At 48.3% G+C, this 239,551-nt stretch overlaps 1 protein-coding gene across 1 annotated transcript; it reads right to left on the bottom strand.

Annotated features, from left to right (window-relative positions):
• Positions 1-30,505: 30,505 nt before the first annotated feature.
• On the bottom strand, positions 30,506-216,913 carry asah2 (N-acylsphingosine amidohydrolase 2). Its single transcript, XM_038773535.1, has 21 exons — positions 216,831-216,913; positions 201,233-201,367; positions 182,616-182,716; positions 174,478-174,627; positions 173,079-173,255; positions 162,316-162,443; positions 159,779-159,856; positions 144,740-144,860; positions 142,567-142,692; positions 141,469-141,555; positions 135,565-135,669; positions 131,449-131,530; positions 131,034-131,149; positions 129,274-129,368; positions 127,487-127,526; positions 124,457-124,555; positions 115,632-115,727; positions 109,067-109,219; positions 92,370-92,429; positions 86,389-86,477; positions 30,506-32,232 (listed from the first exon to the last, which is right to left on the bottom strand). The coding sequence occupies exons 2-21, from the start codon at positions 201,351-201,353 to the stop codon at positions 32,049-32,051; spliced, it is 2,208 nt and encodes a 735-aa protein (XP_038629463.1). The 5' UTR covers positions 201,354-201,367; positions 216,831-216,913; the 3' UTR covers positions 30,506-32,048.
• Between the last annotated feature and the right edge of the window lie 22,638 nt (positions 216,914-239,551).

Here is a 239,551-nt window from a genome sequence, read left to right as displayed (position 1 = left end):
AAGTGGGGACAGGACGGAGGGACACTGACAGTCAGGGACCTATACACGGACAGCAGGATCGCAACACTGAACAAACAGACAGAGAAATTCCAGCTAGCCAGGGGGAACGAGCTAAGGTACCTGCAACTCAAAAACTTCCTACGAAAGGAGACAAGGATGTACCCACAACCGCCATGACAGACTTTACTGGAAGAGTTACTGGACGCAAGCATACTAGATAAAGGAAACTGAGGGGCTGGTTTAGCACACTGGACTAAATAGCTGGCTTTTAAAGCAGACCAAGGCAGGCCAGCAGCACAGCTCAATTCTCGTACCAACAAGGGAATGATAGCCGGAAGGAGGGCACGGGAAATGATTACAAACTTGGCATCTACAGGAACAGAGAGCAAGGAGAATCCAGGCTAAAGACGAGACGAAGGGCTGAAGCAGAGGTGAGCGCGAGACGACAATGGCAGCGAAATACGTCCAGGAGAAGCAAGTGACAACACCAACACTAGACCCATTTGAGTATTGCCCTCTGCAATTGTATCTCCAACTCCCAAATGTATATCTACCTCCCCAGTCTCCACCTCCCCCAACCCCCACAAACAGATGCCTACTTATATGTTGTAAATAATATTGCTAATTATACAGAGTTGCTGCTGTTGAGCTGGTGCATAATGCCGTACCAGTTGCTTTATTTTATTTTTTATTTATTTTGTGTTGTTATTTTCTTTTGTTATGTTTATGTGTGCCCTTCTCTTCTGATTTCATAGAATTTACAGTGCAGAAGGGGGTCAATCGGCCCATCGAGTCTGCACCGGCTCTTGGAAAGAGCACCCTACCCAAGCCCACACCTCCACCCTATCCCCATAACCCAGTACCCCACCCAACACTAAGGGCAATTTTGGGCACTAAGGGCAATTTATCATGGCCAATCTACCTAACCTGCACATCTTTGGACTGTGGGAGGAAACTGGAGCACCCGGAAGAAACCCACGCACACACTGGGAGAATATGCAGATTCCGCACAGACAGTGACCCAAGCCAGGAATCGAACCTGGGATCCTGGAGCTGTGAAGCAATTGTGCTAACCACAATGCTACCGCGCTGCCCCTATATATATATATCTTATTCTGTGTACATACCGGTAAATATACCTTGTTCAAAAACCCAATAAAAAGCATTTATTAAAAAAATGGCAGAGCCTTCAGCTATCTTGACACTGCCGTCCCTAAACCCTTCCATCATGATACCTCCTCCCCTTCCCCACTTTCAAATGCCACCTCAAGGCCTTCCACTTTGATGATGTCGATTGACCAATATTTATCTTGCTACTGCAGCAGTCATTTCCCTCTGCAAAACAACATGAAATAATAAAGGCCTAGGATAGTGCTCCTTGTTATTCCACTCTCTAGGTCTCTGCCTGAGATGGACAAAACAAATAACCCTGTCATCCTTGGACGATGACCGCTATCAATTGGTGCAAATTGCAGTGGAAAATGGAAGGAATAAATGTAAAAAATATATATTTTTAAAGCTCACAAGCTATCTTTATCCGATATACATGTTCAGCCAGTTAAACAAATTAAACATTTTTGAACACATCAGCTGATAGTAAATTTTTGAAGTCAAGTCGAAAATCCTGGATCTTGTCAAATCTATGATACCTCTCTGTGAGCTACATCACTGAATAGACTCATGGGCTATAACAATCCAACGTGGCAGGGAACTAACATACTTGATTGTCTAGGTTCGAAATAAGCCAAAATTTTGCATTTACGAAAAAAAGGGAAGATCTTTTTAGATGAAGTATTTTCTTGTCTTTGTTTCTCCTTCAATCCTACAACTTCATGAGAAAAAGGGTGGACAAAATGGAAACATGAATCCCAAAAAGAAGGTGGCATTTTCTCCTTGCAATTAGCTAAGGTAACCAAATTATCTTCAAGAGTGGAAGCACCCTCTTTTCATCCTGCTCCAATTGTTTCTACTGTGGTTAGTACCACCTACTCCTTTGCACAAAGGATGAGGGGTCAGGTCCTGTCTATTATTGCAGGATAGTTTATTTGGTCTTAGACTTCAAAGGGAGAATATACTTCCCCACCTTCTCCTGTTACATGTGACGTACAGTTTGTTTTATTCCTTATATTTCTGCTCGATTCCTACTGTAGACATTTGAAACATAGCCTTGTCGGCCCTGTAGATAATTCACACACAGGAACATTTTACATTCACAAGTCAAGCTGTCTTGCCAAAAGATTTTCATTGTTTTTGTTTAATAGTGACCAGTTCACTCTCTTAACTGTGGGTGGAATTTTGAGCCAGCAGAATTGCGTTTCCCGATCCCCCCCCCCCCCCCCCCCCCCCCCCCCCCCCCCCCACCCCCGATGATGTAACGAGGTTCCCACCCAGGAAGGTTGAGAACCTCATTTAAATACATTCTAATATCATTAGCGAGTCCTCCCGTCGGGATCTCCGCCTCCTCTTTAAATATTCATTGGGTACGTCAGCACAATCTGCCACAGCTGTATAAAAGTGAAAGCCTGGTGACCTCAACTCCAAAAAATTTCAGGGTATAAATGGGAGAGGAGGCACCGAAGAGGGATGTGTTGAACTTGAACATGGCCGGTGGGGAGGGGTGGAGAGAGAGGTTGTCTCTCAACGTTTTGGGGGATTGGGTTGCCTACAGGCCTTAGTGGGCCTTCAGGTCTCAAGGGGTCTCACAGTCACCCCCTGTGTTGATCCTGTGATTTCATCTGTTCCCACCCACCTCCAGCTGCCACTCTGGGAGCTGGTCTTCATGGTTTTGTGTGTGTCTCGGGTCCTCCTTGCTGGACTTTCGGCCATTTCTGCACCGAGGGATTGCCCTTGGAGCTGGAGGTGGGTGGAACAGATGAAATCACAGGGTCAGCAAAGGGGGTGACTGTGAGATCTCTGGTTGGGGTCCCGTGAAATGCCACGTTACATGAATTGATGGGGGCCTCTGACAAGGGATGTCAAGCAACTATATGAAGGCAGAAGACCCTTGCACAAGAGGAAACGGAGTGCAGTCAGAAAGAACCCCCAATCCTCAGGGTGCAAAGTGCATCCTCAGGGCATGAGTTGTCTGGAAAAGCCACTGGTTTTGGAGGTCAGGCTATCAGAGAATAGCATCTCCATGCTGGCTCCGTGGCCAAGGTGGCAGGTTCATTTAATTTGCAGCCCAAGACATCTGGGGAAATGAGGGTGCCATCTGAGGATGATGGTGAATGCAAGTTGCTGCCCTAACATGAATCAGGCTTGCCTCGCCCGTCAATTGAGGAAGCCAGTTGGCTGATCAGCTCTCTGCCCCTTCCTTGATGAGTCAGTTGTGCAGCAGCAGCGGCGATGTTGACGTGCGGCTGCACGTGGCCAGGACCAATGCCCTGCAGATGAGGGGGAGGCAGGGCCCACTGATACACCGGGTGCAGGGCCACAGATTACAGAGCTTCAGCAAAGACACTACCGCCACAAGCGTACTGCCGTAGAACTTCCTACCTCCAAATGTCAGTTGTCCAGTGCCAGAGAAGACTGCACCTGTCCCGGGGGACAATGGACCACCTGTGTCAGGTGATGCAAGAGTTGGCAGCACATGGACTGTGAGGTCACCCATTGCCTGTGGCCCTGAAAGTTACTGTCGCTCTGAACTCCTGTCAGTGGCTTGTTTGAGGGCTGCATGCGTGACCTATGTGGCATCTCGCAGGCAGCAGCACACAAGTGCACATGGGAGGTCATAGATGTGCTATTTGTGAGGGCTCATCTGTACATCAACTTTGACAGGGACCAGGCAAGTAGGACTCCAGGGTCAAAGGCTTTGCACGCATAGCTGGCCTGCCCCAGCTGCTGGGTGTCATCAATTAGACCCACATGGCTCTGCATCCCCATGGCAGCATGGGATGCCATTTATGGACAGCAAGGGATTCCACTCCTTCAATGTTCAGATCGTTTGTGACCATGCATGCGCATTATGCAGGTCTGTGCCCATTTCCTGGGGAGCATCCATGGCAGCTACATCATGGGACATTCACAGATATCAGTCGTTTTCGAGGGAGAACAGCAGTTAGAGGGATGTATCCTTGGGGACAAAGGGTGCCCATTCAGGAGTTGGTTGATGACAACAATAAGGAGGTCCCAAACACTCACTGAGACTTGCTATGAGTCTCATACATCAACCCGTATGCTGGCCGATCGGGTGTTGGATTGCTCAAGATGCTGTTCTGGTGCCTATACCGGTCTGGAGGAGTCCTCTAATACAGTCCCAGAGGGCGTCCCGCACCCGGTATATCATAGAACATAGAACATAGAACAGTACAGCACAGAACAGGCCCTTCGGCCCTCGATGTTGTGCCGAACAATGATCACCCCACTTAAACCCACGTAACCCGTATACCCGTAACCCAACAATCCCCCCATTAACCTTACACTACGGGCAATTTAGCATGGCCAATCCACCTAACCCGCACATCTTTGGACTGTGGGAGGAAACCGGAGCACCCGGAGGAAACCCACGCGCACACGGGGAGGACGTGCAGACTCCACACAGACAGTGACCCAGCCGGGAATCGAACCTGGGACCCTGGAGCTGTGAAGCATTGATGCTAACCACCATGCTCAGTGGGCCCTGCCTCTCCCTCATCTGCAGGGAGCTGGTCCTGGCCACATGCAGCCGCACGTCAACATCGCCGCTGCTGCTGCACAACTGACTCATCAAGGAAGGCGCAGAGAGCTGATCAGCCAACTGAAGGAGTGCCGCATCTCTTCAAATGAGGAGGCCGAGGAAGGTTGCGATGGGCATTCCACGGAGGAGCCGTAGGAAGGAGCTTCTGCGATGACCAGGGCCTAAATGGGGCACAGGGTTTGGGCACTTTCCTTTCCTCTCAGTTTGGGGACAACCAGGACTCGGGTGTAAAGGCCTCCTCCACCATAGGGTCTGACATCTTCTCACTACTACGGTGCCTGCAGGAGGTCATCGTGATGGTCGCACTATTCATGGGCAGGGTGCTGAAATGATTGGTCAGGCGCTGGAGGGGAATGATGACTTGCAGTGAGGACAGAGCGATGCTGTTCTAACCTTTGCAAAGTGCCTGATTCCTGCCTGACAGAGAGCTGAACACAATCTTCCACTGGACGGAGTGACCTCGGGGCTCAGAAAGGCTGAAGGATACATCTCAGCTGCTACTGCCTCCTTCGTGGTCAGGGGTCCCACTGTGTAACCCCACCCAGACTCTCACATGTTTTCAGCCGATGGCATCTTCACAATTAGAGAATGTTGGAAGACAAGAGAGGTCTGATTGGTGTTGTGCAGGGGTGCACCCACCATGGATGGAGGGGTTTTGAGGGGGAGTCTGTGATAAGAGCAGTGTAGTATTACTGTGACATCAGTGTGGGAGGTTGGAGAGATATAGTGCTACCATTCTCTCACAGCAAAGGGAGAAAGTGCTGAGTTTGCTCAGGGTCTTTGCGGAGCATGACTCCACAACATGACATTGTGGAGGACCTGTATGGGTGAACAAAGTGACTTATAATACAAGTAGTTCTTAAAATAGTGAATTTTCATTACTAGTACCTGTCATAATATATATCCAGGTATATGATGGTGCACAGACAGGCAGTGATGGACACACAGGATGACCAGTGAACACACAGAACACAGCAGCCAATCACCAGACAGGACACAACCACTATAAAGCCGGAGGGCACTAGTTTTCCTGCTCTCTTGGGATCCAGCCTCTGAGACAGTCAGAGCCCGTGAGCAGCAACTAGAACATACACCATGTGGTAGTAAGATAGTCTGGTCAGGTTAGCCTCAGGTCTCCAGTCAAGTCAGCATAGTGTCAACCCACAGTTAAAGTATGTATTATAGTTAAGAGTTCAATAAAATCGAGTTGCATTTCTTCAAGTGTTGGAAGCCTGTCTCTCGCACTACTGCAGTAAATGCAGTCCTCGCAGATCCAGCTTACCCAACACATCAGACCTGTATGGGTGAACAAAGTGACTTATAATACAAGTAGTTCTTAAAATAGTGTCATTTCATTACTAGTACCTAGGGTCACACATGCCCAGTAGGTGCCTATCGTTTCTTGCTCTTCCTCACCCTCCCACTACATCTAAGTGTAACCCAAGAGCCACAGCTGAGGTTGAGGCAGCCTGCTGACTTCCACATCCTATTGCCTGAGATGATAGAATCCCTACAGTGCAGAAGGAGGCCATTCGGCCTGTGCTCCGCACCCTACCTAGGCCCAATCCCCCTCTCCTAGTGCCGTAACCCCACTTAACCTTTGGACAATTTAGCATGGCCAATTCACCTAACCTGCACATCTTTGGACTGTAGGAGGAAACCCGGGCACCCGGAGGAAACCCACGCAGTCACAGGCAGAAAGTACAAACTCCACACACAAGTCACCCAAGGTCAGAATCGAACCTGGGATCCTGGTGCTGTGAGGCAACAGTGCTAACCATTGTGCCACCATACCACCCTAGACCTTGGCAGGCATCCGCCGGATGACTGGAACCTTGAGAGTTGGGGCCTACTTTCAGACAGCACGGGTATTGCAGTGCTACCTTCCTTGGTATGCGGGGCTAGAGGTGTGCCTCTCACTGGGAGGGGGTATCTGATGGGCAGGACACCCCCAGGGTCTCCTGGCTGGAAGGCCCAAAGCTGCGCTACTGCCAATTCTCTTCTCTTTGGGTGCTATGGGATAGAGGGGTAGCTTGAGTAAGATCTCAAAGCCACACCATCCTCTGGTGCTGTCACTCGTGGAATCCCATCATTGCTGCAGCCACAGAGATCAAGGACATCACCCACCGCACATGTGTTGCACATCCTGCACCAACGTCTCCACTGTGGACGCCACATTGCAGTGTTGATCTCGTTGCATTGGAGTGATGGCATGATCACATCGCCAGAGTGTGATGGGACTCTTCTAGTCGACCTTGTGGTCTGAGGAGGGATGCCTTCCTGAAGCTCACCATTCTTCCTTTGTGACTCCAACAGCTCTAGAATGACCGTACTCAGGGGCATGTTATTGGCCTATGGCTCAGAAGTGTCCTGGGCTCCAGCATCGTTCCAAGTGCTGAATCCCTGGGTTGTCCGTGCATGCTGTGATTCATCAGGTAGGAGGTGCTCATTAGTGTGTGGCCCACTGAGGTACATGCATCTGTGCTGGTGGAGGGTGGGGGTGACAGTTGTCTTCGATGCTCGTCTTTGAGATCCCTCTCCCGGAGCTGCTCAGGTCTGTGGTGTCCAGGGGCCATGAGAATGGTACAGGTCGGTTTGCTGATTGATCTGCAACAAAAGAAAGATGGCATTAGTGCAGGACGTGGGAACCTTGATAGGAGAAAGATCACTCAGGTGAAGCTTGCGCCATTTCTGGATGTGTTGAGTGTTCTCACTTTTGTCTTTGGCCCCCACCTCGTCCTCAGCACAGGTGTGGTCCTGTTCCTCGCCAGCAAGCTCAAGGGCTCATTCCTCGAATGGGGTTAGGATTTTGAGCTCTGGCATCACTCCGGCCGGCTGTGCCCACTCATGGCTGTTGTGCTCGAGTTTGTCCTGCAGACAGATGGGGAGAGTTTAGGTGGGAATCATGCCAGGTCAGATGGTAATGTAGTCTGTCATGTGAGAGGGGTGAGTGGGAGAGAGGGTGTGTGGAGGAGAGGAGATACTGGGGAGGGGCGTTCAGCATGGAAAGTGTTGGGTGGGAGTGAGAACACCGCGGAGGTGTGAGGAATGTGTTAAGGGATACTGCCGGACAGTGAGGAGGCAGACATACCCGAGCTGTACAAAGAAGGTCATTCATCTTCTTATGACACTGCAGCAATAAAACCATAGAACCATCAAATACCTTTAGTGCAGAAGGAGGCCATTCACCCCATCATCTGGACTGACCCTCTGAAAAAGCAACCTTCCTAGGCCCACTTCCCCGACCTATCCCTGTATATGCATAACCCCACCTAACCTGACATCTTTGGACACAAAGGGGCAATTTAGCATGGTCAATCTACCTAACTTGCACATCTTTGGATTGTGGGGGGAAACCGGAGCACCCAGAGGGAGCCCATGCAGACATGGGGAGAATATGCAGACCCTGGGTCCCTGGCGCTTTGAGCCAGCAGTGCTAACCACCGAACCACCGTGCTGCCCTGGCCTTTTATCGACTGAACTGGTACTCAACCATAGCCACAGCCTCCAGGCAGGATTGGTGCATTTATGGTGGAAGTCTGCCCAATCGAGGGTAGAGGGTCTCCCGCCTCTGCTGGACCCCATCCAGAAGCTTGCTGAAGGCTCCCTCAGTAAAGCCGGGTGCAGTCTTTCTGGCAACTATCCCTGCACAACAAGCTGGGGAGGCATTTAAATGGTGTGCCTCACTGATTTTTTAAAAATATTTTTATTCAGAAAATTTTCAATTTATAACATCTAAAAAGATCAAACAGATTGATACAATTTTTATTAAATGATCCCGACAACCCAGTCCCCCATTTCCCATATTTACCCAGAAACCCCATGCCCCTCTCCCCCACACCCCCTCCAAGCCCCCCTTCTCACCCCCTCCCACTCCTGCAATGGCTGACGACAACCAGCTCCTTGAAAAAGATAATGAACGGCAGCCACCTAGAGTAAAACCCCTCCTTTGATCCCTTTATTGCATACTTTATCTTTTCCAATTGCAGGAATTCCAACAAATCGCCCAAACATACCGAAGCCTTAGACAGTGCTGATGCCCTTCATGTGAACAAAACTCGCCTGTGGGCTGTAGAGAGGTGAAGGCCAAGACATCAACCCGTTTCCTTTCCTGCAGCCCCAGCAAGTCCAAAGATGTGCAGTGAAGGGAACCAGCTATTTCTGATAGGTAAAAGGGTCAATGCTTTAGCCATTTTGATGTAAATACTAAAGCCCAGTTTGAAATCCATTTTAAAATGGATTTCATCATAAGACTTCAAGCATAGCCTTAGATTACAAAACACACAGCTTGCAGTAACAAAATGCACAGAATTTGAAACATCCACAGGCTAGCTAGAAAGAAATGCAACATTTCTACTGAAAAGTTAAATTGACATTCTAAACTGTCCATTGTTCTAATGAACAGAATTGCAGAAGTTCAAATTAGTTTCATTAAAAGTATTAAACAGTACCACAATCTGATCAAGGTCAAAATAAGCACCATGACAACATGAATCCACCATTGTTCAGAATATGAATAGTATAGCAGTCAGCAGAAAAAACAGTAGAAACCCAGCTGATTAAAAGTGTAGATCACATTCCAATACACGACAATCATCTAAAAATGCAACATAGCCACAGCTATGTTGCATATTGATAATTGACAACTAACCATCCAACCAAATGCATTTGAGACTCATCCAAGCCAATCAGCACATTACAAGGATAGGGACAGATGGAGTCAGACTGATGACATTTTCCTTAAAGATAGAAGTCCGGGCAGCCATTTTTCATCCAGGATCACTCTATACGTTTTACCTAACTACTCGCTATCCTTATTTCGTACTTTCATATTTCCACTCTAACTCTTAAAGTCTGTGCAAGCTGTTTTTGCTTTGAGCAAGAAACCATTACTGTATTTTGAAAGTTAAATCTGTTTGTAAACTACTAAGTCAATTATATCTCTTAAAGTCTTCTGCTGGCAAGGGCTTTATTGAGAACATTTGATTTGTAACAAGAAGATCTCAAACTCTCAATTATAATCAATAGACACAATAAAAGATTTCATTTCACACCCGAGACGTGTAACTTAAATTTCTACTGAGTTCAAAGTGTATACGAGACTACACTTAAACCATATGGTAGATTTCAACATGCAAGTTAGGTGTATTGACCATGCTAAATTTCCCCTTAGTGTCCAAAGATGTGTAGGTTAGGTAGTTACGGGGATAAGGAGGGGAGTAGGCCTGGGTGCAGAGCTCTTTCAAAAAAAAGGGTTTCTGCAGACTTGCTGGGCTAAATGGCCTCCTTCTGCACTGTCGGGATTCTATTCTGTGGTTAATCATCTGATTCCTTCCTGCCAAGGAGAACGGGAGAGCATCCCATCTCTTCAAATCCACCATCACCCATTCTACCAGAGTGATCAGGTTTAACTTATGTAACGAGGCCCAATTGTGAGCCACCCAAATTCCAAGGTACCTAAAACTAGTCCTGGCCAGGGGAAATGGTAGTCTCTCCAGATCAGCTCCCTTCTCCAAAGGGTTCATTGGATAAACCTCATTCTTGCCAATGTTCAATCTATATCCTGAGAAGGAAACAAACTTACGAATCACATCCATTATCTTCCCCACAGTTAGAGAGAGGGTCTGTGATATACAACAATAAATCGTCCGTATAGAGGGACACTATGCTCCTTACCACCCCTCCCTATACCCGTCCACCCGGCCGACGACCTAAGAGTGATGGCCAATGACTCAATTGCAAAGCAAACAGTAATGGGGAAAGTGGACATCCTGGCCTTGTACCCTTATACAACCAAAAGTATCCCAAATTTAATGCATTGGTACGAACGCTCGCAGTGGAGGCCCTGTAAAAAAGACTAATCCACAAAATGAATTTAGGCCCAAAGCCAAACTACCCCAGTACCTCAAGAAGGACCCCACTCAACCCAGTCAAACGCTTTTTCCAGTCCATATAACTGTGAAAAAGGTTGAGAAGATTGATGCCTGCACCAGTGTGACTGGTAACATCCCCGAGAAAGAGAATCATTAAACATGTCCAACAGGTATTGGCCAAGCACAGTTGCAAACTGTTTATAAAATTCCACAGGGAATCCATCCGAGCCCGACGCCTTCCCCGACTCCATTGAACAGACACAATTTATAATTTCCTCCAGCCCAAGCAGCGCCACCAGCTCCTGCTCTCTTTTCCTCTCCATACAAGAAAACCACATCTGCCTTCAAACTCTTTAGATGGGCAAACACCCGGGATCTTTTAACAGGCCCATTTAATCCCCTCACGTTCCCACGTTCCATGTAACCAGCCTAAATGGGGGCCTCTGGGCCCACCATCCACTAGGATCAGCCATATCCTACCCACAAAGAAGTCTGACAGGGCCCTTCGTTGATTTGGCTCCAGGCAGACCCAAGATGGACGCTGCCACCCTCTCAAATCAGTACATTAACAAAGAAACCTTTATTGTCAGCAATCTGTCCCTCCTCACTCCAAACTCCTCCCCCTCACCCTCTCCCTGCCGCCCCACCTCCTGACCGCCAAACACCCCACCCCATTCCCAACAACCCCCCTCCCCCACACTTCCCCTCCCCCATCATAAACAATGAAAACCCAACCACCCTGGGCTTGTTACCTTAACGAACAAAAGAAACAACCCCTCCCCCAGAACGTTAATCAGCCATGGTTCCTCCCCCCTCCTTCACTCCCGTTAACTAGTGTATCTGTCAGGAGGGTGACCCCCACCTGGGGAAAATTCCAAGTTATACACACAATAAATCAGCAAACAGCCTCCCTACCTGAACCCAAATTTAATAAAGAACATTTTACAAAATCATCCCCACGCCCACACCCTCACACCCCCCAATATTTCCAGCAGTTTCCGACAATACTACAATAAACATAAAATCATTAACCCAGATATAAGACAAGGAAATAACAAAGACATTAGAAAAAACGCAGAAACAAAAAAAACAACTGATGCACTGTCAATTACCACAAAGACAAGAATAGTGGAATAATCAAGGCTTTATTGAGCAAAGATGTTGTGCCTCCTGTAGCTGGAAGCAGAATGGCTGCAGCACTGACGAGCACACACATTTATACGCCGCCTAGTGGGCGGAGTCAGCAGGCAGGGATTTACCCATGTACCTCTACTATACGGGCAGTGCAGTAGTACATGTAATATACTACTAGTGGTGACGACCACAACAACATACAAGGTGTAACCAACAACTTCCATTCAGTCTCCGAACCCGTCCCCCCTTACCCCCGGCCCCCCGGAGTCGCCTCCTCCAGTGTGTCGAAGTAACAGTCCCTGTCTCTGACTGTGACCAGCAGATGAGCCACGTACACCACTCCAAACCGCAATTTACTCGTATAAGGAGGCACAATGGCTTTATTGAAACTCGCACGCATATTTGCCAGTTCTGCCCTGACGTCCTGATGAATTCTGATGGGGTGGCCCTCCCATTTACATTTTCGAGTGTCCTTCGCCCACCTCAGAATCTTTTCTTCTTCCAAATACCTGTGGAGACGGTCTATGGTCACCCATGACGGCTCCCCCAGATCTGGGCCTCTGTCACAATGATAGGTGGGCCTGGTCTATTTCAGGAGGGTTTGCAAAGACCTTCTCTCCTGCCAGCTTCCCAAACATCTTCTCCACATAGTCTATGGCAGTCACACTTTCTATGCCCACTGGCATCCCAATGTCCTCAAAATCTAACATCTGGAGCGATTCTCCAGGTCGTCAACCTTGACTTTCAATGTCCACAGCCAACATCGTCACCTCTACCTCCAAAGAAAGGATTCAGTCACTATAATCCATGACAGCCCCCTCCACCTTCCGAATCGTCGAGCCCTGTACCCCAGGTCATTGTTCCACCCTGTCCAGAGCCTGACAAATAGGCGCAGTCACCTTTGACAGATCGTCTGTGGCCGACTGCCTCTGCTTCTTGAACTCCTCCACCAGGAATTGCACCAGCCTCTCAGTGTCCACTGAGATGGCAGTGACGACACAGAGGCCTCTGCCATTTTCTTCCCTCCTGCTACACGAGGGCCTGAGTTAGACGAGGAGCCCTTACTCGATGTTCCTCGTGTTATAACCTCCAGACATCCCACGCCGGAGGAGGAACCCAAACTCTCCAACGACACCACTTTGCGACCTGAACAGCACCCATTAGACAGGCAAAAAGGGCCAAAAACCGAATCCCCAAGCCACCTTGACTGCCCCGGTTCGATTCCCGGCTTGGGTCACTGTCATTATGGAGTCCGCACGTTCTCCTCGTGTCAGTGTGGGTTTCCTCCGGCTGCTCCAGTTCCCTCCCTCAAGTCCCGAAAGATGTGCTGTTAGGTGAATTGGACATTCTGAATACTCCCTCAGTGTACCCGAACAGGCGCCGGAATGTAGCGATTAAGGGAGTTTCACAGTGACTTCATTGCAGTGTTAATGTAAGCCTACTTGTGATAATAATAAAGATTAATATTATTATTCACCTCATGGCCTCCACCGGATGTCCTGCGCCGCACTGATTGCTGCGATTAACTTGTAGCGGGGAGAGCAAATCAAAGGCAGGCAGCAATGGGCATAACATGATACTCGTGGACAAAATGGTTTTTTTTGTAAAAATGGCTGAATATACAGTGACTTTTTCCGCCATCAGTACTCACGGGATTCTCTCCGGGTTTCTCACAGGCACTTTCAAAAAATATCGGGAAACTCCGCCCCATGTTTCTGACAAATGTTTCATATTTGCATATAAGGTACACAGGTATTTTCAAGCAGCTTCCTTCATTGTAATCTGACTATTCTCAAGCATCAGCAGCATGAGTTTTAAGATTTATAGAGTCTCATTTCAAATGAAATGAAATGATATGAAAATCGCTTATTGTCACAAGTAGGCATCAAATGAAGTTACTGTGAAAAGCCCCTAGACGCCACACTCCGGCGCCTGTTCGAGGAGACTGGTATGGGAATTGAACCTCGCGTTGCTGGCCTTGTTCTGCTTTACAAGCCAGCTTTTTAGCCCACTGTGCTAAACCAGCCACAAACTTACTGATAGTTTTATTAAAGGATTAATTTATTCCCCATAAAATGATTCTTGATCTCTATGTAGGGGCTGGGAGAAAATGATAAAAAAGTACAGCCTCAACCACCCCCTCCCCCCCCCCCCCCTTCTCCCTCTTTCCCTTGACCCCCACCCGCGGCTGCTGATATGTTGGGTAAGCTGGGTCTACGTGGACTGCATTTGATGCAGTGTAGAGAGAGACAGGCTTCCAACACTTGAAGAAACGCAACACGATTTTATTGATCAACTAACTATATTACATGCTTAACTGTGGGTTGACACTATGCTGACTTGACTGGAGACCTGAGGCTAACCTGACCAGAGTATCTGACAACCACATGGTGTTTGTTCTAGTTGCTGCTCACGAGCTCCGACTGTCTCAGAGGCTGGATCCCGAGAGAGTGGGAAAACTGGGAGCCCTCTGGCTTTATAGTGATCGTGTCCTGTCTGGTGATTGGCTGCTGTGTTCTGTGTGCTCACTGGTCATCCTGTGTGTCAATCACTGCCTGTCTGCACTCCATCATATACCTAGATGTATATTATGACATCTCCCCCTTTTTAAAAAAAAATGTGTTCAGGTCAATAAATAGTGAGTATGTGTACAGGAACCTGACTATATACAGAATGTGGTAACCTATTTACATGGGAAGGTGTCTAGTGCAGATAGAGGACAGATAAAACATGAGAAAAAAAACCATATGTACAGATGTATAAACAATGAGATAACAAGGTAATGCAACATTCAGTCTATAAATTCAGGGCGCGATTCTCCGCTGCCCACGACGGGTCGGAGAATAGCGGGAGGGCCTTCACGACAATTTTCACGGCCTCCCGCTATTCTCCCCCCCCTCCGGCCACCCCCCGATACGAATCGCTGCTCGCTTTTTTTTTATGGCGAACAGCGATTCTCCGCAGGCCGATGGGCCGAATACCGCGGATATATATTATGACAGCTGCCACCTCTGGGCAAACCCTGGCATCGATCCCCTCAGGGTGAACTTGATCTTCTCAAGCCTGTGAAACCCGGCCATGTCACTGACCCGTACCCCCAATTCTGGGGGTTGTGAGTCCCTCCACGGTAGTCTCCGGGCTACCAGGGAGGCAAAGGCCTACACATCAGCTTCTCTCGCCCCCTGGACTCCTTGGTCTTCCGCACACCAAACATCGCCACCTCTGGACCCGGAACCACCCGGAACTTTAATACCATGGACATGACATCGGCAAATCCTTGCCAGAATCCCCTAAGCTTCAGACAAAATATGTGAACATGATTCTCATCAAGTTCAATTCTGGGGGTTGTGAGTCCCTCCACGGTAGTCTCCGGGCTACCAGGGAGGCAAAGGCCTACACATCAGCTTCTCTCGCCCCCTGGACTCCTTGGTCTTCCGCACACCAAACATCGCCACCTCTGGACCCGGAACCACCCGGAACTTTAATACCATGGACATGACATCGGCAAATCCTTGCCAGAATCCCCTAAGCTTCAGACAAAATATGTGAACATGATTCTCGGGCCCTCCCGCACACCACCCACACCTATCCTCCACTCTCTTCAAAGAACCTACTCATCCGGGCCACAGTCATATGCACCCTGTGGACCACCTTGATATGTATCAGGCTAAGCCTGGCACACGAGGACACATTAACCTTAATCAAGACCTCCTTCCACAATCCCGCCTCTAATTCCTTGCCCAACTCTTCCTCCCATTTTCGCTTTACCTCCCCTATCGAGGCTCCCTCCCATTCTATGAGCTCTTTATACATTTCTGAGACCTTCCCCTCCCCCACTCGTGTTTTTGACACGACCTTGTCCTGTATGCCCTGGGGTGGTAGGTGCAGAAAGGTCGAAACCTGCCTCTGTGCAAAGTCCTCACCTGCCGGTAGCGGAACCCATTCCCACCTGGCAACTCTAACTCCTCCTCCAAGTCCTCCAAGCACGGAAGGCTGCCGTCAATAAACAGGCCCCCTAACTGTTCAATCCCAGCTCACTGCCACCTCGAAACCCCCATCTAGCCCCCCCAGCACAAACCGGGGATTGCCACAAATCGGTGCCTATAGCGACGTTCCCTCCACTCCCATGTGCCACTGTCCCCACACCCTCAAAGCCGCCACTACCACCGGGCTTGTGGAGTACCGAGCCAGCGAGAACAGCAGAGGTGCCGTTACCAGCGCCCCTAAACTTGTGCCCCTACATGATGCCGCCTCTACCCACTCCCACGCCGACTTCTTCCCCACTACCAACTTCCTGATCATTGCTGTGTTCTCCACCCAATAATAGTTCCCAAAATTCTGTTCACCCCCTTAAAAAAAGCCTTTGGGATAAAATAGGCAGGCACTGAAATACAAACAAAAACCTCGGGAGAACCGTCATCTTTACCGTCTGCACCCTCCCCGCCAGTGACAACGGGAGCATATCCCACCTTCTAAAGTCTTTCTTCATCTGCTCCACTAATGGAGCCAGATTTGGCTTGTGCTGCTGCGCCCACTTCCGTGCCACCTGGATACCCAGATACCGAAAGCTCCCTCCCACCACCTTCAACGGCATCTTCTCCACTCTCCTCTCCTATCCCCTCGCCTGAATCGCAAAGACTTCGCTTTTGCCCATATTCAATTTGTATCCAGAAAACCGGCCGGATTTCCCTAGGATCCCCATAATCTCTCCAATCCCCTCCAGCTGTCAGAAATGTACAAAAATAGGTCGTCCGCATATAATGGGACCCTGTGCTCCACCCCCTGCGCACTATCCCCTGCCAGTCCTTTGACGCTCTCAGCACCAGGAAAGCTCCTTTCCAACTTGCAGAAGTCCAATATCCTGTAAGACTGGCAACCACCGAGTAGATCAATGAATGTACGGTTTATAAACATAACTGCAGATATAAAGGCTACCATATGTCACAATTCCAGATTCCAAACTGGCAAGGAAAATTGGCAAGAAAAAGGCTCTCAGCCTCAGGATTTGTGTGCTCAACCCCAATTGGCCGACCAGGCCACATGACCCTCCGAGCACTCGCCTCTTAAAGGGGCACACTACCATGGCAATGTTGCCTATTTTATTGAGATAGCTCCTTGTTAGTTTTCACGGCACGATCTATCTCCCTTCTTAAGGTTTGGTACAATTATCACATTCCTGAAATGGCGGGGAAGAGGTTAGTTCTCTATCCCTCCAAATCCATAGAATAGGCACATGGAGTCGTGATGTGAGCAAATGTGCACCAGCATTGAAGACCTCAGCTGGAATGCCATCAGGCTGCAGGTCTTGTTGTCTTCCAGTCATTTGGTTGCTCATTGCAGCTCTCCCTCTAATGGTCATAATCCCATCGCATCTGCCACAGAGTGCTGAGGGAATAGCCTGGAGCATAGCAGCTGCCACTGTGGATTCACAATTGAGGACGTGTTCAAAGTGTTCTTGCCAGTTTTGACAGAAGTACTAATAATACAGAAAATATGACAGGACCAATTACCCTGACCGTTACTATCACTGAAACAATAGGAACAACCCAATTTGTCTGGGAAAAATGAGGAGTTGAACAAGGTCAAAGGACAACCATGAGCAACACAAATACACCCCAAAAAGGAAAATTCAATTCCTGATGCTATTCTCCTCATAAACAAACATTAAAATTGGCTTCTGGCGGCACAGTGGTGCAGTGGTTAGCACTGCTGCCTCATGGCGCTGATGACCCTGGTTCGATACTGCTGTGGTTTCCAGGATCAGTTCAATTTGGAGGACTTGGGTAATCAAAATGGCAGATTGTTGCTGCAGGATATAAATTCCTGAAGCAGCTTCAAGGGCTGAACATCATCAAGAATGTTTCTTGCTCCAAACCAGTAAGTTGGCTGGCAGAAATGATCAGGCAGCCCTACGGTAGGAGAACAGCCTCCGAACACCACAGCCCCCGCCTCGCACTTCACATTTGTGACTGTTGAAGTGACGTAGCAGGGCTTTGGTGGAGGGGTACTCTCAGGTTGAGGCAACCAAGGGGAATTGCTCAAGGGAAATGGAGGGAGGTTGCCGGAACAATAGTCATAGTGGTCTACAGCACAGTAAAGGCCCTTTGGCCCATTGGGTCTGCAGTAGTGAAAAACATCCACCTATGTATACTAATCCAATTTTCCAGCACTTGGCCCACAGCATTGTATGCCTTGACATCATAAATGCATATCGAAATACTCCTTAAATGTTATGAGGGACTCTGCCTCCACCACCCTTTCAGGCAGTGAGATCCAGACTCCCATTCACCCTCTGGGTGAAAATGTTTTGCCGGGCAGCACAGTGCTTCAATGGCTAGCACTGCTGCCTCACTGCGTCGAAGTCCCAGTTTCAATCCCGGCCCGAGGTCACTGTCCGTGTGATGCTTGCACATTCTTCCCGTGTTTCTGTGGGATCCGCCCCCACAGGTCACAGATCTGCAGTGTCGGTGAATTGGCCATGATAAATTGCCCCTTAATTGGAAAAAAATGAATTGGGTACTCTAAATTTATATTTAAAAAAATGTTTTTCCTTACATTCCTTCTGAAACTTCTGCCCCTTACCTTAAATATATGAAATGAAACGAAAATCACTAATTGTCACGAGTAGGCTTCAATGAAGTTACTGTGAAAAGCCCCTAGTCGCCACATTCTGGCACCTGTTCGGGGAGGCTGGTACAGGAATTGAACCGTGCTGCTGGCCAGCCTTGGTCTGCTGTAAAATATATGCCCCCTGGTGATCGATCTCTCCACCAAGGGTAAAAGATCCCCCCCCCCCGCTCTTAAACTCTATGCCTCGGCTAATCATAGAATTTACAGTGCAGAAGGGAGGCATTCGGCCCATTGAGTCTGCACCAGCTCTTGGAAAGAGCACCCCACCCAAATCCACACTTCCACTCTATCCCCATAACCCAGTAACCCCACCCAACACTAAGGGCAATTTTGGACACTAAAGGCAATTTAGCATGGCCATGCCACCTAACCTGCACATCTTTAGACTGTGGGAGGAAACCGGAGCACCCGGAGGAAACCCACGCAGACACGGGAAGATCGTGCAGACTCCTCACAGACAGTGATCGAAGCCGGGAATTGAACCTGGGATCCTGGAGCTGTGCAGCAATTGTGCTAACCACTATGCTACCATGCTGCGCCTAAAAAAGGCAAAGATGTGCGGGTTAGGTGGATTAGCCATGCTAAGTTGCCCTTAGTGTCCAAAAAGGTTCATTGGGGTTACTGGGTTAAGGGGATAGGGTGGAGGAGGTGTGTGCTTGAGTGGGACGCTCTTTCCAAGGGCCGGTGCAGACTCGATGGGCCGAATGGTCTCCTTCTGCACTGTAAATTCTATGATTCTATGATACCATATGCCTTCTAACCACTTTATCCACATGCCCTATTAACTTAATGGACTAGTGTACATGCACACCAAGATCCCTCTGATCCTTGGTGCTTCGCAGGATCCTGTCACTTATAGAACAAAGAACAAAGTAAAGTACAGCACAGCAACAGGCCCTTCGGCCCTCCAAGTCTGTGCTGACCATGCTGCCTGACTAAACTACAATCTTCTACACTTCCTGGTTCTGTATCCCCCTATTCCCATTCTATTCATGTATTTGTCAAGATGCCCCTTAAATGTCACTATCGTACCTGCTTCCACCACCTCCTCCGGCAGCGGGTTCCCAGCTCCCACTACCCTTTGTATAAAAAACTTGCCTCGTACATCTACTCTAAACCTTGCCCCTCGCACATTAAACCTATGCCCCCTAGTAACTGACCCCTCAACCCTGGGGAAAAGCCTCTGACTATCCACTTTGTCTATGCCCCTCATAATTCTGTAGACCTCTATCAGGTCGCCTCTCAACCTCCGTCGTTCCAGTGAGAACAAACCAAGTTTATTCAACCGCTCCTCATAGCTAATGCCCTCCATACCAGGCAAAATCCTGGTAAATCTCTTCTGCACCGTTTCTAAAGCCTCCACATCCTTCTGGTAATATGGCGACCAGAATTGAACACTATACTCCAAGTGTGGCCTAACTAAGGTTCTATACAGCTGCAACATGACTTGCCAATTCTTATACTCAATGCCCCGGTCAATTACGGCAAGCATGCCGTATGCCTTCTTGACTACCTTCTCCACCTGTTTTGCCCCTTTCAGTGACCTGTGGACCCGTACACCTAGATCTCTCTGACTTTCAATACTCTTTCGGGTTCTGCGATTCACTGTATATTCCCTACCTGCATTAGACCTTCCAAAATGCATTACCTCACATTTGTCCGGATTAAACTCCAGCTGCCATCTCTCTGGCCATGTCTCCAAACGATCTAAATCCTGGTGTATCCTCTGACAGTCCTCATCACTATCCGCAATTCCACCAACCTTTGTGTCATCTCCAAACTTACTAATCAGACCAGTTACATTTTCCTCCAAATCATTTATATATACTACGAACAGCAAAGGTCCCAGCACTGATCCCTGCGGAACACCACTAGTCACAGCCCTCCAATTAGAAAAGCACCCTTCCATTGCAACTCTCTGCCTTCTATGACCTAGCCAGTTCTGTATCCACCTTACCAGCTCACCCCTGATCCCGTGTGACTTCACCTTTTGTACGTGTCTACCATGAGAGACCTTGTCAAAGGTCTTACTGAAATCCATATAGACAACATCCACTGCCCTACCTGTATCAATCATCTTTGAGGCCTCTTCGAAAAACTCTATCAAGTTAGTGAGACACGACCTCCCCTTCACAAAACCATGCTGCCTCTCACTAATACGTCCATTTGCTTCCAAATGGGAGTAGATCCTGTCTCGAAGAATTCTCTCCAGTAATTTCCCTACCACTGACATAAGGCTCACCGGCCTGTAGTTCCCTGGATTATCCTTGCTACCCTTCTTAAACAAAGGAACAACATTGGCTATTCTCCAGTCCTCCGGGACATCACCTGAAGACAGTGAGGATCCAATGATTTTTGTCAAGGCCTCAGCAATTTCCTCTCTAGCCTCCTTCAGTATTCTGGGGTAGATCCCATCAGGCCCTTGGGGCTTATCTACCTTAATATTTTTCAAGACGCCCAACACCTCGTATTTTTGGATCTCAATGTGACCCAGGCTATCTATACACCCTTCTTCAGACTCAGCATCCACCAATTCCTTCTCTTTGGTGAATACTGATGCAAAGTATTCATTTAGTACCTCGCCCATTTCCTCTGGCTCCACACATAGATTCCCTTGCCTATCCATCAGTGGGCCAACCCTTTCCCTGGCTACCTTCTTACTTTTTATGTACGTGTAAAAAGCTTTGAAATTTTCCTTAACCCTATTTGCCAATGACTTTTCGTGACTCCCTTCTAGTCCTCCTGACTCATTTCTTAAGTTCCTTCCTACTTTCCTTATATTCCACACAGGCTTCATCTGTTCCCAGCCTTCTAGCCCTGACAAATGCTCCTTTTTCTTTTTGACGAGGCCTACAATATCTCTCGTTATCCAAGGTTCCTGAAATTTACCATATTCATCCTTCTTCCTCACAGGAACATGCCAGTCCTGAATTCCTTTCAACTGACACTTGAAAGCCTCCCACATGTCAGATGTTGATTTACCCTCAAACATCCGCCCCCAATCTAGGTTCGTGAGTTCCTGCCTAATATTGTTATAATTAGCCTTCCCCCAATTTAGCACATTCACCCTAGGGCCACTCTTATCCTTGTCCACCAGCACTTTAAAACTTACTGAATTGTGGTCACTGTTCCCGAAATGCTCCCCGACTGAAACTTAGCTGGGGGAAGGGATATTATGATGCCATTAGACATGACTTAGGATGTGTAGGTTGGAGAAGTAGGCTGCAAGGGTTGGACACACTGGATATGTGGAGCTTGTTCAAGGAACAGCTATTGCGTGTTCTTGATCAGTACGTACCAGTCAGACAGGGAGGAAAGGGTAGAGCGAGGGAACCGTGGTTTACCAAAGAAGTGGAATCTTTTGTTAAGAGGAAAAAGGAGGCCTATGTGAAGATGAGGTGTGAAGTCTCAGTTGGGGCGCTTGATAGTTACAGGGAAGCGAGGAAGGATCTAAAGAGAGAGCTAAGACGAGCAAGGAGGGGACATGAGAAGTCTTTGGCAGGTAGGATCAAGGAAAACCCAAAAGCTTTCTATAGGTATGTCAGGAATAAAAGAATGACGAGGGTAAGAGTAGGGCCAGTCAAGGACAGTGGTGGGAAGTTGTGTGTGGAGGCTGAGGAGATAAGCGAGATACTAAATGAATACTTTTCGTCAGTATTCACTCAGGAAAAAGATAATATTGTGGAGGAGAATGCTGAGACCCAGGCTATTAGAATAGATGGCATTGAGGTGTGAAGGGAAGAAGTGTTGGCAATTCTGGACAAGGTGAAAATAGATAAGTCCCCGGGGCCTGATGGGATGGGATTTATCCTAGGATTCTCTGGGAAGCCAGGGAAGAGATTGCTGAGCCTTTGGCTTTGATTTTTAGGTCATCATTGGCTACAGGAATAGTGCCAGAGGACTGGAGGATAGCAAATGTGGTCCCTTGGTTCAAGAAGGGGAGTAGAAATAACCCCGGTAACTATAGGCCGGTGAGCCTAACATCTGTGGTGGGTAAAGTCTTGGAGAGGATTATAAAAGATACGATTTATAATCATCTAGATAGGAATAATATGATTAGGGATAGTCAGCATGGTTTTGTGAAGAGTAGGTCATGCCTCACAAACCTTATCGAGTTCTTTGAGAAGGTGACTGAACAGGTGGACGAAGGTAAAGCAGTTTATGTGGTGTATATGGATTTCAGTAAAGCGTTTGATAAGGTTCCCCACGGTCGGCTATTGCAGAAAATACGGAGGCTGGGGATTGAGGGTGATTTAGAGATGTGGATCAGAAATTGGCTAGTTGAAAGAAGACAGAGAGTTGTGGTAGATGGGAAATGTTCAGAATGGAGTTCAGTTACGAGTGGTGTACCACAAGGATCTGTTCTGGGGCCGTTGCTGTTTGTCATTTTTATAAATGATCTAGAGGAGGGCGCAGAAGGATGGGTAAGTAAATTTGCAGACGACACTAAAGTCGGTGGAGTTGTAGACAGTGCGGAAGGATGTTGCAGGTTACAGAGGGACATAGATAAGCTGCAGAGCTGGGCTGAGAGGTGGCAAATGGAGTTTAATGTGGAGAAGTGTGAGGTGATTCACTTTGGAAAGAATAACAGGAATAAGGAATATTTGGCTAATGGTAAAATTCTTGGTAGTGTGGATGAGCAGAGGGATCTCGGTGTCCATGTACATAGATCCCTGAAAGTTGCCACCCAAGTTGATAGGGTTGTGAAGAAGGCCTATGGTGTGATGGCCTTTATTGGTAGAGGGATTGAGTTCCGGAGCCATGAGGTCATGTTGCAGTTGTACAAAACTCTAGTACGGCCGCATTTGGAGTATTGCGTACAGTTCTGGTCGCCTCATTATAGGAAGGACGTGGAAGCTTTGGAACGGGTGCAGAGGAGATTTACCAGGATGTTGCCTGGTATGGAGGGAAAATCTTATGAGGAAAGGCTGATGGACTTGAGGTTGTTTTCGTTAGAGAGAAGAAGGTTAAGAGGTGACCTAATAGAGGCATACAAAATGATCAGAGGGTTAGATAGGGTGGACAGCGAGAGCCTTCTCCCGCGGATGGAGGTGGCTAGCACGAGGGGACATAGCCTTAAATTGAGGGGTAATAGATATAGGACAGAGGTCAGAGGTGGGTTTTTTACGCAAAGAGTGGTGAGGCCGTGGAATGCCCTACCTGCAACAGTAGTGAACTCGCCAACATTGAGGGCATTTAAAAGTTTATTGGATAAGCATATGGATGATAAGGGCATAGTGTAGGTTAGATGGCCTTTAGTTTTTTCCATGTCGGTGCAACATTGAGGGCCGAAGGGCCTGTACTGCGCTGTATCGTTCTATGTTCTATGCCCTATTTGCTCTCTAAATTTCCTGTTTAAGTTCCCTCTTACACATTCTATATGCCTCTAGGGCTTCCCTGGATATCTGCCATAAGCCTCCCTTTTCTTCTTTATCCAGAGCTGTGTATCCCTCAATATCCAGGGTTCAGTGGATTTGTTGGTCCCACCCTTTTTCTTTTTTGGAACATGTTGGCCCCATACTCTCCCTATTTCCTTCATGAATGTGTCTTACTGTTCTGTCACAGATTTACCTAAAAGTGTCTGCTCCCAGTCCACTCTGGCCAAATCATATCTGGGGCGGGATTCTCCCATACCCGGCGGGCTGGGGGGTCCGGACGGGATGGAGTGGCGTGAACCACTCCAGTGTCGGCCTGCCCCAAAGGTGCGGAATCCTCCGCACCTTCATGGGCTTGGCCGGCGCCGGAGTGGTTTGCGCCCTGCCGGCCAGCATGGAAGGAATTTGGCGCCACGCCAGCCGGGGCCGAAGGGACTCCGCCGGTCGGCGCAGGCCCGCGCATGCGCAGGGGGTGCATTCACCTATGTGTCGGCCATCTCAGAGGCTGACACAGCCGGCGCGTAGGAAAAAAGTGCCCCCAGGGCACAGTCCCGCCCTCAGATCAGTGGGCCCCGATCGCGGGCCAGGCCACCGTGGGGGCACCCCCTGGGGCCAGATCGCCCCGCGCCCCCACCCCCAGGACCCCGGAGCCCGCCCGCGCCACCAGGTCCCACCGGTAAGGGGCCTAGTCTAATTTACACCGGCGGGAGTGGCAAAGAACCAGCGGGACTTCAGCCCATCGCGGGCCAGAGAATCGCCGGGGGCAGCCGCTGCGAGTGACCACCAACCGGCGCAGCGCGATTCCCGCTCCCGCCGAATCTCCGGTGCTGGAGAATTTGGCGGGCGGCGGGGGGTCGGAGAATCCCGCCCCTGATCTTATTAAAAATGGCATTCCCCTGTTTAGATCTTTGACTTCAGGCCAATCTTTGTCCTTTTCTGTAACAATCTTTATTTCTAACGGAGTTATGATCACTGCCTACAAAATGTTCCCCCACTGATGTATCAACCACTTGGCCGGCTTTGTTAACTAAAATTAAGACCAGGACAGCCCCCCTCTTGTAGGGCCTTCTACAGACTGACTTAAAAAGTTCTCCTGGATGCATTTTAAGAATTCCGCTTTCTCGAAACCTTTCACACTATGACTACCACAGTTAATGTTAGGACGTTGAAATCACCACTATCACTACCCTATTACTTCTACACCTCTCTGAAATTTGCCTACATATCAGTTCTATGATTGCTCCATTTTGGTTTTTAAGATTTACCCATATGGCTTCATTTGAAAAACCTTCTGAGATGCTGTCCCTCCTTACTGCTGTAAGTGATTCCCTGATCAAAATTGCGACACTCTCTCCTCTTTTACCTCTTTCCCTGTCTCACCTGGAATATTGAGCTGCCAATCCTGCCCCCTCTCAACCATGTCTCAGTGGCAACAATGGCATCATATCTCCATGTTTTAATTTGTGCCCTCAACTCATCTGTCCTGTTCATCAGACTCCTTGCATTAAAATAAATACCATCCAATCTTGCCAAACTCCCTTGTGACTTCACTGGCTTAGAAATTCTATACCCTTCTGACTCACTTACTGTCTCTTCTAATTTTGGCTGTGCATCGCTCCCTGCTGAACCTTCTCTTCTACCCCACCTACCAAGTTAGTTGAAACCCTCCCTAACAGCACTAGGAAACCACCCTGCAAGGACACTGTTAATGGAAGTGTTTGTGAAAACAACCAACATACTGTTTCTCGAAGTAACACCCTCACAGTCCCATCTCAATATTATTGACTTCTATCTTTATTAATAACGACAATATGCGAGTGTGTTCCGTGTATTGGAAACATGACCGTACAACCAGTATTTTAGTACAATCACAGTTTATTATTAAACACAGGATTAGTTCTATACTTAATAAATTACACACTACTACGCATTAGACTTTCTTCCCACGTACTGAATGATCTGTTGAGCTGCTTGCAGAAAAATACTTTTCACTGTACCTCGGTTCACGTGACAATAAACAAATCCAATCCAATCCAATCTAGCAGTTTAAACGACCTTTACTTAACTTCCAAGTGACTGGCTCTGTGCAGGTTAGATAAGGCCTTTATCTGGTTCCCCACGTGTGGCGGCTGGAGATTGTCTAGTTCGTCTAGGCTGAGCATCATCTTTCAGGTGGAGATCACAGGTCCTTGAACTTGGCTGGTCGAATTGCTGAAGTACACAGAAGCCGGTCCCCCAAAAGAGACAGAATGTTGGTCGCACAGTTCTTCTTATCCTCCGATCTTTCGCTCTCTTTTGGGTGGTCCCAGATGGGATCCAATGGATCAATAGGATTTCAATCACTCTGATCAATTCTGGCCAATTAGGGGCGAATACCTTGATAGCTGGGCGGGTACTAGTTGCTATTGTCCAAGGCACACAGGCACTCCCAAATAAGGCCTCCCCGAACAGGCGCCGGAATGTGGTGACTAGGGGCTTTTCACAGTAACTTCATTGAAGCCTACTTGTGACAATAAGCGATTATTATTATTAAATAGGTGCCCCTGAGCCTGCTACTAATGTTAATTTTCAATCTGAAGCCCATTGCCCTGGGGAGACCTGTGAGTGGCCTCTAGCAGGTGCAAGTTTCTGCAAAAGTCTGCGTTGTTTGGAATATACACAAGCTGTGTCCTGTCTGTGTCCCAACCTGACCACAATTCCCATCATCCTTTGTGATTTTAGATGGCTACAATATATTTGAATGGATGTATTGCGTGAGAATATCTGATAAAAATCCACCAGGTAAGGGAATTATCCACACTGGAATTTGTGTGGAAGGAATCCACACAAATTCTTACAATACCAAAACATAATAGAACATGACTCAGAAGCAAGGACCTATAGAATGTGTATGTGATGCCTTTAAACAGTGTGTACGTGCATTCACTCTCCTCACTCTCTTCATCTTATCTGCAGTCTTCAATATGATGGCCATGCCATTCTCCATCACAGTGGGCCTTTACCAACGCACTAGTATCATAGAACATAGAACATAGAGTGCAGAAGGAGGCCATTCGGCCCATCGAGTCTGCATCGACCCACTTAAGCCCTCACTTCCGCCCTATCCCCATAACCCAATAACCCCTCCTAACCTTTTTTTTGGACACTAAGGGCAATTTAGCATGGCCAATCCACCTAGCCTGCACGTTTTTGGACTGTGGGAGGAAACCGGAGCACCTGGAGGAAACCCACGCAGGCACAGGGAGAGCGTGCAGACTCCACACAGACAGTGACCCAGCGGGGAATCAAACCTGGGACCCTGGTGCTGTGAAGCCACAGCGCTAATCACTTGTGCTACCGTGCTGCCCACATTTTCTTCCCTTGTCAAGGACATTGCTTTTCTTGCTTTGTCATCTCTCCACTTAATAATTCTCATGCTTCCCTCCTCCATGTTGTGCAAATTTCTGCTGCTCATATCCTAACCTGTGCAATGTCCCAATAATGCAACACTTCAGTGTTTGCTGAGATACATTGGCACCTGGTCTCTCAATGCTTACAGTTTAAAATTTGCCTCCACATGTTTAAATTGATCCAAGCTTTGGTCCCACCCAACCCCTGTAACCTTCTCAGACCAGCCCCAGCTTCAGAACTCTCAACTCAGCAGACTCTGACCCCATGCTCCAGTATTCCTTTCCTTAAACCCCCGCAGCTCCATATATTGCCTAAGTGTCATTGAGTTTTTAGAACATGGTAAGAAGCCCTTTGGCCTAACGTGTCTGTACCAGCCATCAAGCACCTATTTACTCTCATCCCATTTTCTAGTACTTGGTCCGTAGCCTTGTATATTATGGCAATTCTACTGCTCATCTCGATGTTTCTTAAATGTTGTGAGGGTTTCTGCCTCTTTCACCCTTTCAGGCAGTGAGTGCCAGACTCCCAGCACCCTATGGGTGAAAATATTTTTCCTCACATCCCCTCTAAATCTCCTGGCCCTTACCTTAATTCTATGCCCCCTGGTTATTGACCCCTCTGCTAAGGGAAAAGTTCCTTCTTATCCATATATAGATATATGCCCCTCATAATTTTATACACTTCAGTCAGGTTTCCCCCCCTCAGCCTTCAGTGCTCTCAGGAAAAAAACCCTAGTCTATCCAGCCTCTCTTCAAAGCTGAAATGCTCCAGCCCAGGCAACATCCTGGTGAATCTCCTCTGCATCCTCTGTAGTGCAATCACATCCTTCCTATAATGTGGTGACCAGAACTGCTCACAGTACTTCAAATGTGGTTTAACCAGCGTTCTATATAGCTCCTTCATAACTTCCCTGCTCTTATATTCTATGTCTCAATTAATAAAGGCAAGTATCCTATACACCTTCTTAACCACCCTATCTACCTGTCCTGATGTCTTCAGGGATCTATGGACATGCACACACCTTCTTTCTTTTATTAAGACCTTCCATAAAACCCGCCTCTTCAATTAACATTTAGCTCACCTTACGAAAAATTTTACTACTCTGGCTCAATGTCTGTTTCTGTCTGAGCACACAAATTCTAAAGTGCCTTACTTGGGACGTTTTACTTTTTTAGAAGGTAAATGAAAATGAATGTTGCTGTAGAGTCAACATACTCTTTATTAGAGGGATACCAAACACAAATCAGTAAACGGTTAGCTTATGAAGCTGAAAACTATTTGAAAAAATGTAGGCGCAGTCAATTGTTTAGAAGTAGAATGTGCAGCCAGTGTAGATATTAGATATTAGAACAGTACAGCACAGAACAGGCCCTTCAGCCCTCGATGTTGTGCCGAGCAATGATCACCCTACTTAAACCCACGTAACCCGTATACCCGTAACCCAACAATCCCCCCATTAACCTTACACTACGGGCAATTTAGCATGGCCAATCCACCTAACCCGCACATCTTTGGACTGTGGGAGGAAACCGGAGCACCCGGAGGAAACCCACGCACACACGGGGAGGACGTGCAGACTCCACACAGACAGTGACCCAGCCGGGAATCGAACCTGGGACCCTGGAGCTGTGAAGCATTGATGCTAACCACCATGCTACCCTGCTGCCCCTATTTACTCTCATCCCATTTTCCAGTACTTGGTCCGTAGCCTTGTATATTATGGCAATTCTACTGCTCATCTCGATGTTTCTTAAATGTTTTGAGGGTTTCTGCCTCTTTCACCCTTTCAGGCAGTGAGTGCCAGACTCCCAGCACCCTATGGGTGAAAATATTTTTCCTCACATCCCCTCTAAATCTCCTGGCCCTTACCTTAATTCTATGCCCCCTGGTTATTGACCCCTCTGCTAAGGGAAAAGTTCCTTCTTATCCATATATAGATATATGCCCCTCATAATTTTATACACTTCAGTCAGGTTTCCCCCCCTCAGCCTTCAGTGCTCTCAGGAAAAAAACCCTAGTCTATCCAGCCTCTCTTCAAAGCTGAAATGCTCCAGCCCAGGCAACATCCTGGTGAATCTCCTCTGCATCCTCTGTAGTGCAATCACATCCTTCCTATAATGTGGTGACCAGAACTGCTCACAGTACTTCAAATGTGGTTTAACCAGCGTTCTATATAGCTCCTTCATAACTTCCCTGCTCTTATATTCTATGTCTCAATTAATAAAGGCAAGTATCCTATACACCTTCTTAACCACCCTATCTACCTGTCCTGATGTCTTCAGGGATCTATGGACATGCACACACCTTCTTTCTTTTATTAAGACCTTCCATAAAACCCGCCTCTTCAATTAACATTTAGCTCACCTTACGAAAAATTTTACTACTCTGGCTCAATGTCTGTTTCTGTCTGAGCACACAAATTCTAAAGTGCCTTACTTGGGACGTTTTACTTTTTTAGAAGGTAAATGAAAATGAATGTTGCTGTAGAGTCAACATACTCTTTATTAGAGGGATACCAAACACAAATCAGTAAACGGTTAGCTTATGAAGCTGAAAACTATTTGAAAAAATGTAGGCGCAGTCAATTGTTTAGAAGTAGAATGTGCAGCCAGTGTAGATATTAGATATTAGAACAGTACAGCACAGAACAGGCCCTTCAGCCCTCGATGTTGTGCCGAGCAATGATCACCCTACTTAAACCCACGTAACCCGTATACCCGTAACCCAACAATCCCCCCATTAACCTTACACTACGGGCAATTTAGCATGGCCAATCCACCTAACCCGCACATCTTTGGACTGTGGGAGGAAACCGGAGCACCCGGAGGAAACCCACGCACACACGGGGAGGACGTGCAGACTCCACACAGACAGTGACCCAGCCGGGAATCGAACCTGGGACCCTGGAGCTGTGAAGCATTGATGCTAACCACCATGCTACCGTGAGGCCCCCAAAGTGTGGGTTTGGGTGGGGTGCTCTTTCCAAGAGCCGGTGCAGACTCGTCGGGCCCAATGGCCTCCTTTTGCACTGTAAATTCTTAATTCTATGATTGTGACAGATAGGAATATTTATAGTATCTGTTCACTAGAGTTTTTTTTTTTTAATTTAGATTACCCAATTATTTTTTCCAGTTAAGGGGCAATTTAGCGTGGCCAATCCACCTACTCTGCACATTTTTGGGTTTGTGGGGGCGAAACCCACGTAGACACGTGGAGAATGTGCAAACTCCACACGGACAGTGACCCAGAGCCGGGATCGAACCTGGGACCTCAGCGCCGTGAGGCGGTTGTGCTAACCACTGCGCCACCGTGCTGCCCCTGTATATTAATACAATGTTAACATCTGTGTTAAAACAGCGGATATTCCAAACCAGTGTGGTGAGCATATACCTACTAAAATCTATCTTTTGACTGCAGTCTTTATTTTCTTATGATTTAATATCAAAATTGCTTATTCATTCAAATCACATTTTGCACATGGATTTTACCAATCAAGGTAATATCGTTTCATGTTATACTTCTAACTTTCTTACCAGATTTGTACATTTACTGACAATTCACAACAAATCTTAATGCAAACAGATCGACCTGCCTTTCAAAATTATCTATTTTTTTCACAACCAAAGCTTTATTTGTTGTATTGGGGTCTTTGGACATGGTTTCTCAACTGGAGACAATAGTTTATTTTCCAGTTTTTGCAAGATAAAGCATACAAATCAATTCTGCATGTGAATCTAAACAATGTCAAGATGATAACTGAATTTAAACTCATTGCAAAAGTGGTGAAGGAACTATGCCATGAACATCACAATCATTAAAATACTTAAATCAGGATAAACCTTGGCATGATTACTGATTGGTGGAACATACAGCAATAAATCCAAAATGGCTGCCACAGAGTTGTTTTGGCAGAATATTGGCAAGGTGGTGATGTCATGATTTCATTATACTGGCAAAATCCACCTCAAAGAAGTGAAGGTTGACACAATATCTGTTCGCTAAGAATTAGCATTCCTCTTAATGTACTATTCTTCAAGTTAAAGCAGTTCAATTGTACATCTGTGAGTAGACACCCCATTAAGATAATGGGTACTTGATGAATTTATATTTAAAAATGTTGTTTAAACACTTGAGCATTTCCCACTTTTTAATGTCAATAATCATAAATGTCTTTTAATCTGCAAATCAGAAGTCATAAAGTTTTTTGTTGGGGGCTAATGTCTGCAATTTTAATCCTAACAGCAGTTTAATATAAGTGAATGAAGACTACTGAATATGAGTGCGCTAATGCAAGGTTTAGAAAGCTAAGCTATACTTGCTTTGTTAATATTGGTTTTTATTTAATTAAATAGCAAAGTAACTGTGTAAATGTTTAATGATTCTGTGCTTTCAATTAGAAAAGGCAAATCAAATACAACTAATTGAATCTAATTTTCTTTTACTAATTGACACTCTTGCTTCGGGAATACTTATTATTTAGGGCTTAAACCAACTATTCCATTGCCACCAAAGACAATTCCAGATAGTGCTCTGTTGTGGTGGATACAATTTCAGGAATTTTAAATGTGTTCGGTTCTCTGTTTCATATCAATGCACAAGATATATTGAAAAATATTCCCAATCTAAACCAAGGCCATTTGTCATGAGATAAAAAAATAAGCTTTGTCAATATTATTATTTCATTTATTTTACTGACTAATTATTAACTACACATTCAGTGTGGAAAAGTTACGCAATCTTGCAGATGTTACTACAATTTATCGATGTTTTTGCATCGTTCAAAAATTCTCGTCTTATTTCTGTCCCTGAAATGTGCTTTGTGACAATCAATAATGAATCATTCAGCCAGACTGTGAGTATGATACCCATTTTTATCTTTTAAATTCAGTACACCAGAGTAAACAGAATTTTTAAGAAATCAATTTGAATTTAAATTGCAAAATGTGAACGTGATGTTATAGTTTATGAGTTTCACTTTCTCACTTCAAAAGTGGAAGACGAGCCCTCATAAGGAGTGAAGACTGGTTTCAGAAACTGGAGTGTCTTAAAATGGCCAAAATGACGGATTTTGTATGTTCCAATCTCTGCAGTGTAAGGGATGTGCCAGGCCACTGTGACATTGCTATAACCTTTGGGTGCTTTGTTCCAGTACAATCTAAAAACAAAAACAAACCACAGTTAGATAATGCAAACTCTCAAGTCAAGCTGCAGGGAGCTTGCTGATCAATGTGCACAAGGAAAGGGTCACTGGTACTCATCAGAGTAGTAATTCACCTTGGGTGATGGCCCTTGAGAAGGCCATCAAGGGAGTAGTGAGCTGCCTTCTTGCGCCACTGCAGTCCAGTGATGAAGAACTTTGAAGATAGTGCTGCTGAGAATGTCTCTTCTGCTTCTTTTGGCAATAATCTTAAATAGTGTTCTTGATTCTTCCACCAATGGGAACAATTTTTCCCTATCCACTTTGTCCAGGCCAATCATGATTTGAATAGCTCTATCAAACCACCTCTATAGCTTCTCGAAGAGAAATAGTCACAATCGCTCCAATCTATCTACACGACTGAATTTCCACATACCTCGAGCCGTTTTTCTGAATCTTTTCTACACTTTCACTACTTCCTTCACATCATTCCGAAAATTGGCACCTAGAACTGGACACAATACTTCAGTTGAGGACAAACCAGTGTTCTATATAGGTTTAACATAATCCCCTGACTTTTATACTCCATGGCATTGTTCATAGAATCATAGAATTTACAGTGCAGAAGGAGGCCATTTGGCCCATCAAGTCTGCACCGGCTCTTGGAAAGAGCACCCTACCTAAGCCCACACCTCCACCCTATCCCCGTTACCCAGCAGCCCCATCTGACCTAAGGACAATTTAGCATGGCCAATCCACCTAACTTGCACATCTTTGGACTGTGGGAGGAAACCGGAGCACCCGGAGGAAATCCACGCAGTCACGGGGAGAACGTGCAGACTTCGCACAGACAATGACTCAAGCGGGAACCGAATCTGGGAACCTGGCGCTGTGAAGCCATAGTGTTCACCACTATGCTACCATGCTGTTAGGGAGGGAGTTCCAGGATTTTGCCTCGCTTGGGTCACTGTCTGTGTGGAGTTTGCAAGTTCTCCCCGTGACTGCGTGGGTTTCGTCCCACAGTTCTTCATGGTATATGACCTAGACCTTGATGCACAGGGCTCAATTTCAAAATGTGTGGATGATACAAAACTTCTTAAAAATAAATTTAGAGTACCCAATTATTATTTTTTTCCAATTAAGGGACAATTTAGCATGGCCAATCCACCTAACCTGCACATAGTCCCAACACTAACCTACAGACAGCTGCACTACAAACCTTCCTCCAGTCCAAAAAACAACTGTCATATTACCACTACTGGTAACATATTATATTTTTTGCCTTTTCATGCAAGATAGCTTTTCTTAAAGATAAATCTTTCATATGTTTCATTAATTTTTGTCTTGCAGTGCAGATCAAATTTTTCTCTGACATCATATTTAGTTTTATCTTCATCCGTTGCGAATTGAAAGGAGTTATACAGTTCTATGGCTTGTGGACCAGCCATCGTTAGGACTAATGCTAGTTTCTGATTATCACTCGCATTGTCTAAATCGCATGCAGACAGATATGGCTGAAACTGTTGTTTGAAAACTTTCCAGTTAACATCTAGTTTACCAGATATCTTGAGCTGTCGTCGAGATTGGACTTTCTCCACGAGTTTGGGATTCTTTGGTGTTTTGCAGTAACAGGTCTGTAAGCTGTCTATTCTTTGAAGTCTGAGTCACATGTGAGTTTCTGTTAGCTAGATTCTAACTAATCTATCTAAATAACTTCAGTCGTAACCTGGTACCATGTTATATTACCACTACTGGTAACATATTATATTCTTTGCCTTTTCCTCCAAGATAGCCAGATATGTAGTGTTGACAAAGAATATACAAATAAGAAGATTGAATCAAAACTCATTTATTTAACACTACTAACTAAAATGAAGTCCACGCACTCTACTGAGTTATAGATAATAAATAAATGATATTGAATCTGTACTACCATATTCAATATTCTATCTAACTACTAAACTACACTACAACTTGACCTTGTGCTATATATCTCTATTCAACTTTCACTCCGCTCTCTTCATGTTCTCTTCAGCTTCTCCCAGAATTCCTAGAGAGGCTTTCTTATATATAGTGAATTAGTAACACCCTCTAGTGTTTGATTTACATATAGATTCAATTATTAACCCTTCACTATACTGACAATATACATATCCTTACAATAACCTTTAATCATAACTCTGTCTCCTGTCACTCAGTCAGTTTAGTATTCATATCGCTACTGTCCCATTTTTAAAATTCATTTTACAGGATGTGGGCATCGCTGGTTAGGCCAGCATTTATTGCCCATCCCTTGTTACCCTTCAGAAGGTGGTGGTGAGTTGCCTTCTTGAATTGCTGCAATCCCTGAGGTGTAGGTACACCCACTGTGCTGTTAGGGAGGCAGTTCCAGGATTTTGCCCCAGAGATAGTGAAGGAACAGCAATATATTTCCAAGTCAGGGTGGTGAGTGACTTGGAGGGGAATCTCCAGGTAGTGGGATTCCCAGGTATCTGCTGCTCTTGTACTTCTAGATGGAAATGGTCATGGGTTTAGAAGGTGCTGTCTAAGAAACCTTGGCGAGTTACAGCGGTGCATTTTTAATTCCATGAGGTTTGCCCACAATCTGTCATGCAACACTTTATCGAATGTCTTTTGGTAATCAACTTACGTCACATCAACAGTATTACCCTCATCCACCCACTCTGTTACCTCTTCAAAAAGAAATTCCAAGTTAATTTAACACAATTTGCCCTTAACAAATCCAGATCGGTTCTCTTTAATTAACCCTCAGATGCCCAAGAGACTATTAATTTTGCCCTGAATTATCATTTCTAGAACATTCCCCACCATTGAAGTTAAACTAAATCTTCTGTCATTGCTGGGCTTTTATATGCAGCCTTTTTTGAACAAGGATTTTAACTTATACAAATGTCCAGGCCTTTGGCACCATCCTTAAGACTAATGAAGATTTGAAAATTATGGCCAGTGCCTCTGCAATATCCGCCCTCTTCCTTCACTATGCTTGAGTGCATCTCATTCGGTGCCGTATCAACTTTAAGCGCAGATGGCCTATCCAATACTGCCTCCTTATTAAATGCAAACCCTTCAAGTGTTTGAGTTATCGTCCCTTTCACCATGAGCTGCATGGCGGTAAAGACAGATGCAAAGTATTAATTTAATACCTCAGTTGTGCCCCCTGCCTCTATGTGCAAATTTCCATTCTGGACCCAAATCGAACCGCTCCTCCTTTTACAACCTTTTTAATATAACAGTCTTCAATATGTTGGGCTACAGCAAGTACTGGAAAACTGTGGTTGAACATATTTCTGGAGGTCTCATCAGGCTCCTGATCAAACAATTTGATGATGTCGAACTGTTACATAAACAGCATTTTAATCACCTCCCCAATAAGTTTAAAACTAAAATATGGAAAATGAAAGAAAAATAATTTTTTAAACTTCCTATAAGTTTTCTCCTGGTTTGCTCATGGTAATGCTCCAGAGATTAATCCTCAATTCCTGGAGCTACCAGGACAATCCTGAACGGTTGGAAACCTTAACCAACATACTTAGTAACTTTATTCTACCTCTTCCTGCAGACAAGTATTGTTGGTTTTGAAGTAGTAACCAATTAAAGCATGAACACTTTCTATTTATCTGCATAATCTTTTAAATCCATCAACTCGTACACCTTCAGTTGACTAAGCTACAAATACACACGTCCTCATTGTTCATTTAATACATTTAAACTGAAACCTTTAAGATCCTGAAGGGTATTCACAAGGTGGATGTGGAGAGAATGTTTCCTCTTGTCAGAGAATCTAGCTCTAGGGATCACTGTTTAAAAATAAGGGGTGCTTATTTAAAACAGAGTTGAGAATTTTTTTTTCTCAGAGGGTCGTGAGTCTCTGGATCTCTTGCTCAAAAGGCAGTGGAAGCAGAGTCTTTAAATGTTTTTAAGGCAGAGGTAGACAGGGGTTAGGCAGGAATGTGGGATTGAGGTTACAAACAGATCAGCCATGATCTTATTGAATGAGGGAGCAGGCTCGAAGGGCCGAGTGGCCTATTCCTGCTTGTACGTACTCTGTTTCAGTCACAGATTAGCCTGCACAGTAAATGCACTTTCAAACACATTTATTTCAGATCTTAAATAATTTCTAGCTTTGCAACATACGTCCCGTATACCTATCTCCTTGCAGAGTATGGTTTGAACCGTGATAATCTCCTGACATCTGCACAAATTCATAGTGCTGATGAAAGTCTCTTACAGACCCCTGAGCCAATCAGCGAACGATTGTCAGAGGTCACTGAATCAGCTTGAGCAGACAAGGTTCCTTGCGGCAAATGGGCTACAGTTTCTTAACATCAGTTCTACCTTTTAGATAGTGCTCGTAAACATCAGAATCATAGAGTCTCGACAGTGCAGAATGAGGCCATTTGGCCCATTGAGTCTGCACCAACACTTTGAAGGAAAGAGTTCCACTTGCCTGCCCTATCCTCGTAAACCCACCTAACCTCTACATCCCTTGACATTAAGGGGTAATTTTATCATGGCCAATCCACCTAACCTGCACATCTTAATAATCATGAACATCTTTTATTCTCACAAGTATGAAGTTACTGTGAAAAGCCCCGAGTCACCACATTCCGGCGCCTGTTCGGGTAATCTGGTACGGGAATTGAACCCGCGCCGCTGGCCTTGTTCTGCATTACAAACCAGCTGTCTAGCCTACTGAGCTAAACCAGCCCTCTTTTGGACTGTGGGGGTAAATTGGAGCACCCGGAGGAATCTCACGCAGAAACAGGGCGAAAGTGCAAACTCCGCACAGACAGTAACCCAAGGCCGGAATTGAACCTGGGTCCCCGGCGCTGTGAGGCAGCAGTGCTAACCACTGTGCCACTGTGCGACCCCGACATTTTATTGGGACAATTTAAATAGGCCAAAGACAATATTCCTATTTTTAACATATGCCTGGTGTAAATGAGATAATTTTGCTTCAGGTACATACAGCCAATAATATGCAATGCTCACAGCAAAGAAAAACGCAGACAGCAACAGGACGTTTTAAGTTCTCATTTGAAACTGATGGACATATATTTACAAAGACACTTTGCTCCTAAATCACCAAGATAACCACAAAGGGAAACAAGAATTTAGGATCATGTGTTACATTGCAAATGCATTTAAACTGGCCTGTGGCCAATTGTGGGTGAAATTAGTTTTAAGCGTACAAACCCCACCCCCCCTCACCCCACCAAGGTGTTGGATTTATACCTACAATTTTATTGTAGTTTAAATCACTGCAGTTACTCATTGGGTCAGAAATATTAAGCTATGGCGCAAATTATCTGATCCTTCCCTTCGTATTCTCAACACTAAACCAGCAGCTCACATTTATTTTTAGAATTCCTTTGAATCGGGAGGCGGCATGGTAGCAAAGTGGTTAGCACAGTTGCTTCACAGCTCCAGGGTCCCACGTTCAATTCCCGGCTTGGTTCACTGCCTGTGCGGAGTCTGCACCTTCTCCCCGTGTCTGCGTGGGTTTCCTCCGGGTGCTCCAGTTTCCTCCCACAGTCCACAGATGTGCAGGTTAGGTGGATTGGCCATGCTAAATTGCCCTTAGTGTCCAAAAAAGATTAGGTGGGGTTACTGGGTTACGGGGATGGGGTGGGCATAAGTGGGGTGCTCTTTCCAAGGGCCGTTGCAGACTCGATGGGCCAAATGGCCTCCTTCTGCACTGTAAAGTCTATATAAAAGAAAGAATCCTCACAGGCACTTCTGCACAATTTTAAGTGATGTCTGTGTGCCCTTCGCTCCCTGGTAAACAAATTCAAGTTCTGCCCTTACGTTATGGGTAAAATGGATGGGGTGGTTGACATTGCTCCAGTCCTGGTATCCCCCGCAAATATTTTGTCCTGTCAACTAGGGATATTAATTTCATGATTTAGTCAGAAAGGAGCTTCACCACTGTGGCGCTAACAATTGCACACAAAGACTCGAGACATGTACAATCGAGGCTTTATTGCTGTGTGATGCTATTCCTCCAGCAGCGGCAGCTGTAGAATAGGATCTCAGTGACTCACACGCATATTTATACACAAGCTCCCTGTGGGCGGAGCTAGCCAGCAGGGGCTTACCGGAGGAACCTGTATTACAGGTACAGCCATACATCCCCCTACTGCAAGTACACATATCTACAGTGGTTATATCACCACATTCACCCCCTGTAAAAAATGAGTCCGGCAGGGGTGACGTGTAAATATAATACAAAGGATGATCTATTTGCAAAAGGGTTCAAACAAAGAAAACCAAGAGTCCATCCGGTTAGCAGGTTACAGGTTGAGCCGAATGGGCGGTCGAACGTTCCGCTGTGATCGGCGTAGCTGTGGTGGCGACGTCGGCACAGACGGTGATGTCAACGATGGTGCAGGTGCTGGCGGTGTTGGTGCTGGCCGCTGGCGGGATGACTCCGAGAGTGAGCCGAAATCTTCCGTGTACTTCAGTGTGGGCAGGGGGAGGACGGATGGACCTGGTGGGGACGAATATGGGGGCACCGGGGAAAAGGAGGGTGGCGCGGAGGGGAAAAGGGGCGTGGACATGGGATCGGCACCTGAGGGAGCCAGGTCCCGGAGCGAGACAGTGTCCTGGCGGCCATCAGGGAACTCCACATAGGCATACTGAGGGTTGGCGTGGAGAAGGCGTACTTTGTCCATCAGGGGTTCCGCCTTGTGGTACCGGACATGCCTACGGAGAAGGACTGGGCCCGGAGTCGTGAGCCAAGTCGGGAGCGACACCCCGGATGTAGACTTCCGAGGAAAGGCAAAAACACGTTCATGGGGTGTACTGTTAGTTGCAGTGCACAGTAGTGACCGAATGGAATGGAGCGCGTCAGGGAGGACCTGCTGCCAGCGAGCAGCTGGAAGGTTCCTGGACCGTAGGGCCAGCTGGACGGCCCTCCATACAGTCCCGTTCTCCCTCTCTACCTGCCCGTTTCCCCGGGGGTTGTAGCTGGTCGTCCTGCTGGAGGCGATACCCCTGCTGAGCAGGAACTGGCGCAGCTCATCACTCATGAACGAGGATCCCCTGTCACTGTGGATGTAGTCGCCGAAACCAAACAGAGTCAAAATGGAATCCAGGGCCTTGATGACGGTGGCAGACGTCATATCCGGGCATGGGATTGCAAAGGGGAACCTAGAAAATTCATTGACCACACTAAGGATGTAGGTGTTGCATAGGTGTCAGTAGAGGGGAGGGGCACTTTGAAATCCACACTGAGGCGTTAAAAGGGGCGGCACGCTTTCACCAGGTGCGCGCTATCTGGCCGGTAGAAGTGCGGCTTGCACTCGGCACAGACCTGGCAGTCTCTGGTGACTGTCCGTACTTCCTCGGCGGAGTAGGGCAGATTGCGGGCTTTGATTAGATGGTACAAGCGAGTGACCCCCAGATGGCAAAGGCTCTCGTGCAAGGCACGGAGCTGGTTCACTTGTGCGCTGGCACATGTACCTCGGGAGAGGGCGTCTGGGGGCTTGTTGAGCTTGCCGGGGTGATACAAGATCTCGTAGTTAAAGGTGGAGAGCTCAATTCTCCACCGCAAGATTTTGTCATTCTTGATCTTGCCCAGCTGCGTGTTGTTGAACATGAAGGCTACCGACCGTTGGTCAGTGAGGAGAGTGAATTTCCTCCCGGCCAGGTAATGCCTCCAGTGCTGCACAGCTTCAACGATTGCCTGGGCCTCCTTTGCAACAGAGGAATGTCGAATTTCGGAGGCGTGGAGGGTGCGTGAAAAGAATGCCACGGGTCTGCCTGCCTGATTCAGCGTGGCGGCAAGAGCGACATCTAAAGCGTCGCTTTCTACTTGAAAAGGCAGTGTCTCATCTACTGCGTGCATCCCGGCCTTGGCTATGTCAGATCGAATGCGGGCAAAGGCCTGTTGTGCGTCAGCCGTGAGGGGAAAATGTGTGGACTGGATAAGTGGGCAGGCCTTGTCCGCGTATTGTGGGACCCACTGGCCGTAATAAGAACAGAACCCCAGGCAGCGTTTGAGGGCCTTGGGGCAGTGGAGGAGTGGAAGCTCCATGAGGGGGCGCATGCGGTCGGGGTCGGGCCCCAGTAGTCCGTTTTGGACAACATAGCCGAGGATGGCTAAGCGGTCTGTGCTGAACACGCACTTCTCCTTGTTGTACGTGAGATTAAGGAGAGATGCGGTGTGGAGGAATTTAGATAGGTTGGTGTCATGGTCCTGCTGGTCATGGCCGCAGATGGTGACATTGTCGAGGTACGGGAAGGTGGCCTGCAGTCCGTACCGGTCAACCATTCGGTCCATTTCTAGTTGAAATACCGAGACTCCATTTGTGACGCCGAAGGGAACCCTAAGAAATTGGTACAGACGACTGTCTGCCTCGAAGGCAGTGTAGGGGCGGTCCGATTTACGGATGGGGAGCTGGTGGTAGGCGAATTTCAGGTCAATAGTAGAGAAGACCCAGTACTGTGCAATCTGATTGACCATATCAGATATGCAGGGGAGAGGGTACACGTCGAGCTGCGTGTACCGGTTGATGGTCTGGCTGTAGTCCACGACCATCCTGTGCTTCTCCCCGGTCTTAACCACTACCACCTGGGCTCTCCAAGGGCTGTTGCAGGCCTCGATGATACCCTCCCGAAGCAGCCGCTGGACTTCGGACTGATGAAGGCCTTGTCCTGGGTGCTGTACCGTCTGCTCCTGGTGGCGACGGGCTTGCAATCTGCAAGAGGGAGGGAGGCTCGACCTTGAGGGTCACGAGGCCGCAAACGGTGAGGGGAGGTAGGGGTCTGCCAAATTTGAGGGTGAGGCTCTGGAGATTGCATTGGAAATCCAGGCCTAGTAAGAGTGACGCGCAGAGGTTGGGGAGAATGTACAGACGGAAACGGTCGAATTCCACCCCCTGTACAGTATGTTTAACCAGGCAGAAACCCCGGATCGGGACAGAGTGGGAACCGGAGGCGAGAGAGATCTGCCGGTTGGCGGGATGGACCGCAAGGGAATAGCGCCTTACCGTGTCCGGGTGGACGAAGATCTCGGTGCTCCCGGAGTCGATGAGGCAGGAGGTCACGTGGCCGTTGACCAGCACCGTTGTGGAAAGGGTGCCAGGTTGCGAGGACGCGACTGGTCGGGCGTAACGGAGGCGAGTAACGGGCGATTGGCAGTCGAGTCTGATGAGTCCGACAAGTAGCGGTAGTGACCCGTGTCCCGTGGCCCTGTCCCGGGGGAGGGCAAAATGGCACCGTCTGGAGTACCTGTGTGGGAAAGATGGCGGCGCCCATGGAACACACGTTGTGGGGTCGGGACAAGATGGCGGTGCCCATGGAACGCACATGGCGGTGGGGGATGAAGATGGCGGCGCCCATGGAGTGCACGTGGCGGGGGCAGCCAAAGAAGCCAGTGCCCACTGATCGCACGTGGGGTCGGGGGAAGCGGTCGGCAGGGCCCATTGTGCGATCGGCTGAGGCGAGGGGGGGAACGGGGGCGCGATAGCGGCAACCTTCCGGGACTGACACACCGCTGCAAAGTGGCCTTTCTTGCCAAAAGCTTTGCAGGTCACGGTGCGGGCCGGGCAGCGTTGGCGGGGGTGCTTCTGCTGACCGCAGAAGTAACAGCGGGGACCCCCAGGGAGCACGGTGCGGCGAGCAGCGCAGGTGTAGTGCGCGGGGGCAGTTGCTGGGGTGGCCGGTTGCGGGGTCCACGAGGGGTAGGACGGGTGGGCCGAGTGGCTAGCGGAGTAAGATCGTGCACTACGGGAGGCGGCCGTCATTGAAAGCGCCGGAGTCTTTGTGGCCGCGAGGTCGAGGGCGGCCCCTTTCAGCAGTCGTTGCCGGATGGGGTCCGATGCAATGCCTGTAACAAAGGCATCGCTCATGAGTAAATCAGAATGTTCTGTGGCTGTGAGGGCCCGGCAGTCGCAGTCTCGTACCAGAGGTATAAGGGCCCTCCAGAAGTCCTCAATCGACTCACCCGGATGCTGGACACGAGTAGAGAGTAGATGTCCCGCAAACAGGGTGTTCGCCGGTTGTGCATAGTTCTCCTTGAGCAGTTCCATAGCTCTGGCGTAGTCAGGCGCATCTCGAATTAGCGGCAAGATACTGGAGCTAAGTCTTGAGTACAGGAGTTGTCTTTTTTCAGCCTCCATCGGGGGAGGGTCCGCTGAAGAGATGTAGGCCTCGAAGACTGCAAGCCAGTGAACAAAGTCTTTCCTGGCGTGAGGCGACTGCAGATCCAGCTGCAGACGGTCAGGCTTGATCCTGATGTCCATGGTGTAAGGAAAATCACACAGCAATAAATTGTGGCGCTAACAATTGTACACAAAGACTCGAGACATAATCGAGGCTTTATTGCTGTGTGATGCTATTCCTCTGGCGGCGGCTGTAGAATAGGATCTCAGTGACTCACACGCATATTTATACATAAGCTCCCTGTGGGCAGAGCTAGCCGGCAGGGGCTTACCGGAGGAACCTGTATTACAGGTACAGGCATACATCCCCCCACTGCAAGTATACATATCTACAGTGGTTATATCACCACAACCACAGAGGGTGCTTTTAAACATAAAGCGGGGTGGGGCGGTGCATTTGCTAAGGTTTATCACTGCAGGAATTTAAAATAAATCAGGAAAAATCCATGCAAGTAAAATTCATCATGTTGGCTTCATGGTTCCGAAAATGCGAGGGGAGGGAGGTGGGGATAAAGAGCCTGAATAAATCTCCTGTGTGATTTCGATTTATTGTCACATGTACCGAGGTACAGTGAAAAGTATTGTTCTGTGTACAGTCCAGGCAGATCGTTCCATACATGAGAAGCATAGGACATATGATGAATACAAAGACAAGACACCGGGTGAAGCATATGGGGTACAGTGCTACACAGTAGAGAAGATGTGTGGAGAGATCAGTTCAACCCATAAGAGGGTCATTCAGGAGTCTAGTAACAGCGGAAAAGAAGCTGTGTTTGAATCCATTAGTACGTGTTCTCAGAAGTTTATGTCTCCTGCCCGATGGAAGAGGTTGGGAGAAAGAATAACCCGGGTGGGGGGGGGGGGGGGGTCTTTGATTATGCTAACGCTTTCCCAAGGCAGCAAGAGGTGTAGACAGAGTCAAATGATGGGAGGCGGGTTCACGTGATGTTCTGGGCTGTGTTCATGACTCTCTGTAGTGTCTTACATGCGCATACTGTAACAGAGGGAAGTAATAGTTAGCAGATAATCCATTTGGGAGGGCATGCATTTCTTTTCTGCCTGCATCACCTACAGGGTCGGTGTGCTGAAGTTTATTCTTTGAAGTAACAAGTAGTCTCAGTCCCAAGAGTTTGTCACGTCCATCGGAATCAGCAGCAACCGGCCAGCACAAACTGAATTTGAATATATGATGATGATGTGAGTTTACCTTAAAAGATCTGAATTGCAGGCAGAGAAACAATGCCACAACATTGGGCCCTAAATTGGTGGAAATCTGACACATAGTAATGGGTAAATGCAATGAACATTTGTATCTGTTAACAGCACAGAAAATAAGAGCAGGATTAGGTCATTTGGCCCTTTGAGCCTGCCCCGCAATTTAATATGATCATTGCCGATCCTCTATCTCAACACCATACTCTCATGCTCTCCCCATACCCCTTGATACCTTTAGAGTCTAGAAATCTATCTATTTCCTTTTAAATATACTCAGTGACTTGGCCTCCACAGCCTTCTGTGGTAGGGAATTCCACAGGTTCACCACCCTCTGAGTAAAGAGGTTTCTGCTCATGTCAATCCAAAATGGCTCGTAAACATAATCCTGAGACTGTGATCCTTTGTTCTCAACCTCTCAAACCAAAGGAAACGACTTCCCTGCATCTAGCCTGTCCAGACCTGCCAGAATTATATACATTTTTATCAGATCCCCACCCATTCTTCTAAATTCCATTGAATACAGGCCCATTCAACTCAATCGCTCCTCACATAACAATCTTGCCATCTCAGGAATCATGCTGGTGAACACTTGCTCTACTCCCTCTAAGGCAAGTATATCCTTTCTTACTGGTCACAGGAGTCCGTTTTGTGAGTGTGAAGAATAACTATTTACTGTTTAAGCACACTATATACACAAAACATTCAGGTTCCAGCTGGGCCTATCCTCGCTCGACTCCTATCTGGACCAGCTTTTATGTTAGAGTCCAATTATCTCAGCGGAGAAGTTGGTATTCCACGAGGCTCATGGGGAGGATAATCGGCCCATCCCCACAGGTCTTGTGCAGGTTATAACACTTAGGTCAGGATTAGCCTTCAAGTAAGGAGCCTTTCAAGCTCACCCATTGTTTCTGTGAGAAAACACAGACAAACCCAAAACAAAAGACGCCCTCCCTGCAATCTACCCCGATATGGCCCACCATGGATGTCCACCATAGAGATTTCATCTATTGGTGGCAGCACGGTAGCACAGTGGTTAGCACTGTTGCTTCACAGCTCCAGGGTCCCAAGTCTGATTCCCAGCTTGGGTCACTGTCTATGCAGAGTCTGCATGTTCTCCCCGTGTCTGCGTGGGTTTCCTCCAGGTGTTCCGGTTTCCTTCCACAGTCCAAATATGTGTAGGTTAGGTGGATTGCCCTTAGTGTCCAAAAAGGTTAGGTGGGGTTATTGCGTTACGGGGATTGGATGACGGTGTGGGCTTAAGTGGGGTGCTCTTTCCAAGGGCTGATGCAGACTTGATGGGCTGAATGGCCTCCTACTGCACTGTAAATTCTATGATTCTATGATTAGCTTCTATTCCTAAACTTATCCTTTGATCTGAAAATTATATGGATAGTTTAATATAGTCACTGTTTTACCCTTTGCTTTCAATAGGGAACCATCTGAACACTTTAAACTCCTTCTCTAAGGGCACTTTTTATGCAAGCATCTCAGTTCCATCAAGAGCTTAATCCAATTTTTCCCATTTCAAACTCTGACCTCATTGAGTAAATGTTGACTATCCTTTGAATTTGGGGTGTTTACCATATTCAAACCCAGCTTTTCTCCCACTTGCCCCACATTTAAAAATTAAATTTCCCCAAAGCTAAAAGTTCCTTCATCATGAAATTAGATGTTTTCATCACACCAGACAGGTGTGATTCATCTGAAGGACAATTATTAGACCCATAATGTTTTCACTAATTGGACATCCTTTTATCTGCTCTGCTTGCCGCTTTGCAGTCATGCTTTCTGATTTTCATGAGCCATATTCGGTCTTCTGTTTAAATCAGTTCTAACACAATAACTACACAAATAAGGATTCATTGTGATTTAAATGGCTACATAGAAAGTGCTCCAGGCAGAGAGGTCTGGGCTTGGGGAATAACATGCTCAAGGAAACCAATATGTCTCGGACTTCACTATGTAGCATGGTAAGTACCACTTGGAGACATTTGGTCAGTATAATACAGAAACTGTTGTGATGAATGCCTCAGAGTAAGCTGATTTGCCCACTGTAATTTAAGTTGAGGTAAAACAATGTTTATCCTGAGAAAGGTGGAAGATGTTTAATTGATGGCTGGACTACACCAAAACAAATCAACTTTAATGTGTTGCTATGGCAATAGTTTTGAAAGCTGCACAACTTAGAATTCACAGTATGCAGCTCGCATTACAATAGTGATTTTCATTGGGAGTTTTTAACTTCAAATATATTAGTTACATTGTTAATATGCCAATAATATGCACAAACAATATGTGCAGGGTATCATGGGATTATATTAAAAGTAAAAATAAAGTCTATTTTGAAGTACTCACTTGTGGGTTTATCCTAGTGGTCTTATCAACTAATATGATACTATCGATAACATGCACAGGGAAATTGCAAAGGGTAGTGCTGTAGAGTGTTATTATGATATTCTTATTTAAATCTATTGCTGATGTCATCAGTACGTGCTGTGATGTCATTAGTTCCTGTGTAAATACTGCTATTAGTTCCAATTCTATTCTGCTACTGTTATTTCGATGTTTAACTAGCTGTTCCCCATTTTTGAGTCCATACTGTATTTTAAACTTCATTATTTTTATATATTAAAGAAAATTAGCGTTAAGTTTAAGATTAACACGTTTCGACTACCTTTTTCTGGTCAAGTTACCACATCTTTTTGGCGATCAGAATTTAAAAAATTCAAGTTTCAGCACATTCAACACAAAGTGTTGCTAAATTTACTGTCGGAAGACAAGTTAGCAGCACCAGGCTACGTTTGGGTCGATCAGTAAGTTCGAAGAAGAGAACAAGAACTGGACTGACTATGTGGAAAGGTTGGAACACTTCCTTGTCAAATGGGATTGCAGACGAGGGTAGAAAATGTTCAATTCTCCTGAGTGTGTGTGGGACGAAGACTTATAAGCTAGTGAGAAATCTAGCTATATCATGGAAACCAGGGGGCATTTCATTTGTAGATTTAGTTACACTCGTTCAGAATCACCACAATCCTAAGCCCTCAGTTGAATGTTTCAAATTCCATAGTCATTTTCAGAAGATGGGATAGTGTGTAGCTGACTTTGTTGCTGAATTGCGGCAGCTATCTGAACATTGTGAATTTGGGGCAGTTTTGGGAGATATGCTTTGGGACAGATTAGTTTGTGGCATTCAGTGGTGTTTGCCGGGAGAAGCCACACTTACTTTTAAGGAGGCTCTAGAAATTTCTCAGAGCATGGAAATGGCTGCTAATAACGCAAAGAATTTCAGAAATGCACTGCATTAAGTAGAAAAAGAAGTTGCAAGTAAAAAGGTGAAGACAGTGGAGTATTTTAGGTGTAAAGGGTCCTACTATGTGAATCATTGTAAGTTTATGGATGCTGTTTGTCACAAGTGCAACAAGAAGGAGCATTTTGTTAAGATGTGCCGGGGTGCTAAGAGAAAGAAGAAGGCTGAGAAGGGAACTTCAAATGCAAGGGAGCCTCAGTCGATAGTGCCTTCCCTGGAAAGCTCAGACCAGGCAGAGGAGCACTATTCTGGCATGTAATAATAATAATAATCACTTGTCACAAGTAGGCTTCAATGAAGTTACTGTGAAAAGCCCCTAGTTGCTACATTCCGGCACCTTTTCAGGGAGGCTGGTACGGGAATTGAACCCGCACTGCTGGCTTGTTCTGCATTACAAGCCAACTGTTTAGCCCACTGTGCTAAACCAGCCCCATTGTGTTTCATTTGAGTGAGGGGCTTGCAGAGCCTATTAATGCTACAGTAGAGGTCGATGGAAACAAAATCAAGACGGAGGTCGACACAGGAGCCTCTGCATTGGTGCGTTGAGGCAGACTTTGCATATAACAGCGAAGAAGCAAGCGCATGGCTCCCGGTGGCAAAAAAGGCATTGGCCCAGTCTACTCACGCATGACTGGCCCAGGAAAATTCAGTTGAACTGGGGTGAGATAAAGTACACAAAAGGGACAGGGGAGGTCATTCAGAAATATCCTGAGGTTTGCAAAGATGAACAGAGTACATTTTGGGGAGTATAATTAAATTGTTCATAGGTCATCAGGAGGAGGCATTGATGGAGTCACCAATGTAACTGCACAGATCACAGTGTAGCCACAAAACTCCTGAAGACTGATGTTTAATTAAGGCATTAGTTGAATTGTACTTCTGTCTTTTAAGGGATTTAAAATTTAAGGGGGGAGAAGTGTTATAGAGTGTTATGATTATGCATCAGTAAGTGCTGTGACATCGGGAGTGATCCTCCGGCCGCACTGCACCGGAAAAACAGCTCATCGCAGCGCAGCCATTGAAAACCAGGAAACCGCATTCCCAAGGTCTACCTAGCTCACAACGCTTCACGAGATTCAATGCAATCTCGCGAAACGTTGCAAGGTGAATTCTGCCCACAATGGACGGGATCACTTTAGTAAATCTGCATATTAGAGCGAGGCAGTAAGCCTTACGCTAATGTGCAGATTTACGAGGTACCTGAGGCTTTGAGATTCAATCCCTCCGCCTTGAGGATCTCGGGTGAGCGCCGTTTCGTACTGGTCCCCACAAACGGGGTCTCTAAAGGGATTGGAGGCCCCTAGCTGATGCACTTTGGGCAGAGTGGTGTGCTGGTACTACTGGTGCCACCTAGCTACCCTGGCAGTGCCAGCCTAATATCCTGGTAGCCTGGCATTGCCAAAGTGCCAAGATGGCTCTGCCAGCTGGCATGGGCACAACCAAGTTGGCATTGTGTGTGCTTGGGGGTTAGGGAGTGTGGGGAGAGGGCTGGGGGATCCTTCAGTATTGCGTTTCGGGGATTCTTTTGGGATCGTCGGAGATTGGGACACCATTTTAAAATGGCGCCCCTATCTCTCGCTATAATGGGGCGTTCCAGTGAGTGGAGCTCCTGATTATAAAATAAAGGGGCTACGTACGGCCGAGGCCCCATGTTCCCTATTCATGCCCCTTATTCAACACAAGTCGCATTGAATAGCCTTGCGTTTCTGGGCACTCAGAAGATCATGCCATCATTAGTTGTTACTTGTAGATATTTATATTTAATTGCCATTAGTTCAAATTCTATTTTGTTATTGTTATTTTGATGTTTAAATAGCTGATCCTGCTTTTGAGTCCATACTGTATTTTAAACTTGGTTATTTTTATATATTAAAGAATTAACCATTAATGGTTAACTCTAACTTCAAAATTAACGTGTTTTGACTAACTTTTTGTGGTCAAGTTACCACAGGTAGAATGTCTTTGATGTCTACCCATTACTCATTGCTTTCACTGGACTATATATCAAGTCAGTCCATAAATCTAGCAAAAGAACCTGTAAACAGAAGAGCTATAAATAATACAGGTTTTGACAAATTTCTTCTAGCAGGAATATCTCCTTGCCCTTCTCATTGTGATACATTTATATTTTAAGTTTTAATTGCTATTTTCACACACCAACAAGAATTGGCTCACGGCTCACGGGAGCCTGGGCTTTATAAATAAAATCATGATGGACCTTTACAAAACAGTGGTTCAGCCTCGACTGAAATGGCATGTCCAATTCTGGGCATTGCATTTTGGGAAGAATTTGAAGGCTTGAAAGAGGGTACAGAAAATATTCATGAGAAAAATTCGAGGATGGTGAGCTTGAGTTACAAGGATAGATTGGAGAAGCTGTGGTTGCTCTCAGAGAAAGTTGAGAGGAGATTTAATGGAGCCATCCAAGATCATGAGGGGTCTAGACAGAGAGAAATTGTTTCCATTGGCGAAATGTTTGAGAACTAGATGATGCAGACATAAGATAATTGGCAAGGAAACCAAAGCTGCCTTAAATAAAAGCTCTTTTACTAGGTGAATGACGAGGATCTGTAATGCACTGTCTGAAAGAATGGAGGCAGATTAAGTTGTGGCTTTTAAAAGGGAATTGGACAATCAGCTGAAGGTAAAGAAATGGCAGGGCTATGGGGAACGTGCTGGGAAAGGAGTCCAGCTCCATTGTTCTTGTAGAGTGGCAGAATGGCCTCCTTCTGTCCGGTAACCATTCTAAGTCCCAATTCATTCCTGTTTCACTATCACAACAATCAAAAGTGAATTTGTGTGTGAGACCATTGTCTGGATCTGCACTGTTAACATGTTAAATAAGCTCAGTCTCAGCTTCATTAGCTGGATTTTGCTGCCTACATTGTTTAAGTTTTCCCAGTGCTGAACTGAAGGAGAAAAAGGCTTTGAACTCGGGAATGACTCGCTCAGGTTAACAACTTCAGGACTGCACTATCACGACTTCATACGCTGTACAACTGGGAGGGTATCAGTTTGTTAATTAATCACAATGACTGTCAGTGGCAGTCATGCAAAATCTGTGTTTGGATGTAATTATTGTCCGAGCAATAGGCAGTTCAGTTACACTGGTTACTGGCAGACATGAGAATCACTGAATAGCTTATAAGTTTAAGATTGATCAAATTTCCAGCCAGTATTAGAATCAGGACAGGATTCTCCGTTCCTCAAGCTCTCGATGGCATGCTGTTCACTGGCGGCGGAATTCTCTCTTCCCACCGCTTGTCAAAGGGATTCATCATTGCAGCCACCCTATGCCGCCAGGAAACCCGTGGGCGGGGGTGCGCTGCCGGGGGCAGGGGAGGGGGGGGGGGGGGGGGGGGGGGTCAGAAAATCCCAAAGGCTAGAGAATTCTGGCCTTGAATTCTGAATCCCATTAAAACCATTGTTGCACAAGCGGGCCTACCATTTATTTCTCTTTCTGAAATATTCCATCTGTTTTTACATTGGAATCATGTAAGCACCGAAGAAGCCATTTTGGTCATTATACCTATACTGGCTTGTTCAAAGAACTATCTAATTAGTCCCACTCCCCAGCCCCTTTCCTGTAACCCAGCATTTCTTTTCTCTTCAAGTACTTCCCAACTATAATTCCCTTTTGAAAGCCATGATTGAATTTGCTTCCACGACACTCTCAGGTATTGTGGCGCGATTCTCCCAGAGAGGGAGAAATCGTAAGGCTGACGTCAAATCCGGGCGGGTTTGACGCCAGCCTCCCCCTCCCCGACCGGGAACCGATTCTGGTCCCCGGTCGGGGCTAGCATGCCGCCGCCGTAAACTCCGGCATCGCGGGCTTAATTAATTTCGTTAAGCCCGCTTGCCAGAGTTTGCGCCGGCTGACGCGTCACATGACGTCAGCCACGCATGCGCGGATTGGAAGACTCCAATGCGCGGATGACGTCATCGCGCATTTGCGCGAAACCCGCGCATGCACGGGCCGGGATGCCCCTCAGCCGCCCCGCGAAGTGATACAGCGGGGCGGCGGAAGGACAAAGAGTGCGCGGGTATCGGACCCGCTGCCCGCGATCGGTGGGCACCGTGGTACTGCCGTGCCAATCGGTGCCATGGTTTTAAAAATCGGGACTTTACAGCCGTTTTTACGAACGGCCAGACCAGGTGTGTTTGCCGTTCGTAAAAACAGCCGTAAAGGGCTTGGAACTCGGCCCATTGGCCAGCTGAGAATCGCTGCTGGCCGTAAAAAAACGGCGGCAGCGATTCGTATCGGGAGTCCGGCATGGGGGGGGGGAGAGAATAGCGGGAGGGCGTCAGACTAGCATGGCCGTAAAATTTTACGAACCCCGCTATTCTCCGCACCGTCGTGAGTGCGGAGAATTGAGCCCATGTCAGATCCTAACCACTTGCTATGTAAAAAACATTCTTCCTCGTGTAATGATGCCTGTCAATCTATTTAAATCTGTGCCCTCCAGTGCTGGACACTTCCACCAATGGAAACAATTTCCCCTTGTCTACACCCCTCATTCATTTAAAGAGGTCTATCAAATCCCTTCCCAGTCTCTCTATTCTAAGACCAGCCCCAACTCTTCCAATTGATCAAGTAGTTGAAGTTCCCCAAACTTGAAGGTGGCAGCGGGGGCGGAGCCAAGCGGAGGCCGAAGCGGCAGGCCCGAAGCCAGGGCGCGATGTTGGTGAGATTTAGAATTAGAATTAGAACAGTACAGCACAGAACAGGCCCTTCAGCCCTCAATGTTGTGCCGAGCAATGATCACCCTACTCAAGCCCACGTATCCACCCTATACCAGTAACCTAAAAACTCCCATTAACATTATTTTTTAGGACACTAAGGGCAATTTAGCCTGGCCAATCCACCTAACCCGCACATCTTTGGACTGTGGGAGGAAACCGGAGCACCCGGAGGAAACCCACGCACACACGGGGAGGACGTGCAGACTCCGCACAGACAGTGACCCAGCCGGGAATCGAACCTGGGACCCTGGAGCTGTGAAGCATTTATGCTAACCACCATGCTACCCTGCTGCCCCTAATGAGATGTCCCACATCGGATGACTCCCACCTAGAATGTGGTAAGAAGATCGAAGCCCGGTCCCAAGGAAATTCTGGAGGTATACAAAAAAAAGAAGAGAAAGAAGTTTTAAAGAAATTTGAGATTGAAGAAGAAAGGAAGAGTGACAAAAATGAAAAATAATAAGCCGTTAAAGGATGCGAAAAGCAGCGTCGAGGAAAGGAAGAAACGTGAGCTCGCCGTTGAATGAGAAGACGAGCCAAAGCGCTGACAAGGTGACGGAGGCCGGACCGCATGGTGGGGCCGCACTACCTACAGTGGAGAAGATGACCAAGGTGGCGGCGGTGGAGCTAGAAAAGCAGTTTGCGAGGCACATGGAGACTTTGAGGAAGGAGACGACGGCCACACTGAAATCATTGGTGAAGGAGGCAATCACCCCAGTGAGAGTAGCTGTGGCAAAGACATCGACCGAGGTGAGAGAGCTGGGCGAGAAGATGAAGGAAGTGGAGGAGGCCGTGTCAAGACACAGTGACCAGCTCACCTCGATGGGGGACGAGCTGCGGAGGGCGGTGGAGTTCAACAGAGGGCTCCAAGCAAAGCTTGAGGACTCGGAGAACCGTTTGAAACGGCACAATCTAAGAATTGTGGGCTTTCCCAAAGGAATAGAGGGTCCAAGGCCAACAGCGTACTTCGCTAAGAAGTTGGCGGAGCTGATGGGGGAGGGTGACAACCCCTCTCAGTACAAACTGGACCAAGCTCATCGGTCGTTAAGGCCGAAGCCCAAAGTTAATGAGCCGCCAAGAGCAGTAATCATCTGTGTCCATAAGTACTGCATGAAGGAGAAGGTGTTAAGCAGGGCGAAGCAGAAGCGCGAGGTGCAATGGGATGGTGCTGTAGTTCGGATCTACCAGGACTTGATAGTGGAGTTGGCAAAAAGACGAGCGACGTTCGGCCAAGTGAAGGTGGCACTGTACAAGAAGGCGGTGCGATTTGGTATGGTAGATGCGGCTGTGGTGAATGTATTCACCATAATGCATGCATGATACTATAACCTGTGACCTATGACCTGGAAGTGGTGATATGAATTGTTTCCAGGTACTGTACTGTAACCCTGGTATGGCTCCGCCTCTGGCTTCGCCCACACCGGGGCATATATAAGCCGGCCTCTTGTAGGCGGCATCCATTCTGTACTACTGACTAGGCAAGTTCATGACCAATAAAGCTTACTGTTCACTTGCTCTCTCTGCCTTATGGTGAATTGAAGGTATATCAGTGGCGAATCTGAGGGTGACGTATGGTGCCAAAGACTTTTATTTCGAGACAGCGGAGGCGGCTGAGGCGTTCGTGAGGGCAGAAGGCTTGGGACAGACGTGAGGAGCGGAGCTGGAAGAGAGACTGTCGACTGTGATTGGGGAGCTGGAAAACGTATAAATGTTATAACTTTCTTTCTACTGACGTGTATTGTAATTTACTTCTCTTCACATTGTTACAGAGTTTAAGTTATTAGTTGGGTTGATTGGCATTCTGTGTTGCGACGGTTATATCTTAGTTTAGTGAATTGTGCAAATTGGATTGTTGTTTTTGTTTTTTCTTTCTCTGGGACTGGGTGGGAGGGGGGGAGCCACCTGCACTAGCTAACTAAAGTCTGCTAGTGACGGAATAGTTGCACTTAAAGCTGTCCACTCAGATGTATAATTGCAATGTGTAGATCTCATTTGAGAATGAGAGATTTTACCGTGTGAATTATTCATTCAGCTTGGCAGTTAGATCCGGAACAATGGGAAGAAGTATTGTGATCAATATTCCACTTGTTACACATATCCTGGAATGGTTTACCAATCAACTGTGGACTGTTATCCATAATGATCTCTCTGGGCACATCAAATAAACTGAAAATAGCTCTTATAATATGCAAAATTGTTGTGCTTTGCTTGCTGTGCAATTGTCGAATATTGGGGTACTCTGGAAAATGGTTAATGATCATTATAAAGTCAGTGCCATAGACATGAAAGTGGTCACTTGCCATTTCACCTCAAGGATGCATGGGAACCTCATGTAGAATCAGTCGTGCTTTGTGCTAATTGGGCATATGCTCTCGTCATGCTTCACACTTCTTGATGATGACTTCACTATCGCTGTTCATACCCAACTAATAGAGTGTCTCTCTTGCGGGTCTTCTCTTTCATGTATGGGTGATTAAGTTGTTGAAGCACATTATATTGCAACGATTCCGGTACAAGGACCAGCCTGTGCCTTTAAAAATGCCTGGTTCAGCCCAATAAGGCCAAAATGGTCGCTCATGTTCGTTGACATGTTGAATTGAATCAGATGATCCTTTGATGATGGTTTTCTGCAGTTTCCGAAGTGCAACGTCTTTCTCCATTTCGCCTTGTAACTGTTGGCATTTGGGTTGCACACAATGTACCAAGGAAAGGACAGTCGGGTCCTGGACGGTCAGAGAAGGAGCTGTGAGTGTCTATCTTTCTCCAGAAAAGCTGCACAGCTGCTGTATCTCTGAACCTACAGAGAACCTGGATCAATCTATAGTGAAAACCATTAGACTGAGAGGAGAAACCTCGAGCTGAAAGCTTAAACTGAAGGAAGGTGTGCTCGAAGACAACATCTGAAACAAAGGCACATCCTTTTTACTTTCATCATTGTTTTTACCCCCTCTTTTCCCCCTCTGTGTTTGTTTGTCTACCGTGTGTGTGTGCAGAGGGTGGGGTAAGTTAAAGTTGGGGGGGGGGGTTAGGAATTAGATAATAATTAATCAGTAGTATTTGCTGCATATTTAATTATAGTTATTGTTATTAATAAAATAATTGTGTTACAAACCTGGTGACTATACTTATTGGGCAGCCAAGGGCCAAAGACGTTCGGTGTTTTTCTAAGAATCCCTTGTTAATTTCAATTGTGTTGCGACTCTGAGTCAAGTGGGGCTGGTTTCCTCCCACAAGTTCTGTTAGGTGAATTGGACATTCTGAATTTTCCCTCCGTGTACCCGAACAGGCGTCGAAATGTGGTGACTAGGGGATTTTCACAGTAACTTTATTGCAGTGTTAATGTAAGCCTACTTGTGACATTATTAATTGACCATGTTCTAGTCCAGGGGGCCGTACCACAGTTTCTATCATTTATTGATTCACTCGGAAACTTAACATACAGTGTCCAACATCAAAGAATAACCATAAGCTGTCAAGCAAATACTAGTGGACCTTCCAGAGCATTTTCCAAGGTCAAAATAAAACAAATTTTGCACAGAGTGCAATACTGCTTTCTTTAGGTAAATATAAATAAATGTATGGGAATGTGCCGTCCCTGGCGCCTATTAAGCCCCATCGAATAGTGGAAATACGCAGCTGCAGAAATTAATATGTCACAGAATTATTTTTATTTGTAAGGCCATAAGCTATAGGAGCAGACGTAGATCATTCAGCCCATCGAGCCTGCTCCACCATTCAATTAGATCATGACCAATCTGATGTGATAATCCTCAACTCCACTTTCCCACCTTATTCCGAGAACCCCTGATTCCCTTATTGATTAAAAATCAGTCTATTGCAGCCTTGAACATACTAAACAACCAGGGCCGGCCCAAAGTACCGGCAACTCGGGCAGTCGCCCGGGGCGCCATGTGCTAGGGGGCGCCAGAGACCCGGGTCCGCGCATGCGCAGTTGGGCCGGTGCCAACCAGCGCATGCGCGGTGGCCGCCCTCCCCCAGGGCGGCCCCCCCCATCCGTCCGCCCTCCCCTCCGTCCGCCCCCCTCCCCCTCGGCTCTCCCCCCCTCGGCCCCCTCCCTCACCCCCCCCTCGGCCCCGCCCCCTCGGCCCCGCCCCCCTCAGCTCCGCCCCCAAGGGCGCCGAAGTTCAGCTTGCCCGGGGCGCCAGCAATCCTAGGGCCGGCGCTGTAAACAACCCAGCTTCTACAGAATTCTGCAGTAAATAATTCCACAGACCCTACCCCCTGAGTGAAGAAATTCCTCCTCATCGGTTTAAATGGGCAAACCCTTACTCTGGGATTTTGCCCTCTGGTCCTAGACTCACCCACAACGGGAAACAACCTCTCTGCATCTACCCTGTCAAGCCCCCTGAGAACCCTATAAGTCTCAATAAGGTTGCCTCTCATTCATCTAAACGAGTACCGACCCAACATACTCAACCTCTCATAAGAAAGGATCAACCTTGGATCAACCTAGTGAACCTTCTCTGGACAGCCTCCAATGCAAATATATCTTTCCCAAAACTGTTCACAGTATTCAAGGTGTGTTCGAACTAGCGCCTTGTATAGTTTCAGCAAGACTTCCCTCTTTTTATACTCCATTCCCATTGAAATAAAGGTCAACATTTATGCATAAGTGTAGGGATGGGGGTTTAGTCTTGGTATGTTTAGTCTTGGGATGTGGGTGTTTTTGGAAATGCAAGCAGCTATTGCCCACCCTTTATTTCCCTGAGATGATGTCGGTGGTTTTGTATAACTGCCTCAACTTGCTAGGTCAACTAAATGGGACTGGAGTCATGTATTAACCATTAGATGGCAAATTCCTTTCCTAATGACATCGAGTCAACATCGGCCCCTGAAAGAGCACCCTACATTGCCCACACATCCACCCTATCCCCGTAACCCAACAACCCCACCTCACCTTTGGACACTATGGAACAATTTAGCGTAACCAATCCAGCTAATGGACTGTGGGAGGAAACAGGAGCACCCGAAGGAAACCTACGCAGACACGTGGAGAACGTGCAGATTCCGCGCAGACTGTGACCCAAGCTGTGAAGCAACAGTGCTAACCACTGTGCTACCGTGCCGCCCAAATATGTTTAACAAATTAATTTCTCATTCTCGATCTACCACTGTGGGATTTCAATTCACATTATCTGGATTTTTAGTCCAGGCGTCTGTTGTGTTATGCTTCTTCACATAGCATAAGCTGCTTCCTTGATGTATACTCTGACAAAGGAAGGTTCAGACTTGGAGATAGGTTTAACACATTTATTGAACAGTTAACAATTCTCCTACTTGGGTTTGACTCTCCTGCTAATCTAACTATAGTAACTCAATCTAACTAACCAGTCTGGTCTAATCCATGCGTTGGGTGTGATGCTTCCTGATCTGCCCCTGTGTCTCTGAGTGTTGCCAATGGAAAGAGAAAGAGCATGTGTGCCCTGTCCTTTTATATGGGTAGCCCCCTTGTGGTAGTGTCACCTCTGGGTGTGTCTTGACTGCCCATTGGTCGTGTCCTATCTTACTGACCTATTGGTTGAATGTCTGTGTGTCATGATGTCTCTGGTGCTCCTTCCAGTGTTTACCTAGTTGCAGTGTACCTACATTAACCCCTAGTGTATTTACAGTGATGCATATCACCACAGCATCTAGTTTTCAAATTAATTTGCGAATTGAACAGCAGGTCCAAAAAGCTTCTCGAACTTAGTTAACATGACTGGTGTCATAATATACACACAAGTATATGATGGTGCACAGACAGACATTGATTGACACATGGGATAACCAATGAACACACAGAACGCAGCAGCCTATCACCAGACAAGACACGGCCACTATAAAGCCAGAGGGCACTAGTTTTCCCGCTCTCTTGGGATGCAGCCTCTGAGACAGTCAGAGCCTGTGAGCAACAACTGGAACATCCACCATGTGGTAGTAAGATAGTCTGGTCAGGTTAGCCTCAGGTCTCCAGTCAAGTCAGCATAGTGTCAACCCACAGTTAAAGTATGTTTAATAGTTAAGAGTTCAATAAAATCGTGTTGTATTTCTTCAAGTGTTGGAAGCCTGTCTCTCTCACTGCTGCATCAAACGCAGCCCTCGCAGACCCAGCATATCCAACACATCAACTAATTCATTGGGGAACTTCAAATATGTCAAGATTAGTAAATAGATTTACAGACAGAAGAATCTAACAAAATCAGTAATAATCCTTTCCCAGGAAGTTTGATCCCTGTGACATTATATTTTAGTCCCACACAAGCCAAAGGTTACACGTAGAAAGACCAGCTGTTCCATTGAAATACCAGCATGACCGCCTTAGTCTATGGGCATAGTGAGTCATGGGATTAACCTGACAACAAAGCAGTCACAAGAACAAAGTTGATTTAGAGCCAGTCCGTTAAGTAGTTCACAGATTAACAATCTTGAACAACCTGATATGAACTGGAATCTCGCCAAACTTGGCATGGATGGAAATGCAAATGACATTTTGGTATAAAGGATCATATAACCTTACAGCATATGTTCCAATCTAATCTACGCTTACATCCCCGCGCAGTACTGAGGAAATGCTGAACTGTTGGTGTGTTACGGACTTTCATATGAAATATTAAACCAAGGCCCTATCTACCATCTCAGGAGGGGTGAAAGGTCACCGGCACTATCTCAAGAAGGGGACATTTATCCCTGCTGTTGTGGCCAGTGTTAATCCCTCAATCAAAATAAGTAAGACGATTTATCCAGTTACCATCCCATTGCTGTTTGTGGGAGTTTATGCACAAATTGACTGCTGCGTTTCTTAAAGTACAACAATGAAAACCCTTCAAAACTATTTGATTGGCTGTAATGTACTTTGGAACATCATGAGGTTGTGAAAGGTGCTATAGAAATGGAAGGTTTTTTTACTTTAACTATGGAATTCTGTCCCTGAGTTGAAAGTTATAAATTCACATTTGCATCTAAACAAATTAGATTTCGAATATAAACATGATAGAATGGAATACTTTCTATAAGGAAATGGAAAGGTCATTGCTCCAATTACATTTTTGTAGTTATTTGCTGCAGGACAAAGTCTTCAGATTTGAAAATAACAAAGGTCACTTTGTAAATCTCAGTAATACGTGAGAAGCCCAAGACTGCTGCCTTGTTTAGTTCAGCAGAAAATGTAGTCACATATAAAGCCTTGGGATGTTTTACTATATTAAAGATGCTATATAAATACAAATTCTTGTCATTTAAGTGATCATCAGAAGGCACTGATCAATCTCTAAGTATTTCTTATCTTCCAGTGGTTAGCACTGCTGCCTTACAGCACCAGGGACACGGGATTAATTCCTGCCAGGGGTGATTTTCTGTGTGGATTTGTACGTTTGGACTTTCTCCCCATGTCTGCATGGTTTCTTCCAGGTGCTCCGGTTTCGTCCCACAGTTTTAAAATGTGCAGGTTAGGTGGATTTGCCATGCTAAATTGCCCCTTAGTGTCCAGGGATGTGAAGGTTAGGTTACAGGATCACAAAGATAGGGTGGGGTGGGCGGGGACGTGAACCTGAGTAAAATTTTCTTTTGAAGGGTCGGTACAGACTTGATGGACTGAATGGCCTCCTTCTGCACTGTAAGGATTCTATGATTCTGTGAAAACAGGGCATGAACAAAAACAAACATTTTAACTCATTAAGGCCTTGTTAATAATTGGATTGTCAGCCTGGATTATCGTAATAATTCTGTGTCTTTGGAACCAAGGTACATCTGCTTTCCGCTAGGAAAGTCAGGAAGTCTGCTCTCCCACACCCTGGAATTTCAGGCCAATACTTTTACTGCAGCGTCCAAACAGAAAAAAAACGCACTGAGTTTTCGATCTTTTTCTGCATAGAGTCATACAGCACAGAAAAGGCCCTTCGGCCTATCGAGTCTGCACTGGTCAAAAACAACACCTAACTATTCTAATCCCATTTCCCAGCACTTGGCTTTGTATGCCTCGGCATCGCAAGTGCACATCTAAATATTTCTTAAATGTTATGAGGGTCTCTGCCTCCATCACCCTTTCAGGCAGTGAGTTCCAGACTCCCACTCTAAATCACCTCCCCATTACCACAAATCTATGCCCCCTAGTATTTGATTCCTCCACCAAATGGAAAAGATTCTTCCTAGCTACTCTATCTATGCCCTTCATAATTTTATACATCTCAATCATGTCTCCCTCTCAGTCTCCTCTGCTCCAAGGAAAACAATCCAAGTCCATCCAATCTGCCTTCATAACAAACACTCTCCAGCCCAGGCAACATCCTGGTAAATCTCCACTGCACCCTTTCAAGTGCTATCAGATCACTCCTGCAATGTGGATTTCAGAGCTGCACACAATACTCTAGCTGTGACCTAACCAAAGTTTTCTACAGTTCCAGCATAATCATCCTGCACTTAAACTCTGTGCAAGCTCTGTAAAGGCAAGTATACCATAAAATAAACGCAAATTACTGCAGGTGCTGGAATCAAAAACCAAAAGAGAATAAATGCTGGAAAATCTCAGCAGGTCTGGCCGCATCGTAGGGAGAGAAAAGAGCTAACGTTTCGAGTCCAGGTGACCCTTTGTCAAAGCTAAAAGGCATAGTAAATGGGAGATATTCATACTGTAGGGTGAGGGGATGAAAGATAAGTCATAGCCATAGAAACTAAGGGGAAAGAGTGCTAATATACCATGTGCCATCTTAACCATTGTATCCACCTATTCTGCCACCTGAAGGTCCCTCTAATCCTTGGTACTTCCCAGAGCCCTGCCGTTTATCATGTATTCCCTTGCCTTATTATTCCTGCCCAAGTGCATCACCTCACACGTATCCAGATTGAATTCCATTTGCCACTGATCAGCCCATCTGACCAGCCCATCTATATCCTCCTGTAATCGAAGGCTATCCTCCTCACTATTTACCACTCCACCAATTTTTGTATCAACGCAAACTTGCTGACCAACCCTCCTACATTCATATCTAAATCATTTATATAAACCACAAACAGCAAAGGGCCCCAACACTGATCCCTGCGGGATCCAACTGGACCCAGGCTTCCTGTCATGGGGACTACCGTGCTTAAACACGATTCTTATCCCACTTTAATAAAAGAGAAGATTACAACATTCCCACAGCAAAGGATTGTGATTTTTGAGAATCTTTTTAGCATGGTGCAGAGTGTGGGAAGGAATTGTAGGCTGAAAAATTACCAGCTCAATAATATTGTGAACACTCCTTCTGTGGGAGTTGAACCCAGGGCCTACCCTCTCAGGGGCAGGAGTGCTACCAACTGAGTCACAAGACCACCACAGAAAAAAGTTCTGCTCATGGGCAATGGTGAAACAGCCACAAAGGGACCCCAGGAACCTAGGAAAAGCAGGATGCTCAGGGTAGGATTACACAAAGGCATTGGAATGAATCTTCTGCTCTCTCCGGTGACGAGCTTAGAGGCGGAACGGACGAGGTGGTAGTGTACCTGAACCCGGCCGTCCTTTCCCTTCACCAGAATTAACTTCTGGCTGGAAGATCCAAGGGTCAAACTTCCAATTAAAGACCACGAGGGCCTCGTCCCTCAGCCACTGGTATTCACCCAGTTGCAAGTGGGCCTGTCCATGGTGTGTGCACAACAGGTGAAACTATGTGAGCTGCTTGGGGGAGGTGGAGGGGTCCCTCGATCAAAGGCAACCGGTGCGTGATGATGAATTGAAGGAATGGACATCAGGAAGTGGAGGGGGGGCATAGAATTTATTTACAGTGCAGAAAGAGGCCACTCGGCCCATCGAGTCTGCACCGGCCTTTGGAAAGAGCAACCTACTTAACCCACACCTTCCCCCTATCCCTGTAACCCCGGCCTTTGGAAAGAGCAACCTACTTAACCCACACCTTCCCCCTATCCCTGTAACCCAGTCACTGAAAACCATCCCCTATGTGCCCCTGAACCTCCTGCGCCCTCTCCCCATAATACCCACTCTTCCCACATTATGGACCTGCAGCCTGGGTTGTGCCTGATCCTGGGAATACCCAGAGGTGACCTCTCATTGTCTGGCAGCACTTTCCAGGTGGTATTTCTGCCCTGGGGTCTTGATTCCAGAGGATGGCCTTGCAGGGGCCCTTGCCATTGCCTGATTGGCTTGTAGCTCGGTGGGCCTATCACCCACTCTGCAACCGGCAAACATGTCCCTCAATACCACAGCACCATTCTGCCATTGTGTTTGACTGCAACAGAATCAATAACTTTGACATGACAAGAGGGTAGATGAGAGATTCATGATCACAGTGAACATCTCAGGGGTTGGCCAGGTTGTCAGATACCAGTCAGTGAAGAGGTAACTGCAACCCACCATAAAGAACCTTGCAACAGTTTGAGCAGGTGCAGAAAAATAGATAGTGGCCATTCTTCAAATGAATGATTCCCAGAAGGAAAAAACAGTAAAACGGGGAAATAGGAATACTGGTCCAAAGGTTTTTTTCCTTCTGGGTTCCCAAAACATAGAGCACTGTGGTCCGTATGCATTAAGGCCTTTGTACATCCAACAATTCTTTGACATGCTCAAAATAAACAGGTATCTTCCATCAGATTTCCAATGGTAAGAACCCTCCTTCATAAAATTATGCGGCAACCCTCAGAAATACCAATAAAGCTTTAATTCTGAGGGGATCCTTGAAGGGGAAACAAAGACAATTGCTTGTTCAGATATAGAGGATTGCTGAAACCGAACCTTAATGGGCATTTGAGGGCTCTCAGTGAGCAGGCACCTGAGGCGCTGAAACAACACTGAAATTCTTGAATCAATCATGGAGACCTTTGCTGTACCTGATCTCCATTTTAAATATCTCAATTGCTTCTGCACCTACGGGGCGGATTCTCCATTTCAGAGAAGGCGGCACGGTGGCACCGTGGTTAGCACTACTGCCTCAGCACCAAGGACCCGGGTTCAATTCCAACGTTGGGTGACTGTGAGAACATAGAACATAGAACATTACAGTGCAGTACAGGCCCTTCGGCCCTCGATGTTGCGCCGACCTGTGAAACCACTCTAAAGCCCATCTACACTATTCCCTTATCATCAATATGTTTATCCAATGACCATTTAAATGCCCTTAATGTTGGCGAGTCCACTACTGTTGCAGGCAGGCCATTCCACGCCCTTACTACTCTCTGAGTAAAGAACCTACCTCTGACATCTGTCCTATATCTATCTCCCCTCAATTTAAAGCTATGTCCCCTCGTGCTAGCTATCACCATCTGAGGAAAAAGGCTCTCACTGTCGACCCTATCTAATCCTCTGATCATCTTGTATGCCTCAATTAAGTCACCTCCACCTTCTCTCTAACGAAAACAGCCTTAAGTCCCTCAGCCTTTCCTCATAAGATCTTCCCTCCATACCAGGCAACATCCTGGTAAATCTCCTCTGCATCCTTTCCAATGCTTCCACATCCTTCCTATTAGGCTATTACGCCCTCCTCCAGGTCATTTATAAAATCCTTCCTATTTGCACGTTTTCCCCATGTCTGCATATGTTTCCTCCCACAGTCCAAAGATGTGCAGATTAGGTGGATTGGACATACTAAATTGCCCCTTAGTCTAGGCATGTGCAGGTTAGATGGGGTTATGGGGATTTGGCGGGGGTGTGGCCTAGGTAGGGTGCTCTTTCAGAGAGTCGGTACAGACTTGAAAGGCTGTATGGCCTCCTTCTGCATTGTAGGGAATCTATTTATTTTTAATAAATTTAGAGTAGCCAATTATTTTTCTTTTTCTAATTAAGGGGCAATTTAGCGTGGCCAATCCACCTAACCTGCACATCTTTGGGTTGTGGGGATGAAACCCACGCAGACATGGGGAGAATGTGTAAACTCCACACGGACAGTGACCCAGGGCTGGGATTCGAACCCGGGTCCTCAGCGTCGCAGTCCCAGTGCTAATCACTGTGCCACATGCCGCCCAATTGTAGGGAATCTATGATATGATTTTATGTTCTACCAATGGAGAAGCAAAACATTTTCGAGCTGCCACTAAGAGTGCCGGGAAGGCGTAATTCCATCTATGCAAATGGGTAGCATGCTGCCCACATGCATTCTGCCCAAATCCCGGTTCCCCAGGCATGTGATTCACTGGGGTCAGGATTCCCATTGTGAGCCTGACAAGCTGGAACAGCCTTTAAGCGCTCCACTCATCCCAGACTCTAAAAGTTCCAGCTGCTAAAAGACCTGCACCCCGCACACCTGATGCCGACTTCCACAGGATGTTGGACATGGTTGAGGAGGGGAGGGACCCACCTCTCCCCCGGGTGGGGCGGAGAATCAAGACTGGGATGAGGTGGCAGATGCAGTGAGTGCTGGCAGCCTTACCAAGCGAATCAGCATGCAATGCAGGCGGAAGATGACTGAACTCCTTCGAGCAGCTGGGATCAGTGACCACCTTTGGGACGCGGGCATCACTCCCGCCTTGACAGCTGACACCTGCCCTCAACCATTTTTTTGCCAGCAACACTCCATCCACAGCATTTCCTCAGAACCCACCCTCCAGGAACCCCCAACACACGCCCTGCCCTCTTTGGCCAGGTGCCTTGCCCACATATGCCACCAGCTAGAAACCCCCACCATAAAACCGTGATGCCGGTGTCTCACTATGCCCTGTCTGTGGCCCCAAGGACAAAGCGGGCCATAATCGACGGGAGCATCAGAATATAGGCAGGACATGCCCGAAATTCGGGTCCACTCTCCCTTTGAAGAACGGGCCATGGAACTCGCGGAGGAGGCCAATGAGCGAGCTGTGGCTGATATGGAGTTGGCATGTGCCGAAGAAGTGACAGTCCAATGCAACTTTATCCAGATGTCCTATCTCAACTGAGTCTTTCTTTCTCTCCACAGCCCTGTCCTTCCCTAGGGCTGACCCCATCTCCTTTCTCTTCCAATATTCCTGTCAAACAAGCCCAGTCCGTCCAGAGTTAGAGCCCCCCCCCCCCCCCCCCCCCCCCCCCCCTCCAGACTCTCAGAACACCCTGGAACAGAGATCTGGGAAGACACCGACTTCTTGGAACTGTTTTCACCAGCATCATCCACCATCGCTGAGACTATCATCTTGGTGGGACATGTTAGCGGTCAGGGCCCTGGGTCACACTCTGGTGAGCACCACACACATGCTGTAGCACATAAGGTGGAGGCAGCGGCTCCCAAGAGAGCGGCCAATCGGAGGGCTGTCCGGTCACAAGGAACAGCTGCTTGAAAGATAGATGTTGCGCCTCTGGAAAAGGTTACCCCATCACTGATGCAGATGCAGATTCAGAGCCAGAATCTACTGGAGGAGGCGTCAGCTACATTCCAGTGCCTGCAGTATAACTGGATAATCCAATCACCTTCAGGTGCAGGAGATGGTGCCAACAATGCGTGGCACCCACGCCAACACTGAAAGGCCTGGGGAAAGAAGTCCGAGCCATGTGTCAGGACGTCCAAGGCTTGGATTATACTGTATTGTCCATGGCGGATAGGTTGCAGGATAGGTTGGCCCAGCCAAGGTGGACATGTCCCGGATGCACATGGATATTACTGCGGCGCTCCAATACCTGGCCCAGTCATGAAGGATTATGTTGAGGACAGGCGCTGAGTGACCTTAAGCAGTCACAGAGGGGCATTGCACAGTTACACAGGAAACATGGCTGAGGCAATGAGGGACATGAGGCAATGGGCTAAGAGACATGCCCCAGTCACAGAGCACCATGGCTGAGGGTGTCGGCACTGGTTCAGATGAGGGACGGCTTCCAGGACTGGCAGCTGTAGGTGACATTGAGGCCTCTGGAGCCCATATCAGCCCAGGGACCATCCAGCACCCCGTTTGGAGCCCCCATCGCATAACCAGTGCTCATCTGGGTGGACAGCGCTATGCTAGCTAAAAGAGAGGAGTCAGGCTTTGTCAAACAATGAGGAGCAGCAGAGCTCACCTCACAGCCAGTCGTCATCATTCACTCTCCCACAGACATGACGCACTGATACTCCAACCCAGGCCCAACACCCTGTGTGATGCTGGAATACCCTTCGGTAGGGAAGGGAGTGGGGGAAAGGGCAATGGGACAGAAAGGACTGAGGACAAGGCGGATGGGCATGGCGATGGAACTGCCAGTCATTTGGCCTCCTAGTTGGTGAATCTGGAGCTGATCAGCTTCTTGGTTCGAAGGCCCTGAATGACTCATTCCCCGACCTGTTGAATCAGTTCTGGTTGTTGCCTGGCTTATTCTGCAGACTGTCCTCATCCTTGTCGTCTGGCGGGACCTTACGATCTTCTCCCTCCTCCAGCATGTCACCTCTCTGCTGCACGATACTGTGTAGGACACTGCAGTAACTCTCTGAGGGCTGTATTGGAGAGCCCCACCAAGCAACCCACATAGCGGAAGCGCATCATTAGGATGCCGATGCACCGCTCGATGATGCACCTGGTTGCTGAGTGAGCATCATTATTACGCACCTCCACCTTGGTCTGGGGCCTCTGCACAGGGGACATCAGTGGAGAGGCCTTGTCACCCACTGTTTCCCAACAGAACGGCTCAAAGATGCCGGGTTCCTCCGAGTACTTGAACAGGTGCCAGTGTGGCGACTAAGGGCTTTTCACAGTAACCTCTTCCTGTGTTAATGTAAGCCTACTTGTGACAATAAAAAAGATTATTATGAGATTATTATTAGAATTTGCCTGATCCTTAGGAGTGGGTTGACTCTCACTAATAAGACTGTTACTTTGCGAGGGGCTTTGTGCTAGGGAGAGTTCCAGCAGCCACTGGTGCATGAGTCCTTTGTGCAGGGTTTGCTCTCTTAATCCCCTGTTTCTTCCGGTGCGCATCTAAGGGGTGGAATTCTCCCTTCAGGGGACTTAGTCCCCATGCCTACCAGAAAACGGGCGAGAATCACTCAGGACTTTTTCCTCAAAGGTCCAGGGTGATTCTCTGTTTTCAAGGGGGCTAGCAGGGCCCCGGCGTGCGTCCCACAGCTCTAGCTGCTGGTGGGGCCCTGCAGTTACGCCTGTGCGGACGTGCATGTGCACGGAAGCCGGCCGCAGGTCCGTACATGGGTGCGGCGGCTGTCTTTCCGCCGGCCTCCGCGCAACATGGCAGAGCCCTACAGGGGCCCGACGCAGAGGAACATAGCCACCCCCCGAATGGACGTACCCACCGATCGGTATTCCCCGATTGCAGGCCTGGCCACAATGAAGGCCCCCCCCCCAGAGTTAGGTCCCCCCCGCTCCCCCACCAGGACGGCCCCCACAGCCAGAACGGTGAGGTCTCGCCGGGTGGGACCACATGTGAAACACGCAACGATTGCAAACAGAAATTAGCCCAAACTATTCGTGTCACTATTAGGGAGTGTAGCAAGGCTTTTAGAAAATACACTGAGGTGAAAATAGGCTTGAAAGACACTGGGCACAATTCAGCGCTCGACGAGAGCTTTACAAGGCTGGTAAATAGCGGGAGGGGCCAAAAACGACTGCCGCACTGGGTACCAAAATGTTCCCGATGCGACCGGCCCGCTCCCATAGGTGAAATCGGGATCCTGCTATAGTGTTGCGAGAAAAAAATAACCACCACTTAAGACCGATTTCCATACATTTAACGGGAGCCGCCCTATATCTAAACAGCCTCCCATGATCCAACCGCCTCCCCAGAAGGTGGTCACACTGGCGCTGATTAGTACTCCTTTTTGAAACCGTGAACTTGGCAGATGGGCTGCTGCGGGGACCCGAGGAGGTGAGTAGCCATCTTCGCTCACAGGCAAAGAGCCTGGGGCACAGGGCTTGATCGGAAGGGGGTGGGGTGGGCAATCGGGGAGGTCCAGCCTTGGTTGGGGATGGTCGCCATGGGGAGTGGGGGTATTGGAAAGGGGGAGGGGGGGTCTCTGCTGGGGGAGCAACCGCTCCCATCATGCCAACCCCTGAATTGTGTGTACCCATTTCGGGGGCAACCCTAGTCCCTGCCTAACTGCTCTACCGACTCCAAATGGGGGAATAGAGGGTCTCAGGGTTGAAGACCTCATTGTTTGTCAGTCTCATGCTCTCTCCCAATGCCTCACAGATATGAACGATATTTGGACTCCACGGAACTTGCCCTAGTGTTTCTGCTGGCAGGCCGGACGGCAAGCCGCCAGAGAAGATGGCAGCAGCAGCAGTGTTGACACAGAACCAAGGTGGTCTGTGCGGGGCCCTGCCCACACCCTGAGGACCCGGATGCCCACTAGGCCAGGGAGAGACCCAGAGGGAGAGTCTTGGGATGGCCCAGGCTGTGCAAGCTGTGCAAGCTGTGGTGATATGATTTGCATAGCTGTCTGCCATTGGGGCAGAACACCGGCTTACCATTGGCCCTGGTCGGTCATGTGCCTCTCGACCAGTTGGTTGAGACCAGTCAGGTGACAGCTCTCCGATTGGTCGAGAGGCTGAGTTAACCACGCCTCCTTGCCGAGGTATAAATAGTCGAAACGCTCTGCGGTCGTCCATTTTATTGTAGACAACCGCAGGGCTAAGTTCTAGTTTATTAAAGCCTAACTTTTGTAAAGCAACTCGTCTCTCGTGCAATTGATGGCTCATCACAAGCATCGCTGCTCTTTTGAGCAAATGATGGACACGCATACCACAGGAGGCTCCGCCTCAACAAGTAGATGGTGCGGCACATGTTCCATATCCTTGCGGACGTAGCACCACGTGGAGAAGGAGGAGGCCCACTCCCGGTGGCCGTCAAGGTCATTGCAGCCCTAAACGTCTATGCCTCTGCATCACTGGGCTACTGGGGCTGGTTTAGCATACTGGGCTAAATCGCTCGCTTTTAAAGCAGACCAAGGCAGGCCAGCAGCACGGTTCAATGCCCGTACCAACCTCCCCGAACAGGCGCCGGAATGTGGCGACTAGGTGCTTTTCACAGTAACTTCATTGAAGCCTACTCGTGACAATAAGCGATTTTCATTTCATTCATTTCATTTCATTCATTCATTCTAAGGCTTGAGTGGACATTGTAGCATCTCACAAGCTTAAGCCCACATGTGCTTCCGACAGGTCATAGACGTCCTGATTGCCTGAGCAGAAAACGATATAAACTTGTCACGGACCAAGCCCAACATGATGCCCGGGCAGCAGGATTCTTTGCCATCGCGGGATGCCCCGGTGCAGAGACTGGTAGATTTCACGCATGCCACCTCACGCTCACCGGGCCATCTGGGAGTGCCCTACGTCAACAGGAAGGGGTTCCACTCACTGAACATCCAGCTCAAAATGGGCAAGTCTAGTTGCTGCTGGTCATGCTGCTCAGGCCATTTTGCAGAGATAGCCCGGATACAACACAATAAAGCACAGATTCTAACATGGAGTGGAGCTGTTTGCCACCGGCAGCTGACGTCCTGAAACAAAATGATTGATTACTTTAGACAGGAGTCTGATCCTTTCATCATGAATGTATTGTTTTGTCAGTCAATCTAAGTTACAATACCCAGTCTTCTGCCCCGACTAATTCTTAGGTTCAAAGCATTAATTACTGACTTATATCGAAGATTGCTTCCAATTAACGTAAATACATTAGTGATCTTACAAGCAAAGCTAAAAATAACAGAGGTTACAGATGATCTGTTTTGGTGTCTGACATGAGCTACAGTTTGGCCGGATTCTCCGTTCCTGAGACTAAGCACTCGCTGAAGCGAAACGAGGCCAGTGAATAGCAGAGAGGCCGAAAGTGAGAACCATGCCAGGCACCAAACAGTTTGCGATGCAACCGGCCCACTCCCTTGGCAAAATCGGAATCTCACCGTAGCGTGACAAGAAACCAATTATCACCACTTAAGGCTTACTTCCATACAATTGACGAGAGCCACCCCATATCCAACGGCCTCCCATGATTCATTGGCCTCCCCGGCAAATGCTCACGCTGGCGCAGATTAGTACTCCTTTCAAAAAACGCGAACCTGGCGGAAGGGCTTCTGTGGGGATCCGAGGAGGTGAGTAGCCATCTTTGCTCACAGGCAATGAGCCCGGGGCACTGAGCATGCCACCCTAGTGCTCGGCGGGCGTGCGGGATCCTCGGCTGGGGGGGGGGGGGGGGGAGTGGAGGAGATCCTCCACAGTGGTGAGCCGCCTGGGAGGGGGAGGAGCTGGGGGGGTAGGCAGGCAGGGAAAAGGATTGCCCCTGGAACGGATCACATCATCCAGGGGTTGGCAAACAGGTGCCATGTGTGGTGTGCCAGGTGCCAGCGCTTCCCCCCACCGAGTGCTGAGGCCTCTGTCCAGGCGGCTGAAGGCTATCGCTAATAAGGGATTGGCTATTGTGGTTAAGGGAGCACTTCACACATCCCAAGTGGATTCCTGTGGCTGGGCGAGCTAAGTGGCATGTGGGAGTCATTCCCTCGCATCCCAATCACACCCTGACGCCTAGACATTGTGCCACCACATACACAGCAGTCAACCTCCGAACACCCAGGCGATGGGACACAGCTCTGGGGACATGTCCACGGCCAGTGGGTGGGTGAGTGCTGTGGGGAGAGGGAGATGCCTGGAGAGATGGGCTAAGGGTTCAGAGGTTGGGCCGCATTGCGGAAGAAAGTGACTGAGGCGTCATACTGGTTGTGTTCAAGCATATTTATTGTGTTTTACAATTCCCCACTCTCCTGATCGTGCCTCCCCCTCCCCCCCCCCCCCCCACCCCTTTCCCACCCCCTTCCCCTGGTGCCCTCAGTGATCCTCGATGTACTTTGCCTTCCGAGCTAAGTCGAGGTGTGTCTCCAAGATGCCCATCAGAGGTGGAGGCAGCCAGCTACTTACCTCGTCCCGTGGTTTTCGAATCCCCTGGTGGGTGTCCTTTGGGGGCTCTGAGGCCGAAAGGCCCCGGCACACTTGTCAGCAGCACATGCACAGATGTGCCACCCTGTCCTGTGTGCTAGCTGTAAAATGTGGCCTCATCAGAGGGGTGGAACTTGGGGGAGCTGCTGGCCATAGTCGCCACTCCATGGGACAGGTCCAGTTTGGCACTCAGCGCCCCCTCCTCCCGGTCAGTGTCCTGGGATTCACCCTTGGGCCTGGCTCTGCCAGCCCTGGCAGTTCCCCATGGTCTGCACCATTGTGTCGACGCTCTTGGTGATGCTCCACAGTGACTGGGACATGCCCTACAGCGCCTCGGCAGCTCCCACCTGTGACTGGGACAAGCTCTGCTGGGAATCGGCCATTCCCATCTGAGTGCGGGACATATCCCGCAGAACCTCAATAAGGTCAGCTGGGTACTGGGTTACATCCCCCAGCGAGGGGGACATTCTGCTGAGACCTTCAGCTCCGGCCGTCACTAACTGTGCAACACCTTGGAGCGACTGCTGTCTCGCCTGGGGCTTCCTGCCTCCACCAGATGTGCATCAGCAGCTGTGTGGTTCTCAGCAGATTGTGCCCCGGATGCCAGACCATGAACGTTTCCCACTGAGGTGTGTGTATCTGTGCTGGTGGAGGGTGGGGATGACAGCTGTGATACCTCGATCGTATCTTCCTCGGAGCTCCCCTCCTGGCTGGTCTCATGCGAGGTTAGAGAGAGTGCGCCACCCCGGATGGGCCGACGCCATCGGCTGGAGGACCTGTAGGAGAATGGATATGTGCGAGGGATGGGCCAATTAGCAAGCAATAACAACACACGTTTGACAGGTTCTCCGGATGGAGCCAATGGCTCCTCACTTCTGCGGCATCTGCCAACCTCTGCATGTGTGACCGCTCTGTCCTCAGCCACCCCCGTCACCTCCAGGGAATGCTCCTCGAAAGAGGTGAGGATTCTTACGTCCTGCACCCCGCCACCATCCTGGGCCCTCTCCCGGAAATTGTGGGAGAGCTTTTCCTGAGGAGACACAGAGGCATCGCCAGTCACATGCGTGGTCAGAGTGGTGGGAGGGGGTGTGTGAAGGAAGAGTTGGGGGGGTGGCTGAGGGGAGAAGGAGTGAAGGGAGGGTGATGGAACCATCAGTTCAGCAAACACGTGTAGTTGGATCTGAAGAGGCTTTAATACACTTACAACAGAGCCAGCCTATTCGTCGTTGAACTCCAGATGACTGCCGGCTGGCTCTAAGGCACTGATCTTATACATCGGTCCCAGAGGGAGGAGTCCTGGGCGGAGCCAAGGGAGGAGCCCAGTACAAACTCTCGCGTACTCCCAGAGCGACTCCCCCTGGTGGTCGGATAGTGCAACTGCACTTACAATGGTGGATAGTGAACATATATACACGGAGTTATATTGGCAACTATATACAGCATTGATCTTACAACGGGTAGATAACGAACATATATACATGGAGTGATATTGGCAACTATATATAGTGTGAATCACATTCACCACAGAGGGCTGAGTTGGGATCACATGGGGAGTTGTGAGGAGGATGCGCACATGGGGCGAAAAGGTCATTTGGGCGGGGGGTGGGCTGGGGGGGTGTTGATGTCAACTCACTCGTGCTGTCCGGTGGTGTAGGTCATTGACCTTTTTTCGGCAATAGAGGTCAGTCCACCTGGTCACACTCACAGAGTTTTCAGCCACCGCCAACCCGTCCCAAGCTGCATTGGCTGCCCTATGGCTGACACTCCTGGACCCTCGGCGGAATAGGATGTGTCTCCTGGCCTCCAGTGCATCTAGGAGCCTCCCCAGGTTTGCATCCTCAAATCTTGTTGCGAGCTGGCTGGGGTTGGCTGAGCAAGTGCTGCTCGACCTTGTTAGCAGGGGGCTGCTGAGTGTGGTGCCGGCGAATCAGCCGACAAGCCCTCATTTGTGGCGAGAAGCCTTGGGGCCTTGTTAAATGGACCAATTAACTTTGAATAACTTTTCCGGCCTCGCTGGGTCATGCGCCGGGAAACTTGCAGCAGTTCCCTTTTGCTACCACACTTAGAAATCTTTCCGGAGAATCGCGCCCATAGTCATTTTTTGGGAGAATCACGCCCCTCGTTTTGAAAGTTATTGTGGTAGTCACCACTGTTGTATTGTGTATACTGCATATGAGGGTATTACGGTAAGGCCCTGTACTACAGGTACGGGGGTAGATCCCTGCCTGCTGGCTCCGCCCAGTAGGCGGAAGTATAAATGTGTGGCTCTCCGAGCTGCAGCCATTTCGGCAGCAGCTGCGGGAGGCTACACATCTCTGCGTAATAAAGCCTTCGATTACACTCTACTCTCGTCTTGTCATACTTGATAGTGCATCAATTTATTACGCAGAGATTTCAAAACGCTGGATCTCCGCATCAAGCCTGATCGCCTGCAGCTGCACCCTCAAGCAGACAATGCCAAGTCGGCCTTCGCACGTTGGCTAGCCTGCTTCAAGGCATACATCGGATCTGCGACTGAACCACCCTCAGAGGCACAGAAGCTCCATATCCTTCACACGGGGCTGAGCTCAGACATCTTTCCCCTCATCTGGGACGCGCCGACCTACGCTGAGGCCATGGCGCTACTGAAGGAGAACTACACTCAGCAGACCAACAAAATCTACACCAGGCATCTCCTCTCCACGCGGCATCAACTCCCCGGTGAGTCTGTGGAAGATTTCTGGCGTGCCCTGCAACCTAGTGAGAGACTGTGATTGCCAGGCCATTTCGGCCGCTGAACATTCTGACCTGCTACTTAGAGACGTGTTCATTACAGGCATAGGGTCGGCCTACATCCGCCAGCGACTCTTAGAAGGGGCTACCCTCGACCTCGCGGCAACCAAGAAACTAGAGCTGTTGTTCACGGTCGCCTCACGCAATACACAGGCGTATGCCCCCGACCGCACGGCCCACCCCTCCTGGGCATTGTGGACCTCACCAGCGATCACCCCACCGTGCACCCCACTAGCGACCTCTCCCAACCAACCCAAGGCCTGCGCCGCATGGCAGCCAAACAACCCCGGGGGACCCAAGTGCTACTTCTGCGGAAAGTCAAAACACCCGACAACGCTGCCTGGCACGGAGCGCACTCTGCAAGGCCTGCGGTAAGAAAGGACATTTTGCTGCTGTATGCCAGGCCCGCTCGGTCACCGCTATTGCCCCGGCAGCCCCCATGTGCGACCCACGAGCGACGCCATCTTCCTCGCCTCAGACCTCGTGTGGCCCGTGGGCGCCGCCATCTTTCTCGTCTCAGACCACGTGCGGCCCGTGGGCACCGCCATCTTGCTCCCCTCACAACACGTGCGGCCCGTGGGTGCCGCCATCTTGCTCGCCTCACACGTACGGCCCGTGGGCGCCGCCATCTTGCTCCCCTCACAACACGTGCGGCCCGTGGGTGCCGCCATCTTGCTCGCCTCACACGTACGGCCCGTGGGCGCCGCCACCTTGCCTGCCTCAGGACACGTGCGGCCCATGGCCGCCGCCATCTTCCCCGCCTCAGGACCTCTGCACGTTGGGCACCTCATCGGGCCGCTCATCCCCTGCAACCGCCGCCGACCAGCCACGTCTGGCCTCCATCACGATCGACCAGTCCCGACTGCACAACCTTGCAACCGCATCGCGACAGTAAAGGTCGACGGACACAAGATATCCTGCCTTCTGCACTCTGGGAGCATTGAGAGCTTCATCCACCCCAATACGGTAAGGTGCTGCTCCTTCACGGTACACCCCACCAACCAGAGAATCTCCCTGGCCTCCGGATCCCACTCCATGGTGATCCGGGGGTACTGCACGGCCACCCTCACCATCCAGGGCGTAGAGTTCAGCGGCTTCTGGCTCTATGTCCTCCCCAACCTCTGGGCTGCCTTGCTACTCGGCCTGGACTTCCAGTGCAACCTCCAGAGCCTAACCCTGAAATTTGGCAGGCCCTACCGCCCCTTACTCTATGTGGCCTCACGACCCTTAAGGTCGACCCACCTTCCCTGTTTGCGAACCTCACCCCGGATTGCAAACCCATCGCCACCAGGAGCAGACGGTACAGTAACCAGGACAGGACCTTCATCAGGTCTGAGGTCCAGCGGCTGCTGCGGGAAGGTATTATCGAGGCCAGAAACAGCCCCTGGAGAGCCCAAGTGGTAGTGGTGAAAACTGGGGAGAAACAGTCAGACCATCAATCGGTACACGCAACTCGACGCATACACCCTCCCTCGCATATCTGATATGGTCAATCAGATTGCACAGTACTGGGTTTTCTCGACAGTGACCTGAAATCTGCCTACCACCAGCTCCCCATTCGCAAGGCGGACCGCCAGTACGCCGCATTTGAGGCGGACGGCCGCCTTGACCATTTCGGCAGCAGCTGCGGGAGGCTCCACATCTCTGCATAATAAATTGATGCACTATCAATTATGACGAGACGAGAGTTGAGTGTAATTGAGGCTTTATTACGCAGAGATGTGCAGCCTCCCGCAGCTGCTGCCGAAATGGCTGCAGCTCGGAGAGCCCACACATTTACACTCCGCCTACTGGGCAGAGCCAGCAGGGAGGGATCTACCCCCGTACCTGTACTACAGGGGCCTTACCGTAATACCCTCGTATGCAGTATACACAATACAACGGCGAGACGCTACCCTTCCAAGTCGAGAGCGATGCATCAAACATCGCTCTGGCCACCACCCTCAACCGGGCAGGCAAGCCCATGGCATTCTTTTCCCGCACCCTCCATGCCTCAGAAATCCAGCACTCTTCTGCTAAAAAGGAGGCCCCTCGTTTTGAAAACAGTTTCCACCACTCCCGCTGGACTCCTTTTAACAGGGGGTGAATGTGGTGGTCACCACTGTTGTATTGTGTATACTGCATACGAGGGTATTACGGTAAGGCCCCTGTACTACAGGTACGGGGGTAGATTCCTGCCTGCTGGCTCCGCCCAGTTAGCGGAGTATAAATGTGTGGGCTCTCCGAGCTGCAGCCATTTCGGCAGCAGGTGCGGGAGTCTCCACATCTCTGCGTAATAAAGCCTCGATTACTCTCTACTCTCGTCTCATCGGGATTGATAGTGCATCAATTATCAACAATTTTTATTAGAGTTTTAATCTCTAGGTTTTGTTCATTGAAATCCTTGTGGAAAGTTTTCACAAAATGGAACAAGAAATAATTCTTCATTTAAATCTTCTACCTAATTGTGCTAGCATTCTAAAAAATATCTTGTGGGCACAGCTCAGCAACAATATGAAAAGCAGCTCAGGTTTGAGTGAAAGATATTGAACGCATGGAGATTTTGCAAAAGGATCTCTTTATATTCTCAGGTAAGATCATAACCCTATTGTGTCATTAACCTGCATATTACGCAGTGTTACTTCCCTAATTATTGCACATTCACTCATGCAGCCTACTAATTTAAACACAGACTAGTAGTGAGCCAGCTATTCAAACATCCAAATTAACTCAATATTCAGACCTGGCATGATCAAACTCTCCTATCTTCAGCCATACAAAGACAGGCCTGTCTACTCTGGGGTCACTGGAGTTCAATCACTTCCCCCATAATATTACGTAGACTACATACAGACACCACCTCAAGTCCCTGGAGAGGTACCATCAATGCTTCGAGCGCACCCAACAGCAAGAGGAGGTCCAGAAAAGGAGCCTGAGAAAGGAATACCAGTGATCTAAAGTCCAAGGACAGATCCAATCTCCCGGAAACACCTGCCTTGTGTGCGGTCGAAGATCCAGCTCCAGGATCGTGCTCATCAGTCACGCAAGGGGCCACAGAACCCATGACCAGTAACACGGACTTTCTTAGGTGGAGAATCATACTTGTTAGCGAGTAACCGCCGATGAAGAGAAGAATATTACGTGATCTATTGCATTACAGCGCAAGTCTTCCTTAAACTAGAAAATTAATTTCCTGGCATTAGCCAAATGGAATGAATCATTTCTCACCCCAGCAGCTCGGTTACGTTGAACAGAAACACAAACTAACAATTTGTGTTTGACAATGACAGGAAGCTTGGAATTGTCCTTGAAAGTTCAAAGTCCAGTAACTTCAGATGCTGACTTCTAGTCAGTCCATGAACCTCTATCTCAAAGGTGCTCGACACTTGCTCTCCCTGACAATTGGCAAACTAATTTTTATAGTTTTTTTATAATTTTATCTTGTAATGAAGCATACTAATTATATTAGATTGGAAAGGCCCTGTGCTTCATCATAAGAAAACCTACAAGGACCTGACTTGAGCCATTTAAACCGCATCCTCAACTGGTGACAGGCAGCAATTGCAGGCAAGCCTATAATCGATATTGCCTTCTGAGTTTCTACATAACAGGAAGTGCATGGGAAAAAGCAGGGCAAAGTGGCAATGAGAGAACATTCAATATTTGTAAAGGTGCATTTCCATTTTTATTGGCCCTTATCAGTTCAAGATATTCCAAGTGACTGACCATGATTCACAGGTTGATGCCATTTATGGAGATTGTGGGTTGAATTTTCATATTTGTTTTGCTGATGGTGCAGGCTTACTACAAACTTTAATAAATTAACAACTAACACCTCCCTGTTGTAGTGCATCAAAATGGACAGGAAAATCAATCTGTGTTTAAAATAAAAATAATCTTGGTGCTCAGTATGCATTTTGAACTTTTAGAAAATAAAACCTGCCTGCTCCAAAGGAACTGTCCATCTTATTAATTCCCTAATCTTCTTATTAATACAAATTTCCTTCAATTCCTCATTCTCCCCAGTCCCTTGGATCTCTATTTCTGAGGGGATTTCTTGTATCTTCTTCAGTCTTTTGCAGTCTTTTTTTTATTGTTTTTTGCTACTATTCCTAATCCCTTTCTTTATCAGTATATGATGTCAATGCAATTATCAACAATAAGTTCACGGATGGCAACAGCCTTATCCAGTGTTCTTCAAAGTCGGGGGCATGGGTCGTGGGCGGCCCTCCCCCTTCAGAATGTCCTGCAAATGTTCCGAGACATCCTTGACCCTAGCATCAGGGAGGCAACACACCATCATGGAGTCTCTTTTGTGGACAAAGAAATGTTTATCTATTCCCCTCACAATTGAATCCTATCACTGTTGCACTTTTACACCTTTTGCCCCTCCCCTGTGCAGCAGAGCCAACTGTGCTGCAATGAATGACCCCCTGAGAGGTCATTCCCCTGAACAGTATCCAAAATGGTATATCTGGCTGGAAGAATAGCCACAGGAGATTTCTGCACTGCCTACCTAGTCCACTCGCTGTCCCTGGTTCTCACCCATTCTCTTCCTGCCTGTGGAGTCTGCACCTGTGGTATGACCACCTCTCCATATGTGCTATCCACAATAGGCCACACCTCATGGATGCTCCACAGCATCACCAGATGCTGCAGCAGCTCCAAAACCCGGGCTTCCAGGACCTGCAACTGGAGGCACTTCCTGCACAAATGCTGGTCTGGGAACTGGAAATGTTCCTGGTCTCCCACATGGAGCAAGAAGAGCAGACCATGGCTCCGAACTCTCTTGACCTGTCTTACCCCTTTAATTTAAATTAATCCTTTTAATATCAAAGGATATTTTAATACTAACTAGGGCCCGTCTTCTCGACACTTTGTTACAAACAATGATGCCCAGAATGATATCTTAACAATTATAACCAATAGTAGTAATGAGTACCAACCCAACTGCATTCACTCAAACTGTTGTTTAAATTTCCTCAGGAGATGTAAACTTGCACTCCACTCTTTCTTACAGTCTTTTAGCCACAGGGTTCTGCTCTTGTTACTCCTTTATCCTCCCAGCTTGGATCCTTGTTATCTTATTTAATTATTTAAGTTTCAGTTATTTAAAGACAGTCCCTAAGATCAGTTACTTATCAACCAATCAGTTTCCTGTGACATTACTTGAGGAATTTTCAAACTCAGCGCACTGTCTGGACAGTGACTGTAGGTCCAATGTTCTCCACTGCCCGAAGTTGAGTAAAGGCCCCAAGCCTCAAGCACTTTTTATTCTCTGCTCCCAGAAGAGTGTCCCTCTTATTTCTGGTGCTCGCCACTGCGCTAAGGTTAGGGTGGACTCTGAGACTCGCCCACCTTTATCATCCGATCCTGAGAGTTTTCCTCACAGGTCCGGTGCTCTCCGTTACCTGAAGGTGAGTGAGGGCCCTGAGCCCCGTGCTTCCTTTATCCTCTGCTCCCAGAAGAGTATCCATCGCAGGTTTATTTTCCAAGTAATGTATGACCTCGTTATTTTTCTTATCAACGGGTTGTACTTCATACTTTTCTACATTGAAATTCATTTCCTAATTATCTACCCATTCTTCAAGTTTATTCATGTCTTCTTGTAATTTGTGCAGCCTTCCTCCAGATTGACTATTCCTCCCAACTTGATGTCATTCGCAAATATAGAAATTGCATTTCTGATTTAAACATCTAAATTATTGACCCCAGCCCTGATATTTATGCAACACCATTCCTACCTTGTGCCATTTTGAATAACTCCCCTTTACCCCTACTCTAGCTATGTGTGCATTCTGTGACTTGTCTCCGTCTTCACATGCTTTGGTCTGAGTCATGTGCCCATAAAGTGGTACCATTCAAAGCCCACTTGGAAACTTAGATATATTACATCTACTAGATTGGCCTTGCCAACTCTGTTACGTCTTCAAAGAATTCAATAAGGTGATTTCCGTTTTGACATCTACGTTGACTATTCGTTATTTTTTTTTTGGCTTGCTGGGGAGAGGGATTTTCCGACCTCGTTTTTTGACAGGCAAGATAGGCGGAGGGAGTGGAGATTCGAGAGGGAGTCACAAAATGGATTTTACACCGGCAGGTTTTCCCTGCTTGACATTCCAGTCCCCAGCAGTGTTTGTAACGGGATTCCCATTACCCAATGATGGGAACCCCATTTGAATTTATTTAAATATAGTTAGCTGGCCTCCCCACTGGGAACCCCCCATCCGTCCACTATGAAAGTTCCTGATAGATCTTTACAAACAGGGAACTGGTGAACAGAACACACTGCAGGTTGGCGCATAGATAAGTGCAGCCCCCAAGCGGAAGAGGGTCACGCCCGGGTAGTCCTCCAAAACTGACACCTGGCACAGGCAGTGCTGGGGGTGGAAGAGGTTCAGGGTGGGGTGGGCGGGGGGGGGTTCCATGTCCGTGTGGGTGGAGCTTCCCTGCATGGAGGGTTCCATGTCCGCTGGGGTAGGGGTGGGGGTTGAAGGAGGCGGTTTTGGTGTCAATGGGCGGTGGGGCAGGGGTCCTTTTTTATTTTAACATTGGGGCGTCCTATTTTCCGGCAGGAGGTGAGTACTCATTCAGAGCCTGCCCCGCCAACGTGACATGGTGGGAGCCCCCTCCAGGATTTACTTTTCCAAAATGTTTTAAAATTTGGCAGGAATAGCTGGCAGCACAGCCAATGGGCGAGTTGACAGTCTGGGGAATAAAACGAGAACATTCTGGTCTGGATGTTTTTCAATTTCCTCCTTCAGTAGGAATTTTCTCCTACTATCAACATTAAGCCAACTATAGTTCCCAATTATGCTCCCGTCTGCCTTCTTACAGATGGCTAGAATACTCAGAATCTGGCAATTCTCATGTCCCATACCTTTTCCAAAAAAAAGAATTAAGTACGTGTAGCATAATATTTTTGCTATTTTATCCCGAGATTGTTTTAAAATAAAATCCGTTCACGCCAAGGATTTTATCCTCTGATTTGGCAGCCTATTTAATATTTCTCCTCTTTTTATTTTAAATGTGTTTATATCAACACCATTTTCACATTTGAATGTTGTGCCGAATATTCCCTCCAATTTAAATTTTATGTGTGCAGCCTGCTTATTGTGCTGGATTGTGCTTGTATTCAAAGTTATCATTCAGTCCATTTGAACACATCCTAACTTATTCCTTTGTTCTTATTCCTTCCTGGCACAGCACAATTCCTGCCAATCATGCATTTTCACAGCTTATTGGGAATACTGGCAAAGTCCGCCTGATCCTGCTCCTTGTTAAGTACCAAAGCTAGCTCATAATTTAATATTTCTGCCATTTCACCCTAATAATAATAATTTTTATTGTCACAAGTAGGCTGACATTGCAATGAGGTTACTGTGAAAAGCCCCCAGTCGCTACAGAGAGGGAGAATTAAGAATGTCCAAATTACCTAACAGCACATCTTTTGGGACTTGTGGGAGAAAACCGGAGCACCCAGAGGAAACCTGCGCAGACACGGGGCGAAAGTGTAGACTCCGCACAGACAGTGACCCAAGCCGGGAATTGAACCCGGGTCCCTGGCGCTGTGAATCAACAGTGCTGACCACTGTGCTACCATGCCACCCTCTCTTTCCTTACCTCCAGATTTTCCTTTTTTCCTTTATATTTTAGTTAATCCATACGATCTCATTATTGTTTAGAACATATTTTGTGAACTTCATTTAAATGTTTCCCATTTCTGTTCTACATCATTGTTTGCCAGTATGGTCATTAATGTTAGTCCTATTCACAGCCTCTCAAAATCAGCTTTTCTCCCATTACTTCTTGACCTTTTTCACATTCATATCTTTCTCAATTAGTTAATTTTTCATGGAGAGATGGTGGCATAAATGGTAATGTCACTTAACTAGTAATCCAGAGGGCCAGATAGGGGCACAGGGACGCAGGACAAATCTCACCAGGGCAGTGGGTGGGATTTGAATTCACTTCATAAATCTGAAACATAACACAACCTCAGTTTTGTTGATCATGAAACCATTCCTAATTGGTGTTAAAAACCCATTTGGTTCACTAACGTATTCGGGAAGGAAATCTGCCATCTCTATCTGGTCTGGCCTATATGTGATGCCCCCAAGCCTACAACAATGTGGTTGACTCTTAACTTCCCTCTAAAAAGGCCTAGCAAAAGACTCAGTTCAAGAGCAATTAGGGATGGGCAACAAATGACTACCCAAGTATCATGAAATAATTTTTTTAAGTATTAAGTCATCTCATGTTATGATCATTATTGCCTAGACAAGTTCCCTACTTTTACTCCTCTTACCCATTCAAATTCACTCCCCATTAATGAATCCAGTAGTGATTCCTCCTTTCATAGAATCCCTATGGTGCAGAAGGAGGACATTTGACCGATCGAGTCTGCACCAACCATCTTAAAGAACACTCTGGCCGGGATTCTCCGAGCCCCCGCGCCGCAATCCCACCCGGCGTGGGGGCGGAGAATGGGGCGTTGGACCCACGACCGGAGAATCGGCGGCACCCACAAGCGCGTGGCCGACATGGCGCCAGTCGGGGCCCATTGAAAGAGGCCCCCGCAGTGATTCTCCGCAGTCGACCGGCCGAGTTCCCGTCGGTGTGCTTCTCATATGGTTCCACCTGGCGGGAGCTCGGTGTCGCAGCTGCGGTGGCCGTCTTGGTGAGGGAGGAGGGGGGGGGGGGGGGAATCAGTCTCCGGGGGGCCTCCATGACGGCCAGGCCCATGATCGGGGGGGCACCGATCAGCCGCCGTGCGCAATCTGGGGGGGAGGGGGAGCCTATCTTCTTCTGCGTCGGCCCGCTATGTGGGTCCGCCATGTTGCACGGGGTCGGCGCCTCAGGCGGCTGCCACGCGCAAGCGCAGACCCGCGGCCGGAAGTGCAGAGCCCCGTATCAGCAGCAGGAGCTGCGTGGCGCACGCCAGGGCCCTGCAAGCCCCCTTAAAGTAGGAGAATCACTCCGGCCTTTTTAGAAAAAAGTCCTGAGTGATTCGCGTCCATTTTCTGGCGGGCGTGGGGACATAGCCCCATTATTGGAGAATCCCAGCCCCTATCTAGCTCCACGCCCCCACCCGGTCACAGGGTGCTTCCTTCATCCAGTAACTCACTTTAACATTTTGGAAACTAAGGTGCAATTTATCACGGACAATTCACCTAACCTGTACATCTTGGGACTGTGCGACAAAACCGGAGTACCCAGAGGAACCCACACAGATACAGGGAGAAAGTACAAACTCCACAGTCACCCAAGGCTGGAAATGAGCCCTGGTCCCTGGCACTGTGAAGCAGCAGTGCCACCATGCCACCCCCTGGGCTTCTTACATACAGAGTGAGAAAAATCTGTTATACACCTCTAATTTTTCCAGTTGTAATGAAAGGCCAACCACCTGAAATATTGTCACTATCAATATCCCACTCTTCACAGATGCTGTTAGATCTTCTGAGCATTTCCAGTTTTTATTTATTTGTCCATCATCTACAAGGAATAAGTCAGGAGTATGGTGGACAACTCGCCACTTGCCAGGATGAGTGCAGCTCCAACAACACTCAAGAAGGTTGACACCAACCAGGACAAAGCAGCCCACTCGATTGACACCCCATCCACAAACATTTACTCACTCCACCACCGACACACAGTGACAGCAGTGTCTACCATCTACAAGATTCAGATGGCATGGTGGCACAGTGGCTAGCACTGCCTCACAGTGCCAGGGGCCTGGGTTCAATTCCGGCCTTGGGTGATTGTGTGGAGTTTGCACGTTCTCCCCGTGTCTGCATGGGTTTCCTGCAGGTGCTCCGGTTTCCTCCCATGGTCCAAACATGTGCAGGTTAGGTGGATTGACCATGCTAAATTGCCCCTTAGTGTTCAAACATTAGATGGGTTACAGGGATAGGGTGGAGAAGTGAGCCTAGGTAGGATGCTTTTTCAGAGGGCTAGTGTAGATTCAATGGGCCGAATGGCTTCCTTCTGCGCTGGAGGGATCTATGGATCCCTCCAGCAGAACCTTCCAAACCCATGACTTCTACCATCTGCAAACAGAGATGGGACCTTTTCCTTATCAAAGGTCACTCACACATGGACAAAATCGGTCGTGGACCGCACACACATCAAACCAACTTAATTAATTATATTAAAGAGAGAATTAGGAAGCATTGAACTCACCCACTGCTTGAAAGAGATGGCTGAGGTTGCATTTCTTTAATGAGTTGCATAGCTTCTGTGACCCAATAAGAGTACTCCAGAAGTTCAGCTCAATGTTTTATATACTTTTCTTTCCCATTCTCTCTCTTTGACTCCCTCTCTCTCCTTTCTCACTGTCTCCTTCTCTCTCCTTTCTCATTCTGTCCGTCTCTCTCTCTCCCTTCCCAGTCTTTCTCTATTTCTTCTTTCCCACTCTGTCTGTCCCTCTCTCTTTTCTTTCCCACTATCTGTCTCTTTCTCTCTTCTTTCGCACTGTCTCTCTATTTCTCCTTTCCAACTCTGTATGTCTCTCTCTCTCCTTTCCCACTCTGTCTCACTCTCTCTCTCTCTTCTTTCCCTCTCTCTCTCTCTCTTTTCTTTTCCATTGTGTGTCTTTATTTCTCCCTTCCCACTCTGTCTATCTCGACTGACTCACTGGGCGTGATTCTCCACTCCCCACGCCGGGTGGGAGAATCGTGGGAGGGCCGGGCGACTCATTTCACGACCCCCTGGCGCCCCCCGCGATTCTCCCACCCCCCGCTCGGAAGAATCTCCGCTCGCCGTTTTTCACAGCAACCGGCGATTCTCCGACCCGGATGGGCCGAGCGGCCTGCCGTTCGCGACCGTTTCATGACGGTGCAAACCACACCTGTGGGGGGCAGATAGGGGAGTGAGCACCACGGCCGTGCTCGGGAGGGGACTGGCCCGCGATCGGTGCCCACCGATCATCGGGCCAGCGTCTCAAAGCGACGCACTCTTTCCCCTCCGCCGCCCCGCAAGATCAAGCCGCCATGTCTTGCGGGGTAGCGGAGGGGAAGATGGCCACCGCGCATGCGCGGGTTTGAGCCGTCAGCCGTCATGACGTCAGCCGCGCATGCGCGGGTTGGCCAACCTACGCATGCGCGGCTGACGTCACATAGGCGCCGCCGTCGCGTCATTCTCGGCGCGCCGCCTTGACGCAAGCGTCAAGGTCCGGCGGCCGAGAATAACGGAGCACCGCTCCTAGCCCCCCCCCGGGTGGGGGTGAATACGGTGAGAGGAGCGGCCTCCGAGGCAATCGTGAAACTCGGCCAAGTTCAAGACGGCCTTCCCGATTTTTCCCGGGAGCGGAGAATTCCGCCCACTGTCTCTTGCTCACTCCTTTCCCACCCTGTATGTCTTTCTCCTTCATCTTTCTGTGGTAAACCACTGTTACACCTTTATTAGGTGATGTATGGTAAGACCTGTACTATAGGTTCGCCGGTAGTCCCTGCCTGCTGGCTACGCCCAGTAGGCAGAGTATAAATAATGTGTGTCCTCCATGCAGCAGCCATTTCGCCAGCTGCTGTGGGAGGGCACACATCTTAGAGCAATAAAGCCTCAGTTGTATCCAACTCTCGTCTTTGTTCAATTGATCATGCATCACTTTCCCACTGTCTATCTCTATTTCTCTTTTCCCACTCTGCCTCTCTGTATTCCTCACTGCCTCTCCTTTTCCCTCTCTCTTCTCCTTTCTCACTTTGTCTGTTTCTCTCTCTCTCTCTCTCCTTTCCACTCCATCCATCTTTCTCTTTCTCTCCTTCCCACTGTCTATCTAGTTCTCTCTCCTTTCTCTCTCTCTCCTTTCCACTCTGTCTGTCTTTCTCTCTCTCTCCTTCCCACTGTCTATCCGGCTCTCTCTCCTTTCCCACTCTTTATGTCTCTATCTCTTTTCCCACTCCTTCTCTCTCTCTATCTCTCTCCTTACCATTGTCTATCACTCTCCATCTCTTTTCCCAACCTATCTGTCTGTCTCTCTCTCTCGCTCGCACCTTTCCCACTCTGTCTTTCTCTCTCTTTTATAATGTGTTGGGCAGGCTGGGTCGATGTGGACTGCACTTGATGCAGTGTAGCGAGAGACAGACCTCTAACACTCAATAAGATACAACACGATTTTATTTAACGTCTTAACTCCTATACATGTTCAACTGTTGGTTGACACTATACTGACTTGACTGGATACCTAGTACTAGCCTGACCAGACTTACTAGCTACGGCATGGTGTTTGCACTGGCTAGCTCATGGACTCTGACTGTCTCAGTGGCTGGGTCCAGAGAAAGCGGGAAACCAAGTGCCCTCTGGCTTTATAGTGGTAGTATCCTGTCTGGTGATTGGCTTCTCTGTTCTGTGTGCTTACTGGTCATCCTGTATGTCAATCACTGCCTCTCTGCACTCCATTATATACATAGATGTATATTATGACACTTCCCATTGTTTGTCTCGCTCCATTTCCTTCCTACCCTATCTGTCTCTCTGTATCCTTTCCATCTCTCTCTCTCTCTCTCCCACTCCTTCCCCATTCTGTCTGTCTCTCTCTCTCCTTCCCTCTCGTTTCCCACTCTGTCGCAACCTACTGGCCCAGGCCAGTGACTCAACAACCTAAGTCTCTAGTCAACTCCCAGTCCGAGGCTGCACCCAGGCCTGGAGCCTGGGCCTCTTCATCATTTTACAGTGGCTGAGCCCCTGTCTTCGGACACCAGTGGAGGTGGGAGGGGGTGGGGATTGAGTCACTGATGGAGCCGGGTGTGCAGTTCCCTTTCTCTCCTACCCTGGCTTATTCACACTTCACCACCCAAACGGCAGCCAGCAGCTTCCCATCCCTTCACTCACCATCTTAATTGGAAATATATCGCCATTCCTTCACTCTTGCTGGGTCGAAGTCTTGGAACTCCCTCCCTAACAGTGAGGTGGTTGCACCTACACCACATGGACTGCAGCAGTTCAAGAGATTCAAGCTCACCACCACCTTCTCAAGGATAATTAAGGATGGGCAATAAATGCTGGCCTAGTCAGCAATGCCCCCTCCCACCCCATGAATGAATAAAATAAAGATTAACTTGGTTTAGAGTGCATTGATTTGATGGTAATATTTTGATAACAGAATAATCCATATGGTCCAGATTTAATTATAATGACAATCTGACTGTAGGCAACATCAAAATGATGAAGGAGAATTACCTGGTGTCCCAAGAAGCATCATTATACATGACAATCCAATTGCCAGTGACATTCTCAAATCTTTCTACCGTCAGAAATGTTCCACCAGCCTGAAACAGATACAATATTGTACAAGTATGAAAAATAGTCAGGCTAAATTATCAATGTCCTTACATGATTGAATAATTGTGGCAGGGAACCAGTTTAAGAGCTAAACGCAATGACAGTGGAATCCCAATTATCCACATTCCCATTCCTGATTATCTGCAGGAATCTGTCTCCCGATGGCAAGGTTTCATTTGCTCCACAATATCTGGTCAACCACATCTGGCAGATCACATCTTTGCCCCTGTCCAACCATCTGGAATCCAGGCCCCAAACCTGCAACCGGACAGAGCACACTGGGTCAAAACTGCACCCCCAGCAATAACACCAGCCATGGATTTCCCATTGCAAGGATGAATGCTACAGGTAAATACATACTGATCTCCAGACGTTCTGACCTGCAGCCTCGACCTCACCAATCACATTGGGATCACTGAATCAATACCAAGGCTGCCTGGAATGCAGAGGTTTTAAGAGGTGATCTATTTGACGTGTTGAAGATGTTGAAAGCATTTAATTGCTTAGGTCGAGAGAAACTATTTCCACCAGTGATGGGAGTACGGCTTGGAAATTCTAACTCAGCCATTCAGGGCTGATGTTAGGAAGGACCTTCCCACAGAAAGGGAACTGGAAAACTTGAACCCTCTCTTCCCAAAATGCTATTGAGGCGACACCAACGGAAAATCCCAAGCTTAAAATTGATAGATTGTTATTGCGCACGGGCATTAAGGGCTGTGAAAACCATGCAGGTAGATGGAGCTAAGATTCGGATCAGCCATGACCTACATTCGAAATGGCCTATCCCTTTTCCTCTTTTCTCCCATGTGCTCCTCAGCAACTGTTTGCCAGCTGGTTGGAATGTGGGCATATGCTGAGAGGGCTTTGCTGACTTCGAAAGTTGCTCAGCTGGATGTAGAGGTTCGCATCGAGCACTGCTGCTTGTCTAACTCGCTCAGCAAGGTAGTCTGCTGAAAGGGGTTACCTCAGAAAAATCAGAGGTTAGATTCCCCTTCCCTTCACCAGTGAGGTTGCAGCCAATATATGAGTGAGCACAGCCCCAGTTCAAAATTCAGAATTTATACTATTACTGGTTGGTGAATGTCATCCATCGTACTGCACGCATATATCGCATAGTGTTTTGTTGAAACTTGCAACCCGTTTCTCCTTAAAGGCTATACACACTGGCTAAAACTGACCGGCATGGACTTCCAGTGGCAACATGTCGGTGAAGGTCACACATTGGGTGGCTCCTGCTACAGTCTTCAATTTTTGCCCGGACTCGGGGTACTTTTTGGATGATCTGCTGTGGGAAGATCTAAGGAGTCGGTGGAACATCGAAGTTCCAGAAGGAAGGTGAGGGAAGGAAGGGGGAGTGCTGCGCTGAGTCCAGCCAGACAGAAGATGGCGGGTGCTGGTTCGTGGGGTGGCGATTGCACCAACAAAGGCGGCTCTGATGAAGACATCGATGGAGGTGCGGCAGCAAGGAGAGAAGATGAAGGGGGCGGAGGAGGCATTAACGCAGCATGGCGACCAGTTGACCTCGATGAGTGAGGAGCTGGGGAGGGTGATGGAGAACAATAAAGGGCTAAGTGTCAAATTGGAAAACTTGGAGAACAGGTTGCGGAGGCAGAATTTGAGGATCATGGGCTTACCCGAGGGGGTGGAGGGCCAGTGGCTGACTGAGTACATTGTGGACATGATCGGCAAGTTGATGAAGGAGACGGAAGAGCCCTCCCTCTACGAGTTGAACAGGGCCCATCGGTGCTCCAGCCGAAGCCTAGAACAAATGAGTCATTGAGGGCTGCGACTGTCTGATTCTGCAGCTACCAGGTGAAGGAGAAGGTTTTGAGTTGGGCGAAGCAAAAGCCAGAGGTGAAGTGGAAGGCGTTGGTATACGTATACCAAGATCCAACGGCCGAATTGGCGAGAAGGCAGGCGGCCTTTGGTCAGGTGAAGGAGGCGCTGTACAGCAGCAAGATGAGGTTTGGAGTGGTTTACTCGACGAAGCTGAGAGTGACTCACAATTCGAATGACTTTTATTTTGAGACGGCAGAGGCATTTGTAAAGGCTGAAGGACTGGTACTTGGTACTGAGATGAGTTTGGATTTGAACTTTGATGGTGTAGACTGGGATTTTTTCTTTGATTTTCTTATTCACTGGTTTTTGATAATTTTTTCCTGTTTTGGTTTTCTGCTATTGTATTCACCCCACTCTGGTTGTATCGCTAGGGGGTAGATAGTCACTTTTGGTGGGAGTGTGGGGTGGGATGTTTGGAGGATTTTGGCATGGGGGGTTGGGTTGTTGTTTGTGTTTTTGGGAGGAGGAGGCGGGTTCTGGCATGTGTGACCTCACTGGCAAATTAAGGTTCGCTACTGAACAGGAATGTGGTGGGGGGAGGGGCCACAGTCATTGGAGCCTTTCTGGGCAGGTTTCAATTGGCCTGGCAGGTTTGAATAGTGGGCAGAGGGGATCGATACTGGGTGAGGTGTTTGCAAGAGGAAGTGGTTGGGGGAATTCTGGGAAGGGGAGTAGGGGTTGACGGTGATGAGAGGATGGTGTGTGTCCCGCCGGATGGTAAAGGTGGATAGAAGGAACGGGCCAGGGGTTGAGAGGCCCGGTCAGAATGGTGGCGTAGAACGTGCGAGGGGTGGGGGGAACCAGTGAAGAGAGTGAGTGTTTCACGCATTGAAGAGTTTTAAAGCTGATATGGTGATGCTACAGAACATCCATCTGAGGGTGAAGGATGAGATGAGGCTCAGGAAGGGGTGGGTGAGCCAGGTGTTTCACTCCAGTTTTGATAGTAGGGCCTGGGTGCCAATTCTAGTATGCGGGCGTGTGAGGTTGCAGGTGGAGAAGGTGGTGGCGAATCGGAAGGGTAGGTACACTATTGTAATGGGTGGGCTGGAAGGGAGGTTGTTGGTGTTGATTAGCGTGTATGCCTTCAATTGGGATGAGGCATGGTTCGTGAAGAAAACGCTGGCTGCCATTCCGAATCTAGATACCCACGAGTTGATTTTGGTGGTTGGAATACAGTGTCGGAACCATGGGTGGACAGATCTGTCCTAGCGGTGCTTGCTGACCCCATGGGGGTGGGGGGGGGAGAGTTTTGTACCCGAGGGATCAGGAGTATTCACTTTTTTTGCCGGTGTACAGGTATTCTCTAGGATTGACTTCTTTGTGAAGGAAAAGGCATGGTTAGCTGGATTAAGAAGGCAGAATATGGGAAGCGCAGTGGTTAGCACTGCAGTCTCACGATGCCGAGGTCCCAGGTTTGATCCCGGCTCTGGGTCACTGTCCATGTGCAGTTTGCACATTCTCCCCGTGTTTGAGTGGGTTTCGCCCACACAACCCTGATGTGTTAGGCAGGCTGGTTCGATTGGACTGCACTCGATGCAGGGAAGCTAGAAGCAGATGTCTAACACTGGAGAAAATCCAACACTGTTTTATTCAACGATAGAACTGATGTACATGTTCAGCTGTGGGTCGACACTACACTGAACTAACTGGAGACCTTGTATTATCCTGACCAGACTTACTAGCTACCGCATGGTGTTTGCACTGGCTAGCTCGTGGACTCTGACTGTCTCAGTGGCTGTGTCCAGAGAGCGGGAAACCTAGTGCCCTCTGGCTTTATAGTGGTAGTGTCCTGACTGGTGATTGGCTGCACTGTGTTGTGTGCTTACTGGTTGTCCTGTATGTCAATCACTGCCTCATCTCATTATATACATGAGTGGATATTATGACAAACCCAAAGATGTGCTGGCTAGATGAATTGTCCACGCTAAATTGTCTCTTAATCAACAAAAATGAATTGGGTACTCTAAATTTATGAAGTAAAAAAAGGTTTGTGGCATAGATGAAATTGCTGCACATGGAGCTGATGGTGTGTGTGCGCATGAATAACATGAACTCAGGGTATTTTTCATTGCATCGGGGAACGAGGCAGGGATGTTCCATGTCCCCCCTTTAGTTTGCATTGGTGATAGAGCCCTTGACCATTGTGCTGCGGAGCTCGGAGTTGTGGAAGGGAAAGGTGAGGGGGAGGTGAAATATAGGGTGGCCCTTGTACACGGATGCTTTGTTGTTTTACATTTCAGAGCCTGGCTCCTCGGCGGGGGACATAATTGGCTTGCTTAAAAGATTTGGGGCATTTTCGGGGTATAAGCTGAATTTGGGAAAAAGTGAGTATTTTGTGGTGTCTGCTCCAGGGGCGGGGTTTGGGGCTGAAAGGTTGCCATTCCTTGTGGCAGCTTCTCATTTTAGGTATCGGGGGGTGCAGATACCCGGGATTGGGCAGGTCTTCTGAAATTGAATTTTTAGAGCTTGGTGGAGAGGGTGAAAGCGGATTTATTGAGGTGGGATAATCTTCCCCTATAGTTGGGAGGTCAGGTGCAGACGGTTAAGATGAACATTTTGCCACGCTTTTTGTTTTAAATTCAGTGCCTGCTGGTTTGTTTTACCAGGGCGTTTTTCAAGGGGGTAGAAAGGCTGGTTTCTTTGTTCATTTGGACTGGGAAGGTGGCCAGGATAAATGGGCGGTGAATGCAGGGAAGATACGGGGTTGGAATAGGGAGGCAGAGTTTGTAGGTTAGATGGAGGCGGGCCCATGTCAGGGACAGGATTGTGGGCGCTGGCAATGGCACCATTCCCAGTGGTTCCAAGGAAGTATTCGGGAAGTCTTGTGGTGGTGGTCACGCTTAAGATTTGTAGGCAATTCCGTCAACACTTTAGAGTGGGAGCAAGATCTAGGGTGATGCCGATTAGGGGGAATCACGGATTTGAGCTGGGGAGAATGGATACGAGGTCCTGGGGATGGGAAAGGGAGATGAAGGATCTGTTTCTGGGAGGGCGGTTTGCGAGCTTGGAGGAATTGAATGAGAAGTTTTGACTGGGGTGGGAGGAGAGCTTTCGGTATATGCAGGTGCGGGACTTTGCGAGGGTCTTTCCGACCTTTCCGATAGCGCCTGCCTCCTCGTTGTTGGTGGAGGTGCTGTCAGTGGGGGCCTGGAAGGGGGGGTCATCTCGGCGATTTATGGGAGGATTCTGGAGGAGGATAAGGTGTCCATAGAGGAGATTAAAGCCAAGTGGGAAGAGGAGTTGGGGACGGCATTAGAGGAGGGAGTGGGTGTTCTGGAGGGTGAATGCCTCATCCCCGTGTGCGAGGCTGGGGCTCATACAGCTGAAGGTGGTGCACAGGGCAGACCTGATGAAGTCAAGGATCAGCCAGTTGTTTGAGGAGGTAGGGAATGTCTGCGAGCAGTGTGGGAGGGGCCCTGCTAACCATGTATATATGTTCTGATCTTGTCTAAAGTTGGAAAGGTTTTGGAGGCCATTTTCTGGCACCATGTCAGTGGTCTTCCATGTGGGCATGGAGTCCGGTCCCCTGGGAGCTATGTTTGGGGTATCAAACCTGCCGGAGTTGCAGACGGGTGAGGGGTCAGATGTGTTAACCTTGCTGATTGCTCATAGGCGGGTTCTGTTGGGTGTAGATTTGCTTCTCCGCCCTGTGCCTTGGAGTTCATATCACTGGACAAGGTGAAATTTGCTCTATGGGAGGGGGGGGGGGGGGGATGATTGATGGGTTCAACAAGAGTTGGGGTTTGTTCATTCTGCATTATTGGTTACCGTCGATTGTTATGGGGGGGGGGAGAATGGGAGAGAGGGGGGTCTTCTTGTGGTGGGGGTTTAATATGTTGGGAAAGTTTTTTGTTATTGTAAAATGTAAAATGTTGAAAATTGGAATAAAAATACTTTAACACAGAAACTAAGCGCGCTAAAAGAGTTTGAAGAAGTCTTTGAGAAATGTAGCACACCTTCAGAAGGTATCGTGGTATTTTCAGGAAATTGTAACAGTTTCAGCTGATCCCTCTTTCCGAATATCTGAATAAATGACATACCATTGAAGCAACTGAGTTCCTGGGATTCCCACTCACAAACGTCACTTCTGCAACATGTCCCTACAACAAATACAAACAGGAGACCAGATGGGATTTGTATCGATCCAGGTTAACAATTCACAGTATCAAACCCAATGAAATGACATTAGTTCTCAAATTAAACGGATTAAATAGAGTGCAAAATAAGCATATTTTCCACTGCTCACCAAGTGTTGTAACCATACAAATCACAAAAACATTGTCCTGCTGTTTGCTGGTATAATTTTATTCATTCCATGGTCAGCGCTCAGGTCGCACCAGGGCCCTGTTCCAAAACAAGAGACCTGCCTCACCAACCGAGAAACACCTCCTCCCCATTGTGTTCAGAGGTCTCTGGGTCCCAGGCACTCAGGGGAGGGTGTCTAACACAGTTCATTCCCTTAGGTTGTAAACTCAAAGAAATAAATACTGAGGCAGCAACACTAACACGAAGTCAGCTTTTTAGTGTCAGCTTTCAGCAGGTTCAGGAGCGTGCAGGAGGGCAGATGGGAGTATTCTGTTTTTAGTTAGGCAAAATGATCATCTGATATGATGACTTGTAATATATTTAGTATTTTCCCTGGAACCAAGTTCTTGCTGATTGAATTCAGTTAGCTCGACCATAAATGTTTTTCTGTGGGTTTGTTCGCTGTGGAAAAAAGGTAGCTTAAAGGTAGGTACATTGCATCTGACCCCACCTTACCAGATTGGCCACAAAAAGATCGGAGGGATTTGAGCCACATGCGAGATACATGAGCATCCAGTTCAGAATACAAAGTGATACAATTTCCCCCCAATTTATGCTCCTATACAGCAAGATATTGGAAAAATATAGAAATGTCCCTCAGGATAAGTCAGCCGAGCCATCTACAAAAGTAAGGAACATCGCCGAGTCTGAGAGAACATCTAAACTTGTGATAATCGCCTAAAGCCAACTCTCATCCCAAATAGTGAAATCAGGCCCTAGTCACACGCTACCATATAGAAAGGGAAAATTAGATTCTTGGGAAACACAAATAGCTTCTATGGTCCTTGTAACAAGACTGGCATTAGCTCAGGCCTGGGAACAGGCCCATTGTCTTGCTTTGGGTCACCATAGTGGGATTTAATCATTCTAATCTTACAGCCATTGATCATCGCAATCTCTATTGAACTTTAGACACCAGTTCACATAGAACAATGGAAAGAGAAAAGAACGACAGAAGGAGAAAAATAAAAGTAGAAAATGAAAAGTACCCAACCTACGTGATACCAACCGCGCCCCAAACTCCGCCAAATTTTTAAAAATTGTATTTGTGTTGAAATATCACAATTATATTCACAAGACAATACTTAAAAAGTATTTTCTAGTTAAAATATATGTAACAGTATAAAGTCTCAACCGAAACAGTTTAATGCAGCATGCTTCTGTATACTGCTAAAGTACCCCCTGAGTTGTAAGAATTTGAAGTTTTAACAAATTTTGAATTTCATAATGTTCAAATTAATCATTCTGCAATAAATCAGTCCACAGTTAGTACACAAAGCTCAGATTTAATCTATTGTTTTGTGTGTGACCCACTGCTGCCAGAAGCTGGTGAGGAAGAATGTCACTGAGAGCACGCGAGACAAAATGAGCTTAGTTTACAGCACGGCCACAATTTTGCAAATGTTTAAAAACAACATTTTGGCAGCCCTCAGATTGTGTGATGGGTAAACACAGTGCCAGCATGTCAATGAGATTGGTAAATGCACTGCCTGGCATGTTGCTGTGATGGGTACATGCACTGCCTGGCATGTTGCTGTGATGGGTAAATGCACTGCCTGGTGTGTTGCTGTGATGGGTAAATGTGCACTGCCTGCTGTGTTGCTGTGATGGCTAAATGCACTGCCTGGCATGTTGCTGTGATTGATAAATGCACTGCCTGGTGTGTTGCTGTGATTGATAAATGCACTGCCTGGCATGTTGCTGTGATTGATAAATGCACTGCCTGGCGTGTTGCTGTGATTGATAAATGCACTGCCTGGCATGTAGCTGTGATTGATAAATGTGCACTGCCTGGCATGTTGCTGTGATTGATAAATGCACTGCCTGGTGTGTTGCTGTGATGGGTAAATGCCCTGCCTGGCATGTTGCTGTGATGGGTAAATGCACTGCCTGGCATGTTGCTGTGATGGGTAAATGCACTGCCTGGCATGTTGCTGTGATGGGTAAATGCACTGCCTGGCATGTTGCTGTGATTGATAAATGTGCACTGCCTGGTGTGTTTGCTGTGGACTGATAAATGCACTGCCTGGCTGTTGCTGTGATTGATAAATGCACTGCCTGGCGTGTTGCTGTGATTGATAAATGCACTGCCTGGCATGTTGCTGTGATTGATAAATTGCACTGCCTGGCATGTTTGCTGTGATTGATAAATGCACTGCCTGGTGTGTTGCTGTGATGGGTAAATGCCCTGCCTGGTGTGTTGCTGTGATTGATAAATGCACTGCCTGGCGTGTTGCTGTGATTGATAATGTGCACTGCCTGGTGTGTTGCTGTGATTGATAAATTGCACTGCCTGGTGTGTTGCTGTGATGGGTAAATGCCCTGCCTGGTGTGTTGCTGTGATTGATAAATGCACTGCCTGGCGTGTTGCTGTGATTGATAAATGTGCACTGCCTGGTGTGTTGCTGTGATTGATAAATGCACTGCCTGGTGTGTTGCTGTGATTGATAAATGCACTGCCTGGTGTGTTGCTGTGATGGGTAAATGCACTACCTGCTGTGTTGCTGTGATTGATCAATGTGCACTGCCTGGCATGTTGCTGTGATGGGTAAATGCACTGCCTGTTGTGTTGCTGTGATGGGTAAATGCACTGCCTGGTGTGTTGCTGTGATTGATAAATGCACTGCCTGGTGTGTTGCTGTGATTGATAAATGCACTGCCTGGTGTGTTGCTGAGATTGATAAATGCACTGCCTGGTGTGTTGCTGTGATGGGTAAATGCACTGCCTGCTGTGTTGCTGTGATTGATAAATGTGCACTGCCTGGTGTGTTGCTGTGATGGGTAAATGCGCTGCCTGGCATGTTGCTGTGATTGATAAATGTGCACTGCCTGGTGTGTTGCTGTGATTGATAAATGTGCACTGCCTGGCATGTTGCTGTGATTGATAAATGCACTGCCTGGTGTGTTGCTGTGATGGGTAAATGCCCTGCCTGGTGTGTTGCTGTGATTGATAAATGCACTGCCTGGCGTGTTGCTGTGATTGATAAATGTGCACTGCCTGGTGTGTTGCTGTGATTGATAAATGCACTGCCTGGTGTGTTGCTGTGATGGGTAAATGCCCTGCCTGGTGTGTTGCTGTGATTGATAAATGCACTGCCTGGCGTGTTGCTGTGATTGATAAATGTGCACTGCCTGGTGTGTTGCTGTGATTGATAAATGCACTGCCTGGTGTGTTGCTGTGATTGATAAATGCACTGCCTGGTGTGTTGCTGTGATGGGTAAATGCACTACCTGCTGTGTTGCTGTGATTGATAAATGTGCACTGCCTGGCATGTTGCTGTGATGGGTAAATGCACTGCCTGTTGTGTTGCTGTGATGGGTAAATGCACTGCCTGGTGTGTTGCTGTGATTGATAAATGCACTGCCTGGTGTGTTGCTGTGATTGATAAATGCACTGCCTGGTGTGTTGCTGAGATTGATAAATGCACTGCCTGGTGTGTTGCTGTGATGGGTAAATGCACTGCCTGCTGTGTTGCTGTGATTGATAAATGTGCACTGCCTGGTGTGTTGCTGTGATGGGTAAATGCACTGCCTGGCATGTTGCTGTGATTGATAAATGTGCACTGCCTGGTGTGTTGCTGTGATGGATAAATGTGCACTGCCTGGCATGTTGCTGTGATGGGTAAATGCACTGCCTGGTGTGTTGCTGTGATGGGTAAATGCACTGCCTGGTGTGTTGCTGTGATTGATAAATGCACTGCCTGGTGTGTTGCTGTGATTGATAAATGCACTGCCTGGTGTGTTGCTGTGATTGATAAATGCACTGCCTGGTGTGTTGCTGTGATGGGTAAATGCACTGCCTGGCATGTTGCTGTGATTGATAAATGTGCACTGCCTGGTGTGTTGCTGTGATGGGTAAATGCACTGCCTGGTGTGTTGCTGTGATTGATAAATGCACTGCCTGGTGTGTTGCTGTGATGGGTAAATGCACTGCCTGATGTGTTGCTGTGATTGATAAATGCACTGCCTGGCATGTTGCTGTGATGGGTAAATGCACTGCCTGGCGTGTTGCTGTGATTGATAAATGTGCACTGCCTGGTGTGTTGCTGTGATGGGTAAATGCACTGCCTGGCATGTTGCTGTGATTGATAAATGCACTGCCTGGCATGTTGCTGTGATGGGTAAATGCACTGCCTGGCGTGTTGCTGTGATTGATAAATGTGCACTGCCTGGTGTGTTGCTGTGATGGGTAAATGCACTGCCTGGTGTGTTGCTGTGATTGATAAATGTGCACTGCCTGGCATGTTGCTGTGATTGATAAATGTGCACTGCCTGGTGTGTTGCTGTGATTGATAAATGCACTGCCTGGTGTGTTGCTGTGATTGATAAATGCACTGCCTGGTGTGTTGCTGTGATTGATAAATGTGCACTGCCTGGTGTGTTGCTGTGATTGATAAATGCACTGCCTGGTGTGTTGCTGTGATGGGTAAATGCACTGCCTGGCATGTTGCTGTGATTGATAAATGTGCGCTGCCTGGTGTGTTGCTGTGATTGATAAATGTGCACTGCCTGGTGTGTTGCTGTGATTGATAAATGTGCACTGCCTGGCGTGTTGCTGTGATGGGTAAATGCACTGCCTGGTGTGTTGCTGTGATGAGTAAATGCACTGCCTGGTGTGTTGCTGTGATTGATAAATGTGCACTGCCTGGTGTGTTGCTGTGATTGATAAATGCACTGCCTGGCATGTTGCTGTGATGGGTAAATGCACTGCCTGGCATGTTGCTGTGATTGATAAATGTGCACTGCCTGGTGTGTTGCTGTGATTGATAAATGTGCACTGCCTGGTGTGTTGCTGTGATTGATAAATGCACTGCCTGGTGTGTTGCTGTGATTGATAAATGCACTGCCTGGTGTGTTGCTGTGATGGGTAAATGCACTGCCTGGTGTGTTGCTGTGATTGATAAATGCACTGCCTGGTGTGTTGCTGTGATGGGTAAATGCACTGCCTGGTGTGTTGCTGTGATTGATAAATGTGCACTGCCTGGTGTGTTGCTGTGATTGATAAATGTGCACTGCCTGGCATGTTGCTGTGATGGGTAAATGCACTGCCTGGTGTGTTGCTGTGATGGGTAAATGCACTGCCTGGTGTGTTGCTGTGATTGATAAATGCACTGCCTGGTGTGTTGCTGTGATTGATAAATGCACTGCCTGGTGTGTTGCTGTGATTGATAAATGCACTGCCTGGTGTGTTGCTGTGATGGGTAAATGCACTGCCTGCTGTGTTGCTGTGATTGATAAATGTGCACTGCCTGGTGTGTTGCTGTGATGGGTAAATGCACTGCCTGGCATGTTGCTGTGATTGATAAATGTGCACTGCCTGGTGTGTTGCTGTGATGGGTAAATGCACTGCCTGGTGTGTTGCTGTGATTGATAAATGCACTGCCTGGTGTGTTGCTGATTGATAAATGCACTGCCTGGCATGTTGCTGTGATTGATAAATGCACTGCCTGGCATGTTGCTGTGATGGGTAAATGCACTGCCTGGCGTGTTGCTGTGATTGATAAATGTGCACTGCCTGGTGTGTTGCTGTGATGGGTAAATGCACTGCCTGGCATTTTGCTGTGATTGATAAATGCACTGCCTGGCATGTTGCTGTGATGGGTAATTGCACTGCCTGGCGTGTTGCTGTGATTGATAAATGTGCACTGCCTGGTGTGTTGCTGTGATGGATAAATGCACTGCCTGGCATGTTGCTGTGATGGGTAATTGCACTGCCTGGTGTGTTGCTGTGATTGATAAATGCACTGCCTGGCGTGTTGCTGTGATTGATAAATGTGCACTGCCTGGTGTGTTGCTGTGATTGATAAATGCACTGCCTGGTGTGTTGCTGTGATGGGTAAATGCCCTGCCTGGTGTGTTGCTGTGATTGATAAATGCACTGCCTGGCGTGTTGCTGTGATTGATAAATGTGCACTGCCTGGTGTGTTGCTGTGATTGATAAATGCACTGCCTGGTGTGTTGCTGTGATTGATAAATGCACTGCCTGGTGTGTTGCTGTGATGGGTAAATGCACTACCTGCTGTGTTGCTGTGATTGATAAATGTGCACTGCCTGGCATGTTGCTGTGATGGGTAAATGCACTGCCTGTTGTGTTGCTGTGATTGATAAATGCACTGCCTGGTGTGTTGCTGTGATTGATAAATGCACTGCCTGGTGTGTTGCTGAGATTGATAAATGCACTGCCTGGTGTGTTGCTGTGATGGGTAAATGCACTGCCTGCTGTGTTGCTGTGATTGATAAATGTGCACTGCCTGGTGTGTTGCTGTGATGGGTAAATGCACTGCCTGGCATGTTGCTGTGATTGATAAATGTGCACTGCCTGGTGTATTGCTGTGATTGATAAATGTGCACTGCCTGGCATGTTGCTGTGATGGGTAAATGCACTGCCTGGTGTGTTGCTCTGATGGGTAAATGCACTGCCTGGTGTGTTGCTGTGATTGATAAATGCACTGCCTGGTGTGTTGCTGTGATTGATAAATGCACTGCCTGGTGTGTTGCTGTGATTGATAAATGCACTGCCTGGTGTGTTGCTGTGATGGGTAAATGCACTGCCTGGCATGTTGCTGTGATTGATAAATGTGCACTGCCTGGTGTGTTGCTGTGATGGGTAAATGCACTGCCTGGTGTGTTGCTGTGATTGATAAATGCACTGCCTGGTGTGTTGCTGTGATGGGTAAATGCACTGCCTGATGTGTTGCTGTGATTGATAAATGCACTGCCTGGCATGTTGCTGTGATGGGTAAATGCACTGCCTGGCGTGTTGCTGTGATTGATAAATGTGCACTGCCTGGTGTGTTGCTGTGATGGGTAAATGCACTGCCTGGCATGTTGCTGTGATTGATAAATGCACTGCCTGGCATGTTGCTGTGATGGGTAAATGCACTGCCTGGCGTGTTGCTGTGATTGATAATGTGCACTGCCTGGTGTGTTGCTGTGATGGGTAAATGCACTGCCTGGTGTGTTGCTGTGATTGATAAATGTGCACTGCCTGGCATGTTGCTGTGATTGATAAATGTGCACTGCCTGGTGTGTTGCTGTGATTGATAAATGCACTGCCTGGTGTGTTGCTGTGATTGATAAATGCACTGCCTGGTGTGTTGCTGTGATTGATAAATTTGCACTGCCTGGTGTGTTGCTGTGATTGATAAATGCACTGCCTGGTGTGTTGCTGTGATGGGTAAATGCACTGCCTGGCATGTTGCTGTGATTGATAAATGTGCGCTGCCTGGTGTGTTGCTGTGATTGATAAATGTGCACTGCCTGGTGTGTTGCTGTGATTGATAAATGTGCACTGCCTGGCGTGTTGCTGTGATGGGTAAATGCACTGCCTGGTGTGTTGCTGTGATGAGTAATGCACTGCCTGGTGTGTTGCTGTGATTGATAAATGTGCACTGCCTGGTGTGTTGCTGTGATTGATAAATGCACTGCCTGGCATGTTGCTGTGATTGATAAATGCACTGCCTGGCATGTTGCTGTGATTGATAAATGTGCACTGCCTGGTGTGTTGCTGTGATTGATAAATGTGCACTGCCTGGTGTGTTGCTGTGATTGATAAATGCACTGCCTGGTGTGTTGCTGTGATTGATAAATGCACTGCCTGGTGTGTTGCTGTGATGGGTAAATGCACTGCCTGGTGTGTTGCTGTGATTGATAAATGCACTGCCTGGTGTGTTGCTGTGATGGTAAATGCACTGCCTGGTGTGTTGCTGTGATTGATAAATGTGCACTGCCTGGTGTGTTGCTGTGATTGATAAATGTGCACTGCCTGGCATGTTGCTGTGATGGGTAAATGCACTGCCTGGTGTGTTGCTGTGATGGGTAAATGCACTGGTGGTGTGTTTCTGTGATTGATAAATGCACTGCCTGGTGTGTTGCTGTGATTGATAAATGCACTGCCTGGTGTGTTGCTGTGATTGATAAATGCACTGCCTGGTGTGTTGCTGTGATGGGTAAATGCACTGCCTGCTGTGTTGCTGTGATTGATAAATGTGCACTGCCTGGTGTGTTGCTGTGATGGGTAAATGCACTGCCTGGCATGTTGCTGTGATTGATAAATGTGCACTGCCTGGTGTGTTGCTGTGATGGGTAAATGCACTGCCTGGTGTGTTGCTGTGATTGATAAATGCACTGCCTGGTGTGTTGCTGATTGCTAAATGCACTGCCTGGCATGTTGCTGTGATTGATAAATGCACTGCCTGGCATGTTGCTGTGATGGGTAAATGCACTGCCTGGCGTGTTGCTGTGATTGATAAATGTGCACTGCCTGGTGTGTTGCTGTGATGGGTAAATGCACTGCCTGGCATTTTGCTGTGATTGATAAATGCACTGCCTGGCATGTTGCTGTGATGGGTAATTGCACTGCCTGGCGTGTTGCTGTGATTGATAAATGTGCACTGCCTGGTGTGTTGCTGTGATGGATAAATGCACTGCCTGGCATGTTGCTGTGATGGGTAATTGCACTGCCTGGTGTGTTGGTGTGATTGATAAATGTGCACTGCTTGGCATGTTGCTGTGATTGATAAATGTGCACTGCCTGGTGTGTTGCTGTGATTGATAAATGCACTGCCTGGTGTGTTGCTGTGATTGATAAATGTGCACTGCCTGGTGTGTTGCTGTGATTGATAAATGCACTGCCTGGTGTGTTGCTGTGATGGGTAAATGCACTGCCTGGTGTGTTGCTGTGATTGATAAATGTGCACTGCCTGGTGTGTTGCTGTGATTGATAAATGTGCACTGCCTGGCATGTTGCTGTGATGGGTAAATGCACTGCCTGGCGTGTTGCTGTGATTGATAAATGCACTGCCTGGCATGTTGCTGTGATTGATAAATGCACTGCCTGGCATGTTGCTGTGATTGATAAATGTGCACTGCCTGGTGTGTTGCTGTGATTGATAAATGCACTGCCTGGTGTGTTGCTGTGATTGATAAATGCACTGCCTGGTGTGTTGCTGTGATTGATAAATGCACTGCCTGGTGTGTTGCTGTGATGGGTAAATGCACTGCCTGGTGTGTTGCTGTGATTGATAAATGTGCACTGCCTGGTGTGTTGCTGTGATTGATAAATGCACTGCCTGGCATGTTGCTGTGATTGATAAATGTGCACTGCCTGGTGTGTTGCTGTGATGGGTAAATGCACTGCCTGGTGTGTTGCTGTGATGGGTAAATGCACTGCCTGGCATGTTGCTGTGATGGGTAAATGCACTGCCTGGTGTGTTGCTGTGATGGGAAAATGCACTGCCTGGTGTGTTGCTGTGATGGGTAAATGCACTGCATGATGTGTTGCTGTGATTGATAAATGCACTGCCTGGCATGTTGCTGTGATGGGTAAATGCACTGCCTGCTGTGTTGCTGTGATTGATAAATGCACTGCCTGGCATGTTGCTGTGATGGGTAAATGCATTGCCTGGCATGTTGCTGTGATGGGTAAATGCACTGCCTGGCATGTTGCTGTGATTGATAAATGCACTGCCTGGCATGTTGCTGTGATTGATAAATGTGCACTGCCTGGTGTGTTGCTGTGATTGATAAATGCACTGCCTGGTGTGTTGCTGTGATGGGTAAATGCACTGCCTGGTGTGTTGCTGTGCTTGATAAATGTGCACTGCCTGGTGTGTTGCTGTGATTGATAAATGCACTGCCTGGCATGTTGCTGTGATTGATAAATGTGCACTGCCTGGTGTGTTGCTGTGATGGGTAAATGTGCACTGCCTGGTGTGTTGCTGTGATTGATAAATGCACTGCCTGGCATGTTGCTGTGATGGGTAAATGCACTGCCTGGTGTGTTGCTGTGATGGGTAAATGCACTGCCTGGTGTGTTGCTGTGATGGGTAAATGCACTGCCTGATGTGTTGCTGTGATTGATAAATGCACTGCCTGGCATGTTGCTGTGATGGGTAAATGCACTGCCTGGTGTGTTGCTGTGATTGATAAATGTGCACTGCCTGGTGTGTTGCTGTGATGGGTAAATGCACTGCCTGGCATGTTGCTGTGATTGATAAATGCACTGCCTGGTGTGTTGCTGTGATGGGTAAATGCACTGCCTGGCATGTTGCTGTGATTGATAAATGTGCACTGCCTGGTGTGTTGCTGTGATTGATAAATGCACTGCCTGGCATGTTGCTGTGATTGATAAATGCACTGCCTGGCATGTTGCTGTGATGGGTAAATGCACTGCCTGGCGTGTTGCTGTGATTGATAAATGTGCACTGCCTGGTGTGTTGCTGTGATGGGTAAATGCACTGCCTGGCATGTTGCTGTGATTGATAAATGCACTGCCTGGCATGTTGCTGTGATGGGTAAATGCACTGCCTGGCGTGTTGCTGTGATTGATAAATGTGCACTGCCTGGTGTGTTGCTGTGATGGGTAAATGCACTGCCTGGTGTGTTGCTGAGATTGATAAATGTGCACTGCCTGGCATGTTGCTGTGATGGGTAAATGCACTGCCTGGTGTGTTGCTGTGATGGGTTAAATGCACTGCCTGATGTGTTGCTGCTGATTGATAAATGCACTGCCTGCATGTTGCTGTGATGGGTAAATGCACTGCCTGCTGTGTTGCTGTGATTGATAATGCACTGCCGGCATGTTGCTGTGATGGGTAAAGCATTGCCTGGCCTGTTGCTGTGATGGGTAAATGCACTGCCTGGCATGTTGCTGTGATTGATAAATGCACTGCCTGGCATGTTGCTGTGATTGATAAATGTGCACTGCCTGGTGTGTTGCTGTGATGGGTAAATGCACTGCCTGGTGTGTTGCTGTGACTGATAAATGTGCACTGCCTGGTGTGTTGCTGTGATTGATAAATGCACTGCCTGGCATGTTGCTGTGATTGATAAATGTGCACTGCCTGGTGTTTTGCTGTGATGGGTAAATGTGCACTGCCTGGTGTGTTGCTGTGATTGATAAATGAACTGCCTGGCATGTTGCTGTGATGGGTAAATGCACTGCCTGGTGTGTTGCTGTGATGGGTAAATGTACTGCCTGGTGTGTTGCTGTGATGGGTAAATGCACTGCCTGGTGTGTTGCTGTGATTGATAAATGCACTGCCTGGCATGTTGCTGTGATGGGTAAATGCACTGCCTGGTGTGTTGCTGTGATTGATAAATGTGCACTGCCTGGTGTGTTGCTGTGATGGGTAAATGCACTGCCTGGCATGTTGCTGTGATTGATAAATGCACTGCCTGGTGTGTTGCTGTGATGGGTAAATGCACTGCCTGGCATGTTGCTGTGATTGATAAATGTGCACTGCCTGGTGTGTTGCTGTGATTGATAAATGCACTGCCTGGCATGTTGCTGTGATTGATAAATGCACTGCCTGGCATGTTGCTGTGATGGGTAAATGCACTGCCTGGCGTGTTGCTGTGATTGATAAATGTGCACTGCCTGGTGTGTTGCTGTGATGGGTAAATGCACTGCCTGGCATGTTGCTGTGAATTGATAAATGCACTGCCTGGCATGTTGCTGTGATGGGTAAATGCACTGCCTGGCGTGTTGCTGTGATTGATAAATGTGCACTGCCTGGTGTGTTGCTGTGATGGGTAAATGCACTGCCTGGTGTGTTGCTGAGATTGATAAATGTGCACTGCCTGGCATGTTGCTGTGATGGGTAAATGCACTGCCTGGTGTGTTGCTGTGATGGGTAAATGCACTGCCTGATGTGTTGCTGTGATTGATAAATGCACTGCCTGGCATGTTGCTGTGATGGGTAAATGCACTGCCTGGTGTGTTGCTGTGATTGATAAATGCACTGCCTGGCATGTTGCTGTGATGGTAAATGCATTGCCTGGCATGTTGCTGTGATGGGTAAATGCACTGCCTGGCATGTTGCTGTGATTGATAAATGCACTGCCTGGCATGTTGCTGTGATTGATAAATGTGCACTGCCTGGTGTGTTGCTGTGATGGGTAAATGCACTGCCTGGTGTGTTGCTGTGACTGATAAATGTGCACTGCCTGGTGTGTTGCTGTGATTGATAAATGCACTGCCTGGCATGTTGCTGTGATTGATAAATGTGCACTGCCTGGTGTTTTGCTGTGATGGGTAAATGTGCACTGCCTGGTGTGTTGCTGTGATTGATAAATGAACTGCCTGGCATGTTGCTGTGATGGGTAAATGCACTGCCTGGTGTGTTGCTGTGATGGGTAAATGCACTGCCTGGTGTGTTGCTGTGATGGGTAAATGCACTGCCTGGTGTGTTGCTGTGATTGATAAATGCACTGCCTGGCATGTTGCTGTGATGGGTAAATGCACTGCCTGGTGTGTTGCTGTGATTGATAAATGTGCACTGCCTGGTGTGTTGCTGTGATGGGTAAATGCACTGCCTGGCATGTTGCTGTGATTGATAAATGCACTGCCTGGTGTGTTGCTGTGATGGGTAAATGCACTGCCTGGCATGTTGCTGTGATTGATAAATGTGCACTGCCTGGTGTGTTGCTGTGATTGATAAATGCACTGCCTGGCATGTTGCTGTGATTGATAAATGCACTGCCTGGCATGTTGCTGTGATGGGTAAATGCACTGCCTGGCGTGTTGCTGTGATTGATAAATGTGCACTGCCTGGTGTGTTGCTGTGATGGGTAAATGCACTGCCTGGCATGTTGCTGTGATTGATAAATGCACTGCCTGGCATGTTGCTGTGATGGGTAAATGCACTGCCTGGCGTGTTGCTGTGATTGATAAATGTGCACTGCCTGGTGTGTTGCTGTGATGGGTAAATGCACTGCCTGGTGTGTTGCTGAGATTGATAAATGTGCACTGCCTGGCATGTTGCTGTGATGGGTAAATGCACTGCCTGGTGTGTTGCTGTGATGGGTAAATGCACTGCCTGGTGTGTTGCTGTGATGGGTAAATGCACTGCCTGGTGTGTTGCTGTGATTGATAAATGCACTGCCTGGTGTGTTGCTGTGATTGATAAATGCACTGCCTGGTGTGTTGCTGTGATTGATAAATGCACTGCCTGGTGTGTTGCTGTGATGGGTAAATGCACTGCCTGGCATGTTGCTGTGATTGATAAATGTGCACTGCCTGGTGTGTTGCTGTGATGGGTAAATGCACTGCCTGGTGTGTTGCTGTGATTGATTAATGCACTGCCTGGTGTGTTGCTGATTGATAAATGCACTGCCTGGCATGTTGCTGTGATTGATAAATGCACTGCCTGGCATGTTGCTGTGATGGGTAAATGCACTGCCTGGCGTGTTGCTGTGATTAATAAATGTGCATTGCCTGGTGTGTTGCTGTGATGGGTAAATGCACTGCCTGGCATGTTGCTGTGATTGATAAATGCACTGCCTGGCATGTTGCTGTGATGGGTAAATGCACTGCCTGGCGTGTTGCTGTGATTGATAAATGTGCACTGCCTGGCGTGTTGCTGTGATTGATAAATGTGCACTGCCTGGTGTGTTGCTGTGATGGATAAATGCACTGCCTGGCATGTTGCTGTGATGGGTAATTGCACTGCCTGGTGTGTTGCTGTGATTGATAAATGTGCACTGCCTGGCATGTTGCTGTGATTGATAAATGTGCACTGCCTGGTGTGTTGCTGTGATTGATAAATGCACTGCCTGGTGTGTTGCTGTGATTGATAAATGTGCACTGCCTGGCATGTTGCTGTGATTGATAAATGTGCACTGCCTGGTGTGTTGCTGTGATTGATAAATGCACTGCCTGGTGTGTTGCTGTGATTGATAAATGCACTGCCTGGTGTGTTGCTGTGATTGATAAATCTGCACTGCCTGGTGTGTTGCTGTGATTGATAAATGCACTGCCTGGTGTGTTGCTGTGATGGGTAAATGCACTGCCTGGCATGTTGCTGTGATTGATAAATGTGCGCTGCCTGGTGTGTTGCTGTGATTGATAAATGTGCACTGCCTGGTGTATTGCTGTGATTGATAAATGTGCACTGCCTGGCGTGTTGCTGTGATGGGTAAATGCACTGCCTGGTGTGTTGCTGTGATGAGTAAATGCACTGCCTGGTGTGTTGCTGTGATTGATAAATGTGCACTGCCTGGTGTGTTGCTGTGATTGATAAATGCACTGCCTGGCATGTTGCTGTGATGGGTAAATGCACTGCCTGGCATGTTGCTGTGATTGATAAATGTGCACTGCCTGGTGTGTTGCTGTGATTGATAAATGTGCACTGCCTGGTGTGTTGCTGTGATTGATAAATGTGCACTGCCTGGTGTGTTGCTGTGATTGATAAATGCACTGCCTGGTGTGTTGCTGTGATTGATAAATGCACTGCCTGGTGTGTTGCTGTGATGGGTAAATGCACTGCCTGGTGTGTTGCTGTGATTGATAAATGCACTGCCTGGTGTGTTGCTGTGATGGGTAAATGCACTGCCTGGTGTGTTGCTGTGATTGATAAATGTGCACTGCCTGGTGTGTTGCTGTGATTGATAAATGTGCACTGCCTGGCATGTTGCTGTGATGGGTAAATGCACTGCCTGGTGTGTTGCTGTGATGGGTAAATGCACTGCCTGGTGTGTTGCTGTGATTGATAAATGCACTGCCTGGTGTGTTGCTGTGATTGATAAATGCAATGCCTGGTGTGTTGCTGTGATTGATAAATGCACTGCCTGGTGTGTTGCTGTGATGGGTAAATGCACTGCCTGCTGTGTTGCTGTGATTGATAAATGTGCACTGCCTGGTGTGTTGCTGTGATGGGTAAATGCACTGCCTGGCATGTTGCTGTGATTGATAAATGTGCACTGCCTGGTGTGCTGCTGTGATGGGTAAATGCACTGCCTGGTGTGTTGCTGTGATTGATAAATGCACTGCCTGGTGTGTTGCTGATTGCTAAATGCACTGCCTGGCATGTTGCTGTGATTGATAAATGCACTGCCTGGCATGTTGCTGTGATGGGTAAATGCACGGCCTGGCGTGTTGCTGTGATTGATAAATGTGCACTGCCTGGTGTGTTGCTGTGATGGGTAAATGCACTGCCTGGCATGTTGCTGTGATGGATAAATGCACCTGCCTGGCATGTTGCTGTATTGGTAAATGCACTGCCTGGCATGTTGTTGTGATTGATAAATGGCACTGCCTGGCATGTTGCTGTATGGGTAAATGCACTGCCTGGCATGTTGTTGTGATTGTAAATGCACTGCCTGGCATTTGCTGTTATGGGTAAATGCACTGCCTGGCATGTATGTGAAGTGGTAAATGCCACTGCCTTGGAACAGGTTTATGGTGATGGGTAAATGTCACTGCCTAGCACTGTTGCTGTTATGGGTAAAGTGCACTGCCTGGCAGGTTGCTGTGATTGATAAATGCACTGCCTGGCATGTATGTGAAAGTGGTAAATGCACTGCCTGGCATGTTATGGTGATTGGTAAAATGTACTTGCCTAGCAGCGTTGCTGTGATGGGTAAATGCACTGCCTGGCATCTTGCTGTGATGGGTAACAGTGCTGCTTGGCAATGTTGCTGTGATTGGCTAAATGCCCTGTCGGTCATGTTACTGCGATGGGTAAATGCACTGCCTGGCATGTTGCTGTGATGTGTAAATGTGCTGCCTGGCATGTTGCTGTGATTGGTAAATGTGCTGAAATGGTATCATGTATCTGAAATTGGTAAATGCACTACCTGGCATGTTGCTGTGGCAGGCCAATGCACAACCTGGCATGTTAATAGGATTGGTCAATACACTGTCTGGTATGTTACTATGATAGGTGAATGCATTGTCTAACGTGTTGCTGTGATGGGTGAATGCATTGCCTGGCAAGTTGCTTTAATGGGTAAATGGCATCTTTACTGAGATGTACTGAGTTTTGTTTGCTAATTTCATGGGTAGAAAGGTGCAAAACCAGAGTTACTCTTCGGTGACTCCTGTTGGATTTACACAAGCCTAATTAGTCAGTGGACAGAGGGTCAAGTTCAACTGTGGGTTTTTCTTCATAGTGAAATAGCCCAACTCCACTGACATATACTTCAGGAAGGCATGAGATACCAGAGGTGTTGTTCTTCAGCATGATCCACTGGCTTCAGTAAAGGCAGTGAACAAATAAAAGCATGTGGGAAATTGGAAAGGCAAAACAACCAGGTCCTGAATATAAATCAATGAAATCTCTTTCTTTAAAATAAATTTTAGAGTACCCAATTCTTTTTTTCTAATTAAGGGTCAATTTAGTGTGGGCAATTCGCCTACCCTGCACGTCTTCTTGGGTTGTGGTGGTGAGACCCACGCAGACACGGGGAGAATATGCAAACTCCATACAGACGGTGAACTGGGCTGGAATTGAACCCGGGTCCTTGGCACCATGAGGTAGCAGTGCTAACCACTGCACCACCATCCTGCCCCTTAAATCAATGAAATCTCTAGCACTAAATTCAAGGATGGATTAATTTATAGCTCCTTCTGTTTTTGTGCAAAAATCACATTTTTAAAGCCAGCATATATATATAAAACAGGGAACATGGATAAACGTGTTTTATTTACCAGTTTGTATGATCCTTGTACATCCAGAACGATATCACCAAATGATGTATTGGATGGAGCTTTATCAACTGGATTAGGGAACAGCAGAGAGACCAGTTTTTGGTCGGGGAAGTTGGGTGGCTCAGGACCTTTCGGCAACTGGTCAACAGAACTCTAGATAAGACATTGAAAAATAATTACAGATTATAATAAACTTTCTAGTGGCTTAAAGGTCAACCAGCAGGACGTAGGAAGTAGAGGATTCTGAAACCAACTTAGAAGATTGGATAACGTCTTGTTTTCATAAAGCCGAATGAAAGTTCCATTTATGAGGTTGAAACCTGGATCAGGATAAAGAACCAAAAGCAAATTCACTTCTCAATGCGAAAGCAACTTTGCCTAAAACTAGAGATGACAACTGGAAAACAGTGTCGGGATTCTCTGAAAACCCGGCCAAGTGTCAAAACTGGCGCGAGCGACTCCGGTGTCAACAGGCCTCCAAGCCCAGGCATTCATCCCTTCCTAGGGGGCTAGTATGGCATGGAGTGGTGTCCCCTGCTCCTGTGCTCGAAAGCCGGCGTGCACGGCCGGCGAGGGTCCGCGCATGCACACCACGGCTGGCCCGAGTCTATGCATGCGCACCATGGCCCCCAGGCAATATGGCGGACCCCGACAGGGGCCCTGAGCAGAGGAACATAGGCGTCCCCTCCGGAATTAGCCGGCCCGTCGATCGGTAGGCCCTGATCGCAGGCATGGCCACCATGGAGGCCCCGTCCGGAGTCGGATCCCCCCGCCCCCCCACCTGGACGGCCCCCGCAGCCAGAACTCCGAGGTCCCACAGGGTAGGACCATACATAACCTCGGAACTGGACCACGGGACCCGGGTCGCTGCCGCTACTCATCGGACTCGTCGGACACTTCGGTCGATCGCCCACTACTCGCTTCCATGACGCTCGACCAATCCCGTCCTCGCAACCTGGCCACCGCTTCTACGACGGTGCTTATCAATGGCCACATGATCCTCCTGCCTCATCGTCTCCGGGAGCACGGACAGTTTCATCCATCTGGACACGGTAAGGCGCTGGTCCCTCGCGGTCCATCGCGCCAACAAGCGGATCGCCCTGGCCTCCAGATCCCACTCTGCCCCGATCCGGGGCTTCTGTCTGGTCAAACTCACCGTATAGGGTGTTGAATTCAACTGTTTCCGCCTGTACGTTCTCCCCAACCTCTGTGCGAAAGTTTTGCTGGGCCTGGACTTCCAATGTAACCTCCAGAGCCTCACCCTCAAATTCGGCGGACCCATACCTCCCCTCACCGTTTGCGGCCTCACAACCCTCAAGGTCGAGCCTCCCTCCCTCTTTGCCAATCTGACTGCAGATTGCAAGCCCGTCGCCACCAGGAGCAGATAGTATAGCACCCAGGACAAGACCTTCATCAGGTCCGAGGTCCAGCGGTTGCTTCAGGAGGGTATTATCGAGGCCAGCAACAGCCCCTGGAGAGCCCAAGTGGTGGTAGTTAAAACTGGGGAGAAACACAGGATGGCCGTGGACTGCAGCCAGACCATCAACCGGTACACGCAGCTCGACGCGTACCCCCTCCCTCGCATATCTGATATGGTCAATCAGATTGCACAGTACCGGGTCTTCTCTACTATTGACCTGAAATCAGCCTACCACCAGCTCCCCATCCGTAAATCGGACCGTCCCTCCACTGCCTTAGAGGCGGACGGTCGACTGTATCAATTTCTGAGGGTTCCCTTCGGCGTCACTAACGGGGTCTCGGTATTTCACCGAGAAATGGACCGAATGGTTGACCGGTACGGACTGCGAGCCACGTTTCCATACTTAGACAATGTCACCATCTGCGGCCACGACCAGCAGGACCATGACGCCAACCTTGCAAAATGTCTCCACACCGCATCTCTCCTCAACCTCACTTATAACAAGGAGAAGTGCGTGTTCAGCACAGACCGCTTAGCCATCCTCGGCTACGTAGTCCAAAACGGACTCCTGGGGCCTGATCCCGACCGCATGCACCCCCTCATGGAGCTCCCCCTCCCCCACTGCCCCAAGGCACTCAAACGATGCCTGGGGTTCTTTTCTTACTACGCCCAGTGGGCCACACAATACGCGGACAAGGCCCGCCCACTGATCCAGTCCACACAATTTCCCCTCACGACCAAGGCACAACAGGCCTTCGCTTGTATTCGCTCAGACATAGCCAAGGCCGGGATACACGCAGTAGACGAGACACTGCCCTTCCAAGTAGAGAGCGACACCTCAGATGTCGCCCTTGCTGCCACTCTAAACCAGGCTGGCAGACCCGTGGCATTCTTTTCCCGCACCCTCCACGCCTCCGAAATCCGACATTCCTCTGTTGAAAAGGAGGCCCAGGCAATCGTTGAAGCGGTGCGGCACTGGAGGCATTACCTGGCCGGCAGGAGATTCACTCTCCTCACTGACCAACGGTCGGTAGCCTTCATGTTCAACAACACGCAGCGGGGCAAGATCAAAAACGACAAAAGCTTGCGGTGGAGAATCGAGCTCTCCACCTATAATTACGAGATCTTGTATCGCCCCAGCAAGCTCAACGAGCCCCCAGACGCCCTCTCCCGAGGTGCATGTGCCAGTAGAAGTGAACCAGCTCCGTGCCTTGCACGAGAGCCTTTGCCATCCGGGGGTCACTCGGTTGTACCATCTGGTCAAAGCCCGCAATCTGCCCTACTCCGCCGAGGCAGTATGGACAGTCACCAGAGACTGCCAGGTCTGTGCGGAGTGCAGGCCGCACTTCTACCGGCCAGTCCGCGCGCGCCTGGTGAACGCATCCCGCCCCTTTGAATGCCTCAGCGTGGATTTCAAAGGGCCCCTCCCCTCCACCGACTTAGTGTGGTCGATGTAGCACTAACAATTATACTCAAAGCCGAGAGACTGGTACAATAGAGGCTTTATTGTTGTACGATGTTGTCCCTCCATCTGCAACTGTAGACTAAAGGTCTGAGTGGCTCACATGCATATTTATACACAAGCTCCCTGTGGGCGGAGCTAGCCGGCAGGGGCTCACCGGAGGAACCTGTATTACAGGTACAGGCATACATCCCCCTACTGCAGTACGCATAACTACAGTGGTTATCTCACCACAGTCGATGAATTCTCGAGGTTCCCCTTCGCCATCCCATGCCCGGATATGACGTCTGCCACCGTCATCAAGGCCCTTGATTCGATATTCGCTCTGTTCGGTTTGCCCGACTATATTCACAGTGACAGGGGATCCTCGTTCATGATTGATGAGCTGCGTCAGTTCCTGCTCAGCAGGAGTATCGCCTCCAGCAGGACGACCAGCTACAACCCCCGGGGAAACGGGCAGGTAGAGAGGGAGAACGGGACGGTATGGAGGGCCGTCCAGCTGGCCCTACGGTCCAGGAACCTCCCAGCCGCTCGCTGGCAGCAGGTCCTCCCTGACGCGCTCCATTCCATTCGGTCACTGCTGCGCACCGCAACTAACAACACACCACATGAACGTGTTTTTGCCTTCCCTAGGAAGTCTACATCCAGGGTGTCGCTCCCAACTTGGCTCGCAGCTCCAGGGCCGGTCCTTCTTCTTAGGCATGTCAGGCTCCACAAGGCAGACCCTCTGGTGGACAAGGTTCGCCTGCTCCACGCGAACCCCCAATATGCTTACGTGGAGTTCTCCGATGGCCGCCAGGATACAGTCTCGCTCAGGTACCTGGCTCCCTCGGATGCCGATCCCATGCCCACACTCCTCCCTACCCACGCGCCACCCTCCTTTACCCCGGCGCCCCCGACTTCAGCCCCACTAGGTCCATCCCTCGTTCCCCTGCCCACACTAGAGGACATGGAAGGTTTCGGCTCACTCCCAGAGTCATCCAGCCACTGGCCAGCACCAACACCGCCAGCACCAATACCGTCAGCACCTACGCCATCGACGCCGACACCGCCTGTGCAGACGTCGCCACCACAGCTGCGTCGCTCACAACAGAACGTCCGACCGCCGGTCCGACTCTGTGACAGGCACCGGGTTGCCCGATGGACACTTGGTTCTCTTTTCCCCCCCCTCTGTAAATAGATCACGTTTATGTATTATAGTTTCACGTCACCCCCGCCAGACTCATTTTTACAGGGGGTGAATGTGGTGATCTACCACTATATATATGTGTGTGCTTGCATTAGCGGATGTACGACAGTACCTGTATTACAGGTTTTCCAGTAAGCCCCGGCACGCTAGCTCCGCCCACAGGAAGCAGTATAAATATTCATAAGTTTCCCTGAGATGCCATTCTACAGCTGCAGCCGAAGGAATAGCATCTCACTGTAATAAAGCCTCTCTTGTACCAATTTGAGTCTTTGTGTGCAATTGTTAGCGCCACACCCTGTATGCTGGTGACCTGGGTTGTCATGTCGTCTCTGGACTGGGCCGGAGGGCTGTTGTTGGAGCTGCCCTCCCCATCGCTGCTAGAGTCCCTGTGGGCTGGCTGCCCAGGCGCTGGCCGGGGACAGTGTAAGCCTGATGCAACCGGTTTATCTGTGTCGGCTGGCCATCAAGGCGCTGGATGCTGGCGGTGTCTGCCAGGTACTCTGGGTAGGTCACCGCGTGGCCCTGCAACACACAATACACCATCATAGTTAGGCAGGTGGAGCGGGGTGTGGGTCGCGGTACGGGGTGAAGGGGGAGTGCTGAGGGGAGTGCGCTGAGGGAATCAGCTGAGGGGAAAGGGGCCAGGCGGGGGGAGAGGGATCTCACTTGATGGCGCACCCCGATCTTGGCATGGGCAATGTCCCGGTCCTCGGGTGCACCAGCTATGTCCAGTGCCCTCTGCTCGTGCATGGTGAGGGGCCGCAAGTCAGGTTCACCCTCTCTGGTTCGGGCACGCTCTCCTGGGGGGGGGGAGGGGGGTTGACAGCGGTCCGATGCATGCGGTTGGATCAATGTTGGCATGGGTGCACAGGGCACACGGCCAACGGGGCTTGCATGGGTGGCTGCAGCCATGCAGATCAAGGCTGTGGCTGTGCCATCCCCTGGGGAGGGTGTGGGTGTCACACATATGGGGGTAGGGGGTTTGGTGCCATGGGCACATTGCTGGGTATTCACCCTGGCTGCCCTCAGTAGGTCGTTGAGCTTTTTGCGTCACTGCTCACCAGTCCTGGGTGTCAACGCGATGGCACTGACGGCCGCGCCCACCTCCCTCCACACCGCCAGACCACGTTGGGTGGGACCCTCTTGCCGGGTACAGGATACAGACTCCTCTCCTCGAGGACATCCAGGAGCATCTCCAGGTCATGGTCGGGGAACCGGGGCGCTGCTCTTCATGGCGCCATGTTGGTCCATCGGCGATCTGTGCGCTCGCGTCGCCTTATGTGCGATGTGGTGCCACGTCGATTATGTGGCGCCACCTCTCCGACGCTGCTCTGATGCCGCATCTCCCGCCACGCCCCTGCTAGCCCCCTTGTACGGCGCAGAATGGGGTCCCAGAACGGGCACCAACCGCGGAGTGAAACACTCCCATTTTGACGCCGGCGCCGACACTGTGCCGTCGGAGCAGAGAATCACGCCCTATATTTTTAAAAAAGCATGCCATTTTGTTTCCTTCAAGTTAATGCACATGTTGCATTTCACCCAGTTCATATTAAATATTCTGGGCACTGGAATGCAAATTTAATTGTGAAACTTCTTTTTGTCTTTTTCATATTATTACACAAAGCTTGAAACTGCATAGCGCAAAGTGACTAGGATGTAACTCTCGGCCGCGGGGGCGTCGCGGCAAGAATGATGAGGCCGGCGCGCCTAATGACGTCAGCCGCGCATGCGCAGGTTGGCCGGCTCCCACCCACGCATGCGCGGCTGACGTCATGATGCTGACGGCACGAACCCGCGCATGCGCGGTGGCCGTCTTTCCCCTCAGCCACCCCGCAAGACGTGGCGGCTTGATCTGGTGGGGCGACGGAGGGGAAATAATGCGTCCGATTTGGACGTCGGCCCGGAGAACGGTGGGCACCGATCGCGGGCCTGTCCCCTACCGAGCACAGTCATGGTGCTCTTTCACTTCTAGGCCACCTACAAGCCCCAAACAGGCTTCTCACTCCCGTTTCACGACGGCAGCGACAGGTGTGTTTGCCGCCGTCGTGAAACGGCCGCGAGCGGCAGGCCGCTCGGCCCATCTGGGTCGGAGAATCGCCGGTCACCATGAAAAACAGCGAGCTGCGATTCTTCCAAGCCGGGGGGGGGGGGGGGGGGGGGAATCGCGGGGGGCGCGAGGGGGGCGTGAATTTTGTCGGGTGGCCCTCCCGCTATTCTCCCACGCCGCGTGAGGAGCGGAGAATCGCGCCCCATATGTTTAGACAAAAGCAATTTTTCAGCAGCTACTAGCTAATGGCGGAATAATAATAAATACATACTAACTAAATTGACAAGAGATTTATATCTGTATGATAATTTCAATTATATAAATAAAGTAAAATTATTGAAAGAGGTTGACCTGTGTTTGCTTCAACCACTGACTAGCAGCTTTTGATCATCAGGTGTTTAAGCCAAACAGCTTTTGAAATGAAAAATAATAAGCACCCATTCTGACCTCTGCTATGGCCTTAGCCAGACCTTTGAACAGTTGGATGTAGGCAGAGAGAGTGTGAGGACCATATATCGTTGATGCAGCTTCATAGCGTTGAACCTGTTTGACGAATGAATATCAATTAATAACCAGATTGGGTGCAACTTCAAAATAATTTGCAGCTCTCTTTGTTACTAAGTTCAATGCTGGTAGTTGGGTTCGCCCATCACCTTTCCAGTATGAAACTTTGGGTCTCATTTATTGAAGGACAGTGGGTTTCAGCCACCTGCTGGTCATCCCCAGGCAGCTTTCACAGCAACACCAGCTTTAATCGCGACAATCCAGTTTTCTAAAAGGGGCCTCAAAGAGGCTATAGGATCCCGATTGGCATTTTCAAAGAAATGACCCCGTTTCAGGTCCTGGCCCTGGGTTGATATTTTCCTGCCTTTACTGAACAGTGAGCGGCGGCACATACATGGCATATCATAGAATCATAAAATTTACAGTGCAGAAGGAGGCCATTCGGCCCACCGAGTCTGCACCGGCCCTTGGAAAGAGCACCCTACCTAAGCCCATATCTCCACCCTATCCCCGCAACCCCACCCAACCCTTTTTGGACACTAAGGACAATTTAGCATAGCCAATCAACCTAAAATGCACATCTTTAGACTGTGGGAGGAAACCGGAGAACCCGGAGGAAACCCCCGCAAACACGGGGAGAATGTGCACTCTGCACAGACAGTGATCCAAGCCGGGAATCGAACCTGGGATCCTGGAGCTGTGAAGCAACTGTGATAACCACTATGCTACCGTGCGGCCATATGAGTGTCCGTGCCCCTTCGCCATGTTGGATGCTTCGTCGCCCATTTTGAACCTGAAAAGCGGGTTGAGAACCATTGAATTTATTGCCCAGAATCTCAACTGCACAGGAGAACAAAATCTATTTTAATATCTACCAAAAAATGAGTTGCCACTATCTTTAATTACATCACATACAACTCCATTGGTGAAGTGATCTCTGAGATCTTTGCATCGGCTGGAGAAACATGACTTGAGCAATAAAAATTGAAGCCAGAGTGAGGATATTGAACATTGAGTTTTAATAAGGGACGCAATTGGGCCATTTAGCTAGGTCAGTGATTTGTGCTGCACAGATTGAGCAGTTAAACAAGCCGGTTGCAGAATAGTTATTTAAATAAATCATATTCAACATTTTAGTCACCCACAACTGCTTTAACAGCAAGAAAAGTGAGGTCAAATCAAATAAAGGCATCATTCTAAAACCTCTAGGAATTCAGGGCTGGGCCTACACGATAGTGTCCAGCCTCCATGCGCACTCTGCAAAAGCTGTCAGCTTCTGGCTGGACCACTAGATGGAGCACCATGCTAAAGCAAATCTTTTCAGCCTCCCAGCTTGGAGGTGAACAAAAGGGGTGAAATTACTGACCCAGTACAAGCAGACCTATGCTGAGGAACCTCAGGCCCATTAAGTTTAACTTGATGATGGCATTTAAATGATTTAGCAAAAGTAACATTTAAGTTTTTAATGGCGGCAGCCACATTAAAATCACAATAGCTTTTAGCTGAAGTGACAATGATTTTTGCACCAGTTTCACTCGAAAAGCAAACAAAACCCATACTCTAAGGGATTTTCTGTTAGAATCAAACGTATCATAAACCTCAATCCATTTTCTCCAGTGTTGACAATTCTGAAAATCCACAGCCTTGGATTCACAGTAAAATCCACAGCCTTAGCTACCCCTTCCTCTCTTTGAAGGAAACGCAAGCTCCAAGGAATTGGTTTGGAAACCAAACAGGAAGAAGATCCATTTAGAAAATCCAGTTTTGCGAGGATTCTGGTCATAAGTTAATAGCCCCATTTTTACAGTTTTTCACTGCTTAATGCTCCTAATCACCTGTTCACAGAGAGTTTATTGAAGCCACTAAATGCTAGTGGCCCAAGTATTTGGCAGGATATCGTATAATAAATACATCAACATTTATTCATCAACTCTATCAACAATAACAAACAGGGTAGCTGCTTTGAACTAGTCAACGGGAGCGAGGTGGGGAGTATGTATACAGCCAGTATATGGCAGGGGTTAGGTTACAAGGGGTTGTTGCTGGGGGGGAGGTGATCTGCTGACGAGGGAGGGAACTGAACCAGGTAACAGGGAAGAGGTCGGGATGGGACTATCAAGAGCAGACCAGGGGATAGCTGATCCGCGTGGGGGGGGGGGGGGGGGGGGGGTGGCAGGGCGCCCTCTAACCAGGCTGATCACCTGGAATGTTAGAGGATTAAACGGGCCGATTAAGAGGTCACCTGTGTTCGCGCACTTACGGGCTCTGAAGGCGGATGTAATGTTGCTGCAGGAGACACATTTGAAAGTGGCGGACCAGATTAGATTACGGGAGGGCTGGGTTAGCCAGGTCTTCCACTCGGGGCTTGACGCTAAGACCAAAGGGGTCACGACCATGATTAACAAACGGGTTAAATTTGAGGCGGACAGCACAGTTGCGGATGGGGGTGATAGATTTCTCATGGTCCGGGGCAAGCTTGAGGGGGTGAGGGTGGTCTAGTGAATGTTTACGCTCCAAACTGGGATGATGTAGATTTCATCAAAAGGCTGCTGGGGAAAATCCTCGACTTGGATTCGCACAAGTTGATTATGGGTGGGGACTTTAATACAGTCCTCGATCCCAATCTCGACCGGTCGTGCTCCAGAACGAGCAGGGTCCCGGTAATGGCAAGGGAACCGAGAGGGTTCATGGAACAAATGGGAGGGTAGACCCCTGGAGAATCAGCCGGCCGACGGGGAAGGAGTTCTCGTTCTATTCACATGTTTACAAGGTTTATTCTCGTATTGACTTCTTTATTATGAGTAGGGACTTTTTGGAGGGGGTGAGGGATATAGAATACTCAGTGATCACTATTTCAGACCATGCTCCACATTGTGTCGACCTGCAGATCTGCAAAGAAAGTTACCAGCGCCCACAATGGAGGTTAGAGGTGGGATTGTTGGCAGATGAGGGGGTCTGTGAGAGAGTGGGGAAATGCATGCAGGACTACCTGCAGGTCAACGATACAGGGGACATCTCAGCAGCGGTGCTCTGGGAGGCGCTGAAGGCGGTGGTGAGAGGGGAACTGATCTCAATCCGAGCCCATAGGGACACAACGGATAGGACAGAGATGGACAGACTGGTGCAGGAGATGATATGGACTGATAGGGAACATATGGAGTCCCCGAGGGCAGAGCTACTTAGGGAACGACGGAGACTGCAGGCGGAGCTGGGGGCGCTATCCACTGGGAAGGCCGCAGAGCAGCTCAGAAAGGCCAGGGGCGCGGTGTATGAGTATGGGGAGAAAGCCAGCAGAATGCTTGCATAGCAACGTAGGAAGAGGGAAGCGGCCAGGAAGATAGGGACGGTAGTGGATGGGGCAGGGAACCGGGTTGGAGACCCGGCAGGACTGAACAGGGTATTCAGGGACTTTTACAGTAAGCTGTATACCTCGGAACCCCCCACGGGGTTGGAGGGGATGAGGCGCTTCTTAGATGGGCTGACCTTCCCAAAGGTGGGCAGGGGGATGGTAGAGGGGCTGGGGGCCCCGATTAGAGCTGAAGAAGTAATGGGGTGCCTGAAGGCCATGCAGTCGGGTAAAGCCCCGGGGCCGGACGGGTATCCAGTGGAGTTCTACAAAACGTTCTCGGGGATAGTGGGGCCGGTGCTGGTTAGGGTGTTTAACGAGGCGAGGGACAATGGGGTGCTACCCCCGACGATCTCGCAAGCCACCATCTCGCTGATATTAAAACGGGGTAAGGATCCGGAGGTCTGTGGGTCCTATAGGCCAATCTCCCTGATTAATGTGGACGCTAAACTGCTGGCCAAGATCTTGGCATCCAGAATCGAACACTGCGTACCGGACGTGATTGTGGAGGACCAAACGGGGTTTGTTAAGGGCAGGCAGCTGGTAGCCAATCTAAGAAGGTTACTCAATGTGATTATGATGCCCACGGAGGGCAGAGAGGTGGAGGTAGTGGTGGCAATGGATGCCGAAAAAGCTTTTGACCAGGTGGAGTGGGACTATTTATGGTTCGGAGAAGGTTTTATGGACTGGGTTAGACTGCTATATCAGGCCCTGAAGGCTAGTGTAAGGACGAACAGGACGACATCTGAGTATTTTAGACTGCACCGCGGGACAAGACAGGGATGCCCCCGCTCTCCACTGCTGTTTGCGTTGGCCATAGAACCGCTGGCAATTGCTCTGAGAGCGGCAAGGGGATGGAAGGGGATGGTCGGGGGGGATAGAACACAAGGTCTCGCTCTATGCGGATGGCCTGCTTTTGTATGTGTCGGATCCAGAGGCAGGGATGGACGGGATTATGGAAATCCTAGGGGAGTTTGGCCAGTTTTCGGGCTACAAGTTGAACATGGCAAAAAGCGAGATGTTTGTGGTGCAGGCGAGGGTCAGGAGAATAGACTGAGGGAGCTACCATTTAGGCTGGTTGGGGAAAGTTTTAGGTATTTAGGGATACAAGTGGCGCGTGACTGGGGCAAGATGCATAAGTTGAACTTGTCTAGGCTGGTGGAGCAAATGAGGTGCGAGTTTCGGAGGTGGGATGCGCTCCCGCTGTCACTAGCGGGGAGAGTACAGACGATGAAGATGACGATCCTCCCGAGATCCCTGTTTATTTTTCAGTGTCTCCCTATTTTCATTCCGTGGTCCTTCTTTAAAAGAATCAATGAAATCATCCTGGGATTTGTTTGGGCGGGGAAGTCCCCACGGGTAAAGAGGGGGATGCTGGAACGGAACCGTAGCGAGGAGGGGCTGGTGTTGCCGAACCTCAGCAACTACTACTGGCCGACTAACATAGCCATGATAAGGAAATGGATGGTGTGTACGGGGTCGGGTTGGGAGTGGGTGGAGGCTGTTTCATGCAGGGGCACCAGCTTGGCAGCCCTGGTCACGGCTCCCCTGCCCTTCCCGCTGGCCAGGTACTCCACCAGCCCTATAGTGGTGGTGGCTCTGCGGATTTGGGGCCAATGGAGGAAGCATGCGGGGGAAGTGGGAGGGTCGGGCTGGTCCCCAATATGTGACAACCACCGATTTGTCCCGGGGATGATGGATGGCGGGTTTCGAGCGTGGCGGAGGGCGGGGGTGGGAAGGATGGGCGACTTGTTCGCAGAAGAGAGCTTCGCGAACATGAGGGCGCTGGAGAAGAAGTTCGGGCTGGTGAGGGGGAATGACTTTCGGTACTTGCAGGTGCGGGATTTCGTACGTAGAAATCCTTTCCATGCCTTCCACCAAGGGGGATCCAGGAAGGGTAGTTTCCAGGGGTGAGATAGGAGAGGGGAGAGTCTTGGATATTTATAAGGAGCTTATGGTAGCGGAGGACGTAGGGACCGAGGAACTGAAACAAGTGGGAGGAGGAGCTTGATGGGGAGTTGGAGGGAGGCGTATGGGCAGACACTCTGAGGAGGGTAAATGCAACCGCAACATGTGCCAGGCTCGGCCTGATTCAGTTCAAGGTGGTTCACTGGGCCCACATGACGGTGGCCCGGATGAGCAAATTCTTTGGGCTGGAGGACAAGTGTGCTAGATGTGGGGGAGGACCAGCGAACCATGTCCACATGTTCTGGGCGTGTCCAAAACTCAGGGGATACTGGCAGGGATTTGCAGACGTTATATCCCGGGTACTGAAAACAAGGGTGTCGATGAGTCCAGAGGTGGCGATTTTTGGAGTGTCGGAAGACCCGGGAGTCCAGGAGGGGATAGAGGCCGACGTTGTGGCCTTTGCTTCCCTGATAGCCCGGCGACGAATACTGTTGGCCTGGAGGGACTCAAAGCCCCCAAAGACCGAATTATGGTTGTCGGACATGGCAAGCTTTCTCGGCTTGGAAAAAATCAAGTTCACCTTACGAGGATCACTATCGGGGTTCGCTCGGAGGTGGCAACCATTCATCGACTTCTTTACGGGGAACAAATTGTCAGCGGCAAAGGGGGGGGGGGTTAGAATAGTATAGAGTAGGGGGGAAGAATAGGCAGGTCTATTTACAAGACAGGTACTGTTATTTGCACTATGTTTTTTGTAATTGGTATCTGCACACTAATGTATATTGTTACTGTTTACAATGCCAAAAAATACCTCAATAAAATTGTCTGTTAAAAAAAACAATAACAAACAGGGAAACAACCAGCACCAAAACCAAGCAACTGAAGCTGAACATTAGAAATAAAGTCATTTCCAAAGAATAAGATCAAGTCCAGTTGCTCATAGACTAATCACTTAGTTACGTAATGTCATTGCATCTTAATTATATAGTTAGATATACAAGTGAAGGATATTGTTTGATTAAGAATTTAAGAGCACTTATAAAGAGGAACTGCTAGGTCACTGGGTTAGCGGATAGGAAGCAGGCATTTGTAATGCTGCATTCTGGAAGCAAAGGAACGTCAAGAAAAGGATTTTTGTCTAATTCCATACTTCATCTGCTTTGGAATCTGTGGTCACGAGATCATAAAGTAGGTAGTCAAATGCATTGTTTAGAAGAAGGAACTTCTTTCCATAAGTAAATAACAAAGTTTAACAATAACAGGAACTCAGCAGAACAGTAGTAACATTAATAACTGTGAAAACACTCCAGTAAAACGGGAGTTGTTTACAGGTTACCTCTTGAAAAAGCCCTCCCAAAGCTCTCACATGCTCAGAGCCCGCAACAAATGCCAATAAAACAATTACATAGGCAAAACGCTCATGGGAACACTCTGTACTCAAAATGATATTCTGTAACAGAATCCATTTATTATTGCATCCCCTCCATCTGCTGCTAGACCGTTTCATCTTTTGGTTTTTTTTAGAACATGTAATATCAGTGTGTAACCACAGTATTGACAGATTTATGCTGGGATATGTCCTCATGTAAGTATGACATATTCATATACAATGTGAATCATATCTCTTCAGGCTTTTAAAAGTTAAGCTTAAGATCACCTACTTGCTCCATCTTAATTTGTCAAGTCTTCTTTTAGTCATGCCTTGCACTATGAGTACAAGACCTCGTCTTGCGCTTTCCTCTCTCAACCTCTGAAATCTCCTCTAGTCCTACAGCCCTCTGAAAACTCTGCATTCCTCGGACTATCTTTGTGCAGTCTACTGTCGGCGGATGTGCCTTCAGCCATCTTAGCCCTGTGCTCTGCAATTTCCTCCAAATAACTCCATTACCCTCTCATCCTTTAAACCCCTCAATAAAATCCAGCTCTTTGAACAAGCTGGTTGACATGCCATCTATTCTATTTGCTGGACCATAAATATCATCTTCATTCCTCGGAACAAGTCACCTAAATGATCGGTCAACTTATGGTCCGAATATTATAACAAAATATTTCTGAAATATTACCTTTTAAAATCCATATTTTCTGGTGCACGTTACTGTCCACCAAATATGGTAATTTCTTGATTTGGCCTCAAACCTTGCCTGATTGGACTACTATGGAGCACCTTGGGACATTTTTCTATGCTAAAGGTACTATTAATAAAAGTTGTTGCAGTTCTTAATTTTTAAAATATCTATTTGCATAATTGAGCATAATAATTTAAGAACAATCTATTTGCATCATTGGGTATAGGAATTAAGTGGTAGATGCCTGTCTCTGATATCGCACAAATGACAAATAGAAGATAGCTCTTCAATCCAGTGCTCGATCTTCAACTTTTTAGAAGTATATTAGAATTAGAACAGTACAGCACAGAACAGGCCCTTCGGCCCTCGATGTTGTGCCGAGCAATGATCACCCTATTCAAGCCCACGTATACCTATCCCAGTAACCCAACAACCCCCATTAACCTTATTTTTTTTCGGACACTAAGGGCAATTTAGCCTGGCCAATCCACCTAACCCGCACATCTTTGGACTGTGGGAGGAAACCGGAGCACCCAGAGGAAACCCACGCACACACGGGGAGGATGTGCAGACTCCGCACAGACAGTGACCCAGCCGGGAATCGAACCTGGGACCCTGGAGCTGTGAAGCATTTATTCTAACCACCATGCTACCGCGCTGCCCCCAAACTGATGAGTCCATTCTAATCCCGTGTCCCAAGCCTTTCCCTTTTGAAGTCTTTCTTTGCAAATTACTTCACTGAACCCCATTTAAATAATATTATAGGCCTCAAATCAAACCGAGGACAAAACATACAGTGGACATCTAAACAAAGGGAATAAGTGGGACAAAGAGGAAGTATGAGAATATATTAGTGGCTACAATAAAATGGAACGCCAAGGTCGTTGAATCTCGCGAGAGGCCGCTTGTAAATTTTGCGACGCTCAAAATGCCTTGTGGGATTTAACAAAATCTCGCAAGGCGTCGCAATCTGGATCTTGCCCTCAGTGGGAAAGTTCCAGATTAACATATTTAAATGAGCCATAACTCTAACTTTCTAAGTTTAGATGTCAAGCCAGAATGAGGAACAATGCCCCTTTCTGCTCAACAGCACACCCAAAGGCCCTGGCCAACCATTTGCAGCTCCCGCTATTGAGTTCCCATTCCCAAATAGACACTATAGCCCAGAATGCAATCCTGTGACAGATGAACTTCCTGTGGAACCTTGGGCCTATTAGTCAGTGTGGACATTGGGTCCAAATTGTTGCTTTCCCTTCCAAAATCTGAAGCCACCAACACATTTTAACCCTGCCTTTAATAGTAAATGGTGGTAATTTTAGGAAAATCATGCAAGGAAAAGGAATCAGTAAAGAACTACTGGGAAACTTCTCCAATATGAATTAAATTTCCACACGGGTCAGATTATGTTCTATAAACACCCTCTAAGAAGACATGAAGGGGTTCACTACCTGGTATTCTTCATATGTGGTGATATAATGTGTATAAACATTACATAGACCCGAAACAACAACATCAACATCTTTCAAAGACCCAGTGGATTCAAGTTCCTGCAAGGGAAAAAGTAAGGCATCTATAATGGCTGCTGCTCTAATTAGTGCAATTGTTATTATAACAATATACAATAATATTAACAATTCCAAATAATTCATTCTCTTCATGATCATTCACCGGTGTCTTTAAAACTTCTGGGCAACTTCCATTGTCAAACATTATTAAATAATATCTGGCAATGCATAAAACAAAGCCTGAGAGATTCATGTTTTCGGGAGTTTATCGAAGGAAGGTTGAGCTTTAGTCAGGGAGTTTATTGAAGGAAGGTTGAGCTTTAGTCAGGGAGTTTATTGAAGGAAGGTTGAGTTTTAGTCAGAGAAAGTGTGCTCCTTGACCATTTTTCTGATTCATTGGGCCATATTTTCACACAGCCACAAAAGCGGGATTCAAGATGGTTGGGCAGAGAAATCACAGCGGGAGAGCAGCACGCTGGTTAGCCATCAGCTTCCCACTTCCAGGCCATTTTCAAGGAAGCCAGGTTGAAGAGGCAACATCTTCAGTCTCCTGGTCGCAGATTGAGCAAGCCAGTGGTCAGAATGGGCTTTCAACCATTCTCGCACCCCTACCGATGCAAAAACATGGCCACAGCTGTGGCCAGAGATTGACCTGTGGTGTCTTCCTCCTCTATAAAGGCAGTCTGGTAGCTGTGACCATTTTAATTTTCAAAGAGTTTAAAAGTGCTGAGAGGGCAGCTGCATCTTGAGGGAGTATGGTGGGAGGCTGTCCGTTATCTTTAATTGGACAGCAAACATGCCCTCTGTCCATCAATTAGACAATCCTTTCAAAATCATGTTAGGTGTGTCACACTGGCCCCACATGGGGTCGAGATCCAGAAATATTTGGACTAAATTACAAATGCAATCCCCCCTTGTTATTGGGAGTGTGGATGGCTCAGGGTTTGAGGAGGAGAGCTGATGGTTGAAGGCGTTAGATATTGATTAGATTTGTGAGGGATGTAGCAACAAGGAACAGTAATTTTGAGACAGGATTGAATCTCAGATTAGAATAATCTACAATCCGGTTAAATTAGAATCACTAATTTAGCCAAAGAAATATATAACCATACCCAGAGAAGTTCCCAAATGAGTAACTGAGAGTCTGGGACTATGCCACATACAAAATCAGCATTAAAGAAATGAAAGCAAGACTTGAATTTATATAGCACCCTTCACAATCCAGGAGGTTCCCAAAGTGGTTTATAGCCAAGTAACTACTTGTAACTTTTCAAGTGTAGCCGATATTTTAAAATTGATATTTTATTTTATCTCCTGCTGCTGCAGATTGCCTGCATTTGTCATCTAAAAATTTCAATTATGTTGAATCACGTGCTCACTCTGGGAGAATGGGACAGACCTGCTGAAAGAGGGAGTGGAAATTAAAGGACTAAAAATGATAACGTGTAACTTCACATCCGTGACTTTTTCAGTGCAGTTATATCTATAAGGGCAGCAGTGGCAGGTGTTTGAGTGCTCTAATGGATGCCTGGGCTCTCAACCATGAAGACATAAGGCAGCTTGGCGGAGAGCCAAGAAATCTATTAGCCTGTTGAAGCACCTGAATCCCAGAGAAAACATTGCTTGAGTGAGAACTCTTGTCAACAATTCCTAATGACACTTAACTTCGGTGTCAGCTATTGCTCAGTGAGTGGCACCTTCACCTCTATGCCTAAAGGTTTGTGATTTCAGTCTCACTCCAGAGACCTGAGCGTAAAATCTGGTCTAACACTCCAGTTCAGCACCAAAGGAGTGGTTCACCTTCCAAAGCATTATCCTTTGAATGAGACATTAAACCAAATCCATGCTGTCTGCCCACTAGGGTGGAAGTAACAGTTTCTATAGCACTATTTCAAAGAGTGATGTTCTCCCAAGTGTCGTGGCGAGTATCTATTTCTCAACCAAACACCATGAAAACATATTTGTGCATTGTAGTTTGTGCAAGGCTGCGCGTAAAGTGGCTATATTCCAACAGTGACTTCACTTGTAAAGTACAAGTAAGATGCTCTGGGGCTTCTGGAGGCCATGATACAGGCTAGAGCAATAACAATGTTTCTTCTCCTTATCAATCGATTTTTAACATTTTGAAGGTTTTATAGGGACTTCAGCACTTAAAGGGCTTTATAGTGCTGTTTATGTTAGCAAGGAAAATAAGCTGGAGTGTAGGATGTAGTGATGGAAAGCACAGTAGTTGAGTTGCAATGAACAGTGACAGCATATGAAAGTATTGTGTAGCAAGTTCAGGATTGCAGGCACCATGTGGAGGCATTTATGAGGTGGGGAATATCAGAGATGTAGAGTCGCTCCAGGGCATTTTTGCAAACCTTTTACTGAATTGAACAGAAATGCAGTACGGGGCTTGGAGTCTGCCTGCTGTTTCGGGGGAAGGACGTGCCTTTTCGATAAAAAAGTGCGAGGGAAAGATTAAAGAACATATAAATACAATAGTATTTTAAATGCAAGAGTAGAGTGCAATTCATAAGGAATTGATGTGCACCTCAATTTGATTTGTATACGCAGTATAAGTATGTTTAGTTTAAGTCTGGACAGTAAGTGTCAGCAAGCTATTCAAACACAGAGGGCATCACAGCTGTGCCTGATCCAGTTCCCATCCCACATTCACACTGGACATTTTCTGGCACGTACTGCTGGATGGAAATTTGGAGGAAAATTGAGCCAATTGTTTCTTTAACCGCCACTCTGCATAAACGCCTTAAATGTTCCCCTGGCTACGATCAGTTGGCAAAGCACAGGCCATGAATCATACCCAGGACTTTCTGACCTGCCCAGCTTAATGGCGCTTTCAATTGTGCCTTTATCCACCAGATCATCAGGGAGCTCATAACTGAGCTATTTTTGATGCATTTCTCAGCTTAAGCACCTTCAAACGCATCTGAAGTACTCGGTGTAACTTGACATAGATTAATGACTTACATGCTTCACAGCTTCTCGCAGTCTTCTTCCTGACATAGTGCTAGGGAAAAGAAATCGAAATGGGAAATCTCGAGGTCTTGAAAACCTCCTTTACACAAGGATCACTAACAATATTGTCTCACACTCCCCCCCCCCCCCCCCCCCCCCCCCACCCCCCCCCCCCCCCCCCCCCCACCCCCCCCCCCCCCCCCCACCCCCCCCCCCCCCACCCCACCCAGCGCGCACCGGCCAAATTGAACAATCAATCCAAATAATTGACTTCGCTTGGCGACCGAACAGCAATAACATCAATGAATGTTGGGAAAGTGCCAGTGAGCGAGTGTTATTAAAATGGATGCCATAAAAACAAATGCAGGCACTTCCAGCAAAGGAACTGCAATATGCCTGGCAAAGGATGATCCCTTTCCTAAAGTCACCAAAAAGAAGTAAGAGATCCATCCACCCACCAACTAGGAATGTACTCCCAGGGGTTTAGAAGGTTAAGCACTGATCTGATCAATTGTTTCAAGCTATTAAAGGGAACATATAGGGCAGATGGGAGAGAAACTGATTTGGGATCCCAGGACTGGGGCCAATTAGTTCAAAAATGAGACCTTTCAGGAATGAAATTAGGAACAATTTATATCTGCAAAGGACAGTTGAAATTTGGAACTCACCTCTCTCAGCAATTTAATTTTTTTTTACAGAATATGGATTTTGCTGGCTAGGCCAGCATTCATTGCCCATCCCTAACTAGGTGGGGTGAGCTGCCTTCTTGGACCACTGCAGTCCATGTGGTGTAGGTACACCCACAGTGCTGTTAGGGAGGGATTCCCAGGATTTTGACCCAGCGACAGTGCAGGAACTGCGATAGATTTCCAAGTCAGGATAGTGAGTGGCAAGGAGGGGAGCTTCCGGGTGGTGATGTTCCCATGTATCTGCGACCCTTAGAATCATAGAATAGATTCATAGAATCCTTCCAGTGCAGAAGGAGAGCAGTCGGCCCATGAGGTCTGCACTGACCCTCCGAAAAAACACCCTATCCATGTCCGACACCAGTCCACCCCACCCTATCCCCTTAACCCTGTAACCTAACCTGCACATCCCTGGACACTGAAGGGAAATTTAGCATGGTCAATCTACCAAACCTGCGCATCTTTGGCCGTGGGAGGGAGCACCCGGGAGGAAACCCACACGGACATGGGTAGAATGAGCAAAATCCACACAGACAGTCACCCGAGGTCAGAATCGAACTGGTGGTCCCTGATGCTGTGAGGCAGCAGTGCTAACCACTGTGCCACCGCCCACATGTCTTTCTAAATGGCAGCAGGCACTGGATTTGGAAGGTGCTGTCATAGGTGAGTGACGCTAGATCAATTGTCAGTTTTAAAACTGAGATCGATTGATTTTAGTTAACCAGTAGTATTCAGGGACATTGGCAAAGGTGGGTATGTGGAGTTAGCTCACAGATCAGCCTGATCTCACTGAATAGCAGAACCAGCTTAAGGGGCTAAATGGCCTATTCCTGTTCCTATATAATGGGTTTCCCCAGTGTCATCAACTAAAAAAAGTGATTAAAGTTCCCGCTTTTTCAAATAAAATACATTTTTTTAAATAACCACAAGGAAAAAAATTAGTCTCATCAAACCACACAGTCAAATGGTACTGAACTGGATTACATCAGTGAGGGTAAGTTTTTACAACAGATTTTACTACATTGACTATAAAAAGGGATTCGACTGTAGCTGAAATCATTAGCTTCCTTCTACTCCTGTCTAAAGTGGCCTTATAAAATTTAGCAGACTCACGTGAACTCCCCGGGAACAGCTGCAATAGCCAATGTCCCAAGAGTAAGAATTTGTACATCCACAATTTCCGGATGCCAAGGCAGAGGTTTCAGCATCTGAAAGGTGAGGATGCAGCACCCAGTTAAATATGTCACTGCTGTGAAAAATGTTGAATTCGAAGGGAAGAAACAGCCATGCATTTCACACAAAAATGGAGAGGAATTACTGGCAAACGGAAATAACTTGGCAAGATGAATTCATCACTGAAGAATAAATATTGTACTGCAAGCACTTTCACTGCATCAAAATTAAGGCATTTTCTAAATGTCTTTATGAAAGGGGAAGGAGGTATTAATAGCAATCTTGTAATAGTGAGTCTTTTCACAGAGCATTGAACAAAAGGGAGGTTTATATTCCAGGTCTACCTCTTTAATGTAAGGTCGTTAAACTAAGTCATATTTCTCAACAACCCAGTCTTGTGGAAAATCGGTTCTGAAGGTCAAGGAGGAGACTTGGTGTGAAAGAGGCACCCTCCATGATTACTGCTTTATCACGCTTCGGTGGACTTCAAATCAGAAATTACATGATAAAATTTTCATGTAAATTGATGTCTTCAGCGTGAACCTGAGCATTCCATCAAAGTTCACCTCTGAAACTACCCTGACTTGAAAATCCGTCAAGATGGGAATGTCAAAATTGATGAGGAAGATCCAACTATCTACAAATCCTCCAGTATTAATCACTTGTGAAGAAATCAACCCCCAGGAGTGTAAAGACAAAGGGCGGGACTCTCCAACCCCCTGCTGGGTCGGAGAATCGCCGGGGGGCGGCGTGAATCCTCCAGCGCCGGGGATTTGGCAGAGGCGGGAATCACACCGCGCCGGTTGGGGGCCAGTGGCAGCGGTCCCCCGGCGATTCTCCGGCCCACAATGGGCCGAGTGGCCGCCCATTTCCGGCCGGTTCCGCCGGCATATATTACCGGCGGGACCTGGCTGCGCGGCCGGCCTCCGGGGGGGGGCGGGAATCTGGCCCTGGGGTGTGCCCCCATGGTGGCCTGGCCCGCGATCAGAGCCCACCAACCTGCGGGCGGGCCTGTGCCATTGGGGCACTCTATTCCTCCATGCGGGCTTGTGTACCGGTCTGCCATGGCCGGTGCGGAGATGAATCTCCCCTGCGCATATGCTGGCATGACACCAGCACACGCCGGTGCTTCCACGCATGCGCCAACTCACGCCGGTATGCAGAGGCCCTTCGGTGCCGGTTGGCGTGGCGCCAAGCCCCTTCCACGCCGGACGGCGCGGCGCAAACCACTCCGGGGCCAGCCTAGCCCCTGAAGCTGCGGATTCCTCCACACCTCAGGGGCGGCCTGACGCCAGAGTGGTTCACGCCACTCCTTCAAGCCAGAATTGCTCGCCCCGCTGGTTTACGAAGAATCCCGCCCAAAGACATGTTACATTCCCAATACACAGTGGGAATGATCTTCATCTTTTCAAAATTGGTTTCCAGAAAGCCAGTAAAAGGAAGCAAATCCTTGAAAAGTTCTGCCTATTTTCTTGTAACTTTTTTTTGCTTGCTCTTTCGGAAGCGGGAGTACATTTTGATTGGTGAAGGTATCCCTCTGACCTATTCATCTAGTTAGTACTTCAACATATTTTTGCTCATCAGAATTTCTTTATGGTGTGCCAAACGTTCTTGGTGCAACACCCTACAGTAGAGCAAAGGAGGAAAATCTTGAATTGCACAAACATTCAGTATATTAAATAAGGAAAGATGAAACTTACTTCTCCTGTACTGAAAAGGATTGGTTTGGGGTGGTGGCAATCCTGAGTTTCATTGGAGGGTTCTCCCAGGAACATGTCACGGATGGCATCCCAGAATGGATCTCCTTCAACAGTTCCTGTGGATACATCATCATAATGCAAATCAAAACTGACTCTCTGAGGAAGACCTGGGTGGGATTTTCTGGCCCACCCCGCTGGCGGAATCTTCTGATTCCGCCGAAGGTGCCCCCACACGGTAGGCGACAGGACGGGCGAGCCACGCAATACTCCATAGACATCAGCGGGACCGGAAGAAGGGGCGGGTGCTGTAAAATCCAGCCCGTTGTGTTATATATGGCACAAACTGTTGAATTTTCATTTGCTGTTATCGCAAGGGGAAGCAGTTTGAAACTCCTGCCTTCAGTACCAGACTTACCCTGTGTAAAGTTAAAGGCTCCCACTCCATCAGTTGTACCAGCAGCAAAGCTGTACCCAAGGGCAGGTTTACATGTCTGGCCCTGGAAAATAGAAGCTCCATAAATATAGTTATATGACCCCAGTATTCACTGGTCTCTACTGCCAAAACACTGGGAAACATTGTTGTTTGAAGTTTCATTTTGGAAAGCATTAAAAAAACTTTCATTTATGCAGTGAATAACAAATTCTTATTTTCTGTTCATTAAAACTGTGAGTCACCATATTTATTTCCTTTACCATGGGGAAGAGGGAGACAGGGGAGGCATTGTAGCACAGTAGTTAGCGCAGTTGCTTCACAGCTCCAGGGTCCCAGGTTCGATTCCCCGCTTGGGTCACTGTCTGTGCGGAGTCTGCACGTTCTCCCCGTGTCTGCGTGGGTTTCCTCCGGGTGCTCCAGATTCCTCCCACAGTCCAAAGATGTGCAGGTTAAGTGGATTGGCCATGATAAATTGCCCTTAGTGTCCAAAAAGGTTAGGTGGGGCTACTGGGTTGGGGGGTAGGGTGGAGGTGTGGGCTTAGGTAGGGTGCTCTTTCCAAGAGCCGGTGCAGACTCGATGGGTCGAATGGCCTCCTTCTGCCCTGTAAATTCTATGATTCTAAGATAAGGGATAGTGAAAAAGGAGCTGGGCAGCAGTAAGTCACAACAGAAAAATTAAACAATTATTTTCTGTCTATTTTGATTTGATTTGATTTAGATCTATTGTCACATGTACCGAGGTACAGTGAAACATATTGTTCTGTTTACAGTCCATTCAGATCGTTCCATACATGAGAAACATAGGATATATGATAAATGACAGTGGGCGATACAAAAAAACTTGCAAGAAATATTGGTAATCGGTCAGAGGGTGAAGAACTTCAAGCAATTGATATCAATAAGGAAAAAGTACTGAAGAAATCTGCGAAAAACTAACGAATCCCATGGACCTGATGGCATACCTGATGGCTTCTAAACATGGGAGTTACAAATATAATAGATGCTTTGATCGTGATTTTCCAGAACTCTCTAAATTCTGGAGCAGTCTCAGTGATTTGACCTTAAAAAGATCGAACGTACTTATGTAAGCTGCTTCCAAAATTAACTTCCCTCAGTGAAGTAATGCATTCCTAAGTCCGACCTGCATCTATCCTTTTTAGGTTATATTTGTGGCTTCGCCTTCTGCTGTCCTGTATCAAATACCTCTGCAAAATCCTTTGAAATGGGCAGAAAAGTGTCCATACAGTTTTTGGCTAAAGGTCACAGAATTATTATTTCATCAAAATTTGGAACTGCTTGGAAAAGGTCTGCCACAGCTGCATTATTAAAAGCTGGTCAAGGGACATATCTAGAAACCTAAAAGGCATCTTGGAAATAATTATTAGCAATCTAATGGACACACACAAAGAGCTGTGGGTTTTGACTGGAAGCATATTAAAATTGAAAAAGCAGAGCCAGAGAAAACAGAATATATTTTTGTTAACCTTCTCAGTTTTGGCAAAGAACAAAGAATGAAAGAAATGAGAGGGTCAAACCTCCACTTTAATCAGAGTAAGTGAGCAGGAGGCCAAGGCAAACAGCTGCCCCGGTTAGCTCCACTATACTCGATATCACATAAGAACATAGTTTACACAGGAAGCGACGCCGGGCATATTACAACAGGACAGACTTGATTCATGAGCAAAAGCAACTCTGGCCTTCAAGAACACCGAGGAAGGGGAGTACAAGGAAGGAGTGCAAAATTTCAAGAGTCACAATCCCTGGGGGTAGCACACGGCGCAGTGGTTAGCACTGCTGCCTCACGGCGGCAAGGACCCGGGTTCGATCCTGGCCCCGGGTCACTGTCCGTGTGGAGTTTACACATTCTCTCCGTGTCTGCGTGGGTCTCACCCCCACAATCTAAAGATGTGCAGGGTAGCTGGATTGGCCACGCTAAATTGCCCCTTAATCGGAAAAAAAGAATTGGGTACTCTAAATTTATTTTTAAAGAAGAGTCACGATTCCGAGTCAAAGCAGTGATTTTTTTAAAAATTAACAACTAATAAAATATGGGGGCAGTGTAGGAAAAGATAATGAGAGTGATATGGCATATGCATTAAGTCTAAATAGCAGCGTAGACCAGAATGGTTGAATGTCCTGTTTCTGCACCGCGGACCCTTTGGGTGCGATCTATCAGTCTTATCACACCTGACCCGGTGACGCAACAAGGCCGTTAAATCGCGCAAAAGATTTTCAAAGCTGGTTACGCCTCGCAAGGTCTAACAAGAGCTCGTCCATGCAGGAAATCAGTCTAAGTGCAACCTCAGCAGGGCACTCCATGCCGAGACCCAAAAAGAAGTCTTACAACACCAGGTTAAAGTCCATGATGTGGAGAAGCCGGCGTTGGACTGGGGTGAGCACAGTAAGAAGTCTTACAACACCAGGTTAAAGTCCAACAGGTTTGTTTCAAACACGAGCTTTCGGAGCACGGCTCCTTCTTCAGGTGAATGGAAAGGCTTGTTCCAGAAATGTTTATATAGACACAGTCAGAGATGCCCCGGAATGCGAGCACCTGCAGGCAATCAAATCATCAAAGATGCAGAGAGAGAGGTAACTCCAGGTTAAAGAGGTGTGAATTGTCCCAAGCCAGTTCAGTCGGTAGGCCTCTGCAAGTCCAGGCTTGTTGGTGGGGGCCGAATGTAATGCAACATGAATCCCAGATCCCGGTTGAGTCCGCATTCATGCGTGCGGAACTTAGCTATAAGTTTTTGCTCAGCAATTTTGCGTTGTCGCGTCTCCTGAAGGCCTCCTTGTAGAATGCTGACCCGGAGATCAGAGGCTGAATGTCCTTGACTGCTGAAGGTTAAAGTCCAACATGTTTGTTTCAAACACTAGCTTTCGGAGCACTTTCAGCATTCTCCAAGGGTAAGCGTTCTCCAAGGCGGCCTTCAGGACGCGCGACAACGCAGAATCGCTGAGCAGAAACTTATAGCCAAGTTCCGCACACATGAGTGCGGCCTCAACCGGGACCTGGGATTCATGTCGCATTACATTCATCCGCCACCATCTGACCTGGTCTTGTGAAATCCTACCAACTGTCCTGGCTTGAGACAATTCACACCTCTTTAACCTGGGGTTACCCCTATCTCTAGATCTGTAAAGATTCAATTACCTGCAAATGCTCACATTCTATGCATTCTCTAGCATCTTTGAATTTGTCTATATATATGTTTCTGGAACAAACCTCTTCATTCACCTGAGGAAGGAGCAGTGCTCCGAAAGCTAGTGTTTGAAACAAACATGTTGGACTTTAACCTGGTGTTGTAAGACTTCTTACTGTGCTCACCCCAGTCCAACGCCGGCATCTCCACATCATGGAGACCCAAAAAAGAAACAGAGTCCCCTTTAACAGCTTAATGTGCCCAAAACAGGACTCTTTGTTTTCTCCCATTTAATAGCGCCCTCTGTAATTACATGCACTGTCTGACACACAATACAGCAGCAAGGTATCGCACAGTTTTCCCTCTTCCTGAACCCTCCCCACCTGAAGCGCACAGCACACTATGGCAAAAATAGCCCCAGCAGCCGTCCTCAACTTGTAAAAAACCCTGACCCAGAAGCTAGGTTGGACGATCAGGCAATGCGGCCACAGGCAACATTAGGAAATTGTGCCTTGCCAAAGATACCCCACCAACAGACTTTTCTGGAACTTAGGCCCTTGATTTTTTTCTTTCCTTTTGACCTTCTTCACTCTGAAAACTCAACGTAAAGGGTTGAAAAAGGTAGCTCTCTTCCTCGATCCGTTGCTGCACAGCTGGCAACCATTGAGGTTCGACTCTCTCTTAAATTTCTTCATTTGCATCAGGGTCAGATTGAGTTGGAATTCAATTAATAGATCCCATAACAATGGTTTTTATAATCGGTTGTGGTAAAAACTACCTTTGCTATGATGATTTTCCCATTTCACCCTCTTGGTGCTCACTGGGCTTCGCCTGACGGTCCTCCCTCAGGTTCATGTTGTCACTTAATTTACTGACAACAGACAAGACCCCTGTGTCTAATCAAGTAAAGATAATCATATATAATACAGAAGTCAAAATCCAAAAGCGTGGTACTCACTTTGTGTGTTGAATTGAATTGGACCGTGACATCAGTCATGTTGACCCACTGATGTGCAAAGTTGATAGGACCTTGAATTTCCCTTGTGGCTGTTCTGGACAACTCCTGAAAAAAAAAATGCACAGGGATAAGAAGTTCCAAAACAAGTCGGCAGGAATTCCCTATTTTCATTCACAAAGCCTGCACCGCCATGGATTTTATGTACATTTTTATTTGTGTCACAAATTTCAGATATACAAAATATTTTTTACATCACTATGACCTTGTAGTGTGGAATTTAATGACCAACATTGCAATTGAGAATGCGCAAAACTGTTCTCCGAAATGGATGGAATCGTGCCACAAACTGCAACACTTATGCCTGCTTGTATACGCAAGTTTTCTTTTGTCAACCGAGTAGGCTTTCTTTATAATTTATTTGGAGAATCTTTGTTTGATTTGTCAGAATCCCAGCTATATGTTTTCTTCAAGCAGTCAGGTCACTGACCATTTAAGAGTGCCAGACAGAGAGGGGTAGCACAAAGGAAGTGTTGAGCAGTAGCCCCATTCCACAACACTGGTGTCAGTGGGTTTGATCCAGGTCTGCCTTTATGCTTTCCATTTAGCTTGGCAAAAGCATCTGCTCAAGGATCAGAAGAATTTGTACCCGACAGAAAATAAATCAGAACAATCTTATTATTGTGGCAGTCACCACTGTTGTGTATATGTATTGCATATGAGGTGTATTATGGTAAGGCTCCTGTACTACAGGTACTGGGGTAGATCCCTGCCTGTTGGCTCCGCCCAGTAGGCGGAGTATAAATGTGTGAGCTCTCCGAGCTGCAGCCATTTCGGCGGCAGCTGCGAGAAGCTACATATCTCTGCATAATAAAGCCTCGATTACTCTCTACTCTCGTCGTAATTGATAGTGCATCAATTTATTACGCAGAGATTTTACAACGATCAATCTCCGCATCAAGCCTGATCGCCTGCAGCTGCACCCTCAAGCAGACAACGCCAAGTCGGCCTTCGCGCGTTGGCTAGCCTGCTTTGAAGCATACATCGGATCTGCGACAGAACCACCCTCAGAGGCACAGAAGCTCCAGATCCTTTACACGGGGCTGAGCTCCGATATCTTTCCTCTCATCCGGGACGCGCTTACCTACGTTGAGGCCATGGTGCTACTGAAGGAGAACTACACTCAGCAGACCAAATAAATCTACGGCAGGAATCTCCTGTCCACGCGGCATCAACTCCCCGTTGAGTCTGTGGAAGATTTGTGGCGTGCCCTGCCGCCCTGGCGAGGGACTGTGATTGCCAGGCTGTTTCGGCCATTGAACTTTGAATGTTAGGGACGCTTTCGTCACGGGCATAGGGTCGGCGGACATCCGCCAGCGCCTCTTAGAAGGGGCTACCCTCGACCTCGCGGCGACCAAGAAACTCGCGATCTCACTCACAATCACCTCCCGCAATGTACAGTCATACGCCCCCGACCGCACAATCCCCCCTCCCCCCTCCCCCCCCCCCTTAGACATCATGGACCCCACCAGCGAACTCCCTGTCGTGGATCCCACCAGCGACCGCCCCCAGCCAACCCTAAGCCTGTGCTGCGCGGCAGTCAACTAATCCCTGGGGACCCAAGTGCTACTTCTGCGTACAGACAAAACACCCCCGGCAGCACTGCCTGGCACGGAGCGCGCTCTGCAAGGCCTGCGGTAAGAAAGGACATGCTGTGTGCCAAACCCACTCGATCGCTGCTGTAACTAGACACATTGTCCCTGCACCCCCCACGTGCGACCCTTGGGTGCCGCCATCTTCCTCGACTCAGATCTCGTGCGGCCCGTGGGCGCCGCCATCGTCCATGCCTCAGACCACGTGCGGCCCGCGGGCTCCGCCATCTTGCTCACTGCAGAACACGTGCGGCCCATGGGCGCTGCCATCTTTAACTCCATCCACCACATGGGCCCCGTGAGCACAGGCATCTTCCCCGCCTCAGGACCTTGCTCGTCGGGCACCTCATCAGGCTGCTCATCGCCTGCAACCGCCGCCGACCAGCCAGGGGCCTTCCAACACCAGCCGCGTCTGGCCTCCATCACGATCAACCAGTCCTGACCGCACAACCTCATGACCGCGTCGACGACAGTGAAGGTCGATGGGCATAAGACATCATACCTTCTGGACTCCGGGAGCATTGAGAGCTTCATCCACCCCAATACGGTAAGGCGCTGCTCCATTATGGTACACCCCACCAACCAGAGAATCTCCCTGGCCTCCGGATCGCACTCCATGGCGATCCGGGGGTACTGCACTGCCACCCTCACCATCCAGGGCATAGAGTTCAGGGGCTTCTGGCTCTACGTCCTCCGCTACCTCTGCGCTGCCTTGCTACTCAGCCTGGACTTCCAGTGCCCCTACCACCCCTTACTGTCTGCTGTCTCACGACCATTAAGGTCGACCCGCCTTCTCTGTTTGTAAACCTCACCCCGGATTGCAAACCCGTTGCCACCAGAAGCAGACGGTACAGCGCCCAGGACAGGACCTTCATCAGGTCTGAGGTCCAGCGGCTGCTACGGGAAGGTATTATCGAGGCCCGCAACAGCCCCTGGAGACAGTGCCGGCTCTAGGGTTGCTGGCGCCCCGGGCAAGCTGAACTTTGGCGCCCTTGGGGCGGGGCGGGCCGGGGGGGGCCGGGGGGTGGGGGCAGGGCCGGAGGGGAGGGGGGGGCGGGGCCGGGGGGGAGGGGGGCGGGGCGGGGGGGGCGGGGGGGGGGGGCTGAGGGGGGGGTGAGGGGGGGCGGGGCCTAGGGGGGGCGGATCCGAGGGGGGGCGGATCCGAGGGGGGGGCGGGGGGGGGGCGGACCCGAGGGGGGGGGCGGGGGGGGCGGGCCCGAGGGGGGGGCGGGGGGGCGGACCTGAGGGGGGGGCGGACCCGAGGGGGGGGCGGACACGCGGGGGGGCGAACCCGAAGGGGGGGCGGACCCGAGGGCGGGGCGGCGGACCCGAGGGCATGGCGGGGGGGCGGACCCGAGGGCGGGGCGGGGGGGGGACTGAGCGGGGGGGCGGACCGAGCTGGGGGGCTGCCCTGAGGGCGGGCGGCCACCGCGCATGCGCTGGTTGGCACCGGCCCAACTGCGCATGCGCGGGACCCGAGTCTCTGGCGCCCCCGAGCACATGGCGCCCCGGGCAACTGCCCGAGTTGCCGGTGCCTTGAGCCGGCCCTGCCTGGAGAGCCCAAGTGGTAGTTGTGAAAACTGGAGAGAGAAACAGGATGGTTGTTGACTACAGTCAGACCATCAATCGGTACACGCAGCTCGACGCGTACCCCCTCCCTCGCATATCTGATATGGTCAATCAGATTGCACAGTACTGGGTCTTTTCGACAGTGGACCTTTTAATCTGCATTCCACCAGCTCCCCATTCGCAAGGCGGACCGCCCGTACACCGCGTTTGAAGCAGACGGCCGCCTTTACCACTTCCTTAGGGTTCCCTTCGGTGTCACTAACGGGGTCTCGGTCTTCCAACGGGAGATGGACCGAATAGTTGACCGGTACGGACTGCGGGCCACCTTCCCGTACCTGGATAATGTCACTATCTGCGGCCACGACCAGCGGGACCAGGACTCTAACCTTTCCAAATTCCTCCACACCGCCAAACTCCTCAACCTAACCTACAACAAGGAGAAGTGCGTGTTCAGCACTAACCGAGTAACCATCCTCGGCTATGTTGTTCAAAATGGAGTTCTAGGGCCCAACCCCGATCGCATGCGCCCACTGCTCCACTGCCCCAAGGCCCTCAAATGATGCCTGGGGTTCTTCTCGTACTACGCCCAGTGGGTCCCTAACTATGCAGACAAGGCCCGCCCTCTCATTCACTCCACCGTTTTCCCACTGACGGCCGAGGCTCACCAGGCCTTCAACCGCATCAAGGCCGACATCGCCAAGGCCGTGATGCACGCGGTCGACGAGGCGTTACCATTCCAAGTCAAGAGCGATGCATCAGACATCGCTCTGACTGCCACCCTCAACCAGGCAGGCAGGCCTGTGGCATTCTTTTCCCGCACCCTCCATGCCTCCGAAATTCGGCACTTCTCCGTCGAGAAGGAGGCCCAGGCCATAGTAGAAGCTGTGCGGCATTGGAGGCATTACCTGGCCGGCAGGAGATTCACTCTCCTCATTGACCAACGGTCGGTTGGCTTCATGTTCAACAACACACAGCGGGGCAAGATCAAAAATGATAAGATCTTGAGGTGGAGGATCGAGCTCTCCACCTACAATTACGAGAATTTGTATCGTCCCGGTAAGCTCAACAAGACCCCCGATGCCCTATCCCGAGGTACATGTGCCAGCGCACAAGTTGACCGACTCCGGACCCTGCACGACGATCTCTGTCACCCAGGAGTCACCTGTTTTTACTTCATAAAGACCCGCAATCTGCCCTACTACATTGGCTGTCACCAGGGACTGCCAAGTCTGCACGGAATGTAAACCGCACTTCCACTGGCCAGACCGAGCGCACCTGATGAAGGCCTCCCGCCCCTTTGAATGCCTCAGCGTGTAATTCAAAGGGCCCCTCCCCTCGACCGACCGAAACACGTACTTTCTTAAAGCGGTCGACGAATAATCTAGATTACCATTCGTCGTCCCATGCTCCGATATGACGTCTGCCACTGTCATCAAAGCCCTAAACACCTTCTTCGCTCTGTTCGGTTTCCCTGCCTACGTTCACAGCGACCGGGGATCCTCATTTATGAGCGATGAGCTGGGCCAGTACCTGCTCCACAAGGGCATTGCCTCGAGCAGGATGGCCAGTTACAACCCCCGGGGAAACGGGCAGGTGGAGTGGGAGAATGGGACGGTCTGGAGGGCCGTCCACCTGGCCCTACGGTCCAGGAATCTCCCAGCCTCCTGCTGGCAAGAGGCCCTCCCCGACGCCCTTCACTCCATTCGGTCGCTCCTTTGCACTGCGAATAATAAAATCCCCCATGAACGTCTCTTTGCCTTCCCCAGGAAGTCCACCTCCAGGCTTTCGCTCCCAACGTGGCTGGCAGATCTAGGACCTGTTCTCCTCCACAAGAACGTGGCTCCAAATGGCGGACTCGTTGGTCGAGAGGGTACAGCTGCTCCATGCGAACCCGCAGTACACCTGCATGGCGTACCCTGACAGCCTCCAAGACACAGTCTCCCTCGGGGACCTGCCGTCATCCGGGTCCCCCCCCCCCCCCCCCCCCCCCTGCCCCGGCGCCACCTTCCTCCCCCCAGCACACCTCACCACAGCCCCCGCTCCAGGACGATCCGTCCTCCCCTTGGTCCCACCCGGGGATGAAGATGAGGTCTACACGCTCCCGGAGTCATCGGCGACTGAACCGACGCCTGCATCTCCACCGGGACTGTGCCGCTCGAAACAAAGGATCAAGGCGCCCGATCATCTGAATATGTAAACTTTTCCTAAAATGTTAACATATGCATGTAAATAGTCTTCCACCACCCCAGCTGTAACAGGGGGTGAATGTGGTAGCCACCACTGTCGTGTATATATATCGCATATGAGGTTTATTACGGTAAGGCTCCTGTACTACAGGTATGGGGTAGATCCTTGTCTGCTGGCTCCGCCCAGTAGGCGGAGTATAAATGTGTGGGCTCTCCGAACTGCAGCCATTTCAGCGGCAGCTGTGGGAGGCTACACATCTCTGCATAATAAAGCTTTGATTACTCTCTACTCCCGTCTCATTGTAATTGATAGTGCATTAATTATTGACTTGAATAATATTGGTCAGGGCATCAGGGCTTTGTGTTGGCTCCTCCAAAATGGTTATTGTGCAATTCCTCTGCCTGGTTACCTGTGGGCCATTTATCTTTGACCGAAGATGTTGCAACATTTGCTTCATGTTGCTTTGAACCGCTGGACCGTAATCTCACTGAGCACCCACCTTTGCCTTATTGTAGATGCTGCGTCCTATGATTGCAGTGCTCTCAAACATGTCTCTCCCAGGACCTGCAGACATGCACATTGAAGGCTGTAAAATTAGAAGTGAAAGGGTGCATGAAATCACCACAAATCATGAATTTATTAAACTAGTCAGTGTGTAAGGCTGACCTAGAATGAGGGCTAACTGAAGAAGATGGGAACTCTTTGTTCCTTTGTTTAGAACCTAGGAATTTAAAAAATAATAATTTATGGGAAGTGGGCGTCGCTGACTGGCCAGTATTTGCTGCCCATTCCTAATTGCCCTTGGACTGAGTGACTTGCTATAATAACTCAGAAGAAAGCTGTCATAAACGAAGAAAGATTTATATACATAGTTACAATACTCTGCATAACGCAGCATTTCACTCCCTGTACAATCCTAGCTGGGAGGATTTGTCTCACCAGGTCCTGAGTTGGGTCTGCTTTTACACCTTGCTCACAGCGAGCCCCAGATGGTTAGCCTCCACCTCCTACCTGGGGAACCCGTACTCCAAGAGTCCCACGGGGAGATCAATGATTGTTTCCTTGTGGGGTTTATGACATTTCAGAGATGGCAAGAAACTCTGCTCAAGGAATGATCTTCAGCACAAACTCATGGCAGTTGAATTGCAGATCTTAGTAATCTCTAACAGAAAATATTCAAATGTGTACCGAGTGTACAAATAAAGATCATTTTCTTATTTTTATTTGCCTGGCTCAGTGGTGTGATGTGGAGAGAACATTTTATTGAGTTGTTCAGGCCGAAAGACAACTGCAGATCTGACTGAGAGTGAGGCCTTTCTCATGGCTTTGTTCTTACTGACTGTGTTGTGTGATCTGTGTTCTCACTGACAGAATAGAATCATAGAATACTGTGCAGAAGGAGGCCATTCGGCCCATCAAGTCTGCACCGACCCTCTGAAGGGGCACTCTGCCTAGGCCCACTCCCCCACCCTATCCCCATAACCTCGCCTAACTTGCACTTCTTTGGACACTAAGGAGCAATTTAGCATGGCCAATCCACCTAACCTGCACAGATTAGCCATTATGGGTGCTCAGAAAGAGCAAACACCCTACTTACTCCTCCAATAGGGCAGGTGCTGTCAGGATTGTCACATGTTTCACCTGTGTTCACACAGTGAGGGCCCCGTGTATTCGAAGAGACATCCCCCAGATTGGAGGAAGCGAAGGCTGCAACAAATGGTCCCTGTGCATGTAAACATCAAGTTGAAATATGATTCACCTGTTGTGCAAATTAAATTGTTATATATCACACGCAGGGTGGGGTGGGGTCAGGGATACTGGGAATAACAGAGTGCATAACTGACATTTAAACAACTGAATTATTCAGAGACTTACTTAATATCATGTACATAATTTATATTAGGTCTATTAATATTTAATGGTTTATAGGAAGCAATAATTAAATTTGCAAATCATATTAAGGCTGCACACACAGAAGCAGAGTGAAACAAGAATTAGCTTAGACACTACTGAAACCTTCATTACAGTACAATGAAGAAGGGATTGAGGGCTCCATGACCCCAACCTGTAAACTGTCTCTCCCTCTGGGTTCGCTTAATCCCTTCGTGGGACTTTGAGCGAATATGTCATCTTCCTTGAAGATTGGCTTTATTTGCTCATATTTGGCTATTCCATAGAACCACTTACAGTATCTAGAAGGCATCTCCTGTAATTTCCCATTACTAGAAACTGCAATATCGCAGTTGTCATATGCCCGTAATGACCTTATGCTTGGTACATAAATCTCTAAGGTTTCAACTAACTAACAGCTCAACTTATAAATGGTGAAGAAAATGACATCCCCAGCCCTCCCTTTGTGGCTGTTCCGTGGAACCACAAACTCAAAGGAGAGATCAGGCTTAACTCTTCCTAGTCACAGCGATATTATTCATTAGATGGATGGTAAGGCAGGCCACATAATATGTGATACTTTTCTTCAAAAGAAGTCCTGAGGCGGGGAAGATGCTGGGGAAGAACCCGTTGAACAGAGGTTGCCAGTGATGCGGAGCTGCGGAGGAGGGCGGAAGTTGTCCATGTCACCGGATGGCTGTTTGCTGGCCAACGCTGATTAATTCAAGGTGAGTCCGTCAATTCTCAGCACCCCACTCCTGGTACCACGATGTGTTGGGTAGGCTGGGTCTATGTGGACTGCGTTTGTTGCAGTGTAGCGAGAGACAGACTTCCAACACTTGATGAGATGCAACACGATTTTATTTAACATCTAACTATTATACATTTACAACTGTGGGTTGACTCTATGCTGACTTGACAGGAGGCCTGAGGCTAGCCTGACCAGACTAACTGACTACTGCATGGCTAATGCTCACGAGCTCTGAATGTCTCAGAGGCTAGATCCCAAGAGAGCGGGAAAACTGGTGCCCTCTGGCTTTATAGTGGTTGTGTCCTGTCTGGTGATTGGCTGCTGTGTTCTGTGTACTTACTGGTCATCCTGTGTGTCAATCACTGCCTGTCTGCACTCCATCATGTACCTGGATGGATATTATGACAGTGCCTGGCTAGTGCCAGGAGGTGCCTGGGCAGTACCAGTGTCTGCCCAGATATTGCGGGGCAGGCTCCAGGGTTAACTGGTTTTAGGTGCTGTGTGCTGGGCCAGTCTGTGTGCTGGCCATTCCCATCCTCGTGTTTCTAAGTTGCTGGTAAGGCGGGCAAAACAGAGGCCGCGCCGCCAGCGAAACCTCACGGGATCTGTCCCTTGATGTTTTGTTTCTTAACCCCACAGTAGCACAGTGGTTACCAATGTTGCTTCACAGTGCCAGGGATCTGGGTTCGATTCCCGTCTTGGGTCACTGTCTGTGCGGAGTCTGCACGTTCTTCTCATGTCTGCGTGGGTTTCCTCCAGGTGCTCCGGTTTCCTCCCACAAGTCCAGAAAGATGTGCTTATTAGGTGAATTGGAAATTCTGAATTCTCTCTCTGTGTACCCGAATAGGCGCCGGAATGTGGCGACTAGGGACTTTGCACAGCGGCTGCATTGCGATGTTAATGTAAGCCTACTTGCATCAATAAAGATTATTATTATAAGGCGAAGAAAGCTGCCATTGCAGTCGATGCTTTCCACGCAGCTTGTCCTGCCAGATGCCTTTGCTGATATTTGGGTGGGAAAATCTCGTCCATTGTCGCTAACTGTTGCATTAAAGTCATAATAGAGTTTCAAACATAACGTTTCCCTCAAGTAACACCACAGAACGTTGACCCCGTCAGTAGTACTCACCTGTCCAGGTAAGAATCCTGTGTTCTTTTCCTGTTCAAACAGGTAAGATGCATATCCCATGTTGTCACTGCTAACCAGGTGGTTGCTATTGTTCATGCTGACAGGATGGACTGCGAACCAGCTACAACAAATCAAAAAGAAGTTAAAAAGTCATTGCTAACGAGTCAGGTTGCTGCTCGAAAATCCAAAACGAGTTTGAAAGGCACAAAGGTGGTAAAAATATAATTAACCGTCATTTGGATTCATTTCAATATTAGCGAGATTGATGTCAAACGCAGCGGCCTCCCGGGAATTATCCGACTTGCCAGCGAGAAATCACGCGGGTGTCATTTAGTACTCCTTTTCAAAAACGTGAAGCTGGTGCAATATCTGTTGAGGAGAAGTGAGGAGGTGAGTCGCCATTTCCATTTTCAGGCATGCAGCTCAAGGGCGCAGGAGTTGCTGCCCCAGTGCTCACGGGGTGGGGGAGGGGTTTGGGGGGAAACCCTCAAGAGGGTTGGGCTTGATCGGGGAGCTGAAGCATTCCAGGTCAAGAGCCCCCCCTGAGCCAGGGGTGGGGAAGGTGTGAGGGGCCTTGTGTCTGTGAGGCCTTCAAGCCATCTTTAAATATTGTGTAGACCCATAACAGGGGCAAGCTGCAGCCTGTCAGTCCCACCAAACACTTTCAGAGCCTTGCTGTAGCTTCAATGCTGAAAGTCAATCACACCCTTTGACTGTGAGCAGCCTCAGGCTTCACAGCTGAAGGCCATTGCAAATGCCATATTAGCCCTGTTAGTTGTGAGAGCACTTCCCAGCTGCAGGTTGTGTTTGCTGCTTGCCTCCGCTTTTGACTGCAGATGCCTGGAGGATGCTGTTGCTGTTTCATTCCTTTTCTGTAGCCGGAAAGAAGGACAATTCTTTCCAAGATATCTGGGTCCCGTAACACTGGACTCAGGGGGACGTACAAAGTCCAGAAGGTAATCCAGTTTGGAGCGCAAAGATGCTGCGGGACCTGGTGTGTGACATTGTTCCAAATGGGCCACGTGATGATGCTGTTGAAGAAATGCTTTCGCAGATTGCTGACACTTTTTTTGTTGGGGTGGTGAATGCTGCATGTAGCTGGCACATCACCGCGGGTTCAACACACTGTAGGTCAAGGATGTTCAACAGCATCTTGAGCGACAGTGGAATATGTGGTCACCAGGATTTGGTTCTGGTGAGATTGGGCCGTGTGGGAGAAGCCACAGGAGGAAACGGAAGATGGGGGACAGGCGGCGGCAAGGGTCCGACACACCTGGAGGACCAGGGAGGACCTCAACCTCATCAAATTCATATCGGAGAAGGCTGTGTTCCTCAGCTCAACCCGGTTCCCCCATTCTCTCATTCGCCGCATCCCCCCCACATTTCTCTCCTTACCCCAATCCTCCCATCCATTTTCCTTCTTCCCCCCTTCCCAACAGTCCCCCATCCTACCCTCCCCATCACACCACCCTCTCCCCCTCCAATCTCCTCCTCTCCCCCCAATCACTCCCTCCCCATCACACCACCCTGTTCTGCCCGCTGCCCTTGAGATGTGCCGGAGTCAGCAGGGGGAGATTCGGGAGAACTGGAGAGTGCCATTGTCTCCATGGTGGAAGGCCCCGGGTTGACCTCGTGTTTTTTCCTCCCTGACGATATCATTGGGCCCTGGGGGTCTCCATGGGATGGAGTAGCAGCTGGAGGGAGCTCCAGAGGCCTCTAAGTCATCTGGATCTGGTTGTTCTGGTGGCTCCCCATTGTCTGCAACCAGCTATTGTCCATCTGCGTCTGGGACACCCAGTGACTGGGCCATGCTCTGCAGTGCCTCAGCAATATCCACCTGCATCTGAGACAGGCCCTCAATGACTAGGACATGATGCCGAGGCCCTCAGCCATGGTCATCGCCGACTGAGCCACGCCTTGGACACCACCATTCAAAACACGGACATCGTTCTCCATGTTTTCCAATGCGGTCACCACCCGAGTCGTGTCAGCCTTGGTGCCACGCATGGTTGGCAACATCTCCTGTGACCGAAGCCTTTGGACCATAGCCTCTTCCAATCGGCTATGCAGTTGCTAGAATGTACCTGACACTCCCTTCCTGAATGTCACGGCTGTGCCATATCATCTGCATCAGCTCTGGGACTACCGTGTCTAGAGGCTTGGCATCTGACTGGGACACAGCTGTGTCCTGGGATCCAGCAGATCTCCGACTGCTGTCTCCCTTGGATGTTACTGCCTCCACCTGATGTGCATCAGTAACTGTGTCATCAAATTGTGCCCCAGAGGCCTGTCCATTAATTGCACCTGACTTCCAGTGGCAGCCAAGTGCTGATCAGTCGCACACAGGGTAGATCCTGCTTGAAGGTTTTGGTTTTGGCCCTTTCTGCCCGATAAATTGGCTCTTTGTTCGGAAGATTTGTAGAATAAGTGGTGGGGAGTGAATTCTTCTCGGTGTTGGAATGTCGGCGGGTTACTGCACCCAACAGAAATAAAATCAGGCGATCTTGTAGGAGGGGGGAGGGTCGGTATGGCAAAGTTGCAAAAAGCATGGCAAAGGCGGGGGCGTCAACGTCTTCCAGCCCATTGCCAGTGGAGCAATTCATGGGGATGATTAAAGGAGAACTTCAGCAGCATCAGCTAGGGATGCAGGAGGAATGGCCAAGGGTGATTGAGGGAGTGGTTGCCCCTCTTTGCGGTGCCATGGAGCGGTTGGAGAAGCGCCTGGAGTCGCAAAGCGCGATGATCCAAGAGGAGGAAGGGGCAGTCACGGATCAGACTGATCGGATTGTGGAGTTTGAGGCAGAGTTTTTGATACTGGGTGCAGCCTGCAAGGACCTGAAAACAAGGGTGAACGGCCAGGAGAATCAGTCCAGGCAGCCGAATCTACTCATTGTAGGCTTGCCAGAGGGGGTGGAAGGAACGAGTGCGACAGCTTTCATTTCAAAGATGTTGGTGGATGAGGGGGTCTGTGAGAAGGCCCCAGAGGTGGATTATGCACATCAATAGTTAAGGCAGAGGCCGAAAGCAGGTGAATCACCGAGGGCCAGGTCCTTGTCCTTCTTTAGAAGGAATGATGTCGAAGACTGAGACAGCGTCGGGGGAACTTCTCCCTCACCATCAACTCATTATACTTTTGGGAGGAAACCAGAGCACCTAGAGGAAACCCACGCAGACACAGGGAGAACGTGCAGACCCTACACAGTATGCTAGAGGTGTCATGCCACCATCTCCCCTTAACCAACCATGTCACACCAACGCCACCCATGTCAACATCTCCCCCTCTGCCAGCCCCCCCTTTCCCCCTATGAACAACGAAAAAGCAAACCCAACCACCCACTCCCCCACAGATCGACTCCCCCTACTTCATTCCCATTAACTAGCCAACCAGCTGGCATGGTGGCCCCCACTCAAGACCGACACTTCCCGCCCTATACCCCAGGCACCCTTTACCCTCAATACCCCAAGAACAGTAAAACACACTTACCCACTCTGCACCCAAACACAATGCAACAATCTCCCAGCGTACACACCCACATTCCCCACATTGGCATCTCCAAAGTTCAATGTCCTCACAAGTCCCCCAGTCAATGGTCTGTCATAAATTGACTCGCCTCCTAGGCGTATCAAAATAAAACTCGATTCTGGTGCGTGATGAACAGACGAGCAGGGTGCAACACCACAAACGTCACCACTTCCCTGTAGAGGGCAGCCTTAATACGATTGAACCCGGGCCGCCGCTTGGCCAACTCCTCACACTGGTCCACAGCTTGTTTCCTTCCTAGGTGCACTTTCTCGTTTCCTTCGCCCACCTCAGGATCGTCTCCTTGTCGAGAAAGTAATGCAGCCGCACCACCATCATGGTGGCTCCCCACCTTTAGTCTCCTCCTCAATGCCCTGTACCCTCGATCCACCTCGGGGGGGGGGGATGGTCAAGGACCCCCCCCCGCCCAACATCTCAAACATATTTGCCACATACTCTGTGACCTGTGTTCCCTCCATCCCTTCAGCCAGCCCTACAATCCAGAGATTGGGTCTCTTGTAACGATTCTCCAGGTCTTCCACCTCCTCCCGCCATCTCCTCTAGCTCTCCGCCATGAACACCGCCTCTGCTTCCTATGAGTCAGCCGGTCCTCTTGCTCTCCCACTGCCTCCCCACCTTCTGGAGCACCAGAACCTGCACCTCCAGCCTCTGCTCCGCTCTCTCAATACACCTATGGGAAACCCATTCGTGGGGTAAGCTGCCAGCGGGAACAGAAAAGTCTAAATCTGTCCAACATCTTGCAAAGTCCAGTGTTCGTAACAATCATTAAAAGCTTTATTTAGAAATAATTGAAATGCACAATGTTGGGACCTGAAAGTGTTGCACTTCAGATGGTCACACCTGAGGTAGTTACACCTCTATTTGGCTGAAATTAGAGACTGGCTGAAGCATAAACTTGAAAGTGATGGAAGAGGAGGAAAATGTGAGTCTGGGCAAGGAGAAAGAATTTAAATGGGAGAGAGAACAAGAGAGAGAGAGTGCCAGAGATAGAAAGAGTGAGATAAATAGAGACGGATGACATTTTGCTCCCTTCAAAAGTGATTAATGGCAGCTTTTGAAACTTTACCTCAAGGAAAAATAGTAAATTAAATTGCATGACACCTCTAGCATACTGTGTAGGGTCTGCACGTTCTCCCTGTGTCTGCGTGGGTTTCCTCTCGGTGCTCTGGTTTCCTCCCACAAGTCCCGAAAGACGTGCTTGTTAAGTAAATTGGACATTCTGAATTCTCCCTCAGTGTACCAGAACAGGTGCCGGAATGTGGCAACTAGGGGCTTTTCACAGTAACTTCATTGCAGTGTTAATGTAAGCCTACTTGAAAATGAAATCAAAATACTTGTGACATTAATAAAGATTCTTATTATATTGTAAGACGTTAAAGTAAGAGGCATATTGATAGTATCAGTAAAGTCACTCAAACAAGAACCTAATACACTGGTATCATATGAGAGAGGGAGGAAGGTGAGGGAAACTAAGAAGGAGTGAATCAGAAACAATGAGTAAAAAGGGCCAAACAGACTGTAAAACATCCCACAAAATAGAAAATGGATGGAAGCCAATGGGATGAAATTTTCTCTGAGATCGGCAGGGGCCAATATCAGCAAGGGTGGCCAACAGACTTTGAAGAAAAAGAAGGCAAACAGGGGTTCCACATTGTATCGCTGGCGAACAGCCTCAGATCACCCACTCTGCCACCAACTCAAAGAATCAATGATCCGGTTGTGGTTTTAAGAGGCTGGCTCAGGGCACAGAAAGCACGCAGAATCACAGTGTTACAGATACAGAAACCATTTTGTTCATCTGAGCTCATCCATTCTTGAAATCCATCCCACCACATCAAGAATTTGTACTTTTATGGGCCAAATAACCTTCTGTTATGGGGCCTGCATAGTGTCCATATGTCACAAATTGTAATTATGATTGTAATACAGAAAAATGCAGAAATATGCACACAAGGTGTCATAAAATAACAATGTGATAAGTGAGCAGATAATATTCTTTTAGTAGAGTTTGAGAAATTAAATGTTGACCAGATTATTAGAACTCCTCCCATTCTTCTTCAAATAATACCTGTTACATGCATCTGAAACAGAAAACAGAGGGCAGCACGGTGGCACAGTGGTTAGCACTGCTGCTTCACAGTGCCGAGGACCCGGGTTCGATCCCGGCCCCGGGTTACTGGCCATGTGGAGTTTGCACATTCTCCCTGTGTCTGCATGGGTCTCACCCCTACAACCCAAAGATGTGCAGGGTAGGTGAATTGGCCATGCTTAATTGCTCCTTAATTGGAAAAAAAAAATTGGATACTCCAAATTTATTTTTTAAAAAGAAAAGAGGAACTCGATTTAACATCTCCTCTGAACGACAGCGCCTCTGACAGTACAGCACTTCTTCAACCCTATGCTGAGATGCCTGGACACTCACCTTAAATCTCTGGTTTTGCGTTTGAATGCATTCTGACTCATCTTTTGATTCATAAGAGAGTTCTACCACTGGGTCAAGGATGGGACTTTGAATGCAAACTCAATAAAATACAATCCTTTCTGTGAGGGATTGGCCGGGTTGTTCCTGGCGCCTCTGCTATCTAACAGCACTTTGTTTTTTTAGTTCCCTGGCGGAGAATGCCCCGAGGCCGTACTCAGGATCGTTTCCTGCTCTGAGGAGCTCAAGCGAGCAGAACTCCTCAGTGCAGGAGTCCGAGACTCCCCCAATGCCCCAGCTCACCTATAAGGGGTCATCGAAGACCTTGCACCCCAGCTCAATGGGCACGGCACCCATGGGCCCGATACCGGCGGAGGCAAGTTGTCACCCTGGAACCCTGACAGTGCCATCTGGACACCCTGGTAGTGCCAAACTAGAAGTGCCTAGGTGTCCAGCAGTGCCAGGATGCCACCCTGCTTGGAGGCTGACTGCCCAGGGCCTCCAATTGCCTGGTGGACCGCTAGATACCAGTTTGTGGGGAAAAGTACTGAACAGCACCCAGCTGGGGTCTTCTCAGCAAGGCCAATAGAACCGGTGGTCATTAGATCCAGCATGAACACGGCTAAGTGGATTCTTAAACTCACTTAGCCATGCAAGACTGGGTCCCGGCCCAGATCTGGTTAGATCTCACAAAACATAATGGCCATTGAGAATCCCAGGGGAGGCCACTCCCAGGATCTACCTGCCGCTGCGAACTGGTTTTGGCGGTCACCGCCTGTATATTGCGCCCTTGGTCTAAACAGTAAATCCATGATCGGGATTCCATAAAGTGAATATTCAACAGCAAACAATGATATAATGGTATTGGAGCCAGGAACTGTAGCTAATGCCAACTGGCTGTGCCTGTGTCTCTTTAGTTCTAATATTCAAGGATGAAAGTTCAATAACACAACCATTACATCAATAGCCACACATTAGAATTCAATTTATAATTCAATTTTCAAGAATATTGCTTTAGCCAGTGATTAATATTAAGCATGAGCAATTGTTTAAAATGTAACAAAATTGATCGGAGTCCCAAAATCTGCTTAAGTGCGCTATATATGCATAATGTATATGTTCTTGGGTTCTGGCCAGCCCCTATTCGCATAAGTAGGAGATTATCTCCTTATTGCAGATAATTAGAGGGAAGGAAAGCATCCTTTATAAACAGGATTGAGAGATCGACACATCGTGTTGCCTTCCTGGTGTCAAATAGGATATATCGGAGATGGAAGGGGAGGGTTCAGCTATTGTTCGCGATGTTGGAATGAACAACATAAGGAAGAGTAAGCAAGATGTTCTATCTCCAAACGTCTGACTTTAGTAAGGACACAGAAAGTCCACACTGAGAAAGATTAAACAACTTTAGTTTATTTACAGTTAAGTTATGTACAACTCCCAGTAGATCCCTACCGAATCTCTCCTCAGTCCGTGCCTTACTAGCCGACCTTTTATACATAGCTGAATGGAGCTCCCCCGCCCTCAGCGGAGGAGCTTGCACACGTGAGAACTGTCATAATATACACCAGTATATCATGGTGCAGACACATACTGATGGACATACACTAGGACCAATCAACATGCACAAACACCTCAGCCAATCACCAGTTAGAATACACACACTATAAAGGCAGAGGGCATCACTTTTCCCGCTCATTCTGGATGCTGCCTCTCAGAAGCACAAGAGCTCATCAAGTTTAGTACAGACTCACACCATGTGCTGAGAGATTCAACTGGTTCGGGCAGGCACAGGTCTCTAGTTAAACTAGCATCATTTAAACCCACAGTTCTCGTATGTCTATTATTTTATAAGTAGTTAATAAAATAAAGTTGAACCTTCATCAGTGTTGGTGGCATATGTTAGCTTTGCAAGTCTACACTGCCCAACACTTCAAGAACCACAGGGAAGATAATCATTCCCACCCCGTAAGTCCCAAGCGGATATGAGAGATAACAAGAACTAGGAGCTAAATTAAAATGCGGGATCACAGGCATTATAATCTCTGGGTTCTTAACCGGGCCCCTTACAAATTGGCAAAGGGCTAGGCATATTAAAAAGCCAAGTACATAGGTGAAAGATTGGAGTGGAAAAGAGGGATTTCCTTCCATGAGATACACTGGCATCGGTACTGGGCCAAGAAGGATGTATAAAATTGGGACAGGCGCCACCTGAAGTCAGCAGGGATCACAGTCCTCATCAAAGGTAAAATAGGGTCACCGAAAGGAATTTAAACCTGTAAGAGTGAAGAGAGGGACCAGGTGGGAAAGGTAATAGCAACAATAGCTCAAAAAGTACTTTAAAAAGAGAGCGCAGTAATCTTAAATTCTACTTTTGCCACAAGTAAATGAAAAGAAAAAAGACGCAAAGTAGTTAAATTAGGACCAATCAATATGAAATGTCGGAGAAAACAACAATATCAGAATAGGACAGGTTAGGGTGTGTGGCCCAAGTAAACACACAGAATATGGCGTGGCATGGTAGCACAGTGGTTAGCACTGTTGCTTCACATAGCCAGGGTCATTGTCTGTGCAGAGTCTGCACATTCTCCCTGTGTCTGCCTGGGTTTCCTCCGGGTGCTCTGGTTTCCTCCCACAAGTCCCGAAAGACGTGCTGTTAGGTGAATTGGACATTCTGGTTTCTCCCTCAGTGTACCCGAACAGGCACCGGAATATGTCAACGAGAGGATTTTCGCAGTAACTTCATTGCACTGTTAACGTAAGTCTACTTGTGACACTAATAAAGATTATTATTACAATGAATTGAATGAATTGCAGGTGTGATTTCAACTTACAGGTACAATGGAGGCATGGAACAAGACATTCAAGGGTGTGGAGTAGACCAGCGACTGAAATTCTGTATTTGTTTAAGGCTAACTTAAATGAGATGAGGCAAAAACTGTTCATAGAAAACTGTCCGTTCATGGGGAAAAGGACAGATGACTCCTTTGTCGGAGTAATTTACAGACCCTTGAGCAATACTTCCAAAGTGTGACATAGTATAAACCAAGAAATAATGAGGGTTTGTGAGAAGGGCACAACGGTAATCATGGGTGATTTTAACATGTGTATTGACTGGATTAATCAAATTGGCAAGGGTAGCCTGGAGGGAGTGTTTGGGGGATTGTAGAGTGCATGAAGGACTGTTTCTTAGAGCAATATGCAATGGAGCCGACCTGCGGGCAGGCTATTTTAGTATTATGTAACAAAGAAGGGTTGATAAATAGTCTTGTTGTTGAGGATCCTCTTGGGAGGAGTGATCACAGCATGCTGGAATTTCAGATTCAGATTGAGCAAGAGAAGACAGAGTGCCATACTAAAGTTTTAGCATTGGGCAGAGATAATTATACAGGCCTGAGGAAAGAGTTGACCCAAGTACACCAGGTACAAAAAATTGAAGGTAGGACAGTTGAGGAGCAATGGTGGATTTTCAAGGAGATAAATACCTCTAAATTAAAGTATATTCCTGAGAGGAAGATGAATTATAAAAGGGAGAAAAATGTTCCATGGCTAAACAAGGACGTCAGGGAAGGCATAGATGCAAAAACTAGGGCATACCAAACTGCAAATGCTAGTGGCAAGGTGGAGGATTGGGAGAACTTTAAGGTTCAGCAAAAGGCTACTGAAAATAAAATAAAAAGAGCTAAGCTGAACTATGAAAGGAAACTAGCAGAAAACATAAAGGCTTCTGCAAGTATATATATAAAGGCCAAGAATAGCTAAAGAGTTGGTTCTTTGGAGGACAATAGTGGTGAGCTAATAATAAGGAACACAGAGATGGCGGATGTACTGAACCAATATTTTATCCATCTTCACGATAGAGGATAATCAAAATTTTCCAAAAACTGCAGTTAATGCAGTGGAACTTGCTGTAATAACCATCACTAGAGAGATGACATTGAATAAATTAATGGGATTAAAGGCAAATAGATCTCCAGGACCTAATGGCCTGCACCCATGGGTATGAAGGGAGGTGGCAGCGGAGAAAGTGGATGCATTGGTTATAATACTTCAGAATTCCCTGGATTCTGGAAGAGTACCGATGGTTTGGAAACACGCTAATGTGATGCCCCTATTCAAAAAAGGGAGAGAGGCAAAAAGTAGGAAACTATAGACCGGTTAGCTTGATGTCTGTGGTGGGGAAGTTGCTGGAAACAATCATTAAGGAAGAAATGACTGAACATTTGGAAAGACCAAGCTCAGTCAACCATTGTCAGCATGGTTTTATGAAGGGTAAGTCATGCTTAATAAACTTACCTGAGTTCTTTGAGGAAGTAACGAGCAAGATGGCTAATGGAGAACATGTGGATGTGGTATATCTAGACTTCCAGAAAGTATTTGGCAAGGTGCCACATAAAAGACTGATCCAGAAGGTAAGATCGCAGGGATTGGGGGTAGAGTACTAGATTGGATTAAGCATTGTCTGACTGACAGAAAGCAGAGCATTGGGATAAATGGGTCCTTTTGTGGCTGGCTAACTGTAACTAATGGGGTGTCAGAGGGGTCAGTCCTCAGACCTCAACTAGTTACAATCTATATAAATGATTTATAAGAAGGGGCAGAGTGTAACATAGTAACATTTGCGGTGACACCAAAATAGGTGGGAAATCAGGCAATGAAGAGGAGATAAAGATTTTGCAGATGGATATAGATAGACTAGGAGATTGGGCCAAAATTTGGCAGATGGAGTTTAATGTGGATAAGTGTGACGTTATCCATTATGGCTGAAAAAATAAAAAGGCTAATTATTTAAATGGAAAGCAGTTTCAAATTGTGTCTGAGGAGTGGGGGTGGGATTCTCCCAACGGGAGATTAAGTGCCGACGCCGGAGTGAAAACCGGAGTGTTTCACTCCGGCGTCGGAGGCCGCTCCTCGCCCCCTATTCTCCCACCCCCGGGGGGCTAGGAGCTGCGCCACGTCATTTACGCGCGCCAGGCCTTGGCACCGCGTAAAAGAGGCGCCGCATAAATGACATCACCTGCGCATGCGCAGGTTGGCCGGCGCCAACCCGCGCATGCGTGGTTGCCGTCCTCCCCGCGGGTGCCCCGCAAGAAATGTCGGAGTGATCTTGCGGGTCGGTGGAGGAAAGGAATGCGTCCTTGAGAGAGACCGGCCCGCCGATCGGTGGGCACTGATCGTGGGCCAGACCCCTTTTGAGCGCCCCCCCCGGTACTCGATCCCCCCTCTCTCCCCCCCCCCCCCCCCCCCCCACCCCCACAGGCTGCCCCCGCAGTGTTCCCACACTGTTCTTGCCGGCAACGACCAGGTGTGGTCGGCGCCGGCGGGAACACGTCGTATTGGGCAGGCCGCTCGGCCCATCCAGGGCAGAGAATTGCCGCTCGCCCATTACAAATGGCGAGCGGCGATTCTACGAGCAACCAGTCGTAAATCTCCGTGCGCCGGTTTGGGGGGTGTGGGAGAAATGCGTGCGGGTGCGGGGCGGCGTGGCGGGACTTGCCCGGCACCCCCACGATTCTCCCACCCGGCGTGGGGGGTGGGGGGGGGGGGGGGAGAATTGTGCCCAGGGTCTTTGTTCATGAATGGCAGAAAGCCAGCATGCAGGTACAGCATGTAATTAAAAATGCAAATGGAATGTTTATTGCAAAAAGACAGGAGTATAAAAGTAGAGAAGTGTTGCAATTGTAAAGGGTGTGGGTGAGACCACATCTGGAGTACTGTGTCCAGTTTTGGTCTCCTTATTTGAGGAAGGATGTGGTGGCATTGGAGGCAGTTCAGAGGAGATTCACCGGATTGATTCCGGGGATGAGGAGAGATTAAACAGTTTGGCCTTATACCTGCTGAAGTTTAGAAGGATGAGAGGGGATCTGATCAAGATATATAAAGTAAATGTAGAGTAAATGTTCCCTCTTGTGGGGAAATCTAGAACAAGAGGTCACAGATATGGGATGAGAAGCAGTAGATTTAGAACTGAGATGAGTAGGAACTACTTCTCGCAGAGGGTAGTGAATTTTGTGGAACTCGCTGTCCCATAGTGTGGGAATCTGAGCCATTAAATGGTTTCAAGAAGGAGATAGATAGATTTCTGATTTTAAAAAATGGATTAAAGGTATACAGGAAGAGGTAAGGAGGTGGATTTGAGACCCGGAATAGATCAGCCATGAGCTGGTTGAATTGCGGAGCAAGCTCAAGGGGCTATATTTCCTATTTCTGCTCCTAATTCCTGTGTTTCTATGATGTGTGGGAGGTGTTTATAAAGAAATTGCTGACCTAGAATCAGTTTATATACCAAAGACATAAGAGATATGCTTAACAGAAGAAAGGGTGGATAATTAAAGAAGTAAGGAACAACAAAAAATGAAAGGGAAAGAAACAAGAATGAAACAAATAGCACAGATCCTAACAGCTAGTGTTCTGTAACTGTTGTATATTTTATCTATTCCAGAGCAGTGCAGGGATGGCATTAGTTCGTATGTGTGTTTTTATTCAAAGCACTTTGAAAAGTCTATCCCACGTTTCAGCTCTAGCATCCAGCTCTTTCGACAACTTTATTTACTTTTAGTTGCGTTCACACCAAGACTTAACCCATCAAGAATAGTGAGCATCAATAGTATACAGACTCACATAATCAAACATAGAACAATCAAACACTGCATTCACCATAAAATTTATACTGGAGATGCTGTCCCTCAATTCTTCTATGCGGCAAAACAATCCCACAGAGCCTTTTCCTAGCTCAGAAACTCCATGGGCTTTAGACTGACTGCTGACAGGGATAAAGTCAACCAGTTATTCCAATTGTGATCTTTTAAAGATAGCTCATTTAAAATTATATTTCTCAGAACCATGCTAGTTTGAGCATTTGCAGTATTCAAAGACAGATGATATTTCTACGCCTAACTTGATGATTTTGGGCATCAGCAGATTCAAACAGATAGCTGAAGACAATGAAATATTACCAAAACACCCAGCTACATGATAGCCACGCACCCTTGTCATCTGTGAAACTATGATAGGGGACTGGTTGCTGGTTCTTTCATAGAACTAGCACAGAAATGATAGATCAAATGGCCTCCTCCTGTACTGTGATTTTATTATTCTACATCAACCAGCAGAAAGTTTATGTCTTCAGCTAAACCTGGTTTTGATCCCAAAACTACCATATCTCACGTTTTTATTGTAATTAAAAAAAATTGACCTGAAAGTTAAGTCTGTTTTTCTCTCCATAGATGCTGCCAGACCTGAATACTTTCAGCATTTTCTGCTTTTATCTCAGAGTCCCAGCATCCACATATCGTTTGTTTCATGACATTCCATAACACGTCAGAAGCAATTAATTACCTTTGAAATGTTAATCATTGCTATTTTGTAGGCAAATCAAATTTCACATTACAGGTTCGCACAGACTGCAAATAAAATTAAAACCTGGTGCCTGTAATCTATTTTGATGGTGATTACTGAGGGATACGCTTTTACCAGGACATTGGGTAAACTTCCTGGATCTTCTTTGATAAATGCCGTGGGATCTTTTACGCCCACCTTCACGGGTCTTTGGCTTCTCATCTCATTTGAAGAAATTGGGCCAGATTTGCGTGGAGGAGGCAAGATGGTTGAGTTGGGGAAATGTCTAGATTTGGCAGACATGTCTTCTTTAAAAGAGCCATCACCCGTCATGTTTTTATCCCAGGGAGGGGGGTTGGGGTGAGTTGAAATGGAGTTCTCCCCCACCACCTGCGAAGGTAGACCCAGGATGGCAACAGAACCGGATGGGTAGCCAGGCCAGCAGGATAGAATGCCCATCTCATTTACTGGGATATCAGCCCAATTTAAATTATGAATATAAGGCATTTAAAGCCTCACCCTTCCCATCACCCGAATGCTCCCTCTATAGTCCAATATCCCCTTATATCCCCAATGCCCCCTTTATGCCCCCTCATATCCACAATCCCACTCCATGCCCCCTTATATTCCCAATTCCCCCTCATACCACCCATGCCCTCCAATGCCTCTCCATGCCACCTTATAACCGCAATGCCCTCACATCCCTCTTCATACCCCAGGTCCGTCCATATCCTCCATAGCCACTCACACGGTATCACGGGTGCTCCTCAGGATGTTTTTGAAATGGACAATCAACCAAAATGTTTCTGTGTCATAAAAGGTTCTGGACCATTTGAAACTCAGCCAATTGTTCAGAATCGGCTCAGCTATGACCGATAAACCCTGGTAAGCTGTCAACAATGGAATCTATTGAAACAGAAAGACCAGATGGAATTCTGTCTGAGCTACACCTGTCTTGTCAGTCAAATCAGAAGTAGGATATTTCCTCTAACGGACAGCTGCTGACGGCTGTTTAAGGTATCTGGGCATTTAAATCACTTCAGATTTTTATAATAGACATCCCAACTACAGCCGTAAAAACATATCTTTTATATTACAGCATCTAATTACTTAAACCAGAAGAATTGTTTTTTGTATGTCAAAGCCTGTCAATGAAAGAATTCCAGAGGCAGGTGACTCTTTTTTAAATCCCCATGTGGAATGAAGGTGTGAAACATGTGTCCTTATTGAATGGATCCAACTGCACTAAAATTGTGAGGTGGTGGGGGTGGATCAGGGAAAGGGGTGGGAGGGAGCGTTTAAACTGTCAACCCTTAAATGGAGCTAACAAGGGTGGGTGTGCTCCATGTGGGCTAGAGATGGGAATGAGGGTGGGAATCTGGAATTAAGTCCCACTTACCACTTTTAAAGGAGTCCCAAATCGTTCCAACTCAATCAAAATCCAACTCAGTGCCTCGGAGAATGTGACACTTCCTCAGTACTGCACTGGAGTGTCAGCCTAGATTAAACCTATCCTGGGGCTTTGAACCTCGCTCAGGGGGGAGAGTGCTTGCACCAAGCTGGGCTAAAAGTACTCAAGCAAATAATATAGTTCCTCACAAACAAATATGCATAATTTTATCAAATTTGCAGTTAAAAATTAAGTTTGCGTTGATCTAGAGCTTTGAATTTTAAATGTTGCCGTCATCAGCTGCCTCAAAGTACAACCCATAATGTGATTAAAGATGTGAAAATCCCGTACCTGAGAGTTCCAATACCATGTCCATCTAGATCCACCATTTTGAGTAGGACCAGTTCTTTGTCTGTATTTGATGTGTACCTATGTAGATGATAGGATTTAAATTAGTTATGACACAGACTTCATTTTTTTGAATATTCATTTAATTAAATTTATTTAATTTTTTTTTAATCAATCATTTTATCTGAGTCAACATGAAAAGATGTTGGGTTGAATTTTCATCCTCGAGGGAGTTGGGAAAGTCCCTGGCCAGTAAATATGGGATTTTCATTCTGGAGGGAGAGTTGGGGGTTGTGGTGGTGTTGTGGCCCCCACCCAACCCGTGTGAAAGCTATTCTCAGTTATGGAGCATAAGATAAGCATAAATGGAAGTAGAGGTTCCAAGTTATGGGCGTGATTCTCTGGGTGTGTTCAGCTCTCACTTGAGCACAACACGGAAAGTGAATGCAGGAAAGGCCTCCAGTGAGCCTCCCAACAGCCTCTGCGCCTCGCAAAATTCTCCGGAGTCTCTCGACACGTCAAATTCAGATCCCCACCCCAAATGGGCAAGACCGAATGACACTCGTGGAAATAGGTTGGAAACCTATTACGACCTAGCTGCGCGGGATCCACCGGCCTCCCTCGATTCTTTGGCCTCCCCAGGGAGGTTGCAGCCAGGTGTCGGGCAGATGGTACTGCCAAGCCAGGAAGAGTACTGTCTGGGTGCCAGGGTGGCAGTGCAAGGGTGTCTGTGTGCCAGAGTGAGGGCGAAGGGGCCATGCCCAGGGAATCTGGGTGGAGGGTGGGGTTTTAAGGGTGGGGGAGTGTAGGGCAAATAAGTAGAGGCTTCCGGGAGGTTGGGGGGGTTGATGGATGGGGGTCCTGGAAGGGAGGGGATGTGTAAGGGAGAGGGGGTGCCCCATGGACCTCATAGCAGGGTGTTCTCACGGGGTTGTGGCGTAGTGTCCATGTATGTGGGGAGTGACATTGCCCATGGGTGGAGGTGTGGGGGGGGACCCACAAGCTCACTTAGAGATCGGGACACACTTTCAAAATGGCGGCCCGATCTCTGAGTTCAGCTCCTCAGTGCTAAAAACATTTCTAAGTATGGGTTAAACCGGTGAGAAACTCCCCAGGGCCCAAAGACGTGACTAGGTGTCATTGAATAGAGGTGGGGAACTCCCTGAAAAATGCGCCACAAATTAACTTAGAAATTCTTTGGGAGAATCGCGCCCTATGATACAGAGCTGACCAAGATTTCTCAGGCAGGGTTCAACAAGGTCACAGTGCCATTTAATGATGAGAATGCTGAAACTGATCTGTAGGGACATTTGAGGCCTTGGAGGAGATAAAACCATTGGAACTTTGTGAGAAGACACAGACCACATATTCATTTTGGAGAAGAAGTTATTCTGCAGCAGTGGTGAACTACACTGGTGCTCCGATATACTGTGCCACACACACTGCTGGGGGAGACCATCGCAACATTCTGAAAGACTCAATCAATTATTTCTGAAGTGAGTTGCTTAGACAAACATGACAGCCATTCTGTGTCAACAGCACCCCACAAACAGCAATGGAAAAGAAGACAGACAGATTTGCAATTTATATTGTGCATTTCATGATCTCAGGGTGTCCTAAAGTACTTTGCAGCGTAGCAAGTACTTAGAAAGCGTTGCCATGGCAGCATTGCAGGCAAACCCACAGCATTCGAGGTCCAGACTAAGTTTTATGCTCGAGTCTATGGAGCAATCTCAAACCCACAACCTCTGAGTCAGAGGTAAGAGGGCAATTGACTGAGCACGACTGACAGTTTAAGGTCCTGTGGAAAGACTTACTTACAAGGCAATGTAATGTAACAGGAGGTTACCGTTTATTTTATTTAGAATCATGAATGAGGCAGTGATGATTCTAGTAGTTACTCGAAACATAGACTCAGAAATGCCCGTCTGTTACTATGCCATCGAAAACATGCAACAAAAGAAATTCCTGACCTCTGATGCATAAAATTGGAGTGTGTGCATTTTCAAAAGTAATACTTTCCAAAGCAAGTGGAACAATAAATGGTGATGAAATTGTGTTTCAATGAAAAGGGTTTAATTTTTGAATGGCAGCAAAGAGAGTTGTTTATATTGTCAGGCAAATATGAAATCACTAGGTGGAGCTATGGTCTGCCATTCAGCAATGTTCGTGACAAGGGACCATGGGGAAAAAGAACAACTCGAAATAAAAGGGAAAATAATTTGATACATTACACTCTGGGCGTAAGAATTTGTGAGGCATGATTTTCACTCATGAATGGACATCATTGTACACTACCAAATCTATGAATGTACAGATACTTCACAGCACAATGTTAATATTGTTCGTGTAAATTTATAATGATAGAAAATCTGAAAGTCATTTTAATGGATCACTGAACATCATTAACATGAAGCATCATTAAATAATTGAGTTATAATTACTACTGCCCTGCATTCACCACATCTATAGATTGCCTGATTCCTTATCAATTGTATTTAAGTCTAGTATTCAGTTTGGGTCCTATTTGCATTGGGTACCTGGCTCTTTCTTCTTCCGGATTCTGCAAGTACGAATAGGGGCTCCGATTTATGTTGCTGGCTTCCACTTGACCCTTATTTACAAATATTCTTCCGGCTTTCATGTTCTTGTGCGCGATATCAATGCTCTGAGGAGATAGAAATTGAAAATATTAAAGCACATTAATGCAGTGAAGTTCAAACTTGTCCAAGCTGCACCATTTCAAGCATGTAGCAGGTAGAAATGTGGTCTAGTATGTTCAGCAAAGGAGGTTTGTTAATGTGGTCGCCGTACCTAATTTCTGCGAGGCTTCAAGAGGTGCTTAAAGTCATAGCAATTGAGAGGGAGTGAAAATTAAAGGGACAGTTGATCCATATTGTTCTCACGCACCTCAGCCCCCACAGGCTGGAAAAACAGAGATGTTGCTGAAGACCAAGAGAAAATCAACATGCATGGCCCTCTCAGTTAGAGGATTGTGTCGACAGTAAAAGATACTAAGGGGCAGAAGGCAATTCACGTCTGGCAATATGCCATAGTTTAAAACAAAATTCCTTCCATATAATTGCATCCACTGGGATGATTTTTCTTCAAAACATTTTTTGTTAAGAAAAACAGTTGTAATTTTACATCTAAAGCAACTCGGTATCACATTATTTGTAATATGTGTACAAATTAGCAGGAACAGGAAATGGCCATTAGTCTCAATAAGCCTTCAATGAAAGGTTTCAAATATCTAAGAAGCACGTTTTTCCACTTTGGTTCCATTGTCATTTTTCTGAGTGATAATAGCCGTAGGTCATTCAGAAAAGATTCCGTTTAAAACATTTTAGGTTGTAATGTCATTCTGGAAATGTCATCCTTGAAACATTAAGTGTACTGCAAAGTGAAGGTTGTTGCTGCCATCAACTACCCAGCAATGAAGTTGACGCAACATGGCACCACATTGCTTAGGATGTGTCGTGCAGCTCTCAGGGATAAAATATAGCCGCACTCTCAGAAAATGGCCCAGCTTGATTTGATGCAATGGGAGCGATTTTGAGCCCACACTAGCCGTCAGTGAGAAATGCGGCATGGGCTCAAAGTCCAGAGAGAATTGAAAACGCAATTCTCCGCGGCATGATTGGGGTTTGTGATTTTCACCCCCTCTCGTCAGTGGAGATGCAAATCGGCAGAGTAATGCGGGAGCCCAGGAACCTCATTTTAATACATTAGCATGTCACTAGCGGACATTCACTCCGGACCTTCCTCCTCACGGAATACTTATCAGGCGCAGCGTAACTTCACGCCGGTGCCATTTACAACAGGTTTACATAAACATGAACCTGGCAGCCTCACCTCCGAGGGAGTTATCAGAGGTGAGCGCTCAGACAGCCATGAATCTCCAGAGTCTTCAATGCTCAAGGTGCACTGGAGAGGACGTGGGGGACATAGGTAAATTAAACTCGGGCTGGGGTTCAGTCTCTCGATCTTGGCGGGGGGGGGGGGGTTCGCTAGTAGCGTTTACCTTCCCTTCATTTAGGGGTACCCCTTGCTTTAAGGGGGTCTGGAGGCCAGCATGCAGGCATCGCTTCCTGTGTCCTCATTGCTGAGCCTGTGGTCAAATCACCCCTGAGGTAGTGCTGGAAATGGGAATGGGAGCTGGGAAGTGAGTGGGAGGAGGTGAATACGGAGGGTCAATATTGGGGGCGACTGTGAAGTTCTTGGTATCCCATGAGAGGCCAGGCTGCAAGAGCAGAGTCGAGGACTCGGAAATGGGTTGCATTCATGTCTCATGGGGAATGAAGGCCCTCCTCAACTTGGAGAATCATAACTTAAGTGTGCGTAGACCCCCACACTCAGGCAGCAATGTGAGGAAAAAGGGACTAGGCTGTATGGAATTTCAATTCCACTTGTCTGGGAAGTTAGGCTGTCAGGAATTAGTGCGTTGGGATGTGAACTGGGAGATTGAGGGTGCCTTCAAGGTATGTGCTTGTCTTGCTGTGCCTCGTGTGCCACAAGAGGCAGTCTTTTTCTTGCTATGCTGCTTCACTTTTCATTGACTAGTCAATTATGTCAATGAAATCTGAAGACCTACACATCAGTTCCACTAATGGAGTCCCAAGCATTGAACTCCAATGCTCATACAAGAGTTAACAGCACGTGGATGTTGGGGTGGTTGGGGAAATGTCGAGGCAAAGGTGCCACTTAGACCCTGGAGGATCCAGGCCCCTAATCCTGGTGCAGTTGAGATTGACAGCTGTGTGGATTTTCCAGTGTGAAAGAGGAGGGTGTGAGGCCTTAGTGAAGAGGCGCTCACTAAGGGAAAAGCAAATGGGTGAGGTCCCAGGGACGTGGAGGGCTGAGGGACAGGGTTCGGTCAGGAATCCTCACCATTCACTTTGATGTTCTCTTCGTTTTAGTGTTTGATTCTGGACAATCATGGAGCCTGTCGAGTTGGCTTTTCTAATCATAGTGACCAAGCAGCAGCAGTTGTGGCACGCATCCAGGACCAGGTCTGAATGTCTATGTGAGTGGCTTGTTTCAGGGAAACACCAGTGATCTGTGTGGCATCTCCCAGTCAGCCACACACAAATGCATTAGGGAGGTAACAGATTCCCTTTATGCAAGAGGCCACGTGTATATTAATTTGGGCTGGGGACAGGAGAGCCAGGCTGCCTGGGCTATGCACTTCACCCACTTAGCATGCATGCTCAAGGTGCAGGGTGTGATAGACTTTACCCACATGGCCCTGCAGTCTCCATGGCATCATGTGGCACCATTCACGAAACACAAAGGATTCCATTCCCTCAATGTCCAGCTGATTTGTCACCACATGATGAGCATAATACAAGTGTGTACCTGTTTCCAGGGAGTGTCCATGACAGTTACATCTTGGGGTGCTCACAGGTCCAAGATGGTTTGATCTTGAGGGAAAACAGTGGGTGGAGGGAATGCTCCTCGGTGACATAAGAACATAAGAACATAAGAACTAGGAGCAGGAGTAGGCCATCTGGCCCCTCGAGCCTGCTCCGCCATTCAATTAGATCATGGCTGATCTTTTGTGGACTCAGCTCCACTTTCCGGCCCGAACACCATAACCCTTAATCCCTTTATTCTTCAAAAAACTATCTATCTTTACCTTAAAAACATGTAATGAAGGAGCCTCAACTGCTTCACTGGGCAAGGAATTCCATAGATTCACAACCCTTTGGGTGAAGAAGTTCCTCCTAAACTCCGTCCTAAATCTACATCCCCTTATTTTGAGGCTATGTCCCCTAGTTCTGCTTTCACCCGCCAGTGGAAACAACCTGCCCGCATCTATCCTATCTATTCCCTTCATAATTTTAAATGTTTCTATAAGATCCCCCCTCATCCTTCTAAATTCCAACGAGTACAGTCCCAGTCTACTCAACCTCTCCTCATAATCCAACCCCTGACAGGGGTTACCCACTCAGGAGGTGGCTAATGATGCCATTGCAGAGGTCCCAAACATGTGCAGAGGCTCATGCATCAATGCACGGGCTGGTCGAGCAGGTGATTAGACATCTGAAGATGCGGTTCCGGTGCTTGGACCATTCGGGAGCGTGCTCTCCAATACAGCTCCCGGAGGGTGCTCATTATTGTGATCTGCTGTGCTCTCCACAACTTGGTGCTACAAAGGGCGAACCAGCTGAATCAGGAGGAGACGGAGGAGCGTGATATCTCCTGGGATGAGGAGGCGGTCAAGGAGAACAGCGAGGCGCTACCACAGTGGAGGAGGAGGAAGGACCTCGGGCCATGGCCAGAGCTTGCATAGGCCGACGAGCTAGGGATGGCCTCATAGCTTCTCAGTTTGGGGGGCTACCAGGACAAGGGAGTGAGGAGCTATTCCACTGTGGGGAGTGAATTCTCATCTTAAATGTGTTGCCAGCGGTAGGTTTTCGTGGTTCCAGGTTCATGGGCAGGGCACTAAAGCCATTAGGCTCTGCAGAAGTATGATGACAGTCTGCATTGAGGACAGAGTGATGCTCCACTCTTCCTCAGCGATATGTGTGACTCCTGTCTGACAGAGAGTGCGCCCTGTCAATCATTGGGCTTATCATGGGGTTCAGAGGCACAGGATGAGCTCTCAGCTGCTTCAGCCCCCTTCGAGGTTAGGGGTCCTGATGTGTTCCTTCAACTAATCTCCACGGTGGGTCACCCTATCTCAGCCCATGACATCCTCATCACTAGAGAAGAGTGGCTGCAACAAAATGACTGAGTGTTGATGTTAGTGGGGAGGGGGGCGGGCAATGGCTGCAGTTTCTTAATCTTTCTCACCCTCCCACTACATCTAGGTGTATCCCAGGATCCACAGCTCAGGGTGAGGCAGTCTGCAGCCTTCCACAACCTGTTGACTGAGAACACCTTGGAAAGCATCCCCTGGGGCCCTGGACTTTGAAGGTTGGGGCCTACATTTGGGCTGCACGGGTGTAGCAGTGCTACCCTCCATGGTGTGTGGGCTGGAGGTTTGTCACTCACAGGGAAGGAGATGTCAGATAGGCTGGACATCCCCAGGGCCCCCGGAGGGGAGGGCTTGGGCTGTGACCCTGCTGATGCTCTTCCCTTCAGGTGCCCGGGGGCCCCAAGGCTCCCCCAGCAGATAGAGCGGCCACATTACATCTGTCACCCTTACCCTCCACCAGCAGAGATATTCGCACCTCGGTGGGATTAAGTATTAGGCAGGCTTCTGGGTCACTCACTAGCGAGCACCTCACAGTTAATGATCCACAACAGGCGGAAGCAGCAACGTTCCAGGGGTCTGGCACCCAGAGGAATGCTGGAGCCCAGGACACTGCTGAACACTGGCCAATGACATGCCCCTGGGTATGGTCTTCCCAAAGCTGTTGGAACTACAAAGGCAGAGACACGAGGATCAGGAAGGGCACCCTCCTCAGACTCACAGGGCCACCTGGAGGAGTCCCATCGTCTTCTGTCCAAGGAGATGGTGCCCTCACACCAACATAATGAGGCCAACACAGCGAGGGTGGCATCTGCAGTGGAGATCTTGGTGCAGGACATGCACTCAATGGCGGGCAATGTCTGCTCCATGGCTCAGCTGATGACCTCCATGGCTGAGGGCATGTGCAGGGCTTTAACAGCATAGTGTAGGCACTGGTGAGGATCCATGAGTGTCAGTGCCAGAGAACGGCCGGTCTTCTGGATCTCACTTCAGTTGCCCTTGGCAGTCCGAGGAGGGATGCTGTCACCCCTTCCTCACCAGGGTGTGCCCCAGTGGTACCCCGGGCTGCTCATTTCATTGTCCTGCAAGGGAAGGAAGATGGCATTAGAGCATCACTGGGGATAAATTATGCGAGATGTTTACTCCTGTGACCCTTGATAAATAACTGCCTATCCTTAGGCTTCCCACTTTTGCGCGCCGCCACCCACACAGGCTCGGTCTTCCTCCTCCCCGTCCAGCTCAAGGGCTCTTTCCTCATTTGGGGTGAGGTTGCAGAACTCTCCATCACTCCGGGTGGCTGTGCCCTAACACGCCCGTTGTGCTCGATTTTGTCCTGCGGAAAGACAGGTGAGGAGATTGTAGGCAGGGGTCCTGCCAGTTCAGATGGTTGAGGAGTGGCATGCAGGGGTGTGAGGAGCAGAGTAGAGACTGGGGGCAGCATGGGAATTGGGGGCGCGGGGAAGAGGACCTTGTGACAGGTGGCAAAACTGCAAGGTGGCTGGGTGAGAGATCACCTTAGAGGTAGGGGGGTGCTGTGAGAGACCACAGGTGGCAGACTTAGCCCGACCCCAAGAAGATGGTCATTAATTTTTCTTCAGCACTGTTGCCCTGTCCTCTTCTGGGGGGAGCTGACACTTACTAAAGCATCCACAGCCTCCCAGGCAGGGGTGGTCACCTTGCTGGAGGGACACATGCGAGAACAGGAGTACAGGAGCTCCTGCCTTTGCTGGATTCCATGCAGGAGTCTTGTCAGAGCTCCCTCAGAATCTTGGAGCAGGCTTTCTGTCTGGATGTGGAACAAGTGCTGGGGAGGCGTTTAAATGGAGCTCCCCAGTGATTAAGTTTCCCCAGGGAGAGCGAATCAGCAGGAGGCCTACAAAAGTGTGGCGTGATTTATATGAAGAAAGAAACTTTTGTTTGAGAGGGTCAACTTTCTGTAAGTTTTTCTGTCGGCGCCACTGACAGGATTTGTATAATGTTTCTCACCAGAACAGAGGCTTTGCCATTTTCTGGTAAGATTCCGCTCAATAAGGGCAGCACGGTGGCGCAGTGGGTTAGCCCTGCAGCCTCAAGGCGCCGAGGTTCCAGGTTCAATCCCGGCTCTGGGTCACTGTCCGTGTGGAGTTTGCACATTCTCCCCGTGTTTGCGTGGGTTTCGCCCCCACAACCCAAAGATGTGCAGGGTAGATGGATTGCCCCTTAATTGGAAAAAATGAATTGGTAAATTGCCCCTTAATTGGAAAAAATGAATTGGGTACACTAAATTTCTAAAAAAAAAAGATTCCACTCAATAGCTACAGATATAGGGCGAAATTCTCCGCAGACCGTCGTAACGCCGATTTCCGGCGAGAAAAATCGGTGTACATGACTCCGGCGTCGGGGCCTTCTTTTAGGCCGCTATTCTCCGTTCCCGGAGGGGCCAGTAGCTGACTGACGCGATACGCGTCAGTTTTACCAGCTGCGGAAGTGGTGAGACCCGGCGTTTTTTGGAGGAGGAAGAGGAGAGAGACAGACCCGGCATTTGGGGGGGGGGGGTTCCGGCATTTGGGGGGGGGGGGGGGGTTCCGGCATTTGGGGGGGGGGTTCCGGCATTTGGGGGGGGGGTTCCGGCATTTGGGGGGGAGGGGTTCCGGCATTTGGGGGGGGGTTGCGGCATCGGGGGGGGTTGCGGCATCGGGGGGGGTTGCGGCATCGGGGGGGGTTGCGGCATCGGGGGGGGTTTGGGGGCAGCGGCGTGCAGAGAGGGGGGGCGATGGATGCCCGGGGCCAACGCACCGTCGCCCCCCCCCTCTGTACGCCGCTGCCCCCTACCCCAACCACCCCCCTCACCACCCCTACCTCCCTCCCCACCACCCCTACCCCCCTCCCCACCACCCCTACCCCCCTCCAACGCCGCCCCCCCATCTCTCGCAACGCCGCAACCCCCCCCTCAACGCCGGGTCCCCCCCCCTCAACGCCGGGTCCCCCCCCCCCCCTCAACGCCGGTACCCACACCCCCGTCCCCCTCCCTCTGAAGGCCGGTACCCCCACCCCCCCCTCTCTCCTCCTCCCCCCCTTCCTTCCTCCTCCCCCCTTCCTTCCTCCGTCCCCCCTTCTTCCTCCTCCCCCCCTTCCTTCCTCTGTCCCCCCCCTTCCTTGCTCCGTCCCCCCCCTTCCTTCCTCCGTCCCCCCCCTTCCTTCCTACCCCCCCTTCCTTCCTCCCCCCCTTCCTTCCTCCGTTAGTGGGGGGGGGGGTAGGAGGAAGGAAGGGGGGGAGGAAGAGAGAGGGGGGGTGTGTGGGTACCGGCCTTCAGAGGGAGGGGGACAGGGTGTGGGTACCGGCATTGAGGGGGGGGACCCGGCGTTGAGGGGGGGGGTTGCAGCGATGAGGGGGGGTTGCGGCGTTGAGGGTGGGGGGTTGCGGCGTTGCGAGAGATGGGGGGCGGCGTTGGAGGGGGGTAGGGGTGGTGGGGAGGGGGGTAGGGGTGGTGGGGTGGGGGGTAGGGGTGGTGGGGTGGGGGGTAGGGGCGTTGGAGGGAGGTAGGGGTGGTGAGGGGGGTGGTTGGGGTAGGGGGCAGCTGCGTGCAGAGGGGGGGCGACGGTGCGTTGGCCCAGGGCATCCGTAGCCCCCCCTCTCTGCACGCCGCTGCCCCCAAACCCTCCCCCGATGCCGCAACCCCCCTGATGCCCCCCCCCGATGCCGCAACCCACCCCCCGATGCCGCAACCCACCCCCCCCCGATGCCGCAACCCACCCCCCGACACTGAACGACGTTAACCATCATCAATGGTTGACGCCGTTTTAAAGCAACTGTGATTTTCGCCGACGTGACCCGTGGCCACGTCGGCGGGACTTCGGCCCATCCGGGCCGGAGATTTGTGGAATCTAAAAAAAAAATGAAATCCCGCCGGCGCCAGCTGTTTTCAGAGGCTGCCGGCGGGAATTGCACGGCGCCGGTTTTTGGCCGGTCAGAGATTTAAAAACCCTGCGGGAGCGGGAATAACGCCGCTGCCGGCCGATTCTCCGACCCTGCGTGGGGTCGCAGAATCCCGCCCATAATTCTTGCTTGTGTGGTCAAGCATCTTAAGAGGTTATGCCATTCAAGGGAAATACAGGCATTCTGTGTCATGTTTTTGCCGATATGTTTGATTGACATCTCTCCAAGTTTGAGCTATGTATTTAAAATTTTCAGTGTGCTGTCACCTCTTTCAGAATTATTTCTAATCAGGTGTTGGAATAATTGGGTAGCCTATTAAATATCAGATATGCCGATAGGTGATGCCATAAATGGTCAGTGCCAAACTGCTGCAAAGATTCAGAAGCGAGAGGTTAAAAAAGAAAGAAAAATAAAGCACTTAAAATTTTCTAGAGCTTTTCATAACCTTTAAATGTTCCAAAACACTTTACGGTCAATGATGAACATTTGAAGTGTAGTCACTGTTGTAATGTCAGAAACGCAGCACCCAATTTAAATGCAAAAAGCTCCTCCCACAAATGCCACAATAACCTGTTATTCTTTTTTTTTAACTATTTGAGTGAGGTTAGTTGAGGGATAAATATTGAATACCAGAGAAGATATTCTGCTTTTCTTTCAATACTGCCATGGGACCTTCTACGTTGTAAAGAGCTTGCGAAATCCTGGTCTGTTTCATGTTTCTTGTTTAATGCCTGTCCTACTGGCTGGTTTTAAAATCACAGATTTTTGGTTTTGTACTGAAACCGTCCCCCTCTGCAAGCTGCTATGAAATGAAATGAAATAAATGAAAATCGCTTATTGTCACAAGTAGGCTTCAAATGAAGTTACTGTGAAAAGCCCCTAGTCGCCATATTCCGGCACTTGTTCGGGAAGACTGGTACGGGAATTGAACCGTGCTGCTGGCCTGCCTTGGTCTGCTTTCAAAGCCAGCGATTTAGCCCTGTGCTAAACCAGCCCCACTGATCGGGCATATCCCCTCAAATTCAGTACGCCCTGTGGCATAGCCCATTATGTCATGTTGATGGACTTGGCAAGCAGCCAATTGGCGCGTTTGAAATCCGGGACTGGGCAGATTCTCATTTTGGGAGCTTCTAAGAAACTTCTGGAATAGGAGAAGCCTCATTTTGTCAGTTCTAAAAGATCCAGGCATGAAGCAGCTTTAAGGGACTCTCTCTCAACTCTCTCTTTGCCAGGCGACTTAAGAAGCTCTCAGCCAGACCTGTGGCAGGCACTAAAAGTCTGTAGGTAGTAGCCAGACCTGTGAAGGGAACTATTGGTTTGAAAGGCTGCAAACTGGTTCTCTGACCAGGTCTGTAACAGTTTATTCATGTGGAGCGAATCAAATTAGCTGCTGACTGATGTGTTGGGTAGGCTGGGTCTATGTTCGGGCCTCACGGTAGCATGGTGGTTAGCATCAATGCTTCACAGCTCCAGGGTCCCAGGTTCGATTCCCGGCTGGGTCACTGTCTGTGTGGAGTCTGCACGTCCTCCCCGTGTGTGCGTGGGTTTCCTCCGGGTGCTCCGGTTTCCTCCCACAGTCCAAAGATGTGCGGGTTAGGTGGATTGGCCATGCTAAATTGCCCGTAGTGTAAGGTTAATGGGGGGGATTGTTGGATTACGGGTATACGGGTTACGTGGGTTTAAGTAGGGTGATCATTACTCGGCACAACATCGAGGGCCGAAGGGCCTGTTCTGTGCTGTACTGTTCTATCTATCTATGTGGACTGCGTTTGATGCAGTGTAGAGAGAGACAGGCTTCCAACATTTGATGAGATGCAACAGAATTTTATTTACCATCTAACTATATTACATGCTTAACTGTGGGTTGACACTATGCTGACTTGACTGGAGACCTGAGGTTAGCCTGAACAGACTGACTGACTACCACATGGTGTTTGCACTGGCTGCTGCTCACGAGCTCTGACTGTCTCAGAGGCTGGATCCCGAGAGAGCAGGAAAACTGGTGCCCTCTGGCTTTATAGTGGTCGTGTCCTGTCTGGTGATTGGCTGCTGTGTTCTGTGTGCTCACTGGTCATCCTGTGTGTCAATCACTGCCTGTCTGCACGCCATCATATACATGGATGTATATTATGACACTGACTGGCATCTGTAAACTTGGGGACTTCCGGCAGAGGCCCTTTACGATAGGCCAGCAGGCTTTAAGTAGCATCAGCTGGCTTGACTTCGAGTAGCATGACAAACTTGTCCACATCATTTAGAAGAACACTGCAATGCGAGAGAGTGGTGTATTTTCTGATAGGCCATCATTTGAATGGGCTGTTAATGTGACGGCTTATCTGCCTGTTCAGCTGGATACTCTGAAGCAGAGCAGGAAGGTCTTCTCATGTTCTGGTTCACACTTTCCCTTCAACTAACATCATGAGAAACAGATTATAAGATGACTTATTTATTTGCTGTTTGTGGGACATGCTGATACAAAATTGCTGCCAGAACAGTAATTAGTTGGTTGTGATGCATGTTGGAATGTTCTTCCTCTATCTATGAGTAATGCCATCAGGGAATTGGCTCTTTTATACTGTACATCCATGTTTTACTAACTTAATCAACATCCGTTATTTAATGTTAGTATTTCTACAACTTAAATATAACCATTGATCCATACTGAAGTACAGAAGAGAATGTCTAACCTTCATTATGCCATTGATTAAGGCATTGACCGAAGGCTTAATGTAGCCTTTACTTGTGATCAGGCAGAGTGTGTACTGAAAGTAGCCTGCTGGGCCAGAGTGGGTATGAGTACCACTCAAGACAACATTGTCTTGTCTGTACAGACCCCTGTATTTGCTCTTCAGTCTTTTTAGAACCTAAAAGAGACAATAGTATTCATATTAGATATAACATAACTAGCTCAGAGAAATTATATTGATTAACGTGTTGGTAATGTACTTTTGAACAAAAAGGCAAAATAAGATCATGGAGAACGTGATTACGATGTGAACTGTGATTACATTTAATCCTGTAATTTTATAAATAAGGAACCAATGGAACAGATAATGCAGAGAGTATATTGATCAGGATATCAAGTGACGTGGCATTATGTAATACAAAAATAATAGAGGGAAATGACGAAATACATACATTAACAAGCACAAAATGTCAAGAATAAGGTGGAAATGCACAATGCAGCCAGAGTTGCTAAGATTGCAGAAAAAGCACAATATTATGTCCCATGACAGTCAATGTTCAGAGAGTGACAAAATAAACATTACTTTCATATACTTCAGCAGAAAAACGTCAATAATCGCGCTGAAAAAAAGAGAAGGAAATTCTTGAACACAATTAAAATCCAATGTCCAAGGCTAATATCAGTTAATGCGAGAACTGGAGTGAAAAGATTAAACTGATTATTCTACCCTCATGGGAAGATGAAAATATGTGATGCTTTTACAGTATCAATCCTAGAAGCAGGGAAATGTTCCATGGAGATTTAAAAAAATATTGCCACACTTGAACTTGTAGAAACGATGGGGGGGGGGGGGGGGGGGGGGGGGGGAGAATTCAGTTAATTCCGGGTTCCAGCACAAAAGAGGTGGCACAATATGGTAAGGTCAATTTGGCATGGGCAACAAACACTGGCCCAGCCAGCAATGCCCACATCCAATAAATTAATTTGTTTTTAAATATGGTGCTGTTAGACAATAGCCTGGGGCCTGATCTGTCCGATACCAGCAAGTTGTGGACACCACTTGTGTGTCCCAATTAATCCAGCTTGCCAGTGCTGGCCTGAGGAATTTTGTTTTGGAGGTCCGATCCAGCGTTGAGTTGGCCTGGGGACTAGGTCCTGGATGAGGATGGAGTTAGGGTCAAAGAGGTAAGTGGTCAGGCCAGAAACAGCCCTCAATATTTTTTCTGACATTTCTGCTCCCCCTGGCACCACAGAAATGGAACAATTGAAAGATCTGCTTGCTTTCCTCTGAAGGGCCCACTGATCTTTGAAGTCCAATTGGTCAGGCTGCTGAGCATTAGCATAGCTAGAAAGGAAGAGGGAGATACTTCAGCCAAGATGGCGACAAGAGTTCTGCTTACCTCTAATCTGAGCTTCTGTGATACCATTCCAATGTCAGCACTGACAAACACAACTCTCTTTGAATTGCTAGGGTCTGCCACAATAAAAGCTCGACTGTACAGACGATTATGGAGCCCTCCAGCGGTCTGCTCTGGATTGGCATATCCCATCTACACATTAGCAAAACAAAGTGTTTACACATGAAAATCACATGGCATTTTCCTTTCAATCACATGAGAATTATACTGATGGGCCTTTCATATTATTAGTATTTAATGTTCATCTGGTGGTTGTCAGAGCAAGTGCAAAAACCTGATTCTGTTACCTTCGCTCATCTCAAGTGCAGCAAGCCTGACATTTACAGACTGTTTTAATCAAGGTTGAAAGAAATTTAATTTGTAAGGTTTCCATGCTTTTGGAAAGTCAAGAGAAATCCGTATTGGATAAGCGTAATGTTTTTGTCCATTACTGATTGAGTTTAAAGGTGCTACATGCATGAGATGGCAGTATAACAGTTTGAGGTGCTAAAGTGGAAGAAACAGTTTTCTTCATCATCCTTGATATAATTTTCAATTCAACACAACCAATGTATCGCCGACAGCTGGGACAATCCGACATGAATTGAGCTTGGAAATTATCAAAGGAATTGCTAGCAGGGTTGAGTCTAACATGCATAACATTTTTATTTTAAAAGCAATCCACTCATGTGAGAAATATGTCCATTCACACAGGCATGAGCACATGTATGTTATAGCGTTTATTAAGTTCAAAAGCTGAGAATGGAAATCTTCTGCCACTTTTTTCCCCCCAAAACAATAGGGAAATTTTGTCACTCCCAAACTCTGGGCGACTCATTTAAAACTGGATTGCTGGCTGTTCTAAGGCTCACCTGAATGCATGGCTGGAAAAGATTGTAGGAAGGAAGCAGAGAGCAAGGGTTTCAAATCTGTGGACACATTTGGTACAGGAGGGCAAGAGAACAAAGTGCAGATTCTACCTGAACAAAAAGGGCAGCAATGGCCTAGTACCGGGAATAGAGGGAGCTGTGGGTGAGAGTTTAAACTAATACCAAAGAGAATGCCATGGAGACCCTGTGCAGCAGGGTCTTTCCAAGAGCCGGTGCAGACTCGATGGGCTGAATGGCCTCCTTCTGCACTGTAAATTCTATGAAGAAGTGTTTAAGAATAAGTAGAGTGAATGGGTAAAACAGTATGAAACAGTCAACCCAAATGTCTTACATGGGAGAGATGAACTTGGCACTGCAGATAAAGAGTTGAGAAGAACATGATGAATAAGGAGAAAGCAGAGGCACTGAGCAATATGAATGTTCATTATGTGTAGAGAAAGTGTTAGAAATAGAGGATAAGACACACTCACTGGAATAGAGGGATACGATGTTATAACATTAATAGAAACTTAGGCAGAAGCCAGACAGGACTGAACTAAACTTCTGACAAAATAAGGGCGTGAGGAAGAACAGAGAGGGGTGTGATTGTCTGGATAATTAAGGGTATTGATAAGGCTATTGAAAGTAAGGTATTAAATTGATAGTACAGCTCAAATCGAGTCCATCTGTGTAGAATTTACACATGACGAAAGTCATAGTATTATTTTGGGAACAAATATTTTGGGCAAAGTAGGTTTTTAGAATACATTCAAAATTATTATCTTAATCACAATGTCATACATTTGAGAAGAATGTTAGATTTGCTACTAATGAAGCAAGGGAGCACTGGAAGGACAGTGATCGCTGGAGAACTAGATTCACATTGGAAATACATAAAGGAAAAGAGAATCCCAAGATAAATCTGCTGAAATGGAAATTAGTTCATTGCAGTGAGATGAAAGAGCCTTCTACCCAGAATAACTATTGGAAGAAACACCAAACCAGCAGTCGGAGGTATTCAATAAGCAGATCGGTATACTGTAGTGCAGGTTTAATACTCCGTGCAAACTGTGAAGTGGATTGTCAAAAGCTGGGAATCCATGGATAAACAGGGGGATTAGAGTAAAAAGAAGCACAATAAAGAAGCAAAGTGGAGAGAGATTAGGAAAGCCAAGAGATACCATATGAAAATAATAGTGGTCAACAAAGGAAAAACACAAGGGCTTTGAAAGAATATAAGTAAAAGGACATCAAAGAAGGGATGGGACAATTAGAAGATAAAGGAAGCCATCTAGTACTTGAGATGACGTACTCATATATACTTTGTCTCAATTTTTATAGGGAGTGTGAAAGTGGAATAAATTGGCTACTTGAGAAGGCCGCAACTCAGCCACTAATGAACAGTAAGATTCAAAACTAAGTTATTTTTAAAAACAAATAACTAATGGAACAGAAAATCAAAGAGACGGGTTTCCTCGAATCCCCCCCGCAGTGGGTTTCTCGGCCATTAGTGAGTCGCAGGATCTTCTCCTCCTGCTGCTGTCAATTTCCCATTGAATCTACCCCACGCCGCCAGGAAACCCATGATGGGGGTTCACCATCAGCGGGACCAGAAGACCCCTCTGCTCACACCGGCTGATAAATCCCCCTCCTCCAAATTCTGACCCAGCTGGTGTTTTTTTCTATTCATTCATGGAATGTGGGCTTCGCCAGTGAAGCAAGCATTTATCGCCCAGCCCTAATTGCCCCAGGGAAGGTGGTGGCGAGATGCCTTCTTAAACTCCTGCAGTCCAAGTGGTGTAGGTATACCTGCAGTGCTGCTAGGGATTATTGGGAGGGGTTAGGAAGGTGAAAGTAGAGGCAGGAATCATAACTTTCTTTATAAACCATAAAACTCTTTGTGAGAAGGAATTGCCCCAGCCAGTTCATGAATGGAGAAGTGGATAACCTAGGAAGTCATAGGGCAAATTAGTTCATCTAAGAATCAAGTCATTTTGAGACCATAATATTGGATGAAAATATGGAATGGTATGGGCTAATCAAGTAGAGTCAGCACAGAATTATAAAGAACAGCTTTTGCTGGACTAGTTTACTTTAACCATTCAAAGCAACCACGTTCTCCCCGTGTCTGCCTGGGTTTCCTCCAGGTGTTCCGATTTCCTCCCACAGTCCAAAGATGTGCAGGTTAGGTGGATTGGCCATGCTAAATTGCCCTTAGTGTCCAACAAAATAGTTAGATGGGGTTACAGGGTTAACGGGATTGGGTGGATGTGTGGGCTTAAGTAGGGTACTCTTTCCAAGGGCCAGTGCAGACTCGATGGGCCAAATGGCCTCCTTCTGCACTGTAACGTCTATGATTCTATGAGTGTATAAAGGGAATGTAATGTATCTCTTTTTTCCTGGGCTTTCAGAAGGCACATGATAAGGTAATGTATAAGAGAATTATTGCAAAAAAAACAGCAGGCAGCTGAAAAGGGTTTGTAGTTGCTTGGATAGAGGATTGATTAAGGTACAGAGCAGCGATATTACTCTGATTGACAGAAGCTAGTAAGCAGAGTATACAAAGAAGCTGCTCTTATTGTGTTTTCTTCTCTATAAACATGTTTTGGATGTAGATGTAAAGGGAATGATTTATTGCTGATTGTATCGAATTAGGGGGCATGGGTAGTTAGAGTGTTCTGCAAAGATAGATCCCACATCCTCGTGCTTATCCAATTTGAGCACAGCCTGTATATATCACTTACTCAGATCTGTAAACGCCCCAATACATTTTTTATGACATTCGTTGTGTGGCAAAACCGTGCATTTCCCTAATCCTTTGCCCAACTTTCCTCTGCCTCACTGCCCCCTGCACAATCTAAGGTTTCTGGTGAGGAATGATCTTGACCTGCAATTAGAGCGGCATTGTGGTACTGCTGCCTCACAGCACTAGGGATCCGGGTTCGCGACCTACCTCGGGTGAGTGGAGTTTACACTTTTTCCGCGTGTCTGCATGGGGTTTCCCCCGGGTGCTCCGGTTTCCTCTCATAGCCCAAATATGTGCAGATTAGGTGGATTGGTCATGATAAATTTCTCTATGTTTCCAAAGGGTAGGTGGGGTTAAGGGGTTACAAGGCTTAGGTAGGGTGCTCTTTCGGAGGGTCAGTGCCGACTTGGTGGGCCAAATGGCCTCCTTCTGCAATGTAGGGATTCTATGATTCCTGCTTACCCCGGTAAATATGTAATGCTAGCTAAATTTACTTAACTGTCTAAGAATTGTGAGGAAGAATGTATGAGGACTTGGGCAGAACAAACAAGGCAGGGGAATACATGATGAACGGCACGATAATGGAAGCACGAAGGATCAAAGGGATCTTGGTGTGCATGTCCCTTAAGATAGCAGGGCAGGTGAATATAGTAGTTAAGAAGGCATATGATATACAGTACTTGCCTTTATTAGCTGAGGCAAAGAGTTTAAGAGCAGGGTGATAATGCTGGAACTGTATAAAACTTTTGTTTGGCCACTGCTAAAGTATTGTGTGCCGTTCTGGCATCCACATTCCTGGAGGGATGTGACAGCACTGGAAAGGGTGCAGAGGAGATTTGCCAGGATGTTGCCTGGGCTGGAGAGTTTTAGTTATGAAGAGAGATTGGATGGTTTGGGGTTGTTTTCCTTGGGCATAGGAGACTGGGGGGGGGGGGGGGGGGGGGGGGAGACATGATTGAGATGTATAAAATTATGGAGGGCATAGATAGAGTCGTCAGAAATTAACTTCTCCCTTTGGTGGAGGGATCAATGACCAGGGGGCAGAGATTTAAGGTAAGGGGCAGGAAGTTTCAAAGGTATGTGAGAAAAATCTTTTTCACCCAGAGGGTGGTGGGAATCTGGAACTCACTGTCTGAAAGGGTGGCGGAGGCAGAGACCCTCGTAACATTTGAGAAGTATTTAGATGTGCACTTGTGATGCCAAGGCACTCAAGGCTATGGGCCAAGTGCTGGGAATTGGGATTAGAACAGTTAGGTGGTTGTTTTTGACTGATGCAGATGCGCTGGGTTAAAGGTTTTTTTCTGCGCTGTAGACCTCTATGACGCTATGATATGGATTAGTAGATTTGGCAGATGCAGGGAAATGTGTGTCCAGCATCACTTCATTTTTTAGCCACAACCATGAAGTGAATGAAGTGATAGCCTATACGCTACATGGTCAGAATCTTAACAGAATGAAGGGACAGTAAGATCCAGAGGTGTGGTGACGTACGTTTTGAAAGCTGGGGGAATAGCTCAAGAAAGCCAGAACAATTAGGAAACCGAGATTCTGGGTTGAGACACAGACATTGTATCGAAACGCATAGAACTGAATGAAATTTGTATAAAAGACTGAACAGGTCACAGTATCTCAAAGTAAACAATTCTAGAGTTAAAGAGATTATTCAAGGAATTACTGGAATGAAAGGAGGAAAGGACAGGTACAGTTTTAAAGATTGACAAGACTTTGAAATTTTCCGCTGGAACAGAGCAGATTAAGTGGTGGATTGATAGTGGTGGTGGGGGGTGGTGGGGTGGTGGGGGGGGGGGGGGGGGCATACAATAGAGGCTTTCAAAATTTTAACCCAAGCAAACAGGATAAAGGGTGAAACATTCATTCCACAGATGCCCGATAATAACCCTGGATTGTTATTGGAGCACATCAGAATGTAGAGATGTTTCCACACTGATGGGGATTTAGAACATACAATGATTTATCACGTTCAGCTATTGAGACAGGGACTAGAACATCATTTAAAACAAAATTGGTTAAGCATTTGGAAAGGATACATTAAAAAATGGGAAGAAGCTGGTGTTACATTAGATTGCATAAGCATTGGCACTATGCTTGACTGGTGTCCTCTGGAAGTTTCTCTGATTTATGAGCAACAATGAAGCGTGCAGAATTGAAGGCAACCTTTTGACACGGGCTGAAAATCGATTGGGAGGTAGGAGGTGGCGAGTAGGAATAACAGGCTGATTGGCAGCATGTGATTAGCAGTACTGCCGCGGATCTGGACTGGGGCGTCAGCTTTTCAGCATTTTCATCAATGACGTGGATGAAAGAATAGAGAATTCCATATCCAGGTTTGTGCATGACACTAAATAAAGAGGCACAGTAAATACTGCAGATGAGAGAAGGAAGATCCATGCGGATGCATGCAAGATTTTTTTTAAAAAAATCTTTTTAGTCTCCTCATTTTTAACATTTTCATCAAATAAACAACAAAAGAATACAAAATCAAAACCAATCTCCCAAACATTCAGTATTTAGACCATACATTCCAAGTAAAAAAAGAAAATTAGCAATCAATCAGTAAACAGAATAATCAAGAACAACAATAACCCCCTCCTTCACCCCCCCCCAATGTTCGATGGCAACCTATTCTCCAAAGTGCATAAAAAACAGTTCCCATAAGTTGTAGAACCCTTCCTTCATCCCCCTCAGCTGAAACCTCACCTTCTCGATAGTCAGAAATTCCAGTAGACCCCCCCCGCCAAGCCAAGACACAGGGTGGAGAAGCTGACCTCCACCCCAATAGGACCTGCCTCAGGACAATCAGCGAGGCGAAAGCTAAAACTTCTGCCCCCGCACCCACCTGCAGCCCGGACCAGGCCGACACCCCGAAAATGGCTTCTAGGGGCCCTGGTTCCAAGTTCACATGCACAACCCCCGAGATGACTCTGAAAATCTTCCTCCAATACCCTTCCAGCTTTGGACAGGACTAAAACAAATGTACATGGTTTGCGGGGCTCCTCCCACATTGCTCACATACAATCTCCACTCCCTCAAAGAGTCGGTTCATCCTCGCCCTCGTGAGGTGCGCCCTATACACAACCTTCAGCTGTATTAACCCCAACCTCGCACACAAGGTTGAGGTGTTTACCCTCCAGAGCACCTCATACCACAGACCGTCCTCCATTCCCTCCCCCAATTCAGACCCATGCAAGATTAAGGGAGTTGTCAAAACTGTCATAATGTTTCCACTTTGGAGACAAGAAAGAGAGATCAGAATATGTTCTAAATTTGACAAACTGGGAACTGCGGAGGATTAAAGAGATGTAGGAGAGAAAAAAAATCACCAGAAGCTATGGTTACAAAAGACATTCAAGAATGCTAAAGAAATGTTGGGCTATATCTCAATGGGGTTTGAATATTAAGGGGCTGAAGATATAGCCCCGGTTGCACACAGCCTTCATCGGACCCCATTTGGAATATTGCGTTCCGTTCTGGGAACCGCACTCAAGTGAGGATATGATGATCCTATTAACAGTGCCGATTTATAGCAGAACCTAGAGAGCTAATTGTTCAAACAGGTTGTGTAAAACTGCCGACACGGTGACACAATGGTTAACACTGCTGCCTCACAGCACCAGGAACTCGGGTTCTATTCTTGCTTTCAGGTGACTGTCTGTCAGGTGTTTGTACATTCTCCCTGTGTATTTCCTCCCACAGTCCAAAGATGTGCAGGTTAGGTGAGTTGACTATGCTAAATTGCCCCTTAGTGTCCAAATATGTGCAAGCTAGGTGGGGTTACTGGGATAGGGCGGGGGAGTGCGCCTAGGTAAGGTACTCTTTCAGGGTGTTGGTGCAGACTCGAGGGGCTGAATGGCCTCCTGCTGGACTGTAGCAATTCTGTAGTTCTATTGAGGGGTGATCGAATGGAGGTATTTTAAACGATTTTGTTTAGAAGATGCACTGGGATAGATGAAGAGAAATTATTTCCTATGATAAAGGAAACCAGCAGGGCAAGTGCTGTGTTTATGGTTCACCACACAGTCAGGTACCAAATCACAGCAAGGAAGGTGCCACAGTTTCCAACAGAGGTGTACGAAGCAGGTTGCTAGGTACAGAGAATTGACACATGGTATAGGAGGTCTGCGAGAGGTAAAGAGTAACCTACATTTCACAGCACAGTTTGTTGGAACCAACAATTCTACGGACACGTGCTTGTAGGATTAGAATAGCGGTTTTAATATACTTACAACAGAGCCAGCCTGTTAGCCGTTGAACTTTCAGTGAACTGGCCGGCTGACCCTGTGGCACTGATCTTTATACAGCAGCTCCTGGGGGAGGAGTCCTGGGGGGAGCCAAGGGAGAAGCCCAATACAACTCTCGAGTATTCCCAGAGCTACTCCCCTTGGTGGTCAGGTAGTGCAACAGCACTTACAATATAGACACATATATATACAGATTATAATCCCGTGTGAATCACATTCACCACACAGTTAATATGAGCAAATAATTCTTCAAACAAATTAACATACCAGGGGTAGGTCTGCTATTGGACCAGTGCAATCAGCGCGACCAGCACCAATCTGATAATAGATTCTACGAGGTGATTCCGTTGGTTTCGAATCTGTAACACCTGACAAGGAATTAAAAAGGAACATCGTATTGGATATTAATTTCAGTAAAGTAGCTGAATCCTGATAAGTTTCCCAAGAGGTTCACGCGATGACCTGGCAGAGTGCAATTCCTAGATACCTTACAGATCGCCTAAATCACGTTTTGTCACCGATTTGTGAGTACCCCTGACAGGAGAGAGGAAATAGCAAGGGCAAATACTTCAGCACTTAAAATACAACTTTATAACAGAGCCGATTTGTGCTTCTACCCACAGGATTCTGCACAAACTTGCTCGGACAATCTTGAGATGCTGCCGGTTTTCACTCATGGCTGGAGAGCCAGAAGGAGCAACAGCAGTCAGTGCGGAGACGCATGCAGCTGCAGGGAGAAAAGAATGAAGAAGGAGAGACGTTGCAAGAGACCATACGAATTTACAGCACCGAAACATTATACTTGCTGAGTCTCGCTGTTTCACTTCACCAGGGAGGGTTGTAGACACTTCTGGCACTAATAGCACTGACTAGCGCCTGTAAATCAGAATTTCTGCAGCTCAAGGTCATTCTGGCTGCAAAAGGTGACACAATTTGTGATGCATTGGTCAATGAAGCTGATCACTGATGAAGCTCATATACTGGTCATCACTGGGTATCATTTTTCACTTGCCTTGTTCTGAATTCTGACTTGACGTAGTGTCAGAGGGCTCCATTGAGAAGACCAAGCTTACCTTGGTGGTTGAGAGCAGAGGTCAGGAAATTCAAGTCCCAACAGCCCCTCAGAGCTTTCACCCATGCTGCACCAGCGCAGTCCGGCATTTTCACATTCTTTAGGCCCAACACACCGGTGTGGGAAGAAAACCAGGAGTGAAACGCCATTGTCGGCAGTGACAGATCCCAAAAGAAGAGACCCGGATAGGGAACAGGGACAGGAAAAGGTCTCAGTCCAGTAAAGAAAGGAGAAGAGCAGAGAAACAGTTCCCAAACAGGAAAAGTGCTGCGGGGAGCAGACATTAACTGAAGAAAGCAGCTGAATGTTGGTGACGCCATGCTGCTGGCTGTTGGGGAAAAGGTAACCTTTTGGAGCAGTGATGTGCTGCTTGGCATGGCTAAAGATGTTGACATTGTGCTGAGTAACGGTACTTGGGTGCATACTTAGGAATCCAAGGGAAAGGAACCTCGGGAGGCAAGATTGAAACCCTACTAGGTGGGCCACTGTTGATGTCACCTGAGGCTGATAATTGAAGAGGGCTCGAGAGGAATTCCAAGACGGCAGCCAAAGGTTGATGACTCCATGCTGTGGGCCACTGGGATACCCTTTACTGGTCCATTCAATACAGCTGAAGAGCTGAAGTTGTACTTGTGAATTGGTGCTTGAGTGGGTACTTACGAATCCAGGGGAACAGAATCCCAGAAGGTGAGATTGAAACCCTGTGAGGTCAGCCATCAGTGCGACCGTCTGATTGGAGCGACTTATGGAGAAAATTCTAAGGTGAAGACTGGAATCCCTCGTGAGAGAAACAGAGGGCGAGATTCTCCATTTGGGAGACTTCATTTCTCCCGCCAGAGAAGAATTTCTACTGATTTGTGCTCCCAGAAGCGCAAATCAAGAAGCAATTTAATATCCCTCGCCATGCCGATTTATGCATGGTGAGGGATACGAGGCATTCCCGAGGAAATCCCATTATCGAGAAGTAATTTTGAGTGGCTGGCCCGATAACGAAGATCCACAGCCGCTACCCCCCCCCCCCCTCCCCCACCACCCCCACCCAGCCCCATATTACCCACCCCTGGATTTTCTGAGTACCCTTTTTCTCCCAAGTATTGGGGTGACCTGAACCGTACCTCCCCAGGAACCCCCTTAATATGGGCACCTGCCCCCAAAGATGCCCTAACTAAAGGGACAACACCCAGAGATCCTCCAACCAAAGGGACAACCCAGACACCTGCTTACTAAAGAGACCCCCACAGGTACCCCAATACTAGAGGGACCGTCCCACCCACAAACCCCCCCCCCCCCCCCCCCCCACGAAAAGACATCCCTGTCTGGAAGCTAGAGGGCAGTGAAAAGAACTACAGTAGTAACACTCACCTGGATGCACTAGGTTTCCATTCCTGGAAAAAGAACAGCTGTGACCTGTGTTTAAACCCTTCAGTCTGTTAGCTATAAGCTATTTATTCATTTCTCATAGTGGGCTGTGATCAACAACTTTCCCAAGCCAGTTGTGAGCCTTGCTTTGTTCATCTTCGTCATGGGTGAATAAGTCTAAGTGCTGGAACCACAATGTTGACAAACATCAACCACTTCAAAGAGAGTTAAGTGCATTCCAATCACACCCCTTCACGCTTGAGTGATTTTGAAGTGCTGAGCTGGAAATTGGCAGGACTTGACTCCCTTTGATGTGGTTGATTCTCTGCCTGAAATCCGCTGCCAGCTTCGCAGGGCGAAGAACCCAGCCCAGAATTTCAGTGAGATATTCTGTGCTGTACTGTTCTAACCATTCTAACCATATTCACTCTGTTACTAACGTCTCGGATGTTGAGAAATCCATGGACTCTTTCTTTGTCGGACTGCCATTTATTATTTAGTATGGTGTCTTTGATCACATTTTTCTTGTACCTTATATTAGCCCTGAATATTAGAGTATAATTTTGATATTATAAGTTGTTTTAACTTTCTGACCTTGTACAGGAAAGTGTATTTTTGTTTGTTCAAAACCCTTAGAATCTTTTGGTTTTAGTCACTGAACACGTGGCTTGAATCACAAACTTTGAACACTTTAAACAAAATCTTATTGGTCACTAACCAGATCTTGTAACAATTTGGAAATCTGGCCTAGGATCATAACAGCTGGAAAAGTGCAAATGTTATGCCCTTGTTCAAAAATGATGTAAACATACGTCCACCAACTGGAGGGAGGTGACAGAGGCTGTCAGCACCGTGGCCATAAGAGCCAGGACATGCAGCCAGTGCCACAAAAAGGTCACTGACCTAGTCAGGGCAGCCAAGGTGAGTGCCCCTCCATTCCCCCACACCCCCAGGATGGGTGGCACAGCCCTAGCTGAAACCGACAGGGCTCCACCCACCCATTCAGGTTGCATTGGCATGATGGGCTGTGAACCTATGCCAACACACACACAACTGCTGGTCTGCAATGTCCGCCTAATACTGTTGACCTTTATCGCTGCCATCCCTCTCCCCCCAGCAGCAGAAGTGCGCCCATAACAACCAGGAGCGTGACAGGACCGGAGGGGGTCCAGCTGAATTGCGCCCACTCACCGATCATGAAGAGAGGGCCCTGGAACTTGCAGGCGGACCCGAGGAACGGGAGGTTGCGGATGCAGAGATCTGGGGTGCAGCACCAAGTGAGACCCCCACTGCCTGCCCCCTTTCCCCCCTCCCCCTTCACACATCCCCTCCCCTTCTCCCCATCCCCCTCCCCTATCCCCTATCCCCCTCCCCTCCCCATCTCCCCTCCCCCCTTCCCCATCCCCTTTCCATCTCTCCATCCCCCCTCCATCTTCTCTCCATCCCCCTTCCCCCCTTCCCTCCATCCCCTTCCCCTTCTCCCCATCCCCCCTCCTCTCCAACGCCCCCCCCCTTCTCCCTACCCCCCTCCCATCCCCCCTTCCCCCCCCCCCCCCCCCCCCCCACCTCCCCATCTGCGTGTCTAACCATGCATGCTGGATTGTGTGTTGCAGGACCAAACATCGACCCACGTGGCCCTGCGGATGCCGACCGCCCCCAGGACGTGCCAGGGCGACCACACGCCAGAGACCGAACCGGACCGTCAGGCGTACAACACCCACATCCAGTGCAGGGGTGCCCACGAGCAGGGATAAACCCAGACCACCAGGCGTACTTTGCCCCATCTAGTGCCAGTGCAGCGACACCATCGGGCCACACCCAGCGACGGGGAGGGCAGCCACGCCAACAGACCCCCGTCCCAGTCAACCAATGACACCCGCACACAGGACACATCCACCCAGGATACTGACACACAGGACACATCCACCCAGGACACCCGCACACAGGACACATCCACCCAGGACACCCACACACAGGACACACCCACCCAGGATACTGACACACAGGACACACCCACCCAGGATACTGACACACAGGACACATCCACCCAGGATACTGACACACAGGACACATCCACCCAGGATACTGACACACAGGACACACCCACCCAGGATACTGACACACAGGACACATCCACCCAGGATACTGACACACAGGACACACCCACCCAGGATACTGACACACAGGACACATCCACCCAGGATACTGACACACAGGACACATCCACCCAGGATACTGACACACAGGACACATCCACCCAGGATACTGACACACAGGACACATCCACCCAGGATACTGACACACAGGACACACCCACCCAGGATACTGACACACAGGACACATCCACCCAGGATACTGACACACAGGACACATCCACCCAGGATACTGACACACAGGACACACCCACCCAGGACACCCACACACAGGACACATCCACCCAGGATACTGACACACAGGACACACTCACCCAGGACACCCACACACAGGACACATCCACCCAGGATGCTGACACACAGGACACACCCACCCAGGACACCCACACACAGGACACACCCACCCAGGATACTGACACACAGGACACATCCACCCAGGACACCCACACACAGGACACCCGCACACAGGACACACCCACCCAGGACACCCACACACAGGACACACCCACCCAGGACACCCACACACAGGACACACCCACCCAGGATACTGACACACAGGACACACCCACCCAGGATACTGACACACAGGACACCCGCACACAGGACACACCCACCCAGGATACTGACGCACAGGACACCCGCACACAGGACACATCCACCCAGGACACCCACACACAGGACACACCCACCCAGGACCCTGAGCTGCAGGACACACCCACCCAGGACACTGACACACAGGACACACCCACCCAGGACACCCACACACAGGACACACCCACCCAGGACCCTGAGCTGCAGGACACACCCACCCAGGACACTGACACACAGGACACATCCACCCAGGATACTGACACACAGGACACCCGCACACAGGACACATCCACCCAGGATACTGACACACAGGACACACCCACCCAGGACACCGACACACAGGACACATCCACACAGGACACTGACACACAGGACACACTCACCCAGGACACACCCACCCAGGATACCCACACACAGGACACACCCACCCAGGACACTGAGACGCAGGATACACCCACCCAGGACACTGACACACAGGACACACCCACCCTGAACAGCCACACACCAGGACCCACCCACCCAGGACACCGACACACAGGACCCACCTACCCAGGACTCTGACACACAGGACACACCCACCCAGGATACTGACACAGAGGACACAACCACCCAGAACACCCACACGGAGGACACATCCGCCCAGGACTCTGACACACAGGACACACCCACCCAGGACACCCACACAGAGGACACAACTACCCAGGATACTGACACAGAGGACACACCCACCCAGGATACTGACACACAGGACACACCCACCCAGGATACTGACACAGAGGACACAACCACCCAGGACACCCACACAGAGGACACATCCGCCCAGGACTCTGACACACAGGACACACCCACCCAGGACACCCACACAGAGGACACAACCACCCAGGATACTGACACAGAGGACACACCCACCCAGGATACTGACACACAGGACACACCCACCCAGGACACCCACACAGAGGACACACCCGCCCAGGACACTGACACACAGGATACACCCACCCAGGATACTGACACACAGGACACACCCACCCAGGACACCCACACAGAGGACACACCCGCCCAGGACACTGACACACAGAGGACACACCCACCCAGGACACTGACACACAGGACACACCCACCCAGGACACCCACACAGAGGACACACCCACCCAGGACACTGACACACAGGACACACCCACCCAGGACACTGACATGCAGGACACACCCACCCAGGACTCACAAAGACAGGGGACGGACGGACAGGACAACCAGGGGACTCCGGGGTTCGGGTCTGAGGTGGACTTCGACATTACGCCACTGCTGACTCCGGGGTTCGGGTCTGAGGTGGGCTTCGACATTACGCCACTGCTGTCTCCTACACCTTCTACCATCGCAGAGACACTCACCTTGGTTGGTCACTTTAGCCTTAAGGGACACTCACTGGTGCAAACCACATAGCCGTCCCGGTACAGCAGGTGGAGGTAGGAGCAGGCGAGGGGCCGGACAGTCAGAGAGCAGCCCAGCCCCAGCAACCAGCTGCCACCCAGACGGGTCCCGGGTTCCTGGAGTTGCCACACCCACCCATAGACCCGATGCAGTCAGGGACCCTGGGACAAGTGGAGGGAATGACGGCCGGCTTGCAGCAGCTGCAGATGCAGGTGGAGGAGTCCACCCGCGTGCAGGAGCAGCGAGTGGTGCCGGTCATGCGTGCCACCCAGGCCAAAACCGCACGGGCGGCGTCCGCGGTGGAGGCAATGGGTGCGACGGTGTCAGACATGGGGAGCAGTATGCAAGGCTTGGGGCTTTCCGTGCAGGCAGCATCCATGGCCCAGGACATGGCTGCCCTCTCACAGGAAGCCATGAGCCAGAGCCAACTGCAGATCGCAGAGGCGCTCAGCGCTGTGAAGTCACACGGGATAGGGATGAGCTGGCAATATTGATACAGAACTGGCTAGATCATAGAAAGCAGAGAGTAGCAATGGAAGGGTTCTTTTCTGATTGAGGGCTGTGACTAATGGTGTTCCGCAGGGATCAGTGCTGGGACCTTTGCTGTTCATAGTATATATAAATGATTTGGAGGAAAATATAAATGGTCTGATTAGTAAGTTTGCAGACAACACAAAGGTTGGTGGAATTGCGGATAGCGATGAGGACTGTCAGAGGATACAGCAGGATTTAGATCGTTTTTGAGACTTGGCGGAGAGATGGCAGATGGAGTTTAATCCGGACAAATATGAGGTAATGCATTTTGGAAGGTCTAATGCAGGTGGGGAATATACAGTGAATGGTAGAATCCTCTGTTGTGTTATGCTTTTTCATGTAGCATAAGCTGCTTCCTTGATGTATACTCTGACAAAGCAAGGTTCAGACTTGGAGATAGGTTTAACACATTTATTGAACAGTTAACAATTCTCCTACTTGAGTTCGACTCTCCTGCTAATCTAACTATAGTAACTCAATCTAACTAACCAGTCTGGTCTAATCCATGCGGTGGGTGTGATGCTTCCTGATCTGCCCGTCTCTCCGAGTGTTGCCTATGGAAAAGAGAAAGAGCATGTGTGCCCTGTCCTTTTATATGGGTTGCCCCCTTGTGGTAGTGTCACCTCTGGGTGTGTCTTGACTGCCCATTGGTCGTGTCCTATCTGACTGACCTATTGGTTGAATGTCTGTGTGTCATGATGTCTCTGGTGCTCCTTCCAGTGTTTACCTAGTTGCAGTGTACCTACATTAACCCCTAGTGTATTTACAGTGATGCATATCACCACACCCTCAAGAGTATTGACAGTCAGAGAGATTTTTTTTTCATAGAATTTACAGTGCAGAAGGAGGCCATTCAGCCCATCGAGTGTGCACCGGCTTTTGGAAAGAGGACCCTACCCAACCCCACACCTCCACCCTATCCCCATATCCCAGTAACCCCACCCAAAACAAAGGGAAAATTTTGGACACTAAGGGCAATTTAGCATAGCCAATCCACCAGATCTAGGTGTACAGGTCCACAGGTCACTGAAAGGGGCAACACATGTGGAGAAGATATCAAGAAGGCATACGGCATGCTTGCATTCATTGGCCGGGGCACTGAGTATAAAAATTGGCAAGTCATGTTGCAGCTGTATAAAAGCTTAGTTAGGCCACACTTGGAGTATAGTGTTCAATTCTGGTCGCCACACTACCAGAAGGATGTGGAGGCTTTAGAGAGGGTGTAAAAGAGATTTACCATGATGTTGCCTGGTATGGAGGGCATTAGCTATGAGCAGAGGTTGAATAAACTCGGTTTGTTCTCACTGGAATGACGGAGGTTGAGGGGCGACCTGATAGAGGTCTACAGAATTATGACGGGCATAGACAGAGTGGATAGTCAGAGGCTTTTTCCCAGGGTAGAGGTGTCAATTACTAGGGTGCATAGCTTTAAGGTGCAAGGGACAAGGCTTAGAGGAGATGTAGAAGACAAGTTTTTTACACAGAGGATAGTGGGTGCCTGGAACTCGCTGCCAGAGGAGGTGGTGGAAGCAGGGACAATAGTGACGTTTAAGGGGCATCTTGACAAATACATGAATAGGATGCGAATAGAGGGATATGGACCCTGGAAGTGTAGAAGATTTTAGTTTTGACGGGCAGCATGGTCGGCGCAGGCTTGGAGGGCTGAAGGGCCTGTTCCTGTGCTGTACTTTTCTTTGTTCTTTGTTCTTTTGCTGTGGCCCGGTCCCAGCAGGCCATGGCCCAGTCTCAGCAGGCCATGGCCTAGTCTCAGCAGGCCATGGCCTAGTCTCAGCAGGCCGTGGGCCAGTCTCAGCAGGCCATGGCCCAGTCTCAGCAGGCCATGGCCCGGTCCCAGCAGGCCATGGCCTAGTCTCAGCAGGCCATGGCCCAGTCTCAGCAGGCCATGGCCTAGTCTCAGCAGGCCGTGGGCCAGTCTCAGCAGGCCATGGCCCAGTCTCAGCAGGCCATGGCCCAGTCTCAGCAGGCCGTGGGCCAGTCTCAGCAGGCCATGGCCCGGTCCCAGCAGGCCATGGCCCAGTCTCAGCAGGCCATGGCCTAGTCTCAGCAGGCCGTGGGCCAGTCTCAGCAGGCCATGGCCCAGTCTCAGCAGGCCATGGCCCAGTCTCAGCAGGCCATGGCCCGGTCCCAGCAGGCCATGGCCCAGTCTCAGCAGGCCGTGGGCCAGTCTCAGCAGGCCGTGGCCCAGTCTCAGCAGGCCATGGCCTAGTCTCAGCAGGCCGTGGGCCAGTCTCAGCAGGCCATGGCCCAGTCTCAGCAGGCCATGGCCCAGTCTCAGCAGGCCATGGCCCGGTCCCAGCAGGCCATGGCCCAGTCTCAGCAGGCCATGGCCTAGTCTCAGCAGGCCATGACCCGGTCCCAGCAGGCCATGGCCTAGTCTCAGCAGGCCATGGCCTAGTCTCAGCAGGCCATGGCCCAGTCTCAGCAGGCCATGGCCCAGTCTCAGCAGGCCATGGCCCCGTCCCAGCAGGCCATGGCCCAGTCTCAGCAGGCCGTGGGCCAGTCTCAGCAGGCCGTGGCCCAGTCTCAGCAGGCCATGGCCTAGTCTCAGCTGGCCGTGGGCCAGTCTCAGCAGGCCATGGCCCAGTCTCAGCAAGCCATGGCCCAGTCTCAGCAGGCCATGGCCCGGTCCCAGCAGGCCATGGCCCAGTCTCAGCAGGCCATGGCCTAGTCTCAGCAGGCCATGACCCGGTCCCAGCAGGCCATGGCCTAGTCTCAGCAGGCCATGGCCTAGTCTCAGCAGGCCATGGCCCAGTCTCAGCAGGCCATGGCCCAGTCTCAGCAGGCCATGGCCCAGTCTCAGCAGGTCATGGCCCCGTCTCAGCAGGCCATGGCGCAGTCCCACCAGGCCATCGCTGAGGACATCGGCACCATTGCACAGGTGCTGGCCAGCGTCACCCAGATAGAGACAGGGATGGCCATCTCCCTGAGCTCCATGGCTGCAATCTTGCAGACCCTTGTTGATACCAGGGTGGGACCGACAGCGCCAGGTGCCGGGCGTGCCTCGGGTGCTGGATCCGTTCGCATCTCCGACCCATGGAGAGCCCGGGGGCCATTGGGCACCCCGAAGGGAGGAGGAGGTGCTGGGGCCCATCCCGAGTCCCCCTACAGGGGAGGTACCGGAACACCTCAACACCTCGGACTCCCCCCCCCCCTTCCCTCCCAGGCGCATCTGGTGGACAACGGGCAAAACAGGCTGGCACCACGCAATCCCGATTGCCCGGGCCGCAGCCTGGCCCATCCAGGCCGGGCCGCCCCAGGAAACGGCAGCCAAAGGGGGCCCTAGTCACAGGGCAGGAATCGCAGGAGTCCGCCTCCAGTTCTGCTGCACCGTCTGGGGAACCACCAAGACGTAGTATTATGGTAAGACCATAAATGTTGTTTCAGGATTACCCAATTGTGCGGTATACATAGACGATCTGGTACATTTCAGCCAGACACGGAAAGAACATTTAAAACAGATGGAGTTATTCAATCAACTTTAGGAGGTGGGTTTGGTGATAAACCTAGCCAAAAGTGAATTTGAAAAAAACCAAGTCACTTTCCTTGGCCATACAATCGGACGGGGTCGAATGGTCACACGGGATATGAAATCAACTGTTATTGAAGAGTTTCCGATACCCTCAAGACGAAAAGAAATAATGCGATTTTTTGGCAAGAGTGGATTTGATCGGACATTTGTGAAAAATGTTTGTAGTATGCTTGCTCCACTGATTGACTTGCTGAAGAAACGTTGAACATTTCAGTGGACAGCGGACTTTCAACAGGCATTTGACTGCCTGAAAGCTGTGATACCCAATGCCCCCGTGTTGGAGAATTACAAGGGACTCTGTGATCAGATTGAACTAAAGTATCTGACTTTAAAGAGACATGCCGAGGCGTAGAGAAATGGACGGATCGTGCAGAGACCTTCTTGTTCAAAGAGACTGTCAATTAAGTAGGATTCCAGTTGGAGGAAAAACAAAAAAATGGACTATATTATTATACCTGTTTGCGTGTGTTGTTTTTGAAACGAAAATGTATATTTACTGTGTGCATTTCTTAAAGGATAGTGAAAAGGTGAAAAATGAAACCATCTTGAAGCCGATGATTTATTTTTCTTTCTTGGGGGGAGGTGTCAAGTGGGAGTACCTTTAAGAAATGGGTGTTTATAAATGTGTGTGTATATAAATATCTGTAGTGAGAGTACCTTTAAGAAATGGGTGTTTATTACTGCAGTGATGTCAGAGGGTGGGTGGAGCTGGGCTGTCTGTCAGCTTTTTACTTTCGTTCTAGGTGGTTGGCTGCAGGGTGTGTTTTAGTTTCGTTTTCAGAGCTGGATAGCTGCAGTCACAGCCAGAAGGGGTATTAGTCTCTCTCTCTCTGTAAGCTAAAAACTGTAAATTGATCCTTTGGTGATTTAAAACTAATAACTGCTCTCAGTAGTGACTTTAACCTGATGTGCTTCTGTTAAAAGTTCTTTTTTTTAAGTCTTATGGATGTTAAAAGGTCAGCTTAAAGATTACTTAGTGTTGCAGTCTTTGGGGGTTGCATTTGAATTAATGGTTGCTAAGATGTTTTAAAAAGATTAACTTGAATTCAGAGCATAAACATTGTTTTGCTTTAAAAAATACTTTTCCATTTCTGCTGTACCACACCTGTAAAGTGGACCGTGTTCTCCCCATACCACAATCTATTAAACGTTGTGGGTCAGGTGAACTCCATGATAAACTTTAGGGTTCTCTAAACCCTGGCCCATAACAACGTCCACAGGGAGAAGGTGTCCTCCCCCAGTCCCACACGGTGCCAGGTCTGCCATCAGTTGGCAGATATGGGCGACAGTTTCCCGGCTCATCTGGAGTCTCCTCCTGCATGTCTGGTCCATGAGGTCCTGGTACGACGTGTGACGCCAGTACACACGGGGCCTCAGCGGGCCGCTCCGTTGCCATGGCACCACCACCAACCCCTCCTCCTCATCATTGTCCTGTCAGGCGGGCAGCCCTCCAGCCTGGGCGGCTGCCACCTGCCCCTCTGCAGCACGCTCCCCTGCGGCAGCCTCCGCAACCTCCCTGGCACGCTCCTGCTCCAGCTCCCATAGAGCAACATGTAGATGGGCGACTCCCGCCACGGCAGTCAATATCGCTGGGTGATGCCCAAACATAAGGGTCTGTAGGGGGTGGGGGTAGATGACATGTCATTATTGTACATACCCCCCTCCACAGCCAGATGCCATGGGCTACATGGTTGCCACTGTTGCCAGCTGGCACCTAGCCTGGCAAAGCCCCCCCCCCAACCCCGACACTCCCCTCCTGGTCACTCCCCGATCCCCTCCCCGGCACTCCCCTCCCCGGCACTTCCCTCTCCGGCACTCCCGGTCCGCTCCCCAGCACTCCCTGATCCCCTCCCCAGCACTCCCTGATCCCCTCCCCGGCATTCCCCTATCCCCTCCACAGCACTCCCCGATCCCCTCCAGGGCAGCCCCACCTCACCCACCGCCCCCCCCCCCCCCTCCCGGCACCGACCCCGACACCGCATGCACCCCCAGCCCTGGGGACATTCATCACCTGCACCCGCAACCCACCCCGCTCACCCCCCGCCCCCCCAGCTGGCCATGCCGTCTCTTCTGTGACGGCTCCCCCACGCCGACCCCTACCTCTTGGCTCACCGGCGTCAGCCAGCACAACTGGTTGACGGCATTTAAAACCTACTTTGATTTACGCCAGCGTGACCTGTGGTCACGCCGGCGGGACTTCGGCCCATCCAGCACGGAGATTTGCAGCAGGCCTAGCGACCATCATGTCGCGCGATTCACGCCATCCTGCGAGCCGCGTGGCGCAATTCCCGTTAGCGGGCTTATTCGCAGGCCGGAGAATATGGCAGCAGACGCGAGATTCACGCCGCCCCCTGGAGATTCTCCGACCCGGCGGGGGGTCGGAGAATCCCACTCAATGCCTTTTCTTTCTTACCCCATATGTTTTGTATGGAAAGAGGTGTATCTTTCCTTATCCTTGGAGTATGTGTTCCTATCAAATAATGCAGCACATATTTACCCTAAATTAACATCAGACACTGGACACAGATACAAATTATGCACAGATTGATGTTAGTCCAGTCTGCAATTTTACAGAATGATGTTAATCCAGTCCCGATTTACAATCCCTAGTCTCCCACGTAGCAGGCCGATGCTTTCTGGAATGTATTTGATTATTTAAAGTTTAAGTGAGGATCTTGTATCTTGTAAAGCACTGGTTTCACAGCAGTTTGTGAAGTTTCTTGTAGTCAGATATCCAGGAGGTTGATTTTCAGGTGAACTTTGAAATGGAGCAGGCGCGGTACTTCCGCTGCTTGGTGACATGCAATTAGTTTCAGAGTCTTGTTCTCAGACTGGCTGGCAACTGATGGTTCTGAAAGGCAAAGGCGTCACAGCCTTCCTCTTCAGCTTCTGCTTCATTAGTGTTCTTCTGCAGTCTGCCCAGGCCTCTTCTGGGCCTTGGACTGATAAAGGATCTCCGTATCAGAAGTCAGTTTCACTCACATGGTCAACGGCCCATGTTCCAGCAAAAATGGTTTAAAAAGTAAAAGATCATCAATATGCAAAAGGAGAGAATGGTGGTCTTTGACTCTTAGCTTGCGGATAATTAATCTTGAGTAAGCTTTGAATAATGGCAGAAGTGAATTCCACAGATAACATTCATGTTGGCATATCCATTCCAGAGGAAGGCCTCCACCCATGGTTATTCAATTTGGAACTTTCCAGAAGCTTGATAGTTTGTGCTGAGCCAATGCAGCCATTTTTAATGCTTCAACAGCTTCCAATTTCAATAAATAAAAGAAGCTTCCATATGAGAAACTGCTGCCTCACAGTGCCAAGGACCTGAGTTTGATTCAAGCGTGGGTGACTGTCTGTGTAGAGTTTTCACGTTCTCCCTGTTTCTGTGTGGGTTTCCTCCAGGTGCTTCAGTTTCCTCCCACAATCCAAAGATGAGCATGTTAGGTGGATTGGCCATGATAAAAATTGTCCCGTAGTGTCCAGGGATGTGCAGATTAGGTGATGTTACGGTGTTACGGGGATAGGGTGGGGCAATTGGATAGGATGCCCTTTCAGAGGGTTGGTGCAGTCGATGGGTCCTTCTGCACTGTAGGGATTCTATGGTTCCCTGAGCTCAGTCCATGTGCAAAGTTATGAATATGAATGTCTTTATTGGAAGATTCCAGAGTATTCATGAACAGGAAGGCCTTCTGTTTTCTGAACATACAAACATATGCAATTGGGGCATTTCCCATCAAGCCCCTCGAGCTTGCCCCTCCATTCAATAAAATCATGGCTGGTATCTGCGTTGAGATCCACATTCCCCAACTACCCTGAATAACCTTTGATTCCCTTGCCCAACAAGAATCTATCTACCTCCGCCTTAAAAATATTGAGTGACTCCACTTCTACCATCTTTTGAGGCAGCGAGTTTGAAAGTCACACAAGCTCAGCCTTTCCAATCTATCCGCATAAGATACCCCGCTCATCCCAGGTATCAATCTAGTAAACCTCCTCTGAACCCCCTCCAATGCAGTTATATCTTTCATCCTCCCTCCCTTCTTGAATAAAGGGGTTATATTTACTAATTGCCAGTCTGCTGGAACCTTTAGAACGTACCGAATTTTGGAACATCAACACCGTGCATTCACTATCTCATGAGAAACCACTTTTAAGGCCCGGGGATAAAGTCTATCAGGACCCGGAGACTTGTCGGCCACACCTCCGCCAGTTTGCTCAGCCCAGCTTCTCCATAGATTGTAATTTCACCAAATTCCTCTCTACCTTTCTTCTCCCATTCTACAGCTATTACTGCAATGTTTCTCGTATCCTCTCTAATGAATGCAGAAGCAAAATACGTGTTCATTTCATCTGTCATTTCTTTATTATCTACTAGTGCTCACTTTACTCACTCGTTTCCTTTTTAATACCTGTAGCAATTGTTGCTACCTGTTTTTGTATTCCTAGTTAGCTTGCTCTTGTACTCTTAATTTCTTTCCCCTGATTAGCCTTTTAGTCATTCTCTGCTGTTCTTTATATTCTGACTGGTCATCTGAACTCTTTGTGCAGTTAAATTATTTTTCCTTAGGCCTGATGCTTTCCTTAACTTCTTTAGTTAAGCTTGGATGGTTAACCCTTGAGAATCTTTCACCTAGCTCAGCTTTCATGCCCACATGGTTGTCCTTATTTAAGTTTAAAATACAAGTCTAAGACCCACTCTTCTCCCTTTCAAACTTTTTTTTTCCAATTAAGGGGCAATTTAACATGGCCAATTCGCCTACCCTGCACATCTTTGGGATGTGGGGGTGAAACCCACACAAGCATGGGGAGAACGTGCAAACTCTATACGGACAGTGAGCCAGAGCCAGGATCGAACCTGGGACCTCGGCGCCATGAGGCAGCAGTGCTAACCTCCCCCCTTTCAAATTTGATGTACAATTCCAATATACTGTGGCCATTGCTACTTACGGGCACCTTTACTCAGAGATCATTAATTAATCCTGTCACATTACATAAATACTAAGTCTAAAATAACCTTCTCTCTGGTTGGTTCCAGAACATGCTGTTCTAGGAAATTATCTCAAAAGCATTCTAAGAACTCCTCATCCGGGTTACTTTGACAATCTTATTTTTCCAGTTTATATGTAGATTAAAATCATCCATGATTATTGCTGTTCTTTTACCACAACCTCCCAATATTTCTTTGTGTACTTTGCTCTACATTGTGGTGACTGTTAGGAGGCCTGTAGACCACTCCCATTAGTATCTTCTTACTTCTGCTATTCCTCATTTCCACCCAAGCCAATTTCACATCCTCATCGCCTGAACCAAGGTCATCTTTTATTATTTCCCTATTGCGATCCTTCGTTAACAGTGCTACCCCTCCACCTTTACCTCGCCTCCTATTCTTTTTGAATGTCATAGAACCCTCAATATTCAGGACCCAATCCTTGTACTCCTGCAGTATATGTTGTTGGAATGCAATGACAGCAAGTGCATCTTCTGGTCCTGCGTCTAGCTTCCTTGCAGTGGTCAGGATACCTTCTTTCTCTGATTCTCAATCTCCCCTCTTTTCCATTCAGAATACCAGGCTGGCTGTTTGGGAAAAAGGGTTAGCTCTAAATATGATGCCTGTCAGGAACCTGTTCACGGTTGGAGCCGGTGCTGGAATTGGAACCAGACATCCATCAGTGCTCGAGCAAACAATCTGTATTCTGAACCAGATGTACCGCTGCTTGGATGAATCTGGAGATGTCTTGCAACAAGGTCCTAAGAAACCCATCAGATTCATTATTTGCTGCATTGTTCCATAACATTATCCTGAAAAGAGGACCATTCCTTCGAGCCACCTGTAGAGTTGCAGTACGTAGGTGAACAGAAGGAAAATCAAGGACACAAAGGAGGAAAAAGAGCCACCGAGTCTGTCCTGTGTGTCCAATTGTCAAGGAATGCTTTAACTGAATAATCCCACTCCCTCTGTGCCATCATTATCTTCCTCTGTCAGACTTGGTCCTCTATCCTCCAGATGAAAGGCCTCATGGTGGCACAGTGGTTAGCACTGCCACCTCAGAGCACCAGGGATCCAGGCTCAATTCCAGCCTCGGGTGACTGTTTTTGTGGAGTTTGCACTTACTCCTCATGTCTGCGTGGGTTTCCTCCAGGTGTTCCAGTTTCCTCCCACAGTCCAAAGATGTGCAGGTTAGGTGGAATCGCCATGCTAAATTGCCCATTAGCATCCAAAAGAGGTTAGGGGCTTGACCCCAGGTAGCGTGCTGTCATGTGAGAACACCCTTTAAGAAATGGGTGGTTAAGAAATGTACCTTTAAGAAATGAAGCTGCTCGTGTTACTGGAGTGATGTCAGAGTTTGGGTGGAGCTGAGCTCCACTTCTGCTTCTTTTAGTTTCAGTTTGAGACGAGCTTGGGTGTGTCTGTGTTTTTCAGGGAGCTGCATCTGAAGTCTGCCATCCAAAGACTATCTTAATCATTTGGTGAATTCAGAATTATAAATGATTCCAGTATTGAATGTAAAACCTAATGTGTCCCTGTTTGAAGGTTTGTTCTGCTTTTGGATGTTAAAAGAACAGAATACAGATTACTTAGTGTTATATTCTTTGGGGGGTGTATTTGATTTACTGGTTGCAAAGTTGTTCACTGTTTGTTTTAGAAAGGTTAACTTGAGTTCATAGAATAAACATTGTTTTGTTTTAAAAACCGCTGGTCCATTTTCTGCTGTACCATATCTGTAGAGTGAGCCGTGTGCTCCCCATACCACAATCTATTAAACGTTGTGGGTCAGGTGAACTCCATGATACACTTTGGGATTCTCTAAACCCTGGCCCATAACAGTGCACTTTTAGAGGGTTGGTGCAGACTTGATGGGCCTCTTTCTGCACAGTAGAGATTCTATGTTCTATGAACTTCAGCACTAATACAAGTATGAGATCGCATAGTCACCCAACACCAATCCAAAGACGAACACCAAAGCACAAGACGAATTTGGTCGAAGAGTGTTAAATTGCCAGCAAATGTTAAATTGCCAGCAAATGTTAAATTGCCAGCAAACACATGAAAATAAAAGTCATCCTCACTGCCCTATTTTAAACCCACGAGTACCACTCTTAATTGCACCTTTGCCTACCATGCTGCACTTACTAGGTGCTACTCCATTGGCTACATGATGTGTTGTGGAGAGTGTCACTCATTCATTGAGCAAATTAAGATGGCTGGATAGAGTTGACCTCAACGAGTTACGGTCAAAGATTGGCTGCAGACTGCAACAACCTGGCTAGGAACAGATTCCCATTTGTACATCATCCCACTAAATTACAGCTGAATTTGTACCATGTTGGCATGCATATTGCACCCGCTTCGCAGCTTGAAGGTGCAACACCTGTAAGTCAAAATACATGGGTTCAATTGAATTGAGATTGCAGGTTCCGACCCACTCTGTTGACTTCCAGGTTTTACCCTAACAATTCCCTGTTGGAAGCTGCTCTCATTTTTTTTTTGTTTAATAAATTTAAAGTACCCAATTAATTTTATCCAATTAAGGGGCAATTTAGCATGACCAATTCACCTAGCCTGCGCATCTTTTGGGTTGTGGGGGCGAAACCCATGCAAACACGGGGAGAATGTGCAAACTCCACACGGACAGTGACTCAGAGCCGGGATCGAACCTGGGACCTCGGTGCCGTGAGGCATCAGGGCTAACCCACTGCACCACCGTGCTGCCCTGGAAGCTGCTCTCATATTAACAGGGTCACACTGCCTTTCTAGATTAGCCATTAAGCAAAGGGTTTCCTCTGTTTGTTTGATTGGATGTGAAACATCCTACGGAACTAGCTTCAAACAGAGCAAAGTTCAACCAGCATTAACAAAAATATCACAGTCAAAAATTTGATCATTCGTTCCTTGGTTTGGGAGGTGTTGCTTTGAGCACGTTGGCTGCTGTGTTCATTGATACCAGCAGTGACTACAGTTCAAAACAAATTGCTTGTGAATCACTTTGGGATGTTCTCAGGATCTAATCAGATGTTATAGTAATGCTGGTCTGTTGTTTCTTAGAAAATCCAACATTAACTATTGGTGGAACAGCTTCTTGATGCAAACATTTAACGTTTAGCTTTGTGGCACAAGTTGCTTCTAGGTTTTTGCCTGGTCAAGATGTCAAGATGCCATAAAGACACCACTTTAAGGGTGTTGTTTCCTTCACCTACTTACCCCCATCTGATGTTTCTCCATCTTTGATAAAGAAAAGAGTGATGAACACAACAGCCACTGCTGTCATGAGTGCAAACAGCACAGCGAGCACAATCTCCAACCATGTACATTTGGAACCCATTCCACAGATCAAACCTGATGATAAATCAAACAATTAGATCCCTTTTAGCAACCTCATCCACCCAACAAGGTGCAATTTGCATCACAACACTATGACGACTGTGATAGGCTGGTTATCATATGCTTCAATTTTTAAATGAAGTGTTGCCTTTCCAATGTTAATCGCAGGGCGGCACGGTGGCACAGTATTTAGCTATGATTCAATGATCTTGAGCGATGGTTGACGCACAATGTGAATTTGAGCAGTCCAAGCAGCAACAAAGCAAACCACAGATAATTATAGGCAGCTTATTGATTTGGTGCTCAGGATGTGGGTCACTGTAGCAAACCACGTTTATTGTCCTTTACAAGTTCTCCTGAGAACTGAGTGGTGGACCAGTTTGAACCACTGGTCCTGCAGTGAAGGTGCTCCAACAATGCTATTGTGCTTCATAGTCAGATCTTGTACAACTGGCCATCTCAGAATGCATTAAGAGTTATATAATTCTTTGTTCCAGAACTATTTTTATTGAAGGCATTTTTCATATACACAAAAATACAAAGCGAAACCTTGGCAACAGATAGCAAAACTAACAGCCCACCCTCCCCATCACTCCCCCGCACCCTCCTGTGAGAGTTATATAATTCTAGAACAAACACATTGACTGATCATAGAATCATAGACTCCCTACACTGCAGAAGGAGGACATTCAGCTCGTCGAATCTGCACCAACCCTCTGGAAGAGCAGCCCACCTAGTCCCAATCCCCTGCCCTATCTCTGTAACCCCACCTAATCTATGGACACTATGGGGCAATTTAACATGGTCAATCCACCTAACCTGCACATCTTTGGCCTGTGGGAGCAAACCGGAGCACCCGGAGGAAATCTACGTGGACATGGGGAGAATGTACAAACTCCACACGCAAGTCACCCAAGGCTGGAATTAAAACCGGGTCCCTGGTGCTGTGCGACACCAGTGCTAACCATTGTGCTACCGTGATCTGCTCAGTTCTGTTTTAATTAAATAGATAGCTGCACAAGTTATGCCAGGCTCGCTACCAAAGTCACACAGCAGTCATGCCAGATATCATTAATATATTCAAGACAATTAAGCCTCACTCCTCATCTCCTGAGAGGGTTCTGAAATGTGAGGATTTTTGTAAAGATATGGAATTGCTCCTTGTATGTCCTCTTTTTTTGTTCTTCCATCGGGTGCAGGACCCACAGGAAGGCGAACATTTGCTGCCTAACCCTAACTGTTTTTGAACTGTATTGCTTGCTGGACCATTTCAGAGAGCAGGGAGTGTGTGATTGTATGTACTCTGACTTTCTCATCCCACCATGGAGTCTGAGGTGGGGGGAGGGGGGATTCCACCCAGTCCTTTTTTTCAATATTCTTATTTTGAAGTCTGAGTTTGTCTTGGAGTTTTGATTTTTTTTTATTCTTTCATCGGCTGGGTCACTGGCAAAGCCAGTGCTTCTGATCCCGAATTGTCCTTGATCTGAGTGGCTTGAAAGGCCATTGCAGAGGGCAGTTGAGGGTCAACCACATTGCTGTGGGTATGGAGTCACATGTAGGCCAGACCAGGAAAGGGAGGCAGATTTCCTTCCCCTAAAGGACATTAATGAACTAGATATTCTTTTTTTTTTAAATAATTTTTATTGAAAGAGTTTTTCCATACAGACATTTACCCCTACTATTTTTTAAATTATTTACAACACAATCCCTCTAGGCAAATATCCCTCCCTCGCCCGCCCTCTCGCGCGCACCAGTCCTTCCCCCCCCCCCCCCCCAAGCAACAACTTAACAAACAAGGCAGCCTACAGTTTTCAGACATGAGCAGCGAGCAGACTTGCCCGCATTACAGTCGTGCATGTCCCCCCACGACCATTGCTGCCCCCCCCTTCCCCTCCCCTCCCCCCCCCCCCCCCCCCCCTCCCCTCCCCTCCCCCCCCCCCCAAGCAACAACTTAACAAACAAGGCAGCCTACAGTTTCAGACATGAGCAGCGAGCAGACTTGCCCGCATTACAGTCGTGCATGTCCCCCCACGACCATTGCTGCCCCCCCCCTTCCCCTCCCCTCCCCTCCCCTCCCCCCCCTCCCCTCCCCTCCCCCCCCCTCCCCCCCCTCCCTCCCCCCCCCCCTCCCCCCCCCTCCCCCCCTCCCCCCCCCTCCCCCCCCTCCCCCCCCTCCCCCCCCCCCCCCCCGGGTTGCTGCTGCCACGACCCCGTACGCCTATCTCTGATCTAAAAAGTCAAGGAAAGGTTGCCACCAGCCTGGAGAATCCCTGTACCGACCCTCTCAGGGCAAATTTGATCCTTTCTAGCTGAATATAGCTAGCCATATCGTTAATCCAAGTTTCAACGCTTGGAGGCCTCGCGTCCTTCCATTGAATCAATATCCTTCGTCGAGCCACTAGGGACGCAAAGGCCAGTATTCCGGCCTCCCTAGCCTCCTGTACCCCCGGTTCTACCCCGACCCCAAAGATCGCAAGCCCCCATCCTGGTTTTACCCTGGACCCCACCACCTTCGACACCGTCCTTGCCACCCCCTTCCAGAACCCTTCCAGCACCGGACATGCCCAGAACATATGCACATGGTTCGCTGGGCCTCCCAGACATCTGACACACCTGTCCTCACCCCCAAAGAACCGGCTCATCCTTGTCCCCGTCATGTGAGCTCTATGCAGCACCTTAAATTGAATGAGGCTCAGCCTCGCACACGAGGAGGAAGAATTGACCTTCTCCAGTGCATCCGCCCACGTCCCGTCTTCTATCTGCTCTCCCAGCTCCACTTCCCACTTGGCTTTCGAACTAGATATTCTTAACAACACCACCAGGATGCTACGGGAACCTTGAAGAATGCTGTAATATTTTTGAGCGGAAATAAAAAGAGGGAGAGAGAGAGAAAGCGAGAATGGAACCTGAGAGGGTGACTCTTTAACTGATTGCATCTAACCTGAGTGAATGCCTTCAAGGTAAGAAGCAACTAAAAAAACCATGACCATTTAATATAACCAGAGACTTAAATATCTCAGCTGCCCTCTGTATTTCACTTGCCTTCTAATTACGATCTTTTGTTCAAAGGAATTACTGTCAGTAAAAAATCGATCTTCGACAGATGGTTTACGACTGCAAATTAATATTTCCTCCCCTCCCCACACTCGTGATACTTTAATCTGAACATTAACAAAAAGATGTAAAGGAGGGGAGGGCGGGGGAAACCCCTGCTGAAAACCAGCGTCTCACATAAGCCTCTAAGAAGGAAGGGAATGTGTTCAAATGTCATTCTGGATCCTAATGGCTAAATTGGTGACCCACTCGCAAACATTATTAAACCCTTAAAACAATAATCAAATCAAAAGGGTAGGTCCAAAGTACAACAAAGCCGGTTGGGGTTGTTTTTTGCCAGTTTAGTAATCCATTCCACCTATACTTCCCTCTGAAAGGAAACAGGTTTTAAATATCTGTGTTTATTATTTGGGCATATTTCCTAAAATGAGACATGCCACTCTCTTCTCCATCTGGTACAGTGTGGCACCTGTCGGTCTTGCTTTGGTAAATTTGAGGTTCTTGATTCAACAAAATCAGGTGAGATTAAAAGTGTTTGAGCTCTGCTTCCTTCAAACTGAGAAGCTTTCCAAATGAATAGTTAAACCCCACTTGTCAGGAATGGCCCTTTCACCCTTCCTATCTCTGTAGCCTCCTCCATCCCCACACCCCTCCCACCATTCCTCCACTTCCGTCTGCATCAGCATTCCTGATTTTAATCGCTCTAAAACTGGTGGCCATGTTCTCAGCTGCCAAAGTCCTAAACTCTGACATTCCCTCTGTAGGCCTCTTCTGTTTATTTATCTCTTCTGTTAGGACACTCCTGTCTGAAACCAAGTTTTTAGTCAACTGTACTGTCCCCTTAAGTGTCTTTGTGTCAATTTTATGTCTGTATTTGCTGAAGTTCTTTGGGATGTTTTCCTACATTAGGGATAGAATGCAAATATGGATTGTTATTTCTGCTGTACTTTCGGATCTGGGTCATGTCGGTGGTAGAGATGGCAGAATCGGTGACAAAATTCCTGGGTGTCGGAAATTAAAACCAACCATGGTTCCTCATCCTGATTTCTAAACAGGCACTACCGTAGAACATTCTTGTATGTGGAGATTGGGTGAGGACAATTTTGGTCTCAGCTGTGATGTACAGACACGCCAACTTTCTCAAAATCATCACAAGGGACAATGGGCGGAATATTTACCAAATTTTTTCAGTGTCGGTTCTGGTGAGAAAATCGGAGGGAATCCCATCAGCTGAGGGAAATTGCACGGAATATTGAGCCTCTTTAAAAATAAGTTCTATCCAAATGAATCACGCAGTGCTTGTGGACGCCCGTCGCTGATTCGCTCGGCCCGGGACAACTTAATCTCTGCAACCAGTGGTACGCTCCATATAAACACCTTCCCAATACTTGCTCCAGATCCAGTCGGGGGATAGCTGCCAGGAAGCCAGCGCCAAGATTCCCAAACACCTGGATGTGTGCAGCAGAGGCAGAACGTCCTATACCCACATTCCTGCAGACGTCTTTCGACCAAGATCACAATCGCTGCCTGGGAGGCAAGTGGCAGCTTTAGTGGATGCCAGCCTGCTACAGAACAGGGCGGGGGAACAGCGCCGCAAGAAGATGAATGACCTTCTTCACGTGGCCAGGCTAAGTCTGCTGTTTCATGTCTCCTGCTGAACCCCACACATTCCCTTCATACACTCCCAACACCAATCATGTGGCCGTCTCTCTCCTGCCACCACCCTCCGCCCCCCCCTCAACTCCTCAAGTTCCACCAGTAGCTAATCTGTTCCTCGCAGCCCTGCTCTCACTCAAGTCCCACGCATGCCAGACTTCATCATCATCTGAACTGGCAGGACTCCCACCTGCAGTTTCTCCATCTGTCTTATTGCAGGATAAACCCGAGCATAACCAACGTGAATGGGCACAGCCGCCCGGAGTCATGCCCACATAAAGGGTGCAGTGGGGGCAGCAGACAAAAGTGAGAACCCTCAACACATACTGTCATGGTTCAAGCCTCACGTGTGTTAACTTTCTCCCATGAATTTTCCCCTATGATGCACTACTGTCACCTCCCTTCCCTTGCAGGTCAATCAGTTGACCAGCCCACACCATCCTCATGACTCTGGACACCACAGACCCGAGCAGCTCTGAGGTAACCCAGCTGTCGCCCTCACACTTCACCAGCAAATATACTCACACCTCATGGGAATAACTAGTAGGCAGATTTCTGGGGCACTCATTGGTGAGCACCTCACAGCTGATGATCCACAGCAAGTGGAGGCAGGGACATCCCAGGATCTGCCACTCAGAGGGATGCAGGTGCACTGCACCCCAAGTTAATGACGTGACCCCTGGGTACAGATGTCGAAGAGCTGTTGGAACTGCAAAGGCAGAGTCACAAGCATCAGGATGGGATGACAGCATCCATTCTCAGACTGTAAGGCTGACTGGAGTAGACCCATTGCCTTCTGTTCAAGGAGATGATCTAAACGCAATGAGGGCATCCACAGTGGAGACCTGGTGCAGGATGTGTACTTCATGGTGGGGGTTGCAAGCTCCATGATTCAGCTCATGACCTTCATGGCTGAGGACATGAGTTCCATGATGCAGGCACTAGTGGGAATCCACGAGTGTCAATGCCAGAGAACGGCGGGGCTTCTGGATTTCATTCCACCTTCCCCTCCATTCCACGGAGGAGCACAGGGACCCCTAGACACTCAACAGGAAGAGAAACAGCAGGAGCGAAGCCAGTGGATATATACCCAGGAGACCCTGGGGGTGTCCAGTCCATCTGGCATCCTCCCTCTATGAGCGACTCATCTCCAGCCCCGGACATTGAGAAGGGTAGCATGAAACTCCCATGCAGTATGAAAGTAGGCCCAACCCTCAAGGTCAGGCCACCCAAGGGATGCCTGCCAAGGTCATCTCAGGTAGCAGGATGTGGAAGTAGCAGACCTTCTAAACAACAGCTGTGAATCCTGAGGTTAACCTAGACGCAGCGAGAGGGTGAGGAAGAGTAAGTAAATATAGACACATAGTGGCCTTTGGTGAACCTGTGCACTAGTAGAGATAACTCACCATTGCTACATCGCACTTGTACTAAAAATCCCTTTGTTCGACTTCCGGTGCCGGCTATGAGGGAGTAAGACGCACATTTTGTGGCTCTCACTCCGGCCTGACTTTAAGACCTTTTTCCCCGACTTTTTTGAACTTTTGAGCGCTGGAGTAAAAAGCAATAGCACTCTAGATCTGAATCCATACAGAGTTGTATGGACTTGAGGAGCAGAAGGGAGCGAAAACAGGTGAAGAAGGGGCTGAACAAAGGTGGTGTGGAAGCTCAAGTGGGAGGAAAGATGGCCGATGAACGGAGCATGAGAAAGGACGGTCCAGGCAGCACTGGACAACATGCTGCAGGTCATAAAAGAGAGCTTCGCAGCACTGAAGCGGGATAATTTGGACCGCTCCAGAAAGTGGTGGAGCGACTTGACCAGAGGCTGGATGCTCAGGATAAGAAGGTCCAGGCACTGGAGAAGACAGTGGAAGAGCAGGCGGATTTCCAAACGGTAGTGGACGTGGAAATTAGTAAGTTGAAGGAGCAGCAAGCAAGGCTGATGGACAAGCTGGAGGACCTGGAAAACAGGTATCGCCGACAGAATCTGAGAATCATTGGGCTCCCGGAGGGGGCCGAGGGAGTGGATGCCACGGCATATGTGGCAGACATGCTGCAGAAGGTGGGGGACGATTTCTTCCCGCGTCCGTTGGAGCTGGACAGGACACACAGAGTGCAGGCGAGGCAGCCACGACGACGGGGGGGGGCGATGGCGGTCAGGTTCCATAGGTTCGTGGACAAGGAGCGGGTTCTACAGTGGACCATGAGCACGAAGAGCTGTTCACGGAACAACAGTGTCCTGCGCATCTACCAGGATCTGAGCCAGGAGGTGGCCAGAAGGAGGGCAGCCTACAGACAAATTAAAGAGATTCTGTTTAAACAGAAGGTCAAGTTCGGGCTAATTTTCCCGGCGCATCATTGGGTCACATACCAGGAACAGCAACATTATTTTGACGACCCGGAGGATGTGATGGACTTCGCTAAGGGGCATAGACTGGTGCCGAACTTAGGACCCATGGACTCAAGTTAGAGTGTACTAAGGGATGTCTGCAGTTGTTCACAGATTGCCCTTCGGGTTAGCGATGTCGTTCGGCATGCTCTTTTACTTAAAATTGGGGGTGTTCTTGTGTTTGTGTTTGCCTGTTTGAAAGTTTGAAAGTTAAAGCCAAAGTGATAGTTAAAGTTTAAGTTGTTGGGTGCTCGGGGCTGTTCGGGTTCTCTTTGCTTTTTGTTTCTTCTGGGAATGTTGCTTTGTTCTTTGTTTGTTTTCTCTCTGTCTCGGTCCCAGAGCGATTGCTCGAACAGGGCTGTTCTGGGGAAGTGGTGTTGATGGGCGGGGGGGGGGGGGGGACAATAGGTGTGAGACATGGTGGCGCCGGAGTTGAGAGGCACGAGGCTAGCTGCTTTGAGCTAGTCAACGGGAGCGAGGTGGGGGTGTGTGAATACAGCCAGTATATAGCAGGGGTTAGGTTACAAGGGGTTGTTGCTGGGGGGGGAAAGATGTTCTGCTGATGAGGGAGGGAACTGAACCAGGTTACAGGGAAGGGGTCGGGGGTGGGAGCTGCCAAGAGGCGGACCAGGGGAGGCACGGCACATGGGCAGGGGGTGGGCCCAAGAAAGGGGATGGCTGATCGGCGTAGGCGGGGGGGGGGGGGGGGGGGGGGGGGGGGGGGGGGGGGGGGGCGGGGGGGGGGGGGGGGCAGGGTGCCCTCCAACCCGGCTGATCACCTGGAATGTTAGAGGATTAAATGGGACGGGCAAGAGGACACGTGTGTTCGCGCACTTACGGGCTCTGAAGGCGGATGTAATGTTACTGCAGGAGACACATTTGTAAGTAGTGGACCAGATTAGATTACGGAAGGGCTGGGTTAGCCAGGTCTTCCATTTGGGGCTTGACGCTAAGACCAGAGGGGTCGCGATCATGATTAACAAACGGGTTAAGTTTGAGGCGGACAGCACAGTTGCGGATGGGGGTGATAGATTTCTCATGGTCCGGGGCAAGCTTGAGGGGGTGAGGGTGGTCCCAGTGAATGTTTACGCTCCAAACTGGGATGATGTAGATTTCATCAAAAGGCTGCTGGGGAAAATCCCCGACTTGGATTCGCACAAGTTGATTATGGGTGGGGACTTTAATACAGACCTTGACCCCGACCTGGACCGGTCATGCTCCAGAACGGGCAGGGTCCCGACAATGGCAAGGGAACCGAGAGGGTTCATGGAACAAATGGGGGGGTTAGAGCCCTGGAGAATCAGCCGGCCGACAGGGAAGGAGTTCTCATTCTATTCACATGTTCACAAGGTTTATTCTTGTATTGACTTCTTTATTATGAGTAGGGACTTTTTTGGAGGGGGTGAGGGATACTGAATACTTGGCGATCACTATTTCGGACCATGCTCCACATTGGGTCGACCTGCTGGTCTGCAAAGAAAGTTACCAGCGCCCACAATGGAGGTTAGTGGTGGGATTGTTGGCAGAGGAGAGTGTGTGTGAGAGAGTGGGGAAATGCATGCAGGACTACCTGCAGGTCAACGATACAGGGGAAGTCTCAGCAGCGGTGCTCTGGGAGGCGCTGAAGGCGGTGGTGAGAGGAGAAATGATCTCAATCCGAGCCCATAGGGACAGAACGGATAGGGCAGAGATGGACAGACAGGTGCAGGAGATGACACGGACGGATAGGGAATATGCGGACTCCCCGAGGGCAGAGCTACTTAGGGAACGACGGAGACTGCAGGCAGAGCTGGGAGCGCTATCCACTGGGAAGGCCGTAGAGCAACTCAGGAAGGCCAGGGGCGCGGTGTATGAGTATGGGGAGAAAGCCAGCAGAATGCTTGCACAGCAACTTAGGACGAGGGAGACGGCCAGGGAAATAGGAACGGTAGTGGACGGGGCAGGGAACCGTGTGGGAGACCCGGCAGGACTGAACAGGGTATTCAGGGACTTTTACAGTAAGCTGTATACCTCGGAACCCCCCACGGGGTTGGAGGGGATGAGGCGCTTCTTAGATGGGCTGACCTTCCCAAAGGTGGGCAGGGGGATGGTAGAGGGGCTGGGGGCCCCGATTAGAGCTGAAGAAGTAATGGGGTGCCTGAAGGCCATGCAGTCGGGTAAAGCCCCGGGGCCGGATGGGTATCCAGTGGAGTTCTACAAAATGTTTGTGGGTACACTGGGGCCGGTGCTGGTTAGGGTGTTTAACGAGGAGAGGGACAATGGGGTGCTGTCCCCGACGATGTCGCAAGCCACCATCTCGCTGATATTAAAACGGGATAAGGATCCAGAGGTCTGTGGGTCCTATAGGCCAAACTCCCTGATTAATGTAGACGCTAAACTGCTGGCCAAGATCCTGCCGTCTAGTATCGAAGACTGCGTACCAGACGTGATTGTGGAGGACCAAACGGGGTTTGTTAAGGGCAGGCAGCTGGTAGCCAATCTAAGAAGGCTACTGAATGTGATTATGATGCCCCGGAGGGCAGAGAAGTGGAGGTAGTGGTGGCAATGGATGCCGAAAAGGCTTTTGACCGGGTGGAGTGGGACTATTTATGGGAGGTGCTGGGACGGTTCGGGTTTGGAGAGGGCTTTGTGGACTGGGTTAAACTGCTATATCAGGCCCCGGAGGCTAGTGTAAGGACGGACAGGACGACATCTGAGTATTTTAGACTACACCGCGGGACAAGACAGGGATGCCCCCGCTCTCCACTGCTGTTTGCATTGGCCATAGAACCGCTGGCAATTGCTCTGAGAGCAGCAAGGGAATGGAAGGGAATGGTCGGGGGGTGGGGGGGGGGGGGGGGGGGGGGGGGGGGGGGGGGGAGATAGAACACAAGGTCTCGCTCTACGCGGACGACCTGGTTTTGTATGTGTCAGATCCAGCGGCAGGGATGGACGGGATTCTGGAAATCCTAGGGGAGTTTGGCCAGTTTTCGGGCTACAAGTTGAACATGGCAAAAAACAAGATGTTTGTGGTGCAGGTGAGGGTCAGGAGAATAGGCTGAGGGAGCTACCATTTAGGCTGGTTGGGGAAAGTTTTAGGTATCTAGTGATACAAGTGGCGCATGACTGGGGTAAGATGCATAGGTTGAACTTGTCCAGGCTGGTGGAGCAAATGAGGAGCGAGTTTCGGAGGTGGGATGCACTCCCGCTGTCACTAGCGGGGAGAGTACAGACGGTGAAGATGACGATCCTCCCGAGATTCCTGTTTATTTTTCAGTGTCTCCCTAGTTTCATTCCGCGCTCCTTCTTTAAAAGAATCAATGAAATCACCCTGGGATTTGTTTGGGCGGGGAAGTCCCCGTGGGTAAAGAGGGGGATGCTGGAACGGAACCGTAGCGAGGGGGGACTGGCGTTGCCGAACCTCAGCAACTACTACTGGCCGACTAACATAGCCATGATAAGGAAATGGGTGGTGGGTACGGGGCCAGTTTGGGAGCGGGTGGAGGCTGCTTCGTGCAGGGGCACCAGCTTGGCAGCCCTGGTCATGGCTCCCCTGCTGCTCCCGCTGGCCAGGTACTCCACCAGCCCTATAGTGGTGGCGGCTCTGCGGATTTGGGGCCAATGGAGGAAGCATGCGGGGGAAGTGGGAGCGTCGGTCTGGTCCCCAATATGTGACAACCACCGATTTGTCCCGGGGAAGATGGATGGCGGGTTTCAAGTGTGGCGGAGGGCGGGTGTGGGAAGGATGGGCGACTTGTTCCTGAAATGAAAAATGGAAATCGCATATTGTCACGAGTAGACTTCAATGAAGTTACTGTGAAAAGCCCCTAGTCGCCACATTCCGGCCCCTGCCCGGGGAGGCTGGTACGGAAATCGAACCGTGCTGCTGGCCTGCTTGGTCTGCTTTAAAAGCTAGTGATTTAGCCCAGTGAGCTAAACCAGCTCCTGGAAGGGAGCTTCGCGAACATGAGGGCGCTGGAGGAGAAGTTTGGGCTGGCGAGGGGGAATGACTTTCGGTACTTGCAGGTGCGGGATTTCGTACGTAGACAGGTCCAGTCCTTTCCACGCCTTCCACCAAGGGGGATCCAGGACAGGGTAGTTTCCAGGGGTGAGGTAGGAGAGGGGAGAGTCTTGGATATTTATAAGGAGCTTATGGGAGCGGAGGACGCAGGGACCGAGAGGAGGAGCTTGGTGGGGAGTTGGAGGGAGGCGTATGGGCAGATGCTCTGAGGAGGGTAAATGCAACCGCAACATGTGCCAGGCTCGGCCTGATTCAGTTCAAGGTGGTTCACCGGGCCCACATGACAGTGGCCCGGATGAGCAAATTCTTTGGGCTGGAGGACAAGTGTGCTAGATGTGAGGGAGGACCAGCGAACCATGTCCACATGTTCTGGGCGTGTCCAAAACTCTGTGGATACTGGCAGGGATTTGCGGACGTCATATCCCGGGTACTGAAAATAAGGGTGGCGATGAGTCCAGAGGTGGCGATTTTTGGGGTGTCGAAAGACCCGGGAGTACAGGAGGGGATAGAGGCCGACGTTGTGGCCTTTGCTTCCCTGATAGGCCGGCGATGAATACTGTTGGCCTGGAGGGACTCAAAGCCCCCAAAGACCGAAGTATGGCTGTCGGACATATTGCTCGTTCTGGGTGAGTGTGCTTAACACTCAATTTGGCTCTGTTTCGTTACTTAGCTCTGGAGTCGCCAGGTATCGTTAAGATACCGCCTCAAGTTTCAAGGTCAAGTTCAAAGCAATAAAACCAAACACCAATTAGTAAGTTCAAACAAATGAGTTTATTATAATACAATTATAATCTACCCATGCACACGCTAAGATGACTAAACTATTCCTACAACTAAATAAACCAATACTTATCTTAAAGGAACTGCCGGATCAGGAGACAAGGCCTCTTGCTCTGCACTGGTCCGCAGACTTCAGGTTGGTGCGGGTTAAAAAGGGGTCAGGAGTGTCTATCTCTGGTAGCGATCGTTGTGAGACACTTACTTGCTGGCGGCTGCCGTCCCAAACCTCTCCTCTCTCTCGGTCAAGGCCTTCTTCGGTAAAAGGCTGGTCGAGAGGGCTGGTCCAGAGAGGAGGGCTGGACAAGAAGAACGAACTAAGTGTGGGATCTGTCTTTTATAGGTCCTAGGGCTTCGCGCCCTTTTGGGCGGACCCTTTTCCTGCTGGGAATCGATTGGGTCTCTTCCCAATCGATTTGTTTGAATCCCCCCAATACTGAGGCTATCCCTCGGCTACTGGGCGGGCCTTCAGGTGCTTTGTTTTCGAACCCCGCTGGTGCCGGGGTGTCTGGTTTCCCATACACTGTTGCAATCTCTTCTCTATTTGTGTCCATTGTCCCTGGGATCGTTCCATTGCTATGTTAACTATCCCGGAGATTGCCTCATTAGTATGCGGAATGTTCGTTTTCGGTGCTGTCTGCTCTCTTAGCAGACAGAATACACATTGGCTTGGTGCAGCCTGCTTGTGCTGCAAACATTGTCCATTTTAACCTGCCAGCTTTGCCTCTTTCCATTTTGTATTTCGGGAATGGCCAACTTCAGTGGCTACAGACATGGCAAGCTTTCTCGGCTTGGAAAAAAATCACGTTCGCCTTACAGGGATCACTATCGGGGCTCGCCCGGAGGTGGCAACCATTCATCGACTTCTTCGCGGGGAACTAATCATCAGCAGGGGGGTGGGGGGTGGGGGTCGGGTGGGGGGCCGGGGGGGTTAGAATAGTGTAGAGTAGGGGGGAAGAATAGGCAGGTGTATTTACAAGACAGGTACTGTTATTTGCACTATGTTTTTTGTAATTGGTATCTGCACACTAATGCATATTGTTACTGTTTACAATGCCAAAAATATCTCAATAAAATTGTCTGTTTAAAAAAAAAATCCCTTTGTTCACCCATGCACATCCTCCGTGATTTCATGACGACATGCTCTACAAACCCCCATGCACATTCAGCGCTTCATCCCTGTGGAGAATGGCAGCGCTTTGTCTCTTCGACCTACCACACCTTGGGACGCAGTAAAGATGAGCCGCTGCATTCCCAAGCCCCACCAGCCATCCATGAAAGGTAACACAAACCCCTCCTCCCACACAACATACGTATCTATGTATCTATGTATCTAACACCACCATTCAGGCCTCTCACGTCTGCCACTCATCTCTGGCAATTAGGATGCTAAGGGCTGGAAATATGTTGAGACCCTGTCCACTTCGGATGTAAGTGGAGAAAAACACCAGGATCACTGACCTCAGAAGAGGCAGGAGCTAAGATATGTCATCAGGTGCCTCTGGTTCAGCCTTGCCCTCCTCTGCAGGGCGCTGATTCTGGCCGCGTGCAGCAGCACGTTGAGGTCGTTGCTGCTGGTCTGTGTCTATCAATTGCCAACTCAACTTGCCCTATGATTCTCTGGAATCATAAAGTGAAAGGAAGAGAAGTTCAAAGTGAGAAACGGGAATTTCTGGCAGGTATGGTTTTGTCCTTCATGAGGACCTACATGTGCAAGGCTAGATTTTTCATTTTCGTAAAGATGAAGACGGCACAAAGGAACCAGCTGAAATCGGCACCTGATATATGCATTATCCTCCTTTTCACTTGATTCAAGTGAGATTGTGAGAACCAAGCAAGCTCCCCTTTCGCATTAAAGATAAGCAAACGTGGCGCTTGGCGCAAAAGGCAGCCGGATGGTAAAAGTGGGTCCCAGGAAAAAACTTTGAAAAAAACTGTCCTAATCCCATGTGCTTTAATTTTACATGCTAATGTCTTATATGGGACCTTGTCGAAAGCCTTCTGAAAGTCCAAATAAACCACATCCACTTCATCAGCTCTACTAATTACATCTGCGAAGAATTCCAGTAGATTTGGCAAGCATGATTTCACAAAACCATGCTGACTCTGTCCAATCCTGCCACTGTTTTCTAAGTGCTCTGCTATTAAATCTTTGATAATAGAATCTAGAATTTTCCCCACAACTAATATCAGGCTTACTGGTCTATAATTCCTGTTTTCTCTCTATCTTCCTTTTTAAATAGTGGGGTTACACTGGCTACCGTCCATTCTGTGGGAACTGCTCCAGAATCTATAGATTCTTGAAAGATGACCGCCAATGCATCCATTATTTCTAGAACCACTTCCTTAAGTACTCTGGTCTCTAATTTCCTGTTTAATGCCATTCCCAACATCACAACGACAGTTTGGAGGTCTATATACAACCCCCACTAAAGTTTTTTTGCCTCTTGATGCTTCTCAGTTCTACCCATACAGACTCCACATTGTTGGAGCTAAAATCTTCTCTCTCCATTGTGATAATCTCCTCTTTAACCAGCAATGCGACGCCACCACCTTTTCCTTTTTGTCCGTCTTTCCTAAATATTGAATAACCTGAATGTTCCACTCCCATCCCTGGTCACCCTGCAGCCATGTTCCCGCAATCCCATCTATATCATACCCATTGCTGTGGGTCTGGGGTCACATGCAGGCCAGACCCAGAAAAGGTGGCAGATTTCACCCCCTCAGGGGCATTCGTGAACAAAGTAGATTTTTATAACAATCTACAATAGTTATCATGGTCACCATTACTGAGACTAACTGCATGAGCAGGTAACTATACAAACATATTTTTGCACAAGGAAGTTAATTATATAAATCATTATCTTTCTTTTATTAGGAATTGACATTATCCATTACTGGAAATATATATTATTTATTCTCTTGCACATCAATTTATTTGGCAGTTCAAGCCAAAAATAAAGCCTGGGATAAATTCTACTACTTCTGAGGAGCACAGGGTAGATCTGATAGGTTTAGCAGTTCCACTTCACCCTAATGCTGCTTTATTTATGTACCAGAGCATATGTTTACACTCTCAACATTTGAGAGCAATGACGCTCACAAATGCGTTGCCTGAAAACACAGAGCCCAGAAAATAATCTGGGGCAAAACTAAAGTGTCTGATAGAAACAAATCATAACCAGATGAGCAAGCTCTAATTAAAGAATTCCGGAGAGCGGACCATTCCAAAAGACCTGATCCAAGCATAATTGAAATACTAGAGTGCAAAAGTCAGTGTAAGGCTTGCAGTGTCTCAGGCATTTGTAGCTAATAGTGTCAATGACATTTGTAAATCTCCCCGTTAAGAGACGCTGACCCGTCATTCCAGAACACTAAAATTGACAGATTAAGAATTAAATCCCCAAAATAGGTCAGGCACCATTCATTGTAAAATAAAATTTAAAATGCCCATTCATTTGCCATGAATTGTCCTCTTATGATTTTCATTCATCTGTTTTACTTCTGCTCAGTCAGACTCGTTTGTAGGCCAGAGCAAAGTCAATGGTTTTGCCCAAGACCACTAGTTTGTAAAATCCATACATGTTAATCAATAGTAATCTTACCTTCACTGTGAACCACTTATTTCAACTGCAGGCACCACGGTGGCAAAGCTTCAACACTTGATGAGACACGTCAAACATTCCCACCAGGCAACTGCACATTGCTCTGAAACTGATTAGATAACATTTGGTAATGAGAGCACAAACAGTGACCTATCAACAGTCAATGCAGTGGACTTTCAACTATTCCAAAGAAAGGGAATCATTTTCATATCTTGTGAATGATAAAAAAAAGATATTCCTGAAAAGATCAAACATACATATATCGATGGCTTGATGGCGCATTCACCTTGCATTCTGAATCGGGGTAAACATGTACCTAAGACAAAATGAAGCTTGAACTGCAGTTTTCTTTTGATACTGCCACACTGAAGTTATTATGCTTTGTCTTCTTATAACTCAGGTAAGATGTTGCATGATCAGGTTGATAAACTGAGTATATTGTGCAATTCTGCTGAGCTGTCTCCTAAGGGAGAAGGTACAGACTTCCACCATTGTGATAACGTGATACATGACTCGTCTCTGGGCTGTCAACGCCCAATAAGGATAAACTCAAGATGTCACTGACCCATCTGCTTTGGAATCTTGGCACACATTCACGAATTTGTGTGAATTTTCTGTCACAAGTTTCTTCGTGCCATTTTGAAAACTTTTCCCAAAAGGTTACCACACCGCAAGATCATATTGTACCCTGTGAGTGAATTTAAGGCTTTAGATAACCTACATATTAAACTGTTGTTTAAAGAGAGTGAAATTTTCTTCTCGGAAAGTAGAAGATTATTAATAATATTCACAATATAGATATTTCACACACGCTTTATTAAAGTTTCAATTGTTTTGTTTTACTGACTGCACACTTGGAGATAGTTTGTCATCGGTCACATGTCCTTGTCTTGAAGTATTATCAAGATTTCACCCTTCTTATTTTTGTCTGTTCTTCCTTAACTTTGCTCGCTGCTCCTGGTGTTATATCTTGGACTGTGTTTACTCCAATAGAAATGCATAGAAATTTGAGGATGATCAAGAATCTAAACTTAAAAAGTAGAATTGTTCCATTTGGAGGCATTGATCCTATCTGTGCAGTAAATGAGGGGAAATGCAGCTGCATTAACAACATGTTTACAATAACTCAAGACAACCACTGGAACACTGGACAAAGCAATTCAACATCTGAACCTGGCCTACAGAATTCATCAAACTTTACATCAGATATGTGCCAGGAAATTCATAAAGCCATGGTTTAAGGAGTTCAGGACTGATACATTTCAAACATTCTTTAACCAAAGTAAGAGTCCACTAGGGTCTCAAAAAACTGACTGCCGACAGCATATTTAAAAAATCACTTATTGTCACAAGTAGGCTTCAAATGAAGTTACTGTGAAAAGCCACTAGTCGCCACATTCCAGCGCCTGTTCAGGGAGGCCGGTATGGGAATATGGGTGCGGAAATAGCCATGCAACAATTGTTCGTAAGAATGAAGAAAATCTACAATATAAAAACAGTTGGAGAAGCTGGAAGAAGCTTTGTTTGCTTTGTTTGGCCCTTGTTTTGCATTGTAACCAATCACTATTTGTCAATGTACTCTGTCGATTAATTTTTTTCTCTACTATGTACATACTGTGTATGTTCCGTTAGCCGCATAAAAATACTTTTCACTGTACTTCGGTACATGTGACAATAAATCAATCAATCAATCAATCAATCAAGCATCTCAGTGATCACAATAACGAGGCAATAACGAGGAGGAAAACCCATAATAGAGGTTGGAAAGTGAGGAAAAAGGTACTGCACATGCTAAATTCGCTTTCACGCAAATATACAGTGGGACTCCCTACAGGTTTAGTCATTCAGGGCACAACTGCACCAAACCTTGTATTTGTATTTATTCCCGGCCATTTAGTCTTCGAAATTGGCATTTAATCAAGCACAGTGTAAGTCAAGAATTTAAAAAAAAATTTTAAGTATTAGATTCCACAAGAAAAAAAACAGCAAAGTAGCACTTAAAAGAGAGATTGGTTGGGGTTGGAAGGAGAGACAAGTCAGGGTATACAGGAATTATTTGTTTTATGTGTAGTTCCATGAAATTAATCATACTGTGGCCACACTGTTCTATTCTTGAACAAGGAGCACAGCAGGCCCCACCAAGACCTTTGTTTTTCTTCCTATATATGTTACCACATCCCTCCTCACCTTAAACTTTAAACTTACGAATGCTCAGCAAAATAGCTGATGCCCCCATGTCCGGTTTTATTTAGCTTCTGCAATGTTAAAGAATATTATGGTTGCAGCAATATTATCAAAACCTAATGAGCAGCATTGACTGCAATAGTGTGGAATTTGAACCAGGTACTGTGGGCTGCTGCAATAACAACAACTAGCCTGTAGTATCAAGTAAAAAAATCAACTCTGTCTTTTCACTTTTTGAGGCCTAGATTACAACACAAGATAGAACAATATACAATGCAGAAGGAGGCCGTTTGGTCCATCGAATCTGCACCAACCCACTTAAGCCCTCACTTCCACCCTATCCCCGTAACCCAATAACCTCTCCTAACCTTCTTTTGGTCACTGAGGGCAATTTAGCATGGCCAATTCATCTAACCTGCACGTCTTTGGACTGTGGGAGGAAACCGGAGCACCCAGAGGAAACCCACGCACACACGGGGAGAACGTGCAGACTCCCCACAGACAGTGACCCAGCAGGGAATCGAACCTGGGACCCTGGCGCTGTGAAGCCACAGTGCTATCCACTTGTGCTACCGTGCTGCCCTTTAAAGATAAAAATATATTTTCCATGTTAACTAAGTATCTTAAATTAAAAGAATCGAAATTGGTATTTACACGTATATTGTACAAAATTAAATGCAGCCATCATCCTACAGCATCCATCTTAGGTCTATGCATCATCCTTCAAATTTACGGTAGCTCAGGACATCATTTTCAATCACCTCCATTGTCATAATCTTCATTCTTGTTCCAAAGATATTCAGTCAGTTGCAGAATACAAACTTTGCTGCTCTCCCCATTTAGCTTTGCTAGTAACCTGATCAACATTTTGAGCTCTCTATATGGGAATGATGGGTACAAACCCACTAATTGCACTTTGAAATAGGAAGGCAAACTTTAAAATCCAATGAGGGTTTTTTTTGATATTCATATCTTTTCAATTAGAAGGACTTGGATCATAGTGATCGGATTGCCTCTTTGGAGGCTGGGGTTATGTTGATGGCGGAGACCCAAAAGGTTTTCAGAGCCAAGGCTGAAGACCAGGAGATCAAGTCCAGGCGCCAAAATCTGTGAATTGTTGGGCTACTGGAAGGCATCAAGGGCACAAATGCCACAGAATTTGTGGCGAAGATGCTTGGTAAATTAGTGGGGGAGGGGATCTTTGCCACCCTCCTGAGGTGGTCTGGACCTGCCGGTCACTATGACAGAAACCAAAATCCTGATCCACCAAGGGCAGTTATAATTCGCCTTCATAGATTTCTCAATAAAGAGCGAATCTTGAAATGTGCAAAGGGCATTGTGTTTGAATTTACTAGGACATTAGAGCGAAACTGGCAAAGTGACGAGCTGGGTTCAACAAGGCCAAGACGGCGCCTTGAAAAGAGGTGCAATTTGGAATGGTGTACCCAGCTCGATTGTGGGTCACGTTTAAAAATAAGGACCATTACTTTAATATACCAGAGGAGGCAAATGACTTTGAGAGGAGGAGCAGACTAGCAGAGATTTGATTGTGGTTATGGGATTTGTTTTGGAGCTTTTTAAATTTTGCATGTTCATGTATATAGTTCCTGTTACTGTTTGTGTTTTAGCTATTTGGGGTTCCATGTTCTTCTTCTTCTCGCACATGATAGTATGGAATAGTTTGATTGGTCAATTAACGTTGTGGACTCTTATTTATTTATTGTTTTGCTGAATGTGTACTTTTGGTTTGGATGAGAGACTGGGGTAAATCGGGTGTCTCGCTCTTCCGGGTTGGGATTTCCCTCTGGTTTTTTTTCTACTTCAGACTTGCTGGATGGGGGGGCCACGTGGCTAGCGGTTTTGTCAGTTAATGGGAGTGGTTTCAGTTATGTTTGTTGAGTGAGGTAATAGGTTTAGGGTTGGTTGGGTTTCTGTGTTGGAATGGGAAGGGTAGGGAATGGCTGCCAATTTGAGCTTGGAGGAATGGTTAGCAGATGTTTGGAAGGGTGACGGAAGGGGAGGGGGATGTTGGGTAGACAGCTGAGGTGTGGGGTGGGGGGGGGGGTTGGTAGGGGAGCGGATAGATAAAGTGCTGGTGACGTGGGTTTTCTTTTTTTTTAAATAATTTTTATTGAAAAATTTTGAATTTATACAACAACGAACCATAATAAAATACCAAAAATAACAATAATATTAGCAACCATAAACATTCGCCCCACCTCCATGAACAACACAGCATTTTAACAACAACACAAATTAACACAATATTAAGTTACATAATAGAAACTGCAATAAGGAACACCCCCCCCCCCGCTATTAAGTTACATAATAGAAACTGCAATAAGGAACACCCCCCCCCCCCCCCCCCCCCCCCCCCCCCCGGGTTGCTGCTGCTATTGACCAAGGTACCTATCTTTGAGCCAGGAAGTCCAGAAAAGGCTGCCATCTTTTATAGAACCCTTGTATTGATCCTCTCAGGGCAAATTTGACCCTTTCCAATTTTATAAATCCCACCATGTCACTGATCCAGGTCTCCACACTTGGGGGCCTCACATCCTTCCACTGCAGCAAGATCCTTCGTCGGGCTACTAGGGACGCAAAGGCCAGGACATCGGCCTCTTTCGCCTCCTGCACTCCCGGCTCTACCGCAACTCCAAAAATCGCGAGTCCCCACCCTGGTTTGACCCTGGATCCAACCACCCTCGACACCGTCCCTGCCACCCCCTTCCAGAATTCTTCCAGTGCTGGGCATGCCCAGAACATATGGGCGTGGTTCGCTGGACTCCCCGAACATCTGGTGCACCTGTCCTCACCCCCCAAGAACCTACTCATCCTAGTCCCGGACATTTGGGCCTGGTGCAGCACCTTAAATTGGATGAGACTAAGCCTCGCACATGAGGAGGAAGAGTTGATTCTCCAAGGCATCCGCCCAAGTTCCGTCCTCTATCTGCTCCCCGAGTTCCTCCACCCATTTAGCCTTCCGCTCCTCCACTGATGACTCCTCCACCTCCTGCATTACCTTATAGATGTCAGACACCTTCCCCTCTCCGACCCACACCCCCGAAAGCACTCTGTCCATCGTCCCCCGTGAGGGCAGCAAAGGGAATCCCTCTACCTGTCGCCTAGCAAACGCCTTTACCTGCAAGTATCTGAACATGTTCCCTTGGGGAAGCCCAAATTTATCTTCCAGTTCCCCCAGGCCCGCAAACCTCCCGCCAATAAACAGGTCCCTCACTTTACTGATGCCCACCATTTGCCACCCCCTAAATCCCCCATCCCTGTTTCCTGGGATGAACCGATGATTGCCACCCAATGGAGCCTCCATTGAGCCCCCTGTTTCCCCCCTATGCCATCTCCACTGTCCCCAGATTCTTAGGGTCGCCGCCACCACCGGGCTCGTGGTAAACCTCTTAGGGGAGAGTGGCAACGGCGCCGTTACCATGGCACCCAGGCTCGTACCTCTACATGACGCCATCTCCATTCTTTTCCACGCCGCCCCTCCCCCTCCATCACCCAGTTACGCACCATTGACACATTGGCTGCCCAATAGTACCCCAAAAGGTTGGGCAGCGCCAGCCCGCCTCTATCCCTCCTTCGTTCCAGGAACACCCTCTTCACTCTCGGAGTCTCATGTGCCCACACAAAGCTCAAAATACTGCTAGTCACTCTCCTAAAGAAGGCCCTGGGGATAAAGATGGGCAGGCACTGAAAGAGGAACAAAAACCTCGGAAGCACGGTCATTTTGACAGACTGCACCCTCCCCGCCAACGACAATGGCAGAATGTCCCACCTCTTGAACTCCTCCTCCATCTGATCTACAAGTCTGGTGAAATTATGTTTGTGAAGAGTCCCCCAGTCCCTGGCCACCTTCACCCCCAGGTACCTAAAGCTCTCCCCTGCCCGCCTAAGCGGGAGCCTACCAATTCCTTCCTCCTGGTCTCCAGGGTGCACCACAAACACCTCACTATAAATTTAGTTTATAACCTGAAAAGGTCCCAAACTCAGCTAGCAGCTCCATCACCCCCGGCATCCTTCCCACTGGGTCCGCCACATACAGTAACAGGTCATCGGCATACAACGACACCCTATGTTCCTCCCCACCTCGCACCAAACCTCTCCACCTCTCTGAATCCCTCAACGCCATCGCCAGCGGCTCAATTGCCAGTGCAAACAACAAGGGGGACAGGGGGCAACCCTGCCTGGTCCCTCGGTAAAGCCGGAAGTACTCCGACCTCCTCCCATTCGTGGCCACGCACGCCATCGGGGCCTCATATAGCAGCCTTACCCATCTAATGAACCCTTCACCAAATCCAAACCTCCCCAACACCTCCCATAAGTACCCCCACTCCACTCTATCGAAGGCCTTCTCCGCATCCAGCGCCACCACTATCTCTGCCTCCCCCTTAATCGCCGGCATCATGATGACATTGAACAATCTCCGCACATTCGTGTTCAGCTGCCTTCCCTTCATAAAACCTGTCTGGTCCTCGTGCACGGGAATGGGACAACTCATCGCCGCCGACTCATCGCCAGCCCAACTCATCGCCAGCCCAACTCATCGCCAGTCCAACTCATCGCCAGCCCAACTCATCGCCAGCCCAACTAAAAATTGAAATTCATGGTGTGCTCAATAAAAATTAATGGAGGTGAAAAGACTTATTTTATGTTATGAGAAATACCACGTAAATATTCAATAGGAATCCTTTCATTAAAATTTTGGACTATCTTAAGAATGCGGTTATCAGTAGCTAGGTATCTTTTTAATTTTGCTGGTGGTGCACTGCCAGCTATAAGCAATTCCAAATAACAGTCTCGTCCTTTTTGAACTTTTCTGAGTGCATTAATGAATTTCCATATTTTAGGATGTTCCATCCCTAATTCCATTTGTAGTCTTCTGTTTGCTGCTTCTGCGTGGTTGTTGGTTCTGTCTTCATGATTTAAAGTTCGAACATACAAATTCCACATTTCCATTGGGAAGAGTGGGGCACGTCTGCTATTTCCGCGTCTGTTTAACCGACCTATATAATTGTTTTCGAGCCAATTCAGGATTGGCAAATGCTCTGTAGATAATTCGTCAACTAAGGCATCAATATAGGAATCTATATGTTCCACAGGGACAAGTGCAAGAGCCATTATCATCTTGACTTGTAACGAAAACTTGCTGTCGTTATTATAACGAGAAGTTAGACCCGAAGCCGCAATGTGCTTCTGCATATTTTGACTAAGGTGAAAGAAGCACCCTTTTAATTCTACGTTTGGAAATATTTCTTTGATTGCACTAAATGCCGCGAGTTCAAAATCACATACAATTGATTTCGGGTTTACGGTGGGCTCAATTTCTTTTATCATTTCAAATAACCTTGAATATGTAACTTTTTGCTTGTTAGGTAAAAGAGCATAAAGTACTGGGATGACACCTCCGAATTTTTGAGCCAGTACAATATAAACCTGAGAAAATAACTTCGGAGCTATCTTAAAGTTTCCATCTACATACCAAACTTCTGATGAAGCCAACTGTTGCAACCAACTTCTCCTTCCAAACAGCAAGATTCTGTCTTCTCCGGGACCACTATCTTTTAGTAAAAAAACTTCCTTCTGGTTTGGCTCCGTTTCGTAGGTTGCATATTCATCAGGGATTGCTAACTGATGAAGGTCAATTGGGTCTGGCGGAGGGACGCTAATTTGATTCCGTTTCCGTCGAATTGTTTTCTTCAGAGCAGACGCACACGGTAGTGATCCTTGTTCCGCTTGGGAAACATTCGCCAAAACTTCATTAATCAATACACTTGGGTTTTCCATTGTCTCCTCGGCTCGGGTTTTAATTTTTGTAGTCGTCCTTGCCACTTCTATTCGTATTGGTGAAGAGTCATGGGTGTGAGTATTTATGAATTTCACTACGTTTCCAAATCTTGTGTGAATTCTTGCTTTGCATCTGCTGAGCTGTTCACATCGCCAAAACATCAAATCGCCTTCGGTTTTACTGAATTTATCAAAAATGAACAAATATCCATTATGAGAAAACTTCTCTTTGCCTCGCTGACTTAAAATTTGCTCCATTGTAAAGAGTTTAAAATTGGAAGAATTAAAATTGAAGTAAAGGGTTTAAAATTGGAAGAAATAAAATTGAAGTTCCTATCTTGAAGGTCATTTGTGGATCTAGTTCGGTTATTACTTGTTATGTGGAGGAGCAGATTTATTTGTTGACAAATAGGTGTGTTGGTAATTGAGTAACTTGTGGATCTAGTTAGTCGGTAATTACTTGTTATGTATGAAGAGGCGTTGCGTTGGTAATTGAGTAATTTGTGGATCTAGTTAGTCAGTAATTACTTGTTATGTATTTGTTTTTATTATTATTGTGGGTTGGCCATGAGTTGGGCTGGCCATGAGTTGGGCTGGCCATGAGTTGGGCTGGCCATGAGTTGGGCTGGCGCTGAGTCGGCCGCGCTGAGTCGGCCGCGATGAGTCGGCCGCGATGAGTTGTCCTAGACCCTCGTGCACAACCCCTGGCACACAGTCCTCTATCCTGGTGGCCAGGATTTTTGCCAGCACCTTGGCATCTACGTTGAGGAGAGGTATGGGCCTGTATGAACCACACTGCTGGGGGTCCTTGTCTCTCTTTAAAATTAACGAGATCAGCGCCCGCGACATCGTCGGGGGCAAAGTCCCCCCTTCCCACGCTTCATTAAGTGTCCGCACCAGCAAGGGGCCCACTAGGTCCACAAACGTTTTATAAAATTCCACCGGGAACCCATCCGGCCCCGGTGCCTTCCCTGACTGCATCTGCCCGATCCCCTTAACCAGCTCCTCCAGCTCAATCGGCGCACCCAACTCCTCCAACTGCTCCTCCTGCACCTTCGGGAAAGAAAGCCCGTCGAGGAACCTCTCCATTCCCCTCCTCTCCCCCGTTGGCTCCGACCGGTACAGTTCCCCGTAAAAGTCCTTGAAGACCTCATTCACCTCTACCCCCTTCCGCACCACATTCCCACTCTTGACTCTCACTCCAGCAATTTCCTTAGCCGCATCCCGCTTGCAGAGCTGATGAGCCAGCATCCTACTCAACTTTTCACCATGTTCGTACACTGCCCCTTGTGCCTTCCTCCACTGTGCCTCCGCCTTTCTAGTGGTCAGCAAATCAAATTTAGCCTGCAGGCTGCACCTCTCCCCCAACAGTCCCTCCTCTGGTGCCTCTGCGTACCTTCTGTCTACCTCCAGCATCTTTCCCACCAGTCTATCCCTCTCACTCCTCTCGCTCCTCTCCCTGTGTGCCCGGATGGATATCAGCTCCCCACGAATCACTGCCTTCAGGGCTTCCCAGACGACCCCCGCCCGAACCTCCCCAGTATCATTCACCACGAGGTACCCCTCAATACTTGCCCGGACCCTCCTACACACCTCCTCCTCCGCCAACAACCCCACATCCAACCGCCACAACGGGCGCTGGTCCCGCACCTCCCCATCTCCAACTCCATCCAATGCGGAGCGTGGTTGGAGATTGCAATGGCCGAATACTCGGCCTCCTCCATTCTCGGAATCAGTCCCCTACTCACCACGAAGAAGTCTATCCAAGAGTAGACCCTATGTACGTGGGAGAAGAAAGAGTACTCCCGTGCCCTCGGCCTCACAAACCTCCATGGATCCACCCCACCCATCTGGTCCATAAACCCTCTCAGTACCTTGGCCGCCGCCGGCCTCCTACTCGCCCTAGAGCTGGACCGATCCAGTGAAGGATCCAACACTGTATTGAAGTCCCCCCCCCCCCCATGATCAGACCTCCCGCCTCCAGATCCGGGACCCGTCCCAACATATGCCTCATAAAGCCCGCATCGTCCCAATTTGGGGCATACACACTAGCAAGTACCACCTTCTCTCCTTGTAGCCTGCCCCTAACCATAACATACCTACCCCCCTTATCCGCCACCACCTCCGATGCCTTAAACGACACATTTTTCCCCACCAGAATCGCCACTCCCCGGTTCTTCACATCCAACCCAGAGTGGAAAACCTGCCCCACCCATCCCTTCCTCAGACGGACCTGGTCCGCCACCTTCAGGTGGGTCTCCTGAAGCTTTGCCACATCTGCCTTTAGCCCCTTCAGATGAGCAAGTACCCTCGACCGCTTCACCGGCCCATTCAATCCTCTCGCATTCCAGGTGAACAACCGAATCAGAGGGCGTCCCGAGCCCCCCTCCCCCATCGACTAGCCATAGCCTGTCGACTGCCCGCCCCAGGCCAGCACCCCCTGCCCGACCCAGTCCCCACAGCGACAACACCTCACCTCTGTCCCCCCAGCCCCCACCAGCTCCTTCCTAACCCTACCAGTAGCAACCCGGTATTCCCCTTTCCCCCCCTCCCTTCCTCCCCAGGCTAGGAACCCTCCTAGCCGCGAACCGTCCTCCATTGTACTTCCGTGGGTCAGCTAACTTCTTCTGACCCCGGAAACTCCCGCCAATAACCCGACCCCTCCCAAAATGGGATCATCCCCCATCCTATCCCTCCTCCAGGCACCGCTCCAGCGCGGGGAAGAACCAGTTAAGGCCCCGCCTCCCCCGTCATCGTCTCCACCCCCCAGCTCCGCAGCGCGGGAAACCAGAGGAAAGCCCGTGCTTTCGCACTGCCCCACCACACCCTTCTGACGCAGCTCCCAAATACCAGCCCCACTCCATACCCCCAACCCGACATAGAATACAACAAACCCCCCCAACCCTCCCCGCAAGATACAAAACTCAAACAATGCCCCACAGCAAAAAAAAACATAACAGAACAACACCCCCATAAATAACCATATCAAAATTGCAAAAGTACAAAAAAAAGAGAACACAGCAACAGCAGAATCCAGCAATAAAATATTACAACCGACCCCGCAACCCCCAACCCCTAGTTCAAGTCCAGTTTCTCCGTCCGCACGAAGGCCCACGCCTCCTCCGGGGAATCAAAATAATAATGACGGTCCGAATAAGTTACCCACAGTTCGAACATTCCGAACTTTATCTTTTTCCTGTAAAGCACCTCTTTTGTCCGATTAAATCAGGACCGCCGCTTAGCCACCTCCGCACTCCAATCCTGGTAGATCCGTACTACCCCATTCTCCCAATTGCTGCTCTTCACCTTCTTGGCCCAGCGCAGCACACACTCCCGATCACTGAACCGGTGGAACCTCACCAGCTCCGCACGCAGGGGTTCATTCTCCTTAGGCCTCCTGGCCAGTACTCTGTGTGCTCCCTCCAGCTCCAGGGGCAGATGGGAAGATCCGGCCCCCACTAGCGAGTTCAGCATCGTAGCCACGTAGGTTGTCAGGTCCGACCCCTCCAGCCCCTCCGCAAGGCCCAAGATCCGCAGATTTTTCCGCCTCATGCGGTGATCAAGCTCCTCGAAGCGTTCCTGCCACTTCTTGTGGAGTGCTTCGTGTCCCTCCACCTTACTCACGAGGATCCCGGCCTCCTCCTCTCGTTCAGTGGCCTGCGTCTGCAACTCCTTGATGGCAGCACCCTGGGTCGTCTGAATCTCCGAGAGCCTTCTGTTCGTTTCCTGCAGAGAGCTCAGTACCTCAGCCTTGAAGTCTGCAAAACAGCGCAGGAGAGCAGCTTGTTGCTCCAGGGCCCGCTGCTTCCACTCCTCTGGAGCTCCGCCGGCCGCCATCTTGGATTCCTTCCCCCGTTTTGTCTGGGGAGCTGCTGCCGTTTTTTCCCCCTTTCCACTCCGAGTTCGAGTCATGGACTGCGGGGAAAGTCGATCAGCATACCTTCTCCCACCAGGAGACGTCGAAAAATTTCTGTTTTGGGCTCTAAAAAGAGCCGAAAAGTCAGTTTAAAACGGGAGCTCCCAAATGTGTGGCTTCCTACGTCATTGTCGCCACCGGAAGTCGTGATGTGGGTTTTCTAATGTATGAACCGACCTAGGCATGCAGGCAGCTCCAATCACGGGTGGGCCTGGATTCAAGGTCGATTGAGGCCCAGTTGGAGCTCCTCACTTAGGGGATATGGCTGACTCTACTAGAGGGAGGGTACAGATACCCCCACTAGATTGGTGACATGGAATGTTAGGGGATTTAATGGTGCGGTTCAAAGGTCCCGGGTGTTTACTCATTTGAGGACTTTGAACGAAGAGGTAGTATTCTTGCAGGAGACACATTTGCAAATTAGGGATCAGATGAGACTGAGGAGAGGGTGGGTGGGGCAGCTGTTCCACTCAAATTTTGATTCAAGGTCAAGAGGAGTTGCGATCTTGATCAATTAGAGGATGGCATTTACGGCGACTAGAATTGTGAAAGACCCTGGGGTGCTATATGTTTGGTGAGTGGGGTGTTGGCGGATGCACCAGTGGTATTAGTGAACATTTATGCACCAAATTGGGACGACAACAAAAGGGTATTGGCAGCCATCCCTGATCTGGACTTTCACCAATTGATTATGAGGGGCGATTTCAATTGTGTATTAGACCCGAGGGTGGACAGGTCAAGTTCCAGGTTTCTGGTTACTTCTGGGATGGCAAGAGCGTTGGCTGTGTTTTCCTTCTTCTCTCACATGCACCGGGTCTAATCCAGAGTAGATTTTTTCATAGTGGGAAAGGCGTTACTCCCAGGGGTGGTGGGAGCTGGAGACTTGACGATAGCAATATCAGACCATGCTCCACACTGTGTGGTTATGCGATTGGAGACGGGCCAAGCCCAGTGCCCGCCATGGAGGTTGGACACATCACTCCAGGCAGAAAAGGGGTCTTTGTGAAAGGCTGACTTTGGCCATGGGGAAATTATATAAATTCCAACCAGAATGGGGAGGTCTCACCTTCCACATTCTGGGAGCCGGCAAAGGCGGTGATCAGACGAGAAATAATATTGCACAGGGCCCACAAGGTTAAGACCGGCAGGGCTGAAAGACAGAGGTTGGTAGATTTATTCTTGGAGTTGGATCACAAGTACTGCACGGTCCCTACGGCAGAGTGGTTGAGGGAAAGCGGCAACAAATGATGTTTGAGCTTGAATCGACGGGGAATGCGGAGCCAGCTTCACTTCACGTGTAGTGTTGGAGGCGTAGATGGAGCAGAGTTTGTAAGGAGCATCCAGGAGAGTATTTTTAGAGCAGTATGTAAATAGTCCAACTCGGGTAGGGGCCATACTGAACCTGGTATTGGGGAATGATCCCGGCCAGGTGGTTGATGTTTCAGTCGGTGATTACTTTGGTAATAGCGATCACAATTCCGTAAGTTTTAGAATACTTATGGACAAGGACAGGAGGGGTCCGAAAGGAAGAGTGCTAAATTGGGGAAAGGCAGAGTATAACAAAATTCGGCAGGAGCTAGGGAATGTGGATTGGGAGCAGCTGTTTAAGGGTAAATCCACATTTGAAATGTGGAAGTCTTTTAAGGAAAGGTTGATTAGAGTGCAGGACAGACATGTTCCTGTGAAAGTGAAAGATAGAAATGGCAAGTTTAGGGAACCATGGATGACGAGTGAAATTGTGAAACTAGCTAAGATGAAAAAGGAAGCATACATAGGATCGAGGCAACTCAAAACTGATGAAGCTTTGGAGGAATATCAGGAAAGTAGGACGAATCTCAAACGTGCAATAAAGAGGGCTAAAAGGGGTCATGAAATATCTTTGGCTAACAGGGTTAAGGAAAATCCCAAAGCATTTTATTCATATGTAAGGAGCAAGAGGGTAACTAGAGAAAGGTTTGGCCCACTTAAAGACAAAAGAGGAAATTTATGCGTGGACTCAGAGGAAATGGGTGAGATTCTTAATGAGTACTTTGCATCGGTATTCACAAAGGAGAGGGACAAGACGGATGTTGAGGCTAGGGATGGATGTTTAAATACTCTCGGTCAAGTTGTCATACGGAAGGGGGAAGTTTTGGGTATTCTAAAAGACATTAAGGTGGACAAGTCCCCAGGACCGGATGGGATCTATCCCAGGTTATTGAGGGAAGCGAGGGTCGAAATAGCTGGGGCCTTAACAGATATCTTTGCAGCATCCTTGAGCATGGGTGAGGTCCCGGAGGACTGGAGAATTGCTAATGTTGTCCCTTTGTTTAAGAAGGGTAGCAGGGATAATCCAGGGAATTATAGACCTGTGAGCTTGACGTCAGTGGTAGGCAAACTGTTGGAGAAGATACTGAGGGATAGGATCTATTCACATCTGGAAGAAAATAGACTTATCAGTGATAGGCAGCATGGTTTTGTGCAGGGAAGGTCATGTCTTACAAACCTAATAGAATTCTTTGAGGAAGTGACAATGTTAATTGATGAGGGAAGGGCTGTAGATGTCGTATACATGGACTTTAGTAAGGCGTTTGATAAGGTTTCCCATGGCAGGTTGATGGAAAAAGTGAAGTCGTATGGGGTTCAGGGTGTACTAGCTAGATGGATAAAGAACTGGCTGGGCAACAGGAGACAGAGAGTAGTGGTGGAAGGGACTGTCGCAAAATGGAGAAGGGTGACTAGTGGTGTTCCACAGGGATCCGTGCTCGGACCACTGTTGTTTGTGATCTACATAAATGACCTGGAGGAAGGTATAGGTGGTCTGATTAGCAAGTTTGCAGATGATACTAAGATTGGTGGATTTGCAGATAGCGAGGAGGACTGTCAGAGAATACAACAAAATATAGATAGATTGGAGAGTTGGGCAGAGAAATGGCAGATGGAGTTCAATCCAGGCAAATGCTAGGAGATGCATTTTGGAAGATCAAATTCAAGAGCGGACTATATGGTCAATGGAAGGGTCTTGGGGAAAATTGATGTGCAGAGAGATCTGGGAGTTCAGGTCCATTGTACCCTGAAGGTGGCAATACAGGTTGATAGAGTAGTCAAGAAGGCATACAGTATGCTTGCCTTCATTGGACAGGGTATTGAGTACAAGAGTTGGCAGGTCATGTTACAGTTGTATAGGACTTTGGTTCGGCCACATTTGGAATACTGCGTGCAGTTCTGGTCGCCACATTACCAGAAGGATGTGGATGCCTTGGAGAGGGTGCAGAGGAGGTTCACCAGGATGTTGCCTGGTATGGAAGGTGCTAGCTATGAAGAAAGGTTGAGTAGATTAGGATTGTTTTCGTTGGAAAGACGGAGGTTGAGGGGGGGACCTGATTGAGGTCTATAAAATTATGAGAGGTATAGACAGGGTGGATAGCAACAAGCTTTCCCCAAGAGTGGGGGTGTCAGTTACAAGGGGCCACGATTTCAAAGTGAGAGGGGGAAAGTTTAAGGGAGATGTGCGTGGAAAGTTTTTTACGCAGAGGGTGGTGGGTGCCTGGAACACTTTACCAGCGGAGGTGGTAGAGGCGGGCACGATAGCATCATTTAAGAAGCATCTAGACAGGTATATGAATGGGCGGGAACAGAGGGACGTAGACCTTGGAAAATAGGAGGCAGGTTTAGATAAAGGATCTGGATCGGCGCAGGCTGGGAGGGCCGAAGGGCCTGTTCCTGTGCTGTAATTTTCTTTGTTTGCAAGGAATATTTTATGAGTACGGGATAAAGCCAGTTGATTATTGACTCACCAGCTGAGACAGCAGGCAGCAACACGAGAAATAGCTCAGGTTAAAGATGCGGGGGCAGAGCTTGTTACTGCCCCGAATAAGATTAATCGAGCTTTAGAGTTTTTTATTGATGGCTATAAAGTGTGAACCGCCAAAGAATTTTTGGGCAGATTGGACTTCCCAGTGGTAGAAAGGGTAAAGAGGGAGGGGCAGGAAGCATCGTTGGGACTGGAGGAAGTTAGATACTATATTGTTTCCATGCAATCGGGGGAAACACTGGGCTGGAAGGTTTTCCGGCCAAATTTCACAAACAGTTTGAGGCCTTGTTGGCGCGGTACGAACTGGGAATGTTCAACGACTCTCTGTTGAGAGGGGTGCTGCCTGCCCCGCTGATGCAGTCCTCGATTTCTATAATGCCGGAAAAAGACAATGATCCCCTTGAGTGTGGATCTTATAGGCCTATTTCACTACAAAGCACTGATGTGAAAATATGAGCTAAGGTTCTGGGGAAACGTTTGGAGGGGTGCCTACCAGAAGTGATCTCGGAGGACCAGACAGGATTTGTCAGGGGCCAACATTAGTCGTCCAACGTCAGAAGACTTTTGAATGTGGTCGTGTCACCCTCTGTGGGGGAGGTGCCGAAGATAATCACCTCCATGAATGCAGACAAGACAAAGTTTAGGTATTTAGGGATTCAGGTGGAGCACGATTGGACACTGTGGCACAGGCGGCATGGGAGCACAGTGGTTAGCACTGTTGTTTCGCAGCACCAGGATCCCAGGTTCGATTCCCGGCCTGGGTCACTGTCTGTGCAGAGTCCATGTCTGCGTGGATTTCCTCCGGATGCTCCGGTTTCCTCTCACAAGTCTCGAAAGGCGTGCTGTTAGGTGAATTGGACATTCTGAATCCTCTCGCCGTGTACCTGGAGTGGCACCAGAGTGTGGTGATTAGGGGATTTTCACAGCAACTTCATTGCAGTGTTAATGTAAGCCTACTTGTAACAATAATAAAGATTATTATCATGAGTTGAACTTGACCAGTCTGGTGGAAGAGGTGAAGGGGGACCTGAGGAGGTGGGATGCCCTCCCACTAACATTGGCTGGTTTAGTACACACAGTCAAAATGAACATTTTGCCGAGGTTTCTATTCATGTTCCAGAGTCTTCTGATCTTCCCTACCTAAATCTTTTTTCGCTATGGTTGATAGACTAATCTCTGCCTTTGTTTGGGTGGAATTACTGGGCGGCGAACATTAGGAAAGTGCGAAGATGGTTTGAGGAGCGGGGTGGGGTTGGATGGAAGAAACCTCTTGCGTAGGGTCGTGTCTAAGGGCGTTGGTTACGGCCCCTCTTCCGTTCGCCCCGTCCAAACTCTCGATGAGTCTAGTGTAGTGGCATCTTTAAGAATTTGGAACCAGTTTAGACAACATTTTGGACTGGGAGACATGTTTTTACTGTCACCAATCTGCGATAATCATAGATTTGCACCATCTAGGCTGGATGCAATGTACAGGATATTGAGGAGAAGAGAGGTTGAGAGGTTCAGGGATTTATTTGTGTAAGGTAGGTTTGTGAGCCTAGAGGAGATGGAGGAGAAATTTCAACTCCAGGGGGAGAGTGTATTCGGTATATTTGCAAGTGAGGAATTTTATTCGTAAAGAGTTGTCCTCATTCCCTCAGTTGAAGAGACCCACGCTGATAGATAGGATACTATCATGAGATGTGATGGGGCAGGGAAGATCTCCAATATAATGAGTGTTTGCTGGAGACGGGGAAAGCATCATTAGAAAAGGTGAGGGGGAAGTGGGAATTAGAACTGGGCCTAGGGCTAGAGGGGTGTGGAGTGAGATCCTGCATAGAATGAACTTCACCTCCTCCTGCGCTAGGTTGAGCCTGATACAATTTATAGTACGTAGAGTGCACTTAACTAAGATGCGTATGAGTGGATTCGTCCCTGGGGTGAAGGATAGGTGTGAGCGTTGTTGAAAGGGGTCCTGCGAATCACTCACATGTTCATAGAATTTACAGTGCAGAAGGTGGCCATTCGGCCCATCGAGTCTGAGCCAGCAACAAAGAGCACCCTACTGAAGCCCACGTATCTCCCCTATCCCCGCAACCCAGTAACCCCCCACTTAACATTTTTCGGACACGAAGGGCAATTTAGCATGGTCAATCCACCTAACCCGCACATCTTTGGACTGTGGGGGGAAACCGGAGCACCCGGAGGAAACCTGCGCAGACACGGGGCGAACGTGCAGACTCCGCACAGACAGTGATCCAGCCGGGAATCGAACCTGGGACCCTGGAGCTATGAACCAACTGTGCCAACCACTATGCTACCGTGCTGCCCAAGTTAGTTGGGTTCTGGGTCTAATTTTCTGAGATCATGCCGGAGATCGCTGGGGTCAAACTAGAACCATGTCCGCTGGTGGCGATCTTTGGGGTGTCAGACTCCCATGAGCTCCTTGATGGGGGGGGGGGGGGGGGGGGGGGGGAGAAGGCTGACGTCTTAGCCTTTGCCTCATTGGTGGCTTGGAGGCGGGTCCTACATGGGTGGAGATCAGCAGTGTCACCCAGAATTTGATAATGTTTGGAATAAAATATATATTTTTAAGAAGGGAAATAGAACATATCCATAGAACTACAGACCAGATGCATCAGTGGTTTGAAAGATATGGAATCTTTACACAAAAGCGTAAAAGAAAATCATAAAACTGAAAACAGAGTAAATAGCATGGATTTCAAAGGGAAGACCATGCTCAACATAGCTTATTGAAGTATCAGAAAGGATAAATGTAATGCAGTGGGCATAATGTCCATTGGTTTTCAAAAGATATTCAATAAGGCACCGTATATTAGAGTAATGGTTAAAACAAAGAACAAAGAAAAGTACAGCACAGGAACAGGCCCTTCGGCCCTCCAAGCCTGTGCCGACCATGCTGCCCGTCTAAACTAAAATTTTCTACACTTCCTGTGTCCGTATCCCTCTATTCCCATCCTATTCATGTATTTGTCAAGATGCCCCTTAAATGTCACTATCGACCCTGCTTCCAACACCTCCTCCGGCAGTGAGTTCGAGGTACCTACTACCCTCTGTATAAAAAGACTTGCCTTGTACATCTCCTCTAAACCTTGCCCCTCGCACCGTAAAGCTATGCCCAAAGCAATTGACCCCTCTACCCTGGGAAAAAGCCTCTGACTATCCACTCTGTCTATGCCCCTCATAATTTTGTAGACCTCTATCAGGTCGCCTCTCAACATCCGTCGTTCCAGTGAGAACAAACCGAGTTTATTCAACCGCTCCTCATAGCTAATGCCCTCCATACCAGGCAACATCCTGGTAAATCTCTTCTGCACCCTCTCTAAAGCCTCCACATCCTTCTGGTAGTGTGGCGACCAGAATTGAACACCATACTTCAAGTATGGCCTAACTAAGCTTCTATACAGCTGCAACATGACTTGCCAATTCTTATACTCAATGCCCCGGCTAATGAAGGCAAGCATGCCGTATGCCTTCTTGACTACCTTCTCCACTTGTGTTGCCCCTTTCAGTGACCTGTGGACCTGTACACCTAGATCTCTCTGACTTTCAGTACTCTTGAGGGTTCTACCATTCACTGTATATTCCCTCCCTGCATTCGGCCTTCCTAAATGCATTAAGGTCAGGGCATTTGAGGTCAGGGAGTCAAGTAGCAAAAAGGTAACAATCCAATAACAAATCAGAAAACAATCGGGGTTAAACGTACCCAAGACAGAAATGGAAAGTAATGTGTCGCAGGGATCTATTCTGGAACCACATGGCTCACAACTGATATAAATAAGGATTTTGAAAATTTGCTGAAGATACCAATTAGCTGATACAGACTGCAACAAAAATAAAAAGACATTAAAGACATTGCAAAATGTAAAATTAAAATTAATTTCTAAATAGATTAAGAATGATTGGATTGGATTTGTTTATTGTCACGTGTACCGAGCTATAGTGAAAAGTATTTTTCTGCGAGCAGCTCAACAGATCATTAAGTACATGGGAAGAAAAGGGAATAAAAGAAAATACATAATAGGGCAACACAGGGTATACAATGTATCTACAGAAGCACCGGCATCCGATGAAGCACACAGGGAGTAGTGTTAATGAGGTCAGTCCATAAGAGGGTAATTTAGGGGTCTGGTAACAGCGGGGAAGAAGCTGTTTTTGAATCTGTTCGTGTGTGTTCTCAGACTTCTGTATCTCCTGTCCGATGGAAAAAGTTGGAAGAGTGACTGAGGGCTCATATTTATCCACATTACACTGTTTCTGCCATGCATTTACCCACTCAATCAACTTGTCCAAATGACACGAAGGATCTTTGCATCCTCCTCACAGCTCACCCACCCACCGTGCTTGACTTCATCTGCAATTTTGGAGATAATACATCTAGTTCCCTCAATGACATAATTCATATTGTGAATAGCTGGGGTCTTGGCACTGAACCCTGCGGTACCCCACTATTCACTACCTGCCATTCAGCAAAAGACCCGGATACTCCTACTTTGCTTTCTGTCTGCCAACCAGTTTCTAGCCATCTCAATACACTATCCCAATTCCATGCACTTTGATTTTATTTTCCACTGATCAATTAAGTGGGACTTGCTGAAAACCTTCTGAAAGCCCAAATAAACCACATCTACTGGCTCCCCTTTGTCAACTCTGCCAGTTATATCCTCAAAGAATTCTAGTAATTTGCCAACCACTATTTCCCTTTTGTAAATCCGTACCGATGCTACCCGATCCTGCTATGCTTTCCAAGTGTTCTGCAATTAAATCTTTTGTCATTTTCCCTGCTATTGATGTCAGGCTGATTGGTCTACCATTTCCTGTTTTCTATCCATAGCGGGGTTACATTAGCTACCCTCCAATCCATAGGAACTGAGTCTATAGAATCCTGGAAGACGTCCACCAATGCATCCACTAGTTCTAGGGTCATTTTCTTCAATACTCTGATGTAAATTATCAGGCCCTGGGGATTCATCAGCATTCAATCCCATCAATTTCCCCACCATTTCCCTACTCATACCGATTTCCTTCAGTTCCTCCCTCTCACTAAACCCTGTGATCGTCAACATTTCTGGCATGTTAGTTGTGTCCTCCTTTGTGAAGACAGAACCAAAGTACATATTTAGTTGGTCAGCCATTTCTGTGCCCCGTATTAAATTCCCCATTTCTGACTGCAAGGGACCTACATTTGTCTTCACCACTCTTTTCCTCATCACATACCTACAGACGTTTTTAGTCAGTTTTCATGTTCCCCAAAAGCTGACTCTCGTATTCAATTTAGCTGTTCTTAATAATCCCTTTACAGTTTACATGGAGTGTAAACGGAATTGGGCCAAATCTTCTGTGGCTGTGCTGTAAATTTTATGTAAATCTACACTTCTAGTCCTATGTTCAAGCATTAGCAGAAAAGCATAGTATAGGACAGGTCATTCAGCCCCTTGAGCCTGCTCTGTCATTCAACGAGATCATGGCTGATCTGCGACGTAACTCCATATACCTGCCTTTGGCCCATGTCCCTTAATGCCTTTGCTAAACAAAAAAATTATCTATCTCCGATTTAAAATGAACTGATCTAGCATCAATTGCATTTTGTGGAAGAGAATTCCAAACTTTGACCACCCTTTGTATGTAGAATTGCTTCCTAACAACTCCCCTGAATAGTCTGGCCCCTAGAATCTTCAACCAGTGGAAACAATTTATCTTTATCTGCCCTGTCTTTTCCTGCTAATATCTTGAAGACTTCAATCAGATTGCCTCTCATCCTTCTAAATTGTAGAGAAAAGAGGTCTAATTTGTATAATCTCCTCATAACTTTACCCCTGGTATAATTCTTGTTAACCTACATTGCACTCGTTCCAAGACCAAAATATCCTTCCTAAGGCGTGATGCCCAGATTTGCTCTCAGTACTCCAAGTGGGGTCTAACCAGGGTTTTCTAAAGCTGTAGGATAACTTTTACATCCTTATACTCCAGCCCTCTAGATATAAAGATCAGGATTCCATTAGCCTTTTCTTTCTTGATTACTTTCTGGAATCAGTAAATCACATACAGAAAGATAGGAAGGGGCAGGAGAGACAGGATACATGGGGTTCAATGTGGAAGAAGCAAAACCGGTAAAATTCATTGAATGTTGTCAGAACCATGAGCAACACTCTCAAAAATGCATTTGCAAAATAAGCAGTGGTGCTCTGGAAATTATTCATTAAAAGTTGGGCATTAGAAGAAAATATCACAAAATGAGGCAAAAATATATTTAGTGATTGTGACACGATAAATGTGTTTTTTGTGTATTTTATTCTTCCTTTAAATAGTATTTATGGAAAATTCCATAAATGTTTCAAAGTGTTAACTTAGTATATTTTGTACAAAGCCTTAAAGTCAATTAGCTGTGTTATAAAAATTAAAATGAAGTCTTTAAATGAATAAGATAATGGCGAGAATTTAGCTTATTCAGAACCTTCCCACTTGCCAAGTTAAAATTGGGACCCATAATTCTTTATTAGCATATGCAGAGGCACAATTTTCCTCGAGACAAAGATGGAAAATAAAGAGATGAGCATGGCACATGTGCACAGCATCAGGAAAAGACAGCACATTTTCACATTTAAAAGAGTGCATGAACAAAGGATAACTTTGATTTACATAATGCCTTTCATAACCTGAAGATATTCTAACACACAAAGACTGCAAGACCATTAGAAATACGAACAGGAGTAGACTGCTCGGCCCCATGTGCTTTCTCCGCCATTCAATAGGATCATGGCTGATCCAACATTTCTAACTTTAGATCCAATTAAGAACTTTAAAGGGTTGTCACATTATTGTAATGCACAAAAGGGCAGCCTTTTAGTGAACAGCAAGCTCCCACAAATAATGTGATAATGGCCAGATAGGGGCTTTTCACAGTAACTTCATTTGAAGCCTACTTGTGACAATAAGCAATTTTCATTTTCATTTCATTTGAATCTGTTCTTGGGACAATGATTGAGGGCTAAATATTGGCAAGGACATTAGGCATAACTCCCTTGCTCC

The sequence above is a fragment of the Scyliorhinus canicula genome, chromosome 16 (genome assembly GCF_902713615.1).
Source record: "Scyliorhinus canicula chromosome 16, sScyCan1.1, whole genome shotgun sequence".
NCBI classification, from domain to species: Eukaryota; Metazoa; Chordata; class Chondrichthyes; order Carcharhiniformes; family Scyliorhinidae; genus Scyliorhinus; species Scyliorhinus canicula.
The sequence above is the reverse complement of the archived record's forward strand: the minus strand, read 5'-3'. Positions and strand labels throughout refer to the sequence as shown.

What these genes read in the sequence shown, in the direction of transcription:
- asah2 (XM_038773535.1), bottom strand. Translation starts at nt 201,353, where the DNA reads ATGGGTTCCAAATGTACATGGTTGGAGATTGTGCTCGCTGTGCTGTTT. An exon ending in CCACATATGAAGAATACCAG is followed by an intron (nt 115,728 to 124,456) that starts GTAGTGAACCCC and finishes TTCGTCAAACAG; the next exon opens with GTTCAACGCTATGAAGCTGC. An exon ending in TGGCTAAGGCCATAGCAGAG is followed by an intron (nt 109,220 to 115,631) that starts GTCAGAATGGGT and finishes TGTCTTATCTAG; the next exon opens with AGTTCTGTTGACCAGTTGCC.